Here is a 288,358-nt window from a genome sequence, read left to right as displayed (position 1 = left end):
AAGCAGAGTTCGGTAACCAACTGACAGCCCCCTAGGAGAACAGATGGATTAAACACACTGCAATAAAAGTCACTTGGACAGTGTAGTTAAATAAAAGTAACGGCCTGTTAAAGGTGAAGAAAACTACATCTCATTTCTCAGATTTATAAAAGAAATATAGAGCTTATAGGAGAAACGGCAGACCAAGAAACTCGTTAAGATATGATAAGGTGTTTAACACAGAAAGCTCTTACTGGAGCCAGGGTAAAGACATAGATGATTGCAGTTACAGAACATATGTTCCAGACTGGAGTATAATTAGCCAGAAAGGCCCCCAATGTCCTATATGTAATCCATGACTTATTTTAGAACTTGTCAAAGAGTCAGCTGTTTTATAAATCTAGTTTGAGGGAACACGGACTACGAATGTTTGGATCTGTTGACTTACATAAAAAGACAAAACTCAATGCAAACTGCAACATACTTAAAGTGAACCTACAATTCAAAATGGAAGCGCTGTTCATCCTAAAGATGTAAATCAGAGTATTCCACTGCGTTGAATGAAGAGCCAATAGCAGAGGTCCCATCGCAAACGTCAGTAAGCTGCAAAATTAGATTCTCTCTTCTAATTTAAAGCATAAATGACTTCTTACTTAGGATTAGGAGGGAAAAAAGACACTTCATTTTGTGGCAAATAATGTACAATCTGTCTGGAGAGGAGATTTAAAATATTTCTTTTCTTTATAGATTAAATGCATTAAAAAACTCATTTGGATAAATGTAGTCAAATAAAGGCAATGAGCTATTTAATGTGAGGATAAAAGTCATCATGCCTTTCAGATTTTACAAGAGGTATCTGTATCAAGTCAAATAGAACGCAAGATCGGCAGTCTGACAATCTGAACATAGAATATGGCTTAAAGATTTCCTGGGAGTTATTCAGATCTGTTCTGTGCATAAAACACTCTGGAACTGAAAGGGAATTTCACTGCTTTTTGGCTTTTTCACTTTGTGTTGAATCTGCCACTCTTTCTAGCCAAACAAGTAAGTGAGCATGTACCTCACCCTAGGGTACTAACTGAGTTTGCTTTGCAAATAGCTGAAATATTCTAAGATTGCATTATTTCTGGTTCAGTGTGATGTAAAAGTTATGTGCCAAGGGTGGGAAACTAAGTAGAGCTGAGATTTCTCACAAGAACGCTGACTGAGGCCCAGAGGACTTGTTTGTCGATCAAATTGGAATTAATTTCCCACTTCCACTGAGCTCTCTGCCATACAGTTCTGATGAAGGCTAAACTGTGACACTGGGACCTGCCAAGGCTGGCTCTCTGAGCTGCCCAGTGCAAAAGGAAGCAGTGCCCTGCACCCGAGGGTCTTGGAAGATGGAGCTCGGGTTCACTTGCTGACTTCTTGGAATGGGTTCATCACAGCCATAAAGAACGTGTGCAAGCTACATAAGGTTTTATAAAAATATGAATGTTTTTGTTTCCAGCAGGAAAAGGAATACCAATGTATTTTTTTTAATCTTTTAAAATACATCAAGGAAGAAATAGAGAGAAGCCATGGAACAGTAAAATAAAAACAGTAAATCGAGTATAGCCCTCATCTGCTGAACACATGTCACGAAGCAAGGCGACAGTCACCCAGGCCCTTCCCCCAGAGAAGCTAAAAAGGCATCAAACAAACAAAGGCATGAAGTGCTGGTTTCACAAGGTCAGAACATAGCTGCTTTGAAGGGATGGTGTGGAGGTCAAGCCTGTTTTTGTTCTGGAGCTATGGCATCTGCTCCAGTTTTTAAAGGATGGGCAGCACAGGGCAGCATGCTTCCTGTAATTAGAAGTACAAAGATTCGGAAATTAATTTATTTCCATGAAGTGTACCCAAGACTACACAGTATCCTGAGGCAAATGATTGCTGTCTGTGCAGAGTTGCAAAGAGCATCCCGGTTTATGGCGGAGCAACACAAAGTTACTGTCGTCTGTATGGTAAAATCGGAATTCTTTCTCACGGTTTTTCCAGCCATGTGGTCCCCAGGGTATATTTACTAAGGTTCTTCTGGCCTTAATCTTGGTATTATTTTTTAAAGACAGTTGAATAAAATTCCCTAAAATTCATACCCACCCAAAACATCCATATGTGACTTTATTAGAAAACAAGAACTTTCAAGAAGTAATTTATGGTGGGTCTTAAAGGGTAATCGTGTTGAGAGCAGTGGATCTTGAATCCAGTTCAAGCATACAAATAGTATTAAGAGATGCAGAAATACCCAAATAAGTGCGTCACATGAAAATAAGGGGCAAAGAGTGAAAACTGAAGTGACATGTCTTTAAAACCAAAAAAAAAAAAAAAAAAAAAAAAAGCCTGTTCTGAGACTGTGACCTTGTAGGTATTCTAAAAGCCCAGGTGGCTAAGTTTCAGACCCCATCTTGGCATCATTGGGAGTGATAGAAGCTGTTAAAGGCAGGACCTAGTAGAGTTCTTCAGTCACAGGGGGATGTCTTTGTAGGAAACCGTAGGACACCTCCTCCTTCATATCTGCCCCAGTCATAAGGTGAACAGCTTTGTTCATCCTTTTTCTCTACTCCATGGCTACCATGAGTCAAATAGCTAGGGATGGAAACCTCAAAAAGTGGGAGGTAAAATTAACCTTTTTTTTATTCCAAATTAATTATTTCAGGTGCACATTTCAGCAACAGAACGCTGACAATCTGAACAAAGGAGGAATAGATACACAGCAAATACAAAATCGTATTTCAAAAAAGTCATACTGCCACACACGGAAGTATGCGGACAAGCGTGCAAGTTGGTTAGTTAGAAAGCCAATAAACACCTGCTCGATTATATCAATTACTGCAGCAAACGGAGGCCTGTTTGGAAATACAAGTAGATGAGATGGGGAGAGCATATTTCATTAGATAAGAAAGCTTAAGTGAATCTCAGTGACACATATTTTCACAGCAGATCCTGAAACCAAACCCAGAGACAGATGTCTGAGCTAACACGGGGATCCATATGTTAAGTAGGAAATGGGTAGAGCACAAGCTGAAAAGGGGGGATGGGACTTTTTACATGAATGTTTCACTAAATCAATAGATTAATACAATACACACATTTAAAGACATTAACTTTTTTAAAAGCTACAGTTTACATGTCTAAAACTAATAATTCCTACCCTTCCTTTGCTTTCGTTCTGGGACAGGTCTAAGATTTTTACTTGTGATAACATTACACACAACATTTTGTTTTCCACTCTTTGCTATTTAACCTGCCATTATACTTCAGCTTGAATCACCATCATATATTCTGTGTTATAACCAAATGATAGCGCATGACCTGCTTATATCTTGATTCAATAAATTGTTCCTATATATTAAATGTATTCTTATTTGTTCATTATAATCATCTCTGTAACGAGCTCTTTGTATGTACCTTTTTTAAGTATTTCTTGAGGGTAAATTCCTAAATAATGAAAGCACGATGTCAGAGAGCGTAACTTCTCTGTGGTGTATGACATGTAATATTAAACTGTTACCTAAGAACTATATGGATTCACATTTCATGTGCCAGCCTTATTGGTGCTAATTTAAAAGTTGTTACCAATGCTGCGCTGTCCTGTAAATTTGCCTTTCCTTAGATATTTAATAATGTCAAATGTTTATAATAATATATGGTACACTGGATTACACATTTAAACAATATTTTTCTTTTCCTAGGTGAAATGCAGAAACAAGCTACTTCATTATGTATCCTAACAGCACAGCACAGTAACCCTGAAGAAAGAGAAGGAGGTGGAAGTAGGGCTTCCTCCAGCCATGCCAGTATCCACAGCCTACAAAATCACTCATGGTTAAAATCATCAATTCATGGGACTATTTTCCTGGAAAAAGTTCTATAATAGGGTGTCTTATATTCTAAATACATAGAGGGAGTTAAATAAGTATTTTCTGTACAGCATTTTTTACTTAATTCTGAGATAGTTCTATGTGCTTGGATCAGAAAATAAGACAATGGTAATATTTACTCATAGGCTAGGCATTATTATCAATACTAGTTCCATCTGGATTCCCAAGGAGTAAAGAGAACACAGGACACTTTAATGCCACTTTAGAACTAAACCAAAATACAAGCTATCCTTAGAGGAGTGATTTGGACACACAGCATTTTCACACGTCCCTTACAGAGCCACACTGCCTGCCTTTTCTGTCATGTGGTTTTGGAGTGAGATGTCTCTTTATCAGGTTCATTGCAGCTATAAAATATCTCTCTGATTTGAGGAAAATCTATTCATCTTATTTTTGCAAGCAGTAATTCAAAAGAGACAAAGGGATGTCGCAAGAAGGACTATTTCTAGATGTCTCCAGATTATTTTTCCTTGTTGTTTTCTTTAAACAGAACAGAAAATAAATGTTACATTGTTAAAATAGATGTCATGAAATTGAGTTTAAGAGCTGAAAAAAAGAATTATACCACGTGTTAATATTAGTTATTTAAAATTTATTTTCATGATTTTTCTTTTAAGTTTTAGAGTAGATTGATAATGAAAGGTCCTTTTAACACTAGAAAGAAGGCAAGTTCCCATTTTATCAGTTAATGTTATTTATAGCTAGAGGTTGTAAATATTCTAATAAGAAATCATGAACTACGAAAATGCATGTGCACTACAAATAGAGAAGCGATACACATAGGGCAGAAAGGGTAGATGCAAAGACAAGGAAAGGAAGGAAGATTAAAGAATAATGTGGAATAGAAGACAGAGGTAAATATTTAATCCCATCTCTAGCTGCAGGAAAAAAAAATCCTATAGAATCAATTAATCTAATCCTTAAAAATGAGACCTGTATCGCTTCATAACAAAATGGTAAAAGGTTCTATAGACCAAAAAAAGCAGTAGAAAAAAAGACAAAAAGTGAAATCATACAGAATCATAGTTAACAATTATCATATGCAAAGTGAGGGCTGTTAAGAAATTCTCCAAAGCCCAGAGTAAAGACATCAGAGAGGAAAACTTCTGTTCAATTATAAATTCCAATTTTAGTTTTAACCAAAGGCATGCAAGTTAAAACAGCGAAATTCCACATTTTACCCATCAAATTTCTGAAGATTTGGCAACTGTGTAGTAGAATATAAGAAAAAACTCCCAGTGCGGTAGAGAGTATCAGCTGGCACTCCCTGCTGGGAAAGCAAATTTTAAATATGCACCAAATATCTTAAAAATATCCATACCATTTGATGAAGCATCTCTCTCAGGGATGAGTCCAAAAGGGGGAAAGAATCCAACCTATGAACAAAAACATATGTGAAGAAGAAGCTCCATACATTACATCATTTTATGACAGCCAACCTGATCAGCCCACTTAGACTTTTGTGAATATGTGTTTATATAAGATCAATCATCTTTGTAAACATGTGCATTCGTAAGTGTATATATAAGCATATTCGTTTCATTTCTTCATCTCATGGATATGTATAATTATATGCAAAGATGTATTAAAGGCTAATAAAGTTTATTTTCTAATAACTTCTATAACATATTGCCTAAGTGATCAGAAATATTACAAGAACATTTAAAGTGAAAATTTTAATTTTATATTGTGTGTTCATTTTAGAACATAATGCTAATTATGTAAAGAAAGCAGATTCTTACTTTCCCTGGAAAGTTAAGAGTTTATAATTTTGTAGGATGTAGGAGAGCCTCGGATTGTCCTAAGCAGCTAGAGACAAAGACTGTATGTGACTCTGTATGGGATACCACTAACAGTTTCTCCTCATTTTTGTGCCTTTTGGCTTTTCCATTTAGATCAGGATACTTAAATTGTTCTATTGTGTGCTTTTGTAAAACTCTTTGGTTTCTTCATCACTAATACGAGATTGAATTTAGCTAACAAGCTCATAACCAAATAAATCACCAATCTCTCTCTCTCTCTCTCTCTCTCTCTCTCTCTCTCTCTCTCTCTCTCTCTCTCTCTCTCTCTCTCTCTCTCAGACAGGGAGTGCTGTAAAAAAAATCCCAGCACCCAGGTCTAAAAAGGAAGGCAGCCCCTTCTTCTCTTATTTATCCTTTGACCTTTTAATTACAGAATCAAATTAAAAGTACTCTGAAATTAAATATTTGAATCTTAAGCAGGTTGCGATTTTATCCAGTTTCCTGTTATACAAATGTGAACAACTATACATTCTTCTAACAGCCAAGTACATATGACTTAAGTTTTGGAACAAACAAGCCTTTCAGCTTCCAAATTACTTAACTGTCCTTCCCGTCTGACCTTTCAGTACATCTCAGAATCAAAAGAGAAAAAAAAATCAAAGGACCTTCACAACCCTAAACTTAAAAAAGCATCAGAGAGCAGATTTTATGCAAAATATTTCCCGGAGGCTAAAGGGTGAGATCACACAAGCATTCTCTAGCTCCTTAGAAACTTAATTCTTTGTCTTGCACTTTCTGATAAAAAAGAACTCAGACCATGAATGATGATGCTGTACAGAGGGACAAATTGGAGCTAGAGTGCCCATTAAACCACAAGACTGTGGACATTTGTGAAGTTAATGATAAATGATGCTTTTCTATATTAATGCATTACTTTATTCACCATAATTATTGATCCCTAAAAGCCCTTCTTTAGACTAAAGTGCTTTAACCACTGTGGATGAAGATTCCTGGAAAGAAGACACACTTGCTTGACAATGTGCTGATCCGAACTCTCGTGATTGTGGAGATGCTGCAGGTCCAGGGGTAATTACAAATTATCCTGGGCTTTCTGTGGCCCTAAATAGCCATTTGTTATCATCTCTTATGTGATTTAACACTTCCATGACTACTAATATATTCTTTAGAATATACTAAAAAAAACCTCCAATTTCCACTCACCAAAAGGCTAAGAATGCCATCAGAGTGCGTCTGATGCCTAGAGTGAGATTCCTCTAACCTTTAGAAACCCATCTACCTTATGTTTCTATTAACGTATGTGAAAGTGTGGTGGTTTATGATTTCTTTTGTTCTATTACTACTAGGACCTCATGGAGCTGTTACTACATTGGAACACAGAATTGGAGATAACCAGAATCTGTGTTCCTGGGCCATGACCACCTATAGTTAACTCCAGAATAAACAATCACTATTCCCTTTGAGGTAAGAATTGCCTGGAGGCTACAGTGCCCTGACAGAAAGTTCATTTGTGACCTCATAAAATGATACATGAGCAAAAGGAAAATAATTAGGGGAGTTCAAGCACACATAACACATTCTTGAAAATATCATGTGTCACTACAAATCCTTCAACAGATTTCACATATGAACAAGTAATATAAAGAACAATCCAAAGCATGTGTACACTGGGCTCTGCCTGGAATGGAGACAACTAAGATTCCCTGGAGGGACGCTAAAACCACCAGTCACTGGACAGGCATAGCAAGACTGTGGGAAAATTTGGGATAAAGTGTTAAAACACACTTTGAGTAGTCTTCTGATCGAACCCTGGAAATCTACCAATAATGGATTTTAAGAGGACAAATGTGTTCTGGCATAGCACAGTCACTCTTTTTCCACCTAGTAAGGTATCACACACACACACACACACACACATACACACACACACACACACACACACACACGTAAATCATTTTGTGTTGAACCTGTTTGTACTGTATGTGGCTTTGTACAAGAGCTGGGCATGGTTGGGTTGACAAGAAGAAACACTAAAGCACTCAGACAAGGAAAGGTTATAGTCCCTTGCTAGCAGCCCAGAATTCATTTGTACTAATCTATGATTAGAATCGAGTTCTTTGTGGCTGCTGGAATTAGAAACAGCAGAGCTGAGACAACTAGGAATCTTGCATTCAAAACATTACTACACTAGCACAAAGCAATACTCAGTAAGAACTATGAAACTCACATGCTTTATGTTCTAGCTGTGCTGTCCACAATGTTACATTTCCAGTGAGTAATTTAAAAATAGAAACAAATTCATTTGATCTATTTATTTACTTCTTTCTTTCTTTCTTTTTTGAGACACTCTGATGTATTTTTTATATTTTTCTTCATTTTACATACTAACTACTGTTCCCTCTCCCTCCCCTCCTCCCACTCCCCCCACCTCCCCCAACCCACTCCCATCCACTCCTCAGAAAGGGTAAGGCCTCCCATGGCATTTGATAAGTTTCTGTAGGAGAAAGTCTTGCACTCCCTTTCCAGAGACAGAATCTGCAGTCAGTAGGTTACACATTCGTTATTTTTAATAATTACTAATATATTTGACATTGTGGTTTACATGCCACTCCCACCTCACCAATTCTCTTTTGTTATTTATTTATTCTACTGTATTCTTCTCAGTACATGCTTTGTATATTTATTTTATTTTATATATTTACATATTTTTATTATGAGAAGAGTTAAATACACTATAGAATGTATTGTGAACAATGTTGTTTGTCTAATAAAGATGTCACCTAGAAAAATTACTAACTCTGTTTTGTAGTGTTGATCATTCCAATGATGTGTTTATCTACTTAAGATGCTTTTTCATTTAACACTATTACAGCTCTGAAGTTGTGACCTACTATTTTCCTTAGCAATTAAATTGATATTTAGTAGTAATAAGCATGACCCTAAACAGTTTCGGTCATGTTCAATAATTCGTAAATATCCTAACTACATGGTTTATCATATTAGAAAAGTCACCTGATCCTAATCTGAAAACTGATGGTGAAAGCTAAAATCTCAAGTCTAACCCAAGATCTGTCCAGATGGAGCCAATGCCATGCTGGTAGAAGGAAAGACTTCAGCCTCTGCTTTTCACAGTGGCAGGTGACAATGTCACCAAGACCAAACTGGTAATACATCTCCTTCCTGCTGTTGTGTGAAGGCCTCAGGCTGAACCTCCCACTTTTATATTCTCTGGATAATATTATGTTTGATGAAAAACTTTGATCTCTTCAGTGATGCTTCAGGCACATGAGCATGCATTTGGGGCAGAACTCAGGGCGGTCAGTCCTAGCATAAGCACGCAAGCACTTGTGATCAAAGTCTATACCCTCCTTTCCTCCTCTGTGAAAAAGATGTTGTTCGTGTTGTGGTTCCTTTATCTCTGTGTTCTAGGATCCATGTGCCCTCCTCCACTACAATTCAGTCAAGAAACTATGGGAGGAGAGAAGAGATGTTAATAAGAAATAATAATGTATTATTTAAAGATCAAGCCATAGTACCTCTCACAGGAATTTGATGGGAATCTGCTGCCCCTGTGGAGCATCTGGCACTTACAGAGGGGTGAAGATTCATCTTCATCTCTAATTTTAGTGCCTCGCACAGGCACAGTAATTTCATTTTATTATTCTCTTCACTCTGCTTCAAGGCTCTTCAATCATTCTAATTTTATTTTCAGTGGGTTTTTGCAGTACCAAATTCTTGCCGAAATAAAGCCCAACTGTGAGTGCTTACACGATTTGTTGGCAGTGTGACCTTTCATCATAAACATCTCCCTTGCCTCCATTATATCTCCACTCTTTAAGGGCCTAATGCAACACTAGCATGTTGTTTATGGGAAGGATTGTTTTCATGTTTGAAATCATAAGCAAAGAAAATCACACAGCACTAAATTCTTTGGAAATTTTAGGTTAAATAAAGTACAGAAAAGATGACAAAAATGTTTATAAGTCAATTTCTAACTCTACTTACTAATTATAACTTTCATTTATAGACTTGATAATTTAAGTAAAGAGACTGTGTCCCAAATTATAGCACATTAGAACTATCAGAATTCATAGGGCTGGGGAAGAAAGGGGTACTTTAAATTCTTAAATATCGCATAGTTTCATGTCAGAGATAAGGGAAATTTAGGAAGAAGGGGAATTGGGGACCTTCTGCTTCACAATGCACTGGAATCACATACAGCCATTGGTAAAACGCAGCTAGCTAACGTTCCCCACCAGAGGCTGAGTAAGTAGGTCTTCGTAGATTTAGAAGGATCCTCATTTTAGCAACTCTTCTCCCTGATTCGGATTTAGAATCCAAGAAGCACTGGTCTAGGCAAACAGTACTCGGCCAACGCCTCCAGGTTTGATGCTGCTTCTTGTGATTTGGCGGTGACTTTCAGACACTAGTGAACAGTCCTTTCTTAGAGCACCTGACTGCTTAACTGCACAGAAGTCACTTAGCCTCTGTCCATACTGTTGTGTTATGACACGAGAGAGGAATGACTAAGACGTGATTTGTGGCTCTGACTTAATATATAGTTGGGCGCACGCACTATAACAGAAGCTCTGACCAGTGGATTTACAAGGACACCACCACCTTGAACACACCTGGGAGCACGGAACAGCCTTTGATTTAATAGCATAGAATGCATTCTGGTAAGATGGGCTGAGCTTCTCTGCAGTTGGAAGCGATCCTTAAAACAGAAAATCATTAAAATACTTTATATTGAAACTTAAAAAAAAAATAAAACTGCATCAAAATAAGATCTGGAGCCATGCGTGAAGTAAATTTCTGTGCTAAACAGCTTTCTTCTCCCTCACCTGGTCAAAGGAGAAGCCTCTGCCCACTCTACCTCGATCAATCAGGAAAGTTACTGGATATAAAACTGTGCAAAATATAAGGCATTGTCAGTCAAAGCTTTTTTTTTTTTAATTTTCATAATGAGAAGGAAAAATTCAGCTATAAGGAGTAATTATGAGATTTTGTAACTTAAATAAATATTTTTATAACAACCATTAGCATGGCATGAAAAATGATACATGACAACAAATCAATCGTCATTTTCATAAAAATAAGTGGTTTGTTCTGGGGTATGAGCAACCACGGTTGAAGCTTCATTCCTCCAGTAACTTGAAACTCTGACATTCTTGCCTGCTTCACCAGTGTGAATGCACAAGTGATCATCTAAGGATTCCTTGAAACTGTGTCCAAAAAGCAAGACTAACAAATGCAGGGGAAGATGCAGAGGAAAGAGATGCATATGCTGGTGAAAAAGTAAATTAGTGCAGTCGTGATCCAGAACAGTATGGAGGCTACTTTAGAACCTAAAATAAAACCACATTATGGTCCAGCTATCCCACTCAGGGCACACATCCATAGGAAAAGGGATCAGTGTACTGAACAGGTCACTTCACCCTTTGTTTATGTAATAATAATCACAATAATTATGATATAGAACCAGACAGCAGATGAATCAATTATATTTTCATAAAATAGTTATTTGTAGCAATAGAAGGAATTATATTAACTAAAGTGGACTAGATAGAGAAAAAACCCAGTAAATGCCCACATTCATATGCATAAACTAATAAAGCCCCCAAATGGGGACACTAGTGACTTCTGGGATGCTAGAAATGATTAGTTGCAAGGGTGAATAGGGACATTGAGCAATGGGTGACCAAACACAGGAAGGAGGAATAGTCTGTTACCCAGCCACCAGGTAGGATGGCCATATTTTACAACAACCAGTTACATATTTTAAGAAAAACTAGAGAAGAAGAATCTCATGCCCTAAACATAAAGCAAGGATAACAGGACGAAACTGCCAATGGTAAGAATTTGGCCATTACTATTACATATATGTATTCAATTATTGAATACATGCATGCATTCAATCCCTTGAAAGCCTACAGTTACCATCTTTTGATTAACAACATTTGCAAATGAAAAACCAGACCCCCCCCCAAGTTGTCACAAGTATTTCTTGGGTTCACAATAAAGCTATTAGGCAATTCCTCCTCGGCTCCTCAAAGTTCTAAAGCCCACAGTATGCATGATGATGTTCCTGGAGTCATAGGGTCAGAGCCTGGGTCCTAACAGCCAGAGCAATTAAGCCTCAGGTGCCCATCCTCAACAGGCCAACTAAAAGAACTACCACAGGGAAAGGAGATGCATTCAATGTGTCCACATGGAGAAGAGAACCAAAGAGGACCAGTGACCACCTCCATCCCCCAAGTTCATGGTGTGAATTGGGGCAAGAGGTTTAGGTCCAAACAGGGGGTGAGAGACATTTATCACTGAAAAGTCCAGGTCAAGGTTTGGTCCTTGTGGCAGGTTTCCTGCAACATGTTCTCACAAATTGCCAGAGCTGTGTGAAATCTCTGCCTGGGAGACAAGTTACTCCTCTGGCTTGTACCAGCTCCATGAGTGTCTGGGGAAATTCCAGTTCCCTGGACAGCATCTCTCCATAGTCTGATAGCTCTCTGTAGTCAGATAGCCAAGAGGATGGAAGTGGAAGTCTCTCTTTGGAATATCTCCAATACAATCACAGAGCTCATATTCATACTCAAAGCTGCTGGACTGGTGATCAGCGTTTCAACATCCAGTCAAAGCTCAGCTCTTCCCGGGACTCTTCAGCAGCAGCACTCCCCCTTATAAGAACACCCTGGAGAAAATTTTTAAAGTTGAAAACCACAGTTGTATTTTTAAATCTCACCTGTATTTTAGCTTTCTAGTGATAAAATCTGTTTGTTTGTTTGCTTGTCTTAATTCCCTGTATGATCCTGAGAAGTTATCAGATTTAAAAACTGTTAGGTACAAAGTGGACCCCCAACCCACAAAATGACAATCTGGACTCAGGTCAAGCGGACTCTGATTAGTAAATGGAAGGATTGTGAGCAACTATACAAAGGCCTAAAATCAACATTCCTCAGAAACTCCTGAGTTTGTCAGGAGGAGCCACTACCTCCCTTACCTGTCCCTACAGCTGACTACTTCCTGCATCTAGCTCCCTATTTGCACATGCCTGTAACACATACCAAAGTCTTCAGCTAGCTCCCAGCTCTTCTGGCCCAAACCTTCTCCCCACTACCCTACCTTCCAAGCTCTTCTGGCTTGCAACACCTCCCAGCTATCTGCTCCCTTTAAAACTGTCAAGGCTTTCTCTGCTTTTTGTTATCCTGTCTTTGGAGAGAGAGACATGCAGGTTTAAATTTCCCACAATAAACCCTTCCTCCTACCCATGGAGCAGTCCAGTTGGATGGTTGATGTCACTGTGCCCTCACTTATAGAAACAAGCTACATTGCACCCCTCCACGCATACACAAAAACTCCCCAGTCCCAGTTGTCTCCCCCAGTACTCTCTTCCTCTCTCTTTCCCACCACCCACCTGATCCCTCCTCTTCCCATCCCCCCACCTGCCCCAGTCCACCCACAAAATCTATTCTGTTTTCCCTTTCCAGGCATATTAAGGCATACCTCCTTTGAGCCCTTGTTACTTAGCCTTTCTGGGTCTGTGGATTGGAATGATTCTCCTTTACTTAACAGCTAATGTCTACTTATAAGTGAGTACATATGATGTTTGTCTTTCTGGGTCTGGGTTACCTCACTCAGGGTGATATTTTCTAGTTACATCCATTTCTTTACAAATGTCATAATGTCATTGATTTTAATAGCTGAGTAATACTCCATTGTGTAAACGTACCACATTTTCTTTATCCATAATTCAGTTGAAGGAGATCTAGATTGTTTCCATTTTCTGACTATTATAAATAAAGCTGCTATGAACATAGTTGAACAAGTGTCCTTGTGGTAGGATGGATTGTCATTTTGGTATATGCTCAAGAGTGATATAACTGTGTCTTGGGGTAGATTGATTCCCAATTTTCTGAGGAACAGCCATATTGATATCCATAGTGGCTGTACTAGTTTATACTCCCACCAGGAATGGAGGAGTGTTCCCCTTGCTCCACATCCTTTCCATCATGAGCTGTCATTTGTGTTATTGGTCTCATCCATTCTGACAGGTGTAAGATGGAATCTCAGAGTTATTTTGATTTGCGTTTCCCTGACAGCTAAGGATGTTGAACATTTCTGTAATGTTTCTCAGCCATTTGAGATTCCTCTGTTGAGAATTCTCTGATTAGATATGTATCCCATTTTTTAATTAGATTATTTGGCTTGTTGATGTCTAGTTTTTCTTGGGTTCTTTATATATTGTGGATATTAGTTCTCTGTTGGATGAAGGGTTGGTGAAAATCTATTTCCATTCTGTGGGCTGCCATTTTGTCTTTTTGATGGTTCCCTTGGCTTTACAAGCTGTAGACTGCTTTTAGTAAGATAGCCATCTTTACTATGTCATTTCTACCAATTCATGAGTATGGGAAATCTTCCCATCTTCTGATATCTTCTTCAATTTCTTTCTTCAAAGACATGAAGCTTTTATCATATAGGTCTTTCATGTACTTGGTTATGATTACCTCTAGCTATTTCATTCTATTTGTAGATATTGTGAAGGCTGCTGTTTGCCTGATTTCTTTCTCAGTCCATTTGTCATTTGTGTATAGGAGAGCTATTGATTTTTTTTTAGTTAATCTTGTATCCAGCCACTTCACTAAAGGGGTTTATCAGCTGAGGATTTCCCTGAGAAGATAATTGGGGTTGCTTACATATACTATCATATCATCTGCAAATAGCAATGCTTTGGCTTCTTTCTTCCCAATTTGTATCCTCTTCGTCTCGTGAGTTGTCTTATTAGAAACCTAGTGCAGTGGAAACCCCCTGGAATCTATGAGAGTGACTCTATCAAAGTCTCCTAGTAATGGGGGATACAGAGCCTGAACCGGTCATCTTCGATAACCAAGCAGGCCTCCTAGAAATGGGACTGGGGGAATCAACCCAGCCACAAAACCTTCAACCTATAATCTGTCCTGCCTGCAAGACTTGCTGGGGCAATAGTGGCACTAAACGTGTGAGAGTGGCCAGCCCTTGACTGGTCCAACTTGTAGCCCATACCACAAGAAGGAACCCTCACCTGAAACTGCCTAGATTGCCAGGAGCCAGAGGCAGGGCTGCCCAGATAGAGCTAGGATAGAGCCAAACACAACTGGGGAAAAAATTCAATAAAATGATTCCTAATGATATTCTGCTGTATTCATAGATCAGTGTCTAGCCCAGTTTTCATCAGAGAGGTGTGTCATCCAGAAACAGATGGGGGCAGATGCAGAGACCTACAGTCAAACAGTAGGCAGAGCCAGAGGAACCCCACAGAAGAGAGGGAGGAAGGATTGTAGGTATGGTGATATTTTATTTGTACTGAAATGTGACTTTATTTGTATGTTAATAAATAAAGTTGCCAGGGGGTCAGAGCTATTAGCAAGCCATAGCGAAAGCCAGACGGTGGTGGTGCATGCCTTTAATCCCAGCACTTGGTAGGCAGAGCTAGATAGATCTCTGTGTGTTCAAGGATACATCCAGCATTGGAGACACATGCTTTTAATCTCAATACCAACCATAGAAGACCTGGAGATCTGTACAGACAGGCAGTGACGAGGAGGTCATGTGGTTGGGTTTACAACCAATGCGAAGGCAGAACAGAAAGTCTTCATAAAGACAGACACACAGGAAGTAGGTCTCTTTTGGAGAGGTAGGACCACTGCGAGAGGAAGGGTAAGGTTTTTAGCTCTTAGCTATTGCTCTGACCTCTTAGCTTTCTTCTTTGCATTGGTTCTATGTTTCTTATTGAATAAGACAGTTACTTCTACATGTAGGGCCAGAGGGGTTGAGGACACCATAAGAACATGGCCCACAGAATCACCTAAGCAGGGCTCACAGGGGCTCACAGAGTCTGAAGTGACACACATGGACCCTTTATGGGTCTGAGCTAGGTCCTCTGCATATACCTTATGGTTGTGTAGCTTGGTATTCTTGTGGGAGTCCTAAAAGTGGGAGTGTATGTGTGTGGGGAGAGGAGTCTCTGACTCTTTTGCCTGTGCTTGGGACCCTTTTCCTCCTACTGGGTTGCCATGTCCAGCAGTGATGTGGGGGTTTGTGCCCAATCTTATTGTATCTTGTTATCCTGTGCTTGGTGGTGGATATCCTTGGAGGGCCTGCTGATTTTATTTTGTCTTGAGGAAGAATTGATCTAGGAGAGAAGGGAGATGTGGGGAGGGAATGGGAAGAGTAGAGGGAGGGGAAATTGCAGTCAGTCTGCAGTTGGGGGTGTAATATATGAGGAAAGAATAAGAGTTAAAAGAAACTAAGTTTTCATTCGTTAATCTTTAAGTTGAAAAAAATGATGATAATAATAATGTAGCACATTGTCCAGACACCAAATTCTTAAACTGGTATGTGATTCCATATGAGAGTCTCATAACTTCATGTGTGATTATGAAAAACTGGTAGCAGTAAAAAGCTTTTGAACAAGCAATGTCCCCAAATTATTTTGAAATCAAATTTGTAATAGATCTGAGATGGTTCTGGCAGCACCTACCAATGTGGCATTGTGAGGTTTCATTGTTGTCTTGGTTCTGAACACAATTTGAATATTGTCACACTGTTCAACACTAATGAACGCCATCTAAAAAAAAAAGATCAGCTCAGATTCAAGACTACTGCATGTTATGATTCTCAGTGTTTTTATTGCACATGCATAGTTTTCTGTTCTTATAGAAAGGAAATAGTTTAATTACAGAAAATAGACTTTAATGCTTTTCTACTATCATTTTTTTTAAAAAGCAAGCTACAAGCCTCTGCTGTATACAGTGCAATGTGCACCATTGGAAACAGGCACCACAACCACTGCTGCCAGGATACACACCTAAGCAACCTAGGCTTAGTTCAGGAAAGCAGTGAGCACTATGGTTGTGCCTGCTCTGACAGGAGCTCTGGAAAGGGAAAGCTTATGAGTGCTGACTGCAACCTGGAGTTACAGTGACTCTGTAATTATCAACTTTTTCAAAGGTCTCCCTGAACACTTCACCGCCACATCCCTGGGCTCAGGTCTCAGAAATCTGGCTATGACAGAGAAGGAATGGAGAAAGGACAGACATACATACAGTGAATCTGAGATCAAGTAGGGTTCTCTAACTGCTACCACTACAACTCAGAACCTTACCACATTTATCAGGGTGCGGGGGGGAGGGGGGGGTTGCTAGTCTTCATAGGAGCTCTCTGTAGGTAGTCTCGGGCTGTTAACATCTGGCAGGAGGAAGCCTTGGTTCCTAGTCTTTACCACATTGATAAATTCTTCATAAACACTCATACTAGACCCCTGAGGCAAGATCTGCCATTCCTCTGGAGCCTGGCCCATACAGGTACTAGCTTTGCAAATTTCCCAAGGGTCAACTGGCCTTGGAATCCTCAATAGGTTATGCCCATGTCAAAATATACATTCACTTAAGACTTTGCTCATTAAGGCTTCCTCTGTTTCCCATATATCATGCCTTTGCAGTCTACTCTCCTTGTCTCCCAAGGAGCACCAGTTATACTCATATGAACAGGCATCTCATACCAGTCAAAGTGGGCATTAATGCAGTGACTGGAACCCCTCTTTACCATGTCTTGGTCTAGTAGATAAGATTTTTGCAGATTTACAAAATTCAGGTGTGCATTTACTTATACTCAATTTTGGTGCCCTTCTCTGATCACATGTGAAATAAATTAATACACATTTCATGAAAATAATCTTATTTTAGTCATAGAATATATTTTTATAAATTAGATTTATTTATTTAATTATTCTAAATGCTTGGGTGGTTTGCCTGCATATATATATATACATATATATACATATATATATGTATATACATATATATATGTATATATGTATATATGTGTATATATATATATATATATATATATATATATATATTCCAGAAGAAGGTTTTGGAATGCCTGGGACTGAAATGACAGATAGCTGTGAGGCACCACATGGGTGCTGGGAATCAAACTAGGTTCCTCTGCAAAAACAAGTTCTCTTAACCACTAAGCCAACACTCCCCCCCTCGAAATACAGTTTTTATTGGAGTACTAAGCTGCATTTATCACATATCTGTCTGTTAACAATTTGGATGTAATAGGTCACTCATAAGCATGTCTGAATACTTGTTTGCTAGCTGGTGAGAATTTTGTGGGATGGTAAAATCTTTTTTTGTTTTGTTTTGAGACAAGGTTTCTTTGTGTAGCTTTGAAGCCTGTCCTGGAACTCACTCTGTAGACCAAGCTAGCCTTGGACTCACAGAAATCTGCCTGTCTCTGCCTCCTGAGTGCTAGGATTAACGGCATGTACCACTACCACCTAGCTGGAATGGTGAAATCTTTAGGCAGTAGAGTCTAGCTGGAGAAAGTACGTGGCTCAGGTCTGGGCCTTGGGGATGACAGCCCCACCCCACTCTCATCTCTTTCTCTGTGGTTCACTATGCCTGCCTCAGCCACCTGCGTCCACAGACAGGAGCTAACTCTGATGCAAGGTAAGTAAACCTCTCCTCTGGAAGGTTGCTTCTGTCATGATGAGGAGAACAGTAACTAATACAATACCCAACAAAAATGCTAGTACTCAGCTGTAGGTAGTCAAGGAGAAGGGAGATGAGAAGAGGAGAGAGCTGAGGTAAGGGGGCAATTGCTTATGCTGAGTAGTGTATAAAGCAGGCTTTCTTGGACCACCAGCCCCCAAAACATGACAAAGAAACTTACTAATTATGAAAGCTCAGCCTATAGCTTAGGCTTGTCCCTAAGCTCTTATACATTAAATTAACCCATTTATATTAATCTATGTTTCACCTCATGACTTTTTACCTCATTATACCTTCTGTTTCCCCTCCATGTCCTCTGGCATCTTCATCTCCTCTTCCTTTCTCTCTGCCTGCAAGTCCTACCTAACCTCTTCCTGCCTAGCTATTGGCCACTCAGCTCTTTATTAAACAAATCAGAAGGCACCTTGGCGAAAACACATCTTCACAGTGGACAAAAAGACTATTCCACAACAAGTGTAAAAGGAGATGTCTGTGATGGAAGACAAAAATCATGGAGATCTGACTTGTTCTGAGAGTTCATGGAAATGATGAAAGATGAGAACAAGGATCCCTTCAAAGAAACTGTGTCTACAGAGTAGACCTTTAGTACTCTGAAATGTTACAGCCAGAGCTAATTACCTTATTGTGGGCTATCTTCAGCCACCATATTAGTATCCTTGCTCACCTCTGTGTTGGAACTAGCACCCTATGGGCTAATAGATAAAAAACTTTTGAAATCTATTAACTTGGAAGACCATTGGCTTCCACCAACCCAAAAGCTGAGAATGTCATCAGATTTCACCTTAGGCCTATAGAAAAGCTTTCCCCATCTTGCTGTAACTACCTCTCTGATGTACCCATCAATGTATTTTAAATTTGCTTTGATTTATTATAGAAATGTTAAGATAAAAAGGTAGATTATTGAACCTACTTTTTTATATAAAAAAGCAACTGCTAATCTCAAATATTTTACATTGGTATGGATTTTTGTATACTGATACAAATTTAAGGTTATTTTTGTCACACTGTATATATGTTTTTATTCTTGTTTAAGTACTATATCTATACAGCTCATTTAAAATGTAATGTAAAGATGTAAAGTTCTAGTCCTTAAAAGCTATTATTACAAACTGTTTGGGATAATTAAAAAATATAGCTTAGTAGTTAGTCATTTATAACAATCAAACTTGTAGTCATATTAGGTATGTTTTTAAGGTTAAACAGATATAGTTTAGATACATAGGTGGTCTTCAAACACTTCAGAGACCTACAGAACATGGCATTCAAGATGTTTTAATAGCATAGGCTTTTTGTGACAGTGAGACACATGTGCTCCTGGCAACACCAATTTCCTTTAAAAGAAAAAGTATCAAAGAATCTCCATATGGAGTTTACTTTCACTGTGGCAAAGTTAGCCACTGGGCAAAGAAACTGCCCTTGCCTTGACTGCTGAGAGGAAGCTGTCCAAATTGGACATACAGGATACAAAGGAAGGTAGACTGCCTAACTTTGCTAAGACAAGGTAGGACATTCCTTCAAAATTCCTGCTTCACAGAAAAGTCTCTCAGATATTCTAGGCCTGTAGGCCAAAGATAGATGTCCCAATGTTGCAGAGGAACCTTGAGTGACTGTCCAGACAGCCAGCTGTTTCTGTCATTTCTACAGTTTTGAAAGTTGTTTGCTCTGCATTTCCTGTTTCCTCAAGTAATATTATATCCTTCTCGGGTCTTCGATGGGGTTGAAAACTAGATAGTTGTAGTTATACCTTTCCTTGTTGCCAAATTCAGAAAAGAAGTTCACAAAAGAGGTGTAAAGTGTTTAAGGGTGAGAGACATAAAAGCTTAAGTTGTTTATCTAAGAAGATGTTTTAAGATCCAAAATGATATTTTCAAGATGGTATTCCAAGTTATGATAGAAAGCAGTTTAGGTTTAAAACTTTGGACTCATTAAAATAGGATAAATAATATGGTAGTTTCTCCAAATTTGCCAAATATATATGCACTGGACATCATGAATCTCCATGTCATTATTTGTGGGCTGGCAGTCCCGATGAGAAAGTACTACATATTCATGACTTTCTTTGTTGTGTAAAACATAAAACTTCATTCTACATTGGAATACGGAATTTGAAGCAAACTAAATCTGTGTTTTCAGCCCATGGTCACTCAAAATGGCTCTAAAATAAACTATCTTATTCCCTTTTTGAGATGAGAGCTGTTCTTTGCATTGACAGAGAACTCAACTGAATTTTCAAGGAAGGGTCCACTTAGGTAAACATACAGAGATCATGCAAGCTGACAGGTTAAGCAAAGTTGGAGGAATGACCTAAATAAGGCTTTTTTGGGACAGACAGCTTTACTAGAGTTAGAAAGTGTATTAGGAGATAAACTTATGAATAGACACTGAGTATAAGGAGCCATAACTGCTAAAAGCCTTGAACTTGGGAAAAATTTAATGAAAATCCTCAAAGTAAGATCTAGCAAATTTTCAACTTTAAACATCTATAAGTAATGATATGGCAAGTTTGAGTTTGCATGAATGTTCAACTGGCAAATGAAAATTTAAACAATTACATCTTCACTTGCGCAAACATAAAAGTTAAGTAATAATCTGATACCCATCAATGAATGTAAAAGATCTAGATAATTTATTTGTGTATTTAAAATAAACCACATCAGTGGAACTTCCAAATATCTGATGTCTCTGCTTAGTTACTGAGATTTTCTGTAGATAGAAATGAATGACCCAAATGAGGTTTTAATGATTGGAGTTAACTTACAGAATGGACAGGGTAGTCTTCCCCAATCAGGTAACATTTATCTGATTGGTTTTTGTCCACATTACAATTATATATTTTAAGTTAATTTCAACAAGCATTATCTTATTGACAGAGAGGCCGTGCCATTTAAGTATCACATACATTTAATATAAAATTCTTCCTTTAAAAAAAACTTAGGTCAAAATATTAAAAATAGTATAACAAAGTGTCTCTAGAGAGAAGGCATCTCAGGGTGCAAAGTAATGGGGGTGTTTCTTTCTTTGGTATGGATTGGGTTTTCCAAGTCACCAATAAGTAGCATGAATTACTAGAGTAAACAGTAAAGCTGAAGCACAGCCCAGTTAATCTGTACTTTTTAAGGTAATTCCACATTCAGTGATAAACCGTACAGAATAGCACTGGCAACTTAGAGAGGTGCTCAAGCTTACTAGGACTGCCCTTGTACCTCCAGTCTCTTTCTCTCAAGGCCCCAAAGGTGTAACCCTTAACTAGCTGTTCCAGTAAAGTTGGAGCTGAGTCCTAGGCTTTGAGATACAAACAGGTGTAAAAAGGAAAAGAAGAAAAAAAAGAGGGCAAAATAAGAGCCAACTGTCACTATGTTGTGCGGTGGCTGTTTGTCACCACATAACAAATTGCCAGTGAAAAAGGAACAAGGGCAACTAGCAATTGTTTTCTCAGGGTTTTCACAGGCCAGGAGTACAAACACATCTCCATTCAGGAATATGGACATGGAGTAGTTCTTCTGCTTAAGTGTTCTCAGTGCCGCTATCAAGATATTGGCTGTGCCACATTCCCATGTAGGGGCTCATCTGGGGCATATCCATTTCCATGCTGACGTGAGCTGTTAACAGGGTTCATCTCCTAATTTCAAACTAAGGGTCCAACTTCTTGCTGGCTGTTGCTGTTGGTTAAACGGCACTGCTGCTCGTGGCTGGCTGCCACCCACCGCGGCTATGCTGGCGGAGGAGAGTGCTGACTGAAAGAATCACAGCCATGGTTACCTTTTTAGAGCTTTATTGGAGTGGGGAGAGAGGACAGACGGAAGGAAAGAGCAGAAAGAAAAGAGGGGGGAACTCGCTTTTTAGGCTGGGATGCAGTCACAGGCTGATGACATAATTAAGGACAGAATCCTTACAGTTGCTCGAAACCCTACAGTGTCCTCTTTATGGGTTACTTACCACATAAGCCCCTTCAGTGTGGCCACTCAGTACACCAGGCCGAAAAAGAACTCTGATGGAAGGGAATAAGCATAGTGGCATTGGCTATAAATGAGCCACATGTCCTATGTGTGCTCCAGGGAATGGCATTTTACAAGACTCTGACCATTGGCAGGTGGACGTCAGTGATGCTTTCCCAATGCTGTCCCCCACAGGAAGACTTCCAGACACCATCCACCCCTTTTATGAACCCATTGGCAACAACTGAGCCATAGTTGGACAACACAGCCATTTTTTTCCTAGATGCCCATGCAGACTAAAACAAATGCTCTTATTACTTACTACTAGGTGCAGCTTTGTTAATAAAATAAAAATTAAAGTCTTTTAAAAGAAAAAAGGTGTTGTGGCTGGAGAGGTGACTCAGTGGTTAAGAGTGTGTGCCGCTCTTCCAGAGAACCCAAATTCAGTTCCCAGCACCCACATCAGGTAGCTCACAATCTCCTGTCACTGGGGTTTGTGGGAGATCTGAAGACACTGGTCTTCACAGGAACACACACACACATGTACAGATAATTAAAAATAATAACAATAAATCTTTTTTGAAAGAAGATGTGTGACTATAAATTGTGTTCTTTTCCTCACTAAGATCTCATTTCAAATAAATCAATTTTAGCTAAAGTTGTAATTTTTCACTCTTGCACATGTGGCTGATCTGTATATATATACAGATATATAAATCTGTTGTCTTCATATAATCCTTTAAGAACATCACACCCTTCACATACACTTTATTCTAAATTGCCCCTTCAAGGGTCCATTCCTTATTAGGTCAAGGAACAAGCCCAAAATTAAATAACTGACAAGAGATGCTGCTTTTACCAAGACTTCACTGTGTTGCAAGGCCAAGAAGTTGACATCATTGAAGAAAAATGCAATTTGCTAATCATTTTCCAGAAATGTGGGGAAACGAGATAAGAAGACATTGTTGCTGGCCCTCGCTTCTCTGCTGAATGCCCTGTGCCCTCCAGCTGAAAAAATGGGTGAAAAGAAAAAAAGGGAAGGCAAGGAAGCCAGAGGGAGGTGTTACTAAGGGATACTTCTAGGACTAAAGAATTTTAACACGAGGGTGTGTGAGAGAAGTTTTCCAGTAAAGAAAATGGTTACTTACATCATTAAACCAATTCTCTAGGGGAAAGAATGGGCTAATGGGCTGTAAGACACCCTTCCTAAATAAGGTGCCTCCCACCATTCCCTCTACTCACCTCTCTAATGCTCTGAATTCTCTGTGGGCTCTGTGGTGTGTGCATGTGTGCATGTGCATGTGCGTGGGTGTGTGGCTATGAGTGTGTGTGTGTGTGTGTGTGTGTGTGTGTGTGTGTCCTGCTGAATAAAAAAATAAATTCAACTAGATTGCTTGATTGACTGAAAATCAGCCTCTCCCCCTCTCCACATCACCTTTCAGTCTTTCCCATTTTCCTTAGCTTGGTCATTTTGCCATGCGGTACTTAAGACAGAAACAGCTATTACAACTCATATTGTCATTAACTTGACATGAAAATAGATGAACCAAAACAATATAAAATCAGGTGGTCAGAGGCTTTTGCATCCATTCCTAGCTCACTGTGTGCTATTTCCGGAACGCAGCACAGACATCATGGTATGGTGCCATCACACATATTTACTAACTCATGAAAATAACAAATTAATTGGGAAATTGTGTTAATTTGGTAAAATTATCCTGTATAAAATATAATTTCTGGCTTTTCTTCCCCCAATTTCTCCAATCCACGTTGAATGTGACTAGCAGTGTGTTTAGATTACCTAAACTTGATTTTCTACTTCTACATAATTAGAATAAATCTTCTTTGTTGCTGCCTTTACAAACTGACTAATACAGCATATACAAAGCTAAGTCTTTGACAAGTGCTTTCCTGGCCAATCCTGATATCAGGAGGCTAACAGACGTAGGTCTGGGTACAAACTACTGATAGAATCTTTCAAATAGTAATTATATTTCATTTAATGGGCTAAAGAATAAAACAATTTTAATGATCAAATTCATTTGTCCAATTGGTATTTACCTCTTTCCATGAGGGTAATTCACAGAAGGAAAACAAACTGAGTATAGATACCCACAATTAAAATTAACATCTGTGCTTGGACATCAGCTCTTATAATTTCATTGTGTCCAGGTTCACATCTTTGATTCATGGGTGAGTGGCAGGAATGATGGTTAAGAGCATCTGTTACCTTTGCTTTCAGAAAGCAGAAGATGGTGCACAATACTTAAAGCCAGTGCATGCCAGCAAGGGCACCTGCTCATGTTAGAGGGGTATGAAGGTTATCTCTGCTCCCTTGCTGTGGATGTGATGTGAACACCTTGACACCTTTTTTTTTTTTTTTGATGAATTCCTAAAGGTCTTATAATAAAAAACCTGGAGCCATATATTGGGGTAAATGCTGAAAGGTCAGAGAGACAAAGGAACAAGCCACTAGAGAAACTTCTCATCACTACCAAATCCTCAGGCCAAATGGAAGGCAAGATCCTATCTCCATGAATCCTCAGACTGAAAGCCTCTGAGTGCTCAGCCGAAAGAGGCTAGTTCCTGTCTCCTCACACCTTATATACCTTTCTCCACCCAGCCATTTCACTTCCTTCCTAGTGCTGGGATTAATGGCGTGTGTGCTTCCCAAATACTGGTAGCAAAGGCATGAGATCTTAAGTGCTGGGATTAAAGGCCTGTGACTCCCAAGTACAGGGATTAAAGGCGTGTGCCACCACTACCTGGCTCTGTTTCTCTCCTAGACTGAATCAATCTCATATAGTCCAGGGTGGCTTTGAACTCACAGAGATTCAGATGGATTTCTGCCCCCCAAGTGCTAGGATGAAAGGTATGTGCCACCACTACCTGACTTCAGTGTTTAATCTAGTAGCTGGCTCTGTCCTCTGATCCTCAGGCAAGCTTTATTTGATACCACACCCTTTCCCTGATGATGGACTGTATCTTGAGCCAAAATAAACTGTTTCTCCTTCACTTTACTTTCAGGGTGTTTTATCGCAGCTACAGGAAGCCTGACAAAGATAAAAAAGGGAAACAATTAAAATTTCAATGTTCATACTAACAGACCTCTAAGGTACGTTTGGTGAGGGACTCTGTAAAACCTTAAGCCTAAGACTATTGGATTTTAGTTCATAATGTACACGGCAACTCCATTTGTTGCCTCTACTTCTCTGTATTCTAACAACTCCCAATCACTACTGTAAAAACATAGCCTCAAAATAAATTCACACAACTACTTGAATATTTAATGTTTTCTTCAACCTCTTGAAATCCAGTGATCAGATGTAATGGAGAAATATCACAGTGAGGTGGTAGTGAATATTTTCTGGGGTCTTTACAAAGCTTGTTTTCAGACAAAATGAGAAAGAAATCATCCATTTTATTCCCACAATGTGTCTCTCTGTACCGCATGGCATGAGGCCAAGCTATAAAACGATGTTTTAATGTGGCAAGCTACATGAAAGAAACACCTTAATGATGTTTGGTCCTGCCTGAATATTAAGAGATAGCTTTGAAGACTCACACAATAAGGTCTACAATCTGATGATTGCCTGTATTTTCCCCATTAAAGATGCAGCAAATGTTATTTGAAAGGTTTATGCTAGGTCTGCCTATAGATAGGAATGTTTTTACTGCCAAGTTGTCACCACCCAAAGCTCACAATTGATGACACAGCTTATGATCAGACATAAAATTGTAAATTAGTATCACATGGGAAAAGCTATTGCTGAGGACAACACATTTACAAATTGAAATGGAATTATACAAAATAATGAGGAGAGGGAGTTCACTTAGCTGAGAAAAAAATGTTTTTTAAAAATTCAGACAGAATAGGATAAGGTGGTGTCCTTTGAGGACATGATAAAATAGGACATATAAAACTAATCAATCTCCCTTTTTCTTTATTGTGAATTAAATGACCTTTAATGTACAAGGCACAAAAACCACAGAAAGAGCTAGTGATGCAGGAATCCCTCTGAGGTGAGAACAGAGCTCCCATTTGCCAGTTTCTAGACTTACTGCTTTAAAGCAAGACTTTACCTAACTGATCATATAGAAACCAGTGAAATGTACTGAGTTTATTGTATATTTATTTAGATTAAGGAAAAATCCAAAACTTTGAAAACTAAATAGCTTATACAGACACAAACATTCACTCTTGAAAATATGGAAAAATACATTCTGTTACCTAAGTTGGCTTTTCTTGAATTGTGGATAGTTGCAACTGAGCATTTGTTGAAATGCAGATTCTTGGGCCCCTGCCTGATAGAAAGCACTAAGGGTAGATAGAGCACAGTGTCCTGAACCAAATCCCCAGGCAACCCTGATGTCCACTAAGGCTGGAGCCATACCTCCAATCCTCCCACTGAACCACAAATCTGTTTCTTAAAACAAGACCTTTGGTTCCATGTAGTTCTTTGTCTGGGGGCCATACCCTGTTAGATTTCCCCACTCAGACATTAGCAAGTCTACAGACACTGTCGTTGTTCAGGTATTGCTTAGACTGAGAGGGGGAATTAGTGTCACACAGGGATGAGTCCCCTAATTGATTACCCAACACAAAGTCATCAACTCTGAAATCATATATACATAAACAACATAAATGGACTTAGCAGATTGGTGCAAATCGATATACGTAACAATAATCCAAGAAGGCCATCAATTTTAGAAGTGGAGAGTGCATGGGAGGAGCTGGAAAGAGGAAAGGGAACAAGCGATATAATTACAATTTAATTAAAAATTGTATTTTTAAAAAGGCCTTTATACCATCTACTCCACCTGGTTCACTTATAAGGGTGCTCTCCATAAGAACACCGAAAGAAGGCGGAGGCAACTTCTCTGTCTAGCTGTGTAACATCCTGACATCCACGCAGGTCCCTCTTCAATCAGTCATTTTGCTGGGATGTTTGGTTTGGGTCCATTTTCAAACGACCATCTTTTGAGACAGTAAGAAAAGCAGGGTATTGGCGAAATTATTAAGGGCACTCTACATAGTTAAAAGGGAGGTTTGTTTAGTGGCATAACTTACAAATGAAGGGATAGGTAGGTCGCAGGGTCTGAGAAAGACATAGTGCAGTCCAGCGGTGTTCTCTGGAGAACTCTGCTCGGTCCGGGAACCAAGAGAGCCGGTGCATTTGGGTCTCGGGTCTTCAGGGTCCTCTCTTGGCCCTGCCTCGTAGGCATGACAGTTACCGAAGCCTCAATGGGGGTTGGAACTTCCAGATCAACGCTGGAATGGCTACCCACTACAGCAGGGCTACCCTTCCTTACCTAAGTTAGAAGTGGGTAGCTAGAGTATATTCTGTTAAGTCCTCATCCCATTGCCTTGAGCACATCAACAGAGTTACTACTACAAGTCTTAGCTGAGGATTTTAAGAGAAATTGTACCACACACTTATTAGTTGTTTTAGATAAAAATAATATGTCATTTCATTTTTTAACCTTTTCATAATAAGTAATGCATGGATTGAATTTAGACACTGAAAAATTGAAGAGCACTCTGCAAATATAAGGTTCTCAAAATCCTTTCATAATCAGTACCCTCCACCTAGAAGCATTTAGATAAGGAAGAAAATCCCATCAAAGGTTGTAATTTTAATTTATATAAGGCATGTTATTAAATCTCTACATCATCATGAGTTACTATCAGATGCTGTCTGTCAGAGTGGCTAAATACAGGATTAATTATTTCAATATATAAAAATGCACTGTTTTGTTATTTTTGTTTTTAATCATTCCTGTAGATTTTTAATTTATAGGCAGATTCTCATTTGAGGTTTCTTTTTTTTTTTTTAAGATGGGTCTCTGATAAACAAAATGTCTCTAGGCCAGGACTTCTTGGAGTCCTTGACAGACGTCTAAGCCTCTTCTACTTCTGAGGCCCTCGATATTTCCATAAATAGTAAAAATAGAAAGAACAAAGGTGGTTATGAAGAGGTCAGTGCTAATGTAACTTATTTATCACATTAAACATATTGAAGAAGTTAATTGGGAAATGAATAAATTTGATGTGCTTCCCCAATGTGAAGTCCGGATTCAGTTGGGCACAGGTTCTTTGTTGCCTGTAGTGAACAGCACACAGCACTGGGGTATCTGTCTACTAGAGAAAAAAATTGTTCCCTGGCCTGTTGTTCCCACATAAGGTAAAGAAAACAGGAAAGGGGCTAAAGTGAACAATGTTGCCCCTCGTGTGTGGTCCCTCTTTATCTCTGCCAGGCAAATAGTTCAGGGATGGAAGGAAATGCGGGGAACAGATCTGCTGTCACACATATACGTAGATGTAAACTTCTATAGCAGAGCTATGAGATTTCGGTGTATCATGGGAGAAGACAGCATACCCCTCAGCCATCTGCATTTGCAAATGGGTGGCCAGGAGCGCCGGGTAAAAGCCACCGCAGGCTCCAAAGCACCCAGGAAGCTGAATGCGCCTGTTCCACCTGACCCAGGAATTTTAAAAGACAGTCAGTCTTAAATAGGCTAAAGAGGTTCCCTGTGGGTTTTTTTTTTTTTTCCTTTCATGCAGAGAAGATAGAAAAAGATGAAAAGTGAATGCCATTTCCAAACCTGACTACGCATGGAGGAACATTCAGAAGTGTGTGGATTTGTGACTCTTGTCCATTCACTGAAATCTTATACTGCCCACCCCATAGCAATACATTACAAGCAAGGGAAAGGCAGAAAAATGTATCTACTTTTCCCCACTTTCAGTGTTACTTTATTCCCAGAGCCACTCAGTGCTTGTTCAATACTCTTCTACATCTATTTATTTTTTAATTGAAAATAGATTTTTTTCATACAATATATTCTGATCACGGTCCCCCACCCCTGCCTACTCCTCCCAGTTCTTCCCCACCTCCCCTACCATCTGGATCCATACCCTTTCTGTCTCTCTTTAGAAAACAAATGGGCATCTAAGAAATAATTATAAGATAAAGCAAAATAGAACAACAACAACCACAAAATCAGAATAGGACAAAACAATCAAACATGAAAAAGTACAAGAAACATAGAGACACACAGAGACAGGTTTACACGCACAGGAATTACAAACACAGAAAACTGGAAGCTGTAATTTATATGCAAAGGACCTGTAAGAAAAAAAATATTATCAAGAGACAAAGACGCCGCTGAGCTTGTGTTGTGTTGACCATCTACTGCTGGACACGGGGCCTACTCTTAAGAATAATTTGTTTCCCCAGTGAGATTCCCTTGGAGAAAACTAAGTTTTTATTTGCAAATGGTTATCGATTGGAGATGGCTTCTGGGTTAGGGATGAGGGTACGTGTCCACTTCTCTTTCAGCTCTAGGACCCATCTGGGTCGGACCTGTGCATGCTGCCTCAGTCCCTGTGAGTTCATATGTGTGCCAGCCCTGTTGTGTCTAGAAAGCCTTGATTCCTCGGTATCCTCCATCCCCTCTGGCTCATCTGTTAGGGAAGGGGGTTGTGTGTCCGGGTGTGAAGGTCAGAGGGCAACTTGTAGAAGTTGGTTCTCTCCTCCCACCACAGTGGGGCTGTTGGGACCGAACTTGGGTTCTCTGACTTGGTGGCAAGTCTCTTCATTCTTGAGCCATCTCCCAACCAGAAGTTTCAGACGGCTGCATGGACGCTGTGGAGGCAGGGCAGGCTCTCTGGAGTAAGCATATAAACACAAACAGGGTGTTTCTCGGAAGACCATTCTTGGAAGACACAAGACTCTCAAGAGAGATTCCAACAACAGAAAATAAAATTAGGAGATTCATTCTCATACCTGTCATCTAGCCAAAGAGTTTTACTCGCCTAATACTTCTGTAGCTCCAGCAGAGATTGTTCCCCTCCCTTCTCTATACTCTTCTACTCATGGAGAAAGAAAAAGATGCAATTTTTCTGACTTAGAAGGAAGAAAGGCAGAAGGCCAGATTGGGGATGTGGCTCAGTGGCATAGTGTTTCCTTAGTATCTACACGGTTCTGGGTTTCATCCCCAGCACCTAATAATAATACACCAAAAAAAAAAAATGCCAACTAACTCAAGATATTGTGATCTGCTGAAGGCACTGTAACCCAAATGTCATTATAAATGTCCTTATACATCCAAAGGCTATATACATCCAAATGTCTTCCTAAAATCATCAAGCAATACAAAGTGTTTGATTTCTCAATCATCTGTATCCCCTTCTTTCACTACTAGTTTCCAGAAAATATAACCGGACCTGTCTTAAGCCAAAAGTCGATTTATGGATTCATGTACGACAACACGTAAAGGTGGGAGGTATCTCAGTCTCACCGGGGTTCAAAGTGCACCTGTGTGCGTGTAGTCTCCAACATCTATGTTTGCATCCCTAAACAGGAGCGCTGTCTTCAGCCCTCAGAGGACCGTGAAGCTTCAACTGTGCTTCACTCGTCAGAACTCAATATAAGACAGCACACTTGTGCCGGGCGGTGGTGGCACACGCCTTTAATCCCAGCACTCGGGAGGCAGAGCCAGGCGGATCTCTGTGAGTTCGAGGCCAGCCTGGGCTACCAACTGAGTTCCAGGAAAGGCGCAAAGCTACACAGAGAAACCCTGTCTCGAAAAACCAAAAAAAAAAAAAAAAAAAAAAAAAAGACAGCACACTTGTATAGGCAGGGCCCCCAAACATCTAGAAATGGAATCTTTTGTCTCTGAATAGCTAAGCTTGGTCATAATAATCCTAACCACGGAGAAAACATGGGGCCACCTTTGGCCAGACCTGAGTTCCATAGCCCCAACAAGTCTGAGCATTGACCTATGTCACTTAAAGCAAGTGGGACGTGGCACCCTGTGAGTTGGTGACTGGTCCTCTAAGTATTATCATGTCCACAGAAATGTCCTTTACAAGTTACCACTGGTGGATTGCCCCTGTCTCAAACTGCTTTGCCTTGGCGTGGCCGACAGTGTCTTGGAAGACACCTTCACTTAGAGCTTTTGCTCACCTTCACCTTGAATTTTAAAATGCCTCTTTATCTGTCTTCGGCCTTGCGCCAGTCTTCAGGGCTGGAGAGGACCCGGCTTTAGGAGGCTAGTGAGCAGGAGGAAAGCCCGCGGGATGTGCTATCCCGTGCAGAGCTCCAGCACCTGTGGTGTGGCTCTGCCCGTCCCTGAACCCCTCCCGCCGCTCCGAGTGATGGCAGGAGCTGGGTCCTGACTCGCGCCTCCTCCCGCTCCGGCGGGCGTGCGCAAGCTGCAGGAACCCCGGGAGACTGCGCCGCGGCGTGGGGCGAGGACAGGTCCCGGAGCGCGCGCCAGGGCGGGGCCACTCCGCCCCGCCCCGCCCCGCCCCGCCCCGCCCCGAGCGCCTGGACCACTCGCCCTGCAAGCCCCGCCCGCCCCGCGCGCCCATCCCACTCGGCCGGCGGGCGAGCCGGGTGCTGGGGGAGGCCGCCGCTGCGGTGGCCGCGCCGCGGTAGCGCAGAGAGGAGGTGGACCAGGATGCCGGCGCTCCGCAGCCCGAGGTAATCTCTAGGATGGCGGGCAGGTTGCACACCTAGGATCCCACCCCTGGCCACTTGAAATGCGGACTCTAGGAATGGCAGCGCGCGACCATCGCAAGTTTCTAGCACCTGGAAACGAAGGGTCTCGAGATCGACACTCGTTGAATTTATATTCCGCGTCTCCTTTTCCGTCTTAAATGCGTTGATTTTAAACAATGCAGAGACAAACCTCCTGAGTCACTGTGGGTTGTAAATATAATACTGAAAGTTTTTTTTGCATGGTGTGGTTCTTTGCTTTCGCGTGTTTATTAACCTGTTAACTCGGGCTAGTCAGAAACTGGCCTTTAAAATCTTCTTTGAGGAACAAGGGCAAGTTTCGCTGCTGCTTTCAGACATCTGGTATTTATCAGCTTAGTTAGCATCTGTCTTCCCTGAAGTGGTCCCAGCGCTGGTCCCTTGGAGATGGGTCTTGCATGTGTCACTCTTGCCCTCTAGTGCCTCACCCGCTTGGTAGCAGTCTGATGGCTAATATTAATAAGATGTTACATAACATGAGGGGACTGGCCAGGACTGGCCTCACTGCCACTTGCAAAGGCAGAAAGCCCAACTGAAGGCTGCACATGCTCCTCTTTCTGTTTTTTTTGTCTGTCGATTGAAACTTTTCCCTGCATTTTCCAACTCTCTGAACTTTAATTTCAGGTAAGTGCATCTGTTTATTTATACTTTGTATTGACAGTTCACTTAGAGGGGCTTTCAATAAGAGATAACTTTGCTTTCATCCCATCCAGAATCACTGTACTGAACAAATGCCTAATTTTGTTAGCTAAGATACATGAACCAGTAAGGTATTTCATCATCTAAAGATCATTTTAAAGTTGCACTTTCTTTGGGTTAAAGAATTAAGGAGGTGACTCTCTGAGTTGGTTAAAGTGGATACTAACAAATTCATTATGCAGTAGTAGCGTGGTTAATCAACTGCATGTCTTTTGGCTGTTCTGAATTTTGGAAATAATATTAAAGATGTAAACTCTAATCAGCAGTTTATCGTGTAGTCACAATGCTTAGCAAAGCTTCATATTTGATGTAGTTTAATAACATTTTAAGATAATATGATAGATACATTAAGTATAAATTGAAGTAAATAATTTGCCTAACTATTGAATAAAGAAGCTTTCAATCAAAAGAAAATAGATTTTTTTTTCCATTTAATATAGCCACTTTGGGGGAGGGAATAGGGGAAAAGCAAATCACATTCTCAGGACCTTAGTCCGGTCACTTCCCAACTACTTTTTCCAAAATATGGGCACTGTTTAGACTTGAAATTCATTTAATACCTATATTTTTATGAACACATTAGGATATTGTAACAACAAGTTTGGCAGAGCATTCAAGAAATCAGCATAAACAGATGGGTCCCTAATATTAGGTTTGAGGCACATGTTAAAATAGGGCGTCGGGGATGGAGCTGAGCTCAGGTCCACTATTTTTCTTTTTGTCCTTAGAAAATATCATATGATCCACTATGGAACAATGCTGTTCATGAGAGCAGAATAATAGGAGGAGGTCTACTATTCAGCTGAAAAGATTTCTTTTCCTTTTTTCCAGTCATAATTCCTTGTCAGTTTTGTATTTGAGGAGGTTCAAATATATGAAGAGCTGACTTTTGAGATTCTCCTGAGGATACCCATGGCTTGCATCAGCAGAGGCTTCCTCCTGCCTTCTCTACTTAGCACTGTGTCTGTGCTCCGTAATGCTGTCTTTGTCCTCTCTGGGCTATGCACGGTAAAGCAGGAGGCTTGGCTCTTCCTGGAAGCAAATGCCAGCTGAGTTGGTAATTTACCCTCTAGTCTTTCTCAGGTTACTAACATGTTTGAGATCAAATGAGGTTTCTGTCTCTTTGTAGAGAATTTTGTAACGGTTTGGTTTGGTTTAGGTCTACTATAATCTTCTCTTGGGATAAATTTTCTCAAAGAAAAATCTTATTTCTGAACATTCCAGCAAATAGGAGATTTACTTCTTGTTGTAAATGGAAGATTTCCCGAGAACCCTTCCTTCCTTTGAACCACATCCCTCTCTGAAGAAGCTATTAGGATCTACAGTTGAAATGTGCAGGGGCTGTCTTTATTTAAACACTTTAAAGCCATAAAGAGATAATCATCGTTTTACTTTGATTCAAGATACCTGATTATATGGATTCATTTATCATGGCTGAGGTTTCACCTAATAGTTGGTGATTATGGTCAACTTCTAAACTAGCAAGTATATTTGCTAAGTTATTTCCAAAGGACACTGCTTAAATATATATATTTATGGCTCCTCTGAACTTTTATATGAGAACAAAGAAATAGAATTAAGGATAACTGCCCTATTCCCAGCTGCTTAGCAACTTAGACAGCAATGGTACTTCCTTTCCTCAGGATGTGGTCACTGCAGAGGAGCAGGCCACAGACATACAGGACCTCTGAAGGCTGGTGCAGATGAAGGGTGCTACTGGATCACAATAATATCAGCTGTTCTCTAAAGATCATTAATCTGAACCATACTCAAAAAAATTATAAGTTCCCCTTATAATTGTAGAAAAGAATTAAGCTATAGCTCTTGTCATTTTAGTAAAATCTATACAAGTAAAGTACCTGGTTATCATAGTGAATACTTTTTTAAAATTTCATTTTTATTTTATGTGTATGAATACTTTTCCTGCATGTATGTATGTGTACCATGTGCTTGACTTGTGCCTGTGAAGGTCAGAAGAGAGCATCAGATCACCTGGAACTGGAAATACAAATGGTTGTAAGCCACCATGTGGTTGCTGGGAACTGAACCTGGATCCTCCGCAAGAGCAGCAAGTGCTCTTAACCACTGAGACATCTCTCCAGCTCCGATTTATACTTTTGTATTATTCTAAATATTTTGATCAGTTTCATGCAAGTTATATGGCTAGAAAGAAGTTTAGCCCTATTATGATTAATGCCCATATAACATACAATTTCACAACATTTCTCAAATTACTGAGGCTATAATTGCTGAATACCTGTTGCTGAACCAGAGTTTATAAACATCCAGCATCATAGACCTTAACTGCAACCCTTAATTGTCTCAATTATGGCATCCATTTTACATACAGGCCAAGTTTCAATCCTTTTGTTTAATTACAATGCTTGTGAAAGCCACAGTAGACTGGATTCCAGTCCTGGCCCTGCCGTAACAAAGTCCCCAGAAGGCCCTCTCTGGCTCTGGGATTGGTTTTGTCACCCTTGTAATCATCTCAGAGCCTCTTCCCTGGCCTTCTGTCCAGAGCTGTAGAAATCCTATGAAAAGCCACCAGAGAGTGACACAAATCTTAACTTGGAGAGTTATTTTCTAGAGCTGTTAGCAGTTAAAATAAGTTACAGCCATTTGCCTTATGCAGTCACTGTTGACACACTTCACATATAAAATTTTAATATGTGCAGTCTTCATGAAACCCCTTTCAACTAGATACTATTCCCGGTTAAACTGAGGCACTAAGAGATGAACTATGTAGGATTACACCCCTGGCCAGCAGTGGAGCTGGAATTCAGTCTGAATCTAGCTTCAAATGCACAAGGCAGTAACCACTGCTCTGTTCTGTCAACATCTCTGCCATATCAAACATGTGCCTGTTTGATGTGCCTCTTGCTATAATGTAAACAATCCAGGTTCTTCTCCAGACATTTCATACCATTCTACCCTAGCATAGGAAATACGGCATTTATAAGCTATCATTCAGAAGGTTTTTGCTGAGCATGGGTTCTGTACTAGACGTAAAGCAGTATCCAGGACAATTAAATGTAGCCCGTTCCTTAATGAAGTGTAAACAGTCAAGTTTAGTTGCTATTCTAACTGCTTGGTGTCCACAGAAGAAGAGGAAACTTTAATCTGACTTCATTGTGGATGAATTTCTAAGCTAGAGCCATGGAACCAGCACCCACACCCCGGTCAGAATTCCCTATTGCCTTCTCTAGTCTTCAGTTCCTACTTTGGACCCACTTTCTCTCTCGAGATTGACCATCTGCCTTTTCTGGTTTATGTAACCTACCTAAGACATAGCCCACAATCATACAGTCAACTACATTATACAGCCAAACTGTATCTTGTAGGAAAGACACCAATGACTCCCCTGTTTCTCATAGATGTTATGAACAGATCACACGCTTAGTGCACTGAATGTGTCTGCCATTAGGTGCATATTCTAGCTCCACCTAAGAAATAACAGGCAGATGTTCTTCCCCTTCAGCTTTACAGGCAGGCAGAACAGGCAGCAAACCGTAATGCAATGTTTTTCTTCTCTGCCTTGCTCGATGGCACAACTCTGAAGGAAATGAGCTAACTATGATCTTCCCTTCATGACTTTTAAATATGAAGAGGATGGGGACATTATGGTAGTCATTTTCTTTTTAATTTACTATACAACGCTAATGATCCCAACCGCAGCTTTCCTCCCATCCTTTTTTTAAAGCCCCTGTTCCAGAGACAGAGTGTGTTCTTGATAGTCCTCCACAGAAATCAATTTCTTATGTGCCTACCACAGCAGGGTTCAATTAACATGACACAATTTCCCAAATTCTTTCCGAGAGACAAGCATGTTCGTTGTCAGTTTTTAATACTGCTAAATTACTCTTAGCATAGTCAGTAAAAAGTAGTTGAAGGCTCCCAATGCATTTTTCAACACATACATAATGAATTTGAGAAAGAGGAATATTGTTTAGACTCCAATGTCTTTCAACTGTGTAAGAACCTGTGGCTCCTTAGTTACTAATACTCATTTTCTAATGGCCATTTATTTTAACATTTTATGTTCTGCCAATTTCCACACAGTTCTATTCCATTTGAAATTGATTTTTGCTTTAATATGATGATAGGTGTCAGTGGAAGAGAAATGTTACCTTGGTAAACCAGTCCTTTTTGTGGATATTGTAGGACCTTACAAAATGTTTGTATATATTCAGTTCCTCCCTACATGTTTGGAATGGCTTATTATTCCAAAGATAATTACACTTTCACTTTTTCTTAATGAAAAATAATTACAAAATGGCTAATGTTTTCTTTGTGGAATCTTTTTTTTTTTTTTTTTTTTGATACATCCTAAGAAACTCCAGCCACACTAAGTTCTGCAAAATGTCAGAATTGACAAATAGAATCCAAGTGAGAGGTACATTCTGTAGGTCCTGATTTATGGCTCTGGTCAAGATGGTCATTGCTGCTCTCAATGTTTATATTATTGACCTGACTGTTTGAGGCCAGTGTGATTGATAGTTTGACTTGAGTATTGCCCTGGTTTGTGAATGAGCTGCTATTTATAAAATTGAGTAAAGGCCCCTTTTCACCCATTGAACAAGTATTTAATGGGATGTTCTTCTATTAAGAACTGTTTTTGTAGTCACTGAGAACAAAGTGAACCATGCAAGTACTCACAGATATTTCTCCATCTATGGAAAACACTACATAAAACATCACAAGACTAGAAACTGTGGGATGTGCCACAGAAAAGGTGCAGGGCAATAGGAAGATGTTTCATCAGCGAGGCATTGCAGATCTGGGATTGATGGGTGAACTCTATGAGCTGAGACATTTATGCTTAGAATTAAGATACAGCAGATGAAATGGAGAAAAAACTTCCAGACACAGGCAATACCATGTGAAAAGACCCTGAGACAAGGAGATGGTCTCTTTGGGAGAGTGTAGCTGGAGAATTTCTCTCCAGCTCCCGCCACCAAGTCCCGCCAGTCCCAGAGCCCACTTATAAAATAAACACACAGACTCTTACATTATTTAAACTGCTTGGCCATTAGCTCAGGCCTGTTATTGTCTAGCTCTTACTCTTATATTTAGCCCATTTCTATTAATCTTTACTTTGCCACATGGCTCATGGCTTACTGGTACCTTACATCTTCCTTGTCCTGATGGCGGCTGGCTGTGTCTCTCTCTCCGCCTTCCACTTCCCAGAATTCTTTTCCTTGTCCCGCCTATACTTCCTGCCTAGCCAATGGCCAATCAGTGATTTATTTACTGACCAATCAGCAACACACTTGACATACAGACCATCCCACAGCACTTCCCCTTTTCTTTTCTTAAAAAGGAAGGTTTTAACTTTAACATAGTAAAATTACATATAACAAAACAATTATCAAGCAAGAATTACAGTTACAATATTAAAGAAGAGATCCTATCTATCTTATATTTGTAAGTTTAAGGTTTTATATCTAACTTATCTTTTATTATAACTAAGGAAAATTGTAAGTATCTAGTCTTTAACCACATCAAAGACCTCAGAAGGATATACTACTACCTGAGAAATGGAGAAGGATATAAGCAACTTTTAGGAGTCTTGTAGGGTAGACAGAGACAGCTGGCAGCCTGGACAGTCATTCAAAGTTCTCTTGTAAAGTTGGGGCATCTGTCTTCAGCCCACAGGCCTAGAGTCTCTTATTCACTTTTCTCTGTGTCCTGTAGAATGTCTGGCAGTTTTCTCTGCAAAGCAGGAACTTGAAGGACCATTTTGTCAAGCAAAGTTCAGTGGTCACCTTTGTATGGGTCCTGCATGTCCAGTTGATCAGGCAGTCCAGGCAAGAACAGTTTCTTGCCCAAATGGCTATTTTTGTCAAGGTGAAGATAAACTCCGTATGGAGTGTCTTCGATGCCCATCCTCCTCTCTGAAGTAAATCGGTGCTGTCAGGAGCAGACATGTCTCACTGTCCAAAAAGTCTAAATTTTTAAAACATTTTAAATGCCATATTCTGTAGGTCTTTGAAGTGTTTGAAGACTACCTATCTATCTGAAATATAACTATGTATACCTAGAAGACTTAACTAACATGGCTACAAATATGATTATCATAGATGACTAATTATTAATCTATTTTTTAATTATCCATTATAATTTTAAATGAGTTACATAAACATAATACCTCAAACAAGAATAGAAATATATATATACAGTATAACAAAATTAAGTTTAAATTTGTATCAATAAACTAAAATCTATAGCAATGTAAAACATTTTAAACAAGTTGTTACTCTTTCAAAGTAGGTTCATTAATCTACCCTTTCATCCTATCATATCTAAACTATCCCCTTTTTTTCTTTAGAAAGAGATTGTATTTATAATCAACCTGCTTTAAATAAAAATATTGGTTTTTGTCTGTCCCACACCAGAGGGCTCTTCTGATTTGGGACATAAGAATCTCTTAACCATTTTTTTTTTTGAGCAATATGTCTGGGTTTAGAGGGGGAGTGAGCCAATTCCATCTCTAAAGCCAGCTTGGTATATTTGGGAATTTGGGCGTAGCTTCTCTTACTACTTCCTGCTGGAGGGGGGCGCAGTATCTTATGGGGACACGAAGAAAATTTTAGGATCATGGAGTAGTCTGTGAGGCTGTATATCTGAGCCAGTTGCCTTGAAACCATTCTGGATGTTGAATCATCTGGGCCATGGTGTCATTGGAGACCTTTCAGGGGGTCTTGGCTGGTCAAACCTGATGTATCTTAATCTGGAACAAATCCATAGTCTCTGGCTTTCTGTGGAAACAAAAGCAGAGACTCTTTTCCAAAGCAACATATCCTTATATCCAAATTTTGAAGTCAAGGTACCTTTAAAATTTACATTTTGGCATATCTCAACAGCTTTTACAATCAAATGTTTTTCTTTAGTTACAAATATCAAAGACAACATAATCCAGATTCTCTGTGTGATAGCCATTCTTTATATGGCTTATTATCTTTAATGTTTCTTTAAAGACTTTATTTTTAAAAACTATTTGTTTATATAACTGTATATATTTCTTTTTTCTTTCTTTTAAGCCTATGTACATTTTACATATATTGTGAACTATTCCATCTGAATCAGTCTTATTGTGAACCTATTGATTTAAATAAACTGTAGCCTTCTAAGACTGAAATGGTGCTGTGGCTGTTGGCTCCGCCCACTTCAGTTTCCCAACATGGTGGTGGTCCGTTTTCTGCCAGCTCTGGGAGCTGTAACTCTCAGAAATAGTGGGTCTACGCTTTTTATCAAAGTAGTGTGTAGCCCAGAAACCTCTTTTTTTTTTTAATATATAGTAGTAAAGAGTAAATCTACCATACAGCTTAATGTGCCGCTGGCACACGTCTCACTCCCGCCATACTGCAGGTCAAATGCACACGCCAGGAACCCGCCAGTAGTTCAAACCTGCATTTTGCGGCATCTAGCCGCCCATATGAGACATGAAGCAGGAACCTGGTTTTGGCTCTGTTTAGAATTGGACCACACCATCTGATCAAGCAATACAGGTCAGAGTAGGGTACTAACCACACAGGGCCTTGTGGCCATGTGTAGAAATTTGAATTTTTATCAGCAATTTTTGCAGCCGCTGATAAAACTCTAGCTCTGAAAAACAATTCGAGTTCCACTTTGATGCCACATGGAAGAAAAGTAGTGGAGACTGGTCATACCTGTGCAGGGTTCTTTGCATGATGGTTTCATGTCTTCTGGATGAGGAGAGATGTACCTGAATGAAATGAGTTTGGGGAAATGGCGTTGGAAAGGCGTGGTTTCATTTATATATGCTGGACTGGAATGAAAGACTGTCAAGCATGAACCATTAGGTGCTCTGTGGAGACAAAGGAATTCAGGCTGTTGTGGATCAACCTTTCATTTTAGAGGGAAACTTAAGTGGGGGTGTTTACAGGCAAGTGATATAGCAGAATGTTCTAAAGGGAGAGAGGCTTCTTAAGACAGGAAGTTAGCAACACTAAGTTGCTTCAGGAAGTCCATGAAATTGACCAAATTCACTAGGACCCTCCCTCTTTCAAGAGTACACAAACGATAGACTTCCAATAGTCACTCTCCTCTGAGAAGACAAGCTTCAAAGAAGTCTCTCAAACAGCCCCAGCCCCTGGAAGAAGCAAAGACCAGGAAATCTGCCTAGAAAAAACAGATGAGTAGTACAGCCTAGAAGAGACTTAGACCAACTGGACCACCTGGAATGGACACTCTGCAACCTGCCGAGCAGCCTGCAGGTTGTACAGTGTCCTCAAGGCTGTCAGCCCTGCTGATCTGTCATGTTGGTGTGGGCTTTGGTGATGCAACCATCTTTGTGTCATTTCTGCTTCTGTAAGTAAGTAACCCCTCACCCGTATTCCTGTAAGGAACCCCAATAAAACTCAGTGGTTCACCAAAGTGGACTTTCATGGTGTATTGACTAGTTTTGTGTGTCAAATTGACACAAGCCAGAGTAAACAGAAAGGAAGGAGTCCCAGTTGAGGAATACCTCCATGAGATCCAGCTGTAAGGCATTTTCTCAATTACTGATCAATAGGGGAGGGCTCAGCCCAGGTGCCATCCCTGGGCTGGTGGTCCTGGGTTCTATAAGAAAGCAGGCTGAGCAAGCCATGGAGAGCAAGTCAGTAAGCAGCTCCCTTCATGCCTCTGCGCCTCTGCGTCAGCTCCTGACTCTTGAGATCCTGCTGTGTTTGAGTTCCTGTCCTGACTTCCTTTGGTGATGAATAGCAATGTGGAGAGTGTAAACCAAATAAATCCTTTCCTCCCCAACTTGTTTTTTTATCATGTTGTTTCATTGCAGCACTAGAAACCCTAACTAAGACAGGTGGTATCCATACTTTGTCATCAGCTTCCTATCTGGGATGAGTAAACATTTGTTCTTATCTCCCCAGGGGAAAAAAAATCATCACACAACGTAGACAGAAGATCACAAATTCAATTTTGAATACGTTGAGTTTGCTTTCAAATGATTCCATTGGAGTTAACTGGCTACATAGTTGATGTGACTTGATATTGCTATTTTATCAAGTTTCTGGTTGTTTTTGAAGAACTAGGCCTTAGACTGTGGGTATCTGGGATTCAAATAAACATTTGGAATTTATTGGAGAGTAGATGGTAATAAAAACCAGGGAATGTGTGACTCATCTAAGGAAAGAGAGGGTGGGAAGGAGCCCATGGATGTGGTAATGTGATGCCTCTGACTGAGCCTCCTGTTTGCTTGGAAGCCCATGTGACTCTCCAAGGGTTGGTATCTGTGCATGCCACAACTCCACTCAAGGTGAAATGTGTGCAGCTGCCCTTATGGTGCCCAGTGGACTTTAATTGTCAGATATTTCTGCCATGGTTCATTTCTATATCGATCTTCCTAATAATTAAAAACAGGTCGCTTTGTTTATTCGTCCTCTGCATATCAGATGCTATTCTGAGAGAGTTTAATGGTTTATATTCCAGCTTCTCTAATCGTAGGTCATGATACTATATGGGATTGAGATAATGGATGTGGGGTTGTGAAAAATTCAGCAATAGTAAGAGGTTTCTGAATGTGCAGTGACCACAGGTTGGCTCACAGTCCAACCTGTGATGAAGCTGAGGTGTGTCTGGTGGTGCTAGCCCAGGCTGTATCACACAGCTTCAGACCAGCTTTGGTTCAGAACAAGCAGCAGGAGTGCCGCCTGTGTGCACAGTGATGAAGCCTGCCGGAGAGGCTTCAGCTCAAGTTTGGGAGCATGCAGACGAAGTTTTCCACTCTTAGGTACAATGTCTAGTTACAGAAAACAGACTAAATATTTTCCTGCTGTTATTCCTCAGCATGTACTATCAAGTTAGCATTTCTTTGGATTTTATTATTTTAGATTGTTGAGCTTTTAAAATTGCTGTTTGAGTCGCTGACTTGAGCTTCATAAAAAAAATTGTTAAATTAATGTAGGCTTAAGAATAGAACATAATTTTCAACAATTTCTGAAATGGCTCTGAACATGCTTCTGACATTTTGTTGCTACGTATTTATGCAAAGCAGTATTCTCGGCATTGATGATCATAAAATCAAAGTATTAATCCACTCTGAAAAGCTGAATATGCTGTACATTCTGAAGCATCAAATGTTCAGCAATGCTTAATTCTCTGTATGAAAATAAATAAGAACATCTATTTGTTAGTATGCAAATTTGCTTTAATGTTTAAGAAGTGGTAAAATCATATATGTATATATACATATATATATATATATATGTATATATATATATTTACTCCATAAGGTTTTTTTTAAATTACTTTATGATTTGTCACCAATAAGTAATAAACTTGTATATTAGTTTACATACCTATATGCCCAGGGTCACATAAAAGTTTCTTGAATGAAAAAAGGTTATGAGAAAAAAGGTTAAGAAGTCTTCTTTAATACCATTTATCATTCAGAACCCTAGCATATAAAGTACCTGGGAGAGGCACAGCTGAGTCATCCATGCCCATTGCTTCTCTATTCACAAGATCTGGGGAATGGAATCAGTCTAGATGTGTGGTACTGTAGCTAGAGTTTTCCTGCCTGGCCCACAATCAGGACAAATCTCTCTCACCTGCCAGTCCCACAGCCGCTCAGACCCGACCAAGTAAACACAGAGACTTATATTGGTTGCAAACTGTATGGCTGTGGCAGGCTTCTTGCTAACTGTTCTTACAGCTTAAATTAATCCATTTCTATAAATCTATACCTTGCCACATGGCTCGTGGCTTACCGGCATCTTCACATGCTGTTTCTCATCGTGGTGGCTGGCAGTGTCTCTCCCAGCCTTCTGCTTCCCAGAATTCTCCTCTCTCCTTGTCCCACCTATACTTCCTGCCTGGCCACTGGCCAATCAGTGTTTTATTTATACAGAACAATATCCACAGCATGGTATATATGCACAATGGGATTTTATTCAGCTGTTAAGGAAAAATGAACATTTCAAGAAACTGAACAGAACTGCAAAACATTATATGTGATATACCCAAGGCTCAGAAAGACAAATATAATCTACATATGGGAGAGAACACAGACTAACTCTAACTCCTGGTATGGTATATCTAGGTGAGGGCAAGTGTGGGTAATGTCAGAAATTAGAACTGGACCATGAGACCAGAGAGAAGGAGGCTTTGGGGCAGACAATAGGACAAAAGTAAGGAGAAATACTGGGAATAAAGGGGTACAGAAGGAAAGAGGGGTGGGTAGATAAAGAAGGACTGGGGCGGTGGAATCAAGCAAAATGAAATATGTATGAAATGTCACATGAAAGCTTGTTATAGTGTAAGTAAATTTAAAAAATTAATATGAAAGATTAAAAGCAAACTCAAGGATGTACCAACCACGGTACCACTGCTTCCATGTGAGGATGCTGTATCTAAAGTGTCCTTTCCTATATGTCCCCAGCAAGGGAGAGAAGGCAACGTGCTGTAATTCTCTTTGGTGCAGGCTGTCAGCTCATCTTGCACAAGCTGTGACATCTTGGGCCTGTTGCTCAGTCTCTAGAGAGTCAGGACAAGGTCTGCACAGGCCAACTGCTCTTAATACCTTTGAGGCTATTGCTTCAACTTTCTGGGTGGTACTTCCTTTAGGATGGCCTACAGAAGAAGCTCCTGAAGTGGAAGTATGAAGCTGGGCCAACCTTCCTGTACTTGTGTTTATTCACAATGTTGCCTACATAGTTTATTTTCCAAATGTAACACACATTTTTAAATGCCATTCAGCCTCCTTTCCTCATCCTAAAATGACTAGGAAGCATAATGCCTCACAGCCATCAATTCTGTAGTGCTGGTGGAGACCCTGGCATGCTAGTCAGTATGCTTGTTTCTTTAGGTATCACAGAACCCCTGAAAAGGAGGAAATGCCTGTAATTTCCCATGTATTTGTGGGAGCATTTCAAAAATACAGCGTATAAAGTGTTTTCCTATTGATCTTGGTTTTTAAAACCTTTTCTGTGAAAAATAACAAGATACCCTTTGCCTTTGAAAATGTCAGCCTAACAAGGAACAGACACAGTGAACAAATAGTTTTGCCAACAATATTTTAGGAAGATTCATATTGAAGGTTCACATGGGGGATGATCTGACCTAAAAGGGAAAAAGGCTGGCTAGAGCTGGGGTTTTCCTGAGGAACTGGGTTTGTGTAGCTTGTTGAGATTTCCAAGATTCTCTTGTCTTCAGTCCATTACTTGACAGTGCACTGCTCCTGTGCATGCTGTCATACAGCAGTTACCCTGCCTGGCTGCGTCTGAAATGAACAGCACCAGCTCAAGCCCATTTCCCCTCGCAGCTTTGTGCTTCCATTACTGACCTGACACCTTTAGCTTTTAATCCTCAAGTGCGCCTCTACTCCAACCATGATTCTGCTCTCCTCCCCCAAGTTTCTTCATTCGCATTCTCCTTGATGGCCACCTTAGTCTGGACTCGGGTCTCTTCCCATGGAATCGCAGCAGCAGCCCTTAGCTAGTGCATCTCTGGAGTCTTCGCTCCGTCCTGTGTAGCATAGGCAGTCTGTCCTTTCACTATTGCATGCTCACTGCCCTACTAACTGCTTGTGCATACTGTTTTCGCTGACTTTCTGTTCAAGTAGTCTAATGCTATTTCTGAGTTGAAAGACATGCGTTAATCTGCTGTACTTTTTAACCAAGTATTATTTCCAATTTTATCGCAGTACATGGTGTCATAGAATTAGTTTATTCTCACTCTTGGACAAACACACTGTAGTCATTTGGTTTCTTCTGCCTGGCCAGAGATTTTTTCCTGGCATTCCCTCCCATTCTCACCTCCATGCCTTCACCACTGTGTTAGGTGTTCCTTAGGTGCTGTGGCTCCCGGGAACTGTCACTGACTGTCTTCCCCATGTCTTATTGATCTCTCTCTCTCTCTCTCTCTCTCTCTCTCTCTCTCTCTCTCTCTCTCTCTCTCCTCTTCCCTCCCCTCAGAAGATACAAAAATGTCTTACTTTTAAGCACAATTTACCATATACGATAGAGTTGGCTGTTTTCTACCATAAGTCATATCTTACCATGCGTGACATGGTGTTGGCTGTTGTCTCCCAGGTCTCATTGCTGTTGGTGAATCCATCTTTACAGATGCAGTGATTGTTCCTAATTTCAGTTCTGTGCTGTCTTCAGCATTGACTACAGCACTAATCTCAAATTAGTTTTTCAGTAATTACCTCATGGCTGATTGCAGAGCAATTTGTGGGTGGGTTTTTTTTGTTGTAATAGTTTCCCTCTCTCTCTCTCTCTCTCTCTCTCTCTCTCTCTCTCTCTCTCTCTCTCTCTCTCTCTCTCTCTGATGATGTGTATCGACATTTATCACATGCCAGGGAGTTATGATTGCATTTACTCCACATTCAATAAAGCAGACATCCAACATGAAATCCAGCAATTTTTAGCAACTATAATCATTAATAGTCATGGGTAACCTTAAAAGATACATTATGACATTAGCATGAAGTAGAAGTGTCTAATAAACCTACAGGCACAATGAGCCATTGAATTTAATAAATTCTACCAACAGTCACTTAGCTTATTTAATGCTGGGAACAGGGCTGCAATGATAGATAAATGAGGATTTAATTCTGCCTTCTTAAAGCTTCTACCCCAAAAAGAAGGATGAGTTAAAACAAAATTTTCATTATTATGGTAGTTAGTACAAGGGAGAGGATTTTGTCATGACCATGTGTTATCTACTGAGTCTTTGCAAGTTTGAGAAGTCAGAAAATTTGCCAAGAGAATTGTGTGGGCAAGATTAGTTTTCCACATTTACCTGTCCTAGGGATGGCTCATTCATGACAGACTCAGAAGTTGATATCCTTGCCTCTGCCTGTTCCTACAGCACCATGCCCTGAAAGAGGGGGGACACCATCAGTTCAGTCCATCCTGAGGTTTTCACAAGTACAAGAAAAAGCATGGGACAGGAAGTGGCTGTTTGTGAGTCCACACTGAGGCTAAAGTTGGCCATGGGCAAATGAGGCATTTGTTTGAAAAGATTTGCATAGAAGCCAGGCATGGTAGTTAATGCCTATAATCCCAGCACTGGAGAAGCTGAGGCAGGTGGATTCAGAGTTTTAGAGATCCAGACCAACCTGGCTACATAATGAGAGCCTATCTTTAAAAAAAAATAATGGTTCAGAAAGCAGGAGAGTTTTCACTTATCCATGTTAAACTAACTCCTGCCCTTGGGAATATAAATAGGATAACCTTTGATATCTGAAAGAAATTTGGAGAATTGGATGTAAAAGAAATGACTTTGGCATTTTATATCTACAAAATCTAGTGAAAACAGGGCCTGTCACTGCACTTAAGGATTTATCACTCCCTATAATTTGCATTAGCAGTGTGTAGTCACAGTTAATTTTTGAATACTTTTATCTTATTTTTCTACTTTCCATTCATGGCTTTTCCCCAATATTGTGCTTACTTCTATGTCCATAACATTTTCTAAATCTTATATATCTATACAAATTACCCTCCTTTCAGCTTCGGCCCAAGTCTTCCCCACTGTGGCTTTCATAGACTATGTCCCACTTGTCATGGTTTCTTTCCTCTCTTATCTCATTATAGCCTCTAATCCACAGCCACATGTTAGCATTCTAGTCACTGTATCCTCTTCATAATTTAGAAGTTTTTAAAGACATTTAATATGTTGAACATGTATAGTTTAAGTAGAAAAAAAATAAGTTCTCCATAAATACTTGAATGAATGACACAGATACCCCAAGTATTTGAGTAATAAACTGCAACATGTGATTTATAAGATAAATTCATAAATATCTTGTACTTATATCTCAATATGTAATTATTCATAAAGATATAAATATTATTCAAATTCTGATTTGCTGTTTATTTCTTAGATAAATACTACAGAATTTTAACCCTGTGATTCTTAGTGACTATTCTGGCTTCATCATTGTATCTGAAAAGTACATGATAGAAATATTGCAATTAAGAAACAGAGGAACAGCCCTAAATGCATTGTAACCATCAAATGCAGGATTTCTCACCACTGCTTGTCCCACACTATCTGTGAACACACCATGAGGACAATGACACCACTTTTCTTTAAATTTTTTGTATTCCTCATGGAGTGCTGGGACTATCAGACCTTACCAAACATGTGCTCTAAAAATATACTTCTCTGCTTATTTTTCAAAGTAAACAGATTTTCAGAGGTTACTAAGACTTGAAACTATTGGAGCATAAAGCATTTCATGGCATCGCAACTGTTTTCATGACATTTTTATCATGCCTTTATAGTACTGTTGATGTAATTACTGAGCTCAAAAAGCAGAAGCAGTTCCCACTGAAACATCTGGGCAGAGCTACTGTGGGGCACATGCCTGAAGGAGGGCATCTTGCTCCAGACCTGAAGGAACCCAGCAGAGCTGTGGTGCTCATGCCTGAAGGAGGGCATCTTGCTCCAGACCTGAAGGAACCCAGCAGAGCTGTGGTGCTCATGCCTGAATCAGGCCATCTCGCTCCAGACCTGAAGGAACTTAGTGGAGCTGTGGTGCACATGCCTGAAGCAGGCCATCTTGCTCTAGACCTGAAGGAATATAAGAAGCTTTGCACTCCTCACACTCACTTCTCAATATGGTTGTTACAATGTTTTAAATCTGTGTAATCTGAAACAACCAATTGGGTTGCTGGGTCATCTTTGCATGTAGAAAGGATTTTTCTAATGAAAGCAGCTATTATTAGAAGATAATTTCTCAAATGAATTATAAATGTAGGTACAATGACAAATTTCATTACATTAAGAAATTTCTGGAAAAGAAAAAGACCATTGTTGTAATTTTGACACTTAATGATATATGTCCACATTTTGTAAACCTTTAATGCACGTAATTCAACATTCACAGTTTGAGTATACACTGCAAGATATGTGTCTATGTGACAGGACCTCCTGCATATATTTGAGAATCTCTGTGTTACTGTCAGAATTTGACGCAAAGCTTGGTGAGTCTGGGTCCTTGTCAGCCCAGACACTTGTTTGGTGTTAGCAATAGATAGTGACCCTATATTGAGTAGAGCCCTCTTCTATCCCTCACAAGTCCTCATCCACAGCTGTAAGAAGAAATCAAGATTTTCTAATGTCACTTACACCAACTGATCTGCTTATAACCCGCCATGCAAGGTAGCCAGTGTGATGAAAACTCACTCATTTTGATACCAAAGACAGAATATTTTATACACTGTCCTATTTTGTTCTATTTTTCAGACTGTATTTCCTGTGAGTCCTGACTGTGTAATCCAGATGTGCTGCAATGGTGACATAAACTACTGACTGAGACCAGGGGCGTGGCTGAAACTCCATCCTTCCTCCTATTATTTTTTTAAATGGTGCTTCTATTGGAATAGTCAAAGAAGTCCACCCAACATGAGTTTTATCATGAAACTTCACAGACACTTTCAGAGAACACTGATTCTGCTTGCCACTTTTTGTATGGTAAGCATTATTATCTCTGCTTACTACCTGTACAGTGGCTACAAACAGGAAAGCGAGCTCTCTGGGAGGGCCTCAGAAGTGGACTGTGGTGACCTCCAGCACGTACCATCCAGGCTGATGGAAGTGAAGAGGACAATGCTTTCTGATGCTTCAAGGACAGATCCCACAGTCCTGGTGTTTGTGGAGAGCCAGTACTCATCCCTTGGCCAAGACATCATTATGATGCTAGAATCCATTCGATTCCACTATCACACTGAAATCGCTCCTGGAAAGGGAGACCTTCCAGCCCTTACAGACAACGTGAAAGGCAAATATGTTCTCATTATATATGAGAATATTTTAAAGTATATAAACATGGACTCTTGGAATAGAAGCCTCTTAGATAAATACTGTGTGGAGTATGGTGTGGGTATCATTGGATTCCACAAAACCAGTGAGAAAAACCTCCAGAGCTTTCAGTTCAGAGGTTTCCCCTTTTCCATAAGTGGAAACCTGGCAGTGAAAGATTGCTGTATTAATCCTCACTCCCCATTGCTTCGTGTGACCAAATCATCCAAGCTGGACAGAGGTTCTTTACCTGGAACTGACTGGACAGTTTTTCAGATTAACCACTCCACCTACCAGCCAGTGATATTTGCCAAAGTTAAGACTCCAGAAAACCTTTCTCCACCCATCTCTAAAGGTGCTTTTTATGCCACTATCATACATGACCTGGGGCTTCATGACGGGATCCAACGTGTTCTTTTTGGCAATAACTTGAACTTTTGGCTGCACAAGCTCATCTTCATAGACGCCATCTCCTTCCTGTCGGGGAAGAGGCTGACATTGTCCTTGGACAGGTACATCCTTGTGGACATTGATGACATATTTGTGGGGAAGGAGGGAACAAGGATGAACACCAATGATGTGAAGGTAAGGCCCTGTTATCTCAGAGTTCCCCAGTTGACATCTTCCCCAAGGTAACAGCACTCCTGTCTTCTGTAGGACTGACTTTCCTAGGACATGGGACTTCTGTTTCATCAAGAGAATTTGGGAGAAAGTAATGTAATTGGGTTACCCTCATCTTATATCACCTAAGTTCCTAATATATTTCTGTCTGGATTGGGAAAAATGAAGATTGTATTAAAATATTAAGTGTGGTGAGATCCAGAAATGGTTTTCTATGTGTACTTATAGCTGAAAAACAGAAATTATTTTTGCTTAGCTGCTTTCTAGAAGCTGTCCACTTAGAAAACAAAGGCATCCATTAAAATACAAAGCCCAAGTGAATTTGTTTGGCTGGGACAAGGTACACACAAGTTTTTGGGAATTACAAATCTCACTAAGGAGCAAATTCAGATATTTTAGAAAGTCTAAGGTGAGGTTCATTTTACTAGCCATGGAAAACTACAGCCTGACTGTAGCAGCAAGTTTATTCACGTGGAATCATAAGGGCTTAACTCCTTTCAGGGATACTTCTGGCATTCACCCGATGCCACTGTGCTGCGTGTAAACCACATCCACTTCTCCCTGTGTGAAACTGCTTCCAGTCAACAACAACAACAACAACAACAAAAAGTATTTAATTATAGTATAATCCACTGTGTTACATAAACAGTGAGGTATGTAGCAGTAAGAAAGACAAAGTTGAAATTATCTGCATTTATATTACTTTCCCATTTAAAAATGGGACTCTATCTCTGTTATTTTGTTATGTTAGTTCTCACAGAAGGGAGAGCTTTGGGTACATAATTTTCATTCTTTACAGCATTAGCCTTCTAATAGAATATCTATAACTAAAGCATGTATCAATAATACTATTTTGAGGAGATAGCTCAGTTGGTAAGTGCCAACAGCCTGAGTGTGACCCCTGGACCTTCCTGGTGGCAGGAGAGATCCTGAAAGTTGTTCTGTGACCTCCACATGTGTGCACATTCACACACACACACACACACACACACACACACAAGCACAGAATAAGTAATTGAATTTTGTATAAAAAGATTGTCTAGACAATTGCATCTTTTTTAAGCCTTTAAGTTTCTAACAAATAGTAAATTTCATCACACCATTTAAATAAAGTATCAGTGCCAGAGAGAATACTCTTTCCTATAAGAGAGTGTAGAAACTGAGGAAGAAAATGCTTTCATATTACGGCTGTGGTTTCTAATTAATTATATTTATTAAATTGTGTTTAAATTTACATTAAAGTTTTTGCAATTTACTTTTGAAAGTATAGATCAATTAAAAATAAGCTGCTAGATTAAGCATTTGTTGTTATGTATTTATAGACTAAAAACAATATTTAATTCTTCCAGTTTTCCATTTCTAATTACTGTGATAAAAAAGTTTTATATTTATATATATAAAACTTTTATATATATAATATATATATTTTAAATTTATATATATATATATATATATATATATATATATATATATATATATAGTTGACACCTTTTAAACTGCCAAAACTACTCTATTAGGGTATTTAAAAATGTGCCAGGTAAACTTGTGTGTTCCAGTGCATCCTCCTGCATCACTTAAAAATATCCTGCGCCGGGCGGTGATGGCGCACACCTTTAATCCCAGCACTCGGGAGGCAGAGCCAGGCGGATCTCTGTGAGTTCCAGGCCAGCCTGGGCTACCAAGTGAGTTCCAGGAAAGGCGCAAAGCTACACAGAGAAACCCTGTCTCGAAAAACCAAAAAAAAAAAAATATATATATCCTGCATCACAAAGTGCCTTTTGATCTGGCATGGTGATGTGTGCCTATGACCTCAACACTCCAGAGAATGAGACAAGAGAATCACAAGTTAGAGGCCAGCCTGGCCTATCCCGGCAAACCAAATCTCAAAAACATAAAGTACCTTTTGTGCTTTATATGTTGACTCATGTTTTAGGGACACAGAAATTAAAGGCTTACTGAGCACATTAAAGAAAAATGCAGCGTGTGTACCTTATGGGTTGATCATAGTTACAGGTGACTATGTTTCTTAAACTCCCTGTATGTTTTTTTAAAACATGTTTTGGACTATTTGGGTTTTTAAACTGCTTCTAGACTGCCTATGTTTCAAAACACTAACTCATTGCAGATAGCGATGCAGAGGACATAAACAAATTCATTCATCCTTGTGTTAGCTACTGTTGTCACTGTGGCAAAATGCCCAACAAAAGCACTTTAAGTAAGGAAAGAAAAGGTTATCTTGCCTAATAGTGTGAGAGTCCAGCCCACCATGGTGGGGATGGCATAGTGTCAGGAGAGGAAGGGAGCACAGAAGCTACTCTTGTAGCACAGTGAGGAAGCAGAGAAAGATAAATGCTTGGGCTCGGATGGCTTCATCCTTGTTATTTAGTCTTGGATCTTAATTTATAGAATGCTGCCATTCACGTTTAGAATGAGTCCTCCAACCTCAGCAAACCCAATCTAGAAACTCTGTCATGGACATGCCCAGAGGTTTGTCTCATAGATGTTTCTGGATTCTTTCAAGTTGAAAAGCAATATTAACCATCATAATTCTGTATATAGTTTCACTTAGGTTTTATGTGTACAAGATTAAGCACTTTGGAAGAGCAAGCATCTACCTGTTCATCGTTTGGTGTGTTCACATCATGTCAGTTACCAAACATACTAATACAATGATAAAGTTAATGAAGCAGAGTTGGGGAAGATAAGTAGTGTTATACTCAGGGTTGTTATTGCAATGAGGAAACACCATGACCAAAAGCAACTTGGGAAGCAAGGAGCTTATTTCATCTTATAGCTTATAGTCCACCATCCAGAGAAGTCCTGACAGAAGCCTCAAAACAGGAACTGATGCGGAGACCATGGAGGAGTGTTGCTTACTGGCTTGTTCTTTATGGCTTGCTTAGCCTGCTTTCTTACAGAACCCAGGACCACCAGCTGCCCAGGAAGGCCACTACCAACAATGAGCTGAGCCCTCTAACATCATTGATTGAGAAAATGTACTACAGCTTTGCCTACAGGCCAATGTTATGGAAGCATTTTCTAAACTGAAAGTTTCTTTTCCCAGATATCTCTAACTTCTGTCAAGTTGACAATAAACTAGGCAGGACAAGTAGATAGATTGCTTGCAATATGGTAAGGGGAAGGAATCAGTATGGTCTTATGTAAAACTTGCTGTGGAAAGTACAATAGTACACCACCATTTCCCAGAAATTAGTAAATGTGAGTGAAAAGCTTGAAGTCAAAACTAGAATGATGCCATGGCATTAATTCAAACAAGGTTGAAATTTCCTGAAACTAGGGAATGGGAATGAGAGTGGAGAAGTGAGAGTAATTTAAAAATTATTCAGGACATAACTGAACAATGTAGTAATTAATTGGTTAAGTGGAGATGAAAGATTACAATCAAGAATAGAATTTGAATTTTTATCATTGGTGAACAGTTGTAGGGAAGATCAATAAGACAGAGTAAGAGTATGGTAGCTAAGGTCATTCCAGATTATGAAGGAAATTTCAGCTTCCTGGAAGCCCATTCTCTCTGTTGTCTTTTAGTGACTGATGTCCAGTTTTGTATTAGTTTAGAAGCAGGTATCTGATGCTAATACTTTAAATTTGCTAAAATTATATTATAACTGCATTTAAGTGTTTTAATGAACACACATTCTCCACTTGAGACGTAATTATTAGCTCAACTTTACTATGGTGTTTGTGTGTGTGTGTGTGTGTGTGTGTGTGTGTGTGTGTGTGTGTGTGTGTGTGTTGGCCTGTGCATGAAAGTTTGGAGGCCAGAAGTCAACTCTAATTATCTTCCACTCTCCACCTTATCTTTTGAGACATGGTCTTTCATTGAACCTGGATTTGGCATTACAGTTAGACAAGCACTTTCTCCAGTGAGTGATCTCCCCAGCCCCACTTGATGTGGATTTTATATCTATTTTTGTACTGCTCTGATTCCTTAAGGAGGGTGTGGAAAGGTTGGTGTTAGCAGAGAATGTCTGTTTAATTCTCCAGCACTAATGAGGGGTTATACATAGTCTGTTGCTCTTCTGACAGCTATTGCTTCATGTATTTTGAAAATATGAAGTGCATGCGTCACAAATTACATTTTCATTTGGTATTTTATCATTCTGTGACTGTTGTTTTGCAAATTCAGTGACATTATTTGCCTTTACACTCATTTTGCCTAATATATATCCCTGTGCTAGCCTCTGGGTTTCTACTTAGAAAGTGTGCCTTATCCCATTGCATCTCGTTCCCAACTTCCGTTGTGTACTTCCATTGGCTACTGAGTTGCTCTAGATGTCAGTATGCTATTGTTTAAACCCAGGTGTTAGACATTATTGTTTCACTGCCACCAAAGCTTGATTGGATTAGCCAGGACTCTACATTGCTAACCATTCTCCTTTTCATATAAGACTGTATGTGTCTACCCCCATTCCATTTTAACTTTTAAGTTACATTTTTTAACTACTCTGTGTGTGTGTGTGTGTGTGTGTGTGTGTGTGTGTGTGTGTGTGTGTGTGCCTGCATGTGTTGTGTGCATGCATGTATCAGGGGACAACTTCCAGAAGCTTTCTTGTTCTACCATGTGGGTCCAGGGAATTGAGCTAAGGTCTCCAAGCTTGGCAGCAAGAGCTCTCACCCACTGAGTCATCACCTCCAGTTTTAATGGCGTAGCCAGCATGATGCCCTCAGTGTATCATTGAGATCATGTCCCTTCTCTACTCTGACCACTTCAGTGACTTCTAGAACAGCTAGAATTCCTACAGCCTTTCACACTGTCCCTTTATCTTCCTGATCACACATCTTCCTCCTGTTTGCCTTTTTGGTGTGCCACTTTACTAAAATGCAGCTGTCAAGAGAGCAATATTTCCTCCTCTGTTTTCCTCACTGAAGTATCTCCATTACATACCTGGATCATTGTTTATTTGGTGTGTGAATGAGATGTTAGCAACTTCTTCAGAAACCAACAGATATGCTAGAGAAGTGTTATGCTAACATAACTCTTTTTCAAACACCCATCAAAAATTCTGGGTGCCTTTTCTAAGGTGCATCTTTTAGAAACTCTTTAATGAAGCACCTCCCATGTTACAGAATACTGTCTTCATTTACCCCATTCCTTAAGTGAATGTTCTGCTGTGTTGAAATGTCTGTGTGAAAAGCACCTACATTTTTAAAACTTCTTCTCCTAATGGGGACACAGGGATCCCCTCCTAGTCACCTAACATTTGTGGAAGTAAAGTTTGCCTAATTCCACTCCCTCCCAATTATTTTATTATTGATATAAAGTTAGGCAATGTGTAACTGTTATGACACACACAAGAAACCACCTCTTCCTTGCTTTCCTACTTTGGTGGAATATTTACTTATAAACATGATATGAAATCATAATACATATGAAAACAAATAATTTTCCATATCATTTCCATAGTGCCCTAGTAAATACATAGGTATTTTAAGAGAATAAAATTGAAGAAATCCATAGATTTCTGCTGCTTCCAACCTTGGTCAGAGAAACTTTTTTTGTAGTGGATAGTGATTAATTCAGAGATATATTACTGTACATTACTGTTGTAAGCTCTGAGAGTAAGTCACATTGAGTGCTCAGCCATAGATGGGACATCTATCAACTCCTGTTCACCTCTCCAGACAGAGAAGGAAGAATGTCAGAGCTAGAAGATGGGGAGAGGAGCTGTGCAGTGCTGTCCTCTAGACATAACATGGCTGTTGTACACATGTTATATTGAAGAAATTTAATACAACCTGGGGAAATCAGAGGTTATTTAACAAAGGAAAAAAACCCTCATATTTATAATTCATATGTGCTGGGTTCATTTTGTTAAATTTGTTGCTGCATTTTAAGAAAGTATCCTCATTGTAATTAATATTAAAGAGTGATTGGCTATGCAAAGACATTCCACAAGAATGCATTCTAAATGATTTAAAGAGGGCAAAATTCTGCCACAGAATGATCAATAATGTATAAACAGTATTGAGTGGCTGGTTATATTTTTTTAAGATTTTTATTTTACTCTTTGAAAATTTCATACATGTAAACAATGTATCTTGATCATAGCCACCCTTCTCTCTCCTTTCTCTCTCCCCCAAGACTCCTCCATCCCATCACCCTCCTAACTGCATGTCCTTTTTTTTTTAAAAAAAAAAAGATATTTAGTTTTAAACCCACCTAGTCCAATTTGAGCTGTCCATTTGTGCACATGTGTGGGGTCATCCACTGGGTCATGGCCAACCTGACAGCAGCCATATCCTCAAAGGAAAGTGGTTCTCCCTCCCCTAGCATCCGTATGCCAAGAGCTCTTCAGTGAAAGGAAGGACTTGGAAGCCCCTCCCTACTCTGTGCCTGAATTTTTAGCTGGTTTGATATTGTGCAGGTCTTGTACAGGTAGCACAGTGGCTGTGGGTTCATGTGTATGAAGCTGTGTCATGTCTAGAGGACAGCACTGCACAACTCCCCTTCCCATCTTCTAGCTCTGACATTCTTCCCACTCTGTCTGGAGAGGTGAACAGGAGTTGATAGATGCCCCATCTATGGCTGAGCACTCCACGTGACTTACTCCCAGAGCTTACAACAGTAATGTACAGTAATATATATCTCCGAATTAATCACTATCCACTGTAAGAAGAAGTTTCTCTGACCAAGGCTGAGAGCAGCAGAAATCTATGGATATAAACATAAATTTTTAGAAGGCAGCCTAATAATGGTGACCATTAAAAACACATCAATAGATTCTGCTCTAGGGCCTGTAACTTCCCTAGACATGTGTTTTGACCAAGCTTATACTACAAGGGATGAATTTCTTCCTGTGACTCAGGCTGCAAATCAAATCATGGAATCAGTTGGTGACCCCCACAGTATTACCACTATCTTGCCTGGCATGAAGGTTCCAGTGCTGGTTAAAACTGTTAATAATGTGTTTCCTTCTGAAACAGCCTGCATAGCACCTTCTAACGCTGTAGAAGCTAGCCAGCAAAGAGAGACTTCACTGGTCAGTTCAAGATTAATTTATCTAATAATCAAATAATAATCATCATCATCATCATCATCATCAAAGTGTGTAGTCTCCAACTATATAGCCTTAACATCTAGTTATGGTGGGAAACCAAGAGCAATGGCAATAGAATATATTGTTTTGGTGCCATTGGGGCAACCGTGACCAATAACCCATAAAGAGGCAATCTAGGCCTGGCACTGAGATTTTTATTTAATAACCCATTTCTTCTGGGAGAAGTATTGTATATTAATTTTTAAAGCCTTAATGTCCTGGATCCTTCCTGAGGATGATTAGAAGGGCAACCACAGATGAGACCAGAGTTTATTGAGACAGGGGCTCACATATTAGACTAGTAGCAGATTACATGGGGAAGACTCTGAGTAAGGTTTGTAGATTTACAGTTCCATTCATAAAACCGTATGTATACATTGGGCCTGAGAGATTGCTCAGTGAGTAAAGATATTTGCCCAGAAAGCCAGACAACCTGAGTTAGATCCCTGAATCCTATGGTAGAAGGAGACAACTAACTCCAGGAGTTGTTCTCAGACCTCTACATGCACCCACACACAATAGTAATAAATAAGATTTTTAATGCACATGGATTCTATCAGAGTGCTGTGGTGGGATTTCAGAAGATACACTGAGAGGTAAAAAAAGAGTGTCTTTTGATAAAAGAAAGTCAAAAGATCAAGAAGAAAACTTTGCTGTATACAGGTACTGGATTATGTCCTTCTCTGGGTTAAGAGTGTTTGTTTCTCCTATTATATGATTCTAGATAGTAAAATATACAGTGACTATCTAATTTTTGTGTTTATGATGTATACTGCCAGATACATAACTGATGTAGTTAGTTACTTCCAAAATAAGTAACCCCTACTGAGTATTATTTTAGTTAGGTTTCTATTGCTGTGATAAACACTAAGGCTGAAACCAAGTTGTTCAGGAAAGGGTTTACTTCAGTTTACAGCTTTACTGAGGGAAGTAGGAATTCAAGGCAGGAACAGGGAGGTGGGAACTGAAACAGAGGCCATGGAGAAACACTGCTTATTGTCTTGCTGATTCTCAGAGCTTGTTCAGAATACTTTCTTATACAACTCAGGACCACCTGTCCAGGAGTGGTACCATCCCACTGGGGTGGGATGTGCCTGGGCCATCTTACACAAACCATCAATCAAGAAAATGTCCTGTAGACTTACCTACATGCTAATCTGATGGGGGCATTTTCTCAAATGAAGTTTCCTCTTCTCAGATGACTCTACCTGTGTCAAGCTGACAAAAACTATCCAAAACACTCACACACACAATCATTTTGTGTTTTGCTTTCATCATTATTTAATTATCATGGAAACAATATAAACTATTATAAGTAACATCAGTGCAATATAAAGAAACTGAAGTTCATAAAGTCTCATTAACTCACCTAGAACTAGCCTATTTGGGAGGTTGTCCTATAGGACACACATACACACATAAATAAATAAATAAATAAATAAATAAATAAATAAATAAATAAATAAATATTATATGGTTTGGGATAATCCTGCCATGCCAAGTTCCTAACCTTAATCACTTACATCTACAAAAATCTCTTTTGCTGTGTAAGACACATACCCATGGGACTACGTAAGATGCATATCCATCAGGCTATATAAGGTAGAAAAGAAACATTAATAACATATATCTGACCTAATAATTAATCTAGCTATCTAAATCCAGAAATAATAGTAAATAACTGGGGGAAGCACCAATTAATGGGCATCTTAACTCTCCGGAGGCCCACATGGGTAGCAGGGAGCCTGCTCTAAACTTAGTTGAAGAAATGTAGCTATTCAGAGATTGGGTGGGAGCCATTACAGCAATGCTGTTTATCAGCATGCTGGCAGCTTCCAGTGTCATGACTCTTAGAAGTGTATCTGAGACTAATTAACACATCATTTTAAAATATGGCTGTCCAGTTTGCTTTCTTTTGCTATGAAAAAAAACAAACAAACAAAAAAAAAACCCACACTGACCAAAAGCAGCTTGGAGAAGAAAGAGTGTAGTTGGCTTACAAGTTACCTGGAAGCAGAGACCATGGAGGAATGCTGCTTACTACTGTGTTCTCAGCCTGCTTTCCTATACCACCCATGGCCACCTGCACAGAGATGGCACCACCCACAGAGGGCTGGCCCTCCCACATCAATCCACAGTCATGAAACCCCGCCCAGACTTTCCTCCAGGCTAATATGGTGGAGGCGACTCCTCACCTGAAGCCTCCTCTTCCCAGGTGACAGACTACCCCTCACAGCAGCCTGTCAGAGCTGACACACTTCTCTAAACCTTGATCATCACTGTCATCGTGTTTCTTGTAGCTTTCCTCTCATTCTTAGACTCCTGTCCCTGCATCCACCTCACCTTCAGTGCCGTTGTTTTCCTTTATATTAATTCCTTTTCTTTCCTGGCCTCTCTCTCTGTGAGGTCTGCATTCACATCACCCTCTTGGGGCAGCAAAGCTGCCGTCATCCTTCTGTGAAAAGCCTCCTTTGAGCCTCTGGACTCTCTGTCCATCTACTACTGCTGTTTTCTCTTCCTTGTATTTGCCTATTTATTCTTTTCATGCAATTATCTACCCATTTTCTTTGCTTTATATATGCTGAGTAGAATCAGCTTTCCACAAAAATAAAAGTATATATTGCAGGTAGAAATTAAACCAGCTGGTTAAGACAATGAATAATGACTTATCCAAACTAGTAATAACAGCAACAGTGATGAATCCTTTTCTGTTCTTCATCTTGGATTCGACTGTGTAAAAAATACCAGGACAAGACCTGCTCTAGTCACTCCTTTTCTAGTAATCTAAGGAAAAAGTATTAGACCTCACATAGAGAGAGAATGTACTCTTGATAGTCTAAGGAAATTAACTGATTGATTTTCACAGTAAACTATGCAAAGGCCAGAATTGGTGGTAGTTAATATTCACATACTAGCAGATGTGTGTTTCTGAGATTCTGAAAGTACCTTTAGGAAATTTTGTATAACAGTTTTAAAAATTATTTGACAAGCTATGCATGGTAGTCCTCACCTTAATCTCAGCACTCAGGAGGCCGAGGCAGGTGGATCTCTGAGTTTGAGGCCAGCCTGGTCTACATAGAGAGTTCCAGGATAGCCAGGGCTACACAGAGAAACTTTGTCTAGGAAAAAAATTACAATATTAACAGAAGCAAGAAGGATTAAACCTCATCTTAACTCTAGTATAGAATTACAATACAGTCAAAGGATGTTTCTATAACTTGCTAACCTGCTTTAGAAATACAGTGAGCATTAAAAGGAGTGAAAAGGAGAAGACTTTCCCCAGTCTGAGCTGTCTTTGCTGGCACAGGACGCTGCTGTTGCTCTAACTGGAGGGCAGATAACAGCGGAGAAGGAAAAGTGTGGTTTTCATTCTGGCAGAGGTGGCACTCCAAAAAGCATTGTTGTGGTAACTTCAGGACCACCAGCCAATGCTCAGTTCCCATTTTCAGGGACTGAAACACTCTGCTACTCATTACACTTGAAAACCGGTGTTTTCCTAAGTGGAATCTGTCTCTAGTGGATGCTACTGACAGGAAGCTGTTCAATCCACACTTCTGGGGAGGAGTTCAAAGCCCCATCAAAGCCCTGCGAGGTGGTGTCCAGTAATCCCCCACGTGGAGAGACATCCCACAGCTTTGCTTTCAGGCCAGCAAAATCCTCTAGACTGCTTCTCTGTATAAGTGAACGCCTGTCAGGAGCAAAATCATTATTGACTTTCAACTACTCTCCTTCATGTTACTCAAACAAAACACATTCGACTGCTCGAAACTGGACTTTTTCTGTGAATAAGACTGAAACAGAGACAAATGTCAAACCACCATTAATGAATTGACTTGTAGTTAGTTAAGAAGCAAAATACAGGGTTGTTTGGTTTCTGTTTTTGTTTTTCTCAAGGATATTTGCTGCTAATTTCATCGGAATCTTAGCCATCACTTCTCTTATGAATGTTTATAGTTATCTAAACTTGTCTATAAATATTATCACACTTAACCAATATGCGTCTGTTTCCATAGATGCCCAAACCACTGGAAACAGAATCACTTAAAAATGACTGTTTTTAAAGGCAGATTTGGGGTTGGGGTGAAAACTCAGTAAAATGCTTGCTATGCAAGCATAAGAACCAGAGTTCAATCCTCAGCACCCAGCGTAAGAAGCTGGATATGAAGGCACACACTTGTAATCCCAGAGCTGGAGAGGCTGGGAGAGGTAGCGGGATTCTCTTGCCTCACTGTCTAGCCAACCTAGACTACTCAGCAAACATCAGGCCAATGGGAATCATCCCCAAAGTATCAACACAGAACTAACTATTTCTAAATTCTATTTGTCCCACATCTCTTACACCTAACACTTAGAATTTCACTCATTTTCTTTGTTATCTTTATTATTTCCCCTTTCTCAGGAGTGTTCCGTCATCTAATCAATGAGAGTTCCTCAAAACCAGAGTCTAGAGTCCCTGTTCCTGTCTCTAGACAGTTGTCACTTCGCTGAGTCCTTGGCATAGCTCTAGAGAATTGAATCTGACTGGGGCAGTGAGAGAATGAAGAAAAGTCCAACATGTCAGACGAACACACAAAGAAGCTTCCGGTGGACCATGCTCGCAGCTGCAGAAGCCCATGATAATAATACACACCCACTCAGGGCTTCCTCCACCTCCTACAAAAAAAATAGTGCTTGGAATTTTTAATAAAAAATAGCAATATAAGCCATATTAAAAACTGCAGAGCTGAGGAAGCCCCGAGTGAGTGAATGTGTATTTTTGACATGGGCATGGCCATGTCAAGGACTCATAGTCTCAGATGCAGAAGAAAATGATAGAGCTTTCCCTTCTGGTCTATGTGTGGATGTTGACAGTGTGCATTCATTTTTGTATTGCTGTATATGAAGTGGCTCTTCACAAGGAAAAGATGAAGGTACTTGAACAAAAGAAGGTCTTTTCCTTGGGTTAGCATATCAGAAGTTATTTTCATTCATTTCTCAAATAAAAGGGAGAATTAAGTTCCTTGACTTCTCAATCATTTTCCTGTTATTTCATAGACTGTAAGGTAAAAATGTATATTCTTAATTCAATTATAACCTTTTTATATTCATAGTCTCAGAAAACTTCATGAGAATTCTTATAAATTAAATTTAAGAACCTCATTAATATAAAGGGGAAAGCCAAAAGAACCTCCCTCTTGTGGATAGGAAGCCTCAGCAGCCAGCACTGGATTCTAGGGTGTGGTCAGTTGACTGACAGGCAACCTCTGGAGCCCATCCCCAACCCCTGCAACAGTGGCAACCAAAAGAACAGCATCACCTTCATTTCAGGAATGCTATACAAGTATGAATGAACCCTCAGACCTATGACTTTACCAACTAGCCGTCACTGCCCCTATGTCTTCTTCTAAGGCTGGAGCACTGGACATACTATAATATTCATTTTTGAGGTCTCAGTTCAGATCATGAGACTCCTTAAATATTACTAAGGGGAGCCCAGCACCAACAGACCTGAGCAGAATGATTATCTAGTTCTCTAAGAATTGGGGTTCCCATTCCTTTCCCTGTGGTGAGCTTTGCCTGACAGTGCTAAAGATGGGTATGTTCAGATGTGCTGGGTCTGCCTGATGTCATCCTGCAAGGCACAGAATTCCAAAGTACTCAAGTTTCCCAGTAGAACTGATTATCTATCTACTAGATAATGCCATATATCCTTGCCATTTTCACTCTAATGTTTCACAAAATTATTTTTGTTCTAAAACAAATTTCCTAGACTCTTGCTCTTACCAATTCTGTGATCATCCTGTCCTGCCCCAAGTCTTGCAGCATTTAGCCATTCTCCTCTTGACTTCCAGTTTTGTGGAGCGCATAGCTAAAGTTGCTGACAATGGCATGTGAGCAACAGAAACAAAGTGGAATCGAGGACAGTGCTCAAGATTGGCCTAGATGCCCTGAATCCTGGTCCTGCAGTGGCTGGAAGCCATGCCCCATAGAAGCAGACTGAGCTTCCATCTCATCTTTAGCTCTCATGTCTTGGCCAACATCTTAGCTTGTTTACATCAGCTTCTTTTTGTGTAAAATCAAAATCATAGCAGCATCTATCTCAGCAATATACCCTTAGCTATCAAATAGTTAAATGTGTATGAAGCATTCAGAATAGTACGTATCTTATGATACTATTAAGTTATTAATGCCTAGTGTGGTGGCTTCAAAGAAAATGGCCCCCAAAAGGAATGCACTATTGGGAGGTGTGGCTTTGTTGGAGTAGGTGGGGTCTTGTTGGAGGAAGTGTTTGACTGTGGAGGTGTCTTTGACGGTTCATATGTGCTCAAGCCACACCCAGTGAGACAGTCCACTTCCTTTTGCCATCTGATCAAGATGAGGGCAGCACCATGTCTGCCTGCATGCTGCCATGCTCGCCACCATGATGATAATGGACTGAACCTCTGAACTGTAAGCCGCCACCTCAATTAAATGTTTTCCTTTATAAGATTTGCCGTGGTCATGGTGTCTCTTCACAGCAATAGAAATGTTAATTAAGACACCTAGCAATATTAATTATTAAGTGAGGAAAGCAGACCACAAGTTCTGTCTTATATCTGGTAGATTTGTGCTGTGTAGAGTTGTCCATATAGAGATAAACAGGCATGGAGGTGTTCAAGTCTTGAGTACAAAGTCTTAAGGAAAGATAAAAAATAGAAATAGCCGGGCGGTGGTGGCGCACGCCTTTAATCCCAGCACTTGGGAGGCAGAGCCAGGTGGATCTCTGTGAGTTCGAGGCCAGCCTGGGCTACCAAGTGAGTTCCAGGAAAAGGCGCAAAGCTACACAGAGAAACCCTGTCTCGAAAAACCAAAAAAAAAAAAAAAAAAAAAAAAAAAATAGAAATATATTAGAATTTGTATGACATTTAAAGTCCTGGCATTGGATGAATTCTAGTATGAAAAGACAGTAGAGAGGAGGAAGGAAGGACCAGGCACTCAACATTAAAGACATAGCCTAGATTTATAGTCACAGGAGTAGCTTGAGAGTCTGAATCAAATTTATTATTTTCAGGAAATATTCTATTCCTGAGTTACTCCATGGAAGTCCCTTTTGCAGTTCTGGGTCACAGCAGCTGTCCATTTTGCATTTCACAGATCCCTTACCCCATCCAATTTAGGCTGCTCATGGTGAAGACTGACATATTTGTCCCTATCACATTTTTCTACAGTCTCTCAATAAAAATGACTATTGAGACAGTCACTTAAAGAAACAGTGAAAGTTCTGTCTTTTGCATGGCACCATAAATTCTAGCAACTAGGGATATAGATTATTTTCCATAGGGAATATTTTTTAGTTAATTAAACTCATTTTGTTGGGGAATATATGTTATCCTTGGGGCAGGGGGATGAATCTAGGCTCATAAAGCAACTTGCCTTCCTAGAGCCCGTAATTGTTTGCTGCACAAGGAACAGGTCTTCAGACTTGGTTAACTGTGCTTCCGTCTCAGATCTGTGCTGGTTGTGATCCATGCACGTGTGCTCAGCTCATTTGAATATGTGTTCTCATCTCTAAAACAGTAGACAACAATTCTCACCTCACAATGTTTGACAAGGTCTAAGTAGCATAACGAGAACTCTCACATTGTGGTTTCCTTATTTCTCCTATGGTAAGATTCTTATGTGTTGATCCGTTAATCTCATTACATAGACCACAATGGTGTCTGGTAGTATACGTGGGTTGATTGTGAGCATACATCCTGAGAAATGTGTCCTTGTGCAGTTCCATCATTGTGTGAATATTGGAGGTTGCAGTTATCCAAAGCAAATGGCCTAGGTTGGTCCTTTGACCTGGCTTCTTGATGTCATAAGAGATGGAATAAGAATGAGATGTATGAGGCTACAGGCATGCTTTCTCACAACAAAGGTTAGTAGAAGGGATGCACTGTAAAATAATAATAAGTGATAGTATAGTAGACACACAAGCTGGTGGCAGTCATCTATTAACTGTTATCAAGCATTGTTTAACACACATGATTTACATGCAGGGAAGCCCATGGGTGTGCTCACACTGGCATCACCACAAGCATTGATGACTAGCTGTGTGTTGTTATGGTGGTACAGTGGATGCCACTTGACCGGGCAGTCTAGAAATGCTTCATCTCCTCTCTATTATGAACCCACCATCACATATGTAGTCTGTTGCTTGTCAAGGTATCATCATATGATACCGAATTACACATATAAAATTTGCCTTATTAAAGTGGTGTACACAATGCAAGTGTGGACATCGATGTTGTGTGTATGGTCTGTGGATACTAAAGGATACTGCACTACTCATAGGAACTGCTGAGTTTTATGTAAATGATTTTACTTTTCTTTAAATGAAAATGTATTACATGTAACTGTCAGGATTTGTTACATGGTGGGAGTTCATTGCTTTTAAATAGTCTTAGAAATATTTAGATGAAAGGACTGTTTTGGCCTCATTCCCTGCCCCCACCTCAGGCTTGACTGTGTTAAGTGCATTTAAAGGGAACAGTGCCTCTTTGCTACATCCATAGCTGCCATCTCTGCTTACTGGTGCTCGCCACAATTTATTAACTGTGAAGTACACCTCACATTAAACTAACCTTTCTTTCTCTACTCAGTTTTCCAGATAAAACTTGCCAAGTTACAAACCAACCAGTTGGCTTTCTGAAGATACAGATATGAAACAATTTTCCTCAGCACTGAACCTCAAAAGAATTACTAGCTTTTGTGAATCTAACATCAGTGCTCATTTTCAAGCAAGGAGCACACATATAAATCACACTGAGCACAGCACACCTGTCTTCAGAAAGCCATTAGTTGTTTGTGGTTTCAAGCAATATGTTTCTTTGCTTGGATATATGTGAGTTCCTCTCACTTGGCCTTGAGGATGATGCTTTTTCCCACCTACATCCCTGAGCTATCACTTCAGATACTCCCTTAAATAAACAGGATCTTTCCTTGTCCAGCATTGTTAATGAGCTTCCTTTCATCAGCTAAGACAAGGTGTGAAGTCTGAGAATGTATATGCAAGCTAACAGTCAATCAGTCACAGTTTCACAGATCCTGGCAGGGGTCAGAGAGAACAGCAATGCCCTTAGCCACAATAGAGTGCCACACAGAGGGCTACATTATAGGGAAAAAAAATGAACCTCTGAACTCTGAGAACTCAAATCTTTTACAATGAGCTGTAAGCCTGAAGGATCCTTGAAAGGACATTACAAAGCGGAAGCAGTTCCTGCTGCTGCTTACAAGGCAAGCAGAATCAGGAGAGCCCGGTGAATGGCTTTCAGCGACACTGGAGGCTTTTCTTCTTGGATATGTTTAGTTAGTGTTGTCAACAGCGAGATGGTTCAGCAGGTAAAAACACTTGCTGCCCAGCCTGATGACCCGAGTTCAATTCCTGGGTTCCATGTGGTGGAAGGAGAGAACAAGTTGTCCTCTAATCTCCACACTTGCAAACCACACACACACACACACACACACACACACACACACACACACACACACACCCCACAGGATAAATGAATGTAACAGGATTTTTGAAGAATGTTTTTAGTGTGGGTTTTACACTTGACATGAACGAGTGCTACAAACACGGAATCCCCAAGTCTCTTACAAAACATCCCTGGCTCTTTCCTTTAAACTAGTGAAAAAAACAGGTTTTAATTTGTATGTTTATTCAGCCTCTGTGTGTCTCAGTCTCCTTGGATATTAAATACCAATTCTTCCTTTGAGGAATGCTGAGTATATTAAATGAGAAAATCCATGCAGAGAACTCCTCACAGATCTTGGCATATATTGTATCCATTACAAATAAAATAATAATTTTAATTAAATCGGGCCATAAGTACACTTTGATGAGTGGCACTCAATACCTCCTTCATTAATTCACCTCCAATGAACCCATTTCCAGATAAAACCTGGGGAGCTCTGGCTGTCCTCTTAATAGAAGAATTTTTAAGAAAGGACAGAGAAAAAGGAAATGGTATTTTTGAAAACTGTTTATGAACTTTAAGTTGATTATTTGATCTAGTGCCCTATATTCTATTTCATTCACTATCAATACCAATTTTTTGTGTGAGTGTATGTGCATGTGAGCTTGTACACATGTATGGTATATGTTCTTTTGTGTGTGCAAATACATGGGCATGTGTGCATGGTGGCCAGAGGTCGGAATCAGGGGTCTACCTCTATCGCTCTCCACCATCTTATTTGAGTCAGGACCTTTCACTGAATCCGGAGCTGGCCAGTGAGTCCCAGCCTGTTTTCCTGTCTCTGGTCACCCGGTGCTGAGGTCACAAGAGTCATAACACCTGGCTTTTTAAGTGTGTGCTGAGATCTGATCAGGTCCTCATTCTTGCCCAGAAAGCTTTCTACCCACAGAGCCATTCCCCAGCCCTGAGAGCAGCTTCTTGGAAATAACTATTTTAGAGATGAACGAACAGATTCAGGCATTGCTGAAGGCCACAGCTTGTGAGTGACAGAGTCAGAATCTCTGCCTTTTCAGCTTTGACTTTCCTCACCCCTCTCTCGTCTTTTGGCACTGCCTGTGGGATCGGAAGAGAAAATCCTCTTGACTCTCCGGATTTCGATGTCGGTGGAAATATTAGGTTCTAGGTGGCAACATCAATTACGTGTTCTTCTAAAAATGGCTGTCTCCATATCTTTGACTCTGTTTCCTTTAGAGGAAAGTATGAGATAACGGTCAGAGAATACAAAGTGGCTTATGTGTGGGGTATAAGCACAGAGACTGGTGACTAACTTTGAATGTAAACTTGCCAGAACTTAGAATATGTGGGATGAGAGTCTCCGTTAGATAACTGTCTTTATGAGGTTGGTCTGTATGCGTGTCTTTGGGCGATTGTCTTGATTGTTAATTGACCTAACCCATTCTACTGTAGAGAGCACTGCCACCTAGACAGGGGACCCTACACTGTGTGAGGTAGAAGAAACCAGCTGGAAGCGAACGCCCTGGGTACATTCCTTTCTCTCCATCTTTGAGAGTGGACGTGACGGACGTGACCAGCTGTCTCACACGCTCACCCATGTGACTCTCCTATAATGATAGTCTGCAATGTGGATTTAGGAGCCAAAATAAATCCTTTCCTCCCCTGTGTTGTTTCTGGTCAAGATATATTAATACAGTGACAAAAATGAAATTAGAGCAGAGACCTAATGCACAAAATAGGACTATAGCTAACAACACTGTTCTGCACTGGAGTTTGCTGCTGAGTGACTAGGTTTTAGTTGCTCTTGTCAATTTTTTTTAAAGACAAACTAGGCAGGGTGATGGAGGTATTAATTTGTTTCATTATGCAAACTTTCTTTACTTCCCATGTATGTTCCATAAATCTGTCATTTGACAGACGTTCCTGGGGAGACAATAGAGTGCCCACATCACCCCAGAAAGAGAGCCCACAGTAGACCAAAGGATTGTACCAATGGCCAATTTGGTGGACCAATCAGTTTTTATTGGGGTTACTGAAGGGGATATGGCAGTCCTGAGCATGGCAAACATGGCTCTGACAGGCCTTGCCCTTCCCACACTCCCTCTGCCTTGCTAAACTCTTAGGTCATATTCCTAAAGCTAGCCACAAGTCTATTCCCTTATTTGGCCACTTCCTCCCCTTGAGGCTGATTACCAAGGTCCAGTGATCTCAGTATTGAAGTCCAACAATCAAAAATCCCCTTTGGCTCAACTAATTAGCATGCTCAATTAAAATTAAACACCTCATCCTAACAAGGAGTTTCCCCTTTTTCTTTATAAACCGCCATTTGCCTGTGGGCCACATCTGTCTCCTCTCTATCAACTGGCAGTCCTTTGTCCCTCCTGGGCAAATATCCCTCCCCCCACCATGTTCCCTTCCCCTTCTCTCTGGTCCTCTATCTACTGTTTTTGTCTCTTATTCCCTTTGTCCCTGTGGGGCAAATAAATCTCTTTTATGCTGAGAGTTTGGTCTTGGGGTGTCTTGTGCCAACTTTGACTTCCTTTCAGTTACTAACAGGAATATGTGTGAGGGGTTGGTTGCAAGGATCAGGTATAACTCAAAAGCAACTGCACCAGCAGAGAGCCATCCCAACATGGGGGACACTCCAGAGAACTTGGAAGTATCATGCAGTGTTCACATATCCCCAAGGTCCAAACATGTTTCTCTTCTTTCTGTAATTTGGTTGAGGTCTCCACCCTCAGCAACTGTTCACTCACAATTATACCGTAGGGTAGGGGCTCTCAAAAATCACCTAAGCTTCTGTTCCCTGGGATAAGTAACCTTTTGTTCACCCACACATCTCCTCTCCTGCCTTGTCACCTGAGACCCTGAACCACCTCTTCCCTCCAGCAGTAAGTATTTCCATCTGTAAAGACTGTTGAGATCAGGAGGAGCATGCCATACAACAACTTCACGTTGCATACCTTAAATATGTGCAATAAAGTTATATACAAATGTCTGGGCTGTTTGCCTGGGCTCAGCAGTAGAATATGTACATAACATACACAAATCCCTGGACTCCGAAAAAAAAAAAAAAAAGATACACACAGTGTGCTCCATTTGGGAAGTTCTTAGTGGTCCAAAGCTACTTTTGTACCACAACCCATACCAGACCAGTAAGCTCAATCAACATATTTTTCACTTTCTTTGAATATATGATTCCCAGTCCAGCACCTTTTAAACTTCTCTCTCAGTGTCAGAAAATGCAAACCTAATTTTTGTTCTGTGGTATGGCTTTTATAAAAGACACTTCATTAAACCGAAAATATAATATGATAGAAACTTGTAATTATAACAAAACCCTTATTCAGATAAATTCTAAGAAATCACTTTTTTCCCTTAAAGCAATAAATTCTATAATTACACTAAAACAAAGATGAAAAATGTCCTCCTTTTTCCACCTAATTCCAGGAGAATTTTTTTTCATATCAACTGCTCAAAAAATAAGTGAAGTTAGGGCAGGAACTTAAGCAGGACAGGAACCTGGTGGCAGGAACTGATACAGAAGCCATGGAGAAGTGCTGCTTACTGGCTTGCTCCACATGGCTTGCTCAGCCTGCTTTCTTATAGAACTCAGGACTTCCAGTTCAGAGGTGGCACCACCCACAGTGAGCTGGGCCCTCCCACATCAGTCAGTAATATAATCAAAGAAAAAAGAAGCTATCAACGTAAGCGTGGAGGGTGTGGAGTTTTTGAGGGACAGCAGCTAGGGTGGATTAGAGGGAAGAAAGTGAGAAGGAAGTGATGTAATTATGTTAACATATAAAAGGGGGTGGCTAAAAAAAGAATAGAATAAAACACACACATGTCAAATTGATATAAAAGTAGCCAATACAGATAATGTAGGTGTTCCATTGGCTTTATCCTTTTAAATCCAGTCTGGAGTCCCAATCCGTGGATAGTGGCACCCACGTTTAGGGTGCATATTCCCACTTTAGTGAAACCAGTCTAAAGAAACCCCCTCACAGACATGCCCTAAGGTTTCTTTCCTAAGGGATTCATATTCAATACTGACCATCATCCTCCTGAAGTCATTTTGTTATTGTTTTTTTGAAACAGTATCACTCTGGCCCAGCCTGGGCTTGAACTTATGGCAACCATCCTTCCTCAACCTTTCAAGTGATACAACTGCAGATGTGACCCACCATGCCTGGCTCCAAAATCTTTATCAACAGTAGCAGATCCTATGAACAATCTTCTGAAACCATGTCTAGGTCTCTCAAAAACACCACACGCAAAGTTTCTAGTGACAGAGTTCAGGCAGTCATGTCAGAGCTGCCTGGAGATAATCAAAATTCATGTCAGAATCTTTAGGTAGACATGGAGAGAAAATGTATTAGTAGAAATCATCCTGGCTCTGTCACTGAGGATAATTTATTACACAGTTCCCGAAGACAGACCCTTGTTGTGATGGAGGGTAAGTGCAAGTGGAGACTCACAGTGCTTCGGTGATAATGTTAATCCAGGAATGGACCGTTGCTCAGGTTGATCGTTCTTATGATCTAATTATCACGGTGGCTGTTGTTATGCGAGACAATGTATCTAGTTAGCTAGCCTGCCTTGAAGCCACAGCCCAGGCTGGCCTCAAACTCATTACAGTCTTCCTGCCTCTGCCTCCCCCCCAACGCCCTGTGTGCGTGTGTGGGGATTACAGGAGTTAGCCACCAAGCTCATCAACAGCTATTATTGTTAGTATTTTATTTGTTTTATTTTGTTTCCTACACGAAGAAAAGAAAACTCAGCTTTCTTGGTTTTCTTCTCCATTGGGCTTGGTTTTGTTTCACCCCCTTCTGATTGTAGGGAAAACAATACCAGAAATATCTGCCAGGGTCTCACAAGAAAATCAGAACAGGAAGCAAGTGAGCACAGCATTTCACTCTGCCATGTGGTCTGCTGTCCCCTAAAGCCCATACTGCATAAGCTTTGGTCTGTTCCACTGAGATTTTCTGAGCGCTCCATCCCTACCTCACTGTGGCCATGAGGAGATATTTTTCCAGGGTTTCTCTGGAGGTTTTTGTTCTGTTCTGTGATACCACCATTCATAGGAAAGCTTTGTTATTTTGCTTGAATGCTACAAAGAGTATGCTATTCATTCTTTTAGATGAACACTTCTCTCCTGTGGCTATTTCTGAGAAATTTTGTGGCTTTGTAGATATGGTGTGTATGTAGGTAGATAGATGATAGATGGATGGATGATGGATGGATGCATGGATGGATGCATGGATGGATGTATGGATAGATAGATAGATAGATAGATAGATAGATCTGCTCCTTTCGTACAGTGCTCTTTTTTCCTAATTTTTACATTGCGTGTATATGTGTATGTGTGCTCACACCATTATGTTTATGTAGAGGGGTCAAAGACAACATATAGAAATCAGTTCTTGTCTTCCACCGTGTGATAGAACTCAGGTTGTCAGGCTTGGCCACAAGCACCCTACCCCCTGAGCCATCTTGCCACTCCAGTATTTCCATAGGAATACCCTGCAGTTCATCCATTTTCATGGAGGGCCTTGCTAAAATCTACCTCATAGTACTGTGTATTTGCAATGGGTAAACTAAAGGAGGTAAGCAGTGCTTCACTGTAGTTGAGGAGTTCAGGAATTAACTCATACCTTTATGCAAGGCTGCTGGGAGCACTCTGACAGCGCCTTTATTATTGATGTAGTGACTACATCCCACTAAAGACAAACAGAAGACTACTGATCTTATAGGTTTATTACAATAAGGCAGCTCATGTTCATAGGTTCAGGAAGCAACAAGTTCAATTATGAAGCAGTCATCCATTTCTATTATCAGAAAATGCCTGAGGCAGGCTAACTCTGGAAAGAAAGAAAGTTTCTTACTTATAATTCTTGAGATTTAAGTGCATATGTTAGCATTGGCCTTATTCTTGTGAGGGCTTTGTTGGTTGCCATAACTGGTAAACATGCAAATGAGAGAAAGTAGTCCCATTGCAGTCAGAAAACAAGGGACTGAGACAGTGCATTGTCTCTAAAGGGCATGACCACAGTTGACCTAAGGATGTTTCACTGGACTTCACCTTGTGAAGGTCTCACGACTCCCAGTGCTTTCACACTGGGGACCAAGATACCAATAAGTGAACCTTTGGGAGATGAACATCTAAGCCTCTGTTGAGGCCCCTTTCCACTGCCCCACTGAGCACAACTCCATTGGGCTCCAGGCAGGGGTTCATTTCTACTGACGTTTCAGCTGTCCTTTGAAATCTTGGGGGCATCTTCCATGACCTTTCACTCTTACATTAAGTTACATATAAGCCAGCCCCAGGTGGACAGCATCAAGGACCACCATTAGTACAAGCTGCGTCTGAGCCTACTTTAAGCCAGGCTCAGTGAGAGAACAGTGCTCCGGAAAATAAGCAGTGGGATCCTGAGTGGTTCTGAATGGTGAATTCAACCCCAGAAAGAAATATTCACTTAATGGTGAGAGTGAGTGCTCAAGGATTGCCAAGAGGGGTGCCAAGACTGGCAATCCCTGTGCATCTATTTAGCATGTCCCTGCTCTCTGGCTCCCTCTTCAGGGCACGCACACACACACACACACACACACACACACACACACACACACACACACCACCTTCCTAAGTCAGCTTGTAATTTTTCCACACCCTTGCACTCTGCTTTCTTTTGCTTCTGAGTCTGACTGCAGATCCAAGAGCAGCCAGCAATGGATGTGCTTCAGCTGACTGCTTTGTTTTGAACCCTCTCTGCCAAATCCACTGCAGACTAGTTCTGTGGTTGCCTCACATTAAGCCTTGGGGCAAGGCACAAAGCTGCCAGGTCCTTGAAAGGAATGTTACAGGAATGGCCTCTTCTTTAGCCTCAATTTGAACCCTCATTTATATCAGCATTCTGGCTGTGACCACTCAGCAATCACTAAGACGTCCGGGCTCATCTCTCTAGTCTCCTCCATTTTGGATGCTTTATGAGAATAACCCACAATGCTCCAGGCTTAGTACACTAGGTGTTTTCTAGCCTGTACCTGCAAGGTCTTCCCACCTCCACATGCTGCCTAATACCAGAGCCGCCACATTTTCAGGTATGGTTACTGTAACAGCACTACTCCTCTATACCAGTTTTCTGTATTAGCCCATTTTCCTTACTATAACAAAATATCCAAGGCAAGCTAGCTTTATAAAAAGAGTTTTATTTAGTCCATGGTTTTGGAAGTGGGATATTTGAGCCATAGTGTGGCATCAGCTCTGTCAAGGGCCACTCCCACCCCAACCCACCTCACTCCACCTTGGCTGTATCATCTACAGAGGCACATGTGGAATTTCAAAACCACATCGCCAAACAGGAAGCCAGAAAGTGTGGATCCCATAATGCCCTTCCAAGTTCTCTCCACTTAGCCTAAGGACCGCTGCCAAGCCTCCCTAAAGGTTCCAGAGTACCCTTACCACACTGATAACCAAGCTCCCAGCAGGCAAACCTTTGCATATTCAAACACATCCAAAGCGTGGCCTACTCCTACTTAAAGTTGGCAATTTGGGAAACATTGTGTAAAAAGAATACATTCTAAGGGCTTTTGAAAGTTTCTTAACCAATGCTATCTTTCTGTGAATCATTCTGTATTCAACACTGAAGTGGTAAAGTGAATGAGAAAGATTAGCTTGGTAAAGTGAACAAGAAAGATTAGCTTTTAGAAGTGAATCGTTTTGATGTTCAAAGCTCCTCTTCCTGAGTAATGCGATATGCACCTTTTCATTGTTTCTTAGACAATTATCTAAAACATGGACCACTGTATCATTGACTACATTTTAATTTCAGTCTTACTTGAAGTTATCTTTATAAAGGAAAAATAATTTGGTTGTTAGGGACCTGAGGAAGGCTCTCTCTGGGGAAGCTGAAAAGTCATTAATTTCCATCTGAGCTGGGTCACTGAGGGCAAGTGACTGTTTAGTGGCCTACATAGAACAAAACAGTGGCATCTTTCCCGGTTTTAGAGTCACCTTACCAATTACAAGCCGGAAATATAAATCGAGCCTGTGACCTCTTAAAAGAAACACTTGTCAGAGGTTGCAAAGTGGCTGTGCTCTCCGATATTCTGTTCAGTGATTTCGGAGATTGAAGTTTAGGTTGATGCTGTGTGCCTCACCAGGTTTGGGTGAAACTCCCGCATCCGTTACACACAACGTCTGCTCTGTATTTATATTTTGATGCATTCACTTCTTCGGGAAGAGGCCTAAGATGAAGTAGTTTATGGAAAGAGGTACATTGGCGATACAGAGCTGGGTTAGTAAGTTGGCACAGTCAGTACAGTGCTGGGCAAGCCTGGAGACCTGAGCAGCACCACTCAGGAGCCAGGCAGAATGGTCGTGCTGGCACCCTAGGGAGGAAGGGGGAGGCTGATCCTTGAGCTCATCAGTGAGCCCTAGGTCCCAGTGAGAGACCTCGTTTCAACAAAAAGAGGTAGGGCCGGTGAGTTGGGTCAATAGGAAAATGTTCATGTTAGGCAAGCCGGATAGCCTGAGTTTGATCCCTGAAATCTACAGGAAAGGACAGAGCCAACTCCCTAAAGTTGTCTTCTGTTCTCCATATGTTTCCTTGCCTATACTCACACAAACACATCATACACAGCATGCACATGAATGTGTGTGTGTGTGTGTGTGTGTGTGTGTGTACATGCTCTCTCTCTCTCTCTCTCTCACACACACACACACACACACACACACACACACACACACACACACACACCCCAATAGTAATAAATAAAAGCAAAACATTTTAAAGGTAGACAGCTCCTGAGAAATGGCCAAGGTAGACTTCTGTCCACATGCAGGTTCACCTACATAAACTGGCAACCATACTCACACAAAAAGTAAGAGAAGCTTCCAGTGAGAGAGCACACTATTGATCCTGAGTAGAAGAAACACATGAGCTTTGAAAACAAGATAGAAGTTGAGGTGATTACCATTGTGGTGGTTCAAACAAAAATGGCCTCCATAAGCTCAGATATTTAAATACGTAATCCCCAGTTGGTGGAACTGTTTGGGAAGGGTTAGGAGATGTGGACTTATTGGAAGAGGTGTGTCAATAAGAGTGACTCTGAGGTTTCAAAAGGCTCGCACCATTTCCAGAGTCTCTGCTTCCTACATGTAGCTCTGACAACATGAAAATCCCTGAGTTCAGCCACTGGTAAGGTCTTCGGCTCTGACATGCTGTTGTCACTAATGTGATCTTTTCATAGACAAGCAAGAACGCTCTAGTTAGGGTCTGACTATTCATACCCAATGAGGAAATGGAGGCCATCTTTATGAAAGAACCCCTAGGTCTTTCCCTTCCAGGGGTAGCAGGTGCCCTCTGCCCTCAGGACCGTGCCTGCTGCAGGGCGGTCAGGCTCAGCTGTCATAAGTACTCAAAGCCCTGTGTCCGTGTCTATCTATACAGTGATTGGCATGCCTCTGTTGTCCCTGGTGCCTCGTCACTGCAGTGTCAAGATAGTGCAGACTTATAAATCCACAAACTAGTCATGCTTTCCTTTGTTAAACTTTCTTTTATTTTCTACAATAAGAAAGGAGATTTGGGAAAGATACTTGGCCAAAGGGAAAAGTTACTCAGAATCCAGAGAGCTGGGATCAGGTCAGGAACCATCCTTCCAGGGGACATGTTTATTATCTTTCTGAATAGCCTCTTGGATTTCTGACTGTTTTGATTTTAACCCTCAAACTGCATTGCAGCCTCGTTGATTTTAACCCAGAACTGTATGTCAGGGTCAGGCCTAAAATGCTCAGACTGCAAATTACAAGCATTCATGGATTTACTCAACAAATGTTTCTGGGCATCTACTCCATGACTCTGGACAACATGCAAATGAGGAAACAGTCAGACTCCCTATTCAGGAGCCTCTTACGCTCAATGGAAGCAAAGAGCGAGGAACAATAAATATGCATAATAACATCTTGGGGCCTGGTCAGTCTGGTGGAGAAACCAGTGTGAAGCAAAGGACACAAGGGTGTCTGGTCCTCGGGGCTATACACGTACCTATGCAAAGGTTTTAAGGCTATTTTCTTCATTTCAGAAAAAGCTCCTTGGTAATGTACTGTGTAAAGGAAGACATAAAAGATTCAGATGTGATCATATAAAAGGGGTTTCGGTAACAGAGAAAAAACAGGAAAAGCCAAGGCCTAGACACCAGAGGGCCCTTGTCCTGACTCCCTGGTGATGAGAGGGCCCGTTGATGAAGCTAAGTGAGACGGGTTGACATCTAAATTACCTTGACATCTGGAATTCATTCAAGGATGCCACTTGACAATGTGAACAATTTTCCCAAGATTTTATTTTAAATTATCGTGATCACTTTATACATTTGTTCAGATAAAGCATAAAAAGATCTTTTTTAAAAAAATCTCATTTTCTCCTCAAAACATCCTGTCACTGAATGACAGATTTAATTTGATTATCCCAGCAACTAACAAAAGATATGACACACAGTAGACATTCACTAAATGTGATTTGAATTAGCAATGTGACTTAGAATTCTATGGTACGACGTTAACTCTCACTGAAGCGCAGAGGACAGACACAGGGAGAGAGATGTGTCCTCTTCTCCCCATACCCTAATTTGCATATATGTGTGATTTTTTTTTTTTTAGGCTGGTTCACTCTTCCCCTGCCTAATTCTTTCATTAATTTCTTCAACATCTTTCTTTGCAATCAGTTTATAGAATTTAATTTGTTCTGTCTTCAGAAACTAGATCACAAATCCTACCAGAATAATGTGAGAAGGGAAGCGATTCAAAGTGACAGTTACCTTCCTTAAAAATTAAATCTGCCTTAGTGTGTTATGGTGCTGTAATAAAACAATCCACACTGTTGTATGATATTTTGTTTGTGTTCTGACAAATTAAGCTTGCCTGGAGATAAGAGGGCGGGGATAGCCAAGAGTTAACCAAGGAGGCCAGGCAGTGGTGGCACACACCTTTATTCCCAGCACTTGAGGAAGCAGGAAGATGAGGAGTTCAAGGCCACCCTGGGTCGATCCAGTCTAAAAGAGGAACAGAGCTGGGCGGTGGTGGTGTACGCCTTTAATCCCAGCATTTGGAATCTCATACCTTTGATCCCAGCACTCGGGAGGTGGAGACAGGATCTGGCCCATTCAGTCTGAGGATTTGTAGGGAAAGGATCCACCTCCCCCACCCCACCCCAGTTCGGCCTGAGGATTCATAGAGACAGTATCTGGCCCATTCAGTCTGAGGATGCGTAGAGACAGGATCCCCCCATTTGCTTGGAAGATTCAGAGGTAAGAAGTGACTGTGGCTGCTCTGCTTCTCTGATCTTTCAGCTTTCACCCTAATATCTGACTCTGGGTTTTTATTGTTAAGACTAATTAGGATCATGCTTTACCACACTGGTAACTGTTACATGATAGACTCTTTCTGTCAATCTGGAGGCTGGAAGGTGGCAGCAGCAGCTTCCATGTGCACCAAGGCCCAGGCATTTCTTTCCAGATGGATTTGTTGCCACAATACCAGGAAGCAGATGCTAATGTTACACCCTAACTTGTGGAAGGGACAGAAAAGGCAGGCACCATATCTAGTTCTGTACGGGGACCCCAGTTCATCTAGGAGATCCCCATTTTCATGACTCCATCATCCTACAGCCCTTCTGGTTATTATACATGGGTGACTAAATTTCAATATATGAACTTCGGTAGCACATTCAGATCATAACAAAACTCAACTTTTCTACGTTCTTCCTAGTGGCTTTCTGATCTCATAGGCTCTGTAGGTTCTAGAGAAATAAAGCTGCTAGGCAAAGTAGACATTTGTGTCTTTTTTTCCCCAGCTTATATCAGTGAAAATTATGAAGCATTTTAATCCACCTAAAACAAGTTGTGCAGTCTGGTGTGAAGCTATGCAAAGGGGTTCAAAAGACTAATCCTGGGTCTGTATGAACCATTCATAGCTTACAGATCTCTGAGAGCCTCACTTTCCCTCAATAAGGGCTCTTATCTGACAGTAATAATTTACCCACCCGCTTGATTTAACTATTTTGCAATGTATATCTGTCTCAAAATATGACACTTTACACTGTAAATGTATATAATTTTTATTTGTCAATTATACCTTAATGAAGTTGAGGGGTTTTTCTTTCTTTAATTATATAGAAGACAAAAGAAAGCCACACCAAGATTATGTAATCAGAGATCTGGAAAACTGAATAAACTTTGTATGTGGGAAAAGCTTGTCTTTAAGAATTAACAAAAGTACTGAAGTCCTTGAGAAGTGAGAAATAACCAGGATTCTCATGGAGACCAGCATGGCCAGAGCCAGGTGACCAGGAGGACAGTGACAGGGGATAAAACTGAAGCCAGACCAAGTGCTAGAAACCAGATGCAGTGCTTCCAAAGAGCCTGACTGTTTGAATTCACACTGTGAAAAATTTCTTGATGTCAGCGTGAAGGACAGAAGACATCTACTGGGAAAAACACTATTTACTAATTCAAATAAACTCACACAGACATGGGTGCTCACGGTTGTAAACTCTAAAACTCCTGTTCACAGAGGTGAAATTCACTGTTATATAATTAACCATCCAGTTCAAATTAGAACAGTGGCTATTAGCATTTTTATGCCCAGGCACAACCACTACCTCTGCCTAGCCCAGACACTATCCATGCATCATATGGACCCCACACCCATGTCTCATTTTCCCCTCACTCCCAGACCCTGTGAGCAGCCTGCATTCCCTCTCTGTGGATTCATATACTGCACATAAATAGACTCATGCAGTCTGGGACATTCCTGCCTATGTGTTCACTTGCTTGCTTGTAAGGTTTATCTGTACTATGACATATATTGGTTCATTGGTTTCATGGGTGAATACTATCACATCTATACATGTACCACAATCTGTCCATCCATTTATTCATCAGTAGGCATTCAGGGTTGTTTTCATGATTTGGTGATTATGACTCTTGCTACTAGGAACTAGTGTACAAACATTTGTCTAAAAACTTTTCAGTTTTTGGAGTATCTACCTAGAAGTGGAACTACTGAATTATAAAGTGATCCTATTTAATGTTGTAAGGAACCACCAAGCCATTGTCCTCAGAGGCTGGACCATTTTCCAGTATGAAATGGTGATTCTCCAGCCACCTCTGGACCCCATGGTCACCTGCTTCCTCAAACTTGCCTTCCCGAGGATGGAGCTGCCTACATATGCTATGTACTTTACCTGTCCAGGCAGTCTGATTAGCTGCTTCTCCCAGCCAGGCTGAAGTGAACTTTTATACTTTTAACTATGGAAAAACAATTTTTGAGGGAGAAAAACTGAAGTTTCACATCTCAGTTTGATTCTCAGAGAAAAAAAAAAAAAAAAAAAAAACAATGTCCCAGTTTGAGACACTCATGTGAGAAGAGTCCCCTCTCAGTCATGTGGGAAGAGTCTCCTTCATATCTTCAGCTGATCTGGTTAAGCCCCCTGAAAACAAGGAAGGCAGTCAGTATGACTCTACTGTTAATGATGTTAATCTCCTCCAAAAACAGCCTCTCAGGTACAACTACCTGGGTAACTCATCTCCCGTTCAAACTGAAACAAAAAACTAAACCCAGAGTACATCCATGCCAGTGAAGTTCCCAGAACTGCTACCAAATTCACCTCAACCTCAAAAGTTAAATTGTTTATAAGACTTTTAATTTGAAAATACACAATGTCTATTACTTAAGTTGTTCATGGAGCTGTTGACTACCTCCTGCCTACTATACATCAGGAACCTACTAAGATAACAGTCTTCGGCACATTTTCAGATGCTGAAGAAAAGAACAGGTCCATAAATGAACTAGAGCTACTTTGAATTACCAGCATTCCAAATCAGGAAACGCACTGCTAATGCTTAGAGCGTGGTGTGGTGCCACATACACAAAACTCACCCTGGGTCTTGCTTCAGGAGGACTGCTCAGTGTCTGGGTTAGAACCCAGGAGTCTACATTCTGGTAAGCTTCTTGTGTGATCTACTGCTACTTAAGAGCAAATCTTTAACTTATTGAAATCACTATGCTAGTGTAACTCTTTTCTATGTAGTAGATTTATGAGATGTAGTTGACAGTTTCCTAAGGGTGACACACTAGGATTGTGAACTGTTTTTGCCTATATTTCTTTTCAATCAGTCCTGAGAAGCACTGACACAGGACATACTTTCTCAAAAAAAAAAAGTGAAATAAAATGTTTTCTAATTTTATTTTTCAACTTGAGTTATAATGACATTTTTATCAAGATTCCAGTTTATAAAAACAAAACCAAAGAGTAAAAGAATACTCAAGTAAATGAGCATACAGATGCTCCACAAGCCTTTTGATTTCATGACTGATCAATCAAAACTTTACTCCTATCCCACTAAACAAACATGCTTGCATGGCCGACTCCTAACATCATGCTGAGACACAGTAAATGTAGCTACTGCCTCATGGAGTGGATAGCCTCAGCCCCAGTTTGCTTTTAAAGTTTAAGTGGAAGGATGCTGAGGGCCTTTTCCATGTGTGTTTGTAAGTACTTAGCATTTTTACTTCTTAGAAAGACTAGATGACATTGTTTACATGTTAAAGTATGTTTATGACATATAAAATCCTTTTCTCAATAGTTAAATGATAAGATGTAGCTAATAGTCCCCTAAAGATACTGTAATATAAGGATTTGTGAACTGCTTTGTATATTAATTTTTCCTTTTAAAAGTACATCAGTATTTTGCCTGTGTATGTGTATCAGCCAAACACTAAATAAAATATGCATAAAAATCTCAAACACCCAGTGAAGAATAACACTTAATAATTTTCTGTTTCCTAGTTACAAATCATTTTTGCCAATCTCAGCCCAAAAACTGAAGAAAAATAAGCCTCAGCATATAATTTAAAGTTTATACATAATGTATGTTCTAGATGAGTTAAAAGATGTGGCAATTTAATATTACTATGTAACTCTTTCCCCTTACCTTCCACACAAACATATATGTCCTTACTCTGCTAACACAGAGCAAACATAAAAAGTGTGAATATTCCTGTGGGGAATGAAGGACTCGATAACATCATTTAGAAAGACTGGGAACCCTATGATGGTTCCTGTCACACAGCTGATTGGGGCACCTCCTTTTTAGTGCCAATAGACACCCACGTTACTAAGGAGACATTTGGAATACCGCCGGAAACTGTGGGCATATGTTTTTTTTTTTTTTTGTTTTTTACATGGGTAGCAAGAGGAAACAGAGATGGAATCTTGTGGCAAGGCAAAAAGAAGTTTTCAAGCTTGGTAAAAAGGGCAACCGGCCCTCCTGGAGCCACAGCTCCATTTCTACATGTTAGGGCTGTAGGGACTTGTAGCTGCTTCTCCATTTCATCTGAAATGGGTAACACAACTACACTGAGTAGCTCTGATGTTTGAATTCGTACGTATGTGACATAAAGACACAATACAGGTCTTTACGAATAGCTACCCAATTGCTTTTATTTAATTCAGCAAATGTAGGTGCTTACATTTTTGACAATACATATTTTCCCTCCTGCTCAAAAGCATACTTGTCCTAGTTTGGTTTCTGCGGGTGTGATCAAACACTGACTAACACAACCTTGAGAAGAAAGGGTTTATTTGCCTTGCACTGCTCTGTCGTAGCCCATCACCAAGGAAACTCAAGGCAGGAACCTGGTGACAGGAACCAAAGTAGAGACCACGGAGGAATACTGCTTATTTCCTTACACCCCTCGGGTTGCTGAGCCTACTTCCTGATACAGCCCAGGACCACCAGCCTAGGGTGGCCCCGCACACATCACTCAGTAGCCAAGGAGATGCCCACAGATGTGGTCCCAGGGGACTCCTCAGTTAGCTTCCCCCTTGTCAGGCATTTCTAGTTTTTGTCAAACTCACTAACTAACTAACTAACTAACTAACACAGACAAACTAACCAGCACAATCTCAACATATAAAACATCTTCCTCATCTTTGATTGTCTTATAAGCCTAGTCTATTCACTTACAAATGATGAAGTGGTTCAAAATATTATCTAGGTGGTATAAATAAGAAATGAAAAATTAGCAGATGTTCTCCTGAAGAGTGTCACACATTTGCGGAATATAAAAACGACTCATACAAAAATGTTTTGCAATTATGTTTAATTTTAATTTTTGCGCCTCATTTTCTCTCTTTGGTATACTCATTCTGTTAAGGAAAATTGAGTGAAATCCAAAGACACATAAAAGCTTCCATTTGACTCAATCCTTGGAGCTCAATTTCTTTAAATTAGATCTGTTTTTGCCTTTAACCAGATCTTGCAAATGTTCTTGACTTTGCATAATGAGAACTTGAAAAGCTAAGAAAGAACAGCATATAGATTAGACTTTAAAAATGATTTTTAAATTTTTGTGAATTATGTTTGAATGCAAATGTCTTACAGTTTTATTGGACATTATGTTCCCTTTCAGTACTCTATAAAGCATTTTCAAATCTTCTGCAGTTTGTTTGTTTATTAAAAAGTGAACAGAATTACTTGACTCTCGGGATGGTTTCTTACTATGTAAATACAGACATACAGAGAACAAGATTTATGTTTGTCAAAGTGAAAGGAACTCAAATGTACAATAAGCAGAAATGATCAAATCAATTATAGTACAGCCATTTGATGTGAACAGTATTCTGCATTGATTAGAAGGTCTGGTTTGGGGTGAAAGGATAAAGCCCATCCACAGTATGCTATTAAATAAAGAGTGCAAACCTATTCTTTTCATTCTAATTTTAGCATACTCTAATTCCTCTTTCATAGCACAATGGCTATCTCTATGACTCTGATTTGCCTATATCCCTTTATATCTGCGTGTATACAGATTGACTTAGTTATTGAGTAGTAACAATACTATCTTAATGGATGACTTTAAAATGTCTTATTTTAAAAGTAATCAATGGTATATGGAATTGTAAAAATTTACCATACTGTTAAATACATGCTATATTTTAGAATTCCTAAAAATAAAAGTACTACTTTTCAGTAACGAACACACTTAAAACTAAGTGCCATGCTTTCAAGGCTCCTGCACTAATGTCTGAATAGGCACGATTATTTGCCTTTTCCATCAGACTGTACTCCCCAGAGAGGGCTTGCTTGCCCAAAATCTATGCAGTATTTTGTTTCCGTTTTAGTGTTGTAGCAATAATTTCATTTACTGCTAGTCTTTGATACTGTCACATCATTTTAGACATATCACAAATAGAGAATAAAAACAAAGACTCGTTTTTTAATATTTGTTCTTAGTGATGAGCACGCTACTTCAGGTAATCACATCATTCCAGTAATAACAAGCTTAGGGAAAAGGATGTTGTCTCAAAACATTCCTGGGTACTTAAACTTTTTACACCAAACCTTCAGTATATTTTAAAACAATGGAAATAATGCATAAATATGAGACATTTTTTTCATGCACATTCCCAAAATCTGGTTTGTAAAATCAATTTAAGTATGAGACGTATTGCTGTTTATCCTAGGTACACAAATACCATCTGGACACAAATTTCCTCTTTACCATGTGTTGACTACTCAGTTTTTATCCCTATGACCAAATATCTGGGAAACCTTAAGGGAAGAAAGATTGCTTTTGGCTTCTGGTTTCAGAAGCATCTTCACAGCAGAGGGTGTGGGGGGACAGAACAGTGCACTGTAATGGCCCACAAGTAGAGAAAGGTGGTACACAGAGGGATCAGGGCACCATACAACCCCCAAGGATAAGGCCTAGTATCCTACTTCCTCCAGCCAGGCCCCACTCCTCCCTTTGTTCACCTTCCAGTAATGCCGTCATATTTTGAATCCACCAAGAGTTGGTCCAGTCAGTGAGTCAGAGCCCTCAGGATCCAGCCACCTTTAGAATGCCCTCACGGGCATCTCCAAGCATACTTTACTAATGTTTTGAACACTTCTCAGTCCAATCAGCCTGACAAATAGGATGTACCATCTTACCATACATGGCATAATTAGTATGACCATATGTTTCAGTATATCTTCTAAGTGTTTGAGTGTTTGCTTTTAAAATATATTATAAATGTGTGAAATATTCAAACTGGCAACCACAGGGGTAGTTGAGTCATTGGAATCCATATATTCTAGTTGTTAAAGATATTATTTTGCAGGAACTTAATTTAGCTTCCAAGGCCCAGAAATAAGAGATTTGTTTGTTTTCTCCTAACAAACAGTGATCACAACTATACATTTAAAAAAATCAGCATATAGTCACAAAACATTCACTGAGGGCTGGTTCCAACAAAAAGGGCAGAAGGCAAAAGGAAGGAATGTTGGCTTCCCAGTTTTAAGATAGGGTCATTTGAGATGCAAAAAATAATTTTATAGAAGATTTTGAATGTTTAGCCACTGAGTGAATAATAAAAGATGAATTGGAGTAAAATAGGAAAAGAATCAAGGTAAGACTTAAGTCATACAGGAAAAGTTAGCTAGAATGTTCAACTGGAGAGAAACAATGACAGGAAGAAAAGAACAGGCAAGGAAGGGCAGAAGAAACGTTGTAAATCAAATAAAGACAGCACACTAAACAGTGAATGGATGCATGGGTGGGTGGGTAGGTAGATGGATAGATGATAGATAGGTAGACATGATTGATAGGTAGATGCTAGATAGACAGGTGATATATAAATGATATTTAAAGATAGAGGGTAGATAGATAGATAGATAGATAGATAGATAGATAGATAGAAGGTAAATGATAGAAGGCATAGGTAGAATATAGCAAAATAGTTGTTAGATAAATAGTAGGTAGATATTATAGATGATGGATGGATGGATGGATGGATGGATGGATGGATGGATGGATGACAGATAGATATAGATGGATATTTTAATGGCTTTTTAGCAAAGTTCACTAAACACTCCTGTGTGGTGATATATTATGTACCCTAATAAACTTGCCTGAAGATCAGAGGACAGAGCCAGCCACTAGATTAGACATAGAGGCCAGGCAGTGATGGCACACACCTTAATCCTATCACTCATGAGGCAGAGGTCCATCTGGATCTTTATGAGTTCAAGACCACACTGGAAACAGAGCCTGGCAGAGGTGGTATACACCTTTAATCCCAGTACTGGGAGGCATACACATCCCAGGAAGTGATGTCTGGGCAGAGAAAGGTTTATAAGGTGTGAGGAAACAGGGACTCACTCTCTTGGGGCTAAGGATTTTGTAGAGGTAAGAGCTAGTGGCTTGCTGCTCTGCTTCTCTGATCTTTCAGCTTTCACCCTGATATCTGGCTCTGGGTTTATTTTATTTTATTAAAAGACCATCTTAGATTCCCACAACACTCCCGAATGTGTGATTCACCCTCATTACACTCTGAGTTAGAAGACCATCTGAACTTTATAAATGAAGACCAAGCTCAAGCAAGTACCGCCGAGTTTCTTCTAGAACTCGGTGGTCACAGCATGTCAGCTGTAGCGACGCTTGCAGTGGCAGGGATGGCCGAGCAGTAAGCTCAGTGCTGCTCCCGGATTACGTTCCAGTCACTGCACCAACAGCACAAACGAATTGTCTCGTTTAATCTTCAGACAGAGCTCTGAAGTGAGTGTTACTACCCGGACTTTAAAATGATGAGACGTGGGGCTTTGAAAGTTTAATAACATGCCTGAAAGTGGAAAGGGGGAGATCCAGAATTCCAGTTAAGACCAGCTGACGTCTAGGCCTGTCCTTTTAAAGACTGCACTGTAAGTGCCACAGGGGCTGAAAGGAAAGGGCACAGAATTTACACCTGTGCAGCCCCCTCCCTGCAACAGAGCCTAGCTCGTCAGCTACTGCGAGAAAGAAGAAATCCCCTTCCTCACTGCTGCACATTCACGCATCCAGTTTTTCTTCCTGTGCTCATCCTATGCCCCACCCTTATAAGAACAAGACCTTACCTCCCGCTAGTGACACTGACATCAATTAAGCTTTACACTCCCATAGCTCGGTGTGGAGATCTACCTGCAGGCCTTCCATCCATCAGTGTCATGTAGACCAGCTTAGTACATCATTCAGTCATGCATAGCAAGGAGTTAGTTCTTGCAAATGAAGAAATGTTAGGAAAACAATTATATACTTTCATTTCAATAATCAATGATTGATTAGATGAGTTGAAGTTTGGGAAGAAAGAATTTCTTCCTCTGCATATACACAGTCTCAGTTGCATTCTGACGAAGCAGGCAATCATCGTGTGGTTACTAAATAAAAAGATAGAGACTCTGAACATGGCAGTTCAGGTACTGCTGAGCATCCCTTCTGCTATTGAGAACACAAGGTTAGTTGTGGGCCTGGATGTACTAAAGGAAAAAAGATCTGGATAGAAGGTCACCACGAGAGCCTAAGCTATGTCTGTGCTTTTAATTTAGGATCTTTTTGCTTCAGTCTCCTCATGCATAACCAACAGTTCTATTTATGTTTGGTTGAGGTGGACACTAAGTTATAAAGACACATACACACACAGGAAGAGGAGAGAGAGAGAGAGAGAGAGAGAGAGAGAGAGAGAGAGAGAGAGAGAGAGAGAGAGAAGGAGGGGAGGGAGGGAGAGAAGGAGGAAGGAAGGAGGGAGAGAGAGGAACATAGTAATTGGAATCATTGGAATTTAAATAAGAATCAGGAAGTAAAGGAGAAAAAACCACGTAAGTCCACCAAATACTCACAGACAGCAGAATTAAAAATAAAACCAGGTTTCTAGCTCACCCCCTATGAGAAATGCACTGTGTGTACTCTGCTTGGGGACAAAATGTTTACCCACCACTGGCAAAATGCTTGCCCTGGCTTAGACAGAGGGGCTATTTATTTTGACTCCTGACTTCAGTTCATCACAGCATGCATCAGAGCAGAGTTTACATCATGACGGCCAGGAAGCACAAAAGCACAGAATGAGAGCCTGCCTACACTAGCTGGCTTTCTCCATTTTTTTCTCATCTATTCCAACTTAGTCCCAATCTACTGAGTGATGCTGTTCATATTCAAGAGACCACGTCTCTTAGCTAATCCCACTTGCAGATCCTCTCATAGACACAACCAGAGGTGCACTTTATTAATCCCATAGGATTAGTAATAATTAATCCCATCCAAACCAGTCCTCAGTCAAGATGAACCATCATGGACATCTGCTTGTTTTAATGGGCAAATTGTAAATTTGCTTTACCCTGATATCTTCTTTTGAATAGCAATCATTATCTTTTGGGAATCTCAGATTTGAAAGTTAAGAATTTTGTGTTTTGAAGAACAAAGATATATCTGAGAAATGCCAGTGTGTTTTTTTTTCCACATATGTTCTTGCCAAGCTTCATTTAAATTGAATGTCCTTTTGGAATTGGTTATCTATGTCCCTGAGGGGTAAAAAGAGATATACATTCCTTTCTTCATACATATGGATTAAACTTTTCTTTTCACAGGTAACATTTTTTTCTTCTGATTTCTTACGGACTAAAGTTTTAGTACATGTATGTGCTATATAATCTCAACATTAGCCACACTCCACCATTGGATTTGAAGAGTGCTTTTACTCTTTGAATGTATATAAAGCCATTTAGTACCTTGTCATCCTGAAACACCTTTTGTTCATTCTGTATTTCAGGCCCTGCTTGACACTCAGAATCTTTTGCGTGCACAAATCACAAATTTTACGTTCAACCTTGGATTTTCAGGGAAATTTTATCACACAGGTAAGGCTCCTCTGCCCACTCGGTGTGAAATCACATTTCCCTCCTGTCCCCCTCTCCTGCATCCTTTATGTCTTTCCCCCATTTTTCTTCATTTCATTTAACTCCAGGTAACATGCTACTTTTAACCTTTAGAAAATATTGATGAGCCGGGCACTGATGGCACATGCCTTTAATTCTAGGCAGAGGCAGGGGGATCTTTGAGTTCAAGGCCAGCCTGGTCTACAGAGGGAGTTCCAGGATAGCCAGGTCTACACAGAGAAACCCTGTCTCAGAAAGAGGAAAGGTAGACAGACAGATAGGTAGGAAGGGAGGGAGGGAAGAAGAGAGAGAGGGAAGAAGGAAGGAAGGGAAGGAAGGAAGGAAGGAAGGAAGGAAGGAAGGAAGGAAGGAAGGAAAGGAAGGAAGGAAAAATAAGAAAATGTTAATGTTAATGGTTCTAAAGCTTATGGTATTTTCTAATGACCCTTCTTTTTGTTGAACTGTGATTTACAAACAGAAAAGTCCATAAATAACAAACATGATCATTAGTGAATTTTCACAAACTGTACACAGTTGTTTAATTCTCAAGCAGAGCAAGAAAAGCATTATCATACCCCCATCCTATCCCCTTCTTGTAGTCTCTAGCCTCTTACTTCTAACACTTCTAAACTGCTCCCCTGGCCACCAGTACCTTGTTAGCTGCACCTGGCTCTTACATAAGTGTAAACTCACCATAGCCAGCTTTTGCTGTTGTTCTACATTGTGTTCGTCACACAGATATGGTGCATAGATTACCATTCTCTTATTTTTCTTGGTAGCGTTTCATTTGTGCATACCAACACCTTATTCATTCTCCTGCAATGTAGACAGTTATTTCTAGCCTTTGACATTTCTTAGATCATCCTGTTAGGCATTCATCCCTGTCCCTCGGAGGACATAAGTGCTTTTCTGTTGGATCTCAGCCCAGAATGTAGTTGTTCACACGACACTTACATGAAAACTTGAAGAGGGAAGGCCAACCGATTTTACGAACTGACTTTTCCAGTGTGTATTTCTAGCTGTCTGAGGACTGTGCCTCGTGTTTCATGTTATTTCCCTGTAAAATTTTAGCTGTGCTGTGGGAATGCAGAAATTCATATGAGGGTTTCCACACATATATGTCTTAGGAATAGGAAGTGAGCTATGCACAGGATTACTGGCTGTCTGAGGTCCTCTTCTGAGGAGCACTTGTTTCTAGGTTTTCTCTTCGGTACTGACGTGTAGATTCTTGAGCCATTCTGTGTGGTGATTTCTCAGTTACATGCATTATAAGCTCTTTCCTCTCACTGTCTGGGCTGTCTGCTCTCCCTCCATGTTTGTGGATAGTGAAAATAGTTCATTTAAATGTCAATTTTATCTTTTTAATAGCTTTTTTTGAGTCTTGTGCAATATACAAAATCAGTTACGTTTTTGCACACCATCGTCAAAGTCATAGATAAATAAAACAAAGTATCATTTACTATTCCATCAACAAAGTTTCCGGAATAAGTTTTAGAATTATACAGTTGTATTGGGTGTAACTTTAAAAAGCTGAAACATGTCCAAGGATTGAAAGACTAGATTTAAGAATTCAGTCCTCTCCAACATGATCTATAATTAATACAGTCTCAGACATAATTCTAGTAAGTTTCTTGGTGGGTATTGGTAACATGGTTCTAAAATTTATATGAAAATTCAAATAGCCAAGATTAGCCAAAGCTGTTATAAGAAAGATGAACCAAACTGCAATGGTTGCATGAGCAAACACTATTATTAATTACAAAGGTACTTCCAGTAGGTCGTGTGATGGAAACAAGCAGATCCAGCAAGCTAAAAAGGGAGAAAGAAACAAGGTCCACAGAAACACACTAATCTCATCTCTGATGAGGGTGGGCTTTCCAATAATTCATGCTGCTTACTGAACTTTACCATGGAAAGAAGGTAGCTTGAACTAGAGCTGAGAAAAAACACAAAATAAGTTCCCTATTAGTCACAGATTTACAGTTTGGTGATATCCAAAGATTTCTTAAACTAGAAACAATTGAGATCCATGAAAGGATCTCCAGTGTACAAGGAGCTCAGGTCCTGATTCTAACAATGTTAGGCCCACCATGCTGCTGCCTTTCACAACAGAGAATATAAAAAGCCTAAAGAAACAGACTGTCCATGGTCACCTCCCTAATGTCAAGCTGTTAGATGCTTTGACATCTGTAAAGAGAGGGAAATCAAGATGTGGAGAAGGAATCAGAAAACATACTGAATATATAGTATCTTTGAAAGAGGTTGTATTATCCAGGCTGTTACTGCAGTACCTGTGGGAAGTTTTAAGAGAAAAAGGGTTTGAATTCTGTTTTCTGAAGTTTCTCCCATGGTCTGCTTTGCCCATCATGCCTGGGCCTGTGGTGAGGCAGAGCATCACGGTGGCTGTGTGTGGTACAGCAGCCATTAACCTCATAGCAGTCACAAAACAGAAGAGAAAGGGGCTATGGAGGAGGTGTGCTCTTAGAGACCCATCTCCAATGACATGACCTGCTTCCTCTAACTAGACCCTTCAAGTCTCTGCCCTCTCCCAAAATAGTACCACACTGAGGACCAAGCCTTCAACACACAAGTCTATGGGGCTTCATTCTATGTTCAAATGGAAGGTGACGAGATGAAGAACTATAGACTTAAAACCAGGGCAGCCCAAACTCAGGAAACACACAAATGTCTCCTGGCAACTCAGTCTTCTCCTCTCAACCCTGGACACTAGAAATGATGTCATTTGTCCAACCCCTTCCTTCTAAGCTATGAAAGGCTTGTGTTGTGGCTTTTGGGTTTTTTTTGTTTCTAATAAAAGCACTTCTCACAGCTCACAATGAGGGTGCTCTCTCTAAATCAACAGGAGACCTGCACACACAGGAAGAAAGCAGAGCCAAGGGTGGCGAGATCTCATGCTCTGTGTAGAAGAGGAAAGGTCCTGCACAGTTATAGCCAGGGCTGTCTAAGACCAGAGAAAGCATTTTTTTCATGGGAACAAATATAAAATTTAAGTCTCAGCCTTTCAAATTAGATGTTATAAAACTTAATTAAAGCACACTGTCTTCCTTTGTACTTGATTCCTGCCTCTGTTGAAAACTGTCCTTTTTACTCAGTCTTGAAGGGAAAAAGAAAATTGGGGCTGCTTTAATGTAAAAAATTTGTTTCAGGAAAAAAAAACTTTCTTTTTAAAAATGTATTTCATATGTATGGGTGTTCTGCCTGTGTGTATGTCTGTGTACCATATGTGTGCCTGGTGCTGGTGGAGGCCATGAAAGAATGTCAGATCCCCTGGAACTGGAGCTACAAATGGCTGTGAGTTGCCGTGTGGGTTCTGGGAATAGAACCTGGGTCCTTTGGAAGAGCAGCCAGTGCTCTTAACCCCTAAGCCATCTCTCCAGCCTGAGGCTTTCCTTCTTGGAGTTATTTTCATTTCAACATTATCTTGGATTTTGAAGGGCCCAAAGTTATGTAGCTAGTAAAGTGCCCAGCCAGCCTTCACTCTCAGTTAACCAGAAGATAGTCGTCACCCTCAGTTAACCAGAGTGCAGTTTTCCTATAGAGCTTATTATTTAATTGGCAATTGTTCATTGGGGAAGTTAGGTGATAAAAAGAGTTCTGATGTCTACAGGTTGGTGAGGCTAGAACATATCCAAAAAACACTGCTAAGTGTAAGTAAGAACATCTGTCCATTCTGATTGCATCAGAATTACCTGAAAATATGGAAAGCACTATGGTATTGAATTGGGAAATTCTGACCCTATTTCTGGAGTCCCTATTCGGCCAATGAAAAACAACTAAGGGCCCTGAATGTGGAGTTGCTGAATTAAATTGGTACTCAGGGCACTCCTAACCTTTGCTTTGACTCAGAGCCTGCTCTTTGGCTTCTGTAAAGATCAGTCTCCTTATTTGAGAAAGTGAAGTTACCTGTGACCTTTGACAGGGTGTTGTGAGAACTGAACAGCACAGTGCCGTAAAACTCTTCACAGCCCTGTTACCTCTGCTGGTGTCTCAGTTGGTGGCAGTTTACAATGCAAAAGCAAAGGAGGATGCACTCCAGAGTAAGGTTTTTAAGTACACATATAGCAAAATAAGTTGCTCTTGACAGTGACTTTATTGGGCTCAAGAATCGTTTGTAATAACACAAGGGCTGTGACTTCTCATTTCTATCCTTTGGTTCCTACAGAGTAATCCAAACACAGAGTAATCCAAACACAGGCAACTACATTCACTTCACTTCATTTGTTTTATCATCATCTTGAAAGTAATAAATAGATACTGCCACTCAATATAATTGATTCTGATCTAAAATATACCCAAACTGGGATTCAAGGAAGTCAAATAAAGAGAGCTATTAAGAAAAATGAAAGACATAAAATTATGTTTCCTATGAATTAAGATAAATTTGTCAGATGGTAGAAATCATTTCTTTAAATCCAGCATGCTTCCAATGTATAAAAGTTGCAAATGAAATTTTACTATGATCTTCAGAGAAAGATAACTATCATGCTTGAAGCATCTTTCTAAAGGACCCTGAGATCTGTTGCTCTCTCCCCTCATTAAACTAGCTGGAAAATTAAGGAATGCTGACAGACAGACACAGGGAAAGACAGGAGTTACATGTGATAGGAAGGGGCAGCAGAAAAAGCAGCCTAGAAACAGCTCACATACTAGGGAGCCCCAGCTAACTCTGTCAGAGTCTCATGGCTAGGGCAGTAGAGCTCAGGATGAGATGATAATGGAGAAGCCTCAAGAAACTTTTCTGTTTCCACTGTGAAAGGTGAGGCAAGGAACTGCCATAGACACCACTGTGTGCTAACACCAGGAAGCTACTTTCTTGCATCTGAATGTACAAGCCGTGTCAAAACCATTTACATCCTCTTCTGCAGTCCTGCTGTTTGTAAAAATACCTGATATTGTGCCTTATTCATTCTCTCTATCCTACAAGCTGTACAAAGACTCTGATGATTAAAGAGCCTAATGTCTTTCTGAATGATTATATTTATTATTAAATATTAGATTTAAATATTAATTTTAAAGATGACATTAAAATGTTTTGATATTCATATCTCATGTTTAATAGCTTTTTTAAAGTTTTGGGGCTGGAGAGATAGCTCAGCACTTAAGAGTGTGTACTGCTCTTTCAGAGAGTCAGAGATCTGATACTACAAACCTATAGCAAGCTTTCTTGTTGGACTACCTTTGAATCACCAGCCCCAAATAGTGACACAGAGACTTATTAATTATGAAAGCTTAGGCTTGCCTGCAACTAGCTCTTATAACTTAAATTAATCTGCTTCTAGTGATTTACCACATGGTTTTTACTTTTCCTCAGTATGGCATGTCCAACTTGCTCTGAGTCTTCTGGTGTCTTCACCTTTCTTCTTCCCAGAGTCCTCTCTGTCCCTGGAAGTCATGCCTAACTTCTTCCTGCCTATCTATTGACCATCCAGCTCTTTATTCAACCAATCACAGTGACACATCTTCACACAGTGTAAAGAAATATTCCGCAACATTGACCTGTGTCGGATGGCTCATAATCAGGTGTAACACAGCTCCAGAGGCTCTGACACCCTCTTGAGGCCTCTGCTGGCACCACACATATATACAGATACCCACACACAGAAGCACACATGCACATAATTTAAAATATAAAAAAAACTTAAAAATTTTGTCACAGCTTCTGATTGTTCCCTAACAGATTTTCCTTTGCTAAATTTGGGTTCAGCGACTTATGTGCATGTGAGATAATGGTGTCTTCTAAATAAAGTACATGATAAATGATTGATAGATAGGCAATAATATAGATGATAAATGTATACTATATTGATACTACATAACTGATAGATGATACAGATAATAGATAGATAAATGAGAGAGAGAGGGGAGAGAGAGAGAGAGAGAGAGAGAGAGAGAGAGAGAGAGAGAGAGAGATGAAGATGCAGTTGGAATTAACTGAATAATCATTTCTGCCCCTACAGGAACTGAAGAGGAAGATGAAGGGGATGACTGTCTTTTGGGGTCTGTGGATGAGTTCTGGTGGTTCCCTCACATGTGGAGTCACATGCAGCCCCACCTCTTCCACAATGAATCATCTTTAGTGGAGCAGATGATTCTCAACAAAAAATTCGCCTTAGTAAGTAGCTCACACTGCCTACTGCATGGAACTCATGTACAGTGGTGAGGAAGGTGGCAAGGTGTGAATGGTAGAGTGCCTCAAGGCTTTGATGTGCTGGCTTTCCTTAAGCAGCTTTTCTCAGTAACCGTTAGACTCTTGGTATCATGTCCTTTCCATATATGGCTCTTGAGTTTGTACTATGCTCTTATCACTGGGTTTAATACTTTAACAGGTCTTAAGTCTTTAAGTCTTTAACAGTCTCTTAAGAGAGACTTCATAAAACACGAAGCTCAATTACATGTATTATTATTATATTATTATTACATTATTGCATTATGGTCAGTGTTCACAAGACACATTTCCTACTCAGGAGCTTCCTGCTACGCTGCACTGAGAGACAAAATGTACGCACAAAATGAGTCCATAGCAGAATGAGATATTCTGTGACCTGATGTCCTGTGATAAGAACACAAGCCCCCAGTTCAGAGAATAATTGTCATTGGGGTGGGGAAGATTAAGTTATGGTGGAAATGGGACTCAATATATCCAGAAATTCAAATAAAACTAAGGAATCATAGATTGAAAGGAAGTTGGGGTAACAAACCAAATGGGACATCATAAAGTAAACACAAGTCAAGTCAATGAAGATTCAGAAAACCAATGAAGAGATACTGCAAACCTGTTAGGGTAGAACATTCCCTCATCAGAAGAAAAGAACATGGGTTTATACTGAAGGCACTATGATTTGGGGGCAGAGAAACTTATGGTAAAACTTCCAATAAGTACTATATGAAGGGAAATGTTTCCTTGTCAGAGAGGACCCAAATCCATTTACATGGAAAGGTATTCTACACCAGCTGCAGGAGCCAAGAAATTTTTGCAATCAATACTATAGTTCCTTACTCAGACTTACACACAAATCAGTTAAAATTGGCAGACTATATTTTTATCTTAAAGATACAAAATATCTCTTTGCAGGGAGCTCATGCTAGTCTTTAATTAATTTAATTAATCCTACTCTCCAAACCGAGTCTCAAGGGTACCTTCCTCGTATACTGATATTTTGACAATGAAGCAAGAATAGAGCTTCTCAAAACTGATACAGGGACAGGATTTAGACAACATTTACAAACTTCTGTGAAATGAGAGTTACCTTTCCCCCTGGAACTATAAATGGCCATGGACATGTAAAATTGAGTAAACGTTGCCACACGTTGTCATAGAATTGAAAGCTCGCTGTGCTCTGTCTAGAAGTCTGAGATTGCCAAGTCTAGCAATGTTGATCAGTGAGAGGTGGGATGGACAAAAATGATGACTGTAGGTGCTTCATAAATCTATGGAGAACAACAAAAGGGAACTTGGGAGAAGGAAAAATGGAAACGGCACAGTAAGGCATTAGTGAAAGGAATGAGGACAGGTATTTGCTGTTACTTAGTAATTACGAGTATATATATGGCCATCTGGGCAACATAAGGGACTTGGAAAACTTGAGGGAGGACTCCCAGGGAAACTCTCCCCTTGGCATCCCCCAGTTCCCAGTACAGGCAGAGTCTCTTAATGGTCCAAAAGACAACCTGAGGCCAAGCAGCTTTTTTTGAGACAGGGTTTCTCTGTGTAGCTTTGCGCCTTTCCTGGAACTCACTTTGTAGACCAGGCTGGCCTAGATCTCACAGAGATCCGCCTGCCTCTGCCTCCTGAGTGCTGGGATTAAAGGCGTGCACCACCACCACCGCCTGGCCCAAGCAACTTTCCATGTGACTGAATACTGTTTAATCCACGCAAAAGCTTCTTGAAGTCCGTGCAAGCTACCTAGTAGGGAATGCCATCCAGACCATCTACTCATTAAAGGCAATAATCATATGCTTGACCTGTGTGAATGCTGCATCTCTAATGGGTGATACCCTGCTCTTCTCTTTCAGCTTGGAGGAGCTTAACACAAACATGACTGTTTCCCAATAAGACAGACAGGGGAAATTGCAAAAAGCAGTGGGCTGCCTTGGAAGCCAAAGGGTATTCAGCCAGGAATTGGAGATGGGGAAAGGCAATGTTTAAATGAATGACTGAATTAAAAGATATTTAAAATGCCCTTCCAACTATGAATCTGAGACTGTGGTCCAGTACCCCAGGCCCTGCTTTCGCTGTTGGCCGGACACAGCTGTTTCCACTTAATTGTAGCAAGTCTGTCTGAACTGTTTTCTGCATGGTGTTGACTCTTCTCACTCACAAAGGAACTAATGTTCATTTCAGTGGCTTCTTATGGAAGATCAGACAGATCCTTTAAGCAACCTTAGATTTGCTGGCTGCAGCTATCAAAGGAAATACAGCCTTACAGACTAATCAGGGGGAAAATATGTAATGACCAAATATAGACTAATTCAAATTTAAAATAATTAAAAAGCAATTTAATTTTGAAATTATCAACCTTGCATTCAGGATTAATTGTAATGTTAATGATTGGCTATCATGCAGTTTGAAATGTCTATTGTACAGCCTTAAAAACTGATAAATATCACTAGAAAACTAAAATTATATTTGAGCCTCAAAAAAAAAAACCATCACTAATACACTGCTTCATTTCAAAAATTGGGCCTAAATTTTAACAAATAGTTTAATATTTAATAATAAGATAATTAGTAGAGACTTTTGTCATAAAAACTACCATGCTGTATCATATGGTACTAACATTTTAGGGTGTTGTTGTCTGGGTTTGTTTGTTTGTTGTTGTTGTTGTTGTTGTTGTTGTTGTTGAATTAGAGATAGGGTCTCATTGTATATCCCTGGCTGATTTTAAAATTCTCTTTGTAGACCAGACTGGTCTTGAACTCACAGACATCCACCTGCCTCTGCCTCTCGAGTTCTGGAATGAAAGGCATGTGCCACCATACCTAGTGGATGGTATTAACATTGTTATAGACAATCTTATTAAAATTAGTAGCAGTGAAACAATGTTCCTGGGGAAAGGAAGTCTTCCTGTATGCTGTATTCTTGATTGCATTAGTCATTCTTTGAAATAACAGCCCTGTTCTGCAATCTTTTCCAGACTAGCAAGACACATTCATTCACCTTAGCAGGACTGTCTATTGTCATTACATATGTTTTTAGATTAGTGAACATATCACTTTTCCAATATGGAAATAAAGATTATACTATCAAAATATAATTTTAAATATATTAAAAACCTTGCCAGAATACATGACTGTCTTTCAATTCACTTGCTTGCAGCTAGAGAAGGGAGAAAAATCTATCATTTTTTTCTTTCAATAAAGCACTTTGCTAAAAGGCACATCATGTTTTCATCTTATATTAATATTTAATGCAAAGTATAATTTTAGTAGTCTTGGTAAAAGTAGAGAATTCCAGTTAGGATGCAGAATCTAATCTGAACTGATGGGCCACACTCTGGAGTAATCCAAGCAGCATTGTGCATGAAGGTCACTCATTATAAGTCAGAACAGACTGACTGAAGCATATAATTTACTTCATAAAATGAATGTAAGGGAAGAGATAGAAAACTGAAGGACAAGTTATAGGGCTCATGTTCAACTTTAGAGTACTGGGACTCCATGCCAGTTCCTACAATATGAAACATGACACGAGTGTTCTTCGTAACCCCACTATCACCTCATACCTTCCCCCAAGACAAAACCTTGCCTCTACTCAGCTACTCAAGGGTCCTGACCTAGAAAATGTCCCCACCATCCAGCTCTGACTTTATAGCTAGCAGCGGTTCTGAGTAGTCAAAAGAATGTTATATACAGTGGTAAGTATGTTGAGAACAGTGAATGTGTCACTTGAATATTAGTCAGTCTTAAAACCTAAATACAACTGGAATCAGTATATTCATAATGGAAATCATAGAAGGGAGCGAGAATTAGTGTCTTTCTTGTAATTTGAGTAAGTGTATAAACAGAGTAATGTCTGCATGTAGGTGTTCAATAAATGGTTGTTAAAATACAGCTAGATACTTCTTGAAGATCCTAAGAGTCTGTTAACCATGGTCTCAAACTGTATGTTTTTATCATCAGGAGACAAGTAACACCAAAAGGACAGGTTGTTACTCAAATACCAAGAGGAAGAGGCATGCCACATTGTACAGGGCCAAATGGGGAAGCACCGAGTGGTTAGGAGAATGTGGAAGAGTACTTTCTTTATGATTTCCATGGGTGAGACAAGGCGAAGGAGGCCAGTGGGTTCCCAGGGGTAGGCACTGGTTTCCTGGACGTTGGCCCTGTGTGATTAGAGCAGAATACTTTGCTCATCACCTGAGTCGTGAGCACCAGAGATATGGATAACCGCTGGAGTAGTGGGTCACATCTGAAGTGTACTCCTGAGCAGGAGTTCATTATGCCTGGGAACTGGCTAACAGTCTCTTCGGGGTCAGCAAGGCCAAGGGATATCAAAGCATCACAAATAAAGAAAGTAAATAGGCATGATATTAATATGCTTCTCTCCAGACTTTGCATCTTGGGTCATTCAACAGGGTTGAAAACCTCTCCTCATCCCAAGTGCAATTTGTGACAGTTCTAATTTTTTGTTCTCATCCTAAATGCAGCATCATGGCCCACTCATGTGGTCTCATTGCATCAGAAAGCAGAGAAGATTATTGTATAAAAGAGCATTTTATTCTTAGTAATGGAGCCAACATTAAACTTTGTTGAACCATTATGCCACACCCATGTCTCACAGACCTGGGACGGGGAGTTTTGCTAACACTTTATATGGTGATTTTGTCCAGTTGATTCTGTTAATTATAGATTAGCCTTGAGATTGCCGCTGTCACTATTTCAATAGATAGACATCCTGCTAAAAGTTGATTCTACTCCGTGACTTCCACATGTCTTTGCCAGCTCTGTGCCATTCCTGAATTCATATGTATGACTTCTACATTTGTATCAAGTCATTGCTAAAACTGAACATAGTCATTTGTAGATTTGTAGTTGAACATTTCAGACTTTATTCCACAGTGACTTGTGTCCTCTGATACCATCATGTCATAATAGTTGACATACCAACTGCAAATCTACTTAAACAGACTAATATCTAGAAAGATCACACTAAGTGTGCCAGACATCAGGAATGAAGATGTGTGTGTGTGTGTGTGTGACACTTTTCCGAAGCCAGTTTAGAACTTTTACTTCAAAGGACTTCTTCCTCATGTTCCTGCTTTCTTCTTTATTCTCAGTCACTTCTAGAATCATGTCTTCTCACAATGGGTTTGACATTAAGCTTGTTGAGTCACAGAGTTCACAGGGCCAGCATTCTTTTTTAAAAACCCAACATATTCCCCACTCCTGACTACTCCTGTTTGCTGTTTCATTATGGGTAGTAAAAGTATCTGCACAGTAAATCCACATTCTCTTCTATCAATTGCCATAAGATATCTGCTCTTAGTCTGGAAAAACTTAAACGATTTAGTTTATGTCATACTTGATACTTCATATAATTATCTCTTCATCAACTTTGGTGTCTTTCTCATCATAAATGTCCTGCAAAACGCTTCTCTTTGCTGAGGTAGAAGTGGAAGATAGGCACACCTTTTCACTCCATCATTAGCTAAAGCATTTTGAACTCTCCCTCCCCAGCCTGTGTGACCCAGGAAAATTGATCTTTTGACTGATAAAAATCATTTTAAATTAGTCATTCCTGGAAAGTAAATGCTCGGCTTTAACAACTTCCATGGCATGATTTGTATACCTCTTATATGTTTATTTATTAAATTTTGTCTTTTTTTCTATTCTCCTGTGTTTTTAAAACCCTTATTAGGAGAAGGGGTCCATAGTGAGCAGTTATTATGTAGCTGGAGCATGCATCGACTCAGTAAACATGTCTTGTCCTCTTCACAACCCCTGCTCCGTCTCCCTCTTCTCTATGACAAGGCTAGTGTGGGAAGGTTGAGTTCTTCCCTCAGACGCACAGCTAAATCATAGATCTGGCACTTGGACGCAAAGTGCTCTGACGGTTCCCCAGTGTTACCCAAATGTCTCCTCCCGTTTTTTTCAGGTATAATCTTGGGAGGAAATGAGATGGTTTTGAGTGCCTTATCCTCTAGTTCTGCTCCAGAGGTATATTCCCAGCAGCTGTTTCACAACTATTTGTTCATCCAAAATACCCTAACTTCTATTTTCCTAAATTGAAAAATTCACCAACTTGTTTTCAGAATTATGTATGGTATGTATTTTGAACTTCAGAGATGACATTGTCATTTTCGCCTCCAGACTTCTCACATTTCCATAGAGATGACAAAATCATAGAACACTAGTGTGGGAGTGTTAAGGACAGACAGGCAGAGAAGGATTGGGGGTGAACAGACAAATTGGATTACTGGCAAGAGAATCACAGAAGACAAAGTAAAAGCCAGGCTGACTAAGTCAATGGAAATGGGACTATAAAAAGAGAGCTGTGGGGACTGTTTCTGGTGTAGGAAGAATTCAGCCTTTCATTGGACAGATGAACAGTAAATTGAAACAACAGGTCAAAATGTACATGAATGGACAAGCCGCCTACTTTCTCTCTGCATATACTTGTTTGCATTTTTGAAAACATGAACTGCTGGTTTTCTTTTAAAGTTCCATAGTTCATCTGTGCAAAAAGACTCACCTGCCTCCTCTACAATGGCGTAAAACTTCTTATGTGAAAATAATCATTCAGCTATTATTAAATGACTTTTATCTTATCAGATGAAAACACCATCGTAATTTACTTTTATGTGCTGCTATTGTTTATTGCCTAGGGGTTGTTTTTAATTCTTTGATGGTTTTATACATTTATGTAGTGGATTTTAGCTGGTTTTATTCCCATTTCTTCTCTCATCCTGTCCTTCATTCCAAGAACTCTCTCATTCTGCTATTCTGCATTCTCTCTGTCTCTCTGTCTCTCTCTCTCTCTCTCTGTGTGTGTGTGTGTGTGTGTGGGTGGGTGGGTGGGTGGCACGCGTGTGTGTATGTGTGTGTGTGCATGCGTGTGCACACACGCGCATGTACATTTCATTGAGTTTACTTTGTGTTGCCTGCATTAACATAGATGTCAGGTTATTTATTGGAGCCTGGACAACTTATCAGTGGCTAAGCCACTGAAGAGAATGACCTCCCTCCGCCAGCAACCATTAGCTGCCGATGGACTCCCAAGGAGGGTAGAACCTCGTGAACACCTCCCCCATCCATGATGAAATGTTGATGGGCACAATCATGTCCAGGCTTTATGTGGACAACCACAGCTGAAGTGAGTTCGTGAATGCAGTGTCTCCGTCATGTCCATAAGATGCCTTTTTGTGCCACACCTTCTCATCTTCCACTCTTACATTTCCCATCCCATGATGTCACCTAAGCCTTAGGGGATTGTGTCCATTTAGGACTGAGCACTCCACCCTCATTTGTTCTTGATATTTTGACCAGATACAACTCAGTGTTAATGGCCACTATACAGTGCTTTTCCAATGAAGGACAAGATCAGCACAAATTTAGGGACATATGCAGAAAGGAATTTAACAATATGTCCCTTTATCAAAACAATAGTAATAGGTTCTCCTCTAATAGTTATGATCTCTTGATCATGTTCACAGACATAGACAAGGATTTCTTTCTATGGAGAGGGCCCCAAATCCAACCAGAAAGCATTTGGTTACCTCCATTTTAATCATGCTCTTATTGCACTGGTGGGTATAACTTGCCGGGTAGGTTGGTAGTGTATCGTACATTGTTCACAGCTGGGCAAGACTAATGTCCTTCAGCTGATGAGTGGCTACAAAAGATGTGGTCCATATACCCAATGAAATTTTATTCAGCTGTAACAAAAATGTAAATTTACAGGGAAATGGAAAAAAATTATACTGGGTGATGTACCCCAGGTCCACAAAGACAAAGTCGCATGTTCTCTTACATCTGTGGATCCTGACTATGAATTCTCCAGTAGCGCATTAGACTTGTGGTGCCTATAGAGGCCAAGACGGTAAGAAAGGACATTGGAGAAGGAAATAAAAAGGCCTCAAGTGAGAGGGATTAACAGAACACGTAGGAAATGAAAGGAAGCAAAGGGGAGATTATGGATGGAAAGGTTAAAGTGTGGGGCAGGGGTGATGCCGAGGAAGCAGGTAAGAAGGGAGAGGTAACCAAAACCAAAGGTGTGTGGAAAAAAAGGGAAACCTATGTCCTTAAACTTTTAGAGTGTGGTTTTGATAGCCTCAGGAGCTTGAGGGTTACTTTGTAAATTCCTTTTCAGGTTACACTCATTCAGTCTACGGGAAGCTTTCAAACTTTATAATAAGAGAGCGTAGAAAATACATCTCTCAGTTCCTTTCCCCTTTTCCTCCAGCACAAATGCTAGACTTCCGTGCCAGCATGCATACCGTTGACAAACTGGTTTTGTAAAAGGAAGATAAATTTAGTGCATGTACTGTTTGAGTAGTCCCTCTCTGCCCACGGTCATGTGGACATGAGGCAAACTAAAAGCTTTTATGAATCTGTCTATAAATTCCTACTGCTGGGCTGAGCAGGATGTGGAGAGGGACAAGTTCTGCTTCCAGATCTGCAAATGCTGCTCCTAAATTCTGTCTTTCCATTCTTCTGTCTTCTTATAGCACATGGTAGCTGAGATGTGGCTAGAAATGGGACTGAAATGGAAGGGGCAGCAGGAAGAGAAATGGCATGAGACTCTTTCTGTGGAAACATCTATTCACCCCACGTAGGACGTTAATGACAGACCACAGAAGTAGAAACAGTCTCTCCCAAATCAGGCTTGGGAACCAGAAGTTTATTGGGGGTGACTTGCAGGGTCAAGAATGAGTCAAAAGCAGCTGCATCACTGAAAAGCCTACCCCAGCAGGGTGACAGCTCAGAAACAATGCATCCCTGGAGCTCCCTGCAGCATTTACACACAGTTCAGCCCGTGGAAGAGTCTCCTATCTCCAGAATTGTCCCCACTTATGCTTGTATCACTTCAAGAAGGGGACTTGTGAAGCCTGTAAACTTTGGTAACTTCCTAGGCCTTGTATGCTTAAATTTTGTTTACATCCTTAGGAATGTTTCAATTCAGAGGAAATGGCTATGCAACAATGAGTAGGAGCCAATTCTGCAGCTCAGGTCGCCTTTGGTAATCTTCTAAGAGTGTGTGTGTGTGTGTGTGCATGTGCACTTCTGTAAGTGTACATGTGGAGGACATCAGGAATCTTTAAACCCTCCCCACGTTTCTCACTGAGGTATATTCTCTCAAGCCCAGTCTTTTGTCAGTGGTGACTGTGGTGATATTGTGTCCCTCAATATATTTTGCACCCTAATAAACTTATCTGGGGTCAGAGAACAGAACAGCCACTAGATATAGAGGTCAGAAAAAATGGTGGCACACACACCTTTAATCCTAGCATTCCAAAGGCAGAGATCCATCTGGATCTCTGTGAGTTCAAAGCCACACTGGAAACAGACAGGCATGGTGACACGAGCCTTTAATCCCAGGAAGTGATGGCAGGAAGCAGAAAGGTATATAAGGCATGAGGACCAGGAACTAGAGCCTGGTTAAACTTTTAGGCTTTTAGCAGCAGTTCAGCTAAGATCCACTTGGGTAAGGACTCAGAGGCTTCCAGTCTGAGGAAACAGGATCAGGCGAGGTGAGGAAGCTTTGGCTTGTTCTGCTTCTCTGATCTTCCAGCATTCACCCCCATACCTGGCACTGGGTTTGATTTTATTAATAAGACCTTTTGAAATTCGTGCTACAAGTGACTATTCTGGTCACTTCGCCCAAGTCATCCTACTGCAGCCTTCTGAGAGTGGAAGGTACAACTACTAAGCTTTTACATGGGTTCTGGGCTGCAAACTCTGGCGCTCACACTTGAAGCAAGCGATTTACCCACTGAGCCATCTCCTCAACCACAGCTTTAGCTTTTTCATGTCTCATAGCCCCCGTTCCTGCCATTCCATGATGTCTGTTCTTTTTCTGCACTGTATCATTTTCTGTTCCTTTTCAACTGTTCTTCTCCAACTGCCTCCAGATTTTATGCCTATTTTTAGATCATTGTAGCAATTTATCTAATTCCCCAAACCCCCATTCTTTTTATTTAATTTATGCTCAGACTGGGGAATATTGATTTTTTTAAAAAAGTACATTATTCTCTGCTCTCTTTTAAATGTAACAGAAAAGTACATTTCAGTCTCGATTCCTAAGGAAATGAAGAAAGAGAAATTGCTGAGCTCCAACTGTGAATCATATGTTATACTTATTTCATGAATTCCCACAGCCACCTATACGGCTGATGATTCCTGCATTACAAAGATCAGAGAATTTGCATAATTTTACTAAGCTCACACAGCTGGTGGAGGCTGGGGCAGAAGCTTTCATCCTGATTTGTCAAGCTTAAAAGCCCATGAGACCACCACAGTTTGTTTAGATGCAGGCCCCAGCACCATTGACACTAGTGACTGTGGTATTTTTAAAACAAATTGAGTGCATCACATTGTGGCTTTTTACGAAGCTTTCCTCCTGCATAGCCGTTTATATGACATGTCATTTCTGATGTCTGTGAAATACCACCAGCATCACTGCCTTGGTAACTACCACGAACACCAGAAAGTGTGCAATAAACCGTGACAGACCAATGTCTTCACCAGCTTTCTTTTAGGAATATCAAACTACAATTAAAATTAGTGTTACGCAGACTTAAACATCTCTAGCTAGCCAACTGTGTGTGTTTTCTTAAAGATCAAATGTACTTGAAGGGAGTCTGGGGATCTCCAACTGTCATTGAATTGTCTACAGCTTTACTATGTCTTAAAAACCTCCAATGTCCCAATCAAATTCATTGCTTCAAACTCAGAGAAAGCTAGTGTAGAAACCCTACAACACATTCGTTGTATCCCCAGCCAATTATCTTTTCAGCCATTTAAATATAAAAATAAAGCTTCCTCAATCATATTTCTTTTATATTTCTGAAAGCCCCCCTTCTTGTGTTTCACTTGAGTAAATCTAAGCAATTTAAAACAAAACTCAACCTGGTGTATACAGAGTACAAGTGCTCACATGATTCTTCTGAGTGTTCTCAAAAAAGCGCATCCTCTAGTGGCATGTTTTCTTATGAGCCACTCGACACAGTTGTGACATTTCCAGCATTCTGAAAGGAGCTGGAGAAGGGAAAATATGCCCCATTAAATGAAAATGCTCATGCAATAAATTACTCCGTTATTAGGGAAGATAGAGGTAGGCTCAGGCACCTGGCCCTAATAACTTTTAGTGATTGCAAGTGGTAGACACATGTTTTGGCACCTTTTTAGTACTTGTACTCAAATTTTAGCTTAACTTTTGTACCTGGTGCTTACTTATGCATTTGCCTTATTAAATACCATTCAAGCTCATCAAATAGCAAAGCTATTCAGTTGTAGTAGGAATGGAAGGGGGTGTACACTGTTAAGAAAGGGTTATTGCTGAGGTCATTGCTACAACCCTATTGTGTATACCAGGGCTGATCCTCAACTCATGTATAAACATAGCATCCGTTATCTTTGCCAAAATAAATTTATGGTTGATATCTTCATTTGTTCAGCTTTCTAGATTATAGTGCTAACTTAAACCTTTATTAAATACTGTTGATCATGATAGTGTCCTTTATGCATGTGTGCCCTTCATAAAAATTCTGAGGTTTGGGGAGAGGGACACAGAAGTAACAGTGGAAGAATTCTTTTAACTCATATATTTTTTAATTTTTAAATTAAAATATGACTATATCATTTCCCCCTCCCCTCCCCTACCTCTGAGTCTTTTCATATGCCATATATGTGCTATGTATAGTAGAGACGTCCTCTTTGCCAGCAGCCAGCCTGCTTCTCAGCACTGGCCAACAGCCTCTGCTTCTTCTCCTTCTTGTCGCTGGCCTATGGTTGTGGGAAAGCTTGAACAGCTGCTGGCTGCTGGTCCACTGCCTAAGTGAACAGGCTCATTGCAGGAAGCACTTGCAGAGACTTACAGGTGGCGTCTCTTGCAGATGGTTGTGGATGGTGAGATCCCTCTTGCCCTGAGTGGCCTATCTAATGCCAAAGTTCTTGAGCTTTTTCTTAAACAGATTCATTACCTTTTTGTCCTGGGCTTCTTTAGGACAGCAGGGGATGGGGTCACCTTCTCCTCTTAGCTCTCTTCCCTTTGAGCATCATGCTTGGCTGGAGAAGATGAAACTGTCACTTGCATTGCCCCTAACAGTGGGAAGAGAAGAGGTTGAGGTGTGGTATGGATAAACAGTCTACCCAGGACACTGTTCAGTAAAGCACATGGACACAAGGCTCAGCCCAGGCTATCTCCCCATACCCAGCTGCATATCTTCGGGTCCCTGCGACACTGAGAATCTCATTCTCTTGCATTTGTATTTTTGGATACTGAAAGAATAGGAGCCCTTTCTTATCCTTGAGTTAAAGACCATACAATGTTTCTCAGAGGTGTTGCTTCAGAATGGTAGGGTCACACTTCTACTTTATGAGCTACTATAATGCCATTCTACCTTACAAGATCTCGTTATTAATTCCACTAGCACCTTTATCCAAGGATTTTTGTTAATTTCATTATTGTAGCATGTTTTCGTTCTCCAGACTGCAAGACAAAGAACATTAACTTCTGGAGGTTTCTGGGTCTGTGTGAGTATTACCATTCAGGGAATAAGCCTCGAATCCCAGTTTTTATTAAGGTTTCACTTCATCAGCATGATGGATTGACTCACTGTCCTTGTGACCAAACTCACTCTCCAACTCTCCCCTCTTGCCCAGAGGTTAACTCTATTACCCGCCTCAGTAGCCCACTCTCTAATTACATGGTTGGTTCTTCGGGCCTGACAGGTTCCATTCTAAGCATAGACTCAAATGTGATCTCAGGTTTGCCGTGTCATGAACAACAAAGTCCCTATTTGGGACTTTGGGAAATTGGGACAAGGATTTAGGGGTTGCCTCCCAGGAGCCTAGAATGAGGAAGAGCAAGCCAATTATTCACACAATGGCTGCCAACAGACTCTAAATCCGTAAGGCAAATTCATTCAAAACAGAATTGTCATCACAGCAGGGTTTTCACATAATAGCCAGAGTAGACAGCCATTTGTACTACAAATTGAAGAGCATACATAAGAAAGGCAGCGGTGTGCAGTAGCCAGACCTACAAATTACTGACCAGTTGTTTATAAATGCATCATAACTCCTGTAAAATGTGACTGGGAAAGTATGCTTGTTTAAGATTAAACCATAAATTAAAAATAATGCATTAATATTTAGCATCTCAACATAAAAATTATTCATAAAACTACAAAGATAAAGTGAAATCAATATAAAATTTAATTTAATGTAATTTTTAAAGATAGGTTGATCATGGACTTGCAGTCATCCTTCATGAATCTTCAGAGGGCTGGGGTTGTGGGCATGCATCACTGTACTCTACGGGAAATGGTATTTTTATTTTATTTTTTTATTTAATTTTTTATATTTATTTTACATACAAACCACAGTTTCCCCTCCCTCCTCTCCTCCCACCCCCTCTCTCTACCTCCTCCTACTCACCCCCATCCATTCTTCATCCATCTCCATTCAGAAAGGGAAAGGCCTCCCATGAAAGTCAACAGCATGGCATATTAAACTGAGGCAGGACCAAGCTCCTCACCCCCTGCATCAAGGCTGAGTGCAGCATCTCATCATAAGGAATAGGTTCCAAAAAGCCCGCTCATGTGCCAGGGACAGGTCCTGGTCCCACTGCTAGGGGTCCCACAAACAGACCAATTTACACAATTGTCACCCACATGCAGAGGGCCTACGTAGGTGCCATGTAGGCTCCATAGCTTTCGGTCTAGAGTCCCTGACCTCCCATGAGCTCTGGTCAGCTGTCTCTGTAGATTTCCTCATCATGATCTTGACCCCCCACTCCTTGCCCATATAATCCCTCCTCCCTCTCTTCAACAGGACTACCAGAGCTCGGCCCAGTGCTTGGGTGTGGATCTCTGCATCTGTCTGCTTCCATAATTTACTGGATAAAGGCTCTATGATGACAATTAGGGTAGTAACCAATCTTATTATAAAAGAAGGCCAGTTCAGGCACCCTCTCCACTATTGCTAGGAGTCTTAGCTGAGGTTATCCTTGTGGATTCCTAGGAGTTTCCCTGGCACCAGAGGAAATGGTGTTTTTAATCTGAAACTTAGTGATTGCTTATAAAATTTGTTTCTCACATTTGGTTGCAGAAAATAAATAAAGTTCCTTGGCTAATTATCTTCCAAGAATTTTAATTTTAAACCATATCAAAACTACCATCACTTGTTATAGAAATTGTTCTAGTATTTAACAGTCTTAGCACACTGACCAAACCCTAATTCTTCAACCTAGAGATAGATCCTGAGTTACCTGGTTTATACTGCATTTTGTTCAGTTTCCTCTGAACAGTCTTCACATACGTTGATCCACACTAACAACAGTCACTGCCATTATATATATATATGAATTATATGAAGAGAATATACTCAAACCTTGATTCTAATCTTATTTTCCAAATATGCTCCCATCTTCTAGATAAGTGTACTCTGTGAAACAGTATCTCCAACAGCCGCAATCCTAAAGGAAGCCATTTTAAAAAAATCAAAGAAAAAGAGCCTTTTTTCCTAGAAACAGCACACCATAATACAAAGATTAAATAGAAGGAAATTTTACCTCAAATTCATGCAAATTGCAAATTTGAATCTCAGTGTTGTGAGGTAGTTAACCAAAGCATGAACTTCTATATTCTGAGAAAATGGGACATTCCAACCAAAACAGAGATCAGAAAAGCATCTAGAAGTTTCCCAAAGTACGTTGCTGCAGTTTCCGGCTGTTTTCTCTGTAGACAACAGAATATCTAACAGATTGTAGACTGCCACTGTGGGCTTAGAAATTTCAATAGACTACAGATTTGCTTCTCTCTGAGATCGGAAAAAGGCAGTGGGCTATCTAGCCATGGATGGGAAAAGCTAAGTTTCTTCTATTCAGAAAGATTGAAACTGAGATAAGCACTAAGTAAAACACGATTCTTAATTACCAGCAAGAGTTTAAATAAGTAAGTACTATCAGCGTCAGTACTTTGGTAATAAAGTGAGTGTGCTGTCTGAATACTTGAATACTGATTTTTTTCTTTCTTCCTTTAGTTTTTGAGGGGATTTTCCTAAGGACTACAGCATTACTTGCCTTTTAAGTTATCTTTACATTATCTGTTTGGAAAATCTTGAATGATAACATAAGAAAAGTTTTGTAATATTACATCTTATATCATAAAACATTATTATTTTGAAATTATATATCTAAATTTTGCCTCTAAAATAATAATTTCAACTACAGTTTCAAACATGTTTGCAAGTATTATTTATGCAGTTATTAAAATTTCTCAGTGAGTTACTATATGTCCATACTTCAGATAAACTGACAGTTGAGCTGAGACCACTAAGAAGGTAAAAAATTAAAAAGAGAAGAGGTGGGCAGTGTCAGCACCGTATTCACACTTGTTCACAGATGCTTGTCTCTTGTTTGCAGTTAGTAAGACAATGAGCTGCCAACAGTGGTGAACAAACAGAACCTAGACTTCTTAGAGTCATTGCTTAATGCAGAAGAAGAACAAAGAAAAAATTATTTACAAAATGATGCTGTGTCGCCTTGAATAACAAAGGCTAGTCATTAAGAGTCATTTTATTGCTAAGTCTCATTAAAAGAAATATAGTAGTAGGTTTTCTCCCTAGACCCATGATTTACCTAGTCTCAGATTCTTGGCCATTTTAGCAATACTGTGTATGGGTTCAACCTTATAGGAGGGACGTTAAATATAATCACAAGGTGGTTGATTAATCCCATAATATGTGTGCCACTGTTGGGCCAGTGTATCTTGTAGGCAAGTCTGTTCTGTAGATTTACTCAGAAGTAAGTGTAGGAAGCTGCGCAGAGTGGCACATGCCTTCAATCCCAGCACTCAGAAGGCAGAGGCAGGCAGATCTGTGAGTTTGAGGCCACCCTGGTCTACACAGTGAGATTCGGGGCAGCCAGAGTGATATAAAGAGACCCTGTCTCAAAAAGGAGAAACAAAAAGATTCAGAATAGCATGGCACCGGGGTAGGAAAGAGTTTGGTGAATGTCAGGAAAGGTTAACATGATGAAAGAGTAAATAAGGAGTGAACAACCAACGTGAGGCCCGATTTAAGGAGCAAGGGTTATATGATGCAGAGATCACAATCTGGCTATAACTTCGTATTTAAGTGCCAGGGACTGCCTGGAAGATTTTAAATAGAAAGTCATATGATCATATTTGAGTCTGTCAAATATTTCTTTGGCTACTATATGGAGAATGGTTTGGAAGAAGGCAAGTGAGGGGACACAATGGATAGAATATTAGAAACCTGTACCAAATTGCCATAGGTAACAGTGTACTGGGCAACTGTGGTAAACATAAGAAAGAGTAGACACATTTAAGGTTTTTCACTAGTTGCGGTATTTAGGACATGATAATGGGCTGTATTTAGGAGCACTAGGTACAGATTTGGTATGATGTGTTTATGTAGCCCTTATATAAAATCATTTCTAAGAGACCTACTCTACCAGAGAGCTTTGTGAAATGGTTGCATTTGGACAGGCCCAAAGGAAATGGCCCACACAAAAAGAAGAAGCCATAAGATGTGACCCCCAGATCCACAGGAGAGGTAGAGAAAAGGAGCTTGTATCTTTTAGTAATTAATTAATCAATAAATGAAGGTTCAGAACTGTCATAGTTTCTAGGTAAAGTTGTATGTTCAGATCACCACACACAAGAGCATTAGAGATGGGGTCGTAACAATCAGCAGCACTCAAGGAGTGTGTCATGTTGCAAGAACCATTTGAAATGTGTCCCACATATGAATTAGTGACTTCTCAACACTTTGAGCTATATAGCCTTCTGTGCAATAGGCTAGAAAATGGGGCTAGGGATTCAATGTGGTCAGTTTTTCTCACAAATGTAAGAGAGTACATGTGACTGTGAAATGCCCCATCACTGCACCAGACTGCAAAGAAAAGGCAAAACTTTAATAACTAAAGCTAGCAAACAAACAAACAAATAAATAAATAAATAAATAAATAAATAAATAAATAAATAAAATCTGCATAGACCATAGTGGTCAAACATTCCTCAAGAATTCAAAGGAAGGAAATGTCCTTTATATGTTAAATCATCTTTTTGTTGTACATCCAGTGTCCTGGAATTGCAAGAGTACTTGGCAAACATTGAAAAACTCCCTTGACCTTTGGATCAACATCATTGCTTGTGAATCTCTGGGTATTTGGAGTTTTAATAGAGCTCTGGCTGTTGTGAATTGCTTCTTCACAAAGATCTCCAAGAAGTTCTTAACATGTAATTGTTCCTTGTTTTCTTTCAAACTTTTTTTAATGGAAATCCATTTTCTTTTGTCTGATCTTTTAAGTTACATCCCTATTCTTCAACCATTTGCGATTGATACTTTAGTGACCTTTTCTAACAAAATTACATATTGGTACACAATTCTTAGTGGAAGAAATTGCCTTAATCTGAATTGTTTAAAACTAGAGAGGGAAGTAAGGAGGTATTTCATTTCTATTTCAATGAAGTCCTAAATTATATAGTAATGATTCCATAAGTATTGAAACATCTACAGAGGTTGAAAATAAAAGTGTCAATCCTTCCCAGTAATCCTGCAGTCTGTCTCCTGCATGCTCCCTGTCTCATCTCTGTTTCCATAAGCAGCAATGTGTAGCTCTCAGTTCGAGCATCCTTAGTAGAGAGGACTGATAGAAGTTTTGAATAGTGAGTAAAGGTCCTGAAAGGAAGTGAAATTAGGGATGTAATGAGCCCCTCACTGAGAGGTGGTAATGCCTGGCAGCCAGCTTTCTAGTGTATAGATGCTACATGTGTGTCTCTCCCCTTTCTGATGTTCTCTGGGTTGAGAAACAAAGATGGCTGTATCTCTTTGCCTTCCATGTCTATTTGTAGCACACTTTGTCAAGGCAGTCTATTTGACAGCCTGATACTATGATTGTCTGTGTGAAATTGCTCTTTGGTGTGAAGAAAACCATGACTAATTCAAAGAAAGATTATTTCAGTGGAATCTTTGAAAGTTGTCAAGCAATTGGAAAATACAAACAGAAAGCAAAACAAATCATTCAGGAAAAATATCCGTCCATATTAAAACCTTTGGTGTTCTTATAAAAGACTGATTTCACACCTTGTGTCTGGGAAACTGTCTCTCTGCCAAGAGTAATAGATGAGGATTCATGGTCCACCTGAAGCTGAGAACAATTACAATGATTCTGAGTTGACCCAAATCCTCTCTAAAATAAGCTAGCATCCTCTGGGAATTGGCAGGAACTGGACAGGACCAATAGATAAGGAACACCTTGACCCATTGTTAGTCACTTCCTCAGTATACATTGTACATTTGTAGTTTGGAAGGTATTTGTTTCTAGCTGGTATCATTTGATACGTATGAAAGTTTAATTTAAAAGTCATGTAAATTCCCAGATTGTTTATTTCTTTGGGTACCTTCTGCTTGCATGATGAGGACTTCTAAAACAAACAAACAAACAAAACCTCTATAAAATTTCCTACAGTCTGCAATCAAATCTGTGTGCTTCTTCTGAGATTTCATTGTGTTACTGCCGCACATGCTGAGGCTCCAATTGAAATGTAGCGGACTCGGTAGAAAGTGCAGCAGACACAATGAGATCCTTGGAGCAGGCCAGTTAAAGTTGGAAGTTTCGTCATTCTTTGTGTCCAATGGTGTAGCTAGAGTTTTCCTGCCTTGCCCACAGTCAGGACAAATCTCTGTCTACCGCCAGTCCCCCAGCTGCTCGGACCCAACCAAGTAAACACAGAGACTTATATTGCTTACAAACTATATGGCCATGGCAGGCTTCTTGCTAACTGTTCTTATAGCTTAAATTAATCCATTTCCATAAATCTATACCTTGCCACGTGGCTTGTGGTTTACCGAAATCTTCACATGCTGCTGGTCATGGTGGCAGCTGGCAGTGACTCCCTCCGCCTTCCTGTTCTCTCCTTTCTCCTCTCTGTTAGTTCTGCCTATACTTCCTGCCTCGTCACTGGCCAATCAGTGTTTTATTTATTGACCAATCAGAGCAATTTGACATACAGACCATCCCACAGCACAATGGAATGGGCTGAATATTGTTTATAGAAAGTATTCGTTATTTAATTTTTTGAAATTGTGATCAATGGAAAGAACAGATGGCCAAGAATGTGTTAAGTGGAGTGCAATATTTTGTCTATCCTGCCACCACCCAGTTACTAACACAATAAGAAGGTTGGCTGACAGCATCCAACTTCAAGAATTCTAATGGTCTTAATAGATGCCATTTTAATTCTACCAAACAATAACTAATGATAGATTTAAATATGTGTATTTATAGTACATTTCAAAACCCTAAATTAAAACTATAATCAAGACAAATCTTAATCCTAGCACGTGGGAGGCTGAAGCAGGAGGATCACTGTGAATTCACAGTAAGTTCAGGGGTGGGCTGTGCAGTGAGACTCTAGAGAGGAGAAGAAACAAAAGGACAAACCTTCCCATATTCTAATGAGAGTTTTCTTGGTCTTAGGAGCACGGCATTCCTACTGACATGGGCTACGCAGTGTCCCCTCACCACTCCGGCGTCTACCCTGTCCACGTTCAGCTTTATGAGGCCTGGAAGAAGGTTTGGAATATTAAAATCACCAGCACTGAAGAATATCCTCACCTGAAACCGGCTAGGTATCGGAGAGGCTTCATCCACAAAAACATCATGGTGAGCTCCTGCATGTGTAGGGTTTGGCTAGTTCGTCCAGATGACAGCACACAGGCACAGGCAGAGAGAAAGGAGGGCAAAGCGTTAAGAGCGTGACGCAGGAGAGGGCGTGCTGTGTGAAGAGTGTTGTCATACCTAAGGAAGGCGTTCTTGTCATAGCTGTGTCTTCCTGTTCAATAGAACTCTGAAAAAATAAAATAAAAACCTTCTTTCCTGTCACTCCTGCTGGCAAGCAATCCCTGGTGTAAAAATACCAGGAAAACATTACATCAAAGTTAGAAATAATTTTAGACTATCATTTCTTACAAAAGTCATGTAGTAGATCAAAGTCATGGCAGCTCTCCATAGTCACCATCCTGTGCTTTTATAAGCTGGTCAAGATGCACCTCTTTACCATACCAGGTCCCCCAAAACACTGCAGTGTGTATAGCAAAAAGCCACATGTGAGGACATGACTTGTTGCCAGCTGCCAGAGAACAAATGGCACTGAGTCAAACTGATGCATGTGAACAGATATCTGCTCTCCAGAGCAGGGGCAGCTGACTTCTTTCCACACAGTTTTCCAATGTCTGCTAAAAGTCAAGTGGATGATGGCATTTAACTTGCATCAACCCCCATCTCAATGTGTCCCTCAACAAGAAAAATGCTGTAAATGCTAGATGAGGGTATAATGGACACCTTCTTCTCCCAGCTTGCCCTTCCTTGGTACTCAAAGTAAATTTATCATCTGGCCAGCTTTCTGATGAGAGAGTTCTAAAAGCCTGCACAAGGTCATAATTTAAAAGCGTGTGGTGCACTTTTGCTGGTGTGATGTCATAGGCAACCCTACAGTAGTGAATGTCAGTCTCTGGAGACTGTATTCAGCATGGTTCTGTCCTGTTTCTGCCTCTGCCCAAAGGACTTCATTTCCCATACCTCCTTAAAACTGTATTTTGCCTGTGTTGCAAATGCATGCATGTTGCAGATAACCAAAGCTCAGGCAGATTTCCTCTTGACACAATTGCACCTGTCATTCTGCTTTCGCATGGATTTGATTCACGGACTCCTGCATGAGAATTTCCAGATGAAAAGTGTTCAGCAGGCTATAGGCTGTGCAGAAGAGAGATGGGATATCACCAGGAACTATCCAAACAGACATACAAGTTGAGAACTGGAGAGCCGAATGCCCTCCTAATAGAGATGGGAAGGAAAGAGCTAGGGACTGAGGCGTGAACCCTAAATCTTATACCAGGCCCATATTTTCTAACTGAAGTGAAATCATCTATTAATTAAAATCAAAAGACTTAGGGTATTCTTTTTCCTTCCAAACCATCATTAATCCTGCTATCACTAGTTCAGTTACATAATTTAAACTTCCCACTAGGACTTCTAAACCTTCTCTGAGTTCCCGCACTAATCCCTTTAGAGTATCTTCATTGTTCTCTGGCAGCCACTGATCTTAACTCACTGCTTCGTCTTCATGTTGACTGTGGTACAAGATCCCACTTGGTAAATTTTCACCTTCTGCCCACCATTCAGTGAAGGCTAGCATGTAGGCAGTGCCAGCCCTTGACTCCTCCCGACCTTTCTAACCTTACAAGTCTCAGCTGTTCCCACGCTCTTTAATGCATCCTTTACAGATGGAACATGCTCAGCAGCACACCTGCATTTCTGTCTTCCGTGGCCCATCGTGGAACACTCTGTTCGCTGTGAATGGCTTCCCAGGCATTCTATCCCAGCTAACCTTCATTTTAACTCATGTAACTAATGGAAGCACTGTGGTTCTCCTCTGAACTCGTGTGTTCCATGGGGGCACAAAGCCTCTCTATTGGGCACATTTTATCCTCACACATAAGGAATGAATAGAAAACTAAGTTCTGAACCCTGAACCCTGGTCATTAAATGAGACCCTCTGGATAGACACAGAGGCCTGTGAGCAACAAGACTCACACTCTGTCTACACACTGTGCACAAAGGGAGGCCCAGGGGTAAGGCTCTCACTGATCTGAGTGTACCCCCCTTACATACACAATGGCCAGCAGTCTTGGGTCACCTCACTGTCGGCAGAGTTGCCTGTTTGAAGCCTTCCCAGGCATTTTATTGGTGTGCCTTAAGACGTTTTGACTGGGATTTCACCATTGCCCAAGAACTGTCAGCCACAACAAAGATTACAGTTTACAAGTCTGAATTTCATGGCGTTACACTACCACCCTTCTCTGAGGGCAAGTCCATATTAAAATGCCGTGGAAAAGTTTCTCATTCCATCTGTAGCATAAGAGCTGTTTCAGGAAATGTGTTCATCACCCTATAGCTGTATCTCAAATCAAAACAGTGGAACAGGACCCTGATCCTGATCCTGCCTGTCTGCCTAGCCTCCCAGGGGGGCCCGCTGAGGCCCTAAGACTCAGAGTAAAGGCCTCCCCTTTAATCTTTTCAAACTCACAGAATTTAAGAAAAAGACAACATTCAATTTTCTTCACAGTTGTATCCACTTAACCAAATGACCTGGACAGGCTAGCTTCCTGGACAGCCCTGCATGTTCTATGCAAGATAAACAAACTAAATCCTGAAAGTGATTTATTTGAAGTCATTCACTTTTAAAATGTAGCAGGACCCCGGCATTTAATCACATGTAGACATTTTCTTATTTAGTTTTGGATATTCCTCCTTACCCTGATATATTGTTAATACTATTTTTAGTAATTTTTTAAGAATTCCATAGACTTTATTTTAATCATACCCCTGATAAATTTTATGTCCTCTCAGAATAGAACACACACACACACACACACACACACACACACACACACACACACACACACACTTCTCTTCTACATGAACTAGCATAGAATTTAAAACAAATATTTGCCAAGTTCATGAGTAAAGATTGTAAATGGCTTTAACTGACATGAAATTACATGTCCAATTATTGATAGTAAACATATCTGAAACAGTTGGAATTTTTTGATTGTGGTTTTGTGTACAGCATTATAACAGTTTATGATGTTTTCAGACATGAAAAACCCTGAGTTAATAAGCATTGGATTTAAACTGAAATACTTTAACTGATCTAAGGTAAAATAGCTTTCTCACTGTATATGATTTTGCAAAATGAGTGAGATATATAGAGTGTTGACTGACTCAGAAATATCTGACACACTAATTGAGCTGAGAATTATATTTCCTGGGAAAACTTCTAAGAAGTAGAGTAGAACCTCTCACAGTGCTGTTTAAACTACTGGAAAAGAAGTCGTATATACATAGAAAGCTGAAAACGTGGAAGTCTTCAACAGGTAGTGTTTACAAAGCAGTCATTGAACCAAAATGTTTTGAGTTAAGGCAATAAAAATGATGATTTGTTTACTTAAAGCAATGAGCAGAATGCCTGACTACGTGGTGTTGAAAGCCTCTCGGCTTCCCCCACACACTCATGGGTTGGCTGTGTCTTCAAGTGTGGCAAGCACAGGCCACTGTGGGTCTCACTGTGTGGCTGAGCTGAAAATAGCAAAACTTCTTTTATCACTGCACTTTCATGTAAGAACTCTGGACCTGGGGTGGGGGGCAAAAAGACCTCATCACAGATGTGGACGTTGGAAGCAAAGGAGAAAAGACCTTCTGCTAAGTGACCATTTGTCATTCTGTTTGTTACACTTTTTAAAGCTAACAACTAAACAGATACACTCTTACTTTTGGATCTGGCAGCCTTAACACTTGGAAGCTGGGGCTCTTGCTGCAGTGTTTTTCAAGCTAGGGCAGAAAAATGAATTGTTGCTTTTAAAGGTTTATTCTGTTTAAAATGCCACTTTCTAAGAAGTACCTTGTTAATACCTGACTTCATTTCCAAATGTGTGGCAGAAGGACTCATTCGCATTTTACCAATGAGGGTTATACACAATTCCAGTATTTTAAAGTCTTACTTAATTTTATTTCTTACGGTGCTAAAACATATTAGACCCTGTAATAAAAGTACTAATTTTGAGACTTAAAATAGAGAAATGGCTAAAATAATTCAAAGTCTATTTCAGTTTTAGTTATTTCTTTAACTTCCCTGACTGCCCCTTCTCCTTTATGAGATCTTTTTAACTCCCAACAGTGGAGGGTTCCTCCAGGTCCCAGTTAGAGCTCAATAAATACCACCTTTATATCCTCTTCCACGAGGAAAAACAAGTTAAGACTCAATGAAGATAAACTACAGCTTTCTCCTTACATGGCCATCTTTTCTTCAGGTTCTTCCAAGGCAAACCTGTGGGCTCTTCACTCACACAATTTTCTACAAAGAATATCCAGGAGGTCCCAAGGAACTGGACAAGAGTATTCATGGAGGGGAGCTCTTTTTCACTGTGGTTCTCAACCCAGTAAGTACCTAAGAGTTGCTCTTAAAACAAATCATGTTTAAAACAACAAGGTGCATAAAAATTACCTTGAGGAAGAAATAGGGAATTGGGTATTTACCAGTCAAGTAGCATGAAGCTTGCTGCTCTCCTCCTCCTCCTCCTCCTCCTCCTCCTCCTCCTCCTCCTCCTCCTCCTCCTCCTCTTCCTCCTCCTCCTCCTCCCCCTCTCCCTCTCCTCCCTCCTCTTCCTCTCTTCCTTCTCTCACACCTTTCTCCTCTCTGTCCTCTGGCCCATCCCTTTTCTCTCGCTGTTCTCTCTTCCTCTTCCTCTATTTCTCCCCTTTTCTCTCTCTCTCCCTTTCTCCTCTCTGTCCCACTCTCTCATCTCATTTCTCCTCTCTGATACAAGAAAGCACAGATTTTGTCAGTACAAAGAAAGGAGTTGGATAATTGCCTCTGTCGTTCCCCATCCATGCTCAGGTCTGCCCTGCTGGGTTACAGAGCATCTCTGATTAATGGTGGGATGCTCTTTCTCCTTCACTTCTTTATACTAGCGTATCAGCAATGCAGTGAGCCACTGGCAGATTAATTTTCCCGGAGGTGCGTGTCATCAAGTCGTGTGGTGAAAGAAGAGCTATTGCAGTGAGCTGCAGAAGGAAAAAGCTGGTAGTGGTTTTCTCCCATGAAAGAGAACAGAAAAAAAATAGAGATAAATTTTTTTAAACAGGATGAAAGTTGGATAAGATAGAAATAAACAATAAAATTTGAGTCTTGGCTTGACCTTAATTTTACAGGCTCTATAAATAAAATTGCCAGTATTCCTCATCATCTACTCTATTCAAAAGCAGATATATATTTTAGAAGCTAGAAAATGAGATAGATGAAAAGGTAGCTCAGTCTTTGATGGCATCTGCATGAGTTCACGCCTCAGGATCCTTTGTGACTTTCAGCCTTTAGGAAGGTTATCAAACTTCTGAACCCTCCCCAAGCAGATATTTCTAATTTATGCTCCACAAATAACCCCCTCTTCTAGATTACCTATATTTTGGGTTATTCTGTATGGATTTCTTCTCTTTTTTGCTCAATTTAACCAATAATGTGTAGGGTAAAGGAACTTTGCCAGTGTGTGCTTATAAACCAAAGACCTGTGAGATGCTAACAAATTCATCAATGGTTTTCAGACCCTTGAATCTATATTCTGCAAGATTCTGATGGAACAATGTAGTCTGTGCCATTGATGATTTAATATTTGAAAACTTCCTGATATTATAGTCTCTGAACCAAATGATCTCTACTCATCACAGAAGAAATTTAAAGGTCACTCATATATTATGAACTTATATTAATTTTTACCTATTATCTGATAAGTAATGTTTTTCTTTAATAAAAAACACATAAATTTTTAAACTAGAAATGTTAACAGCAAGGTTATGTTGGCCTTGGTGCCAATTTAGGCTAACATACAAATTTTTCTTTCTAGATTGGAAAACTTTCCAAAGATAATTATTTTCAGTTTACAAAAAATTGGCTCAAATTAACTAGGAGCTTTTGACATATACCATAGGATAGACAATGGTCTGAGATGATTCATCTGGTATACAAGGCCCAATCTAGAGTAGAAATTCTCTTTCCCTGGTGGAGACAGGTGCTTGTGAAGTCAACATTAGACTCTCGACATGAGGGCGTGTGCTATCCTTAGTGATGTCTGCCTGGATGACCAAAGGGAGGAATGGAGCATGCTTCCCAAGAATTCTCATACCAAAATTAAATGGTCCAAGACAGCCATGTTCACGCTTCAAAACCTCCAGCTTCAGTGAAGCATTCATGATGTTAGCAGATGACATGTTTTATTAGGTGAGAATGAGAATGACAAACTCCTTATCAGATCGCAAGATGTGTTAGCTGTAAGAAAGATGGAAATTTTAATTATAGTGGATTTGAAAGGTGGCCTGCTGGATGATCACATAATAACACAGGCCTTAATTAAAGGTAATATTTTCTGAAAATACTAAGTGACGTTGTTTCCTAGGAAAAGGTAGATGAGTATTGGAAACATGGAGCTTAAGTACATTCAGATACACTTGGTGGAAAGGGAAAATTCAGTCAGGGCTGTGGTTAAAGGCCTTTTAAAATATTACTCCTTACATCAACACTTGAAGGTACCAGAGCATCAGTGTTGGGTGAGAGGTGGCTACAATTATGTGTGTTTCAGAGTTAAACTTGAAAAGAAAACAGCAAGGATAAAACTCCTTAAATTGATTAACTTTCTATTACACAGCTACCAAAGTATTTTTCATGGCTAAAAAGAAGTGTCAATAAAGTGAATATAACATAATTAGCAAAGTACAGTGACGAACTAGCATAACAGAGGATAGAAAACCTTGGCTGTCTTTCAATGCTTTCTGGTGTCGTGGGCCAGGAACCTCTGACATGAGTGTAGATGTTCCAGTGACTGGGGTTTAAATCCAGGTTCTGTATGGGTTCTGTTATAGAAAGAATATGTTGATCATAGGCTTATTGTCACTGGGGTAGCAAATTGCAAAATGGGGTAGCAAATTGCAAAATAGTTGTATGAACATCTACTTATGTTGGTGAATATTACCCAAGCAGGCCCAAGAAGGGGCCCTCTATTTCTCTATGTTTCTTTACACAGATCCTCCATGAAGGCACCTTCAAATTGCATGTTGCTTTGCACATGTCCCCCATAGAAGGGACTCTCTAGCTGAGCTTTTGTTAAATTAATTTCTTTTGTTTTATGTGCATGGATGTTTTACTTGCATATATGTTTGTGCACCGTGTGCATGCCTACTGCCTGTGAAAACCCTAAGATGGCATCAGATACCCTGGAATTGGAGTTATGGATAGGTATAAGCAACTATGTGGGTGCTGGGAACCAAACATGGCCTTCTGAAAGAGCAACAAGTGTTCTTTATTGCTAGGTCATCTCTACACACACACACACACACACACACACACACACACACACAGAGCTACGCCTTTATGTCCTAACTTGCTTTCTGTTGCTGTGATAAAATATTGGCCATACAAATAAATGATTATCAAGCCACAACCTTTTCTCTCTTGTTTTATCCTAAGATCTCATAATATTACTATCACAATATAAAACACAGTTAAATTTTTTTAATTTATCACTGTCTTTAAAAATCTTTAATACTCTAAAAGTTCAATTTCTCTTTAAAATATCCAAAGTCTCATACCTGGTGGATCTTTTAAAATCCAAAATAAATTAAATATTTCTTATTCAAAAAGGAAAGAGCCAGATCATAAAAAAAAAAAAACTCACCTAAGCAAAACCAAAATACAACAGTAAAATTATCTCAGTGCCCGACATCTGGGGCCCACATTGTGGACTATAAAGCTCCACAGGTTCCAAAGGGCTTGCATAGCCCCATCCCTCCAGTTCTGCCATTCACAGCACACACAACCTACTGAGTAGCCTCAGTCTAGCTCTACTACACAGCCGCCACTATTCTTGATCATTATCTGTGTTCCTGTCATCTCTAGTATGCTGGGGTCTCCACTGAGTACTCATTGGCGTTTCTAGCCCAAACCTCTAAAATTCTCCACCTTCCTGCCATAAACCACGCTAAAGCATACAAGTCACACAGTCTGGTCTATCACAGCAAGATCCTATTCTCTGGTATCAATTTCTGCCATGGTTTGCTTTTTATTGCTGTGATAAACACAGTGACTAAAAGCAGCTTGGGGAGAAAGGGTTTGTTGGTGCGTACAGGTTCTATCCATCATTGAGGGGAAGCCAGGGCAGGAACTCAAGACAAGAACCTGGATGTAGAAACATAACCATGGAGAAATGTTGTTTACTAGCTTGCATCCCCTGGCTTACTCAGCTACTGCCCAGGACCACCATCTATCTGCCTAAGGATGGTACCCGTCCAAAGTGGGTCCTCATATATGAATTAACAATCAAGAAAATGCCACATAGACAAGCCCATGGGCCAATATGATGGAGGCAATTCTTCAATTGAGGTTCCCTCTTCCTAGGTGACTCTAGTTTGTGTTAAGTTGTTAAAGACTGACCAACACAATGCATCTCCTCCATAGAAGGGACCCTCAAATTGTACATGGTTCTTTACACAGTTCCCCCATATTAGTCATCTGCCTTAAACTAATAGATGCCAACCTCTTTATTTACTGGTTTCATGGGCATGACTACTCCCTCTGTGTGTGGAGATGAATGAGGTCTTAGGCTGAAGAGCAGACACTGAAGTATTATGTTTGCCTCATGACAAAGGTAATGGAAATTAGGTTACATTATGTTATACCATTGGAGACAGCTGGAAAAATACCTCAGAATCCGAGATGACTCAGCTGGAAAAGTGCTTACCATGCAAACATGAATCCCTGAGTTCCATTCCCAGCACCCACATAAAAAGCCAGCTGCACAGGCAGGCACCCAGAATCCCAGCACTGGGAAGGTAGAGACAGAAAGATCTCTGGCCAGCTAGTCTAGCCAAATTAGTGAGCTCTCAAAAACTAAGGTAGAAATCAATGAAGGAAGACACCCAACATCAATCTATGGTTCAAACACTCATGTTCATATGTGATACACACAAAAAAAAAACCACACACGCGCACGTGCGCTCACATGCAAGAAATGTCCCAGAGCCATTGTTTACTGCATACTCACAAACACAAATTTCAGTGCTCTCAGATACAGATATCAAGTCACAATTCAACAAATCTGTCATATGCTATATATAATGATAGATAGATAGATAGATAGATAGATGATAGATAGATAGATAGATACTTTTAAACAATGAGGAAATTCCTAGTTACCTTAAGACACCTATATAAATTAGTCTTGAAAATTAAAATTTATAGGATCTGGAGAGATGGCCCAGTGGTTAAGAGCACTGGCTACTCTTCCAGAGGACCTGCGTTTGATTCCCAACACCCACATGGTGGTTCACAATGGGCTGTGACTCCAGCCCCAAGAGGTCTAGTGCCCTCTTTTGGCCTCCATAGGCACCAGGCATGTATACATGATACACAAAAATACATGTAGACAAAACACTCGTACATATTTAAAAATTAAAATTTATTAAAGTGACAAAAAGTATTGATTGATAATGATTATATTTGTCCTCAATAAAGAAATCCCTATATAATTTATGGCATATATGTTTATATAAAATGAGCTAGTAAAGGAACCACACATTTTAAGTTTCCAGTTCCATTTGTCCTAACCCACATCCCTAGGTATGAGGAACGGAGTTGCTTTAACTAGGCAGAACTACATCTCCATGTTACTAGGGCAGCTCAGTGAGCAAGGATGCCACCTTCCTGCTTCACTATTTGGATTTGGAGTCATCAGATGTTCTGAGTCTTTTTATGTTTAGCAAATACACACTAGGTATTGGATCATTAATACTTCTCTGATTGAGAATAAAATCAGTGTTTGCTTTGCTTCTTTATCCATAAGGCTGTGGCTCACCAGAGGACTCATGCTTTCAACACACTTGCTTGGCATCTGGGGGAAGTTCTCGACAGCGCACACATAGTGTGTGCCTTTCTGTATCTGCACCCCATAGCACCGGTGGCTACCATCTTTATGCCTATTATCCATTCTTTGTCTCTCTCAACTTGATATACTCACTCTTTCCTCATGTCCTCAATACCCTTCTACCCAAATTCCAAAGTAAAATCAAAGAAACATAAGCATAGATGTAGGTATCTTAAACTGGGAGTAATATGTGGGTTGATTACAATTAAAACAATAAATTTTGTATGACAATAGTCTGTATGAAGTCATATTAAATATTGAAAACTATACTTTGCATGTGAGTGTATAAAATTCAACTGAAAGGAAACTACTTTTTTTTTTCCTGATGAGAAGTGTTACACTTTCCCTTGTCATCTGGTCCTACAGAACACTCTGTTACAGGGAAGGGAACAAAGGAACCATCACAGCTGCCTTAGGTAATGAGAACTGACTGCCAAACTCTCCAGTAGTGAGCACTAACCAAGACCCTTGGATAAAAATTTCAGACAATGCATTAGGACTTCCAGGGGAGTTTTAAGACTCAGATATTTATTCCGTGCTTAACTGAGGTCATTATTATACTCAAGCAGACTAGAAACACACACACACACTAAATGCTACACTAAAAATAACAAAGAGTTCTCTAGTATTAAAAGATAAATTTTTCAGTTATTTTGGTGGTATTAGTACATAAGAGTATAATTAATTTTCTAGGTTCCTGTTGTCTATCTGTAAGGCTTGTATTTATGTTTATCACTTACCCCATAACATGGTTATCTACATGCACATCTTTTCCATTACATAAGAAAAATCTGTGCATCATTCACCTCTGTACTTCCCATGATGTCTAGATCTCAGCTTTGCATTCAGTAAGAGCTCACTAGATGCTTTGTAAATGGTTGGCTGAATTCATGAAAAGCTGTGTTTGGGGACATGACTTGTGACATAGCCAAATGTGAATCCTATCAAGCATCGATTTCATAAAATACATTCTGACAGCTTCTTGCTTGCAAGTAAATGAAATGTAAGATTCAGAGGGAAATTCAGTTGGCACAAGTATTTTCACAGATTCCCACAAGTGATGATGAAGTGGTGTGCCACATGGTACAAACCCGTAAGGATGGAAAGGACCAGAAGAATGTCGAATTCAATGTCTTGATTCTAGGTGGAATCCCAGTGAGATGACCTGAGCTGCTCAAGGTCACTCTGTTAGTATTCTGATGAGAATATCATCCCTCCTGATGCCAGTTCAGTGCATCTACTAGGGTAGCATGCTGCTTCTGCATGCAGCTGAAATGGCCTTATACTATGCAGTGGTTCTTAATATGCTTCAGGTTCCTGGCAGTGGGGAAGCATATAAATGCCTGGAAATTTCAGTCTATCTCTTCATTGATTTTTTTTTCAGTACTTTAGAAAAGTCTGTTATAAGTGATGACTGGAGGAAGATGCCTCGTGGGCTTTGTAGGAACTATAAACAAACAACTATGTTGTTACTTCTTTGAATAATAAATCTGATTGACATTACTTATAAATTGACAAGATACTTATGCTGGTAAAGCTGAAACTTCCTATTTCACACATTCCTTGTCCACCAAAGACATTCTGGTTTTGCTGTCATTGATGTTTTTACTAAGGACTGTGCTGTTTAATCAATCAGTAATTAATTGCCACTGTGAAATTAAGAAAACCAAAGGAAGCATAATCCACTCTTCAGCTTCCACACTTAAGAAAAGCAGAAGTCATTAGACTAGGTAGTATTAAAAACTCTAGACCGGGTAGTGGTGATGTGTACCTTTAATCCCAGCACCTGGGAGACAGAGGCAGGCAGGCAGAGGCAGGGGGAAGAAAGAAAAGAAATTTAAGAAAATGTCGGTAAATAGGTTAAAGAAAGGGAATTCATTGCACTTCATTGGACAATCTGTCTCTCAGATTTGTTCAGTTGAAGGATATATCCCTGTATATTTGCACTTAAACACACTAAAACAACTAAGAAGGAATATGAGACAGGACCATGAAAGAGGGAACATGAGATAGACCAAGATGGAACATGAGACAGGAGGTGTTCTTTGGCTTAAGCACATTAGGAACCCTGGAGAGAACAAAAATGATATTGTGCATCACCCAAGAGTCCGTGATGGTGAAATGGGCTACTACACTTTGTAAAACAGGTTGCTATTAGAATTGATGGCAGCAATTTCCACATAAATCAGCAGCTGGTTAGTAGGCAGCATCTATAATACCAAAATCCCACAGCTCCTTTTCTGGGAATCTTATCTTCAAAACAAGTCCAGGTGTTCAATTGATCAAAGAAATGAATATTGTCATGTCTTAGTTAATCCTTGAAAGTGTCCCATAATCTTCAGCACAAACAGAAACATCTTTCACTTAGGTGGAAAAGTCACATTGGGTGTCTTCCCAGCTTTCTAGAGTCTTTTTAAAATATAATCTTCTGTGCAAGCCTTTTAACTCTCTGAACACAGTGTGCTGTTTTGTGACTTCATGAACTAATGATAGCTTCAAGTCTGGATGCTTTAGTGAAATCTGAGCTCGTGAATCACCTTTCTATAGCATTCCCTCACTCCAGTTCTGTTTATATTTCTCCTCTATTATCCTATGAAATGGTGGCTTAAACCCAAATTCTCCATGATGCTGTAGCTAATCTTCTTTATTTTCTCATAGTTTGTGAGCTTATTGATGTAAAAAGTAATGTTCTGTTCAGTTTTATATTCATAAAACATCAGAAAACTTTTGGTACATGGTATGGTAATTCATTATTTTTTCCCAGCAGCAAATGTTCTAAGTTAAAAATCTCTTAAAAACCTAAACATGGAATTTGCATTAACTCAAGAAAGTGTTCATTATTGGACTTTTATTCTCTCCCAACAAAGCATGTAAAGAGACCTTTGGGAAAACCTTCAAATTTGTGAAAAGATGTTAAGTTCAGCTCAAAATAATACAACACAAAATTAAGTTATTTTGAAATACAATTACTTTTCTCTACAGATTAAAAATAAAGTAATGGCAAACAATTCTGTTAGCAAGGCTATGAAACCTGGTCCACATGTGTCCCAGTGGCTGTGAAAGCTGGCCCACATGTGTCCAGTGTGACTGTGAAAGGTGGTCCACATGTGTCCAGTGTGGCTGTGAAAGGTGGTCCACATGTGTCCAGTGTGGCTGTGAAAGGTGGTCCACATGTGTCCAGTGTGGCTGTGAAAGGTGGTCCACATGTGTCCCAGTGGCTGTGAAAGCTGGCCCACATGTGTCCGGTGTGACTGTGAAAGCTGGCCCACATGTGTCCGGTGTGACTGTGAAAGCTGGCCCACATGTGTCCGGTGTGACTGTGAAAGCTGGCCCACATGTGTCCGGTGTGACTGTGAAAGCTGGCCCACATGTGTCCCAGGGGCTGTGGAAAATGGTGAAAGATACAGACACAGCAAACACTGTACACAAAACCTTTAGTACAGCAATTTTGATTTTAGAAGTCATATTTCACAGAAAGAAATATTACAGGGTCTACTCTTCACACATAACTGAGATATATAATAAATATCAAAATTATATAGTGGAAACACTTTGAATATACATCTATTAGAGACTAGTTAAATCATCTTTGTTACAACTACACAAACTGCTGTGCACTTAAAATAGGGATTATGTTCAATTCTACAGAGAGAGAGAGAGAGAGAGAGAGAGAGAGAGAGAGAGAGAGAGAGAGAGAGAGAGAGAGAAAGAGAGAAAGAGTTCTCAGTGTTTTTTTTAAAGATGTCTGGCCTGGGTGGAGGCTCAGTCAGTAAAGTGTCTGCCTTGCAAGCATGAGGATTTAAGTTCATATCCCCAGTAACTACATAAGAATTGAGATATAGGGATATGTGCTCATGACTATAACACTGGTGGAGCAGAAACAGGAGGCTCTCTGGATCTCACTGACTATCCTGGCTAGTTTTATGTCAACTTGACACAAGCTAGAATCAGAAGGGATCTTCGATTGAGAAAATTCCTCCGTAAGATTCAGCTGTAGGCAAGTCTGTTGGGTATTTTCTTAAATAGCGATTCAGGGAGGGCCCATCTCATGATGGGTGGTGCCATCCCTAGGCTGATGGTCCTGGGTTCTATAAGAAAGTAGGCAAAGCAAGCCACAAGGAGCAAGCCAATAAGCAGCACCCCTCCATTTGTCCGCATCAACTCCTGCCTCCAGGTTCCTCACTATTTGAGTTTCCGTCCTGACTTCCTCCAGTGATGAACAGTGTTATGGAAGTGTAAGCCAAATAACCCCTTTCTTCCCCGACTTACTTTTTGGTCATGGTGTTTCATCACAGCAATAGAAGCCCTAACTATGACACTGACCTACTTGTCTAGCAGTCAGTAGGCTCCAGTTTCAGTGAGAGACCTGTCTCTAAACAGTCGAAGTAGAGAGTAGTTGACGCCGGGCGGTGGTGGCGCACGCCTTTAATCCCAGCACTCGGGAGGCAGAGCCAGGCGGATCTCTGTGAGTTCGAGGCCAGCCTCGGCTACCAAGTGAGTTCCAGGAAAGGCGCAAAGCTACACAGAGAAACCCTGTCTCGAAAAACCGAAAAAAAAAAAAAAAAAAAAAAAGAGAGTAGTTGAGAAGGATTCCAGTTACAAACTTCTGGCCTCCACATCTATGTACATTCACAAACATGTACACATAAAACAAAACAAGCTAGAGAAATAGGGAGAAATATCCACACAAAAGTTGATGAGGTCTTTCAAATATCTAGCCCAGCTGATATTCAAGATACAGGGAGCTGTTTTTATGAAAAAAAAAAAAAGTGCATCTCAACACACAGTAATAATGTGCTTGAAGAAACAAGAAAGCAGGACCAAATCAATAGATCAGAATAAATTTCCAGAAGAATACCCTAAAAAATGTCTGCAGAAGAATTACCTACAGAAAATGCCCAATAACTATCATAGAGATATTGACCAAACTCAAGATCAAAGGGCCTTAAACAGTATCAAAGTTACAAAAAGTTGAAAAATATTTTTTAAAGTACCAAATAAAAATATTGGAGCTAAAGAATGCAAAAACTAAACTGAATAACTCACTGCAGAAGTTTAATAGCTTACATGATCAAGCAGATGGAAGACTAGGTAACTGGCTTATGCTATTTGAAATTACAGCATCCCATAACCTCTTGTCCATGGAGACACATCCCAAAACCCCCTTGCAAGCCTGAAACTGAAGATTGTACATGTTACCTGTCGGGACCAAGCGACCTGTCAAACAGTACCTGAAGCAGGGTGCGAGGGTTAGAAGAGAGAGACAAGACAAAGAGCTGCGTATGGGAGGGCTGTCAGTGAATACCGCAGCCTTGAGTTTATTCTGCCTAGTGCTTATATACAGCTCAGAAATAGACAAAGGAGCATCAGCCAAGAATACTACAGTGTTACAGACTTCTTTATCTGAAAGTACCTGGGGGTCAAGGAACAGTCAAACCACGTCCCTGTTCTCAAGGTTCTCTTGACAAAGCATCTTGTTTGTCCTATTTCAGCAAAGCTGAGCAAAGCAAGTGAGCACTTTTGACCCATCAGACCATGATGGAGTCACTAAAGCTCCCACAGTTACCTGCGAATTCTGTGCTTTTCCTATTCATAATATACAAACCCAATGACTTTTTCTTCTTTATTAATGATTTATCCTGCACAGAACTTAAAAATTGTGAAGTTTAAAGTACAACACCAAAAACAGCATGAATTTATTTTTATCTTCCACAGAATCTCGTGGATGTAAGATTGGAGCTTTTATGTCTTATCAATTTTAATACATGATTTTTGTCCTTCCTAATTGAGAGCTTTCTCTTTTTTGCTTAAAGGGAGCACCTATGGCCTCTCATTAACATGACAGAATTACTAGCATCATTATCTGGTGCTGTGAGTTCATTATTAGGTAAAATAAAGGTTATTGAACACAGCTCTTAAATTCCAGCAAATGCTGTGATGGATTACCCAGCTACTTATGGAACAGATGCATAGATAACATAGATAGATGCCCTGATGCAGACACACAGACAGGATGGAGCAGGAGAGGCCCCTGTGCTGCTTACACTACAACGTATGGATTGTTTGTTTCTGGAATTTTCCACTTAATATTTGCAGACGACTGCTGCTTCAAATCACTGAAACCACAGAAGCAGCACTGTAATCAAAGTGGAGTACTGTATTCAGTCAGGAAGAAAAATGTGGTAAATAAGTAAAGACAGCCTAAGGGCAAGACATCACACAGTTAATGGATAATGGAAGGGAGAGGGAGGAAAGAAAACTCATTTGAAGAAATGACAACTAAAAACTTCCCAAATCTGAAAAGGGAGTAGATACCAAGACACAAGAAGACTACAAACTCCAGCAAGAACTGAGTTTCATAGCAGCGTACGTTAGGATCAAAATGTCAGAAATGAAGAAGGATTTTGAAAGTAGCAAAAGAAACAATCTCCACATTAATAAGAGCCTTCCTAAAGCTGCGAGTATATTTCTCCAAAGAAACCTTCAAGGGCAGAAGTGTGTGTGTTGGGGGTGGGGTGGGGAGGGCGGAGGGGTGGTCTATTCAAAGTACTGCATGAAGGAAAAAAGCCTGGGAAGCAAGAAAACCACATCCAGCAAAGCTGCCCTTCAAAAGTGAAGGATACTTCAAAATATCAAAAATAAACAGTAAATAAAGACATTCCCAAATAAGTGAACTAAGCTTTATTTGCCTCACAGTGTAAAGGGGGTTCTTCCGATTGAGCTGGTCAGCAATAAGAAAGCGCATCACTCACCAGTGAGAACTCACAGAGAGCACCATGACCCTGGGATGGCAGGGCATGCACCACTTAGTCATGATGTAGAAGTTAGAAAACAAAAGTGAAAAATCTATGTAGCTAGAGAATCCTGTTTAAATGACACAACATAAAAAGATGTGTTCTGTGATAGCAGTGAGAAACAAATGAGCAAAGTCAGTTTTACTGAAGTTGAAGGTAAAATTATTATGAGCTGAGAGTGTCAGCTTATACTTGTTAACAATTAGATTTTAGTGTCTTGGTAATCACGAAAACATACTTACATAAGGTACAAAATTAGAAAATGAGAATGAATCGAAGTACATCACAGTAAATATTAGAAATCCAAAGGAAGTCAGTGGGGGAAAGACAAAGGGTCAAACAGCAACCAGGACAGGTTAAAATATGTCATAGCGGTGGCAATGGTTCCTATGGGCAGTAAGTAATATTAAACACAGATGAATTCAAGTTCCCAATCAAAATACATAGGGTAACTAAATGAAGACAAAATCCAAAATTTCACTACTATTTACAGGACACTCACTTTATATTTACTGACATACATAGACTAGCATAATAAAATCCTTCAGATATATGTCCAAGAGTGGTAGAGCTGGATCGTGTGGTAGATCTGGTTTCAGCTTTTTGAGGAACCTCTAAATTCACCGCAATTTCCATAGTGGTTGTACTCATTTACACTCCCTCCAGCAATGAGTAAGTAAGCGTTCCCTTTCTGCACATCCAGCGCCAGCATCTGCTGTAGTTTGTTTCTTTGATCTTTGATTTTTTTATCTTTGATCTTGGGCATTTGGGCTCACAAGTGCTGGGATTAAAGACTTGAACCACCACAACCAGCTAGATTTGTTTTAATTGTTTGAGGTATTTAGCTATCAAGGAAATATAAGTTCAAACTACTTTGAGATTTCTTCTTATTGCAATGTGAGTTTGAGGCCAGCCTGGTGTTGTGTTCCAGGAGAGCCAGAGCTACCTAACAGGGGGACCCTCCTCAAAACAACAACAATGAAAAGAAATTTTAAAAAATCGAAACCATTTGTATTTCATCTTTTAAGAACTATTTAGATGCATGCTCCAGTTTTCAATTGAGTTGTTTGTCTTCTTGATGTTCAGATTTTTCAGTTCTTTGCATATTCTAGAAATTTAGCCCTTACTAGATATATAACCGGTAAAGCTTTTCACTATTACTGTGTTGAGGTCAATCTGTGATTTTTATATCTAATGTTTGGTTTTATGAAGTTGGGTATCATTATGTTTGGTATAGAAATATTTGGAATTATAATATCTTGATGAGTATGAAATGCTCTTCCTTATCTCTTCTGGGTTTGGTTTGAAAACTGTTTTATCAGATACTAGAAGAGCTACACCTGTCTCTGTTCCATCTGTTTGAAATACCTTCTTCCATCCTATGGTAATGCCTGTCCTTGGTGGTAAGGTGTGTTTCTTGGAGGCAAAAAGATGGGTTCTGTTTTCTAATCCAGTCTGTTAGTCTCTGTCTTTTTTGGGGTGAACTTAGACTTAAAATTGATAGTTATTGTTAAATAATGTTTATTCCTGTTATTTTGCTGGAGTGATATTTTTTGGTAGTTAATTGTTCTGGGATTATGTATTCATTGTACTCTCTTTAGTATGTTTTAATCTTCTCTTCAGTCCAAAGTATTCTTTCTAATATTCCTCTGTAGGGCAGAGTTTGTGGATATAAAATTCCTTAAATCTGTTTTATCATGGGAAGTTTTTCTTTCTCCTTCACACACATACACATAAATTTTTTAAAGTAAATCTTTTAAAGGAGTCTTAGAGTTTAAAGAAGCTATAAGGTATTATAATCTAATGTAATTTGCAAATACAAGACTTCTTTGAACCAAGAACTTTTTAAAAATATACATTTGGTCATTTGTTCTCTGGTTGCCACTTCTGAATAACAAACAGTGGCCTTTGAAAAGAAGTCAGTATATAGTGAGCACTCAGCACCACAGCACAGTGCTGAGGAAGGTGTGCACTGGGCTAAGTGTGGGGAGTGGGAAACTGGCAGCCAGGTAAAAGGGAGAGTGGGTCCAACATCCAGATTCTATGTTTTTAACCACATTTTAAAAGAAGAAATTGTTAAAAATATCTTTCTTAACTCTTGAGAGTATATTTTAATACTAATATAATCATGAATATTAAGCTAAGGGAGGTCTGCACTAGAATAAGGAAGGTGTGTACTGGACAAGGAAGGTGTGCACTGGGTAAGGAAGGTGTGCACTGGAATAAGGAAGGTGTGCACTGGATAAGGAAGGTGTGCACTGGAATAAGGAAGGTGTGCACTGGGTAAGGAAGGTGTGAACTGGGTAAGGAAGGTGTGCACTGGAATAAGGAAGGTGTGCACTGGAATAAGGAAGGTGTGTACTGGAATAAGGAAACTGCACTAAAATAAGGAAGCTGTGCACTGGAATAAGGAAGCTGTGCACTGGAATAAGGAAGGTGTGCACTGAATAAGGAGGGTGTGCACTGGAATAAGGAGGGTGTGCACTGAAATAAGGAAAGTGTGCACTAGAATAAGGAGGGTGTGCACTGGGTAAGGAAGGTGTGCACTGGAATAAGGAAGGTGTTCACTGGAATAAGGAAGGTGTGTACTGGAATAAGGAAACTGTGCACTAAAATAAGGAAGCTGTGCACTGGAATAAGGAAGGTGTGCACTGGAATAAGGAAGGTATGCACTGAATAAGGAGGGTGTGCACTGAAATAAGGAAAGTGTGCACTAGAATAAGGAGGGTGTGCACTGGGTAAGGAAGGTGTGCATTGGAATAAGGAAGGTGTTCACTGGAATAAGGAAGGTGTGCACTGGATAAGGAAGGTGTGAACTGGGTAAGGAAGGTGTGCAGTGATTAAGGAAGGTGTGCACTGGGCAAGAACGATGTGTATTGGGCTAAGGAAGGTATAGGTGTGGCAGTGGACTAAAAAATGTGTGCAATAAGCTAAGGAAGGTGTGCACTGGGTAAGGAACGTGTGCATTGGGCTGAGGAAGGTATGCAGTGGGCTAAGGAAAGTGTGCAATGGCCTAAGGAAGGTGTTCAGGGGCAAAGGAAGGTGTGCACTGGGGTTTTTCTTGACAGGCTTCCTCTGGTTTCAGTCACAGTGACAAGCTCTGAAAGCCAGGTGGCTGGCACAGCTGGAAGCTGCTGTGATATTTGCTCCTGACAATTCAGTCTTGGTTCTGAGCAGAACTGTGGGTGTCTCTAGAGGTCATGTGATAGTGCTCTGCAGAGAGGCGCTAATCCAATTGCGCAAGAAATTGGATGATTGGGATTGGGCCTCATGTGTTTCAAGATTAGTTTATCAGACCTTGTCTTTCTAAACCAGTGAACTTTCTGTTGAGTGGAGCCTGTTTCTGGGGAGCATACAGCCAGGTCTGTGGCCCATGAGCAGTGCAGACCTAGGACAGCAGGGGGAAGACATACTCAGCTGCAGTTTTCCCTGTGGCGCCGGCCACATCATCATTCACTAATACTTTTGTCTCCAAAGAGATGCTAGATGCCAGGATGGTAGAAATCAGGGTTTCAAAAAGTACTACCAGGACATCGTAGTGTTCGCTGCATCAGTGGTGGGCACACACTCCAGTAAGATTCTTTAACCACAGGAAGCACGGGGTCTTGATGTTCATATGAAGGGGAAGGATGTGTATGGAGAAGCGTGGCTCAACAGCCTCTAGTCACTGCCCTGCAGTCTCTGCTCTCTGTGTCTGTACTCCACCATGCTGTGGTTTCACTATGAAATGTCTAGCACTAGGAAAGAGCACAAAGCACAGTAAAAAAAAAAAAAAATGTTAATTGTGATACAAAGAAAAATCCGAACAAGGCCAATGTCCAACTGAAAGAAAATGCTTTAAAATTGTGTCTGTTCAAAACCATGCTTACGAACACTGTGGTAACAGGTTATGGACTAGCTTAACTGTCAAATCATGAATTAATACACATGCACAGATATTTTAAGACAAAATAATTGCAGCCCTTTTTGAGAATTTAAAAAATCCTTTTCTTCAGACATCAGAACATTAACACCAGCTCAGAGTTTGTGGGCAAAGAGGTGAACACTAGTAGTGATAACTTAACTGTCTTAAATTCACTCCCCCCCCCATACCTGCATCTCTGAACAAAGAACTGAGCAAGGAATAGGAGACCTTGAAAGGGGAAATAGAGAAGCAAACTGCTGATTCAGCCAACATGGGCTCTGTGCTATTATACAAGTCCTCGCTGAAGTTGGTGACTGTGAGACTTTTAAAGTGTATATAAACATACATACATATTGGCCTTATCTGGCCTTGGTAGATATTTTACAAATGAGGAAAGTGGAGTTTTAAAAGATTCTATTACTTCATGAAAGGGACACAAATAGAAAAAAAAATCTGCATCCTATTATCATTGAGTGCAGATGACAGACTAACCCTGGTCCACACTTGTGACCTTCAGTTTTTTTAAACAGAATTCATCCACATTCCTTAGTCTGGCTACTCATCCAAAGGGGTGCATTTTAGAAAAGAAATTGGATGTGACTGAAAGAACACAACAATAACAGTGAGAAATGGAAGCTGACAAAAGAAAAATACATAAAAGATACCCGAAGAACTGAGAAAGCATAGCTCTCTACGGCTTCTCAGAACTATTCCATCTCACACACACAGCCCTGGGCAGTGCTGGGTTGGCACATTGGTAGTCAGTGTTCTGTACTCCAGCACGGGCAGAAGGTAACCTCCCTGGCTACCTCTTTCTGGTTCTCAATGGATGTGGTGTATTTCTTGATTTACTTTCATAAACCTTAAAAATCCATCCCAAGATTTACAAACTGATTTCTAAATCACTACCCCTCAGAAAAGTCAGTCCCAGATACAGTACCTGGCTTATCTGCCTACCGAAAAGCTGACGAATCAACTTAAGCACAACTCCATTATCAGCATGCTGTGGAATATTTTGCTGGTACAGCTTAAAAGCTAGAAGCAAAGCATCAGCTGGAGCTCTCTGTGCCACTGTGGTTTGAATCGAAGGCTGCTCTTTGTATAAACATGATTCGTGTGGTTTAACTTTAGGCTGTTTTCTGTGGTCCTCCCATGTAACAGGAATGCGTCACAGGAACAGCTTCGTTTCCTGTGAAGGCTGGAAACTGTTAGCAGCAAAGTTTGGAGACACTGTGAGTGAATGCTTTGCCATATGTTAAACTAAACTTGATATGAAAAATCATATCGGTTTCCAGTTTCCCAGAACACTCAAAAAAAAAAAAAAAAAGCAGCTCCGGCTTTATAAATATCAAAAGCATCTGCCTGCACAGGAAATTCTGCTCTGTCATTTCACAAATGATCCCTACTTATACGTACAAGAGAAATCAGATCTGATGAACTAGACAGGAAATGATGTACCGTTTTGTTTAACATTTGAAGTAGCTATCCATAGTTCCACATGGCTGGCTGGCTGTTGACCTACCATTGCGTGAAGATCTCAGCAGCGTGCCCAGTATGGTCCCAAAGCATGTATGTTTCCAAGCTAAACCCTCCAGTGAGATATAATGTTTGTGTGAAAATGCTGCCCCCACCCCCATCTCCAACTCAAGAAGACTCATGAGCGTTTGTGGAATGTTTGGCAGTTTCGCCCTAATGCTTTATTTCTTCTGACTTTCTGAGCCTCCAAAGAATTTCCCTAGAGTCAGTCGCCCGGATCCAAATGCCCTTCGCTTAATTATCAGTAACACTTTGGGAGGGATGTCCTTTGTTTGTTGAGACATGATCTTACCGTGTATCACTGACTGGTCTGGAACTCCATATGTAGACCAAGCCTTGAACTCAGAACCCAGAGAGAACAGTTGGCCGGGCCTCGTGTACTGGGATTAAAGTCCTGTGCTGCCACATCTGGCTGTTAGTAGCCCTTTTAAGAATATTTCTGAGACATCTCATGGCCTGCTTCCCCAAAGGGACACACCACTTTGCAGCGCCTTGTACTCTGAAGCAGCTTCCTCTTCTGAAAGCCACACTGTCTCATGGCTCTCGTAGGATCAACAGACACATACAACCAGAACGCTGTCAATCGTCAGTCTGCGAGGCCTCCACGCCATCTGTTCGCAATCCCTGTCTCAGCGTCGGCAGCACTTGTTCTCTTGACTACAAACTCTTGTCATCAATGTTTGCCCTTCACCTCATTGCCTGTTTTCTAGCACCACAGACGTCACTAAGACTTTTTCTGGCAAACTCTTGGCCTGTTTCATGCAGTAGCTGTTCCTGCAATGTTTTCTACTCAAGTCTTTTAACTGCAAAGCCATCCTGGTTTTGCTCTCTCTGCTTCATCTCATTCAGTTTCCTTATTTGGTAAACTGAGTCTCTCCTTGTCCTCAGTCACTTATTCCCATCTCTCTAGTCAGGTTAATATCACATACTCAGGATTCTTATTCATACATCTCCAGCGGTCTCTTCATTTACAACCTTCTGTATGTCAAAGGTTGCTTGCTGTACCCTCATGCTTATTTCTTTAGAAAAGCACTATCTACTCCTTTATCCAACCTTAGAAGCATTAAAATGGTTCTCCCAGATTTGAAAAAATGCATCTCTTCCTTCTTCCCTCAGAAACTAGAGACAGAAACTATCTGCCCTCCGTAACAGAACTAAAACTAAAACTGTATCCATCTGTATGGCATTGATAACACTCAGCGTGTCCTGTGTCCTCATTTTCCTGGGGATAGGCATAATCAAAGTATTCTCTCAGCCTGGCATATATAGGAAAATGACTTGACATCTATTAGAACAAGCAATTCTATCTTGAATTAAATGGCCTCTGGAGAAAAAGAAAGATTTGCTATAAATGTGTGCTTTCAGCATTGAGAAAATACAAATATACATCTTTATGTTTGATTAGCTCTAGCAAAATGTCATCAAGAAGGTTCAAACTAAGGTGGGCATGGTGGTGTATTCCTTTAATCCTAGCACTGCAGAGGCAAAGGCAGGAAGATCGTTGTGAATTCAAGGCCAGCTTGGTCTACATAGTGAGTTCCAGGACAACCAGGGCTACATAGAGAGACCCTGTTTCAAGAAAAAGGAAGGAAGGAAGGAGGGAAGGGGAAGGGAAGGGAAAAAAGAAAGGGAAAGAAAAGAAAGTTCAAACATTGTTTTTTACTAGTGTTTTTTGGGAAAATAAAATTTTTTCATTCATTATATCCTGATCACAGTTTCCCCTCCTTCCTGTCCTCCCAGATCCTCTCCACCTATCCAACTCCACCTCCTTTCTCTCTCTTTTTAGAAAACAAACAGGCAAAAAAAAAACCTCACATATAAGCAGAAAAGAAAAAGAAAAAAGCATGAGAAGCATACATATGCAGACACACACATACATACACACACACACACACACACACACACACACACACACACACACACAGAACCCAAAAAAATAAAAAAACATAATATACAAGCAAAAGAAAAATAAGTTAACAGTTGCACAAGAAAACAAGGCAGCAGTTGCACAAACTTGCAACTCCAGCACTCGGGAGGCACAGGCAGGTGAACCTCTATGAGTTCAAGGCCAGCATGGTCTATAAAGTGCGTTCCAGGACAGCCAAAGCTGTTACACAGAGAAACCTATTCTCAAAAAATAAATAAACAAACAAAAAATTTAAAACATTTTTTAAAAATTGCTCAGGCAAAGCATCATGGAAAAAAAAACATCAAAAATACCATTGAGATTGTTTTGTGTTGGCCATCTACTGCCAGGCATGAGACCTCCCTTAAGTGTGGTTGATGTATCCAGTAAGACTCCATTATAGAAAACTGATTTTTTTTTCTTTGCAAGTGGCTAACCATTGGAGATAGCTTCTGGATTAGGGGTAAGGGCACATGTCCAGTTCCCCTCTTAGCACTTGGACTCCATCTGGCTTTTACATGTACAGACTCTGTACATGCTGCCATGGTCTCTCTGTGAGTTCATATGAGCATCTGTCCTGTTGTTTTTTGAGGTCACTATCTCCTTGGTGTCTTCTATCCCCACCAGCTCTTGTGGTCTTTCCACCTTCTCTTCCACATATTTCCCTGAGCCCTGACTGAAGAGTTTGATGAAGACATCCCATTTAGGAACAAGTGTTCCAGACTATCTCACTCTGTACACACTGTCCAGTCGCCAGTCTCTGTTAGTTCCCATCTGCTACAGGAGGATGCATCTCTTATGATGGTTGAGCAAGATGCTGACCCATGGATACAGCAGAATATCATTAGGAGTCATTTTGTTATTGTGTTCTTTTAGCAAAACAACAGTATTTGGTCTTCTCCTAGGTCCATTTCCTATCTAATCATGGGTTCTTGGCCACCCAGGTAGTGTCAGACATGGGTTCCATCTCATGGAGTGGCTATCTTAGTTGGTGGTCTATTGCTGTGAAGAGATACCATGACCACAGCAACTCTCATAATGGAAAGCTTTTAACTGGGGCTTCCTAATAGTTTCAGAAGTTTAACTCATTATCAGAATAGCAGGAAGCATGGTGGGAAGCATATCAGGACTCAGGCAGACATCATGCTGAAGAAGGAGCTTAGAGTTTTACATCCGGATCCATAGGCTGCAGGAAGAGAGAGAGACCCTGGGCCTGGCTCAAGTGTTTGAAACCCCAAAGCCCACATCCAATGACACTTTCTCCAACAAGGCCACACCTTCTAATCCTTTTCAAGTAGTGCCACTTCCTAATGACCAAGCATTCAAGTATATGAGCCTATGGGGGCATTCCCATTCAAACCACCACAATGGGCTGTCAATCCATTCAGATAGTGGTTGGTTACTCCCACAACTTTTGTGCCACTATTGCACTGACACATCATGCATACAGGCCACCAATGTAAATTTGTAGCTGGGTTGGTGTTTACCTTTCTCTGGTAGCATGCAGAGTACCTCCCAGTACCATGAACACTAGTCAATAGGAGTTAAAGCTCCAGTTAGGCACCAGTTCAACTTCCCTGTGTTCAGTGAGATATTTGGTGTTTTCTTCAGCAACAGGGCCTTATCATCAGTTTGTGGAGAGCAGCCAATAGCCTGAATTATTTGGGGATTTTGCTGGGTCCCCTTTTACCAACAACTCAATTACATATGACCCATTCCCGGCACTGGAGGTCTCAGTTGTGAGAGAGATCTAGGTGGGGCCTTGTCTCTCCTGTTACTTGGTGATTCCATTCATATTTCTTTTTCTTTCTTTCATGCAGATATTTTAAGAAGCTTCTACTATAGTCAGGTTCCATATGAGCCCTCAAATGGCCCTTAGTGTTAGCTATCCCTCCCCATATTCCTTTGCCTACCTCCCCCTTTCCTCCCTCCATTTGATCTCCTTTTCTAGTCTAGTTTTGGATATTAGCCCTCTATCAAGGTAGAGTTGGTAAAATTTTTCCAATTCTGTAGCCTGCCATTTTGTCTGAATGATGGTGTCCTTTGACATACAGAAGCTTTTCAGTTTCATAAAGTCATGCTTATTAATTGTTAGTTTTAGTGACTGTGCTGTCAATGTCCAGCTCAGAAACTCCTTTCCTGTATCAGTAAGTTCGAGGCTATCCCCCACTTTTTCTGTCAGGGTAAGTGTATCTCGTTTTATGTTGAGGTCCTTGATCTGTTTGGAGTTGAGTTTTGTGTAGGATGATAGGCATGGATCTAATTGTATTCTTCTACATGCAGACATTAGTTTTACCAGAACCGTTTGTTGAAGATGTTGCCTTTTTTTCCAGTGTGTATTTCTGGATTCTTTGTCAAAAATCAGGTGTCAATAGGTATGTGAACTTTTGTCTGGGTCTCCAGTTTGATTCCTAGGTAAAAAGTGTTTCTTGGTATTGGGTTCTGACATGAGCAATGGGTATGGGTTAGGGGATAGAGGACTGAGAGGGTCCACAGGAAGGAGAAAAATGGCCCACTCCAAGGTCTGGCAGTCCACTGGGAATGGACATAGAATGGAAGGAGAGGCCCCTGAAGGCAGGCTGCTACATGGCTGGGAATGAGACTAGAAAATTGTAATGAAGGACAAGAAAGAGAGTAAAGATCATCTACCTGATTCCCAGCTGAGTTCCCATGTAGAATAGGAAGGTTAAATTTTTAGTAATATTTATACCATTTGATATTAAAACTTTGGCCTGACCTCATTCTATAATTCCAGTCTATTGCATATATAGCAGTATATGTCAGAATTAACAATGCATGGACTCAGTGAATAATCCATACAGCAGTGTGTCACCTAGTTTTACATCAACTTAACACAAGCCCTAGTCATTAGAGAGAAGGGAGCCTCAACTGAGAAACTTTCTCTATAAGATCAGGCTGTAGGCAAGCCTGTAGGATATTTTCTTAGTTATTGATATGTGAGATCCCAGACAGTTGCCGGTGGTGGCATCCCTGGGCTGGTGGTTCTGGGTTCTACAAGAAAGCAGTCAGTGCAAGCCATGAGAAAAAAGTAAGTAGCACTCCTCCATGTCCTCTGCATCAGTTCTACAAGAAAGCAGTCAGTGCAAGCCATGAGAAAAAAGTAAGTAGCACTCCTCCATGTCCTCTGCATCAGCTCCTGTGTCTAGGTTCTGGTCCTGTTTTTCCTGTCCTGGTTTCCTTCAGTGATGAATAGTGATGTGGAAATGTAAGCCAAATAAACCTTTTCCTTCCCAAGCTGTTTTTCATTATAGTGTGTCATCACACCAATAGTCATAACTAAGAAACAACTGTCCATGTTAAAATTAGAGATAAATGGGCTCAGTGAGAAATCAAATAGCCTTATATGTTAACAGAGAGATACATAGGCTCACTAGGCAATACATATAACAATGTATAGTATCATAATTAGGGAAAACTTGCACTGAAACATGAGGGTGTATGTATGTAAAGATACGGAACATCTCAAAGCTATTAAAATAAAAGGCAGGATATAGAATTACATGTACCATATTTTTATACTTTTGTACTTGAGGTTGCAGACTTAAAGAGGAAAAATACCTGTATATAATTACTTTGGCATAAAATATTTCTAGAACACAACACATACAACATAGAGCTGATAATAGGGAAAAATTATAATGCAGATTTGAAGAGGAATTGATGGAAAGCCATATAGTGACCAATACTGTGCATGGTAAAGCATGATGCAGAGGACTGGTTTGACATGCTTCACACAGAATGAAAATGGAAGACATCATGTGTTTGGGGAGCACTGTCATCAGTGTTACAGCTGAGGTGTTCATATACCTGAAGGTCTTTGCCTGACTCAAAGTCCTACATGTGATATCATAGTAAACAGAAAAACAAGCCAAAGGTCAGATTTAGAAAATAGCTGGAAGGGACAGAAGACGCCTGCCCTCCCTTTCCCCACTTCTCCCCTATCTCCATTAATAAGGCAAGTTTTCCTTTTCAACAGGTAGCATTCTCCAGTCATTAATATTTAATGAAACCATTTATTTAAAGCTGTATATCACTTTCAAAGTGTCCATTGTGTCTAAGGACATTTGATTGTGAATAACAATAATAATAGTAATAGTAATAATAAATAATAATAATGTCAAAGCAAAACATTTTTGAAACTTTTCTATAAGCCAGGCTGTTTTTTACTTTAATCAAGACAAATATACCTTTCAGTTTCCTTTTTTAAAAGATTGATTGATTGATTGATTGATTGATTGATTGATTGATTTATATGGGTACTCTGTCAGCATGTACATCTATACACCAGAAGAGGGCATCAGGCAGTTGTGAGTTGCCATGTGGGTGCTGGGAATTGAACTCAGGACCTTTGGAACAGCAGTGAGTGCTCATAACCACTGAGCCATCTCCCCAGCCAACCTTTCAGTTTCATAACATCATCCATCGAGTCCCTTGGATCTCTTCTCAGCAGCTTGTACCATGTACTTGTAGAAGGGCTGATAACTTTACATGTGAACAATGATAACTGCTGGTTCCTCTTAACAAGGTGGCTTACATAGTTCCTAAGAAAGTAGAAACATGTAACATGGAGTAGTATTTCCTATAGAATGGGTTCCCTATAAATAACTTGTTCTAAGAGATTTAGAATGTAACGAATAACAAAATATGAGCAAAATGTAGAGTTCCCACTACAAATTATTTTTAAATAGATATCTGACCTGCTTAGAGTCTTCTGTGAACTAAACTCTTGCCCTGAGTTAGGACCCGTTATCTTGATCATTGTTTTATTGCTGTGAAGAGACACCATGAACACTGCAACTCATAAAAAAAAAAAAAGAAAGCATTTAATGGGGGCTTGCTTACCATTTCAGAGGTTTAGTTCATTATTATCATGGCAGAAGCATGGTGGCACACAGGCAGAAATGGTGCTGGAGAAGGAGCTGAGAATTCTACGTTTAGATCCATGGGCAGCAGAAAGAGAGAGGCGCTGGGCCTGGCTTGGGGCTTTGAAACCTCAAAGCCCCACTCCCAGTGACACACTTCCTCCAACAAGGCCAGACCTTCTAATCCTTCTCAGGTTGTGCTTTTCCTGATGACTAAGCTTTCAAATATATGAGCCTATAGGGCCACTCTTATTCAAACCACCACACCTGTGATGACATTTTCCCAGTGCTACTGGACAACAGCCTATTATACCTGCAACCTTTGCAGTACATGGCCATTACTATTTTGACTCATAAAACTTAAACTTTTTTTTATATATTTGTGTTACTTCTACATCTTTACATGGCTTCATGCCTGACTCTTACAGCTGAGGTTAACTTGCCCTGTTAGGCCCTGGAACAACTACTGCTCTTAACTTATTTTTATGCCAAATTTCATTTATTAAAATACCATGTTTCGGTTGAAACACTACATGCAGCTTGTATGGGAGCAACCCAGTGCCAGTTCTTTCTCATAAAGGTAGAGCATCTTGGGTTGTTTCATCAATGTCTAGCAGGTGGATTTTCTTCATTCTATTCTTTCTTGTCATTTGAATATTCACCCTCTACATAAAGAAATGAAATTCTGAACTAACTTGAAACTCCCATGACTTCTCATAAAACACTGGATTAAAGGAGCTGTCTTAAAAATAAGAAAATACATACTTTTTAAAATGTTAAGATTAGGTAATAAGGAGGGTCCGAGGATCTCCCTGGAAAGGAGAAATAGCGATCTCCCAGGTGGACTGGGTGTGGGTGGGCATGGAAACTTGAGGGATCAGGTTGGGTGGGGCAGAGGGGGAGAGTGCTAAGAGAGATGACTGGAAAGGGGAGCTTTATGGGGGCAGGTAGAAGCCTGATGCAAGGGAAGCTCCCATGAGTCTACAAGGATAGCCCCTGCTAAGACTCCTGGCAGCAGTAGATGCATAGCCTGAACTAGCCATCCCCTGTTACCATCAGATTGATAACTACCCCAGTTGTCAGCAGAGAGCCTTCATCCATGGACTGATGGAGGCAGATTCAGATACCCATCCAGGGACTCATGGAGGCAGATTCAGATTCAGATGGCCAAACATTGGGCTGAACTCAGAGAGTCCTGCTGAGGAGAGGGAGAAGGGATTGTAGGAGCCAGGGAGGGTCAGAGACATTGCAGAAAAACCCATAGGAAGGGTTAGCCTAGCTCATGGGAACTCACAGAGTCTGAACTAACAACCAGGGAGCCTACATGGGACTGACCTAGGCCCTCTGCATATATGTGACCACTTGTTCCATTTGTGGGACTCCTGGCAATGGGAGCTGGATCAGTCCCTGGTGCTATGGCTGGTTCTTGGGAACCTATTCCTCATGCTGGATTGCCTTGCCCGGCCTGAATACAGGAGGAGGTGCTCAGTCTTATGGAAGCTTGATATGCCATGTTTTGCTGATGCCCATGGGAAGCTTGCCCCTTTCTGAGTGAATATAGAGGAGTGGTGGATTGGAGTGGAGAGCAGAGCGGAGGTGAGGAGGGGCGTAGGAGGAGAAGAGAAAGGAGAGGCTGTGGTTGGGATGTAAAATAAATTAATTAAATAAAAATGTTGAGTTTTAAATAATCAGAAACATAGTGAACACAGCAAAAGAAGCATAGTGAAAGAACAGCCTAGTGGAGGAAGAAAACCTTTGCCAGAGTATATCTGATTGGGAATTAATAGCTAGAATAAAGAACTCAATCAATTAAAAAACCAAACTCTAAAATTATCCAGTCAGTAAATAGGCCAATGAATAGACAGCTCTCAAAAGTATAATTGCTAGTGGTCAATCAATATAGGAAAAAAAACAATGTTGAACATCCTTAGATATCAGAAAAATGCTAGTAAATACCTGCTTTGTGAGTCCCTCACCCTAGTCAAAAGGGCTGTCATCAAGAAAACAAGCAAAAACTGCTGCCTCGTAAGAATACAAACCACCTATTCTCATGTGGTCTTCATTTACCATGGTCTCCTATTCCTTGTTCTCCCTCTCTGTTTTTGATCCAGCTGGGATCTCCCACTCACCCAAGCTCTCTCTCCCTCGACCCTCGCCCTTCACTACCCCCACTCATGTCCAGGCTGTTCATGTAGATCTCATTCCATTTCTCTGTCGTTGGGCGATCCCTGTGTCTTTCTTGGGGTCCTGTTTTCCAGGTAGCCTGCCTGGTGATGTGAGTAGCAGTCCAGTCATCCTTGTTCCACATCTAGTATCCTGTTATGAGTGAGTACATAGTGCTAGAGAGGCCCACAGAAATCCACAAAGATACCCCCACAACAGACTGCTGGCAATGGTCGAGAGACAATCCGAACTGACCTACTCTGGTGATGGGATGGCCAAACACCCTAATTGTCGTGCTAGAAACCTCATCCAACTACTGATGGATCTGGAGGCAGAGATCCGTGACTAGGCCCCAGGTGGATCTCTGGGAGTCCAATTAGCGAGAATGAGGAGGGTTTATATGAGAGAGAATTGTTGAGACCAAGGTCGGATAAAGCACAGAGACAAATAGCCAAACAAACGGAAACACATGAAATATGAACCAATGGCTGAGGGGTCACCAACTGGATCAGGCCCTCTGAGTGGGTGAGACAGTTGATTGGCCTGATCTGTTTGGGAGGCATCCAGGCAGTGGGACCGGGTCCTGTGCTCATTGCATGAGTTGGCTGTTTGAAACCTGGGGCCTATGCAGGGTCCCTTGGCTCAGCATGGGAGGAGGGGACTGGACCTACCTGGACTGAGTCCACCAGGTTGATCTCAGTCTGTGGGGAAGGCTTTGCCCTGGAGGAGATTGGAATGGGGGGCGGGCTGGGGGGAAGGTGAGGGGGGCGGGAGGGGGGAGAACAGGGGAATCTGTGGCTGATATGTAGAACTGAATTGTATTGCAAAATAAAAATTAAAAAAAAAAAAAAAAAAAAGAATACAAACCAGCCGCTGTAGAATTAGTGTGGAGGTTCCTCACCAAACTGAAAATGGAATTCAACTATAGCATTCATAATTAAATATGTTATCTGTATGCTCATTAAAAATAATAGTAAATAAATGAAGCAGAAACTTAGCAGGGAACTTCCACCTTTTAAAGATGTAGTACTTTTTAATTCACAAAATAAAAGAACAAGTTTGATGTTTTGTTTTCCCCGTCCAGGCAGGATCCAGCTCTGTGAGCTAGTGTGCTAACAGAAGCCTCCCAACAATGAGTTTGGTCTTTGTGGTTTCCCAAATTCAGTTCATTCATGTATGAACCAAAGTCAAATTTTCATGCAGTCCATTTTCTTTCCATCTCTTTTTCGTCTACCAAGTCTTTGAAGTTAAATTAGATACATTCTCAAACCTTTCATTCAATTTCCTCTCTATATTTTCATCATATTGTGGGAGCAGTGCTTTAAAACCAAGAAGGAAAATGGTTTCTGCGGGAGAAGAAAGATGTTTGCATTGCAAAACTGAGTAACACATCTGTGGTTTGCTCCTGTCTGTGCAAGAAAGGTTTTCTTCTAATTAATCGCTTCTGACGCCATCATCAGCTGTGACTGTGTTCTGTACTCTGTCACCGTAAGGCTGAAGCTACAAGCTCGGCTGTGTCTGTTCTTTAACTCGCTGAGGTAGGGTTTTTGAGAGTAATGAGAAACAGCAGCACAAGCCGTGGACACCATGCAGACTGAACTGAAAGTCACTGGCCTAAGAGTTGGAGTGACTGATTGAAATGTAAACGTTTGTTCCCAAGCTGAAGCAGCAGCGGTGCATTCCAGTAGCATTACTTCTGATATCTAGCACAAACATTCATTCTCCAATCAGTCGCTTATAAGCAAAGGGCTGAAGTTGCAGTTCTCAATGTAGAGCCGGAAGAATTAAACAAGAATCGTGAAGAAGACAAAACACTTCAAGCTAAATTGCTTTAGATTACATTGACCTCATCCCTGTACCTCTGAAACCTGTCCCTAATTGAGAGCAATCGATTTGCCCTCGTGGCTTTCTTTTAAAGCTTGTCAGATCTCAAATTAAAAATGTTAAGGCCTTTCTAAGAATCATTCTGCAATTGAGTTTTCCTCTGAGAGTATTAAACAATGAGTATGGTACAAGGCAAGTATTAAAACAGAACTCAGTGGATTTAAACCTTTGAAATCAAAGTCGCATCCGTTTGCTGCCATTGGAAGCAAAAAAAAAAAATGAATGAAAATGTTTTCAGCGTAAAACAGAATAGCACAAAATATGGAAGATATGCCGAGTTCTCAAAATTCTCATCTCATATGCCAGCTGTATTCTTTCTCCTCTTTTACCTGCATAACCCCATAGAGAGTGACCAGAAACTTCAGTAAGCAAGAGAAAAGGTTAAATCATCACTGGTTGGTGATTACTTTTTACCCATGGTAGTTTTCACAGCACATCCCAGCGCTGCTAAAAAGAAAGACTACATTTAATGAGGTAGACTTCAGTTCTAGTCAACAAACACTAGTAGCCTATTCCATTCAATTTTTAAATATTTCCTTAATTATTCAGTGAAGGCTATAATATAGTCACTGATCTTGGTGAATCGTATTTAGCAACAGGACCCTATAGCAATTAAAGGCAATATACTGCACTAGTTGTTAAAAGAGAGCACCAAGTACGATGGGGTGGAAACATCAAAGTGGAGTGGAAACATGAGAGGGTATACCAGGAGAAATAAGTCACACACATGAATGCAGGGATACATTCCCTGGAATGGAAAACAAAAGATGATAAATGAAAACATGAGATGCAAAGAAATTTCTGGACTCTGGAAGATCAAAGGGTACAGCCTGTAGGGCTATAGTATAAAGTATGGTGGCCATGTGGCACTCTACACTGAGGTGTACTGTGACTATCATAGACCACATCAGATTCGGGAGACCTAGTATTAAGGGTGCAGAACACTGCAGGTTCAGGCACCTGATATACGTGCTAAGCTAAGGAGCCAGTGGAGCAAAGTTACTAACAGGGATTGTGACTGAACGTCTCAAAGTCAGAATCCTGCCCAAGCACAAAACTGTCTCATGACTGAAGGACCCTCAGTGGCACTCAGATAGCCAAATCAGGTTGATGGTTGTGTCATCATTGTCTCCCCAGGCCCCCTCCGCAGCAGGCACATCAGGACCAGATCCTAATCAGAGATCTCTTGGTCCTGGGAAAACTCACAAAGGGGCCATCATCTCACCACCCATCATGTGACACATGTTCCCATGGAACCTGCTGGTAAACCACTCGAATCAACCTGTGTCTGAGCCTGGGTTTAGAATGTAGAAGCGTAACTCCCTCACTACAGCGTCCTGAAAGTCAGCCCTCAGCCCAAGAGGATTGTAAAAGTTAAGATTAACTGAAAGAAAAATAAATTAATGATGCGAGACATCCCGAGTAGATACGTAGATGTTCACATGCGGAATTTAGAAAGGTATAGACGGGAATAGGTTTGAAATTAGTGAACCAGCATGGCGTTTCCCTCTAAGGACACAGCAGGTAAAAACAAAGCCCAGAAGAACAGCCTAGCCAAACAATGCAAGCTTTGGTTTCCGAAGAGAGATCCTACCTCAAAGGAATGAGGTGGAGAGTTATAGAGAAAACTCAATGCCCTCCTCTGTTCTCCATATGCTCCTGGGTCTGCATACACATTCATGTCCCTGTGAATGCTTCACATACACATACAAGAAGAGACTGCTTCTGCCAGGGAGAGACCTCAGCAAGTAAAAATGCCTGTTTTAAATCTGAGGAGCAGAATTCAATCCCACTTAATGAATTAACTTTTAGGAAAAAGATGAGGAAGAGGATAAAGAGATTGGGACCATACACTGACGTGTTGTTAGTAGCTGTCATTATGTTTTCCCTGAGGCTGTGCTGAAATATCTCTGTTTGGAGGGAAATCAATGGGAGAACTGCTTCCAAGTCTCAGATTGGCAGGTCAGTGAAAAAGATGATTTACGAAGCTATGAGTTGGGGGCTGGAGACATGGCTCAGTGGTTAAGAGCGCTGACTGCTCTTCCAGAGGACCTGGGTTCAATTCTCAGCACTCACATGGCAACTCACAACTGTTTGTAACTCCGAGATCTGAAGCCCTTTCACAGACATACATGCTGGCAAAACACCAATGCGCAAAAAATAAGAATAAATTCTTTATTTAAAAAAAATAAGCTATGAGTGGATGTTATGAAGGAAATCCCAAGTCACTGGCAGTGGAATCTTGCCTTGTAGAAAAGATCAGAAGATGGATGCAGAAAAATGAGTGTTACAAGGTGGCAGATCTGAGCTGGTGAGCTGCTAGAACATGGTTATAAACGAGAAAAATGATGTTTCTTCAAACTAGCAGGAGCGTCAATGACCATAATACTATAAATAGCCATGCTTGTTGTGCAGTTGTTAAGCACAACCCAAGGCTGTGCTTTGGGTTTCTTTATGACTGTAATGGCAACCCTAAGGTCAGTATTACTGTTAACTCATGTTATTTGTTCTAGATAAAATCCTGGGGATTGAAAACTTTAAAGATCTCAGAGCCAGAAGGTATTAGAGCCTACTTTCTTAAACAGTATGTAGGACAAAGCTAAAGACATAAAGATATTCTTTATCAGCAAAGCGAACAGAGAGAAGTGGCCAGGACGAAATCTACTGGAGAGGAACATGCCACAGTCGGGTGAGAGGAAGAAATGGAAGGTGTCAAGTTAGAGGGGGCAAGAATAAATCCTTGATGGGACTAACGATATTGTTTTTGTTTGGTTTGTGTTGGGAAACATTATTTTAAGGTGTGTTACTTTTGTTCATGTTGCATTTGTTTAACTCTGTGAAGCTGTGTTACTGTGCCTGTCTAAAACACCTGATGGTCTAATAAAGAACTGAACAGCCAATAGCAAGACAGGAGAAAGGATAGGTGGGGCTGGCAGGCAGGGAGAATAGATAGAAGGAGAAATCTGGGGGAAAGTACAAGTAGCCAGAGAAGGAGGAGGGCATCAGGGGCCAGCCACCCAGCCACACAGCAAGCCATGGAGTAAGAGTAAGATTTACAGAAGTAAGAGAATGGGAAAAGCCCAGAGGCAAAATGTAGATGGGCTAAGTTAAGGAAAGCTGGCAAGAAAAAAAGCTAAGCTAAGGCCGAGCATTTCTAATTAAGAATAAGCCTCCATGTGTGATTTATTTGGGAGATGGATGGCACCCCCCCCAAAAAAAAAAAAAAAACAAACAACAGGTTTGCATTTTTATTTCAGTTTTTTTATATTCTATAATATTTTAGCAGCTCTTGATTTAGTGGTCTTTCATATGATTTCAGGACTGACCATTTAGTATTGGATAACCAGTTGAGGGGACTCTTCCCTGGAAGACTGTTTCTCCCACTTTCAGCATTTCTTACTTGCCTGTAGTTCTTTGTCTAGAGGGGGGAACCATGAGAGTCCCTCCTTCCATGTTAGCATATCTGTTGAGGTGTTGATGTCATCCTTGTTTAGGTCTTATGTAGGTAGCCATAGTGTTGAGACTTCATGGTTTAGCCTCCCTGACATTTCTAGAAGACACAGTCTCACAGCAGGCAGACTGTTCCTCAGGTTTCTACAACCTCTGGTTCCTACAACCTTTCCACTCCCTCTTCTGCAATGATCCCTGAGCCTTGGGTTTAAGAGGCATGTTGTAGATGTATGGGTTGGGACTGGGGACCACATGGTCACTTGTTCTCTGCTTTTTGATCAATTGTGGTTTTCTGGAATAATCTCCATCTGTTGCAAAGAGAAATTTCTTTGATGAGGGGGTGAGAACTACGTGTAGATATAAGGATAAATATTTAGAATGCAGTCAGGAATTGTGCTGTTTCAGTAAAGTGGTGGTTATAAGTTCTCTCCTCCAAGATCCATTACCTCACTAGACCCAGACAGTTTGCTAGATTTCCAGTACTGGGCATGATTCTCCCCATTGGGTTTTCCTTAAGTCCAATTAGAGCGTTGTTAGTTACCATTGAGATGTGAGTGCCACTATTTCACCTTTAGGGTTACTGCGTCATGTTGACAGTTGTTGAAGTCCATAAGCACCATAGCTGGGTAGGAATATTGGCTCCTTCACTCTCTTGGAAGCTTGAATGGCACATGTACCATGAAAGCTAGTCCTCAGGGAGGAGGCTTCCAGGTCAGTTCCAGTTAGGATTTGCTAAGTCTTGTGTCTGAAGTAAGTGGTATCTTCAGTAATAGGGCCTTACCTTCCCCCTCTGAAAGGCAACTGGGGCAACAGCTGACATTCTGACCAGATATATTCGCGTTGTGTATTTGTTCAAACCAATCCTGTTGTTTGTTACATACGCCTTTGTAACTAAACCAATAAAGAAAAATTGGCAAAAGATACACAATATCCATTTCTGGGTGGAAAGTATGATTCATTAAAAAATATTTCTAAAACAAATTGACATGTTTTATATCCTGAAGAATTATACTCCCTTCTTTGCCTTCTATTTCTTTAAGAGCACAAAACAAATTTTAGGCTGGATTCCAAAATCTAAAAGGGTCAAGAGGTGACATGCCTCTCTTTGCTTACATTGCACTCTGTATTATGTTAGGTTGGCGTACAAAAATAGAGTTGGAAATCCAGGAGATGTGCTGTGCTCACAGACGAAGAAGTTTTTCTCTTATGAGGTATCCTTGTTGATGGTGGTTTGGTTTGGTTTGGTTGGGTTTCTGGCAGCTTAATACAAGCTGGAAAGAACCATTAAGAAAAATGTCTCCATCAGATTGCCTGTAGACAAGTTGGTGGGGCATTTTCTTGATCAACGGTTGATGAGGGAAATCCCATTTCACTGCGGGTGGTGCCACCCCTAGGACGGTGGTCCAGGGGTGTGTAAGAAAGCCAGGGGAGGCAGACAAATCATCCCTCGTGCCTTCTGCTTCATTCTTGCCTTGAGCTCCTGCTGCCCTGACTCCCCTCAGTGACGGGCTGTGACCTGAGAGTTATAAGGTGAAGTAAACTCTTTCGTCCCTAATTTACTTTTGGTCATGGTGTTTTATCACAGAAATAAAAAAACCTAACTAAGAGAGGAGATAAGTGAAATACTTTATAAACATTGCCTCAGTTCTTACAAATGAGCTTCAGTTTCAGCAAAGCAGCATCATTAACTAGCTGGTAACTCATTTTGGGTAGCCTGACTTTATCAATACCAGTCCCATTTTGCTTTCGATAGTTGTGCAAGTAAAAAGGTAGATACCCTGCTCCATCACAGCACAGATTGTTGTTCCGTGACTGAGTAGTGGACTCAGCTGCATTAATGTATGAGTCCTAATACACTCATATTACATATGACATAAGCGAGAAATACAGATGTACTACAGCATCGGTATTTCTCACTTTCTATCTGATGTAGACACTGTTCAGGGAAGTGTGACATGTAACTAGGTTTCCATAAAAACAAAGCAAAAAATGTAACTAGCAACTAACTATGTTAAAATACATCTTTAATTAGTGTACTTACAAGCAGACCTGAGTTTAATAACCAGAAACACATACAGGAAGCCTGGCCATGGGGGTACATGCTTGTATTCCCAGTGTGGGAAGGCAGAGACCCAGGGCTCACTAGCTAACTAGCTTCCCTATTAGAAAAATTCCAGTCAAGTAAAACACCATGCCTCAAAGGAAGGTGAGAGGAGGTTAGGCAGCATCTGAGAAATAAAACGTGAGGTTGGCCTCTGACCTCCACTTGTACACATGAATCTGTGTGCACACACACAAAGCGGGGGTGGGGTAACCCGAATCATAATAGAAGGGGTAGCTAGAATCATAATAGGCAGCCAGTTGTACATGACTGTAATGCTAACACCCTGAGGGACTGTGAGGTTGGGGCCAGCCAGTGGGACCCTGACTCAACAAGAGAGAGAAGTGCCACAGACTTGATGCTATTTTAAGAAAAGTAACCAGAAGGATGATTTTTTAAAGCTTCGGTTTTCAGAGTCAAAAATAATAAAAATAATGTGACTCATTAGAGAATTGTATCTACATTGACAAGCTGGTGACTACTTAAAAGTCACCTTCCAAGTGTCTTGAAACTTCTAAGATCTGTTCAGGAAGAGGGGCTAGAACACAACTGAATAATCATGTTGAGAACTGTAGCTTTTCACACGAATGCCTGGAGACTCTGCCCCATGAAATAAAGGATAGTGATGCTCCATCTTAAGTTGTACAGACCGCGTCTCCACATATCATGTCAGATATCAGTGCGACTTGTTCTTAGGCCTTCATTGAAATCCTTATACATACCACCTAATTAAAAAAATTAAGTCTAATGTTGGTTGATCATACTGCCCTCTAGTGTTAAAATAACCTATGTTTATGCCAAAGTTCGTTTGCCTTTTTCAGATCAGTATTTTCATGACCCATTTGTCTAACTATGGAAATGACCGGCTGGGACTATATACGTTTGTGAATCTAGCCAATTTTGTGCAGACCTGGACCAACCTGCGTCTTCAGACCTTGCCTCCGGCTCAGCTGGCTCACAAGTATTTTGAGCTCTTTCCTGATCAGAAAGACCCTCTCTGGCAGGTAAAATCAGATCAGTAACTGGTATAATTAATCCCACAAATGGTTTGTTGTTGTGTGAAGTTATCCAAATGCAAGAATTCAGAGTAAAAGTAAAGCTGTGCATTTGGGAAACATTGAGATTTGAGAAACTACTTCCTACTGAATTGTAGGCCTGTATTATTGCTAACCATTGAGCCACATTTTCTGTTCCTTTTCCCATTAGAAAGTGTAGCATATTGAGTGTGTGATTCTGTAGGCAGCGATGTTTTCAATCAGGTGTGAGAAATCAATTTTCAGACTGTTATAAGTTGAAAACAGAAAAATGGCAAACAAGTTGTGTGTTAGGCAGCTGGCCCACTGTTCAGTCTTACACACACACACTCACTCTATTTGCACATGCCACACATACCACATACACACACACACACACACACACACACACACACACACACACACACACACCCCTATCTGTAGTTTCCAGTCCACATTGGCAGCTCTCTGGAGTAAGCTTGGTGCTGATAGCCTGTGTTAGTTTTTGTTGGTGTCACAAGCATTGTTTCTTCTTATCTCCTACAAATCACCAAATGTCAGTCTCTTGAAGCACATACAATTTTCCCACGAATTTCACCCCTTATCTTTAAGCTGAAATCATTATCATTATGAGAGAGTGGTCTAAAACAAAGAGTAGCAACCAAAAGGAGTACATCACTTTTGTCTTTGCTACATATAAACAAGTTTATTGAACTTCACATACCTATAGTGTTAACTGACCAGAAGGAAAGAGTGGTCCTGTTTGCTCATTCATGAAATAGTACTAAAGAATGCTGTGATCCTTCCCCTTTATATTCATGCATATACTGTGCCTTAGGAGAAATTGTGCTCTAAATACAAGTACAACTGTCTTATTTATTAAATAGATCAAAAAATAACCCATGTTCACCTTCATTTTGCACGTCTGCTAAAATTGGGTACTTTCAGCATCATAGTCAGTAAAGTTATAATCTTAAATATTTACCAAATTTTGAAGGTAGCTGGAAGGAATTGACTATCTCTTTAAATTAGTGTGACTTGATCTGTCTTCTCTTGAAGGAAGCTCAGTTACTTAGAATAAAAATAATAATAAGGTCCAGAAGAACCTTAAGTAGAGTGATTTAGTGAATACTGAGAGTATACCTCCCTTTAGAGCAGTGGTTCTCAACCTTCCTAACGCTGCGACCCTTTAATACAGTCCCTCATGTTGTGGTGACCCCCAACCATAACATTATTTTTGTTGCTACTTCATAACTGTAATTTTGCTACTGTTATGGATTGTAATGGAGATAGAGGTTTGCCAAAGGGGTTGTGACCCACAGGTTGAGAACCACTGCTGTACACTAACAGAAAGAATAGTTTCTTCCCAACAAATTTACTGCTTAAAGGGGAGAGGGTAACTGTAGAATTGCCAGGAGCAGGAAACCATGATCTACTGGGCACTTGGCTGTTTACCTGAAGCCGAACCTCTCCCCTGCGCACCCCCTCACTCTCGACCAAAGGACAGAAGGAAATCCTTTCCGAGCTTTTGTGATGCCACCTCCCAGCTTTCAGTTTTCCAAGGAAACCCTGACTTATCATTCTGTCTCCTTGGGTGTATGAAAACGAAGATGGGGGATTCTAGCTCAAAAATGAATACACACATCCACAAGCACGACATCTCTGTATTCCTCTCCCACCCAGAACCCCTGTGATGACAAACGCCACAGAGACATTTGGTCTAAAGAAAAAACCTGCGATCGCTTACCAAAGTTCTTGGTAATAGGACCCCAGAAAACTGGTAAGAAATTTTAATACTATTACTAAATAATGTAAAATAACTAGACAGTCAGTCCTTTGTGCAGCAGGACTTTGAGCCTCCTGTAAGGCAAATGAAGCAAGAGCACACATTCCAGCATACTCTGATGCAGTCTTGTTCAGCTGAATAGCATACTAAGGGCTTTGTCGGGCTCTTTTAAAAAGGAAGCGGGGAAATGGATGTCACTTGAAAGACACAGCAGTCAGTTTGCTGGCAGGTCTTATTTTTTCCCCAAGGCTCTTACACCAGAAGTGTAGTTAATATTTCTAAAATTAAAACTAATTTTGTGTTTAGAAAGTGATTGACAGGATTTACTCAAATGCCAAGAGAGACATGTGTAAGTACCTGGATCTTCACAAGAAATCTTCTCCAGAAAAATAGTCTCAACTTTTCAGATACCATTTACATTCTTGCAGAGATGTCTTTTTTTTTAGGATCCAAAAAATGTTTGACAACCAGAATTCCTAGATGTAAACAAAACTTTCTGCTATCAAGGTGTTTATTCGCACCCAGGAGGAATCCATTGCATACCTTCTTAAATGGGTGTGCAATTTGTTCCCCCATAAACTTCTTGTTTCTGTAAAACTCAGTATTAAAGTGAAGCCCAGTGGAAGTTTTAATGGCAAACATTTGAGCTACATCTTGCATGATAAATTACTCAGGGCCCTTGGATTCTGGCTTCATAGGAAACAGCCACGAAAACTACCTTGCCTGGCAGTCCCTTTTCTTGCCTCTAAAGATAACTTTGAATTCTGTGCAAGATCAGCATACTCCGACACTTCATTATGTTTAATGCCATTTGCAAATAATCAGAGAGCATGTGTAAGAATGGCAGACATCCTTTCTCTGAGTCTTCCCTTGCCCTTTTCCACTGAAAATCTAAAGATGCTTAGGAAAACATTGAAACTGATATCTCCTCAGTGAACTCCCTCAGTCAGCACATAACCTCATCATTACTGATCACCTCTGTCTGAACCTTGGCATATCCAGTTTGCACTGGAGCCCTTCAGGATACATTGCTTCTCCTACCGCACCGGATGGAGACACTTTAACATCATGCTTAGGCAGCAGAAGTATTACTGGGCATCTTAAACTCTACTGGGTTTTGAATGTTTATGTTACTATTTGGATATGACATTTGCCTTTGGCATAAAATCATTACAGAAAAAATGATTGTTCTGTGGAAATTAATTTTCCCAGGTTCTTTTGAGGTGTAATTTACATCATCTAATAAAATTTACCCATTCTGAATGCTGAATTAGGCAAATGTTACATGGCTCTGTTTGCGTGGTATGTCCACATAGAATAATTCCAGAAACCCTGATAGTGAGTCTTTTCTTCCCTCATAAGCAGATTAGGAAGCTAAGACATAGAGTTCACATGGCTAGTGATGCTGGAAATGTAACAAAATGCTTGGCCCTAGGATTTTCCCGACTCTCCATCTCTCACTGTGACTTTCAGTTGGGACAGTCCCCCGCCCGCATGAGTTTTAAAAACTGCTTTACTTTTCTCCTTGTTCTTTAATACAGTCACCAGAGCAGCAACATAGATACCACAGAGCTCTGTAGAAGTACAAACACTTGAACCACACCTTAGACCTACTGAGTCAGAAACCCTGGGATGGGTACAGATGTCTGTGTGAACCGGTCTTATGTGACTTGGCTACAGCCAGAGTTTGAGGGTCAGTGTTGAGTGGAGGTGCTGAAGAACACCTTGTCTATCACAGGTCCTTGTATTTTATCTTCTGTCTCCTTGATTGCAGGTAGAGTGCTCTTTGTTTAGCTTAGATAAATGATCTTGGTATACTGCCTCTTTTAATTCATTCTTTAGACAATCTTGTAGTTGACAGATATTTTAACCATTTTGTTCTGTACAGATACTATGTATTGAAGTACAGTTGTAAAAAAAACTGAGTAATAAGAGAACACCATGTGTTGTACAAATGGCAGCATGATAGTACTACTGGCAAAATTAGAATGGTGACTTCTGCAAGTGAGATTGTTCTTGCTGTCTTTTGACCTGAAATAAAATTGACAGTGACAGTGCACATTCCATTAGATCGCATCAATTAGATCACATGACTGTGTAGAAACCATGGGGGACATTGGTATTTTAGGAATACTGAATGTGTAGACAAGAGATACCTTTATGGGATGATCTTCCAAACACAGTCATAATTGCAAATGACTCCTTAAATCTTGGGCAAACTGAACCCAAACTGCCTTCCTTGCTCCTGGAGTAGCCTGAGCTACATGCTTTACCTCCTGATTTAGGTGAAAACAACACTAGCTTTACACCTTTAAAAATGATACCCTTACTCCCAAACTATGTGAGTACCTGTGATGTCCTAATAAATGTAAATTTTGTGTGAATGGCCCTAAAAAGAACACTACTTCTCTTCAAATTTTAGCAATTTAAATGATTTTTGATTTGTTGTGTGTAGGTAAACTCAAGCTTATGCAAACTTGTTAAAAGATTAAATTCTTAATTAGCTTTCACAGGCATCAGGAAGAACATTATATCAAAGTTTATATTATATCAAACAAGTATCAGTTTGGGTAATGAAATATATTAAATAATGATATAGTTCACTTATATTTTTAATTAAAAAAATCGAGTTATAGGATGTCTTTTTTCTTTTTATTTATTTTTTGTTTATTCTTCTCTCATATACTACATCCTGACCACAGCCGCCCGCCTCTACTCCACCCAGTCCCCCACCTACTTCCCCTCTCCCCCAGATCTACTGCTCCTCTGTTTCCCTTCAGAAAAGAGCATGCCATAACAAGATGCATTAAGACTAGGCACAAACCTTCATATCAAGACTGGATGAGGGAACCCAGTAGGAGGAAAGGGGTCTGAAGAGCAGATGAAAGAGTCAGAGACACCCCCACTCCCGCTGTTGAGAATCCCACAGACTCCCCAAGCTAAACAACCACAGCATGTATGCAGAGAATATAGGATGTCTTTTAGCATCAGAGAAAATCTGTGAAATAGATGAGGCGATGATTTTTTTTTTCCTTTAAGAAAACTGCAATAAAGAAAAGCTAACAGCAGAAGTCACAGATCAAACCAGAGACTTAGCTGACATCAAAAGTCCGTTTCCCAGCATTGGCTCGGGGACACCCCTCTCACTGCGCTATCTCCATTGGTAAGAACGCGCCTCCCATTAGCTGCAGGTGGTCTGTTCGGTTGCCTGGGAGTACATCAAAAGAGTCTGCCTGGATCATTACAATATTGGGTTTATTAGTGCTGAAATACTAGAAGTGAGTAACTAACTGTCTTTTCTACTCGTTGATCTCCAACCCTTGCTCTCATTTCAGGTACCACTGCCTTGTGTCTGTTCCTGATTATGCATCCTTCCATCCTTAGTAACTCCCCCAGCCCAAAATCCTTTGAGGAGGTACAGTTCTTTAATAGAAATAACTACCACAGGGGGATTGATTGGTAAGATGGGTTACTAGTATAAATCTAAAAGTATATGTACCGTGCACAGTATAAACTTGGTGCTAATATTTAGAAACCCAGGAGTTTGTGACCACAGATAAAATTCATGCTGCACATCTTAGAAATTGGTTGGCCAGCATAAAGAAACACAAAAGGCTTTCCAGTTAATGGGAGGTCTTCTTGCCTCAGGAGACCTACGTATCAGTTGGCATTAGTTATCTTTGAAGGTAATTGCATCCGTAGAAATAGGGTAAGCCCCAGGAATGTCACTCTGCCCTTGTGCACCTTTCATAAAGTGATGCTGTGGTCAGAATATATCATTTCCTATCATGTTTCGATGGAAAGGCAAAAAAGTAACTAAAAGTAGAAATGTATGTATGTTTTATGAATAGTGAAAGCTGGTTTTAAAGAAATCAAAAAAAGTAATTTTATTCTTCGAGTTAAAATTAAAATATGTTAATATGTGAAGAAAATGATAAACATTAGAAATAATAATATAGATATAAACAAGCCATATAAAAATATGTTAAAATGGGTGATAGAAAATAACTTGTTGAACATAAGATGTGTTAGAAGTGCTCTCTATTGATGTCAATGTTGAGCACCTTGGGAAACAGTGCGTCCTCCCAGAGCACAGACATAACCTCCCTGCATTCACTGTAGGGTAGACATGAGCACAAGCCTCTGTGGTCAGGCTGGTCGCATGACCTCAGTTTGCTAAGGATCAGCTATCTCAAGAGGTCCTTGTGGGTAATCTGTAAAAACTAAGGAGGTGAGTATCATTTGAGCATCTACAGAAGTTGTATCCTAATTGTCCTGTAGTCCATGGCCCATTCTTCCACACAGTGTCAGATATTAACTAATTGTGCGGTGGTAAATAAACTAACTACTTCAACCTCTGTAACCACTCTCTCCAGTAGAATAGAACATTGACAGTAGGACAAAATTAGAGCTAAAAAAAAAAAAACTTCTTTAGGAGTAAATACTAGTAAAATCCTTGGCATTACTGGAACTTAAGAATAATCAATTTTGTTATAAATTATATCAAACAAAACCTTTTTGATCATAAGCTAATAATGTTTATCAAAACTGTAATAAAAATTAAAATGTCTTCAAATAGTGTACAAGAAGATGACAGAAATAACTAAACATAACTCACTAGGGGCAAGGGTGTAGCTCAGTAGTAAGTGTCGCCTGGTATGTGCAGAGCCTGGGTACATCTCCAACACTGCAAAACATAAGTAAATAAATGAAGAATGCATCATAGATCTAAATACAGCTCACCAAGAGTACCCCAAATACTTTTGATTGACAAATTACACATTATAAAAGGCAATTTATGCAAATAATAGATAATGGTAACTGCAAATGTCATTTTATAACTATAATTACAGCTTTGCTCCCAACAGCATCAGGTGTGTTCCCAGGCAGACTGCCTGGGTTCCTTGTGAAGCATCACCCCATTGGATGTGATTTGGGGGTTTTGATTCCACAGCCTGAAGACTATATGCCCTCAGAGTTCTGGGACCATTTTAACAATTTGCTTAAGTACACTTAGTTGAAATCTAGTGTGGATCGACTTTTGTTTTAAGATCTGGATGAAACCAGGACCGCCTTAACTGACAGGCAGTCTAAGTATACAGAGAAGGTGCAACAAATAGGGCAAGTGAAAAATTTAAATTCCATCTTTGACCAAATAACCAGAATCTGCAGTGAGAAAGTCTCGGGAAAATATCTGACCTATTCATGCATGTAAGTTTTATGCTTCGTGACTTAGCACTGTTTTTAATGTATAGAGCTGTAGTGGAGAGCTAGAATTGGTGTGGACAGCCAAAGACCCCTGTTAGCATTTGGAACCTCAACTGTTATAGCCTGGCTTTGAGTACAAGCAACTGAAAAGTTTTCGGATCAGATCTTGGAAAAGATGTCTCCGTAAGAAAAGTACTTGTTAGGGATGGAAAGAGCAGGAACCCTGAGGGCTTGCAGGCCAGCAGTCTAGCAAAATGGCCAGGTACAGGTCCAGCAGAGGAACCTGTCTCAAATTTTAAAAAAAAAAGTGGAAAATAATAGAGAAAGCACCCAACATCAAGTTCTGACCTCCACATATTCATGCAGGGGTAAACACATACACACACACACACACACACACACACACACACACACAAAAAAAAAAAAAAAAAAATTAAGAGATCCAGTGTCAATGCAAGTCACAAATAAATATACAGTTCTACAAAAAGTACATCTTTTGAATTAGTTTTCTTTTGGTGCTGAAGTCTTATTCTCTTCGCAAGTCTGAAAGCTTGAGGGGCCTGCATTCATGTGTAACCCCTGAAGCCACTATAATATGCTTGCTGATCCTTTGGCTGTCCTGAATATTTAACTTCCAGGAGTGATATTACTGGGGGAAATTCCAGGTCCCAATCTGGAAATGTTGACCACTATTTGCTAGTTTACTAATCAAATATTTCTCAAGTGTCTGCACCTTTGAACTCTTAGAGAGTATGACAATATGGGCAAACAAAATGGATGGTTTTCTGTGCAAACCTCTGAGTCTAGGGAAGATCACCAGTACAGGTCCAACATTCAGGATGACTTTAAGGGATGTTTCAAAGCCAGAATTGTTACAGAGGCAAAAGACAGATGGGAAAGTAGAACGTCTTTCAATGTTAAAAGCTGTCTAATGTCAGCACCTTTGTCCATTCTACTCATCATTTTTTGGATGCTTTTTCAGAAGAAGCAGGTTTGAAATAAGCTTGTAGCAAATAGGGTCAGACACTCATGGTAATCCTAGCCCCTCAAAGCAGTATAAGCTACTAAATAAGAAAGCCAAAATGTGGCACTTCTATAAATAGAATGTACACCACAAGAGACAGCAGATCAAATGCCCCTCAAATGTTTTCATATCTCTTTTCCTTTGAAAGGAAGCCAAATGGCCTGCACAGAAGGGCAGTTCCTGGAACACACAGTAAGAATTTGTTGTTCTAGGTGTGGAGACATCTCTGTGACCTCAGTTATACTTTGTTTTGTGATAACAGCTGGAATCCTAGCAGAAGCCTAGTCAGGTTAAAAGGCAATGTCACATGAAAGAATCACGTGACCTTTCAGGTGAAATGAAGCCTGCTATAAACTGAAGCCATTGTGTGAATGATGATGACTCCTACTCAATAATTATTGAACTGTCCACGTCCTGAAGGGGTGGTGGCTTGTGAGGTGAAGGGAGGAGGGGAGCAGAGTGAGGCCATTATTATAAAATGTATACGAATTCAATTTTAAACAAAAGCCCTTACTGCTGTGGAAATCTGGATTATCACGAGCTGGTGTACTTAGGCTGACCACTCTTGCGTCAGTGGAACATTAGCAGATGTCTATGCTTGGGCCAGCAGGTGTTGCTAGGTTCACACTCCTGGTGATTTGACTTCTCATAACCAGGAGATATTGATAAGATTTTGTAGTAAATTCTGAAGACAAACAACATAACATTGTGTTTTAAAAGGAAACAAATGGACGGTGTTTACACCAGACATTTTCTGTGCTTTGGCACTCCTGATTAAACATACCCGCCAGACCCAGTGATGGGAGTGATATTTGTCTACTGTGATGGCAAAAACTGTTTTGTATGAATTTTTCTGAGTGTCTTTTAACTAAATGTAGCCTCTGTTCCCTCACATTCTCTTTGGTCTGGGGTCTCTGTGCTGGTTTCTATGTTTCCGTGCATTCTGCCAGGAGCTATAGTTTGATTTTTTTTGTTCCTCTAGCTTTGCTTCCCCATAACTTTTCTTTCCTGCAATAAGCAAAACAAAGAATATTGTGTAGGAGAACATTGCTGGAGTTTTGAATGTGTTTCCTTTGCCCACTGGAGGAACAACTGCCTTAGAGAAAATCTTGGTTGTCAGTTTTTTAAGGGACAGATGAATTTGTTGGCAACATTTAATGTCTTCAGTCACCAGCACATAACGTGAGGGGCTTGTTTTGAAGAAAGATACTCCTTTCTAGGTACATGGATTTCTTCCCAGTCCCATCTAATGTCACCAGTGACTTTCTGTTTGAGAAGAGTGCCAATTACTTCCATTCAGAGGAAGCTCCTAAAAGGGCTGCTTCTCTAGTCCCCAAAGCCAAGATCATCACCATACTCATTGACCCATCGGACCGAGCATACTCCTGGTACCAGGTAAGGAAAAAATGTGCCCAACAGAGAGAAGGAGAGTTTGCACAGTGGAGGGTCGTTTCTGGAAAACTGTTACCTCCATTTGGAGGCAGATCTTCTTTGAATGGGTGCATATGTGTTCCACATGCATCTCTCTCTCTCTCTCTCTCTCTCTCTCTCTCTCTCTCTCTCTCTCTCTCTCTCTCTCTCTGTGTGTGTGTGTGTGTGTGTGTGTGAGTGTGTGGCAAAGGTCAGCCATGGATGTTATTTCTGTGGAGGTTTGTGAGACAGGGTCTCTTGATGAGCACTGAGACTCACTGGTTAAGCCCTACAGACTGGCCATTGAGCGCCAGGGATCTGCCTGTCTCTGGCTCCCAAGCACTAAGATTCTAAGCATATGCCCCCACATCTGGCTTTGTGTATTAGTTCTGAGGATGAAACTCAGGTAGGTCCTGACAGTTACAAAGCAAGCCATCTGCCAGCTGAATTGTCTCCCCAGCACCAACATCTCAGATTTGAATAGACAGGAAGACCTACTAGTTCATTGATGCCTGCAGCAGTAGATTCTTGGTTTCCCAGGAGAAACAAACATGATCAGGGATTTTTTTTAATTTTCTTTAATTTGATAACTTTACTTAATGAAAGTATTAGTGTCATGAATTGCAATTGAAAAAATATATAATAAAATATTACACGTTTTTGTATATACATGTGTATGTTTATAAATTTGCATTTTAAAATAATTGTAACAATTTAAAATAATTTTTCTTCAAACACATGCATAAAGTACAAAGTACTAGCTAATTTTTATCCAGGTTTTATAGGTTATAAGGGTTCTTTGGCAACTCTACATTGTGTTTCAAAAGCAGCTGTAAAGGATGTGCAAAGGAGGGAACATGGCCATGTTCATTGAGACCGCTGACCCCAGCCCCAAAGTCTCCCAAGTGACTGCTTCTACTGAAAAGGGGATGGGGTGGCAAAGCACGTGCAGAATCCTCCATCCCTCAGAGCCCAGCCTGTCTAAACAGCTCCATGCCATCTTTACGGTGCTTACTGTCATTTTGTCTCTAATGTTTGTTAGAACTTAGCAAAGAATCACTCACTTTGAGATAATTTAATGCACTCTCAGTGAGTCTTAAAAATGCCTAGTGATATTTTAATCACCTGATAAAAAGCAGACAAAGTTAAGCACATACATCTAACAAATTGATCACTACGAGTCTTTAGTTAACCTTCTCAGTTCTATAATTTGGTTTGGTTTCGTTTTTTGAGACAGGGACTTGTGTATCCCAGCTGGCCTGGAATTTCACTTAACTCTTCATCTCTCTGTCCTCACCCTCCCAAGTACTGGGATAACAGGCGTGCACTACCATGTCTAGGTGATCATTTTTAAGTACTTTCTTTTTTTTTTTTTTTTTTGGTTTTTCGAGACAGGGTTTCTCTGTGTAGCTTTGCGCCTCTCCTGGAACTCACTTGGTAGTCCAGGCTGGCCTCGAACTCACAGAGATCCGCCTGGCTCTGCCTCCCGAGTGCTGGGATTAAAGGCGTGCGCCACCACCGCCCGGCTTAAGTACTTTCTTAATACTCATATATTACTCTAGTCGTGAAAGAATTGTAATCTTTGCCAAGTATTGTTTGAAAAGTGATTTGAGTTAATAAATGTTAACACTGCTTTTGGTATAGTGGAGAAATAACATGTATAAGTAAGCACAAAAACTAGAAAAATGTAGATAGTGTACAGATTCATTCGGTGATAAAGCCTAACTTAAAACCAAGTTAGATTTATTAGCAGAGCTGGAGCACTAGAAGAACCATTGGGCAGTCTTTAAGGAAGGATTTGTAAGAGTAAAATAGGTAAAAATTCAACTGGAGTGCTTTAATAGTACACATGGAGCTATGTGTTAAGGGGGCATCAACAGGGCAGGGCAGAAACAAAGGCCAATGTTCTATTTCCCTGGAAACTGCAATGTTAAGATAAATGTGGAAAGTCATGCTTACAAAAACTTATATCTGAGATTCTGCAGGTGGGTTAGACATAAGGTTCATCCCCTGTGTTCTAAGTGGCCCACGTAGTTCAGAGCCTCCAACATGAGTTGGTGTTATACTGCTGTTGACGTGATTTCAGACACCTAACTTCTTTCATTTTTAAGATTTATTTTAAACTATATGTACGTGTGTCTGTGTATAGGTATGTGCATGTGAGTACAGGTGCCCAAAGAGGCCAAAAGAGGGTATTGGATCCCCTGGAGCTAGACTTACAAGTGGCTGTGAGTTGGCTGGCATGGGTGCTGAGGACTGAACTTGGGTCCTGTGCCACACAAGAGTGCTTGCTCTTGATCACTGAGCCATCTCTACAGTCCCCAGTAGCTAACTTCTGAACAGTTATGCTATTAGAGAATAAAGTGTTCCAAAGCGATGAACCCTTTTCTGTTTAGCAAAAACAGTTACTCCAGGTTCACAAGTGGAAGGACACGTTGTGAGATGGCTTAGTGACAGGGACTGGGAGCAGGGTCACAGGAAGGGATAGACCTTAGAGAGGCAACTGTAAAGATCATCTGCACAAGAGGGCATGGTGCCATCCTGGAGAGAGAAGATCACAGAAATCCAGAGCCTCACATCAATTGTTTATGACAAACCCAGAGACATCTCTCAAGCCAAAATATACATAAAATTGCAAGTTGACAGGTTTTATTTTCTGCCATCTACTTTTTCCAAAATTTATCTGGGGAAAAGAAAGAAATGTACCTTGATTAGCTCAAAAGAAAAGCAGATAATTGGAGCTTGGCAACTGAACCACTGAAAATTGGGTACACACACACACACACACACACACACACACACACACACACACACACACACACAAAGGCTCCAAGGCTTTGAACTAAGAAAACTTCATAAATATTGCAAATACATTACTCCACGGTGGATGGACAGAGGCTGGCCGAGTCTGTAGTGCAGTAACCAGGATTCCAGTCACAGCAAATTCGCTGTTCAACTAGGGGTGGTGAACAGCCACAGACTGAGTGCTTATTGATCACTTTAAGGAAAACGTGATTGTCTTGAGCCCATGGACCTGAGATGGAGCCATTAGGAAACATTTTCATATTTCAATTGCTGCTGTCTACGTTTTCTTATTCTGGTTCACCACAAAGGTTGCCATTAGATGAAAGAACCTTGGCTTTTAGACGCTGGGTAATGTATGGCAGAGTCTGTAGCTTTCACATCATGTGCATGCCAGAGTTTGTATTAGTCTCTCCATTTAAAGTGGCCAGTAAGAGCTTTCTAATCAAAATCTATCTTAAGGGTCGGATTAGCAGGGTGCTTTTATATTAGAGATATTTACTGAGCATGATCTTTGGTTAGATTATGGGCTGGCAAAGAACATGAATGCAGGTTTTAAAAGTTCACTTTCAGAATAAAATGTATAAACTGAGAGAAAACTGGTAACATTGGTTAAGAAGCCCTATCAACAGTAATTCAGCCTCTCCTACCTAAGTTCCCAAACAGTACAATCTCACTGTAGCGCAAATTCTAATTGATCTTAATAATTAAAAACCCAGAATCAGATATCAGGGTGAAAGCTGAAAGATCAGAGAAGCAGAGCAGCCAGCCACTAGAAAGACTTCTTACCTCTGCCCAATCCTCAGACCGAAAAGGCTGAGTTCCTGTTTCCACCTCGCCTTATCACTTCCTCTCTCTGCCCAGCCATATCACTTCCTGTTTCCTCCTCCAAAGTGCTGGAATTAAAGATGTATGCCACCACTGCCTGGCCTCTATGGTTAACTAGTGGCTGGCTCTGCCCTCTGATCTCCAGGCAAGCTTCATTTATTAGAGCACAAACAAAGTATCACCACATCTCACCAATATCTTAACTTTAAACTTTGATGATCCAAGCACAGTTTCATCTTTTATTAATTTCAAAACAACTGTCCAGTAGTGTGGCATTCCTTCCTTTAGCTTTGAGACTTGCTGAAAAATTGGGTTTTAATTATTTATGCCTATAGTTCAAGTTAATTTAATTATCCACCTTCTCATTGTAGCATCAGCGATCCCATGAAGACCCTGCAGCTCTGAAATTTAGCTTCTATGAAGTGATCTCTGCTGGGCCCCATGCACCCTGGGAACTTCGAACCCTGCAGAAGAGGTGCTTGGTCCCTGGGTGGTATGCCAGCCACATTGAGAGATGGCTTGTTTATTTCCCGCCCTTTCAGGTATGAAGCAACCAGGATTTACAGCTTGTAGCAACCTCATTAAGTGGATGGCTTTGCCTAGGACTCAGCTAAAACATTGCTAGGTTTCATCCTTTAGTTGCAGATAATGATTCTGGCAGAGAAAAATAGGCAGAAGTCAGAAAAATGGTTAAATTTCTAAGGGTATCTCAGGATAATTCTCCCTGATCATTTGTTGGCGTCAGCATGCTGTCTCTGACTGTACAGAAATTGAGAAGCTTCAGCTCACTAAGCCCTTTTCTGACATGAATAAAGCCTGATGAAAGGGGATGTCTTCACCAAACAGACAGGTGTCATTTTGTTTAATGAAGTGCCTTGATTTCTCTTCTGAAACACTTTGCTGAAGTCGTCCATGAGTCCTGTTCCTCTCATTCCTTGCTTTTTTTTTTTTTCTCTTTTGCTTGGCATCATCTTTCATAAACACCCACTTGTCCCTCCTCCGGATTGCATAAGCAGCCAATGACATCAGAAGTGAGGTCTGTGGGTCTAACGCCATGTGTCCAAAGTGATGGCTATAACAACTTACAGCTTATTAAACATATTACAGCTAAATAAAACAAAAAACTCTGCTCATCTTCATTAGGTATGTGTGAAAGCTGAGTAACTTCATGTTAGGTGTAGCCGACTGTCCATATCATGGTAAAGTTCTATTGAATATCAGTGTAGACTAACTAAAAACACTGGAAATGGGCCTTTGACAAAGTTGTGTGACCGGGACTATGACTTCCATCATGGCCTACTGTCACTTTGTCTTGCTGGGTTATCTTCCACTACTCACCAGAGAAATAAATTCTTTCCCATGATTTCTTTTGTGTTTGGCTTTGTTGTTATTGTTCACCTTTGTTTTCTTGAGGCAGGGTCTCACTCCATAGCACAGACTGACTTCATGTCCACAAAAGCCTCCCAAGTGCTGGTATTATAGGTGTAGTCCCTGTTAGATTCTTCTTTATATATTATTTTTATTATGTGCATATGTCTGTGTGGATGTACGTCACATGTGTGTGGATTCCCACAGAGGCCAAAAGATGGCATCAGAGCACATGGAACTGGAGTTACAGGAGGTTGTGAACCACCTTATGTGGGTTCTGGGAACTGACCCCTGTGTGCTACAGCAGGATTATGCATTCTTAACCACTAAACCATAGCTTCATCCCCTTCCACTTCATTTCTTTTGTTGTTGTTTTTCAAAACAGGGTTTCTCTGTGTAGCTCTGGCTGTTCTGGAGCTCACTCTGTAGAACAGGCTGGCCTCAAACACAGAGATCCACCTGCCTCTCTGCCTCCCCATTCATTTCTTGAGCAGCGTTCTGCCTATGTTCAGGTCTCTGGGAATCTTGCCTGCTTCCTCATGGATTATCAAAGGATGTCTCAAATGCTGCTCCTGAATGGAACTGGGAGGTGATAGGTCTCTGCCTCATTACACCTAAGCTTATTATAACCTTTCTGTTTGGGAGGTGAGGCCAGAGCAAGGAGGTGATGGTGACTGCTGCTTTAGGCACAGAATCTCACACTTCCTGGCCTTAAGCTCACGATCTTCCTGACTTGGTCTCTCAAGTCTGGGATTTCAGGCATGAGCCAACTTTCTGACTTAATTGAGAGCTTTCTTCTACCCTTCAGTTATCTGTGCCAGTATGAGTGATGCCACCCTTGTGTTGTGGTCTCACAGTCACATTCCTAAGCCCACTTTCTCCCCATTACTGTTTATTACTGTTTTCATATCATTTCCCTGACTTCTCAGATAATATCAGAACACTTAATTAGAGTGACTTATTTATAAGTCATTCATGAAAATGACTTGATTGCACCTCCCAACAGTGTATGCATATCCCCAAGGACGGTGCCTGAATAAGTATAGGGATTTTGTCATTATACAGCTGCCACGTGTTTTTTCAACATCTATGTCTTTTTTTTTCCTTATTATTACTTTGGTGATTTAGTTGCTAATTATCGATGGGCAGCAGCTAAGAACTGACCCTGCGACAGTGATGGATGAAGTCCAGAAGTTTCTAGGAGTCTCGCCTCATTATAATTACTCTGAAGCTTTAACGTAAGTTTATATTCTAATTGGTTTATTGAAGTTTCAGGAAGGAACTGATTGTAAATAAATTACAGTTGGATGATATGATTGGCTGGCTAGTGGCTCTTTGAACGTTGATTATCTTCCAGGTTAATACTCTCCAATTGAGAAACAACATTTAGACAGTGTAATAAAGACATGTCCTAAGTCTTCTTGATTCTAAGCTAGGCAGATTTCCCCTAGAAGGAACATGGAGGAAAAAAAATAGTTGTGGCTCATTAAACTAACAAGGAACCTTAGAAGAGGCTACTTGAAATAAGTAGATGTCCTGCCTAGTTTTATGTCAACTTGACATAAGCTAGCGTCATCTGAAAGGAGGGAACCTCAATTGAGAAAATGCCTCCATAAGATCCAGCTGTAAGGCATTTTCTTAATTATTGATTATGAGGGCAGGTCCAGCCCATGGTGGGTCATGCCATCCCTGGGCTGGTGGTCCTGGGCTCTATAAGAAAACAGGCTAAACAAGCCATGATGAGTAAGCCAGTAAGCAGTACCCCTCCATGGCCCCTGCATCAACTTCCTGCTCTATTTGAGTTCCTATCCTGACTTACTTTGATGATGAACTATGATGTAGAAGATTGAGCCAAATAAACCCTTTCCTTGCTTTGGTCATGGTGTTTCATCATAGCAATAATAATCCTAACTAAGACAGTGGGTAAGAGCAAAGCCCACTTAACAGGTGGTATCAGGACATCTTGGGGACATGAAGACATGACTGACAAGGTTTATGAACTGACCTTTGTGTGACTTTAGCAAGAAACGCCCAGTGGTTGACTGGATGGGGTAGCACTGTTATGAGCCTAATCATGCTTCTTTCTCTTGCTCGTCTTTACCCACTGTGACTCTTACCCTGTCGTCTTCCGTCAGGGTTATATGCTCATTTGGGTTTGGTTTGTTGGGGATTTTTTTGGTTTGGGGGTGGGGGTTGCTAGCTTTTGCTGTTTTTCTCAAGTAGCTGACTGGAAACTAGGACTAAAGAGAGGAAAGAACACCATATAATGTTAAGGAAGTGTTTGCTCTTATACTGTGTCCGTGCCTTGAAGTTTGTACCCAGTGTCTTTCTTACATCACCCTGGTCCTCCCTCTGCAATCAGTCATGAGGGCTGTGCTTGCTCCCATCTCAACTGAGCAACTCAGCAGAGGTACTGAGGTGGATTGATGACAAACCATATTCTCACTATATATTTCTTTAATTCTATGATTAGGGCTTGAGTCTTAAAGAAACTTAAAAAGACTATACTGTGAAATATTTCTACTGTTCTTTTCTTAAAATATAACATTTTATTAATTTGAGAATCCCATGCAATATGTTTTAATCATATTCACCTCCCCACTCCTCCTCCTAACTCCTTCCATATCCATCCCACGACAGCATCCCCCTTCATACTTTTTTCTTTCCCTCCATATTTAATATCATCATCATCATCATCATCATCATCATCATCATCATCATTTCTTTGGCCATTTCACCCCCTCCTCCAACTCTTCCCAAATAAAACTCAGTTCTATAAACCATTTGGTTTTGCTTCTGCTGTTACATTCTATTCCATAACAATTTAGAAAGTGAGGAAAAGGTTTCTTTTTCCTTTCAGCCTCCCTTGCAGTAAAGAGTTGGTAGAAAAACATCAAACACTGCTTACATCAGGTACCAACCTTATGTAAAGAATTCTGGCTTAGAGGCCAAAGGATACTGTAACTTGAGAGTTTTGAGCTTTCTTCCCAGGAGTCTCTTACTTTGCAGTTACCATTCACATGCTGGGCTAGTTTTTTATACTCCTAGTCCATCCAGTTTTGTGGAGTTTTAGTTCAATGATTGATAGACTCTAGCTTTAAGTATTTAACATTCAACTTAACCTTAAAGAAAGCAGAGTGCTTTTAGTTTGCAGTTAGAGATTCAAGTCCACTTTCTGCTCTCTGCCTTAAGTGTCTCTCTGAAAAGGAAGCTTTTATTTTCCAAAAGATTTTCTATTTCAAGTTGGCTTATCTTTGTATGTTTTTATAGGGTATCTGGGAAAGCATTGTGTTTCAGAGAATAGGAGTAAAGTAGTCTATACAGACATAATTTCTTGTTCCTGTAACATGGTCCTTGACCTGCATGCTGTGTGTTTGTCCTCTCTGCATCCTGCTCAGCAGAAAGCTTTTTTATTCATCTCCGTTGCTGGAAAAGGCAATGTGAACTCGAGAGAATGAATATCAATGGAACATACCATATACAAAGAACTGCAGGTCACTGTGCACTGGGAATGTAGCTAGCTAAAATTACCCATTATGTGATTCTCTTGCCTGGCTGGGGAAAGTAGCAGGGTAAGATAGGTGTAATCTGTGAAAGCAGTTTCTGGTCCAGCAGGGCTGCCCAAGCTGTCGTCTTGCTGACATAGATAATGGACTTCCAGGCTGTTTCTTTCCACATTTTCATGTCAGTCATTGACTGGCCTGACACACCATGTAAAAACCAAATGTGCACTTGTTGTAAGGTATTTAGACAATACATTTCATTGTCCTTGCTTTGAAATGCTCTCTCCTCACCCCATGCCCTTCTATGTTATTTATCTGGATCCTGTCCTAACAATCCCTTCCGCCTATCAGAGTAGTGACTCAACAGCTGTATGACCCAACAGCTGTTTCCCAGTGCTTTGAAAACATGGCCTACCATGAAGACATGCATCGCAGCACATTGACACAACTCCCAAGAGACTACTCAGTGTATACTTTAGCATTGCTTGTTATTTTCCTACTAATAATAGTGAAGATTATCTATTTTTGTACTAAAAAAGAACAAAAAGAAATATTTTTGTTAACCATAAGCAATTGTAGCACTCCAACACTTAGCATTTCTAGATGCCCTCTTGTGGATATGCAGACGATTGAAATTATTATCATCACTGCATTTTTCTTAAAGTCTTCTATAGATGTAATAAGCTATAAACCACATCAATTCAGTGTTTACATGCTGTGCAATGGGGAATAGGAGGCAGTCTGTACAACTTGGCATGCAGGAACATTCCCAAAAGGCTCTATGCTGATATCTTCAGGAGAGCTAACTCTAGTATCAAAGGTACTTTCCAAAAGGAATGGCAAAAAAAAAAAAAAACCCTCGACAATCGAGATTATTTCTTTCCACAACTGCTGAGGAAAGTGTTTAAGAATTCTAAATTTCACACAGAACCACTAGATAATATATGATATTTTAAATGTCGTGATGGGCCTCTAATTTATTTTTTTAAATTTGATTCTCTTGGTGAGTTTGTGATTTGAAATAAACAGTATAAACCTAAAACAATGTAAATAGGAATTATCTAATCTGATAATTATATCAGATTATATATATTATATATATATATTGTATATTATATATTGTATAGCTCTTGTATGTACAGACCATTGTACAGCCCTTGTTGAACGTAAGCTTAACCCTAACCTTTGAAAGCATTGCTGTAGTGATGCTACTACATAAACCGTGTTACAGAGTGTAGGAAACTAACTAGGCATTTGATAGAAAAGAAGGATAACAATGCCAAACACAGATCATGCTAATTCACATAAACCAAAATAAAAAATATCAGCTTTTAATTTTGCTATATATCTGTGGTAGGTTGGATGTAATTGACCCCCATAATTTCGTAGAAGTGGCACTATTAGGAGGTGTGCCTTTGTTGGAGTGGATATGGCCTTGTTGGAAGAAGTGTATCACTCTTGGGGTAAACTTTAAGGTTTCTTATGCTCAGAATACTGCCCAGTGTCTCAGTCCAATTCCTCTTGCCTGCAAGATGTACGACTCTCAGCTACTATAGCACTACATCTGTCTGCATGCTGCCATGCTCCCCGACATGATGATAATGAACTGAACCTCTGAACTGTAAGTGAGCCATCCCAATTAAATGTTTTCTTTATAAGAATTGCCATGGTCATAATGTCTCTTCATAGCAATTAAAACTCAAACTAAGACAATATCCATTCAGAATTATCACTGGTCAACAGATGTCTTCACTTTCAAAATGCTAACCTTGCAGATCATTTCTCAGTCAGGGGCATACTTTTTCAGATTAATGAAACCAGATTGTGTTTTATGAATATTTAATACTAATGCACTTTGAAAATGTCAATAGTGAGCAATGAAAATGGAAGGCAAGAGACTGACGTAGTCTGTTTATCTTTTGTTTTGCTGTGTTTTCTGGTTGAGGCTTGGCTGACTCACAAGGGAATTTTGAACCCTCTTGATAATTTGGAAAAACTTCTAGTATCTCTTTAACTATAGCCAAGTTAATATTGGCCAGGAAGTCCCCCCCCCCAAACCACTACTGATAAGCCTACATAAAATTTGCCACGTTAAAACTGCCAAAAATTCGTAGTGATAAGAACTACAATTTGTTGGCTTTCTGGCTGTCTATAAGAGAGCACCTAGAAAATGCTAAGGATTGGCAAGGAAACAGGAAGCCCACTCCAATTGGTTATAATATATTCATAAATATTTATATGAGATGCAAACACACAGTTATTTACTGGGTATCGAACACCATTGTTAGTTTCTTTCTCTTCATATTGAAAATAGACTTTTTTTCTTATAATATATTCTGATTAGGTTTCCCCTCCCATAATTCCTCCAGATCCTGCCCACCTCCCCACCAACCCAAATCCATACCCTTTCTTGTTCTTTCTTATTAGAAAACAAGCAAGCATACAAAAATAAATAAACAAATATTATGATGATAGTACAAAATAAAAACAAACCTGAACGGACAAAATAAGCAAATGAACAGATTTTTAAAAGAAGCCAAAGGAAAAAAAAGCACAAGAAACATATAGATAGACACAGAGACACACATCCATATACGGAGAAATCCCATAAAGACACGAAATCAGAAGTCATAATATATAAGCAAAACACCTGCATGTTAAAACATTTTAAAATGCCAGACAAAGCATTATGAAACAAAAAAAATCCTCCAAAAGTACCACCGAGTTCCTTCTTGTGTTAATCACTACAGCTGGATCTGGGGCCTGCGCTTAAGTGTGGTTTGTATACCCAGTGAGACTCCATTGGAGAAAACTAATTTTTCCTTTGTAAGCAGTTGCCATTTAGAGATAAGCTTCGGGTTGTGGATGGGGTTTTGTGTCCACATCCCCTCTCAAGCACTAAGGCACCATCTGACTTGGGTTTGCTGCCATAGTCTCTGTGAGTTCATGTGCATCAATCCTGTTGTGTCTAGAAGGCTTTGTTTCCCTGATGTCTTTCCCCTTCATTGGCTCTTACAGTCTCTCTGCCTCTTCTACATCAGAATTCCCTGAATCCTCAGGGAAGAGATTTAATGGAGACCTCCCTTTTAGGGATTAATGTTCCAAGGATCTCTCACTCTCTGCATTTTGTCCACTTGTGGGTCTCTGTTTTCATCTACTGCAGAAAGATGCTTCTCTGATGACAACTGACCAAGACCTTGATATATAAGTATAGCAGAATATTATCAGGACTTATTTATTTATTGCTACATTCCTTTAGCAGAACAGTAGTATTTGGTTTTCACCTAGGTACATGGTTTATCTGCTCTCAGATTCTTGGCCACCCAAGCAGTGCTGGGCATGGGTTCCATCTGAAGTGAACCTTAAATCCAATCCGATAGTGATTGGTCACTCCCACAAAGTTTGTGCCACTACTGGACCAGTGTGTCTTGCAGGAAAGTCACCATTGTAAATCAAAGGGTTTATAGCCGGGCTGGTGTTTATCTTTCTCCTCTGGTAGCATGCACAGTAACTTCAGGACCATGAACATTAGTCAGAAGGGGTGAAGGCTCTAAGCAGGCACCAGCTCAACTTCTCTGAGCTCGATGAGTTGTGCAGGTGTTATCTTCAGTAATAGAGCCTTATCATCAGTTTGTAGAGAACAACCAATAGCTTTGGCAACTGTCTGGGTTGTTTGGAGTCTTCCATAAAGCCCCTTTGGCCAACAACTCAATTAGATGTAACCCATTCCTGGCACTGGAGGTTTCATTTGGTGTCAAGAGAGGTCTAGGGGCTTTGTCTCGCCTATTATTTGGTGATTCTATTTAAATTTCTTTCAAATATGTATATATTTTAAGAAGTAGGTTTCTATACAACCCCTTAACTAACACTCTCCATATTTTCTCCCTAACCACTCTCTTCCTTCCCACTCTGTTTGATCTCCATTCCAGCCCCTTTCATCCATATTTATTCTATTTCTCTTTCCTTGGAGAGCCTTCCCTCCTATTTAGTCCTTTACTCTATACCTAACCTCTGTGGTTATTTGGATTACAGCCTGCTTAACAAAGGCTTAACATCTACATATAAATGAATACATATTATATTTGTCTTATGGGGTCTGGGTTACCTCACTCAGGATGATTTTTTTCTAGCACCACCCATTTACTTGTAAATTTAATAGTTTTTAATGACTAAGCAATATTCCATTGTGTAAATGTATAATTTCTTTATCCATTCACCCATTGATGCACAACTAGGCTGTTTCCAATTTCTGACTATTATGAATAGAGCATCAATGAACATGGTTGAGCAGATGTCTCTGTAGTAGGATGTGGGAGTCCTTTGGGTAAATGCCCAATAGTAGTATAGCTGGACCTTGAAGTGGATTGATTCCCATCTTCCTGAGGAACCACCATACTGAATTCCATAGTGATTGTACAAGTTTGCACTCACACTAGCAATGGATGAGTGGTTCTCTTACTCCACATCCTCACCAAAATGAGCTGTGATTTGTTTTATTGATCTTGGCCATTCTGACTGGTGTGGTGAAATCTGAAAATAGTTTTGATTTGAATTTCCCTGATGACTAAGGATGTTGACCATTTATTTAAGTGTTTCTCAGCGATTTGTGTTTCATTTTTTGAGAATGCTCTCAAAAAATGTTTAGATCTGTGTCCCATTGTGGGGGTCCAGCTCCTACCTTTTGAAGGGTGCTTAGGTGGGGGAGAGAGGAATGAGGAAATATCAGATAGAGAGACCTAGCAGACAAGAAGAAAGACAGAAACACAGAATAGCTTTGTGGGGGCTGGATCAATACAACAGCTTCACCCTTTATTGAAAAGGGCTTTTTATAACATGCCAAGAGGAAGAGCAAAAGACCTTCCCCCTTGCAAGATCAAAGTACACCATACAGTCAAGTGTAGATGCTTCCAAATACCTGGTAAACATTCCCTTGATCAAATTATCTCGTTATGCAGCCCTGCTGGATAAAACAAGCTCAGATTCTCTGACCCTGAGTAACTTCTCACTAGGAAGCCTCTGTGGGCTCCCACACTCCATTATTTCCACTTTTTAGACATTAAAAACTAAAGCACAGAAAAAGTAAGCCAAACGTCACCCAACAAGTGAGTTGGGAAGGCAGGATTGAAAATCAGTTATTGGAATGTACACTTCCCATCTTTAAGCTCTTCGCATTAGCACAAGATGTTTGAATCAGAGAAGACCAATACTATGCCTCTCTCCTAATGTACATCTCCTGACCTTAAAACTGAAGTCTGGGCCAGCAAGATGATTCACTGGATACAGACTCTTTCCCCAAAGCCTGACGACCTGCGTTTGGCCCCCAGATCCCTCAGGGTAGACAGAAAGAGCTGACTGCCACAGGCTGTCTTCTGACCACCACATATGTGCTGTGGCATGTATCATGTATGTGCACACAACACAAAGATGTGTGTGTAAGCTACACATAATGTAGAAACTATGTTTTTTTTTAAATCTGGAAACTTAAAATGAGATTTTTGTATTTTTTTAGTTCTTTGAGACTTTCGTGTCATGTATTTGATCATATTCACCTCTCTTCTTCCCACTTCTCCCGTGTCTGCCTTCATCTCCCTACCCACTAAACATTGAGCGCTCTCTCTCTCTCTCTCTCTCTCTTTCCTTCTTTCCTTCTTTCTTTCCTTCTCTCTTCCTTTCTTTCCTTCTCTCTTTCTTTCTTTCCTTCTCTCTTTCTTTCTCTCTTTCTTTTCTTTCTTTTTTATTTCCATAATGTCCAGTTTGCATTGCTCTACTACTCCTGGGAATGTTGCCTGCTCTGGAATGTGGTCAAGAGATTTTTTACATATCACTTTCCACATGAACATGTAACCACAAAGATACAAATTAAAATCACATTGAGATACCGCTCAATGCCAAAGGATGGCTGTACTTCAAAGGACAAACCAAATGGACATGGACCCAAAAGATAATACCAAATGTTGGCAATAATTAGGGAAATTTTTAAATTTTGTACACTGGTATAAGATGTAGCTGCTTCGGCAAGTAGTTATGTGGTTTTTTGAAAATTAACACAGTGTCACCAACAGCCCAACTTTGCTTGGCGGAATCTATCTCAAGATAAATAAAAACCTAAGTCAATTAAAAATTTGTAAGTAAACATTTATAAAAGCATTATTCATTACATATAAAAGCAAGAAATGATCTAAATGCCTATCACCTGGTAAATGAATTGATTTGGCATATCCATGCTGGGGGAAAAAAGGGAAATATCAATAAATGGTGAAGTTAGACTTAGGTGCCTAACATAGACCCATAATTTAAGCACTTGGAAGCTGAGGCAGGAGGGTTGGTGTGAGTTTAAGACCAGCCTGGCCTGTATTGTGTGTATCAGACTGTACTGAACTACATAGCAAGACCTTGTCTCAAGAGAAAACAGAATAGGATCAAATCAAGAATTGTCTAATCAGGGTTAAGTTTGAGTTCCAGTTTTTGTGAAGCAATAAAAATGTTCTGAAACTATGATAATTTCATAGTCATTGGATTGTACACCTAACATTCAAGTATTATTATATTTAAACATATCTTGAAAAGGTTAATATATATGTATATCCTGTATTTATAACATAAATTATGATGTTTTGATTTTGAAAGCCCATCTGCTCTAGTTTCACATGGAAATGCAATTGCAGTTTGAAGATATTTCAGACACACTTTCTAAGTGTCCTCTGAATATTCTGTCATTCATCGATCCAAGGTGAATTGTGTTTTCACTGATATAGAATGTTAAAGACTGTCATTCTCCTTGGAGAATCTTCTTCTCCTGACCCAAGTCTACTTTATTATGTCCTCATGTCCCCAGGTGATTTTCTTCACAAGCTTACAAGCATTTTTATCCTCTCTAACTTTACTCTTTAATTCAAGTTTATTGAAAACTATTATATACATGACTCTGGGGACACAGCATGGGGTACTTTTGACTCCACTGTGGGGCAGCCACAAGGTCAGACACTAAGCAGTATATTATACTTCTTCCAAAGGCTCATTTCCTGAAAGCCTTGGAAGGAGAGACCCAGCTGTAAAACGGCTACAAGAGCCTACGTTAAAAAGGCTAATGTTCCCTCAGACACAGTGGTCCTGGGGTTATTCTTACAGGGAAGACCATTACTGCTTTTCTTAAATAGATGTGGAGACAGCTTTCTCCATCTTCTGTCAAACCGTTTCACTTAGGCTCTGAAATAATGTTATGTCCTCAGCCCTACAAGAACCTTCCTCAACAGCAACCCCTTTGTTTTCCTTTGTGACTGTTCATGGTGAGCAATCAAACCTGATGATTCCTCAGGCCACCTGGAAAACAGACACAATGGCTTGCCTTCATCCTCTACACTCAGGCCACTAACTTAAACATTTACATGCTGCCTTAGGTGGTGGTTACAAACAACCCCCTCCCATAACACACACACACACACACACACACACACACACACACACACACACATTTTTCCCTCAGTAAAGCCCTGCATGATGCCTTCAGTGACATACCTGACCAAGTTTCTTTCAACAAAGTAGTTGAAAGAAAACCTATTTTCCTTTTTTTTTTCAAATTGTGATTGTGTGTGTATACAATGTATGTGTGTAAGAGCACACATGCCATGGGGGGTGGAAGTGTCGTGTCAGAATGCGACTTTGAGAAGTCTGTTCTCTCCTCTACCTTTACACGGGTTCTGGGCTTTGAACTTGGGTCCCCAGGCTTGTGCAGTCATGCCTTTACAGGCTCAGCCATCTCACTACCCTTATTTTACTTTTGCTAATTAATTTTAACATCAGTATCCCTGGGGAAAAATTTTTCTCTTACAAGGGTTGCTGCTGCTCCTATTTGGTTGTTCATCTTGATCTGTTGTGTTTGCAAGAAGGTAAGCGAATCCAGCTTAGTAATCTATTCACAGCTCAGGTTGCCCTTGAACTTGTGACCTTCTTGTGATGACCTCCTGAGTGCTACAATTGCAAATGTAATACACCAACTGGGCAGTGGTGGCACACACCTTTAATCCCAGCACTCAGGACACAGAGGCAGGTGAATCTCTGGGTTCAAGATCAGCCTGGTTTACAGGATGAGTTCCAGGACAGCCAGGGTTACACAGAAAAACACCTGTCTCAAAAAGAAAAAAAAAAAAAAAAGCAAATGTAATACACCTGGAAAAGTTCTTCACATAGCATCTGTGTGTCCTAGTCATATATCTGTAATAAGATATATTAGCAATATAATATCAGTTGTTCTGGATTCTGAATCTTGAGCACTTGAAGGCTTGCAATGAGACTAATTCAAATGTGGAAACTTCTGGTACTAAAATGTTAGTGAGAATTACTGCAGCAGAGCAGACTTCTTTCTAGAAGTGTTCTGGAAGCTTCTTCAGGAAACTTCTGCACAGAGGTAGTTAAATAAGACTGCCTTGTTGGTGCTTTCTTTGACCTCTGAATGTAAAATTAACTTTTGAGCTGCCTGATTCAAACAAGAATATATACAACATAATGACGTACCATGTGTTCTGGCCTCATATGGTCACTTTAGTAGTAGCAAGAAATGGGCTTGTGTAAGTGGACTGCAATTGTGTAATGGTGATTCATAGCTGAAAAAGGGCAGATGCAGAAATACAAGTTCATATTATTTTCATAGGGCAATAGTTATAAACTACAAAATTGGCCACACATAGACTTCACATATACATACATCAAGTAATACTATTATTTAAGATCCCTGCAAATTAGCCAGGCCAACAATATGGTGATATTTTATTTGTGCCAAAATGTGATTTTATTTGTATGTTAATAAAGAAATTTACCTGGAGGTCAGAGCTAATAGCAAGCCATTTAGCAGAAGTCTGGCAGTGGTAGCACATGCCCTTAATCCGATCACATGGCAGGCAGAGTCTGTGTGTTCAAAGAAATAGCCAGCTTGGAGACACATGCCTTTAATCTCAATACCAACCATAGAGACCTGGAGGTCTGTATAGACAGGTAGTGACGAGGAGGTCATGTGGTTGGGTTTACAACCAATGAGAAGGCAAAACAGAAAGTCAATTAAAAGACAGACACACAGGAAGTAGGTCTATTTCTGAGGGGAAGGTCGACAGTGACAGCAAGGGGTAAGAAGGTGGTCTTGGTCTTAGCTCTTGGCTGCTGCTCTGACCTCTTGGGCTTTTAACTCTGGAAAAAAAAGATATTTTATTAATATGTGATTTTTCATAAATAAAACTCCCCAATTATAATATTTATGGGTTCAGTAAATTTTAACAAATACAAGTAAATTGTATCCACAACAATAAGATTACAGAGCACCTCTCCCTCCAAAGTGCCCCTTCTTCCAGGGCACCCCTCCCTCTAGGATTGTGTTTTATGCTTTTTATGCTCTTGGGCAATCAAGCTGTTTCCCTTTGGCTCAGCCCCTGAAAACCAGACCAGCTACCTCCTTTAATTTAGCATTACATTTTTAAGTGTGCTCCGTGCTCTTGCACCAAAGAACCATCTGTATACCTTTATCATAGACTGTTCCTTTCATCAGTCAATGGATAGGGTGCTGATTCTGTTGTTTTTTTTTTATTTTTATTTTTGTTTTTGTTTTGCTGCTATGAACAAAGCTACTACGAACATTTAAGCAAAATTTTTGCATGATCACATGTTTTATTCAGTAAATGCCTCCAAGAAAATCATATATTAATAAATTGTCAAATTTAAAAGAAGCAGCAATGTGGCTGTGGTGCTCTTTACTTCACATCTTTACCATTGTTTCATTTGGGACTTTAAATTCCATTGTTTAAATTCATGAGTGTTATTTCATTTTTAATGTTAATTTGTGTTTTCCTGATGATCAATGAAGTTGAGTAAATTTAACACTCATTCTCTGGTTGGATCATTTTCAAAATTTTACTCAGTTCTTGAAAGTTATATATACTTTTTAGAACCATGTACATGAACCCGACATCTATATCACTCCTGCCCTCCCTCTTCCTCAAACTCCTCCTGCCTCCCAAATTCATAAACTCTTAATTATTATTGTTAACCATACATACATATCTATATATCCATATAGATACAGATAAAACATACCAAGTCCACCTAGTTTTTTATATGTACATGCGTTCATTGGGATTCTACAACCTATGTGGGACTTTGTCCCAAGAGGAAACTGAATCTTCTTCTCTTAGTAGTCATTGACCAGCTGTAGTGCTTCATCTGGGCATAGACCATCCATGTCAGTTTGTCAACTGGTATTGGCATCATCAGGTCTTCAGGGAACCATATTGTTGAGAGTTCATTGTCCTTGTCATGTCTAAGGGACACTGTCAAGCAACAGGCATCCAGGTCTTCTTACTGCCTTTCTGCCCTTCTTCCATTATGTTCCCTGAGCTTTAGGTATATGGGTTGTGTTGCAGATGTAGCCACTGGCCTTGAGCACCCTGTGGACATTTATTTGACCAGTTGTGGATTTCTATAATAGTTTCCATCTAATCCAAAAAGAAGTTTCTGTGATGAAGGATGAACACTCCATGAATCTGTGGATATGGGGCTCTTTAGAATATGGTTAGAAATTACATTAATTTAGGTAAATGATATTAATGAGTGCTTCTCTAGGGTCTACGACCTCACTAATCAAGGGCAGTTGGCTATGTTTACAGTACCAGACATGAATTCCTTCTCACTTAGCAGGCCTTATGTCCAATTAGACAGCTGTTGGTTACCCCCAGGATAAAAGTGCCACTATTACACTGTTGTGAATCTATCACTGGGCTCATCATTGCTGTGATTCATGGGCTTTGCAGTTGGGTAGGACTACCGTCTGTTTCTCTCCCTTGGAAGTTTGAACAACACCTGCTACGACTGTGAAAGCCAGTCCTCAGGGGGAAGGCTTCCAGTTCAGTTCCAACTTAATTCCTTCAAGTGTGCAGTTTCTTCAGTAATAGGGTCTGACCTTACTAAGAGCAACGGCAATAACACATACTGTTTTGAGAAACTCTTATATTCCCCCAACGAACAACTCGAGATGTTTCCCATGTGAGGCACTGGGGTTTTGTTAGATGCTGAATGGCTTTTAGGAGAGCACCATCACCCATGTGACATAACTCTATTAAAAATGTGTATACATATATATACACATATATGTATATACACATGTATGTTAATGTGTACTTTAAGTAAGCATATAAAGTAATATATTTCCCTATGGTTTTTCTCACACATATGAATATTATTTATCCCTTCCTCCCTCACTATATTGCCTTCCCTCCCCATCCATAATTAAAGTCCCCTCCATTTTTCCATTAGCCCTTCATCTTTCATACACTAAATATAAACTTCTTTTCAGATACACATTTTACAAATATTTTCTCTAGTATCTAATTTTCTATTTCTTTTCTGAAGTATCTTCAGAAGAACAAAGTTTTAATATATTCAAAATTATCATTTTATAACTTACCTTAAGAAATATTTGCCCAACCTAAGGGTATGGAGATGTTTCATGTAGGGTGGGGATATAGGTCAGTTGGTAGAGTGCTTGCTTAGCATGCAGAAAGCGTGGGTGTGATCCTCAGCACTGCATGAACCAGGGGCTTGGTAGTACATACCTGTTATCCAAGCACTAAGGACTCTAGAGGTAGAAACAGGAAGATTAGGAATTCAAAGTCCTCCTTGGGTACCTAGTAAGTTGAGACCAGTTTGTGATAAACAAGACCCTTTCTAAAAATAAAAAAAATAAAAAAATTCTATATCTTTTTCTTCCAGAATTTTTGTAGTTTTAACTTAAAAGCTTAGGTCAGTAACCTATTTCATATTAAAGTATCCATCAGTGTGATGAAACTGTCAATGTTCTTTATTTTCCATGTTGATATTAATTTTTTCTAGTACAGTTGGTTTTAGTCCCCTGACTAAATTAACTTCTTAGATATGAAGGTCTCTTTGTGCATCCTTTACTTTGCTCCATTGGTCCACCACTGTGAGTATGGTGGAGATCTCTTTGTGCATCCTTTACTTTGCTCCACTGGTCCATTACTGTGAGTGTGATGGATGAAGGTCTCTGTGCATCCTTTACTTTGCTCCATTGGTCCACCACTGTGAGTATGGTGAGGTCTCTTTTTGCATCCTTTATTTTGCTCCATTGGTCTATCACTGTGACTGTGAGCAGCACTGATTGCTCAGCATTCAAGAAACATTGAAAGTATGGAGTATAAGATCTCCAATGTGACTCTCTGTTTCAAACTTTTTAAAATGTCTTACCTTATCTAGGTCCTTTATATTTTCATGTATATTTCAAAGTCATTTTTAATTTCTACAAAAAAAATAGCAGAGTCTGGTGAAGTTCTAATTGGAATCATATGAATCTATGTGTAGTATTGGAGCCAGACGATTTTAAGTATTCAATCTTCTTTGTGAATGGAACAGCACATTTGGTTACACCTTCTGTGTTTTTGCATTTTTCACGGTGGCATGGTTTTTGTTCACTTTATTTTTAGGTACTTCAAGATTATAATTTAAATGTTTTTTATTTAAATTTCATTATAATTTAAACATGTTTCCATTTAAATTTCCAAAATTGTTCACAGGAAGATTTTAAGCAATGCAAACCGAACACCAAAGGAAATGTAACCCTAAGTGATTCTTCCTAGCAGAGAAGAAACTATGACAGTCAAGTCATTAATTAACAAAGGGGAAGGAATGCCATTGCTGTCACTTCCACATTTACATCTGAGCATGAAAGTCACTGCTTTGCTTACAACAAATGGATCCATTGGGATAGACATAAATACAGAATAGAAAGACTGGCCCTTGGCTATAGGATGGAGAGGCCTAGACTTGAACTCAGCAGAATACTAAGGAAACATGTAGTCTACAGAAACTAGGCCTTGACATTTTCTTCACTTCATTGTTACCTGTCGTGTGTGTGTGTGTGTGTGTGTGTGTGTGTGTGTGTGTGTGTGATTTTTTTGAGACAAGGTCTCACTGTGTAGCTCCAGCTGTCCTGGAACTCACTTTATAGACCAAGTTGGCCTGGCTCTGCCTCCTAAGTACTAGGATTAAAGGCATGTGCAATGGCACCCAGCCCCTTTCTCTATCTTGTATTTAGTGAGTATTCACAAAGCAAAACCTGTGCTGTTACTTCCTAGAGAGCTATAACGAAGGCCCAAATGAGAAATAAATGCAGGAAATAGTGTTGTAAGTAGAAATGTAAATTTAGCATATTACTATCATTGTTTTTGTAATTACAGCAAAAAAATCGATTTATAGGTATTTCCACTTAATACTAACCTCAAACTGAAATTTTAAAAGATCATTAAACAGAAATTTAGTGGATTATAGCTAGAGAATTAAAATTTTAACACTCCAAAGTACAAAAGGCCTGGGTGCCTTTCAGGGGGTGAGGGTGGACCCCTACTGCTGACATATACGCTTCTATTATAGGAAGTCTTCTGGAAATTGTTCTATTAAGAACCTGGCAAACTCATAAATATGACAGATGGACTGAGAATTAGGAAGTGTGCCAGAAGACTTTATGTAAGAGGTTGTACGAAAAAAAGAAAAAACTCCATTTCCCTGCTTATGAATTGATCGCTGGTCATCGTGGCTTATAAACTGCTTGAATTTGGTCAATTTCTTCTGTTTTTAGGTTTGATTCTCATAAAGGCTTCTGGTGTCAGCTATTGGAAGAAGGAAAAACAAAATGCCTTGGAAAGAGTAAAGGAAGAAAATATCCACCAATGGATTCTGATGTAAGTATAGAACCTGAAAATATAAAATGTAGAAATGATAAATAATAGTAATACCACATATTTTCTTAGAAAAAATGATTAAGTACATACTAAAATTCAGTGGGTCCCCTTCTACTTTCCTGTCCACTTTGGGTTACAGAGTTATCTCCTGCACAAGAGTAGGAAGGTGTTCTGTAGGGCAAGGGCCATTTGTCTGTGACTACACCACAAAGAAAGTGACATCCATCCCTACCCTAAGAAGCATTAGTTATCCCTCAGGAGGAGGAGGGAGGGAAACGGAGTTGAAAATATTAAATTTCATTATATAAATGTATGAAGGCTGTCAAACAGTTAAAAATGGGAAATAAAAATTATACAATACAGTATTTCAAAGAAAGACAATGGTATTAAAATATTATAAATTACTAAAGAAAGGAAGGAAGGAAGGAAGAAAGATAGATAGATAGATAGATAGATAGATAGATAGATAGATAGATAGATAGATACATAGATACATAGATACATAGATACATAGATACATAGATACATAGATACATAGATACATAGATACATAGATAGATAGATAAAGGGTGGAAGAGAAGGCTTAGTGTGTGAAGGCTCCTGCCACCGAATCAGAAGACCTGACTGTGATCCTAGGACACATATGGTGGAAAGGGAGAACCAGCTGCTGCAGACTGTCTTCTGACATCCTCCCATATGCCATGGCGTGTGTGTGTGTGTGTGTGTGTGTGTGTGTGTGTGTGTAACATACACACACACACACACACACACATACACACGCTAAAATAAATGAAATGCAATAAAATAACATTTTAATTAAAATTGAAAGTGGTATTTGTGTTTCAACATTATCTAGGAAGGTTGCTTTGATTTTTCCTTTTATATCATTGATATCTGTCTTGAAAGAATGAAAGAAAATAGAATTTGTGATTATAAATCTGAAAAGCAGATAATGATAGCTGCACAGAATTGATCTACTAAAAATGTCAACTAAAAATCAAGATAGGAAATACACCAACTAGAAAGTGAAAAATATTTTCTGTTTTCAATGTCAAATGATTCTATAGGACATAGATTATAATGTTAACTGATAATGTGGTATACTAAGCTTTGAACTGTTAAGATGCTAGTGAGATAAGATAATTAACATATCTCTCAATTGTCTAGCACACCAACACATAGTCTAGGCTATGAAATGGACACATGCATGTTGTTACTCAATACTTCGTTTATTCTGCTTACAACAATGGTATGGGGAATGCCTGAGGCTGCCGTTTTCATAGTTTCTGTATTTGTACATGTGCCCTGTATTTTTCCTTTATGCTTATTTTGCATACACTAAGATTTATTTATAATATTTAGCATACAGTTTGACTATAAAAAAAGTTGATTAATTTTTTAGAACTCAGAAATTTAAATATTGCGGGGGTTTTTTTCTTCACAGTATTAAATACATTGTGTTAACTGACAATACTGAGGTGGTCAAAATTTCTCAGAAATCTGTATTTATTTAACAAATTTTTATCTTTCAATGTTTGGAGGACAATGCATTGTGCCAGTCTGATAGACAGGACCTTGGTCAGGTCACAATTAAAGTCTGTACAGGAGACATAAGCGAGAGAGGGACTTTTTGTTTTCATGAGATTACTTTGTAAAAATTCTAATTCTATGCCTTTAATCTCAGTACTCAGGAGGCAGAGCCAGGCGGATCTCTGTGAGTTCGAGGCCAGCCTGGTCTACAGAGTGAGATCCAGGACAGGCTCCAAAACTACACAGAGAAACCCTGTCTCAGAAAAAAAAAAAAAAAAAAAAAAAGAATTCTAATATAATTCTAATTTTGTTATTCTGTTTGAGGGACTATCAAAATACACCATCAGATCACTGTGAAAACAGTCAGAATACACTAAAACATGTCAAAAGGTAATTTCCCCCATTGTTTCAATAAAAAATTTAAATATATTACTTTTCACATCAAAGCTACTTCCATGTATAATTACCAGAAGGCACTCAGGTGTATCCTGGTGCTTTAGTTCCCTGTGCTCTACCTAGACAAAACTGAGATACTCTACAAAATTGGTGCTAGTCTAGATTAGTAAGAAAAAAAGTCGGCTTTTCAGAATGTTGACGTGGATGCCAGCGAGGTAACTCTGTAAACATACTGAGTTTACGCAATTCATCCCCAAACGCAAGGCTCCACAGAGGGCTGGAAACACAAGCATGCAGCATGAATGGAGCAGCAGTCTTTCCCACTGCAGTGGTCGCCTCGGCTACAGCAGACTCCGGACAGAAAGCAGAGCGTCATAGGGTGTTACCAACGCAGTCCACGTGCTTCATGCAAATTGTGACCCATAGTTGGTACAGGAGGCACTTATTTCAGCAGAGTCAACATGCATGAAACATAGGTTACTAAAGTAAAGTGTTTCTCCCCCTCCGCACTCAGAGCAGAGCGTTTCTGTCCAGCTACTACCGGGAGCACAACGTGGAGCTCTCGAAGCTGCTGCACAGGCTGGGGCAGCCTCTGCCGTCATGGCTGAGACAGGAGCTGCAGAAAGTGAGGTAGCGTGGAGAAGCAACGTGAATCTCCTCCCTCCAGAGCTCACAGAAGCTACCAAAAAGCTGTCAAACACATACCTCTTCGTCAAGAAAAACAAGCAAGGCTCCTTCCATGTGCTGGCATGTGGATGATTGTGGGGAGTGGGGGCGTATAAAGTTATCTTTAAGAAGCTTCGCGGCCCGTGGCCTTCCACTCTGTACTCATGTGGAAGCCCAGCAGCAACCAATGTAAATTAAAAAGCAAAAACAAAGAAACAAAACACTGATACATACCAGTTCCGTGTCACACTAATATTTACAATTTTGTATATCAACTAAAGTTGAATTTCCGTAGATTTCTGGACCATTGTTTGACTGTAAAATGGTTTTGTTTTTGTTGCTTTTGTTTTTGTTTTGACTCTGTGAAGTATCTTCTACAATGATAAATGTCACAGTGTAAAATTCCAAAAGCGTGGGGGGGGGAAAAAAAAAGGCTGCCAGCATAGACAGTGACTGTGTGAGACCAGAGACCGGAAGTGGTGTATCGGCTTTGTCTCCACTAAACAGAAGCAAAGGAGGTCCTGGAGCAAAGGCTCCTTGTGCATAGTCCATCATCGTGCTCATGGAGCTCTGTATTGCAAACTTGTCAGACAGCAAAAAGAAACCTATTTTTACATCAAAATAGTGAGTAGCAATGGAAGAGCCCTGACTAAGTCCTCTGAGGGAGAGATGGTGAGCATCTAAAGGTACGCCACTGAGAACACTGTGCTTTCGGCTGTAAGCTGTGGGTCTGTCCCGGTCACCTTCAGTTGTAGAGAAACATAAGCAGAGTCTACAGGAAGTGTCCTCTCTGCATCACACCGACCTTTAAATGTGCAGAGCAACTACTGAACAAACTCAGTTCCTTGAGGTGCTTTACTAAAGTCCTCAGACTTACATTATTGAAAAATTGCATTTTTCCGGGTGATCCCAAGGGAAATTACATAATGTAAGGATTAATGTAAAAATGAATTAATATACAATTTTTAATCTAATATTTGAAGTGATTCTTGTGCTACAAAGTGGAGACAGTTGAGCAGGCAAAGTCCAGTGTTTGAGAATATCCCACATATCTTCCACATCCCTGCCCAACAGCGAGCATAGTCGAATGTATGGACTATCTGTAAAAACAAACACAGAAGTGCAAAGATGAGCCTGGCTCTTGAAATATATTCAATTTAAATTAAACATGTGAGCCAAGAATTCAAAACAAGAGTACAGTAGATCATACTTTCCTGTGTTAATATTTACCTAATTTTGTATTGTAATTGACACATGTGTAAATATTATGTAGTACATGCCCTGCTGTGACCACACAAGCTCTTAGAAAGTATTTTACAAGAAATTTTATTTTAGAAAAAAGATATGCAAGAAAGTCAACAACCTAAAGATTTGGACTGTCATTATAAGTGCATAAAAGTACTCTTTCAGTTATTTACCAGTTAGGAAACAGAAGTGGAATGATTTCTCTCACCGCGTATTTCCTTATTCACATCACGATTATCGCTTTGTCTATTTAAGATTTTTCCATGTTTTATGTACTCACAGAACACAGTCATTTTTAAGCACTTACCAGAAAGAATTGAACACACAACCAAATTTTAAGAACCCTGACTGAGAAGCAAAAGCAAAAGACGGTGAGATCAGCCTTCCCTCTTACGGCTGCGGCTTCGGAAGCGTCGCCTGCCAAACCCAGCAGGACAATCATCCTTCACTTCCATGTCCATTAATTTAAGAAAATTGGCTCAAGGGGGTCGTGAGACCTAGCAGCTCCAGCTGTTACAGTCTCACTGGCAACAGCGTGTCAGCTCGTGAAGGGAGTGAGGAGATGAGTTCACATATGTCTCCACATTTGAACCTCTGGATAAATTGGCTACTGACATCCTTTAGTCTAGGTAGACGGTGCCTGTAAAATAAATGGCAAAAATAGCACTTATAATGAATCAGATAAAAAGAGAGAGGGTACCAAGACCTGCTCACTCACAAGTACGTGTTGAGGCAATGTGGAACAGCAACCCTTTGAAAGGGTTTTGACCACTCCGCATGTCACAGAGGCAGCTCCAAATTCTAGAGGACACCCACAGGCTTCACACTGGGAGCTCCAGCTGGCTATTATGCTGGCCTGAAAATAACAGAAACCTATGAGAAAAGAATGAGAGGGAACATGATTTCAAACTAGCTTTGTATAGAATTCTTTTTCATTGCTTATAATATGGGGCTTCCTCAGGAAGAAATGAAATGGTTATTTCAATGTTTATAGCTATAATATTCTTGTCATTCACATTGAATGAAAATTATTGGGAACATTTTTTCCTCTGGGTTTTTTAAATTAAAAAAAAAACCCTCAATATAATTCTAAAAGTGGCATGATACCTCATATGTATAACAATAAACTCTGATAAGAAAATAAAGATGTTGGACCTGGTGATTTTAGGTAATGAGCGGGTATTTGTTTTGCTGGTGTTGGGGGTGGAAGTGGGACATGGTCAGAGTTCAAAGGCACACCGTTATGATTGAAAATGGAGAGGTAATTGAAAAGCTTAGTAGGCAATGAAGGATTTTTGTTCCGGTTTTGCCTACTGTGGTTTTATTTGTCTCCTGATAGAACAAAGCTGCAGCTTTCAAGACATTGCTGGGCCCTTTTCTCTCTGTAGTGTTTCAAGAGATGTGAACTAGTCCCTTTCACAAAAATCTAGAAGATGATCTCTGCAAGAAAATCATAAAATGAGGAGAGGAGCTAGACATGTATCCTCGTTCTCCACAAAGTGTCTCTGCTTGGATCTCTTTCTCTTCGAGACACTAGGTTTTCTCACATTACAACTCCTCCAACCCCTGCATTACTAGTACCCAGAATACAGCTGATTCATGTTCTTCTTCCCAAATGTGGGAGGACATAGGTTACATCCACTTCAGGACCAGTCAATGAGCTAGTAATGAACCTACCCATCAGCATTCGGGGTTAAAAATAGCAAACTAGTGTGATTTCAGAAGATCAGACCTGCAGCCTGAAAGCACTTACTTAAGCAACAACTCGTTAATGAAGGGGCACTGAACCAGTGATGCCAATGTATTTCTTTAATTTCAAATTGCACTCTGCACATGAATTCTCTTCTGACAGTGGTAGCAACACCATAGTTTCCTCTCTCTCTGTGTGTGTGTGTGTGTGTGTGTGTGTGTGTGTGTGTGAGAGAGAGAGAGAGAGAGAGAGAGAGAGAGAGAGAGAGAGAGAGAGAGAGAAAGATTGCTCTGAAGAATCCTAACAGATACAGTAATGAAAGACTTGACTAGAATATTGCAAGGGAGTATCTTTTTTTCATTTTTTTTGAAACTATTTATAATTCTTCCTTCTCTAGGAGAGCTTTCTAAATAAGTTGTTGACATGTTGCTGGCTCTAATTTTAGTGATTTAACAATCTTTGTATTATTAACTCCTAGAGGTGAAACTAACAGAAACTCACAGATTCTTCCTGTCTTCATCCCCACCTCCAAAACAACCTGTAGCTAACTCAGACAGTTAGGAATCGTATGGGGAAACATCCTCTGTGGTTGACGAGTCTCCAGAAATTATTTCTGTGTTGGCTTGGCTGTTCAATGTTTTCACTTACTTTAGACAAGGGCTGCTTCCATTCTGTGAAGCCAAAACATGAACTTGCCCTTTGACAGTAAAGGAAAAGAAAAGTGTGATCAAAAGTGTGAAGTTGACTAAATAAGATTAACTATAACTCCTGAGTCTTTCTGGGAAAGAGAGGTTAGTCTATGAGTTAGGGGCTTCAAGAAGGTAGACTGTCCTCCCCAGTGCGGATGACATCTGAACAAAAGAAAGATGAGGAGCTCTTCCTGGTTCCCTAGCTAATGGTAACATCTCCTATTTTCCATTTGACTGGGATTTGCACCAATGCCCACCATGGTTCTCAGGCTTCACCATCAGAATGAATTACAGCAGTCTCCTATGTTCAGGTGGTAGATCAAGGGACTTCTTAGCAGGTATAAACATGTGAGTAAATCCTTTACTAGCTACTGTGGTGATTTGAATAAGAAATATCTCCCATAGACTCATGTATTTGAGCACTTGGTCTCCAGTGGCTGACATCACTTGAGGAGGTCATGAGACCTTTAGGAGGTGGAGACTTACTTGAAGGAAGCACATCACAAGGGCCAGGCTTTGAGAGTCTATAGCTTGTTTCCAGTGTGCCTTCTGCTTCCTGCATTACCTGAGATGTGATCACCCATCTTCCTGTTCTGACTGCCTGCTGCTGCCATGCCTCACCCACCAGATTGACTCTCCCTCTGGCACTGTAAGCTCAGATAAACTCTTCTGACTCTTTCTTCTGGTAGTTGCTTTTGGTCCTGGGTTTTATCACAGCAACAGAAAAGTAACCAATATAATATATAATCATAGTATGTACTGTATTATATTTAGTGTGTGTATATGAGTGAGTGAGTGAGAGAGAGAGAGAGAGAGAGAGAGAGAGAGAGAGAGAGAGAGAGAGAGATCAGTTCTGTTTCTCTGAACAACCCTGATATATAAAATGTAACACTAATTCTATCTCAGGAAAAGTCTACAGAGGACCTTGTGAAGTCATACCCGTAATCCAGTACACCCAGCAACCAAGAGCCACTTCTTCCCATTTAGTACAACCACTGGTTCCTTCCATTTGTTCTTACCAATGCCTGTTCATGAGAATCCTCTGTATATTCAGTGCTCTTCATAAATGTTAGAGTCAGTGTTGTAGAATATTGTTTTAAGATGTGTTACTTTCGTTTATGTTGCATTTGTTTAACTCTGTGAAGTTGTGTTACTGTGCCTGTCTAAAACACCCGATGGTCTAATAAAGAGCTGAACAGACAATAGTAAGGCAGGAGAGAGAAATAGACAAGGCTAGCAGGCAGAGAGGATAAATAGAAGGAGAATTCTGGGAGAAAGGAAGAGGAAGAAGTAGCCAGAGAAGGAAGAGGACTCCAGCAGCCAGCCAGCCACCCAGCTACACAGCAAGCCACTGAGTAAGGTTAAGATTTATAAAGCACAGGGACAAATAACCAAACGAATGGAAACACATGAACTATGAACCAATGGCTGAGGGGTCACCAACTGAATCGGGCCCTCTGAATGGGTGAGACAGTTGATTGGCTTGATCTGTTTGGGAGGCATCCAGGCAATGGGACTGGGTCCTGTGCTCATTGCATGAGTCGGCTGTTTGAAACCTGGGGCCTATGCAGGATCGCTTGGATCGGCCTGGGAGGAGGGAACTGGACCTACCTGGACTGAGTCTACCAGGTTGTTCTCAGTCCTCGGGGAAGGCTTTGCCCTGGAGGAGGTGGGAATGGGGGGTGGGCTGGGGGGAAGGTGAGGGGGGCAGGAGGGGGGAGAACAAGGGAATCCATGGCTGATATGTAGAACTGAATTGTATTGCAAAAAAAAAAAAAAAATTTACAGAAGTAAAAGAATTGGAAAAGCCCGGAGGCAAAAGGTAGATGGGATAAGTTAAGCTAAGGAAAGCTGGCAAGAACAAGAAACTAAGCCAAGCTAAGGTCGGGCATTCATAATTAAGAATAAGCCTCCATGTGTGATTTATTTGGGAGTTGGGTGGCAGGCCCCCCAAAATAGCCAAAATAACAACAAGAAGTCAGATTCATGCATTTATTCCTTCATATATTAAAGTTATATTTAACCTTTCCTAACACTTTCTTCCATTGATCCTACAACCACCCTAATCTTTGAGTTTCTATCTTTTCATTGTCTGTTGCCGAAAAAAACAAATACAAAGATCTGTGAGCTACTAAATTTGGGACTGGCTACATGTCAACAACTTACTTAGGCAGATCTCCTAGAGAAGGAGGAATCATGAACAATGTCAATAAATGAGAAGAGACATTCACTTGCAAAATTCCAGTCAAATATCTTGTTGACGGTTGTGTTAGGATTCTCCAGCAAAATAGCATGAGAAGGGGAGCGTTCTCAGAAAAATACTGCACCTTCCACTGAATCTCTACAAAGCCGATAAATGATTAAAGCTTTACTGGTTGTGGAGAAGTTGTAGTGTTGCTGATCCAGAGCCTAATTGCAATTATCCTGGGTTGTGTTTGGCCCCCTAATAGACAATCCTTGCCCACTCTGTGTCTGACTTAACATCCTGTGACTTAACTGATAAAAACCTTTCGGAATGTATTAACAAAACCCTAGCTTCCACCAAGCAAAAGGTTAAGAGTATCATCGATGACATTTGGTGCCTACAGCTGAGATTTCCCCGTTCCTGTAACCACCTACTTAATGTTTCCACCAGTGAATTTGAAAAGTGCCTTGATTTCTGACTTTCTTTGTTCTGGTACCAGAGTGGAGCATGGAATTTGGAATAACCTCAGTCTGTATTCCCAGGCTATGTTCACTTGTATGTGGCTTCAGACGAAATGATCTCTTACCCCCTTTTAGGTGAGAATTATGGGTTTTTTTGTTTTGTTTTGTTTTGTTGTTTGTACTAATAATATATAATAGATAGAGATATATAGAATAGTTACACATATGCATTTACTTTTATAATTTTATATAAAAGCTACAGAAGGAAGGATGAGAAAATTACTCAGTAAAGCACCTGCCATGCAAGCCTGAGGTCCTGAGTTCAACCTCCGGCACCCACATAAAAGGGAGAGACGGCAGTGTTCTTTGTAACCCTAGTGCTGGAGGAGGCAGAGGTAGGAGGATCCATGAAGCTCATTGACCAACCAATCTAGAAAAATTAATGTGCTGCAAGTTCAGAGGGAGATTTTGTCTCAAAAATAACGTAGAGTGCTACTGAGGAAGACAGCCAATATTTACCTCTGGCCTCCACACACTTCCACTCATACATACAAATGCATGTGTGCACACTCACACACACACACACACACACACACACACACACACACACACATACACACACACATACACTGCACACAAGAGCTCTAAAAAAAAATGCGTTCATTCAAGCCTTGAAAGGCAGCCTGGATGTGGTGTAAGATTCCAGTCTCATTAGATGTAGAGCATCCAGAACCAACCGGCTTCCAGCCTAAGCACCGAGGCAGAAGTGATCCAACCTTCCTCCGCATGGGTTGGACTTTTTCAACTTACTGATATTAGTGCTGATTTCAGCATTCACCCTTCCAGCCACACTCAGAAACAACAGCTAGCCAGCCATCTGAACATCCCTTGCCCCAACCAAGATGACCAGTAATATGAGCCATCATAATTTACCTAACAAGCCCTTTGAAGGAAGTAAAGCAGATTTCACTAATAAAAACTCACAGTGGCCGGGCGGTGGTGGCGCACGCCTTTAAACCCAGCACTCTGGAGGCAGAGCCAGGCGGATCTCTGTGAGTTCGAGGCCAGCCTGGGCTACCAAGTGAGTTCCAGGAAAGGCACAAAACTACACAGAGAAACCCTGCCTCGAAAAACCGGGGGGAAAAAAAAACTCACAGTGGTTTAAAGTCCCTATAGATTTCCTACTATAGAAGACTAAATTGAGGAATTAGAGGAATTTTCAAAGCACGCTGACTTCATGGTAAGTTTTACATGAAATTCTCAACATTAAGCCTCTTGGTTATGAGAGAATGCATTAAATAAAGGAAATGGCTGCTGTCTGTATTTCTGGGCCAAATGTTTTTTTCAATAAACAACTAAAATAGCAAGCTGACTTTGTTCTTAAGCAGTATGCATGGTTTACAGAGTTGGACCAGAGAAGATTCATCTTTTTTCCCCCTCTACTTGGTAAATGACATTCTGACCCTAAATTCTACTTTCCTTCACGTTTTAACTGTTACTAGAGATTTTAAAGTGAAAGATGGGCTCCAATGGTACCCGTAGTCTCAACTCAGCCACCCATCCCAATATATCAACTGAAGAGACCGTAGGAGTGGTGAGTTGTAGAGATTTATTCAATGTGGCCACACTGTCAAATGGGACTGGTAAAGGTGTTCAGTGACATCCAAGTTCATCTTGAGGGTAGTGACAGGAGGTTTAGGTTTGAGTAGAGAACATGATTGGAGAGCAAGTAAGGTGAGGACAAGAGATATGCCTAATTAATTAGTCCTGATCAAGTATGGTCGTTGTTCATTACTGCCTTGCTTCTACTTCTGCAGGACAGTACTGAAGGGCAATGTGCACCAGACATTGAGAGCTACACAGAATTGAGGCTGTGGGCATGAATGCTTCTCAATTGATGGACATTAAAAGGCTGGGAAACCCACCATCTTTCTCCAAAATACCCAAGGTTGGAATTATAGAATCCAGACCCTATCTGCAGGGCAGAGGCCCTTGATTGTAGTGAGAATAGGCTGTGGAAAAGATTGGCCCCAAACTCTCAAAACAGCTGGCTTGATGTGGCTTCAGAGGTAGCTCAGCAGTTAAGAGCACTTGATGCTCTTACAAAGGACCTACATTTGGTTCATAGCACCCACATTGGGAAGGTCACTACTGGAGTTGGAGCTTGACCTCCATGGGCACCAGCACTCATGTGTACAGACATACACATACACATATTTGGGGGGGCCAAGAAAACCCTAAGTGAATGTGTATTATTGATAAGGACCAATGAATGGCACAGACCCATGGGGATTTGCAAAGTCTTCCTCCAGGTGAGGATCATGGAGATGGCAAAACCTTCCTCAGGCCTGAGTACAAGCATTTATGAATAATTGACCAGTGTGTGCAAAAAGTAGCAACTACAGTTTCCTCTTCCCAAATGACTAAAACCTGAGACTCCTCCTCTACAAAGACCTCCTACCAAGAATAGCTAACCCCTCCTTCTCATGCTATACATAAGAAACTTGGTTCTGAGTCAGTGTATAGTTAGTTAGTGCTGCTTCATCAGAATAAGCACAATCATTTTGTGTGTGTGTGTGTGTGTGTGTGTGTGTGTGTGTGTGTCTTTTCATTCCCTCATCACCCCAGGCAGGTTTCCAGGACCAAGCCATGCAGGATGTGGTACATATACATACAATTAACAAATAAATCTTTATTTAAAAAAAAAGAATTGCCTTGACAAACAACAAAGGTACCAGATGGTCTTAGTTAATGATGACTCTGCCGAGGACCAAGGATGCCCAGGGACTCCATAACCCTTTCATCTCCAATCATTTTTCCCATAAGAGCTGTGGGTGTGGCCAACAGTGGGGAACATGCCCTTGAGCGTCCCTGTTGACACTGGAGCTACAAAGTCAGTTTTAATGATGAAAGTCTCTTATGAACTGTGCTTGTTAGAGGAGATCAAGAAAGCCCCCAGGCTGGCTCTCTAACAGCCACTGGACAATGCCCACCTGAAGCTCAGCTTCTGTTTGTACTGAGTGTTCCATTACTAGGAAAAGATTTGCTACGTACTGTTCTTCCCTGAGAAAAGCATATGCAGGTACAAGTTCCACCTGAGCAGACTGTTCATCTGCAGCTATGAACCCTGAAACCACCAAATTGTCAACTCACATGTATGGGCCAGGGGACTCCAGAAAGAGCTAAAACACTGTGCCTGTTTGTATTTTAAAACAAAGTACATCAACTCTCCCTTAAGCAAAGCAATACTTTTGGAGGTTGGAGGCACTTGAGCAAATCCAAATCATGCTTCACACTTTTCTAGAAAGCAATTTGATTCTGTCTCCTTAAAAATGTTCCTAGTCTGCCAGTGTTTTTTTTTAAGTCCCAGATCTAAGGAATATAATTTTGTTCAATACCTACAAGCTATTAGTAAAATTGCCCATGACAATCTCCCCTACAAAGCCAAATCCTTGCACTTTTTTAAATAAGCAGCACAGTGAAAATGTTTCACTGTCCTTAATACAAAAGGCTTTTGCATTCCTCTTGATGGGCAGTCACAGCTACTTTTTGGCTTCAAGTGGATAGACCCTAAAATCAGAAAGCACTTTAACACTTCGGGTGTGTTCCTACATGTATTCAAAAACTCCCCTGTGGTCTTTGGAGACAGACTGGCTGCACACTTGAAAATGTTTCAGTTAAATCAGGGACCCCTGATGCAGTAAGGTAGATGACAATGATTTCCAGTCTGACTTACAAGCTTTGCCTAGGAAACACCAATCAATCCATTAGTCACTTCATTGACTGCATGGGTAAGATGCTGGATTAATGACCTTTCTCCTTGCTGTAGCAAAATGCCTGACAAAATGAACTTAAGGAACAAAGGATTTGTGGTACAGCCCCTCGAGGTGGAGAGAGCAGGGCAACAAGTGCATGAGGCAGCTGGTCACATCGCACCCACAGTCAGGAAGCAGAGAGATGAAGGCTGCTGGTGGGTCACTTCCCTCTTTCTGTTCAGTCTGAGATCCCAGTCCACGGTATGGTGCCACCTCAGTCAAAATAGGCTTTCCCTCCTCAGTCAAAATAGTCTAGAAAGTCCCTCACAAGCATATCCAGAGGTTTGTCTCTAGGGCCAATTTAGATCCCAGGAAGTTGACAGCCAACACTATCATGGTGGCCTGTTCTAAATTGCAAATCTACAAAGAACAAATTTTTTTCCGAGGCTTCCAATTCCAGCTCAATCACCAGTGCCTAGTGGCTGACTGGAAAATGGCTATTGCCAGTATCCAGATTCTAGGGTCTATAAAGAATTGTGAGGGTTCCTGGGGATGGCACATGACTACAGCATGAAGGAGTACTTTAGGGGACTTACAGCAAAGACTTGACATGGGGCTTTGGTTGAGGCTGAGCTTGTGCTCTTAATTTTATGTACAGGATGTCAAGCTGTATTGAGAACTCTGAAGGACCTTCTGACACCCACCTCATTCGTGAACTGTTTAAGTTAACAAAACCTTCAATGTGGTGATGAGGAATCAGGCTGGGCGTTCTTGTCAGCTGCTGTTTTAAGTTTCACACCCTTTAAATAAAATAACTCATAATAAAATGATCAAAACAAAGTGTAAGACCAAAAACATTCCTGACTTTCCAGTAATACTATTTACCACACATTTCTTTAAAAATCACAAAATTCTGCCTGTTTCCTTCTATAAATGAAAAAGGGGCTTGAAAATGAAAGATAGCTTTCCAAGGTTCAAAGTAACAAAAAAAAGTTAAGCATGTGAGTGCTAATTTATCACATACTGAACATCATCTTTCTGCCTTTACACCCAGCATCAATGAGGAGTGTGGGCTATTAGCCAGGCCAACTACATTCTAGTCTCACTTTTGATCAATGCATCAACCTAGTCCTCTGTAAAATGAAGACAATGATTTTGCATCTTTAATACAATTCTATTTTTATAATTTATCTTATTTGTGTGTGTTTGTACGAGGGTATGCTCACCCAGGTATTCAACAAGTCCTGTAGAGGGCATCGAATCTCTCAGAGACAGCTACAGGCATATGCAGGATGCGTGGCTTGTTATGCAAGTACTGGAATTTAACTCTGGTCCTCATTGTTATCAAATTTAAGTTCTGAATTCCAGGGTTTTCCTGAACTCTATTCTTTACTACTTGTTTACATAAATTAGCATACAGATAAAAGGTTTTAAAGTAGAGAAACACAAAAATACATACATTATTTCCAATATTGGTTCTAAATCTACTTGGTTTTCTATAAATTTTTGGAGACAAAAAAAAATCCTGCTAAAACTCATATACTTGAAGAATTCTCACGCATCATCCAAAGTCTTTTTCTCTCTTTCTTTCTTTCTTTTTTTTGAAAACAGCATTTATTGCCAAATTACATTTTCTGGATCTCCATGTCCTATTTCCAGTTACTAGTAATTTTTTTTTTATTAAGAAAATGTTTTCATTCATCTTACAGACCAAGCAAAGATCCCCCTCTTCCCTCCTCCTTCCCCCCAGCCTCTTCCCACAACCCACAGTCCACTCCCCCACAAAAGAAGGCAAGGCCTCCTCAGCAGAGAGAAACAATGACATCATGAAATTTGCAGGCAAATGGATGGAACTAGAAAATATCCTGAGTGAGGTAACCCAGACTCAGAGGGACAAACATAGTAGATACTAGAAGTAAAGCAAAGGATAACCAGACTGCAACTCACAACTCCAGAGAAGCTAGCTAACAAGGAAGATCCAAAGAGGGATGCATGGATCACCCTGGGAAGGGGAAATAGATGAGGTTTTTCTTTAAAATAGGATATATTAAGATTTCCTAGGGACTCAAGATGTAGCTCCACTAGTAGAGTGCTTACCTAACATGAACAAAGGCCTGGGTTCGATCCCCAGCATGACATAAACAGCAGGAAGACATATGACTGTTACCCCAGGACTGGGAGAAGGAGAAGAACCAGAACTTCAAAAGTTGAAGGTCAGCCTCAGTTACTCGGCAAGTGTGAGTTACCCTGGGGTACATTTGATTTAAGGGGGGAAACAAAAAAGATTTTCTGGATTCAATTTAAGAAATAAAACAAATTAATCAGTATAATCCTTGGTTTCTGACCAAAAGGAAAATAAAATCTAATTTTCTAATTCCAAACAGCGATCATCTGTTCTAATTATAAATATTGGGAAACAGGAATCAGGGCCAAGTTTGGCATTTTCTGTGAAATTACTTTCATTATAAAATCTAAAAGAAATGCATTTCCTTGGTGGGAGGGTAAAATTTTGGCAGAGACACCGGAACGATTTGGTCGAAGTCAAGAGGTGTCAATTCTGCTGCAGTCCAGTGTTCCCCCTGCCTTTGCCGGTGATGTGCAGATTTCTGTCATTTCTATCAGCCTGGCTTTCTCATTTGAACAATGGCACTTCCAACGTGCAAACAGCACTAGTGGGCTAAGATGGATAGGATGCCTCTTCGCCCTCTGGTGGATCAGACAGAACCATCACACTCCACATGAACAGTGTATTCAATACTTCAGACAGTAGCAGATGAATTAAACCACTGCTCGTCAACTGAATGTGTGTGAGGCTAGTCTTGGTTGTCAATTGGACTACATCTGGAATTAGCTAAAATTCTGGCTGAGCACACCTGGGAGAGATTTTTTTTTTCTTAATTAAATCATTTGAAGCATAAAGGCACACTTCTAATCCAGATCTTTGAGGTGGGGAGGCCCACCTTTCATCTGAGTCACCCTTTCTGCTGGCACCTATAGAAAGGACAGGGAAGAAGGAAGCTTGCTTTCTCTTTGCCTGCTTGCTCTCCCTGTCCCTAACAAGTCCATTCCTTCACTGGCATCAGAGCCGACTTCTTTGGAATTGCAGAACATACTGAAGATGAACTCTGACATCTAATGCAGTGGACTGAACTACTGAATTCATGGCCCTTCCGGGGGTAGACAGCCATTGCTGGACTACCTGGACTACAGCCCGTAAGCCATTCTAATACAAAGTACTTAAGAGCACTTGCTGCTCTTGCAGAGGACCTGAGTTTGGTTCCCAACATCCCGTTCAGGAAGTTCACAGCTGCCTGTAACTCTAGCCCTAGAGAATCTGAGGCTCCCTTCTGGGTTTTGCACTCATAGACACAGACCCACCTAAAAACGCACACATACACATAATTAAAAATAAAAATCTTACAAAAGAAAGGCATGTTGTATTTTAGGTTTTTTTTTGTAGGATATGCTCTGAAATTATTGCTAATAAAAATCAAGATTTTTCAAAACTCATCATTTTCAAAACTCATTATTATATAAAACAGAGTCCATGGGGCAAACTGGTGGAGCCATTAGGAATTCTGGCACTTTCACATAATTATTCACAATAAATTACAACAATAAATCCATGCACGATAATAAACGATGGTATTTAATTCAAATTTTCTAGAGGTTTAAACATGATTAACTAGTAGGATAATAGCACCACCTAGTGGCCACATAAAATTGATGTTTCATTCCATCATGTTTTAAGTATCAGTTGCTCTCACTGCTCTATATTGGGATGGGCTAGTAGAGCAAATGTCTCACCCCATGAAGCATCTGATGTATATTGTGACAACCAAAGAAAAGCAGCAGAATTTAATAAGTGACCATTAAACTTCCAAAATGATTTTAATATACCTGATATAAAAAGCATGAAGTAGTTTACAGATGTCAGATAACAAACATTCCAAAAATGTCATTCATTTAATATGCTATATCAAAGGTTACCTAAATAATAATTTTTGCACACATGAATGTAGCCAAAAAGAAAAGAAGAGTGAAAGAGAAAGCCTCGTAAGTCATTTGGAAATGGCAGAGAAGAAAACAGCCAAGTTTTTGAGACATTAAGTATTTAATTGCACATGTGTATAGCATCCTATCTCACTGATATGTATGCAAAGTCCTACAAGCAAGTTCATTCTTAAAGTGACACAACTAATTTTTAATGAGAACACCTGAGCAGTTCCAGTTATTCTGGAGAGACCATAAAAGACGCAGTAAGCCGCTTGTTGATGTCGTAGTAAACATGCTGGGTGTTTCCTGATGCCAAATGCTTACTCAGGTACTCCACGTCCCAAATTTTCCGACACATTGTCACCTCCAGTTCTGTTGATGCTACTGTCTCATTCACCCCTTAAATTCCATAAGAAATCCGTATAGCTCTTCTCTTGCAAGAATCCGCCCTGTCTCTCCTCCCTTAGTCAACCCCTGTGAGCTGCACTCTTGAACCTAAACAGCTGAACATGCTCTGGAGAAAATACACAATCAAGCTAGATTTGAATTCAAATTCATTTCAAGAATTCCAATAAACTCCCACTGAATCCAAGAATTCTGCTACATTTTTAAGTCCAGTGACATTATCCTCTAATTATATTGTCCTTTCCCTCCAAATTTCCAAGTCTCCCTTGTCCTAACTAGAAGTTGATGGCATTCCTTTGCATTGCCCTGAAAACAAAAACAAAACACTTCAAATCAATAGAAGAGTACAGTCAAAAGTTTACACCATTACTTCCAACAGCCAACCACTATCCATTCCCACATGTGTTTCTGTAGAGTTCTTAGCTGTTACCTCAGGCCAGTGGTTCTCAGCCTTCCTAATGCTACACCCCTTTAATACAGTTCATGTTGTGGTGACCCCAACCATAAAATTATTTTGTTGCTACTTCATCACTGTAATTTTGCTACTGTTATGAACCACAAATGATGTAATACCTGATAAGCTACCCCAGGGGCCGTGACCCACAGGTTGAGAACCACTGCCCTAGACTGCTCTGGCCTTTGTGCACTAGCTCCAGTTCACCTATGTTCTCCAGCAGCATTATCTGTTTCCATCCCACCATATCCCCACTTAGAACGCCTTCATTTCTCTCCTATTCATCTCACTGCTTAACTTCTCAGAATTTCCCAAATTATTCTCCCTCCATTCTCCCTGCAACTCTTATTTAGAAGACCCCCAAATAGCCTGTGTATTGCTCAGTCCAGGGCTCACTTTTCAGCCATCACTTTGCCTGTATTACTAACAGGACTGCTTCCTTCTTTGAAAACTTAGATTTTTCAAGATCTCGTGACCCGAGCCTACCTCTTAAAGTCACTGTAATTTTTTTCTATTAGATTATGAGGAATGCTCAGTCCCTCCTCCCTCTTTCTATTTATATCATCTGATTGGTTTCTTCAGCCCAGATCTTTCCCAGAATGTCGTACACATTTCAACTTCTTTCTTGTTAGGGAAATGGTGCAGCATTTTCCCTAACAGTTGCACCAAGTGAACGTCCCAGACCCACGGGGTACCTAAGGTTTCCTTCCTCTCCAGCTCTTCAGATTGGCTATTGCTTTCTCTTTTTATATCAGTCATCCTAACTGGCTTGAAGTTGAATTTCTCTGATAGTTGATGACACTGAGCACTTTCCCATGCACTTATTACTTTGTATTAGTGTTCAAGTAATGTCTATTTAAGCTAGGGTTTGTCTGCAGAACAAATATTTTCTGGAGTCTAGTAAATATTTAACAAACAAGGCTTTTTGAACTGAAAATACACACACACACACACACACACACACACACACAGAGAGACTGGGAAGAACTCTTATCACGCTACATTAAAACAAAAACAATCTTCTTTGCAGTAGGATCACATTGTGAAGTCACAAATGACTGAATGCTTAGGTGCATTCCTATGAATGAACACTACTGAAATTAAGTAAAACAAAAATGAAATAAAATAAAATTAAGTAAAAATTGAAATTAGGTAAAAATGAAAAAGCTTCAGGCTATTTTCTGACTATGGTTTCTCCTACGGAAGTAGGTCTTCATTTAGTGAATAAATGAACACTAATTATGGTTTTCTGATTATTACTAATTCCCTCACTAAAATCAAAATGGGAAAGAGGCTTATAGAAGGAACTCAGCTGAAGAATGAGTATTCTACAGTGAAACGTTCAGTTCATTCAAATGCAGAAGGGAAACATGCCCAGTAAGTTCGCTTCTACCCATATCATTTTATCATTGGTAAATGAAATTAACTTTCATTACAAGTAATTTCCAATTCTTCTATTTCCACATTTTCTCAAGTTTATTCTAAGACTCAAAGCCTTGGCGTGGTAGTGACAGAATTCACTGAATTTAAACTCAAATCTCCACTGATTAGAAATGTTATCTCTGTCTCAAGTCCATAGTAGAGATGGACTATCATTAAAGTAGCACTGGTCTTAAAAGTGATATGATTGGTTATAAAAGCATGGCTGCTTTTATGTTAAGCTTCATTTCTGAAGTTTTGGACTTACAGAAAATTTGCAAAAAAAATGGCAGTGTTGATTTTATCTAATTATCTAAAAGAATTAAATAAGCACAGTTTTGTCTTGTTCCCCCACCCCCCATGTTCAGAATACAGTGTGGACTTTGAGGAACAAGATCAGAGAGCGATAGACCTTTTTTTTTTTTTTTTTTTTACCCTACTATATCAGAATGCACTCTATCATCATGACTTATCGCTCGTACATTTGTATTACCCAGAATAGGCAATGTCTATTACTTCCCTGCACCATTATTGTATGTATACCTTCTCCTCTGTGGTGCTTATTTTTGTCAACTTGACACAAGCTAGGGCATCTGAGAAGGGGGAACCTGGTTTGAGATAATGCCTCCAAGGTATTGGCCTGTGGGCTTGTCTGTGAGGCATTTTCTTGATTAATGATTGATGTGGAGGATCCAGTCCAGTATGAGCAATGCCACTCCTGGGCAGGTTAGTCCTCTGGTTGTATAAGAAAGCAAGCTGAGTAAGCCAAGAAGAGCAAGCCAATAAGCAGCATTCCTCCATGGTTTCTGCTTCAGTTCCTGTCTTCAGGTTCCTGCCTGGAGTTCCTGCCTTGGCTTTGATGATAGACTATAACCTGGAAGCCAAATAAACCCTTTCTTCTTCAAGCTGCATTAGGTCATGTTTTATCACAGCACAGAAACCAAACTAGGACATTCCCCTGTCTTTACCCTACACCTTGAAATCAAGTCATAAAACCCATGATGAAATTGGTGCTACAATTACGGAGTGGGATCAAAGTCCATAGGGAGAAAAATAACTTTTATTATTGTTTTTTATTTTATTTTATTTTTCCCTGTAGTGCTGGAGATTGTACATACAGTCTCGTGCATACTGGACAAACACTCCACCTCTAAGCTACATTTCCAGCCCTGCCCCTATAATGTTTTAAACTAAATAATAATAATGTTTTTGAGCTAGGGTCTCATGTACCCTCGACTGCCCATAAACTTCTTAGGTAGCCAAGGAAGACCCTCTGAAAGCTCCTAGCGCTGGGGTTATAGATAAGTGCCACCAAGCCCAACAATATATGCCTTGCTGGGGACTGATCCCAGGGCTTTGTGCTGATAGATAAGCACTCACAAAAGACATGTCATCCCAAACTCTAGTAACAAATCCCTTTCAGTATCAGAAATAGATATGGTACACTTCAAAGCATTTGGCCATGGTCCCAAATGCTCACTTATATCAAGTCTTTCAGCCAGGTACTTCGATTAAGGTCTTCACAGGAGTTTATAATAAAGAGGCCAAAAGAAAATGCAAATATTACTACATACCGAAAATCAAATGCAATTTTAGGGATGAATATTTTCATAACAATACTTGACCAAAACAATGAAATCAGAAAGAATTTTGACAGATAAGAGATGTGGGTGCGGGGAGGGTAACAAGGCAAAAAAAGAGCAAGAACAAAGTAAGGGGGTGGCACAAGGCAGGTTTTTAAAGCCCCGTTTCCGACAAACAAAGGAACATTCTAGTACATAAACTCTCATTTATCCCTTCCTCGCTATCTAACAAAATGGAAATGTTAGTTTTAAAATCTTCAGTAAGACATGTCTTAGCATAAATATACGGTTCTACAACAAATTGTGCTCCCAAAACTTATGTTGCAAGCTTAATCCCTACTCTCTGAAAGTTGTATTAATAATGAGGTTTTTAAAGTAGGACTTTATCAAACCTGTCAGGTGCAGACAGGCACAGAGGAAAAACCCACGGGAAGATGCAGACTACCGTCTACAGGCCAGCCCCTTCATCTCAGACTTCCCAGCTCCGGGGACTAACACAGACTCTCTATCTACACTAGAGTTTAATGAAGTGTGTTTGGGCAAAGCCCTCCACCGTGCTTAGGTATTTAAGCCTTGTTTAGTTCTTTCGGATCATTAATGACGTGTGGAGTAAATGAGAGACTCTGAACGCGGTGAGTTTCATGAACACCTCCAGGTCCTTCAAATGCAAACGTTCCAAGTTTGTTCACTGGGACTCCAGCACAGAATTGCTCTAAATAACTCCATCCCTCCAGGCATGGAGAGAGTGACCTCCTGAAGCTTTTGCGGCTCTCCCTTACAGCTTTGTAACATTCTCCATGACAGCATCTGCCGCCTCAAATGGTCCATCACTACAGGTTTCCCCGGGACCCTCTACTCTGTCTCAAACCGGAATAAAGGCGGTGACGAGGCTGGTATGGCTAAACGGGCATTGCTCTAAGGGAAATCTCTTCCTCGCCTTGGCCAAAGCGACTCCACTGACTGCACCCGGGAGGGGAGAGCCGCATCCCTCCCTCCAGAAAAGACGGTTGGAGGAGGGTCTGCGCGTCACCAATGCTCGCGCTGCCCACGACTTCCGGTTCTCCGTGTCCGAGAAACCTCCGGTGCGCGGTGCCGCGCGACAATCCTCACGAGATCAGACCGAAAGGGCCAGCTGAGGGGCGCCAGAGCCAGCGGAAACCGCAGCCTCGGCGAGGGCAAAGGCGACGCTGTCACAGCTCCCGGGGGGCGGGGGGCCAGGAGCTGCGCCACCGGAAGTGACGTGTCGGGAGGCCGCAGGGCCCGGAAGCTGGACCTGGTGAAGAACGCTGTCAGGAGGCACAAATCTCTACGCTCCAACGAGACTTCAGACAGCGCGAGAGTTTGGGTTGGGGATTTGTGTTCCTCCTTCCACCGAACCACCTCGTTACCCGCCCCTCGCGTCCCGGACGCCGAAGCCAATCAAAGTGACTGGGCACGGAAGAGGTCGGGAAAGGGCACCTAGGCCACGCCCCTCGCGCGGAGGCTCTCGGGAAAGCGTCACCGGGACTATAAAAGCGCGCACGCAGCACGTTGAAGTCCCTTTCGCTCCGGCTGGGTCGCTTTGCTGTGTGTTTTGTGTAATCACGCTGAAAGGACCGTTAGGCCCGCATTTGTGAGCGGCCAAGATGCGGGAGACACGAGGCCGTTGCGATGCAGGCCGCTGGCCGTCCGCACCGCAGGAGCGTGGTGAGGGCGAGCACAGGCTGCGGCCGCCGCTGGCCTTCCGCACCGCAGGAGTACGGTGAAGGCGAGCACAGGCTGCGGCCGCCGCTGGCCATTAGCACCGCAGGAGCGTGGTGAGGGCGAGCACAGGCTGCGGCCGCCTCTGGTCGTTAGCACCGCAGGAGGTGAGGGCTAGGACGCAGGCCACGGCCATGTCAAGCCGATCCCGTTTAGGCGGCGTCACGCCGAGGACCGCCACTGTTTGATCGGATGGTGAGTGACGCCCTTGGGAGTTAACCTGCTGGGTTGCGGAACTCCATGTATCTTTGGGACCTGCCGGCTGTGGCAGTCTCCCTTCCTAGCCATGGAAGAGCATGTTCTTGTTATTGGCAAAGCTGTCACCATTTAATTGGTATCAGATTCTGACTTGAACAAGCAACATTCTAAGTTGTTAAGAATCGGCGCGGTGCCAGGAAGTTGGATGCTTTACTAAACGATTGAAATGTATGTTTTTAGGTAACCTGAATTCATTGCCGTTGGGTGATGGAAGACACGATAAGGTAAGTTTCGTCTTTTGAATGTTTTCGGGGTTCTGGGTGTTGAGAAAGCCGTTATTGCGATTAGGCGCAGTTTGCACTTGGGCTGATAGTATGTCACTTGTGTAGAACGTCGCTGAACTGATAGGGCCTCAGGACTGTGAGGGAAGTACACAGATATTCTGTAATGGTTTTCTTTTCTTGCAGGTATTGTTTAAAGCAAAATAAAAGAGGTTGAGATCTTCCGGGCACCTTACAAGGGATCTTCACGTTTAAATTTTGGAAATGAGTACTTTCAATGTTAGTACGGCACTGTTTTCAATACAGTCCTGACCTTTATTTTATATAGTCTTTCATAAGCCAAATAAAGCTTGGTTGATGAGTAATAAGAATGTGTCCTGTTTATTTCTGGAGACTATGAGAGTTATGATACAGGGGACATTTGCACAGGAAATTACTGGGATAACCTAGAGTGTAACTTAATTACACAGGCAACCAGTGTATAGTTTCCTTTACAGAAAATCTATGTTGCTCCCCAAGCCCTTCTGTAAGCAAGTGCCATGGGATGGGGTTTTAGAAAGACAAGGCATTCAAGCATCGCCAAAGTGAAAGGTACAGCACCATTTGGTGGGGCATGCTTTGTGACAACAGATACCTAATGGTTATTTACAGCCATATCAAAGTGGGTGACAGCCTCACCATCTTAATGAGTTTGCGATTTGAGAAGGCTCTGACAATACTCATGTTCAAGAGTATAATAGCATTATCTTGGGATCCATCAGCATAGGGATTCTAACTGGGAGTCCAGATTCCCACCAGCCATCCCACTCAGCCTGCTTTCCCATTTGAAATGGACCACTATAAGATCTCCATGGCTTCCCAAGTTGTCAATAAGTTATACAGTCACGTGGTGTGTGCCCCATTTTAGGATGTGCATTTTTTTTTTTTATTGCATGTATAAAATGGGTTGTGACTGGTTAGTCTTGAGAAACCTGTAGGCTCACTGGAAAGTGCCAGTAGATGGCACTCCTCTACCATAGACCAAACACTAGTATAATTCAAATGATAACCTGCCTACTGTATTTTGGGGAAATGAAGATTTGGTAGTAGCTTATAGATGGCTAAAAACATGTCCTGGGGCTTGCTTGTTACTAACGTACTTGTGAGTAAATCGTTAAGTAAATGACTTGATCTACTCCAGCTTTTAAGTTTGTCCCATTCTGTCCCCTGATTTCGTCATTTAACAAATGCTAAGATATGTGGAGAAAAGCTATCAAACTTGATACGCCTGTCTTAGTGTAGGTAAGATCTGGTTTTAAGTAGTTTAGGTCAAATTTATAAACTTAAAAAAATTACAATAGGCAAAGATGATAAAACTCAGCATTACACTGAAGTGCCTGTACCCCAAAACTGCTGGAGGAGGGATCTCAGGCTCCAGGTGGTGTCTTCCCTGGCTGGCTGCCAAATACAGAGACTGGGTACTTCCCATCAGTTTTCTTTACTCCTCTTGAGCTTTCCATAAATTACAGTTTGGTGATGCTTTTTATCCAAGGTACAAAGGCAGGGACTCTGGTATAAACACCTGGAGTGTCTTTGATTCCACAGCCATACCCCCAGGAAGTCACCCCATATACAACCCAGGTCTCATCGGGCCTTTCACACATCAGTGGTCCTCCGCTGTCTCCCTGGCAGCTGTCCACACGGTTGTTTTCTTGGAGGTTTCCAGCACAGAGCATTCTTCCGGTAAATAGAGCCTTGTAACGCTCTTTACAAAACCTCTTAGGGAGTAAAGGCACAGCCGCTTGTTGTAGAGTTCTTGAGTAAGCACGCCCTGCTCAGACCAAAGAAAACTGAGTTAGAGATTACAGCTAATGGTCCCATTTAACACTGACCATTTAGTAATGCTAAAACACTGCAGCATTGACGGGATTTCAAAACGGGGGTACTTCTAAGTAACTATGGTGGGAGCTGTTTAACATAGGGGTGTGATAGTATGTATATAAGAATGGTTAAAAATATAAATGCACATAATTTCCCCTATAAACAGGTGTAAGTCACACCACCTGGTATTCATATAGTCTGCTTCCTGATAGGCCATTATTTGTGGAACAGCTTAAATGTACAATTGCTATGTCCTCCATGTTCTCAGTCTACTAACTGGGAGTAACTAGGCCATCCTAGAAAATGCACTGTCCTGGTCATTCGATGTATCCAAAGGAAAGCAAATAATCTCCTGTGAAAGAAATCACAATTGGAAACAGCAGCCTTCTCAGAGGGATTGTTAGTGCTGTGAAGAAACAGGCAAGTTTAGCTTGCTCCATAGTGAGGTTTGATGGCACATACAAAGCACATTTCCAACACGTACGAAAAATAACATTTGCCGGACACTTTTTTCAAGAGCGTGATTATCAATGAATTTTCTTGATAGAAAGCCACCAGCCTAAGATTTCTTACTTCATATTCATTTTTTAATTGAGCACCTAATCCTAGCGATACCTTGGTCTATTTTAAGGCCTGTCGTAGAGTATCTGCTACTTGATGTACACTAGTTTGTGCAATTGAAGCTGCTCCCTTCACCTAGGAACCCATGTTGAATACTATCACTACTTAGAGGCTGGGAGCAGAAAGGATGAGGGAGACATTTCAATGTTTCTCTTCGACTTTAGTCTCCCTCCACTGAAGAAGCTTTGCTCTTTCCTGGCCAAATTGTAGGAAATCTTAAAAGTCACCTTAATGGGGGTTCCCTGGCAAAGAGAACACCAAAGCCCTTTACTGAGCCCACTACTTCAATCTTGTGGAGAGCTTTCGAAACTACATAGGATTCTAGATTGAATTCTTGGGCCAGGGTCTTTAAATCCATTGGCTGTCTGTCCTCTCACTGGCCTGGGTGACTAAGAGTTGTACAACACTTTCTACTCTGCTGGCAGGTGAGTTCTATCAGCTGGTGCTGACATTGGAATTTGAACCAACACACTCAGGATGTAAATCTAGGCTCCTGTGTACATTTCACAGCTGGCAGACTTCAAGCATCAAACTTGAGTCCATCTAAGCTCCTACGCTGCACATCCTAACATGTAGACACCAGACAGGAAGCTGCCCAGTTTTCCTAGTTTGTTTGTTTTTTATATTACCTGTATCTCCCCATCCTGTTATGTGACAATTGGAGGCTGTTTTCTGTGGCCTCTCTCTCCAGAGAGGTAAACAGGCTGGCAAAACATGGGTGCTTAGTCTGGCACATTGCTCCCCTGGTCCTTGTAATCTAACCAGGGCGATGTCATAGTCACTGCTGTCTGGCCGGTAGTTCCTATGAATCACAATCTGTTGAACCCCTATTTCTTCTTCAAACTCCTCTGGTACCAAAGTATGGTAATCCCCAACTCGAACTGCATAGCTCCTCGTGTTGTTACCATACCTGAAAGGAAAGAGCCAGATGTGAGGCTTTTTTTCAGATAATGAAAATTGATGATTGACAGCTAGGGATGTTAAAAAATAACAAATCTTATTCCAAGTCATGTCCTTCTGCAAACCATCTTTCCACTTCTCTGCTTCCCACTCCTGAAGCCCAGTGCTATCTATCTATCCTCTTACTTTGACTTCACTACGTCTAGAAGACTATTTCCTGGGAAGTAGCAACTGTGGAGAGGGAGTGGAAAATAAGGAAGGACCAAGCATCAGGATGTCAATCCCTTACCAACTGGGAAAGGCTCCAATAGAAACATAGCACAGAATTTCTATCCTGATTTGCCATGTTCACTTGCTTCATGGAGGCATAAACATGGCAAACCTACCTGTGTCCCTGAGCTAATGCAACCCACCTTAACCCCAGAAAGAAGCCTCAGTTACTACCGGTGTGGGTCAAGTGCAACCAAACTATATCAGCGCATACTCACTGTATTTTGTTACTTCTTTACTTGGATGCCACTTCCATAAAGTCTACTTAGACACCCTAATATTTATATTGCAACCCACCTCTCCTTGCAACCCTCCTATTCTCGGTGTACTTAATCATTGTATGTTCACTTTTCTTTTTTGCACAGTCTTAAACATTATTTAGTTTACTATTTAAGCTGCATTGTGAAGATAACAGATATTCCTAAGATGATACTTCCAGGCCCAGAATATACTAGCCAACCCGCCTGGTTACTTCCTCCTCATTGAAGATTACAGCTGCTTGTTCACTGGTCCTGACTTCTACTTACAGCAGAACCAGGGCTTCTGGAACTTTTATTTGTACCTGACCCCAGATATGCAGGAATATAAAAATAAACATTTAGTGGTAGTAAGTCATAAATTTGTTTTAAACAATTCTTTGGTGTGCATATAACTTTGCCACTTACTAAAGATGAAAGCAAGCTTGCATACTAATGGGGTGGATATGTTCTCATTTTTACATAAAGAATACAATCTTAGCTGATCATAGAGCATCTTCAACACCTTTCAGAGTTGATTAGCATTTTATTTTGTATTGTTATTTTAAGACAGGATCTCACTCTGTAGCAAGGCTAGCAGGGAATTCACTATATTGAGCCCCAGACTTGCACCAATCCTCCTGCCTCAGCCTAACAGTGCTGATATTCCAGGTGTGCTCCACCACATTCAAGTTCACAATCACAGTTTTTCAAACCTTCCAGTCTTTTCTTTTTGCCTGCCAAACACTAACCCTGGTTTTTAATCAACCATCTGAATATTTCACACTGGCATCTAACTGCTGGGGAGAAAATGTTAATGTTAATTTTTCAATGTTAAAAACCTTTTTTTTTTTTCCTTAACAAAACATGAAAGTCCCACAGTTTCCAAGACCTCCACTTGAGTTTAAAGCATTTATATTCAGTAGTTTGCTGGTAGAAATCTCCTAGAAGCTGGAATTAACTCCTGGCTGCCTCATTAAAATATAACCCCCCATTTACTCTGTGTTAGGAGAGGTTTAAACCTTACTATCGGCCCTAAATAAGGCTCTGACCATCTTGTATAATTATGCAGCCATCAACTGCATAAATCCCTGAGGTTCCTGACCACTCTCCATTTTCAACTTAAATCATTATATATCTTTAAAGTTCAGAGAGTTTTTCACTCTTATGCCAAGTATGCTTTCGCAGATTCTTTTCAAAATGTAAAATATATATTTTACAATAAATTCATCTTAAAATTTTCTAGAATGTTTAAAAAATGCAAATAAAAAATCTACACACCAGGGCCAATGTTGGTAGCACTTTAATTCCAGCACTCAGGAGGCAGAGGCAGGTGAATTTCTGTGAGTTCAAGGCCATCCTGGTCTACATAGCTAGTTCCAGGACAGCCAAGACTACATAGACCCTATCTCAAAAAAAAAAAAAAGAAAGTAGAAAGAAGGAAAGAAAGAAAAAAAACATAGATAATAGATAGATAGAGAGATAGATAGATAGATAGGTAGGTAGGTAGATAGATAACGCACCAAAATTAACCATACCCAAAGTCTATACATCTCAATTATTTGAATAACTATGAAGCTATGGAACTTCACACTGGACTTTTTCAAATTGGACTTTCAATATCAAATCCATCTTTATGTACTTATCCATCATCAAAAATAAAAAATCCATAACAATTAAGACTAAAAGAACGATTAGCTTTATATCCTGTGTAATAACTTGAGTCACACAACAGATATCTATTCATCTGTTGATGGATAACTAGATTGATTCCAATTTTTTGCTATAGGGAATGGAGCAGCAATAAACATGGGGGTGGAAATATCTCTATGGTAGGGTATGAAGTTATCTGGGTAGATGCCCAGGAGTGAAACAGCTGGGACATATGTTCTATACTTAATTTTTTGAGAAATCTCCAAACTGATTTCCACAATGTCTATTAATTTGCACCCACACCAACAGTGGCTAAGGGTTCTTTTCTCTTTATATCCTCTCTAGCATTTGTTGTCAGGTTTGTTGATGATAGCCATTCTGACTAGAGTGGGGGGTTACCTCAACGTAGTCTTGTATTTCCTTGATGGCTAGTGTTTGTTTATTTGTTTGTTTGTTTGTTTGTTTTTCTTTTTTTAAAAAACTGTTCAGTTCACAGGGCGGTGGTGGCATACACCTTTACTTCCAGCACTTAGGAGACAGAGGCAGGTGTCTTCAAGGCCAGCCTGGTATACAAAGCAAGTTCAAGTTCCAGGACTGTTACACAGAGAAACTCTGTCTCAAGGAAACAAAAACAAACAAACAAAAAAACAAAAACACTGTCAGTTCATTTGCCCACTTGGTATTTAATTTCTGCAACTCCTTGTATGTTCTGGTATAATATCTGTATGATATTAGCTCACTGTCTGAAGTATAGCTGGTAAATATTCTCTATGAATCTGTGGGCTCAGCTGATTGTCTCCTTTATCTATGTGTACTCCTATCTTTTGAGACTGGGGTTAGTCGCTGTGCTGTTGATGTGTTTAAGAAGTTCCTGTCAGAGGGCAACCTTGAGCCTTATTCCTTGGGTGCCTCCCACTCTTTGTTTAACGATGTCTCTTATTGGCCTGGGACTCTAGGACAGTGATCTGATGAGTCAGCTCCTGGGATTTGTCTGGGGTCTCTCCATCCGTGGTATACAAGCATGCTTTTTATGGGTTCTTGGAATTTGAACTTAGGTCCTCATGCTTATGAGGTGTGGTAGTTTGAATGTAATTGGCCCCCATAAGCTCCTAGGGAATAGCACTACTGGGAGGTGTGTGTGGCTTTGTTGGAGTGGGTATGGCCTTGTTGGAGGAAGTGTGTGTTGTGGAGGCAAGCTTTGAGGTCTCATACATGCTCAAGCCATGTCCAGTATGTTAGTTCACTTTCTGTTGCCTTCATGAGATGTAGAACTCAGCTACCTCTCCAGCACCATGCCTGCCTGCACTCCACCATGTCCACCATGATGCTAATGGACTGAACCTCTGAACTGTAAGCCAGCCCCAAGGAAATGTTTTCTTTTTTAGAGCTACCGTGACCATGGTGTCTCTTCACAGCAACAGAAACCCTACTTGAGACATGAGGGAAGCATTTTATCTTTTATTAGACTGAGCTGTCTTCCCAGCTCAAACTCCAATTATTCTTAAAATGGACTATTAGGCTTGAGAATCTGAGGGACATCTGTTAAAAATCTTGACTAGTTCTCCAATCAAGTATCTGTCTACTACAGCCAGTCTTCCTCGTGGATGTTACTATGTACTTCAGGGAGGAAGCCTTGCCCTGCTATATTTCTGGATGTCAAAGATATGTGTGACTCAAGGCTTCTCCAGAAAATGCAAAGAAAAACTTTTTTCATGTATTTTAGTCTTTCTAGCTTAGCTGAATTTGTGTTATATTGTTAGATGTTGTATTTTTAAAAAATTTTCTAGCCGGGCGGTGGTGGTGGCGCACGCCTTTAATCCCAGCACTCAGGAGGCAGAGGCAGGCGGATCAATGTGAGTTCAAGGCCAGCCTGGTCTACAGAGCGAGATCCAGGAAAGGCGCAAAGCTACACAGACAAACCCTGTCTCGAAAAAAAAAAAAAAAAAAAATTTTCTAAAGCAAACATTTTAAGTTTTGGCTGGCACGTCATTGGGTTGTTTGTTGAAATTCCTTCAACTGCCCACAAATGAAAATTGGATGAAATTCCCAAACAAGTTTGTGCAAGAGAGGATCAGAGACCAGGCAGCTCAGGAAATGTAATATTAATAATCCCAGTTTCTCTGATATTCTGTCATTAAGATGAACAACAACAAATTACTTGTGGTGGTATTGTGTTCCCCAAAATATTGTGCACCCTAATAAACTTATCTGGGGTCAGAGACAGAACAGCCACTAGATACAAAGGCTAGAAAATGGTGGCACTCACACCTTTAATCCTAGCATTCCAGAGGTAGAAATCTCTGTGAGTTCAAGGCCACCTTGGAAAGGCCAGGCATGGTGACACACACCTTTAATCCCAGGGAGTGGTGGTAGAAAGCAGAAAGGTATATAAGGCATGAGGACCAGAAACTAGAAGCATTTGGCTGGTTAAGCTTTCAGGCTTCTAGCAGCACAGTTCGGCTGAGAGCCATTCGGATATGAGGAAACAGAGGATTCCAGTCTGAGGAAACAAGACCAGCTGAGAAGTTGGCCAGGTGAGGTTAGCTGTGGCTTGTTCTGTCTCTCTGACCATCCAGCATTTCACCCCAATAACTGGCCCCGGGTTTGATTTTATTAATAAGACTCTCTAAGATTCCAGCTACAATTACTAGAACTAAAAAGTAAAGAATTAGGTTAGGTTTTAGGGTCATATGTAGAGAACATTGGTGTTTATTCTCTACATGGAGTCATCTCTCAAAATCATAGTGTCTTATATCAGCCTGCGCACATCACTACCACTAGAATCTGCTTTTTCTCTGGTGTCTCGATTAAACTCAGAAAGTCCTTTACTGAAGTTGCCTATATAAACTTCTGCCATTGCTATGGAAGGAGTCATCTTACTGGGACCTTGCACTGTCCCTGAAATATATGCAATATGTATGCAGGAAATGGCTTTGGTATGAATAGTGCTATGGGTCTCAGCAAAGACCATGCTCTTCAGAACTCTATCATACAGGAGATCGTGGAGAATGCATTTGATGCACCGATTTTTAAACATAACTCTCATTACCTTTGGGATTAGTCTTTCTACTTAAAAGTATTTACAGAGTCCTTCATGCAGAGCAGTAATCTCTACCATGTGTAGCTGCTCTGGTATTTCCAGGCAAAAAGTCAAAAAGATAAAACCAGGTAAAATGATATTCTTGTGCAAATTAAATTTGGAGTACTTACAGAAATGAGAGAGGGCTGTTTCACATTTAATTCTTCCAGAATTGTGTTTGTTATCAACATGGGCAGTTACCAGGGATTGAAAGTCAGAAACTTTTCTCTCGGTTGTATTCCTGTGCCATTGTAGACACAAGGTCATTTCATAGTACTTTGTAGTAATGATTTAGAATAAGAAATAGCAAAAGCAGATATTTTATACCACAAACATCTCAAAAGAAAATTTAAAAAAATTAATTTACTTCAGCTTCTACTTCAAATTGCTGGTAGTGTACCCATATCCCAAATGTCATTGTTTAAACACTAGAAAAAAAGTGGACAGGGGGTGGGGGGGCATGATGGTGCACCCCTTTAATCCCAGCACTGGGGAAGCAGAGGCAAGCAGATCTGTGAGTTTGAAACCTGTGGTCTACACAGTGAGTTCCAGACAAGGCAAAAGAAGCAGCAACAACAAGTAAAAAGGGTGGGGAGGAGAGAGAACCTTTAAACAGTGATTCATGAGCGTCAGTTGTCCTGGCCATACTCGCATAGACCTGCAGCTTGGACATGTGACCGTGTATGAGAGGCCTATGATGGGTGGGAGTTGGTTTCTAGAATTCTGTCCGTTCTCCAGTGAATTACCCACAAAACCCATGAAGACGCTGTATCTGAAATGAGTAAGGCTGAGTAGCTAAAACAACAGAATTTGGGCTCATCCTGCCTAGGCCATCTCCTCTAGACTGTTCTGATACAAAGCTGTGATGACTTTGAAAGATTAAGCAAACCTCAAGAGTTTCATCTTGAGGTTTCATCACACAGCAGATACCAAGCACTCTCATTGTCCACACACAGCTGCTCTATAGTGCTGGTCCATGTCATCACTTCAAGAACAGGAGCCAAACGGGGCCAGTGTGCATATCTCTATATAGACAGAGGCTCAGTGCTGGATGAAAGGAAAGTAGGTAGGGAACATAAGCAAATACGAAATCCGGGTTTCATCCAAGGAGGCCTTAAGTTAAGCTAACCTATTTTCCTGCATCTCCAAATGAAATTCAAAAGAACTTCTCAGGGCCTGACCACCGCTCCTTGCAAATTTCACTGTTTTATGATTAAAGGAGAATTGAGCCAAAGCCCCTGAATCCAGAAAATCAAAACTTGAAGCTTGTTTGAAGAACTAATAACTAGCTATATGCCTTGTAATAAACTTACTCAAATAAAAATGAGAGTAGCTTCCTCAGACACTTCAAACAAGAAGACCACCAGATCCAACGAAGCTTAAAGACCAAGTCAGCTGGACATGGGACATACTGGCAAGCAGTTTCCCTCTTACTCACATTAAAAGAATCTCCCATTTCTTCTAAAGCATAGAAAATGCTGGATATCCTAATCTGTCCCTCTGATCTTTAATTATCTGTCTTTATCTTATACTCTGCAGATAAAAGGGATTCCAAAATGACAGAAGGAAAAAATTATCTGTTGATCTCCGTTTAGAATAACCACTGTTCTCTAAAAGGCCCGGAATTCTTAACTGCACCCACCACCTGGGGACAGAGCACACACTTTAATCATGTAAGAGCACTTAGGAGTATCTACTATATTATTTAAGCATAAAAGAGAGTTTCGTGGATGTTAAGCAATATCTAGAAGGAGCAGGCCAGAGTAGAAAAAATGATTTGTAAACAAAAGGTTCAACATCGTCCAAGATTCTAGTCTTGCTGGCCACGTCCCAACTTCTATTATATCCTACGAACTTCTGCTTGCTATTCCAGGGTTTCTCTTCTCCACTCCTTTGCTACCTCCTATCTCCTTTACTTACAACATCCATATAACTGGTCTCCCTCCAGTATAAAAACATGAAATTAGGGTCCTTGCACACAACCCTTCCAGTTCCTACCACTGTGGATCTTGATCATTGGTAAAAACAATTTTGATTCATTCCAGAAAAATGCATACAAGAGACATAAGAGTTGTGGGGTTTTTTTTTCATGCAATTTCAAACTTATAAAATACCTTTACACATTTGATTTCCTCCTTCAGACCTCTCCCAAATGTCCCCAATGACCCCTATTGTGAAAATGCTCTTTGAACATACTTCAAGGCCCAGAAAATTTCAGTGGTTTCCATTACCAAATAAATGAGAAAGATTTACAAACCCACAAGGCCAGAGTTTTCCTGCTTCTCTCTTCTCCATCCACTGGACAAACCACAGACCCTGTAACCTTGCTCATAATACTTGCGCTACTCTGTCATTCTCTAAATGTCTCATGCCTCCACATCACTATGCTGCTAAGTAGAATACGGTAGAAAAGATCACTTTTCCATACTGATTTATCAGTGGTCTACTTCAAGCACAGCTTGTACTGCCCATTTGTCAAGCCTGGCTTCACTTGCTACCAGAACAAAATGACCTGGAGAAACAGACGAAGTGATGGGTCATTGCCCTTAACAACCTGCTGACTGCCATGTGTGCTTTCGTAAGGTTGTGCTTGCCGTAAGATCGTGCTTGCCTGCCTCACCTTGTGCTTTTAGAGTGTGAAATGAGAATACAAATTAGACCTCACATCAGAGCTTTTCAGGAGCTGTCCTGGCTTTGGGACACTGGAGACATCTCCTCTCTTCCACTCTCACTGGTGTCGAAATACTTATTCCAAAAGATTCAGCTTCGCAATCCCACAACACTACCTCCTGCTGCCTTCTACTATGTGAATGCAACCTCTATGCTGAAAACAAAACAAAACAAAAACAACTATGTCCTTAAGGAGAATTAGTCTTCTGTGGGGATGAGGGGGATGAATCCCTTAAGTGTGTGTGTGTGTGTGTGTGTGTGTGTGTGTGTGTGCAATAATTAAAGAAAAATAAGACATGAATTCAAGAGAGAGTCAAGGGGTGGGATATGTATGGAGATTACATGGGAGGGCTTGGAGGGAGGGGAGAAATAACAGTTACATTTTAATTAAAAATAAATTTAAAAACCATCTTCACCCTACATATGGTCCATTCCATCTTTGACTGTTGGTATTAATTGCCAATTTGACAGAATCTGGAATTACCTTGGAGATGGACCTCTGGGCATTCCTGTGGGGGATTATCTTGATTACATTCATCGAAGCTGAAGTCTTGTCCACTGTGGAACCATTACCTGTTTGGGATCCTGGGCTGTATGAATGGAGGGGAGCTGAGTCCCAGAAAGCATTCATCCCTCTGCTTTCTGATCGTGACTGTGATGTGATCAGCTGTTTCAGGCTCCTGCTGCCTTGATTTTTTTTCCACTGTGATGTGCTACACCTTGCATGGGAGCTAAAACAAACCCACTCTCCCTCAAGTTGCTTTTGCCAGAGTATCTTTTCACGGCAACAGGAAAAGGAACTAAGACACTGTCTTTCAAGGAAAAAGCATGGTGCTGGTGAGATGGCTCGGGGGTCAAGTGCTCCCTGCGCAAGTGTGAGGACCTTCCTTCAAATGCTCAGCAGCCACACAAAAGCTGGCCGCAGGAGCACATGTGTGAGCCCAGGGATGTGGAGGCAGAGACGGGGATGACAGGGGCCTACTGACTGGATTGGTGAGCTCCACGTGTAGTGGGAGCCTTGTCTCAAAAAGAGATGGCTTGATTGAGAGATGATGGCTCAGTGGTTAAGAACACCCGTTTTTCTTGCGAGGTCCTGGGTTCAGTTCCCAGCACCCCATGGCAGCTCACAACTATCTATAACTCTAGTTCCAGAGGATCCAACATCCTCTTCTGACCTCCACAGGGACCAGGCACATGTGGTACATATACATACATGCTGCCAATATACTCATGCACATAATAGTGGTTTTTTTTTTTAATTTTGACCGAGGTGCAAAGCAGTTAAGAAGACACCTGACAATGATTTCTGTCCTCCACATGCATGCATGCATATGTGCACATGCCCCACATGCACATGTGTAGACACATGAACACTTCCATACACAAACACATACACACACATGAAAAGGAAATAAGATGCTAGATCCTGCTAGCATCTGTGGCTTGAAGCAACAGTCAACACCCACAGGCTCCCTGTTTTCTCCTGCTTTCCCCTCCCGGTGCACTGTATCATCTACTTCATGCGCAGCTCGAAAGACAGGGCACAGTCCTTTCTAAAGCTGATGCTGTTTTCCCAACAGTCTTTTGAGCGAAGACCAAACAGCAGGCTTTTTGCTGCTTCATCTGGACCCTGTTCTGTCAGCAAATGAATTGGATGAGAAACTGATTTACACACTGACACAGCAGTGATGTTGCCCACCAACCTGTGACACACCACATTGCACACTGACACAGCAGTGGTGTTGCACACCAACCTGTGACGCACCACATTACACACTGACCCAGCAGTGGTGTGTTTGACACTATTCCATGAGTCTTCTCCATTTGTGCTGTATTTAGACTGTTTTCTGGGGCTAAAGGTGACATTTTATTCCGCCCTTATCTGCACTGCTTATTGGAATCAGTCTGTCAACACCTTTTGCCACCACAATTCTGTCTCCAAATGCATTATTTATTAAGTATAAGTAGCTTATCATCAGGGTCTATTTTCAGTTTAGCAACTAATGTGTTGAACAGGATGAGGTGAAGCAACTGTCAGCTCCATTCTATGTTCCACTTTGTCATTCTTTTTAAATGTTCAGACCATATTCTGTCCTATTCACCAAACAAGTGGAACAGAAATATTAGAGTACATAAGACTAAGGCCTACATGCACACCCCTGAGTATCAGCTCCAAGACCCAGGAGATGTAGGGTTGACCCCAGGAACCTTAACACGTAGCAAGCCAACTGAATCTAATAATGTAGTTAAAAAAAAAAAAAAAAAAAAAGAATACACTTTAAAGACGATATTCTAAATTTGGTCATGGAAATATTGTCTCTTTTCCTCCTGGGTTCTTACAGCAGCACCATACACTGTATGAAGAGCAAGCATCCAAGCTGTCTGGTTCTCGGCTGGATCACTTGTGCTGGGATCCAGTAGGTACCCATTAAGGTGGTGAATGTTTATAATCATCATCTCTGCCTCTCATATAACACAGAAATGTCTTAAAACAGCTTGTATTTAGGTGAATTTTTTCAGACTTAGTTATATTTCTTATAGACCCAACATAGCAAACACATGAATGTGGATTTCTGTCCTGTGAAGCACCTTGAACATGGAACCCAACTCTACAAATAATAATGAAACAGACAAGCGAGGGGACGTGAGAATTCAGTGTGTGACATAGTTAACCTAAGTCAGTGGGAGAAAATGGAAACATTCAAGACAGAAAAGCATGGAAACCATCTGTAAAGAAGAGTATAGAACCAGGCCCCTTCCTCACACTATATGGCAGGCATAAAATAAACTATAGGCAAAAACCTTTCAATATTTTAAAGGAAAAGCAAGATAACGTGATCATTATATGGAACTAGGGGAAATGTTTTATTTTGTCGAGACAAGGTCTTGCTATATAGTCTTTGCTGGCCTAGAATTCCCTATCTAGACAAGGTTGGCTTAGAACTCCAGAGATCTGCCTGACTCTGCCTTCTGAGCACTGGGATTAAAAGTGTGCACTGCCACAGCCGGGCTAGGGAAAAGTTTTTTCTTTAATAATATGCACAAAACTTCTTACAAACTAACAAGAACCATAGACAAGGCTGAGGATGTAGCTCAGAATATCAAGTGCCAGCAGAGAGCACACCGAGCCCTGGGCTAGATCTCCAGCACTGCATAAAACTGTGTGATGGGCACACATATAATCCCATCACCTGAGAAGTAAAGACCAAAAGGTCAAGACCATCCTTGCCTACTTAGTGAGTTTGAGGCCAGCCTTGGCTACATAAGACCCTACATTACCAAACAAAAGGAGAAGTCAGGCAGCCAAGGAATTATAAACAATAAAAGAGTGTGACTCATACCAGGATGAGATATTTGTAACACATAACAACAAAGGCTTTTATGTAAAACATATGCAAAAATAAAATCCACTATAAAAAGACAATTTGATATATAAAATAGGCAAAGGATATTGTGGTGGTTTGAAAGAAAATAAGCCCCAAAGGGAGTGGCACTATTAGGAGTTGTGGCTTTGTTGGAGTAGGTGTGACCTTGTTAGAGGAAGTGTTTCACTGAGGGGATGGGCTTTGAGGTCTCCTTTGCTCAAGCTTCACTCAATGTGACAATCAGACCACTTCCTGTTGCCTGTGAGCCAAAAGGTAAGGACTCTCAGCTCCTGCTCCAACACCATGTCTGCCTGCATGACACCATGTCACATTATGAAGAATGTAAGCCATCCCAATTAAATGTTTTTCCTTTATAAGAGTTGCCACAGTCATGGTGTCTCTTCACAGCAATAGAAACCCTAAGACAAATATGAATATAATTTATGATAGAAGGCATTAATATAATCAAACACCCAACAAACACTACACAGATGTCTACTGTAGCACTATTCTGTAGTACTGGAAGAATAGAGATAACTACCCATTAGTAGTAGAATAAATAAACTGTGAAGTTCTACAGCAGAAGTGACAGTTCATATGTTAGTTAAGATGAATCTACACAGACAGACTATGAACACACAGTAAAATATAAATGCACCACACAATATTGTGTAAAAGAGACAAAGAATGTTTTACTTGGAAGAATTCTTCAACCATATGGCACACATTGTTTTTAAACTCTTAATTAGGACCATTTTTGCAATGTATAAAATTAAAATAGTATACCTCAATTCCTTATGTTCATCACCATGCTTCAGTAATTATTAGCATTTGTCAAATGTTGGCATACATTTTTAAATGCCAAAATTAATGAAAAGAAATGAGTATCTACTACAGCCTGTGAATAAACAGGAAACAGGGAGGGCGAGAGGCACTTCAAGGACAGCCCTGGAACTGAACACTGACCTTCTAGTGCAGCTTGCTCAGTGAGCTGGGAAGAAATCAGAATGGACTGATAAAAGGTCCAGGACAAGAGGAAACTCTTGTTAGAATAGGACTACACGCCATAAAAGCTAAGAATGAAAGAGATGTAGTGTAGTGGGTAGTTGTTCCAGCTTTGACCTGGAAGTACTGCCCCTAGTGAGGCTTCCGGTAATTGCCATGCCTACCTATGACCTGCCTCTGGGGCAGGGCCAAGACGGGAGCCCTTAAGACCTGAGATTCGAATGTGCTGGGTCTCTTGGTTCCTTGTCATCCTGGATGCTGGATGGTAGATGGAGCAGAGTTCTCCAGAGAACAACGCTGGACTGCACTCCATCTCTCCTAGATCCTGTAACCAAGCCCTTTACTGGCTGTAAATTACCCCAAAATAAACCTCTTTTTTAACTATGTGGAGTTGCCTTAATAAATCCCCCAATAATGTAGTGTGGCTTTCAAGAGGGTACAGAGAAAGTTAATACACAAACCATCAAGAATATAGAAGCATTAAAAGCACTACAGCTAAATCCCTTCCTCCGCAGAATTGGTAACCAAATAATATACATCAATTTTACTTCTACGAGGATATGAATTTGCTGTAGGGTGATCTTTCTGTACGCTGTGAATATGTGTTGCTCTCATTGGTTGATAAATAAAGCTGTTTTGGCCAATAGCCAGGAAGAATAAGGTTAGGCAGTGCATCCAAACTGAAGATGGAGATGAAGGGCGGAGTCGAGCAGACGTGATCTAGCAGCCCAAGGAATAAGATGTCAGAAAACCGGTAAGCCACAGGCCATGTGGTGAAGCATAGATTAATAGAAATGGATTAATTTAAATGTAAGAACTAGCCGGGCGGTGGTGGCACACGCCTTTAATCCCAGCACTCGGGAGGCAGAGGCAGGCGGATCTCTGTGAGTTCGAGGCCAGCCTGGGCTACCGAGTGAGTACCAGGAAAGGCGCAAAGCTACACAGAGAAACCCTGTCTCGAAAAACCAAAAAAATAAAAAATAAAATAAATGTAAGAACTAGCTGGTAATAAGCCCGAGCCATCAAACAAACATTTATAATTAATATAAGCTTCTGTGTGTTTTTCTCAGAACTGGTGGGCAGCAGAACCCTCTGTTTACATGAATTTCCATCAGATATATTTTTGTTTGATTGTGTGTGTGGTTTGTGTGCTTGCTTGTTTGTTTAAGATAACCTCAGTATTCAGCCCATGCTATCCTCAAACTCAATAATTTTCCTGCCTCAGCCTCCAAAGTACAGGGATATGTCTTTACACCCTCATATCTTAGATGAACACTTGAAGAAAGCACCACCATATCTGTTTCCTCTCCCCAAACCTCCCTTCCCTTCTTCCTTGTTCCAGACTTGTTTTAACCAGAGAACTTCAGTTTGTTTCCTGAGGCCGCTTTGCTCTTCTTCCTGGCATCACCTCCCTTATATTCACAGCGCTGCGGGGCAAACAGGGAAGGCACATCACCCGGTTCTGCCACCCTCAGTGCTGCTGAGCATGGAGTGAGCTAGAGGAAATCATATCGCCTGGAATGAGGGACACCCACCTTTTGAAACAGTGAGCAGCTGTCAGGACCCAGCAGCTACTCAGAAGGGTGGCTCCACAAAGCAGCCTGCCATCTCCATGGGACGACTTCAGCCGGAGGGAAGCCTGCCAAGGCCAAGCACCCCTAGAAGTCAAGCCACACATTCAAGAGAGGAGAAGAGAAAAGAAAAGCATCAGATAAAACAATGGCTTCAGTGCAGGTCGAGGGAAGAACTCAAAGCAGAGTGAAGCCATGAGACCTTCCTACAGGGAGAACGATGCCCACACAACTCAATAGACCATAGATATCAGCAACTCTGAAAACTTGTCGACAGGTATCTCGATACATTCCACTAGTCTCTGACTCTCTTGGAAGCAAGTTGTCTTCATTATATTCCATAGGTCCAGTGTAGTGTCTCTACTTGCCCTACGTCACATACGTAGCTTAATCACATAGCCCTAAAGGAGTACCGGCTTCCCGCCAATTCATTTTAAAAATCACTCAACAAAGAAACAAACATCCTCATTCATGCCTTGGCCCCTGTGCGCGCGCGCACACACACACACACACACACACACACACACACACACACACACATACACATGCGTGCGCGCACGCATGCACAAGCTACACTCCTTGGTTTGGTTGAGGACCAAGAGTGACTTTAGTGAGTGCACTGTAATCCCTTGCTGTCCCCTCCCCCAGTAATGATGCATAAGGTAAAAATTGTAACTCAAAGTTCTCACCGTGTATGAAAACTCATGTGGTCCTTTCAATATTCAAACGCTATACAATGACGTGTAGATTTTTGTTTAAGTTTTTAATCTCATTAATATGACACTTTACAAAGTAAATGTGCATTAAGTAATGCTATTATTTATATCTGTCTTAAATTTTAACTTGTAGGTGCATTAAGTAATGCTATTATTTATATCTGTCTTAAATTTTAACTTGTAGGTATGTAATGGAAGACTTAAAGGTCTCTATTCACAGTGCCTGTGCCTTTCAAGGTTTATATACATCAGATATATACTTCTGATTTGGAATAAGCTGCCATTGTAATTTTTCTTGGCTTTTCATTCATGAGTTTCCGTGTGTGTGTGTGTGTGTGTGTGTGTGTGTGTGTTAGAGAACAGCTTGTGGGAGTCAGTTCTCTCCTGCCACCACAAGTTCTGGGGACCGAACTCAGGTCACCAGGCTTAGTTACAGGCACCTTGAACCCAGTGAGCCATGTCACTGGCCAATGCAGAAATTTATGAGGAGTGGTAACTTCTGGAGGACTGTGAATAAACATTTACATGGATAAAACAGAACCCAATTCTCCTCCATTAAAGGGCTCTTCACAGGTACATGGTATGACACATACCATGAGTCATAAACAGTGATGTAATAACATGATATATATATATATATATATATATATATATATATATATATATATATATATATATGCATCAAATGTACATCAAAGGACAGAAAAACTGAGCTGGAGAGATGGTTTACCAGTTAAGAGCACCAGTTAATCTTCTAGAGGACTCAGGTTCAATTCCCAGCACCCACATGGCAGCTCACAACTGTCTGTAACTCTAGTTCCAGGGGATCTGGCACCTTTGAATGGATATACATTCAGGCAAAACACCAATGCACACAAATCTTGGCAAGAACACTATCAATGTAATCTTTACTTAATTTATAAAATAATAAAGCAAGCCCCATGCATAATAACCCTGAGTCTGGAACACTTGTAGCACACACATACATTAATGATCTTGTAATATCAAAATTGGCTTGAAGAACCTTTTACTACCTTAAAGAATTGTTTCCACCAATGATCCGTTTCTGTCGACGATGCAATAATCTCAGTCCACACCCAGAAGAGAGCATCTCTGAAAGAGAAAGGGGTTACTAATACCCATCACCTGCACCTGGTACTTCTCCCTCTATTTAAAATGAATTTTCTCAGAAAATTGTAGCATGATTTTTCTTGCAATAAGAATAAGAGTTATATTTTAACCTAACTTTATTACGTTTCCAATCATTAGGCTCTGAAGGATTTTATGGACTGCTACAATGACCCTGATTACCTTTCCCAAGGTATCATTTCTGTCATAAATACACAAAGAAGAGTTCAATTAAATATATGAGAAAGTGGCAAATATATACAAAAGAAAAGAAAATATATAAGGCATGACTAAATTTTAAAATAATTTTACAAAGAATTTATGTAGGAGTAGTTTCTAAAAGTATATATACACAAATTTATATGCTGTTTATTTATAAGCATATAAATAAGTTTAAAACATGAAGTGTATAGTATACACACAGGTGTTTTTGTTTTTTGTTATTTTTCTATCTGTATAAGAAGGGTGGGAATTGTGCCAAGAACATGAAGACCAAATCCGTGCTAATGGATCCAAGGTAACTAGGCAAGGGAATCCACCAGAGAGCCAGCCGTAATTTTTGGCAAAGAAAGAGGTGCAGTAATGTGTACCAAGATGATTAATTTGCCAAATGACCTTAGGGGCATGCCATCAAAACCTGACCCTTCATCACTTTGGATATGAGTCTTAGAGACGGCACTGCAATTTATAGTGTGAGAAAAACTTCGCAGTAATGTTCCACATTGGGCCAGTGTATCTGATGCCAAGAAAAGTCACGCTCTAATACTAAGCAAGCAAAAAGCACCTGACTTTAAGAAACAAAAATCAATTTTAAGCTGTACACTGGAGTAAAGAAATGAGAAGCAAGATTGTATTCCTTTATAAGAGTATCTTATCGGATGACCCATCACCAATCACTTGTGTTCAGTTGTCTTATAAAAGTCACCCAGTTCTGAACTGCAGCAGAAAGCAAGAAGATAATGAGCCCAGTTCTGTCAGGTAGCCAGGGAGGGAACATTTTCAGTGAGGAATGGAAACACTGTCTACAATGGAAAAGCATCAAAATAAAATGTGTTTACACATTCAGTTCTACGTTTTTCAACTGCTTCAGGAATTTGGCATTACATATATGTGTATATATATATATAATATTTATATTATTATATATAATATAACAAAGAATTTGTTATATTCAATATGTAAGTGTAATTTTAATTGTTGAAAGGAATTTAGCAAATTAAGTTGTTTTTAGGGAAAGATGTATTTAGGGAAACAAGTTAAGTTGTCTTTAGGGAAAACAGGCTTCTGAGTATCACTAGCACAGTTAGAAACCCCTGAGAATCACAGGACCATGTCAGCATCATTCAATCCTGATCTTGTATTATCTCAACAATTATTAGAGAGAGGATGTGTGAATGATCCCAAACTATGTATATCAATCCAGATCAAAAATGCTTGTTCTCTTTATAAAAAATAACCAATGATTTCTCAAACAAGCTAATTCCCTCATTCTTTCTTTTAAAGCAGTATTTATTATTTCATACAACTTGAAAATTCAAATAATTTTTGAGAATTCTAAATATGGGAGAGCAACTTACTATGCCAATATTGTACTGTATTCTCAATTTCCTTCAATTTTAAAATTTTTGGGAATAAAATCTACAAAAGAAAAAGATCCTTTCAGATTTGACTTTAATTAGGTGTAGTGGCTCATGACTGTAATCCCAACACTCCAGAGGCTGAGGCAGGAGGATCATTGTGATCTTATGACTACCTGGACTGCAGTGAAAGTTCCAGATTAGTCTGAGCATGAGTGAGACTCTGCCTCAAAACATCAAAACAAAAGTCTCTTAAAAGTTACCTCTGCTTTTGAAAATAGTAATAATAAGAATGATTATCTCAATCCTGAGTCTTTAAGGATAGTAACAAGCTGGACAACTGTATGACCTTCAAAGGAGCAATACAGAAATGGCTGGGAATGGACAAGGAGTTGATCTCAGAGATTGCAAGGTGCTGGAAGCTTACTCCCTCCCCTCTGTAAGCCTTATGAAGACACATGCTGACCACCAGCAGCTCCAAACATGAACAGAAACAACAAGGGGCTACATGCATTCCTTTTGCACCAGGATTTTGTTAACAAAGCCCAAATATCATGATGGGAATTAGTAATCTTCGACTTGCTTAGTGGCCCAGAAGTGACGTACCTTTATGACCATTACCCGATGCTTTCTTCTCAGAATAGTCACAGATAACTCCCGCATCCTCACTGTGGCGGCAGTTGTGCCTTCCAATATCCTGTTTGACACAGTCCGCCAGGGACTTCTCACTTCCTGTGCACTTCACGTTATCCATGTGGATGGGTCCTTTTCCTTCCCCAAAATAAGCCATGGTCCTTGCTCTGGCAGGACCCCTAGAAACAGAGCATTCCTCAGATGTGGAGGGTCAGCCAGCCAAACATCTGACAGATTTCAACACACTCCAGCTTAACTCTTCCTTAGATCCGAATATTAAAATTAGTATGTGTGTGTACTGAGAAATCACTTTTTGTGCCTGTCAAAACATTTAACATTCTTCATTGGTGCGTTCCATAGATACTTTACAGAATCAAATGACTCTAATTTAGCTTCTACTTAGAAAGTCACACATAATGGATGTCAAAAATGAAGTCACCCTACCCCCAAATTTCACTCTTTTGATATCACATTACCAAGAAAAAAAATGAGATTAAATAATTACCAGAGAACCTAATGACTTATTTTTTTTTTAAGTCACAGAAACTTTTATTGGAAAGAAATGAGCTGCATCAAAGTGACACTCAGTGCATGTGGCCCACCTGGTAAGGTGGAGCTAAAGACTTATTTTTTCACCTCCTTTTGAAGCAATTAGATAAAATTCTTAACACAGAAAAAGCTGGGAATCATGGAAGGCAGAATTATTTGGAATATTTTTTTGTTTTAATATTACTTTCTGAAGATAAACAAATCCAAAACTTCATTAATGAAAAGCAAAAGTTCCGTCTTTAACTCAATTTCTAATAAATTACTGAACACAATTATAAAAGGAAAAATCATTAAAGTTAGAATCAGGAAAAATACCCTTAACAAGTCAAAGTTAGAAAAAAATTATTAAAGATATAAATAAGATAAAAAGACTGATAAACTTGACAACTTAAATCAAGAATTCCACTTCACTAAAAACCACACTAAGGAAAGTGAAGAGATAAGTCAGAAAGCTCATATTTATAATAAACATTTACAAATGTATTTGTTGATAAATACTTTTACAACAGAGAAAAGAACACACATTATTCAAAGAACTCCTAAAAATTACACAAAATTTTAAAAATTACAAAACTTAAAGATAAAAGCAAGATAGATCCCAAATAAAATAATCCTGATAAAATCGATACCCAAACATTGCATTTTATATAAAAGAAAATATTAATGGCCAGTAAACAAATGGGAATTTGTTTGACCTCATTAGGGATTAGTGATGAGGTAAACACTAGCTATTCATAAATTTAAAGATTGTCACTGCTACTGAGTATGTAAATAGTGTAGCCACATGGGAAAGCAATTTTGCAGCCCGGGACAAACTTGAGTATATACATAGTCAACATGCTAATGATTATATTCCTGAATATACTCCCTAACAATCTCCCTTGAACAAGTCCTTTATAAAGGCATTTGGTCTCTGTCTCCTGGACTAGTCCTCTCTCTGTGGAGTAAACTGCCCAGCCATTGAGTACTACAGTCTCCACCATCAAGATGGTCCTCACTAGATGAGGAGACTCCTTAAACTTCCAACCTTCCAGAATGGTGAGTTGAACAAACTTCCTTCTTTATAAATTACTCAGCCTGTGCTTTTCAGTTATAATAATAGAAAATGCACTGCTACAAATATATGCACAGTGTTAATACAATCATGAGGTAAAGTGTATATTTACAGATGTGAATATTACAGAGCAAAATGGATACAAACGAATCACACCCTCTTGTATAAAGTGGTATCTCAAAAGCAATACAGAAACAAAGCAAGTAAAGATCCTAACGTAGGATAACTGACTTTCAAAATCAGATTTTTAAAAACAGATCTAACTATGGGTTAAGGAGAACACATATTTTAAAGCTATAAGAAATGTAACAGGATTACACAAAATTTGGGAGAGTTTTTACTTTGGGTAGTGGAGTAAGGAACAGTGTGAATGGCACATTAGGCACTTAAAGGTACAGTAGCACTCTATTTGCTAAGCTTGGCAGTAGTGATGAGGTGCTTCATACTATTGTACAAACTATGAATATCTATGTTTGTATGTATAAACACATGCACACACATATACATTTATAGCCGAGGGAGAAATTTAAAATACAATTTCCAGGAGGAAAGTAATTGTTTTGTATATCAATTAAGTATTTTCCCCTTCAGTTATTTCTAAATGGACAACAGGGTCCGATTTATCTTCCACTGGATATTATAGGATGCTGTAACTGCTTCTTCTACTTATTTAGCTGTCAACTTGATCCAGCCCAGAGTTACCTGAGGACTCTCAATTGGGGGATTGTCTCGATCAGACTGGACCAGCGGGTATGTCTATGGGGGTGAATTCTTGATTGTTAAATTATGTAGGTGAGCCTAGGCCACTGTGGGCAGTACAACCAGGATCAGGTGAGTCTGGGCTGGAGGAAAAGCAGCAGAATGTGAGCCTGGAAGCAACCAGTAAGCAGTTTCCCTCTGACCCCTGCCCTGACCTCCCTGGTGATGGACAGTAACCTGACACATAAGATGAAATAAACCCTTTCCTCCCAAGTCGTTTTTTGAGGTGGTGTCTATCACAGCAGAAAGCAAAGTCAAACAGTGTTTTATTTGAAACAGCATATACAAGTATTTAAATGGAAGACAAATAAATATACTTAATTTTACATCTCTATTAAAACAGTAGTGGTGGAACACCACTTTAAATTTTGGTTAAGAATGCCACTCTAGGGCTGGAGAGATGGCTCAGCAGTTAAGAGCACTGGCTGTTCATCCAGAGGTCCTGAGTTCAATTCCCAGCAACCACATGGTGGCTCACAACCACTGTAATGGGGTCTGGTGCCCTCTTCTAGCTTTTAAGAATACATGCAGACAGAACACTATACATAATAAATAAATAAACCTTTTTTTTAAAAAAAAAAGAATGCCACTCTAATCAATAAGCTATTCAAGAGCAAGCCCACTTGAACCATATTCACACAAAATTCAAATCAATTAGAGTTTCATCCTGACTGATTATTCTGCCTCAGTGAATTCAACTGATCTCAGCATATTGTCAGCACTCCAAGAACAGTGGGTTCACATGCTATACTTTGTCAGACATCATGTAACACATACTTAAAGAATGCCTTTGGCTTTTCTGTTCACGCTAACCATATCACATTAGTTTCACTCACGTTCCTGGTTTTTATGACCGCATTTCTGTTTTCCTTCTATAAAATACTTTCTAATTTGATTCTGTTTGCACAGGATCCTTCACACATGAGATTGTGGGCAAGAGGGCAGATCTCTAGAATGTCTACACAGGAGGCTCAGGCCTTTAAATGGTAGACAACATTTTCTGGATTGATTTCTGCAAATAAATGTGTTGCCAAAGATTTTTATGACTCAAAATGGACATGGGAAAAAAAGATGTTCTTCTCAAGTCACATGTGTGTCTACAATTGTATGTGTGTTCCTGTACAAAATCTCATGTCCTCTCAGTTGGAAATCATAAAACCATGCAAGTATATCTACATTTATTGGGTATAGAGGATTTCAATAACAAAAATATTGAAATTGTATACAACACAAACACCATTTTGAATAAAATGTATTCTACACAGAAATAACTAATTCAATTGATCAATACTTAAGATATGCATATAATTAAGGGTATATTTTGTAAATACAAATCATTATTAGTTATCTGCTATGAACTAGGTAACATATATATTAGCTTATATTTCACAACCCTCTATGCTATAGCTGTGTGTGTTTTGTGTGTGGTGATACACATGAGTGTGCAGGGGCACATGTCTTGTCAGTAAGTACAGGTGGAAGTCAGAGCAGGACGTTAGGTGTCTTTTTCTTTGCTCTCTGTCTTACTGCCTCAAGACGGGATCTGTCACTGAACCATAAGGCACCATTTGGGCTAGGCTTGCTGGCCAGCCACCTCTCAAAGACCTGTCTGTCCCTATCCTGCAAAGCTGGGGCTTCCAGCATGCTCAGCCAGGCCTAGCTTTCTATGTGAGTTCTGAGTGCTCAAGTGCAGGTCTCACATGTGGTGGTATTGTGTTCCCCAAAATATTGTACACCCTAATAAATTTATCTAGGGTCAGAGAACAGAACAGACACTAGATATAGAGGCCAAGAAATAATGGTACACACGCCTTTAATCCTAGCATTCCAGAGGCAGAGATCCACCTGGATCTCTGAGTTCAAGGCCACACTGGAAACAGCTAGGCATGGTGACTCACACACCTTTAATCCCAGGGAGTGATGGCAGAAAGATATATAAGGCGTGAAGACCAGAAACTAGAAGCTTTTAGCTGGTTAAGCTTTCAGGCGTTCAAGAAGCAGTTCAGCTGAGATCCGTTCTAAATGAGGACTCAGAGGCTTCTAGTCTGAGGAAACAGGATCAGCTGAGGAACTGTCGAGGTGAGGAAGCTGTGGCTTGTTCTGCTTCTCTGATCTTCCAGCATTCACCCCAATAACTGGCCTTGGATTTGTTTTTATTAATAAGACCTGTTAAGATTCATGCTACACTCATATTTGCAGAGCAAGGGGTCTTACTTACTGAGACACTTCCCTGGCCTCTGTGTTATAACTTGTGTTTCTACTTGTAACCCCAAACCCCCATTTGACATGTTTTCACTGTTACTCATGAAAACTCCAAGTCACCCAGCTGAGAATCTGCCTTCTCCAGATTCAAATATCCATTTTTTTTTTTAAATTTCAGGGCTGAGGACCAAACCCAGGGCCTTGCGCTTGCTAGGCAAGCGCTCTACCACTGAGCTAAATCCCCAACCCCCATATTTTCTTATTTTATACTGTAAATTAATATTTTTCCATAAGCCACATTATGGCCTTTTCTCCTAAGGAACACTACACAACACATCAGCCCTAGCTTGGGGGCTGTTTCAGTGAAGTTAACACACACATACAGGCACACAAGCACACAAATGCAGAAGGAAAAATGTAGATTGCAAGAAAAGATAAGTATTCATAAGTATGAGAACTGACAGAGAAAGGCAGAATGCTGCCCTCAGCTACATCAGCATTTCCTGCATTTGTAGCTGCTCTGAACAGCTTGACTCCCACGAATAGCAAGAACCAGCTGTTGGTTCAATGACTGGGGATTCAGTGCTCAAGCCTACATCACAGGAAAAGTTGACCTGAGTGCCTGTGGCTGTGAACAGTCAGAGCTGGACTGTATTTGTGACAGTATGTAACATATTTCTTGGAAAGCTAAAGTAAATATAGCTAGACTACTTATTGACTCTTTACAATTCCAAATCACCATGCTGTTGATGTTTTTAATTGAAGAAACTAATTTTACAGAAAGGAAACTCATTAGAATAAACCTAAGAATTAGGAGTCATAGCAATGTTCACCAAGCACCATCCCAGAGAACTGGGGCTTCCTTACTTGTAACCAAGCTGCCGACAGATCACAGCTGCATCTTTATCGGTCCATCCATCATCGCAAATTGTTCCCCATTGGCCATTGACAAAAACCTCCACTCGTCCTTCTTTCTTATTTTCTCCGTCCATTAGTCTGATAGGAAAACCTAAGTCATGATTTTAAAATATTAGAAAAGCCAAAACAAGCCAAGTCATGTTAAAGCATGAAAACTTTACAAAATACAATTTAAAAAATCAGATATAAAATCAACCAGTGGGGGTGGGGCAAAGGTTGGGAGGATGGGAGGAGGGAAGAGAGAGGAATCTGTGATTGGTATGTAAAATGAATTTAAAAAATGTCTTAATTTAAAAAAAAAATCAACTAGCAATCCTTCTTCTGGAGAGGGAGATGAAATACCAATAAAACCCAGGCGTCTCCCTTGTCCTTGGTAAAGTTCTGCAACCAAAGGGCTCATCTTGCTCAACTTTCTGTCCCTAGCATTTGGAAATGTCTCGCATGCAGAGAAAAAGAGCTGCTCAAATGAATGGATGGATGGACAGATGACAGATGGATGCATGGCACTCTAAAATCATGCGCTAGCTCTATTACAACTAACTTCTAATAGTAACAGAGCATTAAGAGTTCTTTTGTTTTAAGTCATTTTTTAATTTACGAACCTAGCTGGAGTATATACTTCCCAGTTAAGATTTTTAGGAAGGTATAAACAGGTACAGCACTGGCATACAGGGTAACTCAATTGGGTAGGCTGCTAGAAAGCGTGGCATGGAGGAAGGCAGTTATCAGTCTAAAACCTTTTGTTTAACTTTTATTTCAAATGAAGGACTTAAATCACAAAATGTATTAATATTTAAAAACCAAGAAATTGATCTCTAATAAATTAAGGTTGAAACTGCGTAAATGATGAAAAGTCACATCTCTGTCTTCCCCAATATATAGAGAGATAGGTAGATAGATATAGATACAGACAATATAGAGATAGTGATAGACAGATGGTATCACTTGGGGCCTTTACTGAGATTCATTCTCCAAGATGGAATGGTGTAGCTATGAAGCTGAATCTTTGTTCAATACAATGGAAAAGAAGACAGACAGAGTTTTAAAAGGAAGATGTAAAATGGCCCCAGGTGGAGATCTGCCATCTACAAACCAAGCCAAGGACAGAAACCTGGAGAATATGTGTCCTTTGCAGCCCTTCCTTTAGAATTCCTTCTCAAGGAGCCAACCTCACTGAGACTGGTTTGAATGCCTCACTTCCAGACTGTGAGAAAATAAACATTTGTGTTGAAGCTACTCTATCTGTGGTCTTCACAGCAGCCCAAGCAGATTGATGCATACACCTTTGGGTGCCTAGTTACTGGAAGGGTCTTCTAGCTTCAATAGAACTTATGAGTGAGGACTTACAGACAATAAAGCATGGTAAAAGTTGACCAAGACAACCAAAGAGGTGGAATCAGGGAGCTAATGACCAAACTATCACTTAATACATGCTTAAAACAACATATGAAATTATTGAATTGATATTTATTAACCAAAAAATTGTTGACAAAATAAACATTTTATTTTTCTTTCTCAAAATTCCAAAATCCACCCCCCCAAAAAAACCAAACATGTGGTAGTATTTAAAGCCCCCACTGAGATTCACATCCTGACACAATAATTTGTGCAGTCATTGGGATATGTCCTAATTCAGTATTTCCCGTGTCTTTACGAAGAGAGAAAAAAATAGTAATTTTTAGCTCTCCATCTTTCCTTGTTGTGCCCAGAATGATTCAGCCCCCAGTTTCAGTCCTTGATCAGGATTACTTCATGAGACAGGAGGGAGAATGAATTATATAGCAAAGTCAAAACCAACATGTGTTTAAGTAAATATACACTTCTAACTAGTAGCTTTCAAAGTGCAGCAAGTTTTAACTATGTACTAAACAGAACATTTGAAACTTTATACTTCTTACTAGTGTGTCTGAAATTTTAGTGTTCTTCACAAGAGAAGGTTCAAAAATAAATGCTGATTCCCCAAAGACCAAATTCAAACTGATGAAATTTTTTAAGAGTCTTGGTTTTCAATTTTTACATTTTTAAATCTTCTAACATTAAGAAAATACATCCATAAGGAATTAGATCTCCATGATCTATCTCAACAGTTTCAACAGTTTCAAGAAAATTTTCATGTATCTTGCTCTATTTAATTTATTTGTATGTGTATGAGTGTTTTGCTTGTGGGTATGTCTGGCTTGCCTGGTGTCTGCAGAGGGCAAAAGAGGGACTAGAATTCTCTGAGACTGGAGTTATACGTAGTGGTGAGCTGCCATGTAGTCGCTGGGAACAAAACCCCAGAACTCTGGAAGAGTAGCCAGTGCTCTTTACCACTGAGCCAGCAATCCAGCCCCAAATTTTACATACTCTTTAAAAAATTAAAAATTTATATAGTCTTTTTATTGTAGAGAACCTAGGGGAACCGGTTTTCTTCTCCTACCTTGTGAATTCTGGGGGATGAATTTAGGCCATTAGATATGTGGGGTTAGAAACCTGTTTTCTTATTGAATAACTTATACTTTTAAGTGGTGAAAAACAAATCCAGGATTAGAAATGTAATAGTAGTTGAGAACTCAAAAGCTATTTTTTCTAGGGAAACAGACCTTTAAACAGTAAGTCAAGGGTGGGAAATGTTTTGCATTCAAGACCAGTGGAGAAGCAGAGTAAATGCCTGTGTCTTCAAGAGCCATCCGTCCTTACCTGGAGAAAGCCTGTGTCCCTCACTGCCAGGGTAGCAGGTGAGGCCCACGTCTTCCCTATGGCTGCAGTCATGCTTTCCCCACTGTCTCCTGGCACACTGGAGGAAGCTGGCTTCTCTTCCTGAGCAGCTGACGTCATCCAGCCATATGGGCCCATTGCTGCCTTCAAAGTGGTTTACAGAGGCCTGTCTGCCGTATCTGCAGCGATGAAACAGTACTGTTCACAGGACTGCCATCCCGGGAGTCAAAGCACCGTTAGAAAACAACCTAATTAAGTATCATGACTTCAGGGGGTAAGAATTTGACCTTTGTCCTGCCGTGGAGACCCAACTCCACTTGCCTTGCCGTGTATTTAAGTCATCTTAACATCCTTTGGTTGACTTGATGAGGAACTAACCGGTAATTCTTTCTTGTGTTTTGTCTACAGTTTAACCCACCAGCCGGAGAGCGTGCAAAGAAATAAACCTCAGATTCCTGGCCATGGATCAACTCAGTGAAGTAGAGAGGGGGAAACAATTGTTTGTTTGGGGCTCTGCTCAAACTATCTGAGCTAATCTGAGTTTATCCACTTCCCTCCGGCTTTGTGGAGTCCTTCTCCAAGACAGAAAGTGTATAGAATTCAGTGACTGCTCAAACACAGGACCCAATCTGGGATTACAATTTTGATGTTGGCCCATCAAAGTAAAAACAATGACAGTGTTCTTTTTGAAGGGTTATATGAGTTTAATGCATAGTTTTTTTTTATAAATGACACTGTGCTGATTGACTTTATTACATTATAGTATGTATTGCAATAAATGATAAGCTGTGAAGTAGCAAATACCTGTAAAATTAAAAAACTGGCAATTAAGTAATTGCATTTATGTTCACCCTTCTTTCAACTTTTTTTTTCATTCCTTAAAAATCATCATAATATTACTGAGCTCACTTCCAAGTGCCTTCAACTCTCAGAGTTTGTAAAATTCAACTAACTCTCAGTCAGAAATTGTATGCCCATCATTCCCCTCCCTCGACACTTCTATTGTTTCTTCGTAAGGATATGAAGACATCTTTCCATTTGCCATGAATTTTCCTAATAGTTCTACTATGCAATCACTGGATTTAACTAGATGAATTTTTTAATAAGTTAAAGCAACATAATCTTATGTCTTTTGAGACAGGGTTTCTCTGTGTAGCATTGGCTGTCCTAAACTCACTCTGTAGACCAGGATGGCCTTGAACTCACAGAGATCTGCCTGCCTCTGCCTCCTGAGCCCTGGGATTAAAGGTGTGTGCCACCACCCCTTGGCACAACACAGTTTTTAAGTAGTCATTTTAAGGCTACTTTTCTGCTAATCAAATTTTAGAAAAGCATTGAATTTAAATCACATACTGCTGTCACTTTTGACTTAGAGCATTCTTCCAGCAAACGCCTTACTCTGATTTCCCTCTAATTCAACCACAAAACATATAACAGGAAGTTTTGTTAGCTTTGAGACTGCATTTGTACAAAGACACCAAGTTTACTCTTTCTCATCCCCAGTGAATCATCGCTTTCAGAACTTCCTCTGTAACTTAAATGTGGCACACGCTCACACTAACACATGAATGAGAACATTGTAAGTGCCAGTAAGCCCAAATAATCTGTACAAGGGAGAAAATGGCATGGGTCTTTGAAACTAAAATATGTAAAATGCAGAGGAAAACTTAGTGTCACTTGGTCATTTTCATTAATGAGGAAAAAATGTGAAAATAAACGGCAAACAATAGACATGTCTCCCCACATCTGTGAAAACTGAAGCTACAATTGTCAGGGTAACATACTCACTAAATGTGACATGGTATATGCTAAATAGTTCTAATTAAATGGCCATATATATTTGACTATTATATGCCTTAGCCTAGTAATTTCAACAGTTGCTATTCCCCCAAAATGAAAAATGTCAGTGAATTTGTACATCTGTACTTTCATTATAGCATTATTTATTATTACACTAATAGTTACCTAGAAAATAACCTAAATATTCATCGTGTGACTATTTAATGGATATCAAGTTACATCAAAACTTGTGACACTATGCCACTGAAAAAGTAAAGCAAGATGGCTATAAAATCATAGATTTATGTTGTAGTAAATATAGCTGATATAAAAAGACACATGAAAATTCCAAGTGATCATAAGAATGGGAAATCATGGAGAATATTTCATTTTATTTCTTTATAAAATACGCCACTAAGCATAGCTTTACCCAGCTTGAAGGTGATATGTATTTTAAGGCTTAGTGAATATTTGTGATTAGCTGTATTTCAAGCTGAAATTAAGTGATTTCACTAATTTTTAAAATCATGCTATAGAAAAATGAACAATAGAAAGAAGGGGCATCCATGGAATTCATTTGAAGATTTACCTCAAGGGCATCTTTTTGTTACTTCAACCAACTTAAGTCTTTATTCTGGAATGCATTATGTATGTAACATGACATATACTGGCCCAAAGTGTGGCACTCAGATTGTAAGTGGGCAAGGTCAAAGGCTAGTTCTAAAGGTCATCTCACGACAAGAGGGCTGTTCTTTCCCAGCACAAGTGTCAATTATCATCATGTTCCAAGAAAGAACCACGTGACACCACAACATTCCCCACTAGAATTGCTGAAATTTTAGAAACAACGATGTCAAAACTAATAGCATCCACTAGTAACAACAGATCATAATAAAAGCATTCAGAAGCTTGCCTGAATAGACAAAAGAATGGACTAGAAGTCACTCTTAGCTTCAAACAATTTGTTCAAGAAAAAAGATGTTGGAGGGGAAAAAAGAAGTGTTGGTAAGAAAGGTAAATAAAATAAATGACAAGAGATGGTACTCATTATCTTTAAAAATGTTATTTTTTTATTGTATGTCCATTTGTGGGTAGATTGGCAAGGTAGTAGGTAGGTAGGTAGATATATAGGTAGGTAGGTAGGTAGGTAAGCAGGCATTACTGATATGGCAGGCAAATCATAATAGACTATAGATGCTGATGATAACAGATGTCAGACATATAGATGATAGATGATAGGTAACTGATAGGGAATACATATCTATTTTTAGGAATTACAGGTAAGGATTATGCAGTAATTCTGACTTTAAAGATGTATTTTGGCATTTAATGTCCCCACACCAATGAGCCTTACTTAAATCCCAGCAGTCGACAAGCCACGTGTGAGTTTGTCTCAGTCCATCCGTCATCACAGACTGTTCCCCACTTCCCCCTGTAGTATACCTCCAAGCGACCTTCATGACCACTCTTCCCTCCTGCAAGTCTGATGACCCCATCTGTGAGAAGGAGATAAACACATAAGGCAAATATGCTTTAAAAAATAATAATAAAAGCACCTTTGTTTGACCTGACGTATCACCTTATCTAGGTCTCACTTTGAGCCATTTGATAACCTAACATTATGACTCTACTCAGTCATGAAGTCATTGCATTCTTCCCTAAGATTAGTACATCTGTCTTCCTGATATTTTTACTGTATTCTCCAAGCAGAAAATACATTCTGATGTAATTTCAAAGTACATATTTTTTTAATTTTTCTATATTAAATCCTATTTGGGAAATTTCCCATAATTCCATTCCTCTTAAATCTAAAGAACAATGGTCATTTTCATTAAAATAGCAAAGAAAAAATATATATATAGTAATTTAGAGGTGGTATTTCAAATTTTTAAGTGCACATCAAAATACTGAAGTAAGCATGCAGACACAGCTAATTCAGGTAAAGAGCAATCTAGCTTGTCAATGACGTCATTATTCTTCAGACACCCACGGGTAATAAAAACACATCTTGCCTTTGTTCTTTTACTGACAATACAGATCTGAAATTTGAATGTTATTAACTCAGTGAGTAATTATACACAGAGGATTCTACAAAAAATTTGTAAGCAGATAACCCAAAAATTTCATTACCAAAGACATAGATTTAGAAACCATTTCCATCCAAAATAATCCAAACACCTCTCAATGAAACACACGTAACCAGAGAGTAGAACATACTTTTCATAGGTCTCTGGTATCCACTGAAATGAACAAAAGTCTCTTGACACAAAACTACCTGTTGTTTAAAATTTATTGTCTTCAAAGCATTGTACTATCTATTATCTCATATGCCCATCATAGCACTAACAAGATTACCTCATTTGAAAGAGGGCAGCTCAAAGAAATGAAATCCTGTCAACTTTGGTGTAAATTAGAAATTTCTATTCTGCACAAACGCATTGTGTTTCTAATAAAACAACAGCATTAATAAAAGGATATAAATCAGAGTTCCATACATACTAATCCTTTTACTTTTCACATACACACACAGACATACATAAACAAAAATATTTTAAAGCATCCCCTTCTTATGACACATGATGTATAAGGCAGACATGCTACAATGTGCATTAGTCTAAGATTTGATTACAAAGCTACCATGGCCTCTTTATCAGTTTTCTTTAATGAGCAATCACATAAACACAGTTTTACAGTGACTATCAGCTGACTGGATTAAAGATGTAATATACTGACACCTAATGTCTAGTATGCATCACTGCACATTGATTTTGGCTGTTGGGTACTTTATATTGCAAAAAAGAAAAGTGATAGTTTCTGACCTAGCTTTGTTGGACTTTAAATAGAAACTTTTAGAAATCACTGTGAGTGAAGAAATTACATTTTGAAATAAAAATTGTGTCTGATTTTATCCTAAGTTTTGCTTAGACGCTCATTGGTCTGCTCATTTGACAATATATGAATTAAGAAAGGAAGCTGTGGCAATACCAGCCATGGGGGAAGAAGGTAGCACATTTAGGAAGTGACACCCTTACCTGTTAGAGGGACACAAGACACTCCAGCATCTTCTTTATGGCCACAGTTATGCTCTCCCCAGGCGCTCTTTGGACACTGCTCAACTGACAGCTCATTTCCTGTGCAGCGCACTTCATCCAACAATATTGGGCCAGCTCCTTCCCCAAAATGTGCGTGATGCCATGCCTTGGCAATGCCACTGGGTAAACATAAATAGTAGATGAATTCTGGATTCCATAATGAAAGGTGCTCCTGTCCTATTTCCTCGCTTCTGACCAACACATAGTGATTAATCCCACTCCCCAAATACTCCCTATGTTATTTGTGAGTTTCTTTACTCTGTCTTGTTTCCACTGTCCACCACCATACATGTTTAAAAACTGTTTGGTATTTCTCAACCTTTACTCTCCCTTGGTCATTAATAACATAATCTCAGTGTTTTTAAAAGTACAGTAATGACTACCCAAAATAAACACACTTCCAAGCCTCCTATCCTACAAGAGAGCTATTTATATCAAGACATAAACACCATCTTAACAATGGTTAAGCACATTAAGTCATTTACATTGATGTACAATTATCAATATCGCCTGTCTGCAGAAGCTTTCCATCATCTCCAAATAAAACTTGACCATTATTAAGTTTTTAGCAGCACTATTTAGAAAGAAACAGTCATGGATCACTCGAAGGCAATGTCTTCATTCCCTCTCCTTCATTTTGCACATAAAGTAAAGGTAATGGCTGAAGGAGTGATGCTACACGGGCCCATGTTGTGCCTCCTCCGTGCACACACTGTTTTGGAGACAGGGTCTAAACCAAACTAGACAGCTCTGAAACCATCTATGTAGTCTTAACTAGACTTAAACTCACAGTAACCAATCATTCTGCCTCAGCCTCTGGAGTGCTGAATTGGACACATGAGCACGGTGTCCCAAAAAAAACACCCTATTAAGGGCACAGAGATAGAAGCAAGAAAGAGCCGGTGTCCTGATGAGTGCAGACTCACTAAGCTAGATTCTGCTGGCTGCCTCTGGTCTCTTCTTTGAGGCCTAATTATGTGCGTGCTTAAATTTGTTAAGTTGTTGGTATTTTCAATTCCTGTCATTCAGTCAAATCTGTTTCTGACAAAAGAGCATCACACAAGTTTACTCATAACAAATTTCTCCTACAGTTCAAAGAAGTGTGGCCCAGATTCCATGAAGATGGCCTTCATCCATTGAATGATGACTAACTTTAGAGATTGCTTTTCAGCTCCCTTTATCTTTTATCCTTGGACTTTAACATCTATATCTTCAGTTCTTCATTGATATTATACCTATTCCTTTATTCATGGTTCTATAACTATCTTGATAATTACAACAAAAAAATGTATTAAAAGAAAAACATTCATTAAATGGATGTAATACCTCAGTGATGGCAAAGTCTTATGCAGGCAACTTCATGGTTAAACATCTTATTTGACTCATTTTATTAGGTAGTATAGAGGTCTCAAGAGTACTCATGTTGAAAACAACATTTAAAAATTAAGCTTCTCCATATCAGAAAATGGAAAGGTCTCCCATGCTCATGGACAGGTAGAATTAACAGTAAAAATGGCAACCTTACCAAAAGCAATCTACAGATTCAATGCAATCTCCATCAAAATCCCAACACAATTCTTCCCAGACTTGGAAAGAACAATACTTAACTTTATATGGAAAAACAAAAACCTAGGATAGCTAAAAGAATCCTGTATAATAAAGCAACCTCTGGAGGCATCATGATCCCTGACCTCAAGCTCTACTATAGAGCTATAGTAATAAAAGCAGCTTGGTACTAGCATAAAAACCGACATTGTGGACCAATGGAATCGAATTGAAGACCCTGACACTAAAAATCCACGTACCTATAAACATACAATTTTTTACAAAGAAGCCAAAACAGTAGCATGGGAAAAAGAAAGCATCTTCAACAAATGGTGCTGGCATAACTGGATATCAACATGCAGAAGATTGCAAATAGATCCATATCTGTTGCCATGCACAAAACTCAAGTCCAAGTGGATCAAAGACCTCAACATAAATCCAGTTACACTGAACTTGATAGAAGAGAAAGCAGGAAGCAGTCTTGAACACATCGGCACAGGAGTCCACTTCCCAAATATAACACTAGTAGCACAGACATTGAGAGCAACAATTAATAAATGGGACCTCCTGAAACTGAGACGCTGTTATAGAGCAAAGGATATGGTCAATAAGACAAAAAAGACAGCCTACAGAATGGGAAAAGATCTTTACCAACCCCACATTTGACAGAGGGCTGATCTCCAAAATATATAAAGAACTCAAAAAGCTAGACTTTAAAATACTGAACTGCTGTGGGATGTATGGCAAATGTGTTGCTAATTAATCAATAAAACACTGATTGGCCGTTGGCTAGGCAGGAAGGATAGGCGGGGCAAGGAGGAGAATAAAGCTGGGAAGTGGAAGGCTGAGTCAGAGAGACACTGCCAGCCGCCACGATGAGAAACAGCTTGTGAAGATGCCGGTAAGCCACGAGCCATGTGGCAAGGTATAGATTAAAGGAAATGGATTAATTTAAGCTATAAGAACAGTTAGCAAGAAGCCTGCCACGGCCATACAGTTTGAAAGCAACATAAGTCTCTGTGTTTACTTGGTCGGGTCTGAGAGGCTGTGGGACTGGCAGGTGAAAGAGATATATCCTGACTGTGGGCCAGGCAGGAAAACTTAAGCTACAAATGGCGTCCAACGTGGTGGCAAGAGTTTCCACCTAAAAACTGAGAACAAAGATTCTAAAATGGAGCTAAAACCAGCTTCCTAATTGTCTCTCTCAAATGAGCGGCAGCTGCCAGTTGGAGCTACTGGCGGGAATGAGGCCTCTGCAAGTGGCACATTAAGCTGCATGGTGGATTTAGACTTTGACAGTACAAAACAAAAAAAGAAGTTTTTGGGCTACACACTGCTTGGATAAAAGCATAGACCCACGATAGCTCCCAGAGCTGGTGGTAATCGTAGCCATGTTGGGAAGCTGAGGTGGGCGGAGCCAGCAGCCACAGCTGCTGCAGTTTAAAGCAATAGATTCACAATAAGACAGATTCAGATGTAATAGTTTACAATGTGTAAAAGATACGTAGGCTTGAAAGAGACAAAAAAGGTGATATATAGAGTTATAGAAACAAATACATAGTTTAAAAAAATAAAGTCTTTAAAGAGACAGTAAAATTAATATATAAAATAAGCCACGTAAAGATGAATATTACACAGAGAATCTGGATTGTGTTGTCTTTGGGATTTTTAACTGCAGAAAAACATTTGATTGTAAAAGCTGTTGAGTTATGCCAAAATGTATATTTTAAAGGTACCTTGACTTCAAAATTTGGATATAAGGATATGTTACTTTGGAAAGGAGACTCTGCTTTTGTTCCCACAGAAAGCCAGAGGCTATGGATTTGTTCAAGATTAAGATACATCAGGTTTGACCAGCCAAGACCCCCTGAAAGGTCTCTGATGACACCATGGCCCAGATGATCCAACATCCAGAACGATTTGAAGGCAACTGGCTCAGACAATACAGCCTCATGGACTATTCCATAATTCTAAAATTTTCTTTGTTTCCCCATAAGATACAGCGCCCCCTTCCAGCAGGAAGTAGTAAGAGAAGCTACGCCCAAATTCCCAAATTATATGTAATTTTACTTTGTTAAGGTTAAAACCTTCCTTTTTGAAAAACAAAAGGGGGGGAAGTGCTGTGGGATGTATGGCAAATGTGTTGCTAATTAATCAATAAAACACTGATTGGCCGTTGGCTAGGCAGGAAGGATAGGCGGGGCAAGGAGGAGAATAAAGCTGGGAAGTGGAAGGCTGAGTCAGAGAGACACTGCCAGCCGCCACGATGAGAAACAGCTTGTGAAGATGCCGGTAAGCCACGAGCCACGTGGCAAGGTATAGATTTATAGAAATGGATTAATTTAAGCTGTAAGAACAGTTAGTAAGAAGCCTGCCATGGCCATACAGTTTGAAAGCAACATAAGTCTCTGTGTTTACTTGGTCGGGTCTGAGAGGCTGTGGGACTGGCAGGTGAAAGAGATATATCCTGACTGTGGGCCAGGCAGGAAAACTTAAGCTACACTGAACAATTCAATTAAAAAAAATGGGCTACTGAGCTAAACAGAGAATTCTCAACAGAAGAATCCCAAATGGCTGAAAGACATTTAAGAAATTGCTCAACATCCTTAGTCATCAGGGAAATGCAAATCAAAACAACTCTGAGATACCATCTTACACCTGTCAGAATGGCTAAGATCAAAAACACTGAAGACAGCCTATGTTGGAGAGGATGCAGAGCAAGGGGAACACTCCTCCACTGTTGGTGGGAATGCAAACTTGTACAGCCACTCTGGAAATCAGTATGGCAGTTTCTCAGAAAATTGGGAATAAGTCTCCCTCAAGACCCAGCTATACCACTCTTGGGCATATACCCAAGGAATGCTCAATCTTACCACAAGGACACATGCTCAACTATGTTCATAGCAGCAAGAACCTGGACACAACCTAGATGCCCCTCAACTGAAGAATGGATAAAGAAAATGTGGCACATATACACAATGGAGTACTACTCAGCAGTTAAGAAAAATGATATCATGAAATTTGCAGGCAAATGGATGGAACTAGAAAATACCATCCTGAGTGAGGTAACCCAGACTCAGAAGGACAAACATAGTATGTACTCACTCATAAGTAGATGTGAGGAAAGGGATGGCCAGACTGCAACCCACAGCTCCAGTGAGGCTAGCTAATAGGAAAAGGCCCTAGGAGGGACATATGGATGACCCAGCGAAGGAGAAGTGGATGAGATCTACATGAGCAGACTGGGGAGGGGGAGGCAAGGTGTGAGGGATGAGAACATAGGGAAATGGGAGGGTCAAGCTGGAACAAGGACAGAGTGGGAGGGCAAGAAGGGAGATACCACGATAGATGAGGACATCATGGGAATAGGAAGAGGCAGGGTGCTAGGGAGGCTCTCAGGAATCCACAAGGATGACCCCATCTTGGACTGCTGGCTGTGGTCCAGAGGGTGCCTGGTCTGGTCTACTCTGGTGACTGATCTAGTGAATACCCTAACTGTCATCATAGAACCTTTGTCCAGTGACTGATGGAGGCAGATGCAGAGATCTACGGCCAAGCACCAGGCTGAGCTCCAGGAATATTATCAATGAGAGAGAGGAGGAATTCTGCAGGCAGGGGATGTCGAGATCATGATGGGAAGACATGCAGAGATGACTGGCCACACTAGATGAAGCCCATGAACTGTAGACTACTGGCTGTGGAGCCCCCATGGGACTGGACTAGGCCATCGGGATACAGAAGACGGTTGTTTGGCTCAAACTGTTTGGGGGGCACAAAGACAGGGGGATCGGGATCCATCCCTGGTGCATGGGCAGGCCTTTGGGAATCCGGTGCCTGTGATGTGATGTCTTGCTCAGCCTTGGTGCAGTGGGAAGGGGCTTGGACCTGCCTAGGCTCAGTGTGCCAGGCTCTGCTGACTCCCCATGGGAGACCTTGTTTTGGGAGATGTGGGGATGTGGGGTGGCTTGGGAGAGAGGGCTGGGGAGGGTGGGAGGAGGAAGAAAGGGAAATTTGTCGGTGGTATGTAGAGTGAGTAGAAAATTTCTTAATAAAGAGAAATAAAAAAAATTAAGCTTCTCTTTAAATAACATCAAGCCAAATGCATAGGGCACATTTGCACCATTATGTCCTGACTCACTGCACACAATTCAGAAAGTACCAAAAAGAGGGAACTGAGGAATGCTTCTAGAAGAGAATATGGAGGGAATCAAGGAAAAGAAAAATATATTTCCTTTTGTTGAGTTAAAAATATTTCAAAATTCAGAATCCCAATACTTGAACCACTCTCTGCTCTTAATAGTCTACCCCAACAAATAATAAAGACAAGACTCTATTGAGCAAACATAAAGGAAAAAGCGTGGATCTCCTAACCTGAGTGGTATTGTCAAAATGAGTTAACTTATGAAAAAGTTTGCTTTGAATTCTATGCCTGAGATTTGTGACTCCTTTTTCAGAAGGATCCACGACAAGACAGGAGAAGCCCCAGCTAATGGCCCTAGATCAGATGACAGCAAATGATGACCCATGGATAAATACTGAATGACACCTAGTTTCATTCTGCCGTTGCGCTAAGATAGATTTCTACCAATTCTGAATGATCAGCGGGAAGGGCGAGACTGAATGATAATGTAATTGGTGATGTGTAACATAAACTGAAACCCAACTTTTCTTATACGAAAGTAAAACTGTGTTGAAGCCAAGCCATGCTAGTGCCAAAGGCAGTGTTGGTGCCATAATGGTGCAGCTGAGTGGCTACAAAGTCTAAGGTATTTGCTGTCTGGTCTGTAGTGGTTTAAGCACATGTACTTGAACATTTGATCCTCAATTTCTCATGCTGGGGGTGGGGTATGGAACCTTTAAGGGGTGGAGCTTCACTGAAGGAAGTACATTTCTGGCTCTGGGCTTTAAGGTTGTATAGCTTGGCCCCACTTCCTGTTCTTTCTCTGCTTCTTGTGTGATGCTTGTGTGTTTGGCCAGCTTCCGGCTGGCAGAGAGCTTGCTCTACCATGCTCTCCTTGACTGTTACATGACCTCCCCACTATAATGGATTCTGTTACTCCGGAACTTTAAGTCAGAATAAACCCTTTTCTTCCCTAGTTCATTTTGATGATGATAATTTATTAATAACAACAACAAAAAATAATAGCTAAAACATGGCCCTTTATAAGAGAGAAATTAATGAGAATAAGCATAGACTGTGATTCAGAGGACACAGTGAATGAATGGTGACTGGGGGACTGTGCAGGTCATGGAGAACCAGGCTCAGAGAAAGGCAAATTAACCGCATCCTTAGAGCTTTGCACCAGGAAAAGATGTTCAGGAAAACTGTCATTGGACGCAATTCACTAACTACAATAAGGCTAGAAAGAAACCGAAGCATCAGGGAATAATGTAAAGTCTGATCCCAGACTCAAAATTAAATCCAAGTGGTTTAAAGATGAAAAGGAAAAGGATATGGAGTGAAAGAAGTGTGCGTGTGTGTGTGTGTGTGTGTGTGTGTGTGTGTGTGTGTGTGTGTGTGAGAGAGAGAGAGAGAGAGAGACAGAGAGACAGAGAGACAGAGAGACAGAGAGACAGACAGAGAGACAGAGAAGGAGGGAGAAGGAGAGAGAGAGGTGGGGGGAATGAATAGTAAAAAGTTACTATGCTAAAATAATAGGAGTGTTATTCTTATAACCTTAGATGTAGATGATTTTTTGAACAAGACAGGAAACCTAGAAGGCGGGAACAATAAAGCCTAAAAAGGTTACATTTGAGTATATACAAATTATATACAAATTGAAAACCACCACATAGTCAGTCACTGGCAAATGGAATACATTAGAATAAATATTTGCAATATGTGACAGCAACCAAACCAACTCCTGGTAGTTATTAAGGATACGAATACTATTAAATTTTAATGAACAAGAAGGCAGCCAATTTCAAAAATAACAGGGCAATGGGGTGGATTAAAGTGGAGAAAGAATTACCTATGGTCACTGACCGCATAAGATGTTCAAGTTTGTGAGCGGTCAAAGCAAAATAAAATATTCATACCTGTCATGTGTTTCACAGATTTAAAGGAGTAATATTATTCTTCAGGCAATATTTTGGCAAAGGATTTCTGTCCCCAAGGGGAAAAAAATACAAAGCCTGATGTCATCTGTTCGCTGGGAGTGACACCCCAAACTCTGGGGCAGATAGACTGGTTGCACGGCACAGGCTCTCAGAACAAACAATGAGACCTGTTGCTTGCCTTTGGCTGCCTCACGTGCTTGAGGAAGAATCCAGTATGTGGGTGTTCCAAATGGTGACTCAAGAGAAGTTACTTACGCCAAAGTCTATTTCTAAAGCATCAGTGAGTGTTTTGTTTTCTGTTTTATATATTTCCATATTTTCTACTGAAATAATATGTTAAAGATCTTAAAAACATTTAATTAAGATAAATGCATCAGACAAGCAAAAGAAACTTGAGGGGGAAGTACTAACCAGGAAAATATCATGCAACATTAACTTGGCCAATGTTTGAGTTTATTAAAATTAAGAAGACATGTATGTGTTTACATACACATATTATGCACACACACTCCTTCAGTCAGGATTTCCTCATGACCTGCTGCTGGTTTCACAGGAAAAACAAAGAAATGAATGGCTTCTAAAGAGATCAGACAATACTGGGGAAAGAGGAATCAAACTCATGGGCTAGGATGTCAAAAAGTTCTACGTGAATGGAATAAGCAGTGTGTGCTCTGTCCTTCCCATCCCACATAAATTGAATAAGCTTCGTGTGCTCTGTCCCTCTTGTGTACATGAATTGAGTAAGTAAGCCGCGTGTGCTCTGTTCTTCCTGTCCACATGAACTGAGTAAGCTGCTCCAAACACTGTCCTTCCCATATGGAAATCATTTCCACACCAGCCTGCCAGTTCCGTGCTAAAGCTCCAAGCATTGACTCCTTTCATGCCCTGACTGCAGAGAAAGCTTATGGGAAATGCTGTTCTGATATAACGCACTGGCTTGTTTCATTTGTGAAGCCATTTGACCTAGGTGATAGCAATTCCCAATGAACACTCTCTGGCTTCATTCTGTGTTTGACCCTCATCCAATGTGTTCTCGTCACTAATCAAAGGGCATGGACCCATTACAGAAACTGCCAAACAAACACCACCATATGATTAACTGAAGACCCAAACTTGGCCACTATCTGAAGCAGACAAGGTAGGTAGGCTAGCAAAGCACATGCTCTTTAGGTTATAAAGGACTCCTTCTTTAACTACACATATCAGTTTGTAACATTTGCGACCTATGGCTATAGAAACTCATTTTTAATCATCAGCGTACTGGTCATCAGTCCCCTCCATCACCAGTGACTCCTAATATACAATGACTGCTTAAGACTTGCCTGGCACCGGTCTAAGAGCACTGTGCATATTAACTCATTTAATCTTCCACTACAGCTTTATTATGTTATAATACCAGCTTTATGGGCAAGAAAACAGAGGCTTACGAGTTAAATAGCTTTCCCAGCATCCCACTCTATCTAAATAGTAACTTCAGCAGGCTCTGAACTTCTAGTGTTTTACAGCCTCCCAGGATGTTTTCAGTTGATGGCAGATGCCATGTCTAACACAGTCCAGTCAAAACACTGTCACTATCATTTCCTTTCTCGTCTTACTTCTCTGTTTCTTTCAGCTCTATGTTTTTGTCCTGCCATTTAACAGAGTATAGTGTGAATGGGAAAAAATCCTCTATAGATTGAGTCATGAGTCTCAAGACTGTTTCCGACTCACAGGACGAAATCAAGAACATGGCTAAAAGTGGGCATCACTTTCCCATCTGTTAATAAACCTTCCTCTCTGATTAATCAAGTCCATATATCTGGAATTTTTTATTGTAAATTTTGTAAGGGAGTCAACGTTTTTTAATGGACAGGGAAATAAAAAGGTAAAGAAAAAATTTTAAAAGCAACTTATACTATAATAATGTTATTCTAATATTTAATATCATCCTATAGGAGAATTTTATAGCTCCCTCTAAGGAAAACAAAACTAATGGAAAGAAACATTTAAATAATTAAATTTTTGTGTAAATTATGGAACTTCAGCACAATCAAATGTGATGTAATGCTAAGCTGTGCTTTTAAAGGTTCCTAAAGCCAGGCGGAGGAAATGCTTTTAATATTAAGCTCCACCTGAATTTTACTGAGTACATAAGCATCCCCAGATTATCTAATTTGATAACATCTGCCTCCCTTTTTCCTCCTCCTCATCCCCACATACTGAGCTAATCAAATTTAAGTATCTTAAGTATAATAATTTCCTTTGCATTCAGAAATCTTTCCAGCTACCAACATACACAGATGCTATTAAACTATGAGGGTCAGAATGACAGAATCTCACAAGAAAATTTCAGCTAGCACCCCAGCAACTCATGATGCAGATTCCTTTGGGAATTCAACAAAGCAAGCAAAAGAGAAACAAAATTTGCCTAAGAACAAAACAAATCAAGCAAGAAACAACTATGCTGTCTCCCCGTGGACCACTAAAAACAACTTCATCCAAAGGTACTTAGCTAATACAGAGGCAGGGGAGTTGCAAAGTTTCACTTGAATACAAGCTATGAGCGAACTATAAAATCAACTGAAAGAAAGTCAGGTGGACAGCTCAACTCAGCACATCAGGGCGCCTACACCATGAAAAGCTCTATGAAGCTGGCTTGCTTGTTGCTTAGGGCTTTCAGGAGGACTTTGCTGCCTTGCCCCAGCATCAGCAGCTTTTAACGGTGAAACCATTAAGCAGTGGATACTAGTGAGAGGTCTTAGATCATTAGGGAAAAGCCATCAGAGAGGACTGTGGGACATTGGGCTCTCCCTCCCAGCTCTGAAGTAAGGAGCTTATTTTAACATGATGTTCTGCCTCATCACAGGCCCCAAAGCAAAAGGAGCCAACCAACCAGAGAGTGAAGCTGAGGCAGGAGGATTACAAATTCAAGAGCCACATAGATTATAAAGTGAGTTCAAGAGCAGCCTGGGTGTGTCAGTTTCCTTCTCAAAATAAAGAATTTAAAAATGAGAAAGACAGAGCTGGGGATTGAATTCAGTGACAGAACACTTGAAGGTCAGGAGTCAGCAACCAAGAAAGAAAGCAACGAGCTTATACTGAAGAAAGTCATTCCTTACTTAATCTAGCTGTGTGCTCGACATTAGCATAGTCTTCCCGGTGAGTGTGCTTCTATCTTCTTTCCAAATACTAGATCATGTTTTCTAGATAGCGAAGCTATACCCATGAAATCTTAACAATATGGTTGCCTGAATACGATCAGCATAATAACATCATCCATTGGCATGCCATTGTGGATGGGAGAAATCTCGGAAGGCATAACCCTGGAGGAAGAGCTACAGACAATTAATGTCTACTGAGAAAGGAAGACTCTGGCTTCTCCAGGGATAATCCCTTTGATAGGTTACCCAATCCCAAGTGGTTATTGCCAGACATATACACATGAGTCACACTAAATGGACTCAGCAGGTTGTGTTTCGTATATACGTATGTGTATATATGTATGTCTATGTACATAGAATATATATGTAGCAATAATTATTTGAAAAGAGGTCATGAACTTGAGAGGGAGTTTGAGGGAACAGGAGGAGTTGGAGTGGCAAACAAGGAGGTATAGAAATGATGTAAGTAGTGTACTCATATTAAAGTCTCAAAAAATTAAAATTTTTCATTAGTAAAAGTCAACATACTATTGACACAATCTTTAAAATAATATTTTGGGCAAAGGCATAGATTTCTTCATAGTCAAGATGAAAAATCACATTGCACTTCTGAGCATAAGCAATTGACAGCTGGGTAAATACAGATTACACAAATCATTAGAGCAGCAGTTCTCAACCTGTGGGTTGTGACCCCCACAGGGGCTGCATGTCAGATATTCTGCATATCAGATATTTACATTACAATTCATAACAGTAGCAAAGTTATAGTTATGAAATAGCAATGAAAATAATTTTATGGTTGAGGGTCACCACAACATGAGGACCTGTATTAAAGGGTCGCAGCATCAGGAAGATTGAGAACCACTGCCTTAGAGTGTTTTGAAAATACAGAATCTGGAGATACTTCCAACTAAATAGAAGTTTTGGATAGAGGAATTTTGTCTGATAATCTCACAATCAAATGTTCAGCTTACTCAACATCTTTTAAATCTAACGCTCCCTAATTAGATTGACCCTGACAGCCAATGTATTTTGTATGGCTACTACATAACTCAACACTGTAAATTAGAAACATGTTATGGGCAAGAAAACTGTTAGTAAGAGCTATCCTGTAACAACTCAGAGGTGGGACCACAGACTTTGAGAGGCCAGAAGGTGCTCATGCTATGTTATTCTATCTCCGACAGCAAAGCTTCGAAACATTAAACAACACTGGCCTTGAAATTGAGACCTAGTCAAACAATTAAAAAATCTTTAATCCCAGCACTCGGGAGGCAGAGCCAGGCGGATCTCTGTGAGTTCGAGGCCAGCCTGGGCTACCAAGTGAGTTCCAGGAAAGGCGCAAAGCTACACAGAGAAACCCTGTCTCGAAAAAAAAAAATCATTTGTAAATTCCACAATTTGTTGTAGTTTTATTAAAAGGAACTGGCTTGCCCTATCTGGTCCACCTAAAGAAATACTAGCCAAAAATACTGCTAGTGACTGAATTAAAAGCCACTGTCTTAGGATTCTCATGCTTGTTCCTTTCCCACACATGAACTACAAGTCAGCAGTTAGATCCAGTTACGCAAACTGAAAAAGTCACCTTAATGTTCAATTTTAGCCTTGCCATTATGGGACTTAAAAAAAAAAAAAAAAAACAAAAAACAGAGCACCATTTTGACTCCGTGACTCCCGGTGGCGAGCAAGACAATAACCCATCATCTGTGGTGGTTTCTAAGCAGAATGCTAGCATTGAGCCAATCAAGCCTTTGTGACTAGTTTCCATTTTCAGAACCTGTAAGAATTAAAGAACTAAACTAAATGACACTAATTCAGAAGATGGGGCAGTCTCTAGTGTGTCCGTTCAACAAGTCAAGGCTGTGAAAATAGAAGAAACTGGCCTAGGTTCTAAAAGACTTCAAGGCCATAATGTCCAGCTGCACTGGATACCTGGGACTGAGTCCCCCTGTGGGCAAAGCGTGTGTCAAAGACGCTGTGTGAGTGACTAAAAACACTTGAATACAATGAGAAATTAGGCTGCTTATGAGAATGGTAATTCGGCTATGTTGGACAATGTTCTTATTCTTAAGAGAGGCATACTAAAGCTTTCAGAGATAAAATTTTAAAATGCTTCAATGTGAATATAGAGTTTTGAAAGGGGGAGCTGTCATAAAACAATTCCAAACAACTTAGACTAAATGGCCCAAGATTACAAATCCTACCTCAATATCAAGAATTTGGCCAACTAGACAAAATGATATATGCCCTGAGAGACTCTCATCACAGGGACCTCCCACCAAGTGCTAAGTAGAATAACTAAATTTAGTGTAAAATATTAACCTTTAAAAGATCTCATATAACCCTAGGTAAACTTTTAGCTTTGTTAACCAATGTTAAACAAGCATAATATTCCAGAATAATCACAAGCCTGGAAGGACATTGGATGTTGTTTTTCATCCTGATGTCCTTATTATACACTTTATTCCATTCCCTATATGGGAATTACTTCCTTTGTGCGTGAAAAAACAGCCTTTTTTCTAAAACAACAAAAAGAGAAGTGAACTTCTACAGTTTAGATAATCTTTGGAAAATTTAAATTTATATAGTATGCTAACAATTAGTACATCATCCAGTGACTTATAAAAAAAAACACTGTAATAGACAATGACAGCCTTACCTAAGAGCAATGTAAAGGCTACCAATGAAAGTAGAAAATCCCTAATTCCAACAAAAGTCAGATTAGATCTATAGAATACATGCATGTACTCTTCAGAGAGCTTACAAACTAGTACAAAGATAAAAAGGTAGACTTTTCCATTGGTTTAAGGAAATACGCAATTTAAACATACAGCACCCTCTCTGGAGTACAGAAGTAGCAGTATCAAAAAGTAAGAAGGTAAGACAGAAGCGGTACAGAGCAAACCTGAGACCCAGCTGCCTGCAGACGACTTCTGCGTCGGCATCGTCCCATTGGTCGTCACAGATGGTCCCCCACTGGCCAGCGTGGTACAGCTCCACTCGACCTTCATGCCCACTATTCCCACCAGCAAGGCGAATGACAGGCAACAGCCGGACTGTGTGATGCAAAATTAAAAGCAACTTCAAGCCATGTTTTTGTACTTCTCCATCACAATACACATGTGTCATTTTCTCCCATTCTCAGAAATAATATTGGTCAAGCCACACCGGTGACATAGACATACACAAGCATCTCTAATAGACATTATGAGAATCTTGACCAATTAAAATACTCCACATTGAATTAGATTTATATAGAGATATCTTTGGAGAAAATAGTCCTAATTAAGCTTTTTACAACTTTAGAAAGCAGAAAGGACACATGAACAAACTTCCAATCACTTGAGACAGAGTTAATTTTCATCAGATTATGAGGGAGTCATTAATTTTTTTACTTACAGTAAACTGAACATTCTCAAATGTAATTATTAACTATAGTTCTCATGTCTATAACATACTTGTGTTCAACGTGAATTATCTTTACATTTGTAGAAATCAGTGCAAATTTCCATCTAATTCATTGTAATGAGTTAGGGGACATTATAGATTGGACCTCCAAAAAACAATTATTGAGAATTCACTTGGGTGCAGCTCAGTACATACTCACTTTCTCTGTGTTAAGAACACCCACAAGTGGCCACATTCCCACGGTTCTGGTGCCTCTTAAATCTCTAAAGCCCTGTCACCACTCCCGGTCCATTCACTTGGCTTTAACCACATGTCTCCAGCCTCTGTCCTTAAAAAAACTCCCATGTAGGTTCCCACCTCAGAATCCCTATTCCTGCTTTACCTTATGCTTGAAATCATGCCCCCCGATCTTCACATGACTCTTTCTCATAGATTGATAGGTTCTCAACTATCAACATCCCTTCCCCAGAAGGCTTGGCCTGACTACCTGAGCTGAATCAGCATCCTAGCACATCATGGGTGCAAGCTGTAATCTTCCCTCTTGGTGTGAGCCACCAACCAGCTCCCAGATCATGACACGGAGACTTATTAGTTATGAATGTTTGGCCTAGTTTAGTCTCATTTCTGGCTAGCTCTTGTAACTTAAATTAACCTGTTTCTCTTTATCTACCTTTTTCCTCGGGGTTTATTACCTTTCTTACTTCTGTGTATCTTACTTTCACTACTTCTCTGACTGGCTGGCAGCTGCCTGGCTTCTTGCCCCAGGTGTGTCCCCCTCTTTCTCCTCTTTCTCTTCTCTCTTCTCCTCATTTTTAGATTTTTCCCCCTACTTATCCTCTCTACCTCCCAGTCTTTCTCCTGCCTAGCTATTGGCTGTTTAGTTTTTTATTAAACCCATCAAGGTATTTAGGCAGGCAAGGTGAAACAGCAACACATCCTTGCATCATTAAACAAATGCAGCATAAACAAATGTAAGACATCTTTGCCCAGTTAAAACAATATTCATGATACTCAGGAGATAGAAGCAGGATGATGGTCACAAGTTGAAGGCCAGTTTGCTCTAGAGAGCAAATTCTAGACCAACCAATGCTACACAGAAAAACTCAGTTTCAAAGTAACAATAAAAATGAATAAATAAAACATAAAATGGCACTCTGAGGCATGCCCTGCTCCACTGATGAATTTTGTGTCTCCTGGAGGTCTATGTCTATTTAGAATTGTCATTTATAGTTTGTATGTCAATTGTCACTCCCTCTGAATGAAGATGACGACAGAGACACTATCCCTTCCTCATCTGTTGATGGAGTTTGCCCCCAGGTACCAGCCCCAGCCTACTTCTTAACATCCACAGATGCATCTTTCCAACACAGCAATTAATCTTTTGGCGGTTTTGAACATACAAAGCCAGGTCTTCCTGTAGATACCTAAATTATGAGAGCATGGACAAAGTCTAGGTGAACAGAGAAGAGCTAAGTAAAATGTGCATGAAAATATCACAAGGAAATCTATTTCTTAGCATATTTAGCAAAAGTTAATACGTAAAAATAAAAATGATAAAATTGATTGGGGCAAACAGCGGAATTCACAGGAACAAAAAGTAAAAGAGATAAAACATAGACAACATCAAGATGTAATGGGTATCAGGCTCAGAAAAAGGATCACAGACATTAAACCATACCTGCACCATGCCGGCTCTTCATCACAATTCATAGCAATCACTCTAAATTGGCCCTTAGGGTGTCTTGTAACGGGAGCTTCTTTATTTTTTAAATCACCCTCTCTATTTTTCCCAGGACCTATACTCAAACACTTCTATGAACTGGTAGTCAGCATTTCAGGTCTTAGGATATCTGTTCATGGTGTTATCACCAAAGAAAATATAAAAAGAAATACACTGTGTATTCAGATTGTGGTTACATATTAAAACATACTACAATCCCCAAGCTCATACACTATCTTATGTGTTCTTTTCCTTCTTATGTTCATATTCACAGATGTCCATTTGCATACTTGAAACATACTGTCAATCAGCATATACTTAGTACATAAGTAGGAAGGAGACTTTACTCAAGCCAACAACCAGTAAGAGGGAATATGCTATCTACAACTCAAAGAAAACTGCTAATATTACAACTACACCCCATTCCTATGGTCTAAATGTGAAATATAGGATGATGTGTTTGGAAACTTGGTCCATTGTTAGCACTGCTATTTGGGAAGGTTATGGAGCCTCACTGGAGGAAGTGGGTCACAAGAGGCAGGGCTTGAGGCTTTGTAGCCCCACCCTACTTCCTGTTTACAGTCCTATGCAATGTGACTAGACAGCCTCTCACTCATACGGTTACACTTTCCCTGTCTAGTGCCACATCTGCCGTGCTATGGTGTACCATGTCCTTCTGAGACCATAAGCCAGAATAAACCCTTTCTCAGTGAAGTTGCACTTGTCAGGGTACTTATCGTACTAGAGAGAACATAGCTAAGACAATTAGACACTGGGAAAGCATCTGTCCCAGCTGCAGTATTTCATATTTGGTATCAAGATCATCTTGAACCTTTCAGGATTTCCTGTTGCCAAAATAAGTGTTTCATGTCCAACATAATATACAGTGCACAATCTTTCTGTAACTAAGATATAAAAAGAGAAAATATGATAAAATTAGATATTATTTGAAAAGCAAACAGAATTCAGAGTCGATGCATTCATAGTCAACAATATTTAATTAGATTGTTGAATATGATTCAGACTTAGGTCTGTATTTAAATACTTAAGGAAATTATTTAACTAAGGCACATTTATCATCTAGAACCATATTTAAAGCAGCAAAATTCAAATAAGTTTTTTGTTTTGTTTTTTTTTTTTATAACGGGAAAAGCTACACACGACAGCAGCTGCCACTTTCTGGGGTCATGCCCCACCCACCAGATGTCTGTTTCACAAAACACTATGTTTTTAAATCTCCTTGACAACAAACTTCATTCCAATAAGTGGGAATATGGCCCAGTCCAGATAACGAGGTTTGTTTTCTTACTCTGTTTCCTCTGAAAATCCAATGGCAATATTAGTTTTATCAAATGTAAGAAAATAAATTTTATCAAAGCATTTGGATTTTTATAAATGGAAGAAACTAATAAAGATGAATTTGGGGGGAAAAAAGAAAAGCAGACATCACAAATTTAAATACATATAAATCAAGGAAATTAAACATCAAATCAGAAACCTTTAAACTTTACATTTTTAAATTTTATTTTATGTGTACAGCGTTCTGCCTACATGTATGTATATGTGCCCTGTGTATGCCTAGTGACCTGAAGGTCAAAAGAAGGCATCAGATTCCCTGGAATTAGAGTTACAAATGATTGTCCACTACTAACTGAGTGCTAGGGACTGAAACCCAGTCCTTTGCAATAGCAACAAACGCCCTTAACATCTGAATCATCTCCCCAGCAGCCTCTACCCTCAGTCTTGAATATTTGCTTGTGTAAGCTTTTGCCCTAAGTCATGACCAAGAAGAAAATGGACAATTTGCAGATATAAAATAAGAGTCTAGATGTTTTTGTGCAAGAAGTCTGTCACCTGGCCAAGTGAGACTCAAGTTGGAGTGTGGCCTTAGCTAATTGTCACTCTTTGCTACAAGTGTCTCCAAGCTCTGACAATCAGGGTGAAAATGGAGAAGCTTAGATACCTGAACATTTCTTCCGACTCCAGTACCCTATGTTAGACATTTTAAATATGTGCCAGCAAGACCTTGAAGCTCATTCAAAAAATAAGAGCATGCAGATGGGATCTACTTTTAGCCCATTAATATATACATTAAAAGGTGCAGATGGTTTATAATTTGAAAATATCCAACACTTAGCTGGTTAACATGGTAATATCTATAATTGCTTTCATGCTACAGTATCCATCAATCAAACAATAAACAGTTGGGAAATATTTAAAACATGAATGTGTCTTCCCAGGCAGGAAGCTAGGTTGCTCTGTTTTTATTAAGAAGATCTTGTACCTTTAAAAAGGGGGAGCGGCACCAAAGGATGATGTGGACAATCATATTGGCTTCTCTGGTTTGTATTTTCTGGGTGATGATTTGTATTCTTTCTTTGATCAAAACAGTGTGTGGCCTCTGGTAGATTGTCCATGCTTCATATCTATGTGCATTTGGGCAGTTCTAATGGATAAAGTGTGGTGTACACACACACACACACACACACATACACACACACACACAAAGAGGTGGGGGGAAATAAAGTTGGGAGGAAGACATATTGGGGAGAGAGTCTAAGAGGAGTTAAGGGAGAGAGTGAGGGGGTGGATATGATCAAAGTACAATGTATATATGTATGAAATTCTCAAAGATAACATATATATTGACATATAATATATATGATATATTTTATATAATATATATAGACACATTATATATACATAAAGACTCAGAGCTTGGGAGATGGCTTATTGGTTAAGAGTGCCCGCTACTCTTGAAGAGGACCTGAGTTCAGTTCTCAGCACTCATACAGAGGCTGACAAACATCCTTAACTCCAGTTCCAGATCCAACACCCTCTTCTGGCCTCCACATACACCAGACAACCTATGTGGTGCACATATATACATACATGCAGGCAAAACTCTCATACATACAAAAAAATAAATCTTGAAAGAAAAAAGTGGAGAGTAATAAAGATACCCAAAGTTGACCTCTGGCTTCCAGATGTGCAGACACAGGCAAATGCACTACATACACATGTACATCACAGAGAGCAAGAGAGAAGAGGGGAGAGAGATATGAGAGGAAGAGAAAGAGAGAAGTTAAATGTATAGGATGACCTTTATTTTGTAAGTTAAGAAATTAAAAAGAAAAAAAAAAACAAGCCCTATTTAAAAATTCTGAGATAATTTGCGTATTGAAGTGTTATCATGTATCGTTTTATGATAATTTTCAAAAATAGTATGCTTACATTATCTATTAATTTCATTTGTACTCACTTAATCACTGACCACTATTATTTTCCAAATAATCATTCTCAGAGAATGTGAGCGTTTAAGAAAAATATATCATATTTCACAACGAAATCACAAGAAACAAAAGGCGGCAATAATGGAAGCAAAGTCTATACTGTCAAATCGGGATCATTCAGGAGGCCACATGGATGTGGCCTCACAGCTGACAGGCCATGTGACATTCATCATACAGTCTCAACTTTTAAACTTAGACTAAGCAAGAGGAGCCCCTATCTAACCTACTGAAACATGTGATGCACAGTATGTTTTAAAAGAAACATGTCTGGGTCAGTGGATGGCTCATCAGGTAATGTGTCAGCTGCTAAACTGCCAAAGTCATGCAAATTGTCCTCTGAGCTCCATGTACATCTGAGGTATGAGCATACCCACCAGATACACGCACTAAATAAATAAGTAAGTAAAAAGAATTAAAGAAATATGTCTGAGAGTTTGAATAGTTTGAGATTATATTAAATCATAAATCTTCTACAGGTAGATATAATATCATGCATACCACAAACACCAGCAGTTTATTTCTTTTATTTATAGTTTCCAACAGTTTGTTTCAATCAAATAATCCATTTATTCATCTCAAATGTTATTTTAAATTGCATTTACATTGATACATCATCTATATTAACTCCCACCACCACCAAATTACTCAGGTCTACAGAGCTAAAATGTTCTAGTAACAAAAACAAACTATAGCTGTATTTAAACTGGAAGTAAATAATGGTGAGACTCTGTGCCTATCTGGAGAAATAGTCTTCCCCAGGGAAAAGCACACCAATTGCTTATCCAGGACCAAGTGATCAGCACTGAAAATATACATGCAAGGAGCATACATACTGAGCAGGTAGTATTTATTTATTTAGGAATACTTATATATATACATATATGTATGTAACAACAATTAATGAAGAAAGAGGCCACTTATTTGAAAGAGCAAGGAAGGGTATAAGAGAGGGTTTGGGGGGAAGAAAGGGAAAGGAGATGATCTAATTATATTATAATCTGAAAAAAATAAAAGAAATAATTTTAAAAAATAGTGCCTAACAATGTTGTCAACAAGAAATGACATAATCACATCACCTAAATAACAGGGGCATTTAGAGACGGAAAGAAGAAAACCCAAGGACCATTCAAAAACAGTGGGAACTGTTTCCAAGGCAACATTCTTCCACACCATAATTTCTCAGGCTTGTAAACACATGGTGAGAGCCTGGGGTCACTTAGCTCTATCCATGGTGTGACAAGAGATGAGGGGTGCTCATCCAATTTTCTTTTAACAAATTTACACACACTCCCAATTCGGAGAAGTCAATTTGCATGTTACCCACAAATGAGCTCTCTGTCAGACTTGTTCCTCTTGTGTTTATTATCCTAGGATGCTGGAAATGGTGGTGATCTTAAAAACTATAACTAATTTCCTTAATTTGTGGATGACAGAAAGCTGTATCCAACACCACTGAGAAGCTGGTGTGTTGTTATCAATTTTATCCCCTGGACTACTTCCTGGCACTGTCCCCTTGCCTCCAAACCTAAGCAAAGACCCTATAAGAATTCCTTTTTACAATGTTGGGTATTCCTGCATGCATTATAGCATGATAGTGATCATCTTTCTACTAGAAATATCACAATAAATTTACCAAATGTTACAAGGAAATAAACTAATCAGGCAGATGTATAGACAGCCTCAGACTGACTGTCCACAGAGAAAGGTGAACAGTGGCTTTGTCAGGATCCTAAATATGAGACAGACGCTCCAGCAGGGATAGCTTTGTCCTAATGGCCATACAGATTTGCAGTAAGGCTGTGGATACGATGTGTGTTATGTGTAGACACACATTTGTGGTGGTTTGAAAGAAAATAGCCCCAAAGGGGGTGGAACTATTAGGAGGTGTGGCCTTGTTGAAGGAAGTGTGTCACTGTGGGGGCTGGCTTTGAGGTCTCTCAAGCTTCACTCAGTGTGACAGTCAGTCGACTTCCTGTTGCCTGAAAGATGCAGGACTCTCAGCTCCAGCACCACGTCTGCCTGCATGCTGCCAGGCTCTCCATCATGATAATGAAATGAACCTCTGAAACTGTAAGTGAGCCACCCCAATTAAATGTTTTCTTTATAAGAGTTGCCGTGGTCACGGTGTCTCTTCACAGCACTAAAAACGCACACTAGGACACATTTATACAAATTTATAGGTACACAATTATACATGGGAAAGGGAAATAACCTTAGCTCAATAAAAAGAAAGGATAAAAAGCAGACCAACCATAAGGTTCAAAGCCAGGTAGACTAAATGCTCTTGCTATACATATCAACAGTATCATTTCTCACATAAACTGTAAACTAAATTCTTTGCTTGGCAAATACTTTCCAATTGCCACAATCCTGTGTTATCAATAATGATCTATCCCCTTCCCTCACACATAAATACCCTTCACAGCAGCAGCTAACTTCTCTTGATCATATTCTAATAGATCTAAGCCTACACTGCCTTCAAATCTCACAAGGGCAAATTTGCAGGAATTATTATCTTCTAAATGCTTCCATTTTGAGATTTCACTATACTATCACTTGAAATTTTCTATTCCAGAGGTCTGAGGGAAACTATGTCAATCATTATAAATGTATACACCAAAGCAGTCGTGGATGTGTAAAACCGTGAAGGCTGTCCATGGCAGCTTGTCAGGAAGAGCACCAAAAACCATCGGATGGATGCTTTTAAAAAATTCCAATGCCAATACACAATAATGCTTAGCATTCTACTTTCTTAATTTTTTGGCAAAAATATTTAACTTACTGTCATTTTAGATTATAGTTTTTCTTTCCATGTAGAAAGAAAAGAAAACACGTAAGATTCCTGAGTTCATGTCACAGAAATTGGCCTCATGGCTAGCTTTGTTAAAAGTAGAGTTCCACATGTTCTTTCTCATATGCAGAATCTAGGCAACAACATATGTGTATACGTAAACAAAAGCACATGCGGACATAGCATAATGTGTAGAAAAGAGACAGGAAAGTCTGAATGTAGGGGGATGAGCAAGGTGTGAGTGCAGGCAATGAACATGAGCCGTGCAATAAAATACACAGCTAATTGTTCCTCTGCTTCTTACTCTGTCATGGATTTCTTGGTGGTGGATAAGTGCATAAAAGCATATTCCATAGTGAAAGTGTAAAATTCAGTGTGATTGCCACTGCTTCAGATTGCCTGTTTTAACTGTATAGAAGTTCACTAAGGTGTATAGGCATTTTATTTGCATGTTTTTTTTAATAATAAAGTTTATAAAATTTAAAATAAAAATATTAAAACTGAAAAAAAAATCTCCCGACACATGGCATGGAAGAAGAGGTGTCTTTAACCATTTTATCACTCTCAATCAATTCAACGTAGAGAACAGCTGGTATTATTAAAATTCTCCCCACGAGTTTCAGTTTTTCATGCTTAAGGCTGTTTTTGAACTGTGCTTCCCAAAAGATGTTGAAGTGCTAATTCATTCCCCGTACCTGTGAACATGGTCTTATTTGTAAACAGGTTAAGATGAGGTCATTAGAATGGGCCCCGGAGGGACTGTGCTGTTGCATGTTGGGGAAATTCAGACAGAAAGGCGCACACAAGGCCTCTGGTGCCTGAATCCTGGGGCGTTTCTATCTTGAGGGGGGAGGTTGGAGAAGCTCGCAAACAACCTGCAAGAAACCCTTCCCTTGTTGCCATTAAAGACTGCTTGGCCTCGCCAAACACCTTGATCCTAGCCATTCTGTTTCAAGCCATTGGGGTTTGCTAGCAAAGTATGGCAGCTCCCCAGCGTTAACCCTTCTTTGGATGGCTAGACTCTCTTCCAGGGAGACTGGTTGCGACCATTTGTTTGTGGGTTAGCTGTTTAATGACATAAAATTTGTGAAATGTTCTGGTAGGGTTATATTAATCATGGCTTGGCCATGGTTAAATTGCCATCTTTCATAACACGTCACAGAACACGTCTTAAACTAACTAAGGAATAGTTTATGGGATTTATAAATTTCCAGTAAGCATAGCATCAATGAGTAGGATTGGGTTTTCAGAGGATGTTTTCTCACTTTGAACTAGACCAACTCATATTTTTACCGGTACTAAAGGTAGCTACATGAATAATAAATGAACAGTTTCTATGAATTATAGATGAGAACTAATGGAGGCAGATAGAGTTCAGTTGGATATTAGTTCAGAGAAATGCCCTGACATTAAACTATGATTTGATTTCATTTTTACCTGAGATGTTATGATTCAAATCTACTGTTCTACAATGTTAAAACAGACTCAAGTTACAGGTGAGGATGATAATAGTTAAGACCAGCACACTTCAGTTTCTTTCAGATAGGTTGAAAATAAATTATCAAAGTTAAATTAACATCCTCTACTGCACTTGAAAAGTCAACAAACGTTCTCCCAATTCAGCTGTCTTCAGATAATGCTATTTTTCATGATTTGTATATATCCATGCAGTATATTTAATGCAATGTAGTACATATATTAACATCTGCAAAATGTAACCGAGTTGTTTTTTTTTATTCTTTTGAGTAGTTTATATGCTGACATTTCTATGTTTTAAGGATAGTTTGGTCAAGGATGAGGATAGTAGTTCATTATTGTCAGCGGGCATTCATCTAATTCCACTAGAACAATAGAAGGACGAAAATTAATTGGTTAATGTGCCTGTGAAGTTCAATAACAGTTGGAAAAATATTGGCATGGTGACGTGACTTTTTTTTGTTCTTCACCAAACTCCGTTTCAAAATTTTATTATGATTCCTGCATATTATAAACTAATTCCTAGTGGCTCTGAAAGCTCTAGGGTAGAACTTATTTTTTTCTGACTCTTCTTTCTCTTATAACAAATGTGCATCGTGGTAACTAATTAGTCCAATTGGCTTAGCTTTCCATTTGTTTTATTTGGGAAAGAGTGGGATTTACCAAACAAAGCTGACCGATATATTTGGTTCCCATACTTTATTTCTTCCTTGACTAATGGAAATGAATAATATTTACACTTTGTTTCGAGGAGAAAGCATTTCTTTTTTGAGGATACAGGATTAAAAGGCATATAGGAGGAGGAGGAGGGAGTTCTACTACATTTTTTTTTTAGATAGCATTTCATTCTTTAGCCCTTGCTACCCTTGGAACTCATTATGCAGCCTATGATGGCCTTGAACTCAAAGATCATGCTCATGCTTCAGACTCCTGAGTACTGAGGTTGTAGGCATGAGCACTGTGTCTGCCCAGCTAACTTTTAATTGATATTCACTTCAAACAGCATATGGCCTTCCAAAGGAATGTCTGTAAACAGCAATATTTAGCCTGTGTGTCCAGCATGTCTATTGGAACTAAGAGATTTGGGGTGGCTAAGTACTTAGGGCCAGACTAGCATGAGATGATAAGAGGTTAGATCTGGAGATCATTCTGTTATGACTTGGGATTTTTAAATGTTCCCCAAAAGCCAAGTGCTAAGGTTTGGCCACAGCCTATGAGTATGTTGAGAGATGGGTGATGTGTGGTCAGAGGAAGATAGGTAATTGTGGGGTAAGCATGTGAAAAGGAATTGGGACCACAGCCCCTAATTCTTCCTCTCTGTTTCCTGGCTGGCAGGCCATGAGCAGCTGCGCTCCATCAGCACCCCACCCTGACGCTGTGCCTCAGAAGAGCCCTCAGAACAATGGAGCCAAATGGGCTAGGGGCTGAAAGCTCTGAAAACAGAAGCCCAGGAAAACCTTCCGCCTTTCACATTGATCGACTCAGATGTTTTGTCACAGTGATGAGAAGTTGACAGAGTCCTCTGAATCTTTATCGCTTAGTCTACCTGTGTTACTCATCAGCCATCTTCCGCCTGAGACTAACTCACTGCTGGTTAAAAAGGAGAATTCCCAGAACAGAGTCGAGCAAAGTTGCCCCTTCTGCCGTGACAACTTGAGACTGTGAAAATGATTGCCACTCTGAGTCAGGAAGCACTCACTGTCTCATTGCAAAGGATCGTTGGAGGGAAGCGGTCAGCTGCCTGTGGAAATATGAGAATGGCCTCTTGCTCCCACTCAGTGAAGATGGATGTTCCGGTAAACTATGCTGTTATCACCACACACAGGCAAAACAAATACCAAGGATGTTGTTCTATAAGACCACACAGGAAACCAATGTTGGCATGTCTTTTTTTTTTTTTTTTTTTTTTTTTTTTTTTTTTTTGGTTTTTCGAGACAGGGTTTCTCTGTATAGCTTTGCGCCTTTCCTGGAACTCACTTGGTAGCCCAAGCTGGCCTCGAACTCACAGAGATCCGCCTGGCTCTGCCTCCCAAGTGCTGGGATTAAAGGCGTGCGCCACCACCGCCCGGCGATGTTGGCATGTCTTATGCCTGCTCTGAGGCTATGATCGAACAAGGTAAAGTCACAGAATGGCTGACATCATTGACCTTCACTACACATTCTAGCAAGGCCCTGATGCTTTCCCATAGGTTTTCTTGGGGTTTGAAAGAGTCACCTAAACAGCATCTCATCACTTCACCTTAGAAGGGAAACATGCAGTTCGTGATCTGAACGTGGGAATTAGGACTCTGAGGCTAGAGCCCAAGCATTTTAACGAGTGGCTAGGTGAATTTTTAGATGTTTTTTTCACATTTTTTTGGGGGGGAGGTGGAGTGGTTTGAATAATAATGTCCCCCATAGGGTCATATATTTGAACATTTAGTCACCAAGGAGTGGCACTATTTGAAAGAATCAGAAAGAATAAAAAGTGTGACATTGTTGTGTGCCACTGAAGTGTCATTAAGGTGTGCCACTGGCTTTGAGGTTTTGAAAGCTCATGCCAAACCCAGAATCAATCAATCAATATCTCTCTCTCTCTCTCTCTCTCTCTCTCTCTCTCTCTCTCTCTCTCTCTCATTTGCCTACAGATCAGGATCTAGAACTCTCAGCTACTTCTCAAGCAGCATGTCTGCCAGTGACTAAGAGAGGAGCATATTCCATGTTACACATGGGGAAGCTTAAAGACAACTTGAAGGAGTCAGTTTTCTCCTTACATCATGTGAGTCCCAGGGATCAAACTTGGGTCATCAGACTCAATGGCAAATAGCTTTATCTGCTGAATCATTGTACCAGTCCTCTCTACGTAAAGTTTAATGTTCCCTGTGAGAACTAACTCCTGGACTGATTTGGGTATCCCAATCCCCAGAAAGATCTTTTAGTACTAATAGGTAAGTTTCTTGGAGCCAGGGCCAAAGCATTACATTTCCTGCTCTGATACATGAGCTAATGGATTGTTCACATTCCGCTCACCTGAAATGTCCACCCTGTTCCTTCTGCATCATACAGGAGGGCCCTACTTCCTCACTTCTCTGTATGGGACTTGAAACTCTACTCTGACCCCAGTTTAAGCTTTAAAGGAGGGATCATATTTCTATATTTTAGTCTTTTCTTTTGCTCCAGTTTTCTGTAAAGGAAAAAAATACCTTTAAAGCATAAGATCCTGGAAATAATGTGCATTGTACTTATACTAAACATAATTACTCTTCCTTCTTTCTGCCCTTAGACTAGCCTATGAGCTAACAAGTGAGTATTGCAACACAGCACAGAGGTTTCTACATTGCATACCAATAAAGAAATGGAGCAAAATGGGCTGTGAAGTGAAAATGCACACATCTATGTGCACATCTTATCATATTTTTTTCTGCTTTCCTGGCAATCTTCCTTTAGGATTTTCCAACAGGAAAATGTAGGGGCTCCTTTATAAAGATGACTATGAAAAATAAATAAAACAAACATCAAATTCTTAGTCCAGCACCCAGTACAGAGTGGGTGTTCCATAAGTCCTAACTGTAATAAATAGACAAGGTCATTCTGAGTACATGCCCAGAGCTTGAAAAATTCTTTTAATTAATTTGCTTAAAAACTGATTTTCTGGGCTGGAGAGATGCCTCAGCAGCAAAGAGTGCTGACTATGTAATCGTGATGGCTGCAATTTGGATCCCAGCTCCCACATAACAAACAAGTGGGACATCCTGCTGGTGTCTTTAACAGCAGCTCTGAGGAGGACATAGACAAGAGGAGATCTCAGGGAGAGACCTCATGTCAAAAGAAGAGGTAGAGAGTGGTAGAAGAGGCCATCCAGTTCCCTTCTTCTGGGCTTTAAATGAAGGGTACATGAGGTATGGAGAGCACACAAGTGTATGAACACTCACACACTCACACACACACACACACACACACACACATGTGCATACTTAGAGACAAGACATACATACATACAAATAAACAAAGAAATCTTTTTTTTAACACCCTGTTTTTCTTTACATGGAGAAACCCAAAGCTCTAACAGTTAGGAGTCTTACCCAACATTGCTGTGTCAAAACAACATCAATGTTTTCTAAAGAACAATTCAACATTCTTTCATTACTATATAGTATTCTTGTCCAAATCCCCAACTGAAATGTGTGGGAATAAGAACACTATACGATTCAGAGTATGCCAGAGGTCTCAGAAGCATGGAGTATAGCTATCCAGACTTGCAGGAGTGAGTGACAGAGCCCAAGGCTTTAGTTATCAGGGTTGGGTCCTGTAAGAGTAATTCGTGTATTGCATAGCCAATCTCTTCCTTGTGTCTGTTGCTCATCATGGGTAGCTTCTTCTGTTTCTCTTATATTTTGTTACCTAAACGTGACCACATTTGAGATTTTTGGCTGCTAAACACTAGCTCTGAACCTAGAGGCATTGAAAAATTTTTTTGATTTCTCTCCAAAGAGAGGGTGGTGGAGAATTCAAAGATAAACTATTTTCTTCACTAAGACTATAAAACTGAAAGTTACTTGTGCATTTGAAAGGAGAAATAGATCACCACAATATTTTAACTTTGAATTCCTTTTTACTATGTTTTGAAGGGAAAAGAGTCTATAGTTTCTTACCTATTATTTTCCTAATAATTCTCTATCATGTCTAGTTACAAAACTAAGTATAATAATAAAAAGCTGCCAATGCTGTTGCTAGACACAAGACTTTATTAAAACGATCTTAGAGTAAATGAGGTAACAGCAGAGCTCTTTGCTTGACATCATCTTGATTTTTTTTACAGCCACATTGGCATTCTGTCCATGAATCATGAGTACAGCGATGACTTCATTCTTCAGGATGAGGAATAATTGATCTTAACCTTCATATCACTTTCCTTTAACTTGAAGCACTAACTCAATTGAAGGCAGAGATAAATAAACTGTCTGTGAAAAAGGAATGACATTGGGGAAGGTTACCTCCAAAGGCTGGAAGCACACACTTCAGGAAATCTATGAAACTCATATCATAGAGTGTCATTGAAAACAGCCAAAGTTTCGTTCTACTAGAAGAGAGTCAATTTTTTTTCCTTTCCCAGTTATTGCATGAGAAAAGTTAAAACCTCAATTTTAATTACAAGGAAATTAATTTCAGAGTAAAGTACTGTGTGAAGGTAGATTAATATTTGCATTCAAGTTATGGATGTGATACTTTGGCTACCACAAACCTAAGATACGGCTAGGAACCTTCTTTGCTGAAGTTGACTCTTAATTGCGATTTTCCAGAAGTAACACTCACAGCTGAAGGAATGGTTTTGCTGAAGATTTCATTTGACTCTAGCTGCCTCCTTAGCTACTAAGGCAGTTCCTGTTCTGCCCCTTTCTTTCCTTTGTTCTTCATTCCCTGGTGGTATTTACCATACGGAGCCCCAGAACATAACTGTCTTTGTATTGGGGCCTGAGAATTTTGTCATGCTTTAAAGTCAACAATGGCAGCGAGGCAAACATTTCACCACGGCTTTCCAAATCCGAGTCTATAGAGGTAAGAAAGTTTGCCGGGACACAGCTTACATTTAATTCTTCCCTTTCGCAAACTAGTGGTTAGCAAATGTATGTATTTCTTTACTTTTTTTTTTTTGTATACAGAGCGCCTTATCAAGATCAGCTGATACAAGACAACAGACACCCACTACCATGCATAATTCTGCCAATGTGTGTGTATTGTGGGTAGATGAATACACACACACACACACACACACACACACACACACACACACACACACGGTGGCCGGACAGACCTTCTCTACGCGTTAGAACTGAGCAACCTTCACAGCTACTATCCCCATGACAATCGTCACACGATGCATGCTTTCCTGACTGGCACACTGTACAAATGGATGCACTGTACTAGTTATATGGCTACCCAGCCCACCACCACACCACAGTGCAAACCGGCAACCCCTTTCCCCTGTCTCCCGGTACACAGACACTGTCCCCCGAGCCAGGCTGCCTCCGTGCCAGTCCCCAGCTGCCACCTCCGCCGGGGACACCACTCACCTTGACTACAATCGCAGTAGCCCCAGTCCACTTTGCCTTGGGCGTTCTGGTAGAAGCACCAAGGTCTGCCCGCGCCGTCAGGGCTCCGGCAGAAGTTGTGTGGCTGCCCTCGCAGCTCAGCCCAGCTAGCCGGGGGCGACCGCTCCAAGAAGGGCGGCACCTTTGCCCAGTGCAGACACGGGACGCCGAGGTCGGTAGTGTTGCCCCACAGCTCTCCTGCCCCGCAGCCGCGTGGGAGCCCTGGGGGCGTGTGCCGGGCGGTGAGGACCTGCGGGCGCTGGGCAGCGGGTACCCCTGGCGGGAGCGGGAAGCGCGGGGTCCTCGGTGGCCGCCGCGGGCTGGGAAGGTAGCGCGCGTGTTGGGGATGCGGCGGGGACGTTTGCGGGCGGTGCAGGGGCGAGGGCGGGCGGCGCAGGGGCGAGGGCGAGGCGGGATCAGCGCCGGCCACCGCGGGCAGTGCCCCGAAAATCACAGCCAGCACGCAGCGGGCGAGCGCCATGGCTGCGGCGCCGAGTGTGGTCCATGCTAGGCTCCGGGTCCCCGAGGAGGGGGCGGGGCGGGGCCGGCAGAGTCCTGGAGCCCCCTCCCACGCTCGCGCCGCCGCCCTGCTGTCCCGGCCCCGGGGGCGGCTGGAGGATCGCACGGGGTCCCGAAGGGTCGGCCTCCGGAGCAAAAGCTAGAGCGCCAGGGGCGACTCCGTCGCTGGCTAAGAGCGCTAGGAGCACTGTTGCCCCGAGCCCGACCTCCACCCCTCCCTGGGCTGTCAGTCCCGAGGCTCAGAGCGGGGCACGGAACTCCGCGGGCTCTTGGTGCCAACGTGGGGGACGGTCTAGGCTGCCTGTGCCAGCAGGCATGCACCACAGCCCTGTCTGGCGGCTCCCGCCTGGCACCCGTCCCTCCCACTCTTGGTCGTCCTGTCTGTGTTTTTGCAATCTCTGGAGAAATGTGGATGGAATTAGATGCACCTCTCTGCCTTGGCAACTCACAGGATAGAAGTTATCAAAACCCACAAGGAGTGTTAAAACCACTTTGCTGAGCCGAGTTCTTTAAGGATGAAGGCAGGACTCACTAGGCTTGAGATTCCAAGCTTAACGCCGTGTCCCAGTGGGCATTAGCAGAAATTAAATGCCCAGGAGCTTGAGCCTTTCTCCTTCCTGCCTCCCACTTTCCACCAGATGCCCTGGACACCAGTTGTTCGGTTTTTATAAGGATACATCCTGATCTCCATCCTCCACAGAAGCTGCGTCTCTGTGGCACCTGCCTCCTGCCCTGCAGGACTTGAATTAAGCCTCTTGCTTTGCTGCCCCAGGCAAGGGCTGAATTTCTTCAACCTAGCTTCAATCAAAGTAGATTCTGCCTGTGGGAGATTTTATAGTTTTTCGTGTGGTTCAGTACACCCCTTCCAACATCCCCCTGTGCCGTGCCCAAGCCTGTTGGTTTAGGACTTCGAGAATTAGCTGGCTCTTGACTATGCCACTAAGTTAAATAAGAAACAGGAAGCAGGGGATGAAGACGATAAGCTTGCTTTCTGGACCGATCATGTTTCTGCCATGAAGGAACTCTGTTCCTCAATGCAAAGCAATCACAAGAAAACTTAAACAAATTTGAATGCCTATTGTTAAAACCTAGGTTTTGATCACTACCTAGGATCCACTAACTGGATTTAAGGAATCCAGTTTCATTTACTATTTCGTGAGTCATTTCATTGTGTAAAATAAGTAGTAAGAACCCAAGAAAGAGTACATTTGTCAAATCTTCATTCAATGTTTTTAAGTCAAGGTGGTTTAATTAATTGTTTTGATTTTTTCCACTAGTGTTTTTTCTGACTCCAAAAGCATAGTTAAGACTGTACTTGTTTTTGTTTGTTTGTTTGTTTGTTTGTTGTTGTTTTAGTTTCTCGAGACAGGGTTTCTCTGTGTAATGGCCCAGGCTGGCCTGGAACTCACAGAGATCCGCGTGCCTCTGCCTGGGATTAAAGGCCTGAGCCATCACCACCACCGCCCGGTAAGGGAGTAATAATACGTACCTGGGGTTGGTCACTTTGGTTACTGTAGTAGGAGCTGACAGAGCCAGTTGGTCACAGATTTTTGACATCGTAGAACACAGTTCTAATCCAGCTCAGTCTTCTTCCTTTCCAGTCGTCTCTTCCAGTTTGGGCAGTGTGTCTCTTCCAGTTTAGGCAGTGTGTGATGGCCAGGGAGAAGCTGTCTTGGCCTCCAGACTGGCTTCTTGGACCCCAATCTCCTCTTCTCTCTCCATGACTTCTACAACCATGGATGCCACACTTCCTAAAAACCTGTAAATCAACCACCACACATCTCTCATGCCCCTTGCAGCCAGGGAAACCATGGGGAAGAAGTGAACGAGCCAGTGAGTAGGTGACTCGTGAATAGAGGGCTCGCATGGCTCCCACAAGCCTGAGGGTGTGATGGGTCCCCACATGAAAAGAGGCAGGGTAGTGTCCATCTGAAATCCAGAGGCCATTGGGGGTGGAGACAGGAAAATCCCTGCAAGTTCCTGAGCCAGCTCGCTTAGGGGAAGGCGGGGGTGGGGGGGGTGTGGGGGGGGGGGGGACGGGACACAAGAGAGCATGCCTCAAAGTGAAGGAAGATCTGAGGTTGTCTGCTGACCTCCACACACAGGCTATGGCACACACACACACACACACACACACACACACACACACACACACACACATCAAGCGTGTAGAGATAACGAGTTAAGAAAATTGTTGGAAGGTAGCTCCAGAGCACAAAGCCTTGGGCAGTCAGGCCTGTCTTCCAGCTTCCTGTCCCAAGGAGGAACTAATGCTTTTCTTACATTTAACTTGATAAAACCAAAACACACAGAGCAGAGTTACCCATAGGAAAAACGGCATCTGGATTTCGTAGCTTCGGTTTTAAAACCTACCTTTCTTAGAAAATCAAATGGCATTTGTGTAACTGGAGCATGGACTGAGGGCCTCGATTTGGGTTTTGCCTTCTGTTTTACAGGCGAACTATGATTTAAGAGTCTGTTCTCTGTGTATTATGCTATCCTCTGCTAGTTTTCTCTCCATATTTGTCATCCATCCTTGTTGCCACAGACATGCAAATAACTGGGATTTCCGAGTCCCAAACTCATTCCTGAAATGCATCCCAACCCTTCATCCCTATGAGGCCAGACCCTAACTGCATCTTCCACAGATTCCTGTCACCCTCTGCCTAAGATATTAAAGCTAGAGAGGAGAGTGGGCAGCAACTCTGTTGTCTTCGTAGTTCATTCTTTCTCTGTCTTCCTTTCCCCTCAGCAACAAAGGACATGGAGCACATATGGCCTCTCTCAGGTAGTCTCTACCACAACGCTTAGAAGCCCACAGCAGGCCCCCAGAATCTTCCTTTGTCACTTCCAGTCCCATCAAGTAAGCACATTGATTTGAGGCCCAAGAACTCAACTGCTTAATTTCAAAAGTTACTGTGATTAAGAACCAGAATTATAATGAGAGCCTTAGGGAGCTGAAGAAAAGAATCTGTCTGCTAGACCAGAGGGTGGGCATTGTCGAGGGCCAGGGAGCACACCTACATCCACATCTCTTCGGGTTCCCTGGTAACTTTTCCGTAAACATTTGGCTTCGTGGGGATTTGTGGGATCATTTTACGTCATGTTCTCCTAAATGGGTTTGTATCATTTGGTTTGAAACATAACCAATAAGTATATTATTTTTACAGTTATAAACGTGAATGTATAAAATAACTTCTGTGTAAGGGCCATTTACAATTTAAATAGTGCCTGTGTTTTAAAAAGCTAAAAGCTTTCAAACAGATGGTGTAAAAGCACTGTTTACTTTTACAATCCCATGTGCGAAAAGCGTATTAGAAAAACAGTGGGTATTACTCACCCATATTAAAAAAAAAATCAATATCAGGGCCTGCCTTGGGGCTCTGGGCGATTTGAAAACAAAAGGCATTGTCAGGCTTGCAGGGGAGTGAAAATACAGTTACATGAAACCGTAATGTTTGATTAAACACTAAAACAATAATAATAATAAAGATAAGATCCAGAACGTAAGTGATGGATGACCGAATGATTGATAGTATGGTTGGAGCAGAGGCCGGTTGTCAGGAAGTGTCTAGGAATGGAGGTCTGTGCCTTTCCTTACATCGGTAGCTGTCTTCCTTGCTTGCCCTAGCCATGATGACATGGAAGGTCAAGACCGCCAGAGCAACACAGCTGGACTGCTGCTGGCTCTACACAGAAGGCGCAGGAGGAACAGGAAGGCTCAGCCTGCGTCATTGGGTTCACGATGCACATCAGGTATTTGAGCCTCATTTTCTTGTTAAGGTTGAATTTTTTTTTTTTTTTTTTTTTTTGGTTTTTCAAGACAGGGTTTCTCTGTGTAGCTTTGCGCCTTTTTCCTGGAACTCACTTGGTAGCCCAGGCTGGCCTCGAACTCACAGAGATCCGCCTGGCTCTGCCTCAAGGTTGAATTTTTATAGTGCAGAACAAAACAACTTTTTAGATTGAGTTTATAATTAAAATGTATTGGAATTTCATATCATTCATATACAGATGTTGATTCTACAAACTTGCATTTAGAGCTACCCCAATTACATGTACACATAGGCAAAGAATACAGTTTCTTTCTCCATGAACTTAAACTTGTGCTCAATCTAGCTGAAGTCATTAATATCAGAACACTGGACACCTCACCTCGCTTCTTTAATCCAAAAGGGCATGGCAGGGGCATTTATAAGTTAACTCTGGGAAAGGTGTTTGGGGTGATTCATCTCCCTTCCTTTCAACAGTTTTGTCCATGCAGTCCAATGAAGCCCTTGGGGGTTTCATGTAAAATGTTTTACCTGAGGAGTTTGCCTAAGGACAATGAGCAGTTTCAAATCCTATTCCCACCCACTGCCACACACACCCGTGCGTCTTCCAGTGGCAAGCAAGCTGATCGCTCGTGAGCAGGTAAAGAGATGGCAGGATCAGCAGCAGCCACACCACTGGCTGGTGGTCGGGGAATTACAGGAACTCAGCATTGAAAGGGGCTAGAGTACCAACTTCCAGTCACAGGTGGAATCCTTTCCAGAACTCTGGACAGAAGACCACCACCTCTTTCTTGAAAGCCACTGAGTATGGAAGCCAGCTCGCTCTCTCTCTCCAGGAGGTCTGCAGTGTCTGAGAAGTGTTGACTTCTGTGGAGCCAGGAGTTGAAGCTGATGTTATCTCACTGTGATTCTGCTTGCACTCTCCTGTGGATGGAGAGAAGGCTGTGGAAAGTGATAGGTGTGTGGTCTAGTGTTCGGTCTACATGGACCTATGGGAATTAAGGCTCAAGTCCCTGTTGTTTATTGGTGTCTTGGCTTTCAGAGGATGCTGGCAGCTCCTCTTGCCCCCATTCTTCTCCCAAACTCAAGGACCGATTTCAGGAAGATGCAGGAACATGAGCGATTTCACCCACTTAGATCCCATGAGAGGATTTACTGTGTGAGGTACAAATAAGTCAGTGTGATTTAATGTGTGTGTTTCTTTCTGTTCTTCTTTGAAATCTTCAGAACCATAAATAAAGCTGAGATTAGGAATGGATTGAAGTAAAAGGCAGAAAGAGAAGCCATGGGTTGTTTGGCCTGCTTGTTTTCCTGAAGTAGGAAACTGCTTCAGAGATCACCCAGGTGGTTGTAAAAGTTTATGTGTGCCTGGGGAACTGGTGAGGCAGAGATGGGGACTGGAAGGTAGGATCCAGAGACCCTGGCCTCCTGATTGTGCGTCAGTCAACCTCTCCAGATGTAGCTGGGCCGTGATGTGGCAATAACAAGCCCACTCTACATATTCATAAGGATAAGCTCTATCATTAGAACCAGACTCTGGGTGGGTGGCTACCATTCTAGTACTTGAAGTCAACCATCAGGGAATTTGTGCTTCTTAGGGTAAGTACATCATCATTCCTCTACCATTCTCCTCTTCATACCGCATGCTAGACTCTTTCCTCTACTTAATCCCAAGCAAGTTAGTGTCCTCACTAATCTGTAGCTCATAGAATCAAGTTATTTGGGAAGTGCAGATTTTAATTGGAAGACGTGCCATTTTTTTTTTTTTTACAGATACATACTATAGCTGTGTTGACTTTTTGCAATCACATAACATTTAGGTGACACAAAATTACCTAAAACCTTGTCAACCTGACAAAATCCTCATGTCCTTTAAAGCTCTACTCAAAACTATGACACTTCCCATCACCAGATTCTGTTCTTGAAATACATAGTAGGATGTCATGCTGCGTTATTCAGTGCACAACCAGAGTGTCACTGTCCCAGAGCTAACCTTGCTCTAACTCCAGAGTGATTGGCTTTCGTGTCAGCTGAGATCTTCCAGTAAAAGTGAATGATATTCTCTTCATGTTTCACAGTATAATAGTGTCATATCTACAAAAAAAAAATCAGAAATCAGCAGCCAACATGATGGGTGTGTGAGCCAAGTCCATTTCTTTTCTTTTCTTTCTTTTTTTTTTTTACTGGAAATGTATGTATTATTTAATCATCCAGATGTTGTAGTACACACCTGTAATTCCAGCATTCAAGAGGTAGAAGCAGAAGGACCCGGAGTTCAAGATCAGCCTTGGCTACAGAGTGAGCTTCGGGTCAACCTAGGCTACCTGAGATCCTGTCTCCAAAACACAAATAATACTAATAGTAACAACAATAGTGAAAAATCAACAGCTTGTCCATAAAATTATAGATGACTGGCTTTTTTTCAATACCAGAATGTTTTTTACTACGAGAAAAATAAGTTCAGACTCAAAATGTGTCTAAAACAAGGTATTTGAAAGGACTTACATAGTCTCATATAAGATGAAGTTTTAAGTTCCCTCGAATTGATTGCTTTATGTTTGAATATGCTATTGGGGTCTGACTCCTTTTTATTTTTCTGGCTGTTTGACCTCTTACTGTTGGCATCACTTTCAAATGGCACCATAGAGATCATATCTAGACGGAGCCTCTGTACAGAAAAAGAGAAAAACTGTTGCTTCTTGGCCTTTCTTTCAGGAGAAAAAAAAAAAATCTATTCCGGAAGTTTGCTAGGGAAATTTTTTTCCCTAAGATTTCTGGGAAGGCTTCCATAGAAACTCACAGAGGTCAAAGTGCAGAAAGTCCGTGTCTGTGCTGCGCTCAGCCGTAAATAGTACATCTATATCACACTCCCTCACCCCAAGGCGGGGGCCATCACTGAAGAAAGAGTGGAAAGATCACCAGTCACGGGGTCAGGGAGGACCTCGGGGAACCAGTGTCTTGTGCACAAATGGTCACATACATAAGGTCAAGCCAGTCAGCATTCCGGCAGAGAGGGGGCTGTGACAGTTAATGACTGCTAGGGGAGGGAAAGGCAGCTATTTTTTTTTTCATTTTTCTTTCTTTCTTTCTTTCTTTATTTATTTTTTTCAGAGCTGAGGTCCGAACCCAGGGCCTTGCGCTTGCTAGGCAAGCACTCTACCACTGAGTTAAATCCCCAACCCTTCAGATTTTTTTTTTTTTTTGAGACAGGGTTTCTCTGTGCAGTTTTGCGCCGTTTCTGGAACTCACTTTGTAGACCAGGCTGGCCTCGAACTCACAGAGATCCGCCTGCCTCTGCCTCCCGAGTGCTGGGATTAAAGGCTTGCACCACCACTGCCCGGCTTCATTTTTCTTTATTAAGAAATTTTCTACTCACTCTATATACCACCCACAAATTCCCCCTCCTCCCTCCTCCCACCCTCCAGCCCTCCCTCTCAAGCCACCTCACATCCCCACATCCCTCAAATCAAGGTCTCCCATGAGAAGTCAGCAGAGCCTGGCACACCGAGCCTAGGCAGGTCCAAGTCCCTCCCCACTGCACCAAGGCTGCACAAAGCATCACACCACAGGCACCAGACTCCCAAAAGCCTGCCCATGGACCAGGGATGGATCCTGATCCCCCTGCCTGGGTGCCCCCAAAACAGTTGGAGCGAAACAACCATCTTCCATATCCCGAGGGTCTAGTCCGGTCCCATGGGGGCTCCACAGCCATTAGTCTACAGTTCATGGGCTTCCACTAGTGTGGCCGGTCATCTCTGCATGTCTTTCCATCATGATTTCCACATCTCCCGCTGCAGAATCTTTCCACTCTCTTATTGATTGGATTTGCAGAGCTCAGCCTGGTGCCTAGCTGTAGATCTCTGCACCTGCCTCCATCAGTCACTGGACAAAGGCTCTATGATGACAGGTAGGTTATTCGATAGACCGGTCACCAGAGTAGACCAGTCCAGGCACCTGTGGACCACTGCCAGCACTCCAAGGTGGGGTCATCCTTGTGGATTCCTGAGAAAGGCAGCTATTTTTAAGGGCGTGGCCCCTGTTAACTTGACCAAGCTCCAGGGGATGGTTCCATACCGATGAGGGTATGGGCAGCACAAACAGGACTCGGTGAGTTATTGAAAAATAAAGACATGAAGTTTGGAGAGGGTGTTGGAGGTTGGGGGGATGGGTCTTAGAGGAGTGGGGAATGAATATGATCAAAACACACTACATATATGTATGAAATTCCCCAAGGAGTAATAAAATACTATATCACTTAAAAAAGAAGGGTACTATAGTTAGGGTTTGAGGCATGGGATCAATGAGGAAAGCGTTTGCCATACAAACGTGAGGTCCCGAGCTCAAATTCCTAGAACAGCATTGTCTATAATGTGTAAGCATTCCTATGGCAAGATAGGTGGCCGAGACAGGAGCATCCTTCTCCCCAAGAAGCTCACAGGCCTGAAGCACAGGGCAGCCAGCAGCAACAAAATGAGAGACCCTATCTCAAAGAAGGTTAAAGATGAGGACCAAGACCCATGGCTGTCATGTGACCTCCACAGATATGACATCACACACAGACACACACACACAGACACACACCACGGCACACTCACATCTGCACACAAATGCACATATAATTAAAAACATAGAAATAAATCTTAAAGAAGATACTGGCTTTAGTCAGAGGTGGTAGCTGGTGTCTGTCATCCCAGTACTGGGGAGCCAGAGTCAGCAGGATTGCTATGAATTTGAGGCCAGCATGAGGGCAACATGGTGAATACCACCAGACAAGCCTGGGCTAAGTCTCAAAAAAAAGTAAGTAATAAAAATTTAAAAATGGTCATAGTATGACCATTAGAGTTTTCCAAATGCTAAGTACCTTAGGAATACATTGTCAGTTAATCTCTCTAAATGGAGGGCAAGCTTCAAGCATCTTAATTTACCCACAGTTGTATCTCTTGTTTTGTTTTATTAGCAGATTTAGTCTCTTGTTTGTCCATTGAAAAAAACAAAAGATTTTTATCAATGAAATCAGGTGTGTAGGCTCATGGTAGAATACTGAAAAGCTCCAGGATATCTAGGGCTACGCAATGAAATCCTCAAAAAACTAAAAAACAAAACAAAACCCCCAACAACAACAAAACAAAACAACAACAACAAACTAGGAAGTTGAGAGTTGTCTGGTAAAACTTAACGTGTCACCATGTCTGGAGCTGTAAACATTTACACCAGGACAGAAAAATGAAAGAGACAGTGCAAGTGTGAGATTTCAGCCATCCCTGAGCTGTCTCCAGAGAGCAGGAATCTGGGTAAGGAATATACTGCCCTTTTTAAGGTTATCTGTAGTAGAAAAATAGCAAAGGCAAAAATAAAAGAAGACAACCATGCTCTAATTGGGTGGGACGGCCAAAGTTGTTTTTAATTAGACTAACTAACATAAGCAAAGCAGACCGTTCTCCATTTTTTGCCACACAGCTCTTTCCAAGCCTAAAACCCTCCTACACTCACTTTTGCTTCTCTGGATATCTTTCCCCAAATAAAAGCTCCCAAGGTATCAAAGGCTTACATTTATGCATAACACTGTTAAAAAAAACTAGAAACAAAATTTGGTAGTAAATTGAAATCGGAAATAATTTTTTCACTCTCTGGGATAAAAAAAAATTACATTGTGAAGGAAGGATATATCTATCCCTCACTGTCTAACTGAAAACTTGGTACAGTTTTCAGACTCACTGGTACTATCTGCAACCAAGTTGTATGATGTAAGTATGATATTACCTTAGACTAGTCTTTAGTTTTAGAAGTCGTGGAAATTTCTACTTAATATAAAAAGCTTCTGCATGTGACACATTGGTCTTTGGTATCAGATGGTCATTGGAAAGGTGAAATATGGCCAACCAAGACAGAATTTGGCACATGATACTGTTACATTCCTGGAGGACATAACTGAGGCTGAGCAGGTGGAACTAAATGCAAGGTTTCATTTCAGACTCCAAAATAAAAAATAATTACTAGTAAAGTTTTTATATATGAAGGAACTGTCATTAATGCTACACGTATGCTTATGGAAGGCATCTTCCATAATATTTTAAGTGAATTATTTTAAAAAATCATCAATAAGTATGAATGAATTAACCTTTGGAGCATCTCTAACTCAACGGGCTTACAATAATTAAAGTAGAAGGAAACACATTTAAAGAACGCTTGATCTTTTAAAGTGAATTTAAATTGTGTAAATATTGAAAATCCAACCTGCTGAGTCCATTTCTGTTACACACACACACACACACACACACACACACACACACACACAATTTCAGGGCTGACTATTTTGGGTTTGACAACCAATAATGGGTCTATTCCCTGGGAGAGGCTAATTTTCTTTCTATGTACGTACATATGTATGTAACAATAGTTATCAAAGATAAAGAGGCTGTCAACTTCAGGGTAGGGAGGGATTGGTGGAGGTTGAAGGGAGGGCACCTAGGAGCTGCTGGAGGAAAAGAAGAAGGGAAAATGCTATAATTCTGTTTCAACTAAAACCATACTTTAAAAAGGAATGAAAATGTAGAATTTTTTTATTTGAACAATTTATATCACTTTTGTGTTAGCAGAAATCTACAACTGCAAGTACAAATAAACTATGAAATTTTAAGTCTTGGAAAAAACTTGAAAAATCACAAAAAATCTCAACAAGGTCTCTTTTGTTTCAGAAAATGGTGACATAATTTTCAGTTTTGGTTGTGATACAGAACTGTCCTTGGAAGCTATGATATTTTTTCTTTTTACTTTGTATGTTCTAATGCTTTTATTTCCCAAATAAATCTGATAATGATGAGTAAGCAAAAGCAGAGCATGAAAATTTCTGTAATGTGTAGCCATGTAGTGGCCTCCATTTTGCTCCAGATGGTACGATGACATTTCATCTTGAACGACTTTGCTCGGGTGATCGGATGCACTGTTAACTGAAAGGAAGCTCCTTAAGGACCTCACTTAGGTATTTAATTGGTTTATTTACTTACATTTATGTAGATTTTTAGACTTATGTATTAGATTAGATATACCAGATTCACATATTTGATTATTTATTTAAATTTATTTAACTATTTAAATAATTCATTTAGGTATCTACTTAGACATTCTATCCATTTCTGAATCCTCAGTATGTAGTGCAAGTTTCTTGGCAACCATTTCTCACTGACTGTATCTCATATCTCCATCTCTCAGTTCTCTTCATAGTCAGTAGATTAATTACCACTGGGAGATGACTGGCTGGTATTAATTCATAGACCTCAGTAGGTTTTCTCCTACCATTTCATTAGATCTTCCTGGGAAATGTCGATATAAACAAAGAAAAGTGTCTTGAAAATACTGTATTTTGTTATAAGCATGCATTTCCTACTACATTCTTTCTCCAAGGCCCTCAGAGGGTGGGTTGGATTGAGAAGTTCTAGAAGCATTGGCCAAGAAGGACTGTAACACACATATACATACACAGACAGACAGACAGACAGACAGACAGACAGACACACACACACACACACACACACACACAAAGTTAATGATGTAGGCTCTTATGGGAGTAAGCAAAGCTGAAGCAGGCTTTATTGGGAATCATGACAGAAAAGTAAGAAAGGCAAAGTGAGAAACTAAGTGTATTAGGATTCTCTAGAGTCATAGAACTTATGAAATGAATCTCTCATATATATATGTATATACATATATATATGTATATACATACATCCATATCTCATATATGAGAGAGAGGTTAGACTTATTGGAATGACTTACAGGTTGCGGTCCAAAAATGACTAGCTGTGAACAGAAAGCCCAATAATCTAATAGTTGCTCAGTCCCATGAGACTGGGTGTCTCAGCTGGTCTTCTGTATATGCTGGAATCCTGAAGACATAGGCTCCAATGCCAGTGAAGGAATGGATGTGCAAGCAAGCTGAGAGCAAGCAGGTAAAAAGCAAAAGATTCCTTCTTCCCTGTCCTTATATAGACTTCCAGCAGAAGGTGTGGCCCAAATTAAGGTATGTCTTCCTGCCTCAAGATTCAAATCAAAGGTATGTATCTTCCTAACTCAAAATCTGGACTATAAGTATATTGACCCACTTCAAACCAAGCAGAAAACCTCCCATAGGTGTGCCCTTCATTTCTGGATTATAGTTCATTCCAGATATAGCTAAACTGGCAACCAAGAAGAGCCATCACACTAAGGAAAAGTAGGAGAAACTTCAGAGAATTTTCTTGGAAAATTTTCCAAGGGAGGAACAAGCCATTGACCCTCCTTGGTATAAGGGCTTTACAGGGACATGGCAGAAACTCAACAAAGACTAAGGTAATGTCTCTTGAGATGTGTTATTTCCCTAAGCTGTCATGAGCTGAGCCAGTGGAGGGCCAGCATCTTGAATACATGTTCTGCCTGGTTCAGCTAGGGAACCCATCGCATGTTATTTATGTAATGCACCTCAGTTAGAGGTGGTTGAAGCCCGCCTCGGCTCATCCCTGACTCTGGTTTTGTTAGTCTTGACCTTGACTATCAGCTAGACATTATAAGTTGCTGGTCATCAATCTTGCAGGTATCCTGATCACTGCTAACTATGCTAAGCTGTCCTTGTCCTCACAACTACCAAGTAGCCACAGTGCTGGTGATCATCTCCTTGACTGTGGAGGGAATCTGTTCCTAGAATAGGAAATGTTTACTTGAAGCCGTCCTTACTCACAGCCTGTGATTATAATCTATTATAATTAGCTGCATTGGAAGCAAGGGTGTGTGGAAGGACAACAGAGCCTTGCACACGTGCCTTGAGGGCTCTGGAGCGGGGAAGATGGTTGCTCTGCTATCTGGCCCAGAGCTCTCTCTCCCCCTTATGTCTAGGTTGGTTATTTCGTTCCATCTACAAGGCCTTTTGTTCCTCTTCCCTGGTGTCTCAGAGCTTCCTGCATGCTCTAGTTTATTACTCTCTGTTGCTCTGATAAACACCATGACCAAAAGCAACTTGGAGAAGGAAGGGTCTATTTCAACTTACACTTTCAGGTCTGTCACTGAGGAAATCAGGGCAGAAACTGAAGGCTGGACCCTGGAAGAAGGGATTGAAGCAGAAACCACAGAGAAATGCTGCGTACTAGTGTGCTCTCCATGCCTTGCTCAGCCTGCTTTCTTATACAACCCAGGACCACCTGCCCAGGGATGGCACCACTCATGGTGTGCTGCCTCCCATCTATTATTAATCAAGAAAATGCTGTGCATGTCAGTGTGTGTCTTTAATTCCAGCATGCAGGAAGCAGAGCAGGAGGACCTCTGTGAGTTCAAGGTCAGCATATTTGACATATTGAGTTTCAGGCTAACAGGGCTATATAGAGAAAGAGAGAGGGAACGAGAGAGCAGAACAGAACATGATGCCTCACAGACATGCCTACACGCCAATCTAATGGGAGAATTCCTTGGTTGAGGTTTCCTCTACCCAGGTGACTTTTGTCAACAAAAACTAACTAATGGCACAATTAACACCTTGTCAACTTGACACACAAACACATTACTATTAAACCGCAAGCATCCCTTTCTTGTTTCACCAAGATCTCATGCTAAAATTAATATCACGATATGTAACACAGTCTAATATTTTAAAAGTTTCATAGTATTTTTAAAATTCCAACAATTTAAAAGCCAACTTAATCTTTAAAAATCCAGAGTCTAACTATGGACTCCTGTAAAATAAAATGTAAGTTATATATTTCTTATTCCAAGAGGGAGGAATCAAAATCTAAGCAAATCAAAGCAGAATCGACATAGGGCCGATTAATCACATTCTGTAGCCCAATGTCTGACATCTGACCCTGGGCAATAGAATTCGCTATCTTCTGGGCTCCAAAGGTCCTGGGGCTTTCCACTTCTCTGGCTATGTCACCTGCAGCATGTACAGCTTTTCTGGCAGATTCACGCTGGCTCTACTCCACACCTGCCACACCCTTGGCAGTCATCTCACCATCCTGGCATCTCCAACATCCTGGGGTCTCCATGGCAACTGAGGTTCCACCTTCACCAGTGATCTCCTGGCCTCTCTGCAAGGGCTTGTACCCTGCCTCATGCTACAGAGCTTCAGGTTTTCTCCACGACCCCTTCATTCCTGGGGTTGCCACTGCAGTTTAGACCTTCCTGTGTTAACCCTTTAATATTTCTTTTAATCCCAACCTCTGTCCTCACTACAACACCTATGAGCAACTTGCAATTTTCAAGATAGGTTCTATTGCCCTACTGTCTACAGAGAACTACCTCCTGCCTCACTAGTGGAATTCATTAACCTACACAGTTGCACTAGACTGAAGACCCAAATCGAGTTTGAGTGAATTGTCTCCGCAGCCAGAAAGTTTGGAAAGGTAGATTTGAAACACTGCACCCCCTAAGGCCTCTGGTACTGTGTGTGTCAGATAGGTCTCATACATGGACACGGGGAGACTGCACAGCTCTGGCTTGTAGGAAAGCTGGATAGGCAAATGGGAATATCACATTTATTTGGGGACCATCACTTTGCTAGGGTACACAATGCCTGATCCTGGCTTGGGGATTAATTTGTTGTATAGGTGGATTTTAGTGGCCTATTCTGCAGTTACCAACACAAGTTACACACTCAAAGAACTTGAGGTTGGTGGTCTATCTTAGCAACGTTCTGTCCATTTGCCCTTCTTGAGTTACATAATCTGACTAAGCCTCCTAAAGCGGCTATGGAGAAAACATGGGTGACTGTTTGATAGCATATACTTCAAGCCTGTTTTGTTGTTGTTGTTGTTAATGTCTTTATTCATTACATTAGGAAAAGAGAGGTGGGCTAGGGTGTGAATTTACCCAGCATGCAGACCCTCAATTAATCTCCAGTTACATTACCCCTCCCACAAAAAAACAAAAACAAAAAAACAACCCTACAAAAAGCAAAGGAACAAGACTGAGTTTAAAAATAAAAACTGAGGCTTGGTGTGGTGGCACACACCTTTAATCCCAGTACTTGGGAGGCAGTCACATGGATCTCTGGGAGTCCAAGGCCAGCCTGGTCTACATTGCAAATTTCAGGGCAGCCAGAGTTATATAACAGAGAGACTTTGTCTTAAAAAATTAAACAAATAAATCCCAGCACTTGGGAGGCAGAGCCAGGTGGATCTCTGTGAGTAAAAGGTCTGTCTGGTCTACAGAGTGAGATCCAGGACAGGAACCAAAACAACAAGAGAAAAAAACAAAAAGAAAAAAAAATTAAACAAAAGAAAAATAAGGTGAGGGTCTACTGAAAACAAAAGAAATGATTTGAAAACTGCTGGTCACTTTAAATATGATGCAGCTATGAAGTTCCCAAAGGAATCAGAACAAGTCTGTGTTCAAAAATCTGACTGAGTGTTTGGTTTTGTCCTGTTTGCAGTGCTTAGGAATATACCCGAGGATTGAGCATGTTAGGCAACCATGCTGCCACTGAGCTACACCGAGCCCTGACTCTGCTTCATGGTACCCTGATGACACCCAGCAAGGAGCTTAACATCCTCCTGCTGCGTGCATTCATCTGGAAATTAGGATGCTCTATTACTTAGGTCAGGAAAAGTAATTGTTTGATGAATAAATAAAATGCTGCAATAATAGCATTTTTAAAGACATTTTAATGTGGGGTGTGTGTGTGTGTGTGTGTGTGTGTGTGTGTGTGTGTGTGTAGGAGGCCTAGTGCATGTATGTTCAGTGCCTGCAGAGGCTAGAAGAGGGCATCAGATCCCCTGGAGCTGGAGTTACAGGCAGTTGTGACTTGCCCCATGTGGGTGCTGGGAACTGAACTCTGGTCTTGTAAGAGCAGTTCACATTCTGGACCTCTGAGCCATCTCTCCACCCCTCACCCCCACTGGCAGGTTTCTAACAGCTGACTTTTACATCCCCAAAAGGTGAAGTTACAAGTACTATGCTGCTGGGTGGTGGTGGCAGCGGCGGCAGCGGCGGCGGCGGCGGAGGCGGCGGCAACAGCGGCGCAAGCCTTTAATCCCAGCACTCGGGAGGCAGAGCCAAGTGGATCTCTGTGAGTTCGAGGCCAGCCTGGTCTACAGAGCAAGATCCAGGACAGGCACCAGAATTACACAGAGAAACCCTGTCTTGGGGAAAAAACAAAACAAAACAAATAATATGCTATTCATAAACTGGATTAGTAACCTTTCTTACCATCAGTAAAGAGTGTTATTCTCAACTTGTTCTAGCTATGTCTAGACAAGGGAATACTGTGTTGTCTAATGGACCAGAGGGAGTTTGATGATCCATTACTAGTTCAGGCTTGCTACAAGCTTCTGAGTTGCATTTGCAGACACAATGTTACTTCACAGAGATATTACACAGGGATGCTTTTTAGATTACTGCTGCTGCTTTGTAAGCACTTAAAAAAAAAAACCAGTGGGTTTTTTTGTCCTGTTTCTTACCTTTGTGTTAACTCATTGCTTGCTCAGTATGACTAGAGACCTGAAAGTTTATTCCCTCCCACAGAATGTGTTGAGCTGCCATTTCACAATCCAGAGGT

At 40.4% G+C, this 288,358-nt stretch overlaps 2 protein-coding genes, 1 long non-coding RNA gene and 1 other non-coding gene across 4 annotated transcripts; 3 read left to right on the top strand and 1 right to left on the bottom strand.

Moving 5' to 3' along the window:
- The first annotated feature begins 48,757 nt into the window (after positions 1-48,757).
- Positions 48,758-187,925, top strand: Ndst3 (N-deacetylase and N-sulfotransferase 3). The gene is made up of 13 exons (XM_059266202.1): positions 48,758-49,738; positions 87,890-87,977; positions 93,974-94,128; positions 113,686-113,871; positions 118,077-118,205; positions 153,174-153,356; positions 155,049-155,145; positions 158,487-158,610; positions 162,604-162,778; positions 166,795-166,965; positions 168,920-169,029; positions 184,922-185,024; positions 187,465-187,925. Exons 1-13 carry the CDS (start codon positions 48,758-48,760, stop codon positions 187,582-187,584), a joined length of 2,622 nt encoding a protein of 873 aa, XP_059122185.1. The 3' UTR covers positions 187,585-187,925.
- Positions 187,926-207,244: 19,319 nt separating this feature from the next.
- On the top strand, positions 207,245-208,082 carry LOC131912689 (uncharacterized). Its single transcript, XR_009379683.1, has 4 exons — positions 207,245-207,294; positions 207,346-207,433; positions 207,677-207,720; positions 207,904-208,082. It is a non-coding gene; the product is annotated as an uncharacterized LOC131912689 (long non-coding RNA).
- Positions 207,475-207,604, top strand: LOC131913942 (small nucleolar RNA SNORA24). Its single transcript, XR_009380011.1, has one exon. It is a non-coding gene; the product is annotated as a small nucleolar RNA SNORA24 (small nucleolar RNA).
- Positions 208,083-209,145: 1,063 nt separating the features above from the next.
- Positions 209,146-272,033, bottom strand: Prss12 (serine protease 12). Its single transcript, XM_059265000.1, has 11 exons — positions 271,535-272,033; positions 255,702-255,852; positions 241,992-242,170; positions 240,314-240,455; positions 237,163-237,359; positions 234,433-234,574; positions 228,975-229,180; positions 226,698-226,776; positions 224,912-225,034; positions 210,828-211,108; positions 209,146-209,527 (listed from the first exon to the last, which is right to left on the bottom strand). The coding sequence occupies exons 1-11, from the start codon at positions 272,031-272,033 to the stop codon at positions 209,220-209,222; spliced, it is 2,307 nt and encodes a 768-aa protein (XP_059120983.1). The 3' UTR covers positions 209,146-209,219.
- Positions 272,034-288,358: the final 16,325 nt, after the last annotated feature.

This window comes from Peromyscus eremicus, chromosome 6 (genome assembly GCF_949786415.1).
Source record: "Peromyscus eremicus chromosome 6, PerEre_H2_v1, whole genome shotgun sequence".
Classification (NCBI taxonomy): domain Eukaryota; kingdom Metazoa; phylum Chordata; class Mammalia; order Rodentia; family Cricetidae; genus Peromyscus; species Peromyscus eremicus.
This window is presented reverse-complemented; position numbering and strand designations above follow the sequence as displayed.

Coding starts and splice junctions, on each gene's coding strand:
- Ndst3 (XM_059266202.1), top strand. CDS start 48,758: ATGAGTTTTATCATGAAACTTCACAGACACTTTCAGAGAACACTGATT. Junction 94,129..113,685: donor TCAACAAAAAATTCGCCTTA/GTAAGTAGCTCA, acceptor TCTTGGTCTTAG/GAGCACGGCATTCCTACTGA. Junction 113,872..118,076: donor TCATCCACAAAAACATCATG/GTGAGCTCCTGC, acceptor TCTTTTCTTCAG/GTTCTTCCAAGGCAAACCTG.
- Prss12 (XM_059265000.1), bottom strand. CDS start 272,033: ATGGCGCTCGCCCGCTGCGTGCTGGCTGTGATTTTCGGGGCACTGCCC. Junction 242,171..255,701: donor TGCAGGCAGCTGGGTCTCAG/GTTTGCTCTGTA, acceptor ATGTTTACCCAG/TGGCATTGCCAAGGCATGGC. Junction 209,528..210,827: donor AACAGGATGGGGAGATACAG/GTAATATAAAAA, acceptor TGGTCTGAGCAG/GGCGTGCTTACTCAAGAACT.